General features: G+C 39.8%; 3 protein-coding genes across 8 annotated transcripts; 2 read left to right on the top strand and 1 right to left on the bottom strand.

Annotated features, from left to right (window-relative positions):
- Nucleotides 1–18,092: 18,092 nt before the first annotated feature.
- LOC308069785 (protein NDNF-like) lies at nt 18,093–40,663 on the bottom strand. The gene is made up of 4 exons (XM_080402706.1): nt 25,877–40,663; nt 23,466–23,661; nt 21,399–21,532; nt 18,093–20,402 (listed from the first exon to the last, which is right to left on the bottom strand). The coding sequence occupies exons 2-4, from the start codon at nt 23,651–23,653 to the stop codon at nt 19,051–19,053; spliced, it is 1,674 nt and encodes a 557-aa protein (XP_080258832.1). The 5' UTR covers nt 23,654–23,661; nt 25,877–40,663; the 3' UTR covers nt 18,093–19,050.
- Nucleotides 40,664–52,684: 12,021 nt separating this feature from the next.
- Nucleotides 52,685–168,247, top strand: CCSER2 (coiled-coil serine rich protein 2). 6 transcript variants are annotated; one of them, XM_080402700.1, is made up of 12 exons: nt 87,620–94,925; nt 109,279–110,755; nt 111,658–111,860; nt 128,890–128,980; nt 132,141–132,303; nt 132,954–133,149; nt 142,336–142,416; nt 144,245–144,331; nt 145,936–146,034; nt 154,433–154,517; nt 159,180–159,219; nt 163,022–163,232. In XM_080402700.1, the coding sequence occupies exons 2-12, from the start codon at nt 109,318–109,320 to the stop codon at nt 163,083–163,085; spliced, it is 2,547 nt and encodes an 848-aa protein (XP_080258826.1). In that variant the 5' UTR covers nt 87,620–94,925; nt 109,279–109,317; the 3' UTR covers nt 163,086–163,232. The 6 variants fall into 6 exon arrangements, with proteins under 6 accessions (XP_080258823.1, XP_080258826.1, XP_080258827.1 ...); XM_080402701.1 differs by lacking the exon at nt 159,180–159,219 and having other exon boundaries at nt 163,022–163,249; XM_080402697.1 differs by lacking the exons at nt 154,433–154,517; nt 159,180–159,219 and having other exon boundaries at nt 52,685–94,925; nt 163,022–168,247.
- Nucleotides 168,248–179,316: 11,069 nt separating this feature from the next.
- On the top strand, nt 179,317–252,298 carry LOC308069786 (uncharacterized protein). Its single transcript, XM_080402707.1, has 3 exons — nt 179,317–186,811; nt 217,551–217,654; nt 227,687–252,298. Exons 1-3 carry the CDS (start codon nt 186,755–186,757, stop codon nt 227,877–227,879), a joined length of 354 nt encoding a protein of 117 aa, XP_080258833.1. The 5' UTR covers nt 179,317–186,754; the 3' UTR covers nt 227,880–252,298.
- Nucleotides 252,299–253,142: the final 844 nt, after the last annotated feature.

Genomic DNA, 253,142 nt, shown 5'->3' with positions numbered 1-253,142 from the left:
TAGGGAAGTCTGTTCTTATTATCAGAATGCCCCTTATCAACTGGCTGTCCTTGATTTCTGAAAAGAAGCCCAAACCCTGAGCGTGTAAGTATCAATACTGCAAGCTTACATTGTTAAAGTGTGACTGAAATGTTAGATGTGATGCCAGTAGAATTAGACTGAGCGTTAGGTCAGGCTTTTAAGTAACACAAATTTCTATGGATGTGATATCAGGAAAAAGAAAGATACTCGTGTGTTGCAACCTGAACGTCAGGCAACTGTTTTTCCAGTACCCTTTGCTCTGTGTAGTCACTTATTCCTCCAGTGTCAAATGCTACTATTTCAGGATTTCTTATGAATTATTGTCAAAGTAACACTTATATCTACTTTATGCAGCATAAGTAGCTGAACAAAATAGAGGGAGCAAAAAGTTATATTAAAAAAAAAAAGTTTTTTCCTTTAGTTTCCTTTTGAAAATTAAAGAATTTGTTTTACCTAAAATAATTTGCGGACTTAGGTAGACCTGCTATTTCATGGATCATAGAACCATAGTGGGGGATCTCTACTCTTGAAAAGATCTTCTTTCAGTTTTTATTGAATTCTCTTTCCCTAATACCCTTAATCGCTTTGATGTCTTTGGTTTTGCATGATTCCTGAAGAACTTGTTCTGCTTTCAAAGACAAAATAAACATATGACCTCTGGTAAAGGAAGGGAGACAAAAAGGTCTATGAACTTTAACACAGAACTGACTGTGAGAGTAAAAAACTTCTTATGAGAAGACATGCAAGTACTCAGTAAGAGGCAGAGACTGCCTCATAAACACAAGGAAGATGATAGTTAAAATAATGTTTCTCTTGCATGATTTTTTTTTCTGTACTGGATAACAGAAACTTAGTTTTGCTTTAGTGGTTTAGAACAGGCAGAATGTTTAAGAGGCGATGTTCCTCTACTTTCTATTTCCAATTTGTATAGCTATTACCTTAAATTCAGCACAGTACTTCTCAATGTTAACTATATTTATGTGTAAAGCAGTAGTCAAGCTGTACAAATTGCATTGTAAGGATGTGTGAGAACAGTCCTGGTTTGTGTTCATTCAGATCTCACACTTTATTATATGCTGTGTAATTTGCATTGTAATATCTAATTTAGGAGGGGGGAAGATCTCTTCCCTTTTGGGGTGTTGGGGCAAGGGTAAGGAGGTACTTCAAGATTAATTTTTTTGCTAAAATGGTTTATTTTAATGCATATATTAAACCTGGACCGTGACTGGGAAAAGACTAGCCTTGTTTTTTCCAGTATGTTTCTGTCTGAGGCAAATGCAGCCATGATCTACATGAGGAGGGAAGGAGAGGAGAATTAGCAGCAGCAGCCTGGCTTTGCAACTACAGCTGGCTCCTGTGATATGGAAATGTGCACCATTCCTGTCGCTGCTAGCAGTAAGATTACTAGAGGCTGGAGTACCTTATTTGTCAGTATATTGGCCTTATACAGAGGTACTTTCAGCAGTCATCCTTTTTTCTCTTTCTTATCTGTGTAACACTTTGGTGAAGTAGACACGAACTGTGGAATGCCATTTGGTATGTAACTTTTATGGAGTCTTTTAAAGTCTGCTGTCTAGAAGAGCCATTTCAGTAGTGACAGCAGTCTTGAGCCCAAGTGCTTCAGAGATGATGCAAATTACCTTCACCTTGTCTCTTCTGGACCTATCATCTTGAGCTATAACTTCCAGGAAACTTGTATTGTCTATCTAGATGTACTTATTAAGAACTGGCTTGAGATCTGTGTGTGATCCAGTAGGGAAATAGATGAATTAAAAAACTGCTTACATTCAGGAGATCAAAGATTTCACATATTGCTATTCTTGTTCCTTTTTTTGTTTGTTTGTTTTCCTCTGCCCAAGACTTAGAAATACATAGAGGACTACCTGACCCATCAAAATGCAGCAGAAGACTTTGTGTAAAGACTTCTTTCAAGTTATTCCTTCAGTCTAAACTAAGCAATGAAAGAATAGAGTGGTACAGCCATGTTTCTAAACACATGGGAAAGAAGTATTCATCTGCAAGGGCTTTATCACAACGGTAATAGAACGTAGGGCTTGGACCCTCAAAAACTGTAACTTGCATGGCTTCAAAGAAACTATGCAGACAGCTGAGCTTGGATGATTTACATCAGATGAAAATCTAATTAGTTCAACAAAAATACCTTGGATAAAACAAACGTAATAGAGAAATGGTTCTAGCACACAGTGGAATTAAAACCAGAAGTAGAAGAAGAGCATTGGCAGTTCCTACTATCCTAAAGGCTGCAGCCAAACCAGCAAAGATTTAAGGAAATGACTCATAGTACTCAGAAGAAAGAAAAACATCATAGTAATGGCAAGAAAAGCTAGGTTAATGTAACCAAACTGTTGAAGTCAAGTTTACTAGCCCACAGAGGCAGAGACAGGAAGCAGTGAAATGACTGAATTACATTCCTAAAACAAGTCTGTAATAGTGTTTTATCAGGTTAGTGACTGTAAATGGCCAAGAACTTCAGTGGACATGAAGGAATACATTTTGCTCTTGGACATTTTTACACAGACATGTTAGAGTAAATGAATTTGCACATGTAACAGATAAAGATTTTCTCCAGAGATCCTGGCGTAACAGATACTCTTTTGCAATACCATGAAGCATGTTCTTTCGTTTGCCTAATAAATATCTGACTCTCACTTTGCTAATATGCTAATTTTTAAAATGTTGCTTTAAAAAAACAACCAAAACCCCAACCCCGTGTTTTATGATTTCTGGGCAAATTTTTATATTGCTCTTTAAAAAAAAAAAAAAAAAAAGAAGAAAAGATACCTCTAAACACAATTATTAGCAAGACTAATTATGTAGGAATGCTTGCTATCTTACTGCATGAATGGGCTACAAATAGTAAAGCCAAACCTGGGCTTCTGCTGTATTTACAAAGATTGTATGTTGACATAGAATTAATTTGAAAAATAGTTTTAAGCCTTAACTTAGTATTTATTTCTAAACTTAAACAATTAATTTGATAGCATTTCTTGGGAACAATTGGTGTTGCCTTCAGCATCACCTCCAGTGTTCCTGTGGCTGAGGATAGCAGGGTTGTCTGCTTGACAGTTGTTCTTTATATTTTTTCAAAAGAGCAGTCAGCTGATGACAGGATGGAGGTCGCGGAAACAGGTTAGCACATAATCCTGAACAGATTTTATTTACAAGATGATCACCCTAATGGTGGTCAGATACTGGAACAGGTTGCATAGGGGGTGTAGGATTTGCATTGCTGATGCCAGAACTTGACTGGGCAAGGCTGTAAGCAACCTGATCTAATTGGCCCTGCTTTGACCATGGACAGTGTTTGACAACTTTCCACCTTAATTCAGTCTATGATTCTGTTTTAGGATGTGAAATATACTGATGTGTTGTTGTTTTTTTTTTTAATTTACATTTCAAGGCATTGTATGTTCTTATTCCAGAAACTTAGTCCAGACCACAATTTTCTAGTTTATATATGTTTATAAAGATGTTATGTGGAATGTTATAGGCTTATCTTACTGTTATACACTACATCTACCAGTTGAAGCCATGACACATTCTTGGCAAATCTGGCCGTTCTTTGTCCCAATTGTTCAAAAATAACCTACTAGTAATTTGTTCTAGTATAGTCCTTGATTATCTTTCCAGTCTCCCACTTTTTCTGGTTTTGGATTTGGTGCTGCACTCCAGTATTTCTTTTGTATGTGTGTTTTTTTTTTTTTTTTTTTTTTCTCCTGAGGGCTAGTGTGCATGGATTTTCTCTTTTTTTTTTTTCCCAAAAGATGGTCCCTGATATATCACCTGCATGGAGTGATAGTGGGCTCTGGGAAATACAGCACCTCTGCTGTGATAACTGGAGCTTCTGCTTTTGTCTTGTTCTGCGTAATGCTTTGATACCTATAGATGAGGGGCACGGGGACAGAGTTAGGGTTGGCATGAAAGCACTGTTTATTGTCTAATGGAGACCGTGACTAGACTCTCCCCTGGAGCTACATGTTATAATCAGCTGATATCAAGTAAATAGTCATCTTTTGTAAGGTTGACCACACTACCATTGTTTTTCTGCTGAGCAATTTTCTGGCAGCAGAAGACAGATCTACTTTCCAAAATGCTGAAATGGAGGCTGCTGGGATTATTGTCTTTCTGGATTTAGTTGGTGTAGGTGAGAACATAATTAAAAAAAAGGTTTCTCAGAAAACCGGTGGAATTAGGCAATCAATTTACATTCATTTACAGTAGGAATCAAGCACGTAATTTATTTTTGTGCCCCAGAAAAGTTTTTTCTACTTGCTTTATCCTATGGTTCAGTGTTTCTGCAAAGCTGTGAACAATATTGGGATTAAAGCAAATTTGCTTTTCAGGTGTTGTTTGGAGTGGTGACTGTCTAGGACTACTAGTCACAAATCATCATGGACCATACAGGAGGTATAAAGTACAAGTAACTTTGCAAATGCATTTTTCTGTGTACAAGTCTGCCTGCGTTCTGAGTGAATGCCATAGTGTTTGAACTGGTGCAGTCACCAGAGTAATTTCAGATATGCAGGTATGTGTCTTCTATAGCAATCTGAGGCTTGGATGGCTTCAAGGTATGTGGCTTGCTGCACTCTGTCACAACTACCAAAGTATGTAGCAATATTTTACTTCTCTGTATGCATGTTGGACTTCTGTATGCAGTTATAATACAGAGCTATGCACGGGTGAAATGTGAAATAATTAAACAGTCTTCCATTCCTTTTTTGTCCTAGTATGTGCCCTTTTAAATAAGATGAATCACTAACTTGACTTAGTTAACCCTAGGGGAAGGCCTTTTAATTATTAACTTAAATAGTTGTGGGAGTTTTGCACGTTTTGCTCTAAGAATGTGTTGCATTTTATACTAAAATGGGCTGAGTGTGTCTTGTCTGACTTTGTTGAGATATTTAAAATAATCAAATATTTTAATATCCAGTACAAAACCACTGGCTGAGACCACTGAAGCAAGTCTCAAGAGGTGCAGGAATAGTTCCAATAAGAGCAGTGCCGTTCCCTACGGCCACCACATTCAAGAAAGAGCTCATGGAGTTAGTGTAGAGCAGTACAATTTCAGAGTTTGATGTAAGAAAGCAGGGAGATGGGGGGGCTCTCATTTATGACATGTAATATTGCAATACGTGGGCTTCTGCACAGATGCTGCGTGCTAAATGAAGCTCACTAAATTAATCTGTATCCTTCCTGAACTCATTTTGTGTAACAAACTGAATAGTTCTGGAGTGGCAAAGGGCATGTAGGTCTTGAGGCAAGAGCAGATGACAGATGCATAATCACATATAGAGAAACAGTCCAGAAATACCATACAACAACAAATCATCCACTGGTGGGTGTACAGTTACTGCAGTGACTCTGAACATTGATGTAGAGGAACAGACTTCTTGAATCCCGTTTGAGAGTATAGCACTCAGGAGACTTACCTGTAACAGTCTGTCCCTCAGGCGGGAGGGTGAGCAAGATTCAGATCCCTGGGGTAGGCGCTCTGTGGTACCACAATATCAATGTTTAGCTAATACCGTAAAAACCCCATGGACACAACTATTCTGAAATAGCTCAAGCTGATTGATTGCACATATCTTTCTTGATGTTGAGATAGCTAGATGATTCTACACAATATATAAGATTATAAAGAAAGGCCTTCATTCACTGTGGTGCTTAAGCATGGCTTCATGTGTACAAATAGGTTCACCAAAATCAATGGGGTTATGTGATTAAATTCGTATGTCTCCTTAAGTGCATTGCTGGAATGGAGTCACATACTTTAAGCTACGGCATGTGAAACAATGTGCTTCAGGGAGAAAGTACAATCCCCAGCAAAATTAATAGCGAGAAAAGGAGGAGATAAAAATATGTATCTGGCTGTTGCTATACGTGAGCCTGAGAGAGCCCAAGTTTGGCAAATGGAGCATATTGTGCAGTGGGGACTAGTGTTTTGGCAGGTGGATTATTGCTGACTTAGAAGGAGGTATTTTGATTCATGGCACAGTCTTCTGAATACTTTTTCTGCATTTTGGTAGGAGAAAAGGTGCAGAAGGGCACTTAAGAAAACCTGTTGACTTCTAATATTTATTCTGGTGGTGAGGAAGCATTGCCAGTTAGATACCATTAATATTCTGGTGAAACCTCATCTTTTTGCATCATGGAACTGATAAGACAATAGCTAATCATTGAAAAACCTCCATGTGTTCATACCAGATTAAGTTTCACAAGCAACATTCCTGTGTCTTACAAATGAGCTGCCACGGCACTGTGATTCCTGAACTATGAGAAAATGTTTTCTTTGGTTTACAGGTGGGTTAATATTGGAAATTCCTATGAACAGTGCCAGATATTATTTGCTCTGATAAGGAACAACTGTTTAGTTTTTATCTTGTGTTTGGGAGAAATACATCAGTCATCTACACTCAGATAGCACAGAGGCAGCAAATTTCAGAGTAATCTTTAGTTTTTTTAATCTTCCTACTATAGTTAAAGATAACTTTAGGCAAGTACAAAATGTGATTTTTCACCTCTATTTTTTTCCTTCCATGTGACACATTAATTGGACCAGTGTTGTGTATTAAAAATACGCCTTTTATTTTTTTAAACACTAATAACTTGGGTATTACTCTTAAAGTCAATACAATTAATGAGGGATTAGTTAAATTAGTGTTTTTCAGTTTCATAAAAGTGAAAACTGAGCCATTAGGAAAAATTACATTTCTAGATTCTTAAAAGCATCTTTTTTACATGCAGTATTCTAATGTTTAATCTGTTCTAAATATTTGGGGATTATTTTCCATTAATCTTGTTTACTTTGTTTGGAATGGACCTATTCCCCTAATGATCAACTTGTCTGGCTGGAAACCTTGAGGAAGACGATGGGGTTCTTGGACTTTGCGGGGCTTTTTCCTCTTGCTTCACCAGTGGCATGATTTCTTTCAGGCTTTTTCCTCCTCAGCAAGTGGCCCATTAGGGATGTTCCCACAGCATTTAGTCAGGCTGTGCTCCCACTAGAGCAAAGCTAGGGGTCTGTAGTGTAGTAAGTGAATTCTGCTCTGGTAGGGATTGCACAGCTCTACCCAAGGGGCCTACATCTGAGAAGTGACTGCTGGGCTGGATCTGATTAGAAGGAAAGAGTTTTGGTAATTGGCTTACCTGTGGATAATTGTCATTTAGTATGTTTTGCTACCACCCATGGCTTAAAACTTAAAACTGTTACAGTAGATGCAAGCTAAATATAAAGGATGTAAGCAATGGCTTTCGACATGCTGAATGCAAATATAAATGCAGCATGAAGTGACCTGTGGACTTTTATCTTCCTTGCAAAATGAACGTGTGATTAAAACAAAAATTAAGCCAGAGAAATACTTAGTGAAGAAGTGTCATTGACCTGGATTGACACACTGACATGGTACAGTGGGAATAATCTTAGACAGTTTATATAGCTCTTAAGATGCTGTAAACATTTTAGAGTATGAATAGGGAATATTGTTTGGTTTACAAACGTGGTTTTGTGTTTTCCTGAATTCTGGTTTATTGTTGTGACTATAGCATTATTTTTCCATCTTGCTGTCAAGTAAAATGCCTAGGGATTATTTGGTTATGGTACGAAAACACATTATGTCTGCAGAGTTTGGGTCTGAGTATTCCTGTGAGTAAGAACATGGGACTAGACTCAGTTGCTTACTCAGATGTATCAGTCATGTGCATAATGTACCAGTTTTCTGACTGTTAATTGTAGCCTCATGTTTTTCCAGCACTACAAGGATGTTGGCTTTAAAAGCAATCTGCAATTAGTAATTTAAAAAAAAATGGAAAGTATTTAGTACATTTTTGTTTTCTTCTGTAAGAAACGTGTATTTTTTTTCCTTTCTGACAAATGTAATAAGCTGTTGCAGGATTTTTCTGTAATTCTGGAAAGTAAATGTACCTCTAATAGTTTATGATGGCTTCAAATCAGCATTGGTAGAATGCCTAAAAATTCCTGCTTCCTGTTGAAAGCACAGTCAGCACACTGGGACACGTTTGTCTGGATGTGATATGTAGAAGGTCTGCTTCTTTTTTTATTTACACTAAGTTTTCAGTGATTCCTGTTATTTCAAACCACATACACCCACACAGCTATGGTTACTTGGAATCTCTCTTGACTGGAATATATCAGGAGTAATTGGGTTGGTATGCCATCTTTTGTTGATAATTGGGAACTCTTGGATCTGACACAAGAAGTTAACAAATTCCCTGTACTTAGCCATATGTTTTAGAAGTTCTTGCAACAGCAATTTTCAGGTCATTTGTCTGGCTAGAATTCGAGAAGAAACATATGGCTACTGCTTATGTCCTGCCTTACTATTCTTAAGACTATTATTTCATAAACAGAAAAGAGCTCATTAGCCGGTAAATTATTCATAGACCTAGCTGGAATTGTACCAGATACGCACAGGGACTCTTGAAAGGGTCTTTTTTGAATAGCTTGCATTTGGAATTGTCTGGGCAGAGATATATTTCCCTTTTCAGTAAGACAAATAAAACACTACAAAGCTGTTCATCTCAGTTAAATCGAACTGTATGGCAATTTCACTTTAAATACTTTTCACATGTGATTAAGAATTGGAAAAAACCCACAACCTTGCTAATAAAGACATCATGGGTTTAGCTGTAACTTGCATTCTCATGAGCTGTGTAAAGCTATCACTTATAGGCAAGTAATTAAAGTGCTCATATGCATAGCAAAGATGACTATGTCTTTTAATTTAGTGGCTACATCTGCTTTAGGAGTATTGCAGACTACAGTTCCAGGGGTCCTGCCTCTTAAAGTGAAAATGTTCTCTGGTGCCACCTGATGGTAAAATTGTTCAGTTACTTTAAAGTGAGAATAAACAATGTGTACCCACCACGTTTATTATTGTGCTTAGGTCCATCAGCATCACTGCTGTGGCTTGAATAGACACACAATAAAAAAAAAGGCTCCTGACCCAAATTGCTTCCAGTCAAAACATTTCACTGTTCAAGGAAAAACTACAGTAAACCTTGTGCTACTTCCTTTAACTGTTTTAACTGCACTGGTTTTTAAAAGGTTTGGATACAAGCCCGAACCAAACCAACTAGAACTTAAAGATGCATTTTCTGAAAATAACCTGTAATTTTGTAAAAGGTCAAATGAAAAACTTGGTATGTTTTTCACCCCGATTCTATTGGGAGCAGAAAATTCAGATGGGGAACCTAGGTTCGTGTCTAGCTGTTTTTTTCTGTATTCTTGTTGCAGTTTGGTCCTGCGTGATTTCTGGAAGACAGATGCCTCTGTGTGGGATGTACAGTATGGATGCATGGTGAAGATGCCACTCATTTTGCACGATCTTAATGGCCTCTGGGTGTTTCAGAGAAATTGTGCATCTGCTCAGCTGGTAGCTCTACAGTGAGCACGGTCCACGGGGCACGCAGTGTGCTGGAGGGTGTGTGAAGGGAGCCTCCTGTAGCAGGTGAGGGTTGTCACAAGGTGAAAGAGGCTGCAAGCCAAAACCGATCCAGAAATTCTGTGTCGTTTGAGACAGAGGAGCTCAGGTTCTTGTAGATGAATGACAGTGTGGAAGCCAGTCTCTTTACCTGCCCAAGGAAAACCTGCCTAAGAAACCCAGACCTGTTCCTTCCTGTGTGAAGGCTGTAGGTAATCCTTTCTAATTTCCTTCTCACACACTTAAGGTTTGGTCTTTCTGATTTTTTATTCCATTTGCTGACCTTTAAATACACTTTAGCAGTGGTATGCGAGCATGCTTACAGTTTTACCATTGGATGTCATTGTGCCTTGCTGTGACAATTTACATACTTTTCATGGGGAGTGGGTGGGGAACTGCCCTGTTATGGGGGAAAAAAGTAACTTCCTGCTCTAAATGAAGTAAATGACTATGTGAGTGTTTTGCTAAAGTCTGTAGAGAGACTGGTGAGACAATACTAGATGTAGTTCTTTATCCTTGTAAGAAGCTAGTGGGAAGGACAGTGTAGCCAAAGGATGTTGCAAAAGAAGGACTTAATTATTTCTCAATCCTTTGGAAAAGAATGTTCCGTATGTTTTGACTGATCAATTCTGCTATCACACATTTTCTAAATACCTGTTTAAAATGGAATTAATAGAGTTGAGGCAAATAAGCAACAATACCCTAGAGACAAGGAACAGTTTTATCCAAATAGCTGAAATACTAGGTTTGCTGCCAAGTTCTGAGACTCAAAAGGCTATTAAATAACGTAATTGTCAGTTACTGTAGTTAGAGCTGACTGTGCCCAACACAGTGTGAACTGCAGTTTTCCACTCTAATGTCCTGTTTTGAGCTATAGACTTCTGGGTTGGGTTTTTTTTTTTGCGTGTTCTGAATCACCTTGCAATTCCATCTTTGACTCCTTTCTTCAAGAAAAGCTACCTTTGCAAAAAAAAAAATATTTTCATGAACAGGAGTTCTGATATCACTTTTAGAGATGTTTCATTTCAAAGTGAAACTGCCATCTTTTTAGTTACGGAATAGTTCTATTTTTAGGTTAGAAGACATTTTTTTTGTGGCTAATTAAATTCTATTCTGGGACAAACCACCCTCCCACCCCCCATCTTGGTTCTTTCTGCCAGGTATTCTAGAAAATTTAGCCTCAGTACATGTGAATAACATGGATAAAATTGTTTCTGTAAAAGTAGCAATTTTTTTTGCTTTGCATAAGCATTACTAGGGAGGAAAATATTGTGGGGCCAAATTGTTTGCAGATGTAACTGTTCTGGTTTCATTGAGTTACGGGCAGATTTTAAAAGATTTTGTCCCAATAGGAGATAACATGTGCAAAGTACTTCTGATGGTCTAGCCAACTTGTGGGTTCTCAGTCTGAGCTGAGAAACTGGCACTATATGCTTTTGGAAATCTGGCTTTGGGGACTGTGCCACATTAAAAACCCAGAGGTTTTGGCCCACTTGTGAAACTAACTGTCTGAATAAAAATATTTGATATTTTTTTTAGGTCAACCCAATAATAAAATTGTATTTCCTTGAGTTGTAGATAAAGGAATCCTTCCCTGTGGGTAGATGGCTGTTCTCAAAGGCACTGGTCACTGGCAGTGGTTGGTTTTCTCTTTGGTTGGGATTCTTCCACATAAAAAAAAAAAAAAAAAAGCCAAAGAATCCTCAAAGTTAACTTTCCACCATATACTGTAAGCATCCCAAGGCCTCCTGATTGTTCTTTTAAGCAAATTGTACTTGCTTTCATGGTCCTTCATGAATCTGCAGCTGACCATCAATAGTCATGGGTACTGTCAACTCTAAATGCTTAAAAATCATGAAAGTGGCCCCAAGTCATGGCATTGAGGTTGTGTTAAGCCAAGTAGCTCGTGTGTACAACTGGTTTTTATGTATCGAGAATGGGAAAAGGTGAAGGAGGGAGCTAACTCCCTAATTATAGGTGTTCAGTGGGTGAAGCATTAGATGAACTGTTGGCACCCATGTAGTGAATAGCAAGAGTTCTGCTTGTCCTACACCACTAATCATATCACAATATTACAAGCATCCTGGGAGATGCAGCGAGATGTGCTGTGCATGTTTGTAGCTTTGTTAGTTACTGAAGTTGTGGGAAACTCAGCTCTGACCCATCCACTCTTTTCAGTCTCCTTTGTATTCATTTTCATTTCTGAAACATCTTTTGGGTTGTATTGGGACAAGTTTTCCAGTCCCTGCTCATGGTTAACTTATTACGAGACAAGTTCAGTGGGACTTGAAAGCATGGATTTCTTAAGGACCTCTCTCTACAGACTCACCTGGACATACAGGAGGCTGGCTCCCTCCCTTGGCAGTGCCTAGAGCACATGTTGTTCAGGGATGATTTGATATCTGTAGATATCACTGTGCATCTTCATATGAAGTTGTCTGGAGCATAGGTTTTATGAAGATAGGTTCAGGAGGCCTTACAGATCCCCACCTATATATCTTAGAAATGTACTTAGTATATCACGATGTTGCCAGTTATTTGCATGCAGAAGTGTTGACTTCAAATAATTTTCTAACCAGATGGCACTCATCCTCAACAGCCTTGAATCCTCCTTACCTCATTAGTGAGGCTTAGGAAACCAGTCAAGTTGCTAGCTATGCTTCTTGACCATTTCTCAGAGGTTTACCTGTGAAGCTCCACTGTGACACGGCAGGAAAGTTGCTGTTCCGCACTCCTGTAACTGAGAGATCCACTCAAATAGCTGACCTTAAACTTTCTAGTTATTACGTCTGTGGCTCTAGGAGAGACAGATCATGCCGTAAGCTCATAGTGGAGATGCATTTAACCTGTTTAAAGCTGTTGCCAGGCTTCTTATGCCTCCACAGAAAGTATGGGAGTCTGCACTCACGCTTTCTGTCTTTAAATTGGATATTTTTCCTCAACAGTGGTACCGACTCAGCTGCACTCTGAGTATTGCGGGGCTGGTTTTGACCTAGGCCTTCTAGAAGAAAGTGAAAAGCAGAAGACCTAGACTTTGACTTTTGTGGGGTTTTTCTTATATAGGTGATGTTAGAAGTGAAATCTGGGTCTTGGAGCACATTACCTTAAGCATTGTGCATGGCTATTTTCAGAAGCCTCTGAAGGAGGCTCGGAGGTTGAGTATTTGCTTAGAGCTGTGGTCTTGGTACAGACATCACGCTGCATGCTGAGTTCTCCTGTTTGCGTGAGTCGCAAGCTACAGGAATACCAGGGGCTTAGTGGGTTTATACGCTGGCACTGAATTTTGGAGGCAGAAATGAATCAGCTGTGAAGCTCAATCAAGCCCAGTCTTCCTTCTGCTGGAAAGATAATGAAAAAGTGATTGGGACCACTGTTACCACTGTAGCGCTGGTGCCTGGAAAATGCTGGAGGAAGGGCCAGGACTGATGTATCCCAGTGGCAGGCAGCCTTTATCAGGGCTCCTGCAGAGCCCTGCTAAAATGAATGTAGTTCTGGAGAAATTTCTGTCTAGGCAAACAGGCTTCCTGAGTAGTAGGCAACTTACAAAAATAGGAGCTGAATCCAAAATGTGAATCCAGGCTGGGCTCTTCCTTTCCTTAAAAGCTTCTAACAAACTCAAATTTTACCTCATTACCTTCAGATTCTTTGCCCTTTTCTTCTGCTCCTATCCTGGCCTCTGCAGGTCTCCTTTCCTACTGAGTTCTGCTTTCAGAGCAAATTATCGTAGGACTCTGAAACAGCCCTTCTCAAACTGAGTTCCCAGGTCACCCTCTCGGAGCCCCTCCAGTGTCACTGATACAAACTCTTACAAAAAGAAACAACGCTCTCTGGTGCTCACCTCCTCAGTCTACTCCGCTGTCAGCCAGGGGAACGCTGTCCTTGTTCAGATGCTTCACGTCTGAGGTAGAGGAGCAGCACTGTGGAGAACCTTCCTCAGAGCAAAAGCAATATGGGACAGGGTATACGGTTTTCTAGGGGTGGCTTTCAGTCCTGTAGGCAAATCCTCAGTCTCTTGTGGAGGCCACAAGATCAGTGAGCGCATTCCCCAAAGAACAAACCCTTGATAAACTGGGGTCTGTTCCCCATGTCCCAGAGTATTGGTGCACCATCCAGCTCTGGGAGGTGAAGTCGTTGCTAAGTGTCATTGGTGAGATGGAGAAGTAATGTTCCAGAGAACCTCCCTCAGGGCAAGGGTGCTACAGGAAAAGATAGACTTGTCAAGGGAGTGCATGGGATCACGACTTGCTGGGCAGACCATGTGTGAACGAACGCTCCCTACTTTAACCTCATGAAATCTGTGCCTGTTCTCAGCATCACTGTATTTATTTGGTTTATAGGAGCTTTGCCCCATCAGTGATGGCAGATTTGAACATCTCAGAGGCAGTGGGAACACTGGTATGACAGTCCTTTTGGCAAGTGTGTATCTTTTTTTGTTCCTTGGCTGTCACTTCTTACTTACTTTAATGTTAAACAACAACAACAAAAAAGCCCCAAACAACAAACAACCCAAACTTGGAACACTTGAAAGACTAAATGAAAAAAAAAAAGTAAGCTCTTCAGATTTTTCATCTATCTGTTCTGCCTTAATCTTATCAGCAAAATGCTTGGATTGTTAAATTTGCTGAAATATTTGCCTCTGATAAGGCTTATCAAGTAAACACTTTCTGCTTCTCGTACAGCCTGACACTGCCATCTCGTGCTCACAGACCTGGTGGCAGTGCAGCATTTTGTGTGCTGCCTGGGATGCTCAACCATCTCTTGGCAGCATTGGCTGCTGGGGTGACAGCAGCTCATGCTGGCAGCAGTTGTTAGCCCAGTGTCCTCTGGGCTCATCCTTGAGTTAGCGTGTTTCTTTGTAGAAGGATGCAATGCAGGACTGTGACACACTTACTGTTTGCCTCTTCTAGTAAATTTAGTGGGTTTTTACAATGCTATTAATATTTTTTGACAGACCTGCCAAGCAAATACCTGTTGTGTTGCAAGAGAAGCACGTTCACCTGCCTGCTTTGTTACACTGTGGCACTCTCAATCCAGCATGTGCAGGATAGGTAAGACTGATGAGCAGCCATGCATCTTTTGTTCACCTTCATCCCTAAAGATACAATAATCTACTCCGTTATGCCTAGGTTTGTTTTGCTAAATGAGTGTTCAGCTGCCAAGTCATCCATTTTTCTCTAAATGCTGGAGAGCTTCAGTTGCTTTAACAGCACCTGAAAGCCTTTGGCATTTTGGGGTCACTGGTTTGGACTTGCTGTCAACGCTAATATTATTTTACTTTCAAAATTAGATTTCAAGCCTTGTGCAAAGCTGCATGTGGCCAGGATGTTTAACTGCAGTGTCCACGGTTCATAAACTCCACCTACCAAAAAGCAACAGCTAAGAGTAATGAAGCCCAAAATGGGGGTGATGTGTATACGTGTAAACAAACACATCAGCTCTGTGTCTTGGAAAGCAACTAGTGAGCAGGATTTTGGTCTGGCACCTGGGGTCAAATAAACTAGAAGCAAGTCTTCTGAGGGGGAAGGCATTAGGCAGAAAACCATGCCAAGACAGAAAGATGAAATAAAAAAAAAAATTGCTCAAAGCTGTGAATGCATCCCTGAATGTATTTGTGGGCAGATAATGAACATTTCTAAAAGTCCACGGGATCCACTTGGAAGGGTATTTACATTTGGTAGGAAATTCAAACTAACAGTGAATGAATAAATGGGCTCTTAAATACAGGAGGAAAAAGGAATGGCAAAATAGAGGATTTTCAATGTCAGTTAATATTTAACTCATATATGTCATCAGTCCCTGAACCCAGTGTCAGAAATTTCTACACTGATTTTAGATAGCAATATCTTTCAAAGTGTATGACTTAAAAAAGCAATTATTACTGTCTTAAGTTTCAAAGTTTCCAGCAATAGCAGTTGTATGAAATACTGGGAAATGATGCTGCAGAGCCCCTTGCTGTACTGGTTTGCAGCTTATAGGCATACACAATGGCAAACTTAGGAGCCTGTGCTTAATTATTTCCCTGTTGCAGATACCTGCACCTCATTTCCAGAATGCAAGTGGTAGTTTGTGAGGCTGAGCCCACAGGGGAGGGAGGTGTGGGTATGAAACATGTTTTCTCTTATTACTTGCCCTCTCTGGTTTTGGTACCCCTGACCCCCACTTCCCATGTGAAAATGTGGCTTAGCAATGGGAGCAATTCTGTAAAAATGCTGGGAAGAGATGCATGGCCCCAGGCTTTGATCTCAGCTGTGACAGGACTTGAGATACCATAGCTGGAAGCACACAAAACCTGGGACCCACCACCGAGCACCAGGAAAAATTCTTTGGTCTGAAAATGATGTTGAAGACTTAACTCTAAATGATCCACAAAAGCAAAAACTGTTCTTGAAATGTTCTCCATGCAGATATCTGTCTGCACTTCCGATGTGACTCACATTCCACAGGGATGGGGAGCAGATGGGAAGAGCTGATGACAGCTTAGGACAGGCTGGACTGAAGGAACTGAGCTTCCCTAGAAATTCAGCAAGAAAGAATAAAGAAAGGAGGTAAATGTCGCTCTGGAAATGTTTATGGACAGGCTGCAACAGGCAAGCACCAGTCAAATGGGAGAGAGAGAAGATGGAAAGATGTCAAACAGCTTTGTAAGAAAAGGGCTTCTGAGTGCTGAAGACGGGGAGCTGCGCACAGGAGCGCTTGGTAGGGGGTAGGAGGAGCACTGATGGTGTAATGCAGCACCTTTTGGTGTTGTTGAGAATAAACCTCTGAAACATCACTCCCAGGACAGCAGTCAGCAGAGTGCTACTCAGGTTAAACAGCGTGCCCCAAGGCTACCTCGTAAGCAGGGTATGGACACGAGTGAATTGGAAACAGGTTTGCGCACACAGGCAGAATACAGGAAGACTCCCTGTTCTCCTGGGGTCTGTATTACAGACCGTGGCTGGCTGCACACATAAGCAAAGCAGACCTGCTGCCTGGAGGGCAGGTTGCCTGCCCTGCTTATGTTAGAGGCAATGGGTTTTGGCAGAACAGCATGTTGCTCTCTATAGCCAAGATCTCCCTGCTGTGTGTAAGGACTTTTGCTGATGGAGGGGCTGGGATGTGTGGCTGGCAGCTCCTCCTGTGAGTGAGGGGCTAGCATCAGCCCTCCCAGCAGCAGCTGTAGTCACTGCTCTGCTTGTGTCACAGCCTGGGCTGCAGGAGCAGTAAGTTGTGGTCTTCAGAGCTCCCCACTGGTCTCTGCCTCAGCTAGTCCACTGCATGTGGCAATGGCCAGGGAAAGGTGAAGAGGAGCTGGTGAAGCTGGGAGGAGGAGAAGCTCCTGGCTCTTCTCAAAGTCCCCGGAAGTATCTGCTGGCCTCCAGACCTGCACTTCCTTCCCTCCAGAGTGTGATCAGCTGTCAGTCAACTCGGTGCTACACCAAGCCTTTGCTTATGTATCACCTCTAACTGCTTAGGTCTCCTTCTGCTCCCTCCCAGCCTTTCCTTCTATCCCTTCCTCAGACCTCTTGGCTACAGCCCTAAACCAAGGTTTTGCTGAGAAGTCTAAAGCCAGTTCTGTTGTGAAAGATAGTCTTCAGTAGAGGCACTGGTATCAGGCAAGGTTCCGATGTATCCTCCTCTTCCAAGTGATGTTTTTGTGGGATTTGTGTGCAGAAGGCAAAAGCAAGGGTTAATGCTCTGACAGGCTGAGGGCAGTGGATTAAGAGTGTGTTGTATCTGCAGGTAAACAGATCTTCCTCTTCCTCCTTTTTATTATTATGGTTGTTACTATAGTCATCTGTAGGGTATCCAACTGAAGTTCATTCAGAATATCAATGCCTGAAATTGAAGAGGAAGGCAGAAGAAAACATGAAGATTTCAGAGTGGAGATGACCTCTGTTGCTCTTTAAGCTCAGACCGCTTTTGGCAGCAGCAGGATGAAGAGAAGCGGGCGTCGGGAGGAAGGCAGTGCAGCAGCCAGCCCCTGTGGTTAGCCGAGAGGGCTGCAGAACGTGGGGAGGAGGTCACAGCACGCAGCCGTGTCACTGCTCAGCCTAGAACAGCGCCTGCGGGAATGTGAAGCCTAGCCAAAGCTTAGCTGTTGCAGCTGATCCCTCACGAAGGCCAGAACCCTTCCGGGGCTAATGAGCCTGCTAATATATAGCGTGTACCGTGCAGGGCGCACAGCGCTGTAAAGTCTTTGGAGCTGGAAACGCGTAACCCTCTGCGTCTGCACAGAGGACTGGTTCAGTCCTTAGCAAATGCCTCCAAGCATGCTTGGAGGTAATAATTACTCAGAGTAAACTAGAACCTTGATGATCCTGAAGTGCAAGTGAATTTCTGAAATACACAATAATGGAATTAATCATTTATATCTTAGTGTATTTGTAGGGGAAAAAGTATTACAGCAGGTAAGATGTCTCTGGTAATCTCTGGGTCAGTTAATCTATCTATCTCTTTATATGTAAATTCCAGACCTGTTAAGAGGCTATGTGCAAAATATTTTCTGCTGATAATTGGAATTGAGCATAAAGGGGTTTTTTTATGAAGACTTTCTTTGCTTTCTTTTTTTTTTTTCTATATCTCTTCTCATCTAAGGAAAGTTATCAAAGAAATAAGACAACAAAAAAGTGTTTGTCAGAATTTTTACTACAAATATTTTCCTTCCGTGATATTTAATAGGAAAACCACATTTAATTTTTCCTAAAGCAATGCATTCATTAATATGGGCTGGGTTAAGGATGTAAAGAGTGAGTATGTTACACTCAGGAGTCACATGATGATAGTCATGGGCTTGATACCGGAGACTGTAGGCAAACCCCTCCTTTCCATGGCAAGATTTCTTACCTGCTGCTTCCCTCAGTGGGAGGCAGCGCAGCAGTGTATTTGTATAATCTCCAGAAGGGCTGGATCCAGAGCCAGTTCCTGGCCTGAATTCTGTCCATTTCTAACTAAGCACAGTTCATCTATAGACATGAAAGCCAAGCAAACATGCAGGTAATAGGGAAAGCTGTATTTCAGCCTGCTTTACTCAGGGTGTGGAGCTTTACACCAATTTCACTGCTTTCTTAATTTTTTTTTTTTTTTTTTTTTTTTGTCTCCATCCCTGTTCAGGCAGTGGGGAAGTTTATTTTCTCAAAAGCAGCTTGACTTGTGGGGTCTCTCAGTTCCTTGTTAGCTGATGGAATTACACAAAGTGGAAAACTCTCTGGGACTTTAAAATAATGGTGTGTGCTTCTTGAGAGGCATTTTCCATCACTTCTGTATTGGATTTCAGAAGCATTTTAGGTAACCGATCTGTTTCTCATGGGTGCTATTGTGGGTACTTTATTTCCATGTGCGTGGATTTGTTTCACAGGTCTGGTTTTGATGTCTGAATGAGACAGCTGAGGGGGCTGGGGGGAAACGTTTATATAGGAAAGAAAATGCAAAAGTAAGAGTATTGATGTAGACAACTAAGATGCTTCCTCCAGAGAATCTCGCAGCTTTAATTTTTTTTCGTGTCGGCATCCTTTAAACTGCATGGATTGGCATAGATTTTGAATAATATTCTTCATTCACTGACTTCAAAACACTTCTTTAAAAGCCTTCAGCATTTTTTTCGGGTCTTCACAACTTTGCTGTGATATCTGATGGGGATGCCAGATGGCCCAAAGAGATAAACATCAAACAAGTAAAGTGTCCCTGCATCCAGCCCTTTGATGGTCTCTGAGGTGACAGCTCGCTGGAGATTGACATCATAGAAATACTTGCACAGCACTTTCTCTGACTTGTGCCGAGATTCAGGTCCAGAGCACCTGTCCACACTCTGCAGTTCCATCCAGACCTGATCTTCTTCAATCCTTTTCTTGTACACACAGTACTTGCTCTCCTCTTGTGTTCCTAGCCAGGCAATGGTGACAGAGTTGCAGGTCCTCAGTTTACTGAAGGACTTGATTTTTAAGCTCTCTGGTAGAAGTGGGAATAAGGGCTTTTGGAAATGAGGGGACACCTGTACTTTCACAGAAGAGTTAGATTCCTCTGTGGACCTCAGCTGCACCAAATATGTGTCCAGCAGCTTCCCCTTCAGTGAGAAATACCTCAGACCTGAGATGTTTTCTGATGCCACTGTTTTACCGTTCTTTGTTATGTGAACCCGCACTTGGCCACGACACAACTGAAATGTGAATTGTATTCTCTTGTGCCTCGCCTGGTACTGCAGACTGTAGGATTTCTGGTTTTTCCCATCCAGGACAACCTGAATAATTTTCCCATCTTTCATCTCCATCACCTTAGGTTCAGGTTCTTCCAGGGTCCTTGCAAATGTCCCAGTATAAGCAGCGCTGGCATTTGTGAGGAGATTGACAACAAAAACGTCAAAGTAATACTGAGTGCTGGGACTGAGATTGGGCACCGTGTAAGTGTTCTTGGTACCCATGCATATCTGCCTGACTTCCCCACTACTCACTTTGTTGATGATGCTCAACTCACTGTTGGACAATATCATCACCTGCTGCGGTTCAAGAAGGTAAGGAGAGAGAGACAAAGCTAACGTAGATGGCAGTTTCATTCCAGAGGACCTGATTGCTGTCTCAGCAGCACATAAGCTCTTATAGTTGTGCTTTTCATTAACTAGAAGGCAGTACTGGATGTTTTCTTTATGTTGCAAGACAGAAGGGCTGTGTTTCCAGGTCAGAGTCACTGTTGTATGCCCGATGCCAATGACATCTATGCGTGGATCCATTGGAAGTTCTGGATAGAGGTGCCCAGATGTTGTGTCAGTTGTTAAGTACACGGTAATGTGTGTGTCTCGCTCAGTGGATAAGAACTCTAGCATGTAAAGGGCAGAATGAGAAGACATACCCATGTAAGTCTCTACAGAATTTCCCTTATAGTTAAAAATGGTGGACACCACGCTTGGAGCCTTCTGAGACTTTGAGATGTCTTGTGTGGCATGATCACCTGCAGGCAAAAAACAGACTTGTAACTTCAGTTTTAACAGATATGAAATAAAGCACATCGCATTGGTTTTGTTGTTCATATGTCAGGGAACTGCCTATTTTCTTCCTGAAAACAGTAACTATAACTAAAAATACTTTTTACTACTGGCAATTTATTAAAATCAATTTTAAGTAGCTTTTATTTTAGCAGTGAAATTTTAAAATTATGTTTTCAGAAAGGCTATAATTATAAAACCCCAACTGGCAAAAGCTTGAAGTGTATCGTGCTCAATGTCTGTGCAATGTTCTTCTTCCTGTGGCTGTCTCTTTGGGTGCTTTAACTTCAAGGACACTCATACTTTCTATGAAAGAAGTTTCCTTTGGCTTGGTTTTCTGCCATTGTCTGCTATGAAGAGGGAAAATTTATCACTTGAAAGGAACATCATTTGAACTCCTCGGTCAGGTGTACCTGCCTGACTTGTTAAAGGCTGCTTTCATATTTTAATTTGAAGAATTAATTCAAAAAATTATGAAAGAGAATGGAATTTCCTTTTAGGCTAAAGGTAGCATAATGTCCACTGCCATGGTAGATGGTATTCCTAGAAAAATAAATGGCTAAATCTTCTCTGCATCACTGTGGGGAGCAAAATGACCAGTTTAAGTGGCCTAAGCCACAGAAAAAGAGCTGAGGCAGCAGAGGGAGGTCTGGGCCAGTACAAACAGCTTATGAAGCTGATCTGCGTTTGTGGAGCCCTGAAGACCCAGCATTGTTCCCAAGCGTTAACCATAGGTTTAGACTACTTTTGCATGTAATCTTTAATTTACTTGAGTTGATGGCAAAATTGCTTGGGCTCCCTTGTTTCGCCCATGGCGACAGGGATGTCCTCTTCAGCCCATGGCAGTTTACAGGAGAGGGAAGCATGAGATGTTTAAGCTTGTGGGGAATTTCCTGTAACACAGCTCCTTATGAGTAACTTACGCTTCCTTTGTCTCTGCTTCGGGAGATTAAAGGTCTTACCTCGTGCTGCTTTTCCAAGGAAACTTGCTGAAGCCTTGTGCACAAGTATGCTCCATTCGATGGGAACATCACAAGGGGTCACTGTTATTGTGAAAGGTGCGAGGGCGTTGCCTTCCTCCAAAACAAAGTAATACCTGTAGATGTGGATGGAAAACAGAAGGAAAGTGTCAGGAAAGTCAAGTCTGCCTGAGACTCCTTGTAATCAGCCATTCCGATGGGGGCCACGCCACTGCGAGTAGGAATAACTGTTCCCTGTTGAGATGCATCAACACAAGGGGATGGTGAATGTCTGAAATCTTCAGCTGTGGGAAGAATACATGCTGTGTTTTTTTCTTTTCTAATCCACAAATATTTGCTGGAAGTTTTATCTGCTTACCACAGAGAATATTTGTCCCACTGATTTTTAACACACTTCAGGTGAGTTATCATATCTCAGTATGTATATCTCTGGTTATTTTGGATGATGGATATGATTAAACTGACTGCCTTCTAGATAACCATCCGTTGGCTAACTCTGGGGAATTTTGTTTGCTTTTTCCCAGGATTTCTTGACTGGAGTTCAGTGAAAGCTCTTAGAGCCTATCCTCCCTCAGATGTGCTTGCATACCTAGGCCTTCCTGGGAGTCAGATGAAGTGGATGCAACAGAATGTCTTTAGCCAGTCCTCAGCATTACCAGGTGTCAATGGCAGTTTCATCCAGGCCAGTTCTAAGCCTTTGCGACAGAGGCTCCTGTGCATGAGCAGTACAAAGTGACATCAGTCTGCTCCGTCAGGGCTCTCTTACTCCATTGGTCTTTGTTTGTCTGTTGTTTTGGTGTATACAGACTGTATACAGCCACAGAAATGTTTGCACCTGGGTCACTCACTCTGCAGTTACATGGAGGCAGTTCAAGGGGTTTTTTTAATTAGCGGGATGAGCATAGTCATTATAGATAGACCACGTCAGCCTAGAGGTCTGGCTTGCTTTCAGGATATAACTCCTGGGCCAGAGTCAAGCTTCGGTGGAAACGGTTCCACATTCTTGAGTCTTTTACTTTAAGCCAAAACTCATCACCTCTTGGTTTTCTGTTTGGATGACTCCAGGGTTCATAAGGTACTTACCTGATGCTAAACTAGAAGGGGTTTTGCTTCCTAATTGCAATCTTAGAGCATACAAAACCTGACTTTTCTCTGACATTTCCATACCCGTTTTCCTTTAGCAAGAAGAGCTCCTAGTTTTGCTCTTGTGAACATCGTCACATTATATAACATGTGCCACGTTCCAGTTTCTTTCTGTGCAATGCATATTGAGACTGAACCATCTGGCTCACCCTCTGCTCCATGAGCATTCGGCTTGGGTATATGTCAAAATCTGTACGTGTTGGTCACTGTCCAGAGTGGAGTCTGATTAAACTCTTGAAGCGCATCTCTTCCCAAACAAGCAGATCGGCCTTTGCTACCCATGATGCAGTGCTGGTTGTAATATCTAGATCACCTACATATCTAGATATGGTAGAAAACTTTGCAGATTTTGGGGGGAAGTCAAGGACCTGTGGAATTTCTGCATGCAAAGCACTTTCGATCTTAGCAAGCTTTAGTGCCGTTCGACAAAACCATTTCCAGCATGCAGGACACTGGCAGAAGTTTTTCTGATAAGAAGTCTGTGCAGATAGTCTATTGACTTTTGGGGCTAGTTCATTTGTTAGGTAACTTTTCCTGTATTTAACAGAGAATGTAGGGTGGCCGATGTGCCTCTGCAGTTTTGAAGCTGGGCTGTTTATGTGACACAACTTGTTTGCTGTTGGCGCCCGGCTGTTCTGTACCAGCTCTGCTGCTTTTCTGACAAACATCCCAGAAAGCTGCCTGAAACAAACACGTGCACCTACACCTCATCTCAGAGGCTCGTTCCAGATTCTGGGCAACGTAATGACACTTGAGCTTGACAGCAATGGGGCATTTTTCTGGAAATTCAGTGTACACTGATGAAGCTGTGCAGGTGCATGGCAATTCCTGGCTTGTCCTGGTAGCGTGTAGCTACCAGTGTCATAGGGAAGTACCTGAGAATAGGAGTGACTGATTTGCTCTTACCTTTTAGGTATATCTTTCAGCAGGTGAACTGTAGTTTCCTTGCCATCAGCAAGTATCAGGGAGTGGTAGAAATTGAAGAGATTGGTCTTGAAGCTCTGCTGGGAACTGGTGGTGGGTGCTTTTATGGAATGACACAAGCAAGCCACCGTGAGAAGATGGAGAGGCAGAGAAAACCAGAACCAGGACATCTTCAGTACTGCAAAGTGAGATGACAAAAGTGAATGGAAGCTGCTGCCTTGGGGGAGAAAATAATCAGTGACCCTCTCTGTGGCTTTCCTGATATTTATCATAATCACAGCAAGCCAGGCATCCAAACAGTGCCAGTCTCCATTTTGCTAAATTGCTTAAAGCCCACGAAAACAATATTTCTCAGAGGATCTATCTGCAAAGATTTAATGGCACAGGTTGCTATGAAGTCTTTTATAATAGAAAAATATAAATGTAGCACAAGTGCAATATCACAAGACAGTTATAAAAAACCCATACCCTTTTGGTGCTGACAAAATGAGTGCAGAATTACACTTTAAATAATGTTACATTTAAATATTTTCCTGGTTTATAGGGTTCATTTGCTAAATTTCAAGGCTGGGTTATTTGTAATGGAACTGTCACTTTCAAACTCACAGGAGGTCCCTATATCCCACACTGCTTCTGCTGTTCTGTCAGAGATCACTTCATTTTTATGTCACCCGTTGTGACTGTAGGTATGTGTAGAGAAGAGGGGCAGAATAACTTAGAGCAGTAGGATGCTTTTTGATGAAAAATGGAGGATCCTGGATAAGAACGCCTAAACTGATACCTAAGAGATATTAAGCTCTTTGTGTATCTCATTTGGAGAAAGGCTTTGTTACTGTAGGGCAGCTGGATAATAATTAAATATTTTTATTATTTAAATATTAAATATTTTTATTATTTATTTTTTATTATTTAAATATTAAATAAATAATTCTGATATTTTTTATTGCCCATCCCTTTCACACCTGCATTACTTCCAGCCCATCTCAGCATTTGCTGTTCATTGGAACCGTAACATCTCTATTGTACTGACTCTGAAAAGAGATTTTTTTTAAATATCACGTATGCCTCTTCCTTTTGTCAGGACGCTTTATTATCAGCTTTGAGTCTATAAAAGACATGTACACAAACAGTCCCAAAAATCATCTCTGCAAATGCTGACATTATTTAAATCGTGCTGTGTACTTTAGCATAGAGCTACACGGATAGGAGACTCCAGTTAGGACAAGAAATTTTGACAGTACGCTACTATGTGAGGTTATTGTTTATCCTTATAACTTCTTTTGTGTCTGCCACATCCAGTTTCAGAAAGAGAGGAAAGTACAAAGGTAGAAAGGGCATAAAAGGGAGAAGGAAAGGCATAGATCTTTAATACAGGTGCCAGCTGTAGCTCAGGGATTTGGAAAGCAGAGGGAGCTGTGTGAGCAAGATCCCTTTTTTGAGGCAAAAGTAGCTTATTGCATCTTTAAAGCAGCAAGGAGTAAAGATCCCAGTTAAATCTGATTATTGGCTGATGACAAAAGAGAACACAAAAGACAAAGGTTCAATCCTTTGTAATTTTCACCCATTTCTGAGATCAGCCCTTTTCTCATGGTGGCTGCAACTGTGCGGAAGATCTCAGGCAGTCAAAATATCTACATTTCAGTGGACCTGCTCTCCACTACAACTGAAATGACCTTATAAAAGGACCAGTTCCTATATAAATTCATTTCAAACATGCATATTTAAACATAGTGTTGAATACATCTGTAGATTTTTGTGTTCAAAATTTGCTTTAATCTGTGATTCCCAAAGTAAAACACATCTTCAGTATCAGTGAGATTATTATTGAAATTGTCACTACTGGGTCATCTGAATGTCCTACTTAACATCCTAATAAAGTTAGGATATTCTCTTTCTCTTTGTAATGTTTTTAGCACCTGGCTGAATGCAAGATTAAACAACCATCTGAAAAGTTGAAAGAATAGTTAAGATTACTATATCAATTCCGTTTTTAATGTTCTTATAACAGAGCTTTCCTTATGACTGAGTCACTTCTTTGCCACTTTGTTATTCTTCTAGTCTAATTATAGCTTACAGATTCAAAATATAACCCTAAATATTTTGTTTTACCTCTGACAGTGGGATCTGTGTTGCTCTGTGCTTCGTAGAGGATTATAAGCAAACAAACAAAAAAGTATTTCTGCCGCTTAAATGAGAGGATCTTGCAAACCGCATTGATACCATGGCAGCTCAGCTTCTCTTGTCCAGGAAAACAAACAAACCAAGCGACCAAACAGCCTATAATCAGCTTATCCCCAAAAGAACATCATTCTGAAGGCTGATTTCACTCCATTACACAAGCAGTATACTCCCAGAGTCTTGGAAATACGTTACACAAAAAATACTGTGCTTACCTATTGTGTTCCTGGCCAGATGATCCCCACACCACTTGCTTCCTTTGCCGAAAAAGCATAAAATAAAACAACACAGACTTTTCAGATCTCTGTAGACAGATGAAAACCAAAACTCTGCAACCAGTTTAACAGGATAGAACTGATTTTTCCATATGGCTCCTGAACAGACATAGTAACTTAAAATGCTTGCAGTCTTGCAAGAAAAGAAAAAAACAATTCAGAGAGTTTTGGTATTTTCTTAAGTTGGATGTTTTCAAAGGGTATTTTAAACTTGCGTTGTTTTGAAATCTTCAAAATCCTGACCGTTGCTCCTTCAGTTCTAGAGTCCCTTCTGGAGGGCTGCGAAGCCCGGTCGGGTGTGCTGCCTCCAGCCAGCAGGACTTTATTCCCGCACAGAGCGTCAGCCAGACTGTTGGAGCAGCCTAATCCCAGCGGTGGCTGGCCAGAGAGCAGGTCTTTGACAGAAATGCACAGTGAGGAGGAGGGGGTGAGACAGGGAGAGCAAACACTGTTAACCCTTGTTAGCCCTTAATACAAGCCAGCCAGGGGCACACCGGGCTCTTTCAGAAAACTAGTTTTGCATTAGCGGCTTGATGGCCCTTCCATGGAGCATCTGATCTCCTTGCCCACAGTACTGCGGAAGTTTCGGGTCGTTTCAGGTGTACCGTGGTTCTGGTGGGTTTTTTATAGCCCAACAGGTGCTGACTGGCCTACAGAAAGACGGGAAGGCAGGAAAGCTGCAAAGGAGGGAACACTGCATTTTTTTAAGCAGGCTGGAATTAGCAACCCTTTGAAGACGGTTAAGAATCTACTGAATAGAGCTCAGCAGATTTCTTGGCTTGCGGAGGCTGTGTAAGAAACTCCCGAAGCGTGTGGGCTGGGGGAATGTTTCTGGTGTGGAAGTGCCATGGCTGAGGGAGCGGGCGGGAAAGGGGCGCATGGGAAATGGCTCGCAGCGAGCGCAAGCAACCGCTGCCGCGGCTGGGGTGGCAAGGCAGCTGTAGCAAAGCCATGGTCCTGAAAGGCCTGCTCCTCTGAGTGGGAGCCGTGTGTGGCCGGCGTTCGTGCACTGCTTGTACTTCTCGGCCTCTTGGCCTAAGGCGCTGGGAAAGGAGCCCTAGGATCGTCCCGGCGGGGATGTCCGCGCGGCTTCTCCGAGCCTGCTCAGGCCGGCGAGCCCTGGAAAGCCGCCTAAGCTACTAGGAGGGCGCTTTGCAGGGGGCACAGACAGAGTGTAATAGGGAGGCCAGGCCCTTTATTTATTGTAAATAACGGCTCTTGCTCCGTTTTTGAAGAGAGCGACTTGCAGTAAGCCTTTACCACTGCCTCGCTGGATTTGAAGATGCATTATTTAAGCCTTCCAAAGACTAAAAGTTTGCTAAGAGGAGGGGCAGGTGAGGGAGCAGTGGAAAGAGGCTTCAACATTCTGCATGGCGTATCCTTATGAAAACATAAATTTGCTCATCAACTGATGTAACGGAGAGAAATATTTACAGTGTGTTTATTGTCACTGCGGAAGATAGTGGGAATAATTATGATGTTGTTTATCAAATGTTTGCTAGAAATTTATTTGCAGAAAAGTTTTGTTGAGCATCTGGCCTTTTAAAAAAGGGACAGCATGTGGGAATGGTGATATGATCATGGAATTGGCACTGGGGAGCTAGGAGGGGATGCTGCAAGGTGTTTGCTAGGCAATGTGAGTACCCAACAAAAGTAGGGTAAATAGCAAACAGGATCTTTCATACAAATTCTCACTCTGGTGTGAAATCAGAACCGGTAATGTCTAGGTAACAGACATGGGAAATAATGAAAATATAAGCACCTAGCTAGAAGCAAACCATTCCTGTAATGGAAGAGAAGCATAAGGAAAAGGCGCTGTGAAGCCCAGTAAGCTCCCAGAGCAGCCCCGAAAGAGGGAAATGTAGGTTAGGTGAGGTGCAGCAAAAAATGTGCACTGAAAACAGGCATGAGAAAGAAGATACTGGCCGTAATACAAGTGCAGGGACTGCAGTGTGGTTTTGCGGAGATTTGGAGGGACGCGTGTGGGTAGAAGTAGGGAGAATTGTGAGGAAGTAGCCAGTGTTGTCAAGTAGGAAGATCTTCAGGCAGGGCTCAGGAGCAGGTGTCACTCATGTCTGGTAAAATCCCTAGTTGATACAGTCATAGAGGACGTGTTTGTTACCGAAAGGATGGACTCACTGCCTCACCCTCCCCAAACCTCCCCACTGCCATCAAGACAAGCCATTACCCAGGGCAAAATTCAGCTTCCAGGGAAGGCAATGGGAATCTTTCCATTAGCCATCATTTCAGCTGTGTTAAGCCAAATGCCTGAAGGAGCACTCTGTCTCCCGCTGGATAAAATATGAGCAAGGATGTCAGGTGAAAGAGGCTGACAAGATGGTTGAAGTATGGAAGTAGTCCAGTTCCTCTCAAAACAATTTCTCGCATAGTTCCCACATGTGCGTGCTTACATGCTTTGCTGGAGCAGGAAGCGTGTGTGAAAATTTAGAGGTTCACTGAAGCAGTATCAAAGGAAAAAACAGTATTCTTTATGGACAAAGTTAAGAGCTAAATCCATGACTCGTACAGCTTGACTGAACTCAGTGGAGTTACAACAGGGATAAATCAAACCCTTGATTTGGCACAAAATTGATACAACAGAACTCTCACTAGAAAAATGTAGTCTGTAGCGAGCAGGCTCTGCTGCGCCTCAGAGCTGAGTCAGTGACATCAGGAGGGCTGCTCAGAGATCCTGCTTCTGTCCCAGCCCTGCTGGCCACCGACACCTGTCACAAGTGCGAGAGATGACCACCTTTGACACCAGAGACTTGATTTATACTCTGTTATGCAGTAGCTCTGCTAGAAGATCAGTAACGGTGAAAACAAAGGAACTTTGTTGAAATGGGAGCAAGAAGTCAGACCATCAGGGATTTAGCTTGAAGCTCTCAAAGGCACTTCAGATGTGTATTTTCTGGAACTGCAGTTTCCATATTCAGGTGAGGGATTCTGCAAGCCAGAGGAGTGTCCTGCAGTCCTGACGGCACTCCCTGCCCGTGGTAGTTGGTTGGTTTTTCATTGCGTGCTCTGCAGAAGGATGCTCTGAGCGCCTTGTGGAGCTGCACATCCCGGCTTGTCCCACACCGCACACCGCTGACAACTGTACCGCACTGCTTTGTACTTGGTGGGGGGATGCGAAAAATTGACCACTTATTTCTGATGAGGTGATTCCCTTGCCCTGGCAACCGACCTTTGAGATGCTCAGGTGACCTTCATCAGGAAGCCGCATCCATGTGAGGGGCCAAGAGGACTCTGGTGCCCCCCATTAGTGATGCACGGGAGAGTGGTAACAGGACTGCAGAGCCCGTCCGTCTGCTGCCCAGCTGGGTCAGGCCCTGGTTATAACTCCAGCAATTACCCAAACACAGACAACTTCCCCATGGCCCCAGCCCTGCCCAGGGAGTTCTGTTTCATGGAACTCTGTAAGTGCGTTGAAAATGCATGGGGAAATGGAAATTTAATCTTTCAGTTATGAGACAAGTAATAGTCTCCTTTTCTTTTACACACGCACACATATATCCTATGAACAATGGAATTGAAATTGCTAGTCTTTGGCTCCCAGCTACCTATCTGCCTGCAAAATACTTTCTTAACTAATTAGCATTTATGAACCATCTTCATAGCCCTGAGTGGAAGTAGCTATGGATGTCTGACATTTCCAAATGTGTTTCATATCAGCTTTGCAGGGGGAATTATAGCATCCAAATACATTTTGCATTTTCCGTGGCTGCAAGTTACAATCTATTCCTGTTGGCAAAGAATCTAACTTCTGACTTGTCCTTATGGCTATGGAAAGAGGGATGCAAATTTCTGTAAAAATCCCCTCCCAAGCGGGGATATTGTCTGAATCATTGCTCGACAGCTACCGGAGCTAGTATGTCCTTGAGAAGTTAACATACTTTTGGTTAGTATTATTGCTCATAAAATATCTTCTTAGAAACACAGCTGGGCTCCAGAAAGAATCACACTTTCCTTTGAAGCTGTGAAAGACGAGCCTAAGCAAAAGTCTGGCACTTAAAACCTGAGGATACTGTAGTGGGGCAGCTGCTTCTATTTCTTCAAGGTTTTGTCAAATCCTGGCAATGCACAAGCACTCAAAGAACTGGTAAGAAAAGCACTGGGCTGTTCCTATTGAGAGACATTAATAAGCAGGAGGGATGGGGAATTGCTTCTAAGTCAAAAACAGACTTGGAATTTTCCTGCAGCGTGTACCCAGGTGAGAGTATAGGAATGGGTTGGGTTGGAAGCCGGTGGGTTGGTTGTCCTGGCTGTACATATTGGTTTTGTAGGATAAAAGCCCAGTGGTCTTCTACAGTTTGGTTCCACAGCCCCCATTATGGCACGTCTATGTTGAGAAGTTCTCCAGGGAATTATATAGCGATAATTGCTGTATCTACTAAAATTAGACAGTTTTTGCTTAGCAGTCCCTCTCCAGGATAAGATGCTGGCACCTTTACACTTGAAAATGATTTTTTTTTTCCTGATGATGTTGAAACTAAAGATAGCCTTGAAGGGTCTTTCAGTAAGCAACAATCTGAAGATCATGGACACGTGGTTACCCCTCACTGTTTTTGTAGTTCATATTTTTAAGAGTGATGGTAATTAGAGGAGTCTGTTGAGAAATAATGATGTGATATAGGGGAGATTTCCTGTGCAAAGCTCTGATCTCATGAGAGATTGCTTCTGTGATTACTATGTCCAACTTAATGGGAAAATTCCTTATTTTTATGACAGAATTTGTTCCTCCACAAGTGTAAATTCGGTGCAACAGAAAAATCTTCAAGTCCCCAGCCAGCAGTCGGTATTACAATAACAGCTTCTTTATGAATTAAAGAGGAAAACATATTGAAGTTCCTGAGCTGCTATTTTAATTTCTTTTTCCTTTTACCATGCCCCTAGGCTTTCAGGATTTTAGGTTAAGTCATGTTAAATAATGCCTTAGAAAACACCTACAAAATTCCCTTCAAGCCATTACAGCAGCATAACAGTTTGGGCAGGTATGGAATAACAAGGTGAGGTTTTTCAACTTAGTTAAAAGCTGCTGGTTAGCTCGATTAAGAAAGTCACAGCTAGGAAAGAAGCGGCACTGTCCGTAATCAGTGCACCATTTTAATAGGGTAATCCTATATTTTGTTTTTAACTAGCGTTGTTTGTTTTATATGCCAAAGGATTAAACTCTTATAAATAGAACTAATCCACCCTCATGGGACAAGGAGCATCCAAGTCTTTCCTGTGGCAGAGGTTCTCAAGGGCCAGTTTAACTCCTCTCAGTGAGGAGTTAGGGAGGGGCAGGGAATGCTACGCAGCCAGACGCTTGCTTGTAAATCAAGCAGGGGCTTGCCCAACTTCATGCATCTGGAGGGAGGCGCTCTGATTCTGGGCTACTCCGTAAGCTCTTTAAAAACGCCTTCCATCTGACCAAGAAGCCTTTTTTCTTATAGGTGCTGGTTTCATTTACAGCATTTCACTTTCCTCTTGGGCTCCTGCGAGCCCTCCTTCCTTCACATACCATGGGGAATTTGCAAGCAACCATAATTTCCACCTACAGCAGTGTTTCAGAAGGATGTGATTATCGGTCCTTGCTTAGTCCCCACGGGCTGCAGCAGTTTGCTCCCAGGAGCTTTAAACTATAAAGTGCCTTTTACAGTATTGGGAAGCAGCCTGCATTAATTTTCCTGTCCGTACCTCCTCTGTGGTGGCTGGCAGAGAAGGAGTTAACCACTGTCCTCTTTTCTGCCTTTGCTGGCTGGAGTCACTGGCATCCCATCTGGTCCAGGCTGTCCGTAGCTCTTCCCAGTGTTCTCTGGGGAAGGCACTACAATATCCAGGAATTTTAACAATCCTAAACAGATTGGGGGGCACATATGGAGTAACCTGATTAGATTTTAAGAAATCCAATCACATTTGCTTCCCCGGCCTTATATTTTTAAACATTTGGGATCAGGCTCTCTGCTCAATGACAAATATTTTACGTGCAACAGGGATAAAGTTATTATGTTTGCCTCCCCATCTTTCCCCCAGAAGACTAGTATCCATTTTAATATTTGATCATAGGAATTTAATGAATAAGTTACCATTACATCTAATAAAATCTGCCACTTTAGTCATAAATCATCACAGCAACTTGCTGTTCATAATAGAGTTAGACTGTCAAGAAAAGGAATACAAAACACGTTCATACATATGTATACGGAAGGGGAAAAGTAATCTCTATGCATTGTTGATTTCACCTTTTTTAATGTGGAGGGTTTTAGTTCAATTAAAAAGAGCTGGATATTTCACAAGAGAGCTTAACAATAACAGTTTATTTCTCTGAAACAACTTTTTTAGCCAAAATTACTTATTGGCCAAATCCCTCCAAATGTTAAGTGTAAGTATAAAAAATAACAGAAATTCACAGAGCTCATCCTATAGCCATCTCACCCTGCGTCTCCTGAGATCACCCTCCCTTGTGATACAGAACATCCCCTGCTTGATGACCTAGCAGCCATGAAGTCCTGCCTGCTCTTCCAGCACGCCGGCCCAGCCCTGACCAGCGAGCAGCAATTCATTTGGACACAGTTCCTGTGTAGAATGTCTTTGGCTTTGAATAGGCTTCATGGGCATTTCTTTGGGTGTTGAGCAAAGTCCCCAAACATGGTAGAAGGGAATGGAGGTAGGCTGAGGCATGTCTTCAGCTGTGTGGAAAGCCACCTTCATACCCACGTGGCCACCTCTGGACCAGTCTGTTGCCTGTTCTCAGCCCTCTGCTGTTGTGGTCCTTCAGGACTCCAGCACCTGGCATGCTGTGCCTGCCCCCATCTGTTCCTCAAACCTACCTGTCCTAATCCCCTCCGGCTGTCTTCTGATCCTCTCTGATCTTTACGTGGGGTTGGTAAATGCACACACTAATGGACAGGAATACAGGTCCTTGCAAAGTTGCAGACAGCCTTGCAGAATGATCAACACGGCTTTTTGTCCAGAGGCAAGCCTAAAAGCTCACAAAATTCCCGTAGGGAATCCTTATAACGGAAATACAGAGCTAGCTGATCTGGTGCTGCTTGTTTTCCTTCCCACAGACCAAAACTTTTGCCTGGGGTGAATTTTCCATTTAGAAAATTTGATTATGAAAAATGTCTTTTTTTTTTTTTTTTTTTTTCCTTTGAATTGGTCTTGCTAATGCTTCTGATGTCTTGGATAAGATGTTAAGTCCTCAGGCACCCCGTGAAGGAAGCAGTCTGCCAGGCTGCTGAAAGCAGGGATGGCCGTACTAGGACAGGCTGATAACCAGAGTGCTTTATCTGGTCCCTGGCACTGCTCTGCAGCAGGCATCTTAGCAGGAGGTGCAAAACCTTTCCTGTGGCATTGTAGCACACCTAAGACCAGTGATTAACAGCAGTGGCTGGAGCCAGCTAATGCTTCAGTTTCCCTACGAAAATCACACTGTTGATTTTTAATTTTTTTTTTAAACATGACTGCTCTAAATTTACAAGCTATTTTATAGAGTCATTAATTTTTCACGGGGGAAGGATAAATGAGTGGCTGGAGAGGAGCTCAGAATATGGGCTATTTACACTTAATTTATAAATTATGAACTTGAAAGCTGACACTTTATGGTGCTTGTATCATTTCATAATGAAATGGAATGAATCTCTGCTTCTACACCAGATCTGGCGTGGCATTAACATCTACGCTTCCCGGCAGCTCCTACCAGCAGCGACGGAGCGCTGCTCAGCCGTGGTGGAACAAGGTTTCCTCCGCAACACTCTCAGCTCATTTTCTTTGTGCTCCCTCTTTCCTGTGGCAGATGTTTGGCCCTCACATTCTGCAGATTGCAGGTGATCCATTACAGTTCCAGCATGGTCTGGGTAGAAACTGTGTCTCTATCCAGAACCACATGGCTTCATCTCCTTCCCCAAGGAAAGGCTCCACCAAGTCACCCCACAAGGCTTCTGCAGCACAAGGGGGAACTAGGGAAACCTAAAGCAGCTCCAATGGCACATCCATTGTGGAGGACCACATGAGCTATGTGGGGCTAGGGCAAGAGATATTTCCCTTTTTGTGCCTCTGCTGTATTCAAATGACCCCTAGTCTCCATTGGCATGTTCCTGGACTCATGGATGGGCCTCTGGAGAGTCTTATGACAGAAGGAGAAGCAGTGGTGGCACTGCAAAGGCAGGATCACAGAGGATTCAGGGAAATTCCACCCTTTACATGATGCTTCCTGGGACTGGGCTTGCACCAAATCAGAGGCAAATGGATGCAAAGAAAGCAGAGCCACAAGCTCAGCAGGCACTAATTCGGTATTCTCCCTTGGCTGACACAGTACTTATGTGTCAGACTCGGTCTGTGCTAAAATACTGTTTCTGACATTAGATTAGCTCTGGTGGTGTCCAGCTTTTCAGATATATTCCTGACAGTGGCCTCATTTATTTTATCACTTGGCCGGTGGCCATTTCTTACTGAGTCTTGTCTGGAGGTTTCAGCATGAAATGGAATTCCGCCACCTCGTTAGCACTCCCTGCCAGAGCACAGCTCTCGGGGGAGCTGCTCGGGGTAGGACTGTGTCAGCACAGCGTACTCGGAGAAGCCTGGCCCATAGCGATGGCCCCCGCTGCCAGCCCCACTCACCGGCAGCCCCTCGGCTTCTTACTCCCAAGTACCATTTTTCGGGGCAGGGGGGGATCTGGTAATGTAATGCCAAACCATTGCAGGCTGGAGCTTTCTCAAAGGTTTGGGAACAGGTTGTCAAAGAGGAGAGATCGTCAGAAATCCTTGAGCTTTCCTTTTCTGTCTGTGAGCTTCTGTGAACTTAATTTAATGCCTCGTTGTTCTTTCCCTGTGTGGAATTGTTCTTGGCTTGGGCCAGACTTGATTCTAATGTGTGTCTGTCTAATATTAGGATGGGTACTAAGAAGAAATTACCTAACATTGTGATGTTGCCAGGGCATTGGCATCTGTAAGTTCATCAGAATTGCATGTAAATTTACATTTTTTCATACTTTCCTGGAGCAATAATTAGAAATTGTGTATTGCTGGATAGCACTCCCCATGAAACAGGTTATCCATCAGCACAGCCTGCCCTGTGCAATAGGAAGCAAAAGCATCATGCTTCGACATCCCCTGTCCTGAACCCTTCATGGGGAGGGCTGTTTGTGTTTGGGTGCTCTTGGCCCCCCAGGCTGTTGGGAACTCGTTTTTCTGGGTGTTGTGTTATACACAACTGGAAGAGTGAGAGGGGAGCTGGGGGCCGTGTCTGACCCTTCCACATAGGAAAAAAACAGATTTCTTTGCTCTGAAGACACAGGATTGGGACTGAGCCAAGGGGGTGATGTTCCCGTCAGGGAAGGGGCTGCCCCAGGAGTATGCTACAGTGCAAGTCAGCTGTAGGAGAGAGGCATCATTTGAAGATATGGTGGGCCACAGGGTAAACAGCAAGCAACTGTTAAACCTGTGGAGGCACAAAGGAGTGGAGCTTCAGGAGGTGTTTAATTCTCCCAGCAGATGCCCTGTTTGGAAGAGTCATAAGGCAGGGTCAGGAAACATCTCTTCCTGAGACCGACTCCCTGCTTCTCTTCAAATTCAATTAGGCACAAAGCAACAGGGATGCTGCTCCAGATGGCAGGGCCAGTGCGGGAGCACTATCTGCTCCCTGCGACCTAAAGAGGAGCAGCGGGAAAGAGAGAGGAGCTGCTGTCTGAGGAGCAGAGGGAATGAGTTGGTGAATAGAGAGCCGGGAGGTCAGGCAGAGAAAGGAGCAGGAACAGCCACACCATTTTAGCTCCGGGTCATTGCCTGTAAAAGCTGGGTGCTGGTGGGTGGGGGGAGTATTTTTACAATGCAGGTTTATCAGATTTTCTTGGCTGGAGCAACATGCGTGAATGTGTGATCTGTTTTATTAGTTTCCACAACCTGGCACTAGATAGGCCAAAGAATAAAAACATGTTCCCCCTCACCTGGCTCCTGGGGTGAGTTTGTCTGACATATGGTATCCCAGATTTATATTTCTGATTTATGCTAATAAATCCTCTTTTCACAGGGGAATAGGGGAAGAATCAAAGTGGAACTTCTAACAAAGAATAAGCAACTGCTAGGAAACCAAACGTCGATAGATGTCTGTGCTGGGACAGTACCTTTCTAAGCAAAACTGTTCCCAGTGCTATTGTCAGGGAAGCTACAGTCAATTCCTAAAGGAATTAATGTCTTCATAATCACTTCTGATGAGCATCTTTATCATACTAGCTGAGTGATTGCACTGCTGTCAGCAGTTAACTGATTAAAAATGTTTTTTCACTGCAGTATGTACCTGATTTATTTATCTGATGGAGGGGAAAAAAATATCTGATAAAGCATCTTGGCTCAGAGAAAGATGCTAAAAGAGAGTCAGGGGAGAAAGCTGGGGAAAGAAAGTATATTTTCCTCAAAGGATCTACTCAGAAATACAAAGCAGGTTGTCAGAGAAATTCATTCAAAGGAACAATGCCTCTCTGCCACCATATTTCAACTACAAGACCACAAGGAAATGAAACTCACCTTCACACTCCGGCATGCTGATCTGATCCAGCCATAGAGGGAAGCTGAGCTAGGGAAGGCACATTGCACTCATATGAGAATGTGAGATCTAAGAGGCAGCTAAGGAGAGTCAGCAGTCTCAATGGTCAAGACAAATGAGACATTGTTTGGGCCAAGTTGGCTCCATTCCTGGGTTTCAGAAGCCCACACATGAGCTCTCTGAACTTTAGAGCAGATGATCAAGTTAGCTCCATGGTGCTCTTATGAACAAGCCAACAAAATCTTTTCAAAGTTTTGGGTTTTGTTGTTTTTTGTGTTTTTTTTTTTTTTTAAATATAAATGTCACACCTTTACAGAGCAAACCCTTTTTCCCTTTCTTCACAACTACAGAAAAAGTGCTTGAGGGCCTCAGTCTGCAAGTGCTACTCATGATGATTAACAAGTCTTCTCCTGCCACGAGGTTGTGCACAGGGGTGAGCGGTTACGAAGCTGAGCTTTTGGCCCAGGGAACCCATTCTGGCTTAGAAAGGTGCTAAGAATGTGCTTGTAATTGCACAGTTTAAAAAGCCAATTAAAAAATGATTAATGCCACAAACAGCACAGCTTAACCAGAGGTGGGCCCCTCATCTTTGAGACAGAAACCCCCCACAATTTCGTCATCTCTATATAGCTGCTTATTGCACAAAAGGGGCTGACAAATTTGGCAGCCTGACCACATATTTTCCACTTATTAAAGTGAAATGTGTGTGACCGTTTCTCCAAGCTGCTTCCAGAGTATCTACCTATTAACTTTCCACATAAGAGATTTCCCTGAGATTTTCCACTTCTCAGAAAACCCTTTTCCATGTTGGCAGCTCCCGCAGGAGGATCAGAGCCTGCAGCAACCTTCATTATTTGGAAAGCCTGAGGGACACAGGTCCACACTGCATGCTGCAGTGCTGTGGAGAGGTGCCAGACCCATATGCTGGGTGATCACCAGCAGATCACTCACAGCATCACGGTGCTCTGGGTGGCTCCACATCAGAGAAGCAGGCTGAGTGTTTTCACAGAAGCTGAGCTTGACCCTGGGGAGCGGCTTTGTTCTTGGCCAGAGGTGCCGAAAAGCTACAAGGAAGAACACAGGTGCAGATTATATTAATGTTCAGCGAAAAAGATTGCTGTGATACCTTGGTGAAAAACCTGCTCCTTCTGAGCTCCCCCACCATAAACCATACCGCAAAGAGGTTTTTGGTGGCAAAGAGCCGCTCAAAAGTCTTAACTCGCCTCCCTGACTGCCCCTGCTAGCTAACGGCCCACGCTCTGCTGCCATGTCCACACTCCTTCCAGCCAATCAGGGAGGAAAAAGAGTGGAAGTTGGTAGGAAACCATGTCAGAAGCTGCTCTTTGTACGATAGGTTGAATGTCAAATGTGGCTCGCGAGGCATGCTAAGAGCCTTGTCTGAAAGTAGAGGATAAAAATCTTATTCCTCCTAGAGGTATTCTGCAAAGTCACCGGCTCCTGCCGAGCTGCTGCAGATCCAGAGCTCGGTTTCTGTTAGGGTGTTTTTGCTGATGTAGTCCAAGCGCCGGTAATGGACATGCCCTGATTTTATTACACAACCAACAATATATATCAGTGTTTAAATATGCAGATGCAAAGGCTTCAAGCTGTGCATGCTTTTAAGGCCCTCTTATAGAGGTCCTCTGTCTAATTAAAATCTGTTTTGGCATTTGTTCCTGATGGCGTTTTAGTTGGTAAAAAGAGAAAAAGCCCACTTTCTCCTAGGTGCCCTCCCCAAGCTTTTTTTTCCATGGACAACTGGGCATGAAAACTGGGCTTGTGTAATATTAATTGGTCAAATAGAGGAAGGCCAATCACATCTGGTACTTTGTGGATTACATTTCCTCTGAGCCTTGTCTCTTACTCCTCCACTTCCCGGTTTTCCCTACGTGTTCCTACCCCAGCTAATGTCATTTCATACCCATCACTGGGAGACTTTACACAGAGCAAAGACAGGCCCCTTGCCTGGCACATGGCCACACACAGCCTCGGTCAGTCCGGACTGTGACTCCCTGCGATGCCATCTGTGAGGATGACACTTCCTTGTGAAGAACATGTAGCACAGGACTGGGGTTCCCAGTTTTCTCCCTATTTCTGGTTTTGTCTCCGCTATGAACTCAGTCTACCATCCTGGGCAGGTGCGTGTCTTTGGTGTGCCCTTTCCGTTCAGTAGGAAATACAATACTTGTGCCTCCTTACTAAACCCAGCGCAAGGAAAATTAAAGAAAGTTTGAGAAATGTTTCCAAGCCCTGGCAAAAACACAAACTCTTCTAGGTGCCAGAACTGAAAACAACTAAATAACCATCTGGAAATAATAGCAATAGTTTCACAGCAACATAAAAGCATAACTTAAAGTAGTCATAGCATGGCTGAAGCTGCTTATAATTTTTCTATATTAAAATACCAATTTCTGAACCATATGTAGAGGAGTGTCATTGTTTAACCCTGGCTGGTGACTAAGCCACACGCAGCCACTTGCTCGCTCTCACTGTTGTGGTATGGGGCAAAAAATCAGAAGAGTAAAAGTGGGAAAACTCATGGGTTGAGATAAAGACAGTTAAATAGGTAAATTAAAAGCTGCGCACACAGGCAAAGCAAACCAAGGAATTCATTCAGCGCTTCCCACGGGCAGGCAGGTGCTCAGCCATCCCCAGGGAAGCCGGGCTCCATCACACGTAACGGTGCCTTGGGGAGACAAACGCCATCACTCTGAACGTCCTCCCCTTCTTCTTCTTCCCCAGCATGACATTCAGTGGCATGAAATATCCCTTTGGCCAGTTGGGGTCAGCTGCCCTGGCTGTGTCCCCTCCCAATTCCTTGTGCCCCTCCAGCCCTCTCGCTGGCAGGACCTGAGGGACTGAGAAGTCCTTGACTTAGTATAAACATTACCTACCAAAACCATCAGTGTGCTATCAACACTGTTCTCACACCAAATCGAAAACACAGCATGCACCAGCTACTAAAGGAGAAAATTAACCCTGTCCCAGCCAGAACAGGACAGAAGTGAGGCTGCAATTTGACAGGTCATGCTGTCCTTGAAAATCTTGCCAATTGACTCCTGTGCAGTGACATTACCTCTATTTCTGTCCATCGGTAATGGACAGCAGGCACCTGTGAGAGATGATATATCAACTTCTTAATTGCATTGTAATGTATATAGTTTCTCCAGCACAGATTAGGCCTCTGCTTTGACCTTGAGAGTCCTGAGGCAGTGTGTTTCCCTGCTGCTTTTGGCAGGAGGTGATACGATCATACTCAGCTTTAACACTTTACACCAGCCCCTGATGAGCCTTTTAAGACAGACAGGCAGTGACGGGGGCTTGGCTGACTGATGTACAAGCCTCTGGTGTAATGCTCTGGCCCGAAGCGAGGAGAATGTTTTGGGGGAAGAAAGCTCAAGCTCTGGTGGCTCTGGGCGTTCTAGGGTGCTCCATATTTTAATGAGACTGTATTTAACATGCACTTAAAGAACTGTACCAGCAAATGAAGACTATGATCAGATCCATTCGCTATGTCAGCTGGAATGACTTTTTTTGCTTTAGAAGCAAATCACTCTGTGACATGCATGTTTCTCCAGTGACAGCCCTTTCCCCTCTCCCATGCCAATGGACAGAGCCATTCCCGGCCCTGCCGTGTGAATCCTTCCAGTGGGATTATTTGCGGCCGGGCCCTTCTCTTAGCCCCCAGCGCAGCTCCACAAGCGTTTTCTGTGTGTAGGAGTGGGACATACAGTGCAGTGCAGTGGTGGGTCAGGGACAATGTCTGATGTGAGACTTATCTCAAGCCAGCGTTGCACCAGACATGGAGGCAGCTTCTCCTCCTGAGAAGTCCCTGTCAGACAGGGAGGGGTGGCCAGAGGGAAACTTTTTCTATGTGTGAAATCTCTTTAAACTCTTAAAACTAAAGCAGCTTTTTAAACTAGAATAGAAGAGCATGTAGGCTTTTTGGACACCGGCAGTACTAAGTCATGGCAAATTTGATACTTGGTCCTCTAGCCTGTCATTGAACAGATTTTAGCCTAGATTCTTGCCTTACCTGCTGTGTTTCTATTTTAGGAAGAAGAGATTCCCTCCTTGCAGAACTGCCACTAACCAAAGGACAAAATACCTGACAGCATGACTCTTGTGCCTCTCTGTCACAGGTATGAGGAAAGAGGGAACATTCATTAATGGAAATTTGATTTGTAATATGTGATCTACCCATCCAGCACTCTTGCAGATTGAAGAACAGGTGTATTTATAATGCTGGAAAGGAGCCATGCTAGGGATGATAGATACATTATCATAATTAGAAACAAGAATAAATGTAGTAGAATGAAATAATAATACTTCCAGTTTAAATGGTGATATCAGCCCCATCCAGGCATCCCTGAGAAAATACATAGTGTGCAACATATAATTCTGCATGAAGGAGTTCAGGGATGAATTCCTCATACTTGTGTCTCCAACCCTAGAGCCATTGGGAAGCACGTTTTTTTCTCCGTGGAGGGAAAAAAATTCCTCTCTTTAGACAGGAATGAGAACTTGCACACTTAGTGACGCCACTTGTTTGACAGAGTGGACATAAATGAGAGCACAGGTTACCTGTCTCCCTCGTGAATTAGTTTAGAGACTTCAAGTATGTGAGTATGCAGCTCCTCCAACATTTAACTCAACTGTTTTCTGTTTGCAGATCGTGACCCTCTTGTCCTTTCTGCATTGCTAAATGGAGCAGGGTGGGGTAAGGACAGAGCTGGGGCCCGGGGTACTGTGAACACTGCATTTTGTGGGGAGTCACAACTGGGAAAAGTTGAATCGCTGACCTGATTTTCAGAAGAGAGCAGATTAAGGAGGAGACAAGACTGTTTCCTTAAGACTGACATTGACAAGCAGATGGATGCATTCTAAAATGAATGATAATCAGTTAATCTGTTCCTACCTATGGTATGTCTTAGAGTGTTTATCAATGTTATCTGAGATGCAGTGTTATCTGAAATGGACTGGTGGACAGATTTGTATGGCACAGCTTGATGTTGAGAGTCCATTTAGGTTTTCATCATTTATTCTCTGTATTGATTCACTGTTACACCACACTGCTGCAGTCCAAAAGTCAGATGGTGCCAAAAAAATAAAATAAAAAAAAAATTGTTGACCTGAAGTCCTGACCACTGAAAGTCCTAAATTTCTTTGCTGTGTGTTTCCAAACAGGTCCTCAGCTCTTAGCTCTTTTTTTCTGGCCCCAGATAAGCAACCTGACCCTAAGTAAGATCCCTATTTTGGGCATGCCTGAGTACAGGTTGCACTGTAAGTCTTAAATTCAGGCCTTAATTAACTTAAATTAAATTAAAGCAATTAAAAAAAAAAAAAAACAAAAACAAAAACCACTTCATTTTTCCCTTTCATTCACTTCCCTCTCAGTGTGCAGGAAAGGAATGGCTGAGTGTTTCCTGGGGTTCATAGAGCTCCCAATGAGGAGCTGAAAGGCATTCATTTAGCTCAGGACAAGTTGATGGGCCTCTGGGCAGTTTTGGTAATAGATGGAGATGTAGACAGTCAGATGGGTACTTGTCCTCAGCAGTAATACCTGACAATAAATGACTGGGGTTTTGGGTTTTGTTTTTTTGTTTTTTTAACACCATTCCATTTATTTTTTATCCGTGCTGTGAAGAACTATGACAAAATAATATCTCTAAAAGAATTCAAGATGATAAAAGTATAAATCCCCAAGTTCAAGCATTGATTTGCAAGGTGAATTACAGTATCATTAAAAGATCAATATGCAGCAGAAACTGCAAGATGCCAGTAGATAACAGCATTTTTCAAGCATTCAAAATTATTCAAGCAGGAGACACAATGCCGCTGTGTGAGGGGTTGCATTACAGGGCATCTCACTTTCCTGATCTCTGGTAATGGAATATGGAGCTTTTCAACTCTCTGTAACTGGTATCTACTAATGCAATGGCGCGTTATGACTGCCCCCTGTGAAATGGTGCAAGTCCTATTCTCCAGGTGAAAGAGGTGTCTCTGTCTCTCCCTTCCTCCCCCAATATACCTCTCATTTTGATCAGTTTTTGGTGCTTTTGATGAGTATACAAATGCCTCACCAGCACAGTTAGAGGCTGTGCAGAACCTGCTGCCACATAAGAAACAACAAGGAGGTTATGCAAACTGGACAGAAATCTTTCTTACCTGGAGAGATCTGAAAGGATCACCTTATATAAACACTTCAAACACTTTTGAAGGTAATTTTTAAATAGTGAGGCTATGCAGTCTCATTGCATTGAGGGACTAAACCCTAAGCAAGCATGCTGCTTACACTCTGTGGGGAAACTACTTTACAGAACAGTTCCTTCCTGGCAGCATGGGAGAATTGTCACTACCTTGCTGTATCTACTGATATTATATTTGTCATGTCTTTATTTGCAGTGACTCTGTGGATGCACACAGGATATCTATCTGCAGAGCTGTCAATCAATAACTTCCATCAATATTCACTTAATTTTTAGAGTAGAGAACAATCACACTGCACCAGGAGACAAGGACAAGTCAATGTTAGACAGCTTGGTGTGTTTTGTCATTATCTCTCTATCAGCGCTGTTCTGCAGCGGGCACACATGATGTCTCTAGACAGCTCACTTGTCTTTCTAGGTAGATACCAAACTGCCACCTTATGTAGCGAAACTGGTCTTTACTAGTCCCACTAATAGACCTTAATGGCCCTGACCAGCCTCACCTGGACCCACAGCCCCTGCACTGGGAGCTCTGTTTAAGCTCAGCCCTTCAGCTCTGGTTGTGGTGATGCTGGTCTCCAGCTCAGTTGTGCTTGTGCCTGGCTGTGGACCCTGCTGCTGCAGATCTTTGGGCTGGCTTAATCAAGAACATTTCTTATCACCAGAGTTGTCTGATCTAGGCAGTTATCTCCAGCTTCCCTTGCTCAGGTGCTGTGGGATGGGGCCCTGGCTGGTTAGGCATCTGTCCTGCCAGCCCTGTTACTGTGTCTGCCTCCTTCCCTGTCCCTTAGGGAGCAACTGGCCTTTGCTCCTTCCTGATCATAGCTAAAGGGCTAGCTGGGGGCATCTTTAGAGCTGAGAGTTACATTTTTACAAATGAAACCTCTGGAAAGAAATTCCAGTGTATTAATAAAATATAAATGTGCAGATGGCATTAAATATTCAGGTAAATTTCCTATACTCCCAAAGCACTGTGAGCTGAGGATGTGTGTAGCTATTGAAGCAACATGGTTTTTGTCACTCGAGCATTAACTGCTCTGAGATCTATTAACTAGTGTGCCTCATGCATTGACAGAAGATGTGCTTGTTTATGAAGAGGTAGCTTACAGGTGCTCCTTCCCCCCGAAGGCTGCCTGGAGTTGCTATCCCCACGCCACACCTAGATGCTAAAGCTGGTAGATGCTGTTTGGATTTCTGCACTCCCCAGGGTGGATTTTTGCGCTAACTGCAGTGCTTCTAGGAAGAATTGTAGAGCAGACCCAAGTTCTCACCTGCAGCATCCTTTGTACTTGCAATCAACTAGGCACTGTCCAGGAGCACTGCACGTGGCTTTGGAGGGCTGCTGACGTGGAGCTGGGAAAGATAAGGCTCTGTCATGTACTCAGTGACTGAAAGCTGTGACTCCTGTGTCCCAGCAGTTGTGGTCAGCAATTCTTTAGGTAAAGCAAGAAAACAAAAATCAATTATTTAGTTCAACCATCGTGACTACAGCTGTGTGAGCTTTCTTCCAGCTCAGGCATGGAAGAGTGTGTGGAAGTAGCTGGAGGTACCCATTTTGAATCTGATTTTTCAGCTAATTCCTGGAAGTCTTTCTGTTCAGCAGCTTCCCTGTATGTGCTTCATGAGCCAGCCCATCAGGTGTGTGAATGCTGCTTGTTTCCTTTGTCACATAAAACTTGGCACACACACACAGTGAGCAGTGAGAACTAATCTGGAGCCTGCTGCTTTGCCTTTGTGTGTTAGCACTTCTTGTTGGGGTGGCAGGGGACATAAATAACAGGCTGAAGGGATGCAGACAGGGGCAGTGACCTTGGCAGGCTGTTTTCCCAAAAGGCCTGGAGCCAGCCTCTGCTCTCAGACGCTCACCGTTTCCAGTGGGATCAACAGTGAAAACTGTAGAAGGAAGAGTTCCACACAGCAGAGCCTTGGTCAGAGAAAAACAGCAGTTAAATTTGATATTCAGCTTGCCAAATTACCTCAGCTGAAAGTAATTTCAGCAACTGTGCACAAACTCAGCAAGCTGTGGTCCTGCAGGTGAATTTGAATTGTGTGAGAGCTGCTCAAGGAGTCTTTATCTGGTTTATGTGGGGTTTTTTGGGGGGAATCTTATTCCTGAATTGCCTATCTCTGTTGGTTGTATGTTCTTATTTTGGGTGTGTACTTTGTGATTGGGAGTGAAGGGGCAGAGTCCTGGCTTTTAACTGAAGGCAGATGCCCCTTTTGGTTGTTGCCTTGGAAATATTCTTGAATTCTGCGTGGAAGGGAGGAAAATGCTGCCACGTATCAGCTGTGAGCGTAATAACACCTCTGAATAGACTTTTAAGTTCTCCTCCCTTTTTCCTTTCTGGCTTGTTCAGACTGCTCCAGGATTTCTCCTACAAACTTATAGCTGTTCTTTCTAGAAAAGCCTTTTGAAAGCATGAATGTCATAGTTGCACATGAATATTTGCAGTTCAAATGTCCTGGGATAAACATTCATATCAAAAGGGTTTGTGCACTCATCCCTCATGAGAACTATCTTCTGAGTAATCCCAAACAATCGAATTGGCTTAATCTGTAAAAATTGTGTAATTATTCAGTGTGGTTTATAATTAAAGGATACATGTTTGAAAGAAGCTCCCACAAACCCTGTGGTGAGGAGCGTTGCAGAGGAAGGGCAATACAGGCTGGGTGGGCTGGGTCTCTCCTCCTGGGTCTCCACAGCCTCCCTGATGGAGGTGGGAGCATGCCCCCAAAATCAGAAGTGTTTTATTTACTGTGCCATGGTGTACAGTAGACTTGGAGTTCTGCTTCTTTTTAATTGCCTTATGCAGTAAGTCACACATGCAGTAAATGACTAACTAGCTTCCACTATTATCGCTTGGGCTGGGTTTGTCCCGGGTGGCCCAGGCAGGGTCCATACATACAGCTGTGCCATGGTGCTTCCTGAGGGAGCTTTCATTTCAAAACCAAGTACAGGCAGGACGCATAAAGGTGCCAAAGGGAGTATAACTCAGGACGGATTAAGAAAAATCATTGGGTGGTTGCTGTCATTATGCCACAAAGCAGCCATGCTGCAGCCTTCCCACCCAGAGGAGCTTGAAATGCGGACGTGGGGTCAGGCTGCCTTGCCTGGCCCTTCCCCTCCAGCCCTCCTGGCTGTGCAGAAGGGGAACGTGCTGGGGAAGCTTAGAAACCAAAGTTGAAATGCTGTCTCTACCTCTTTCCTTATTTTCATTTGTTTGGTTTTGTGTTCTGTTGTTTTTTTTTTAAAAGCAGTGACTCCTCGTCTCAGCTGAGGGTGAGCAGAGAGGCTGCCGGAGCAGGACAGCTGCATGCTCCTATCCACAACACTCGGTTCAGTCTGTTTTGGTGCTTCTGTGTTGCTTTTGGTACATCTTGTCCTTCTGACAGTCGTCTTTTCACTCAGTGTTTGACTGCACTGGCCACCAATTTTTCTCTAACCAGCCTTTTGAAAGGGTGAAGGGGATTAAAAAGAGACTTGTGGTTTTCTTCCTTCAGAGCCTGGCAGCCAGCTGGCTCACCGCTGCTGAAAGCAATGAAATTGTGCACTAAGTCTGTGCTTAGCTCTGAGCATTAATTCCCTTTCCCCACTGACATCATCATGCTCATTTGCTAAAATCTTCTTGGTACCAGAGTGCCCCGAAGGGTGCCTGCTCTCTGCCAGCCCTCCCAGGCCTGGGGCAGGCACCCAATGCCAGCTGGCTGACGGGCAGCAGGGTGCTGACACGGGGCACCAGGGTCTGCGCTTGCTATTCATGCTGAGGTTGAGGGCAGGGATTACTGGAGAGCACTTGGGAATGGACGGCTGCTCTCAGATGTGGAGAAGGGGGATTTGGGGAGGGGGTGGGGAGAGATCAGTTTTGTTGGGTCAGTCCTGTGTCACTCCTTTCTGCAGGACGGACAGCAAAGCATTTCAAAATGTCTCCCTCTGCGCCTTCCCGCTCCCTTGGGGGACGGGACGGCCAAAGAAGGCCCAGCAGTGCACAGAGATGAGTATTGGCATGTTCTGCTTCACCGGAGTCTCAAGTCTCGCTTCTGGGAAGCTCCTGCTTGGCTCTAGCTGGGTGATGACTGAGACATTGCAGGCACAGATAATGGGCAGAGGTTATGGTCAACAGCCATAGGAAAACAGCAACGAGCTTTCTTAGTTCTTCCACGGGTAATGTCCTTTTTCTCTGAAACACAAGGCTTTCCTAAGCCTCACTGTCCTGATTTTTTTCTTTCACTTTATCATCTTGGTTATAGACAGGGTAAAGAGGGAACAGTTTGGACTTTTTTTAATTCTTCAGGCTTTCTAGTCAGATTCATTGAAGAAATTCATACCCTGAGTCACTGGTATTGCCTTTTACCTGCTATTCCACCCTCCCCTCACTGGCAACTTACCCACACAGAGTGATTTCTGTGGGGGTCCCTTCCTCCCTGTTCGGGGTTCGTGGCAGCCCAAGGGTTGTTCCCATCTATCTGCTCTGAGCAGATCTCCAGGTTGTTTTCAGCTCCAGCAATACATTTATGAATAGAAAATCCAAAGTACAAGCGAGAGATGGGAGATGGTTTCATTCTCCACTGTACGCTGCAACCAATTTGCTGAACTTCTCTCTCATTTGGGCTCGGCAAGGATCCATGCCCTGCGTAATGCTGCGTCCCCGACTCCATGTGCTAACGGGCAATTGTGCTCCACCTGCCAGACCTGTGCTTCTTGACCCGTGTTCACAAATGAATTGGAGAAAAACAGTATGTTCGTGGCCAATCTGCGAGCTCAAAGGGATGTGTCGTGTCAGATGATCCCTTATGAATTATTTGCCTGGCACTAATGGGAACATAGCAGCTATGAGCGGATAAATATGCCCTCTCCAGGAAAAATTTGGTTCCTTAATGGAGATGCAAGGGAAGTCATCCATCCTTCTTAATGCTTAAAATAAAAAGTGCCTACTTGTTAGCTGTGATTTATTGTTTTTGCTTGGGTCCTACAAATGGAATGGATTCAGAAGGTTAAACCCAGATGAGCTCATGCTGTTCAGCTGGATGATATTAGGAGTTAATCCCTTTGCATGGTTCCATGTTCTGTAATACCTCTCAAGCCTGATGATTGCAGCTGTATTTTAAAAGCTTTTTTTTTAAAGATAATCTGTTGGAAATGGGAAGATGGTAGAAATAAAAAATATTCTCTTATTTCCATAGAAAAAGATACAGTGTTTGTTTCCCATATTAAAACTTTTCTTTGAACTGGCTTGCAAAACAAATTCAGGATTGATTACAGCCTTCCAGTGATGACTTGTAAATTCGAATGTATTATAGAGATGTAACTGGTAATGTTTCCCACAACTACTGCAAGTAATTAAAGGTCTCCTTCACAATTTCAATAACCTGCTTGTTTCCTGGCGACTAAATAACTCCTTTGTTCCATGTGGTTTTCCTTTGCTTTGTGTTGCTGGCACTTCACATGGCTGGTTTCTGGGAGCTTGTGAACTGCTATGTGCTTTAACTGTAGCTTGCTACACCAGGTAATTTTATAGCCTTCTGGCTATGATATAATTAAATATATGTATAACAAATCTACCCTGTAGACTGAAACTCCAAGTGTGTGCTTGGTTGACCTCGAGGTAACAGCAGGGGTCATTTATTTGATTCCCATGCTAACAGAATGCTTTAGGATTTGCTACTTAGGTGAAATCCTCGTACCAGGTTTCCCAGCCATCTACCAAACAGCTGATCTACTCATCCAGGTTAACCTTCTTGTTTCCATCTGTGTCACAGGACTCAGAGGATGGAAAGTGGGTTGCAAATAACAGACTCGCTCTCTTTGAAGGATTGTGGGAACGCTGCAATGCCCCAAGTGTTTGCAGCACACCTCTGAGCTAAATATCAATTAAAGTAAGCTCACTTTTGAAAGAAAGCCAGAGTATTGCTAACACTGGCTTTCTTTTTAATTCTCATGAGTTTTATTTACAGCTTCTGTGTAAAAGAAAAAAAAAAAAAAAAGCAAAAAGTCCATATGGTTGTGGAGAAACATGAGCTGAGCAAATCCTAACAATGTGAAAATTGGATAGCAGTGTAAAGGGTTTACTATAGGTAAGATGTCTGTCCTTTTAAGGTCTGAGTTTAAATGCAAAACTCTCTAGAACATTGTGTTTTAGATAACTGGCCTCGGTCTGGCCTGTCAGGGCCAAGAAGAGCTAGTAAGAAGCTCTTTCTTTTCTCTAATAGCATTTAGTGTATCAGCTATTACTCTAAGCTTCTTGAGGGCATATGCTCTGTTTGAAGAAATGAACTCTGCAGGCATACCACAGGGGGGCTGTTCTCAAGATCGGTGTGATCTGTAAGTCAATCAAGCAGTTCTGAGGGCCCGATTTTCAATTTAGGAATGCTTAGGCTTGCCAGTGCCAGGAAGGAAGCAGAGAGTAATAGAAATGGTGTTTGGAAGGGAACTAAATGATGGAGGAGAAATAGACGGGAGGAGGAAAAAGCAAAGTATTCTTATGCCATTCATATCATTCTTTTCAATTGGTATTTTTTTCATGTTTCTTCGATTCCTTTCCCACTCCTTCCTCTGCTTTCCTCTTCTACTTCTCATCTGTTAAAGTTCAAATACACAGTACTAGAAAACATTGGTCCTGCTTTTTATCTGCAGAAACATGTAGAAGAGATTAGATTTTAAGGGACCTCAGTTCTAGGCTGTAATTTGTGTGACTGAAGTAGATTAACAGTACAGAGATTTGGCCAAGGATATAACATTGGCTCTTCTACTGTTAGAAAAGAGCTGGTCTTAAAGTTCATAAACCTGGCTCAACAGGGCCAAAAGAGAGGTCACCTGTGCTAAGCATGAGACTTTGCCTTATTGTCTGATTGGAATAGTTCTCAAGGTTTAATCTTTCAGTTTGTCCTCTCGTGTTGGCTGAAAGGCTTCCTAGTTGAGGCTGAACTAAGACTTGGAAAATATTTTTAGTTCTCTGCTGTCCCTCTGAATGACCTTTGGCAAATCTGATCTCGGTGCATCTGTTCAAGAGAAACATTACGCCTCTCCCAGGGTGGGAGAGGTAAGTCGTTAATGTTTACAGCATCTGAGAGTTTCCAAGGAATGAGGAGTGTACAAATAGCTACCAGTGATTGGCAAACTTCTAGCACTGTAAATTAGAAAAAACATCCTTATTTAGCGTATCATAGCTAATAAATTCTGAATTGCCTCAAATAAGCGTGGTGCTGAAGGTCTGCTTAGTTTTCATAGGGAGTGATAGTAATATGAGCTGTGAGCTCATATCAGACTCTGTCAAATGTTTGTCAGTAATGTTATCCGTGCTAGTACTAGGCAGGCTTTTTCTTATTAGGTTCTTCTGTGGAGGGCCTGCATGTCACCACCCTAACGAGCAGCTCACCAGCTATTTTTTTTTTATTCATACCTCATACTATAGCTTGCGCTGCCCCAAAACTCCTGTAAAAATTGGCTCAGCGAGATAAGAATCCAATCTATAAACCTGAAGTTCCTATCCTGCGCTGACAGGATGGGTAACCAGAATCTAGTTCACTAGCACTGTACACCAAACTGGGTGGCTGTGTAAAAGCCTCTAGGAAGTATGAAACGCGTAGCTGTGGAAGGTCCCTGCTGTTGTACTTCTTGTTCAGCTTGCAGCTCCAGGCGGTACGGCTGCCGGCTGAGCACTCAGCACATCAGCTCTTTACTTCAGGCTTTGACCATGCTTCAAGGATGGGGGTGTTCTCCAGAGATACAACCTTCAGGAGATACCTTCCCATCCCCTGGGCCTCAGGTGATGCACCTGGAAGTGGAATGCATTGCATTTGAGAGGAGTGAAAACAGAGAAACATCTGGAAAAGGATGCAGAACTTTCTGCCTTACTAGTTTTTAGAAATAGTGTTTGTTATTTAACAGGAAGGGATTTTCACTTTGAGATTTAGTGGAAAAATGCTTCAGCACAGTATGCCAGGGGAAGGTGTAGATAATGAAGCTTTTTCAGTTCTTGCTGGCCACATCTGTGTTTTCTGTTATGTTCTAAGGTGTGGACTCTCCACTGCAATATTCCCAAGAAGGAAGGAATAAACTTGGACAATCAAAACACTTTTGTAATACTGGAAGTTTAGGTATACTCTCTGTATTTTTTAAAATGTGAGAAAACAAGAGTGATACAAAGGTTCAGAGCAGTAAGTGTTACTTCAACCATCATGCATTTTGGCTGTAGTAGTAGTTAATCAGTTTTTTTAAAAGTCCTTCTATAAACTTGGTTGGATAATGGCTTCTACAAAGGCAATAATGTTCCTCTAATTTGTTGAACTTCAAGTACATACACACAAAAATAACCTCAAACAGTGGACAAAGGCATGCCTTGCTTGTGATCTCAAAAAAAAAAAATCTGTTGCTAACACCCCACTTAAGAATTTACTGAAGTACTAAGCTATTATGGATTAAAGCAATGTCCTGGCTTACATGTTAAAATACAATGTTATGAAAAACTTTTTAGTTAAATTTCAGCACAAAGCTGTGTTAATTATGACGTACCTCAAAAATTTTTAAGACCCAGGTTAGGTTACACAGTATGCAAGGAATGGTGTTTTTTGAGGTTAAGTGGGATGGAGATGGTAGGAACTCCAAGGAACTTTCACATTTCAGTGCTTTCCAATGGCAAATTAAATACAAAATCAATAAATGCTATATAATGCCAACAGGAAGAATGAATTAAATTAAACCATGCAAGAACACTGAAGAGTTAACTGATTAATTAATGACTTGAGAAAAGGCTTAGATGTGCACTGCTCAGCCAACTTTGTGTGGCAGGTCAAAAAAAAAAAAAAAGACAAGCAACTAGCACATGTGGGGCAGAAGACAGGACTGAACGCATGCCAGAGCATGTGAGTGCTCTTACCTGATGCCACATTTGGTCCTCAACAACCTGGGAGGTGCATTAGAAACCAGGGCCTTACGCTGGAAAGGAACTCCAGAAGCTCTCACAATGAACCTGTTCTTGAAACAGTTTGTTTTTTTCCAAGAAAATGAACTATAGTTTGCAAGAATGTTTTTCTTCCCCTCTCCTGTTCTCACTTTATAGTCTGGTTTCTTGCCTGAATACCCTGGAGTACAGCATGGATGTGACTTGGGGCTGGTGATCGTCTTGAGAAGTTTAAGTGGCTGTCTTGGTGTTAGAGATCAGGTAGCCCAGAGAAGGATGAGCTTCCCTGTCTGAACCCTGGCCGTGTTTTGGCCAAGCTCATTTGTGCCTGGCCTGTAGTGCTTGCCTGTTCCTCAGGTCCCCACAACCTGCCTGGCATGGAGCCACCTCAGAAGACATGAGGAGAGCTGGTGCATTGCCCCTGGTGAGCCAGGCTTGGTCAGGAGGTTCTTACCTCCCTGAGTACACAGCAGGAGCAGAAAGACAGCGAACCACTTGTCTGGGATGATGCTTCCTGAGCTGCCTTAACTGTATTCCTGCTGGCAGTCTTTCTAGGCACTTCTAGGTAGGTGACACCCAGTACCTGCTTTCTGGTTTTCCTTCTTTCCCTGTCACCCTCAAAGATGAAACGGGAAAGATGAGACCATTTTACTTAGGGGCCTCATCCTTCCAAATTTGGGCATAGATGTACTGAGAGGGAAAACCAAAATCCTTCTGGAAGAGGATCATGTGAGATTTGGAAAGCTAAAGTTACCTGTGGTGGCCAGGAAGCTTTCCATCACCTGGGCATAAAAGGTTAAATATATATATCTGTAGCTGGAAAAGGCCTGTGACAAGACCTCACCTTGCTGCTTGCTGGAGCTCCTGCCCTGCTGATGGAGACTCATTTCAGGCATGTTGCTGACTCTGGTAGTGCAGCTTGGGGGTCTCTGGGGATCCTGGCCAAGGCAGCACCTTTCCAAGGAGCCACCTAAGAGCTCAGTTCAGCCAGTGGTTGCTTTGGACTTCAGCAATTGCTGAGGTCATGACTTAGTTACTGAATGCCAGTCCCATGACTGTTTGCAGCATGGTTCATAAGATCATATATGGAAACAGCCAGGATCATATATGGAAACAGCCAGATCATTGGGGTTTTATCCTGATCATGAGGACATAGTTAAAAACCACCATCTGACAGGGCTAGATCATGGTGTGACATACCGAGCGTAATGTGCTTCTCCGATGGTTATAAAGGAGCAGTAAGTAAGGCTGGTCACTTCACTTCTGTGTTAAATCTCCCTATGTGTCATGGCTTAACCTCAGCCAGAAACCAAGTTCCACACCGCTACTTGCTCACCACGGCCCCCCTTGACCTGTCCTGAGAGATGGGGAGGAGAATTGGAAAAGAATATAAAACTCAAGGGTTGAGATAAAAACAATTTAATAATTAAAATAAAATAGGATAACCACACCACCCCACCCCCCAAAAAAAATAATAGCAATAACAATTACAATGAAAAGGAAGGAGAAGGGCAGAGAAATAAAATCCAAAGGGAAGGGAGAGGAAACAAGTGATATACAATACAGTTGCTCACCCCTTGCTGACCAATGCCCAGCCAGTCCTCAAGCAGTGATTGCCCTGCCCCAGCTGGCTTCCCCCAGTTTATATACTGGGCATGATGTTTTATGGTATGGAATATCCCTTTGGCCAGTTGGGGTCAGCTGTCCTGGCTGTGTCCCCTCCTAATTTCTTGTGCCTCTCCAGTCTTCTTGCTGGCAGGGCCTGAGGAACTGAAAAGTCCTTGACTTAGTATAAACATTACTCGGCAACAACTAAAACCATCTGTTATCAGCATTGTTCTCACACCAAATCCAAACCACAGCACTGCACCGGGTACTGAGAAGAAAATTAACTCTGTCCCAGCTGAAATCAGGATGGTGTGACACTTTCCTTTATCGTTAACACTTGGTGAAGTGTTTCGGCTTTGCTTTCATAAGCTGTAGACAAAACCGAATTGCATGTCATATCACTCAGTAGGCAGAGCTTTTTGGTATCGTTGCACAGTGACAGGTTTCCCTGAGGTGTTTGGGTCACACACCACATCCCGACCTGGGGCAGGCCTGTGAATGCACACGGGCACTTCAAACTCCTGCTTGGCTTTCATTATTTGACAGGTGTCCAACAGCTTTGCTGCTTTTTGTGTGCCTGCAGACCTTTTTCCTGAAAGGAAAGAAAATGCAAGAGGAGAGCTCTGCTTTCACCTTTACCTGCTTGTGCCAGGGATGGTAATTTCAAGGGGGAAGCAGGCACTTCGGCAGCACGGGCTGCTAGGCCAGCATGAGGTTGCACTGGACTGCTGGATGAGGAGCTGAGCCTGATAAATGTGCTGCTCTGCTTGGTCAGCGACTCTCCTCTCAGTCAAGCCAGTCATCCTAGGAGTTTGTAGGGAGAGGTAAAGCCTAGGGTAGACAGATGAATACAAGCTGCTGGAAGGCTTCTTCCTCGGCTTGAAAAGCAGCGGTGCAACTTGAGCAGAGTGCAGGCTGAGAGCAATTGCTCACAGTTTACCTCGATCATATTTATGTGATACGTTAAAGCCTGCTGGATTAAGGACAACTACTCAGTCTGCTCACGGTCAGCTCTGCTCACAGTCAGCTATGCACGGAGGTGACTGCTCCTGTCATCTGATGGCAAAATCTGGAGCAGGCATACCCTCTTGAGTCACCTCCTGTGCCAGCCTGGTATGTCCTGAACCTGGGCAGAGCCAAGGTACAGCGCCCTGGCCAGGGAAGGCAAAGCAGTGTCCTCCAGGAGAGCAGCCTGGGCTGCACATCGCTGTGCAAAGCCAGGCGCTGCTCAAAGGTGGCCCATGCCGGAGAGCTTGTCCAAAGGAAAGTGCCTCGTGGGTTGCAAGGAGAGCCTGTGGCAGTGGTGAGGTGCCCCTGCCTGTCTGCCCAGTGATCACCTGTCTTCAGCTGCAGACAGTACAGTTCATGGCAGGAAATCTTCATACATAATAGCTACTGAAAAGTTTCTCACTTAAAGGTTTTAGCCATAGAAAGAGAGAAGAAGGGAAGATCAGGTTATGATGTGATGCACATACGTTCCCCCTTGAGTAGGAGTGAGCAGAAAAATACATAAGGCTTTCACCATTCCTTCCAGGTGACTAAGCAGCAATTTTATTTTTAACAAAAGCTAATGCTAGGGAAGTTGAATAGAGCTGGTGATACATCTGAGAATGTGTCACTTCCTGCATTGTGAAAATCTGCTTAGGCTTGGAGAGATGCATTGCATCGCGTTGTATTGATTTTGCTACTTCGGCTTGAGCGTGCTTGTTAGCTTTCTCCCCTGTGACAGATTAGGTCATCTCTGCTGAAGGTCACTGATGGTTTTTCAGCATCTTTTTCGTTACTGGAGGCTGGGGGTTTGGCTTCCCTGTCTGTGCTTGTTGCGGCCAGCAGAGGGTACTACATGAAAGGTTAATATTGAAAAAGTTTTCTTTTGCTGTCAGGCTGAGCTCGAAGTTGAGGATAAAAGCTGCACTTCTGATAATGGAGGCCTACACCAGAAAAAAAAAAAACAATCAGAGATGCTTATATTCTCAAATTGCCTTTCTATGCAAATTTGCTTTATTTTATAATTAAAACATTGGAATTTGAAATATGCCAGTCATATAAATGACTGCTGCTTTTATTCAGTATGCAGTTAGCAATGTATGTTGTTTCACATCCTTCATGGCATCTTTTGTAGAAATGAAGAAATGCTAATAATTAGGCTTTTAATAAGAACAACACCACGAAAAGCAGTCACACAGTGATTTCATTACTAAAAAAACCAAAACCAATTTACTTTAAAAATGTATCTCTAAAGCTAGTGCTTGAAAGCATCAATATAAAGTGTTGATCCTCTAAGATTAACGTGGAATTTTCACCCACTATTTTTATCCTCTTGCCACTTCACTCTGTTTTATGTCACAGCTACTGTAATCCATCTCCCACGGCCAGATGTCTGTCCTGCACCGGGAGGGGTGTCAGGCCCCCTTACTCCACCTCTTTTCAGACAGGCTTTTTGCACACGCTTGGTTAAAGATCATGCTCTGCATTTCCTGGCTTATGGCTGCTGGTTTCTGTAAGCCCTCGGCGTGGCCTCACTGTGTTAGTCACCGTTTCGATGTGGAGATGCTCCAGAGGTCTCTGGGAGGATATGCAGACTAATGTTGCTGAGCCCTTGGAGCTGCGGTGAGGCTCTCCCTGCTCGTGTCACATGGACCGTATCACACATGGGGGTCACTTGCTGGAGCAGGCTGCAGTCCTGGCCAGCTTCTTGTAGCAGGGAGATCTCCCCCTACCCTGCTGTCCCGGATCTGAGGATAGAAGCATTGGCCAGTTGATGTGATACTTACGAAGTTTAATACAGCGGTTATGCACAGTGTCACTACTGGTGAGCTTGTGTGGCTCCCGAGTGATCGGAGTCCGTGGGCTGCCCCTGAGACAGGCTGTTCTGTTCCTGTGCCACCCGTACTGCGTCCCCTCTGAGCGCCCTTGTGTACTCAGCATTGCAGCAAGCAGCTTGGACGGTGTCTGGCGTGTTGGGGCAGTGGGGGCTGAACGCAAGGCTGCAGGCAACAAATCTGCCCATTTTGGCTTATCCTGTGGCAACCCATGGATTTTAGTTTTTTCCCCTCTGCAAAACAAGTTTAATACTCAGTATTTTGCTGCAGTGTTGTGATTTGCATTCACATTTTCAAGAAAATGTTATCACTGTTTTGTTAGCTTCTGCAGTCCAAACTTGTGTTCCCATTTGGGAGCAGCTACATGTGGAAAAGTGAAATACAACTGTTAGCAGGAAAAAAATAGGACTTTCAGAACACATTGTACGAAAAAGCAGGTTAGGAAGAAGTAATTGTATTTTTCAGCTTGAATTCCAAAACAATTTTACATCTGGGAAATACTTTCTTCCATCTAGTGTTAGAATGATATTTTGTAGGTATATTTCATACATAAGTGCATTTATCCTTTTGTTTTCACGTTTTGTACATATAATGCTAATATAATAAAAATTATAAACAAGCATGTATCAGGAAATGCAATTTAAGATTGAAATCAAAGGTGGTTGAAATACATTTTAAAATTTGAAAATATGATTTTTTGATGATTCAAAAATGACAATTTGAAAATAAAATTGAAAACAATAAACCAGAAGTTCAAAGCCCAGATGAACCCGTCACTTCTCATATGACTTGTGATGCTACCTCTCTATTGCACGTTATTTGCCAAACAATGTGCTATTACTAGTGTATGGAGCAGGTTAAATTACGAATGTATATATGCATCTGCAGAAATGTAGTACGGGGTGGGGGGGAACCACAAGCTTGCATGCATTGGCTGAGCCTCAGTACGCTTCATCTTCTAATCTGCAACCAAATGTGGAAAATTACAATCCTTAAGGAATTTGTTTCAGAAAGTGATGAGGGAGTGAAAGAGATGTTATAAAGGAAGCTGGAACTCAACCTTGGCAATGTGAAATGTGTGTCTGCTAGCTGATAGCATGAAATGTAAAAGAATGTTCTTTAGAAACCCACCTGTGATCTCCACCTGCTTCTCCAATTTCTGCCTGCTTTTCCCCTTACTGCTGTGCTGTGACTGCTGACTGTCCTTGCTGTCTGGAGTCCCTTTCCTCCCAGCCTGACCCTGGGGCTTTGGTTGTTCTCTAGTAATTCTCCCCATGCTGCTAAAGCCTCTCAGACCCCACAGAGCTCCTATCAAACACACCTTCCTCATCCTTCTGGGCCAGTCTGCTTCCTTCCACGTCCCTCCCTCTGCTCTTCCTCCCAAAACCTGTCTTTTACTTTCTGTGACGCTGCCATTGTCTAGTCCTTTGTCTGCCCTTCAGAAACATCTGCTGGAAAACCCTTCTCTAATGGTCTGAGAGGCTGCTGGCAAGATCGCAGGAATTCTGAGGAGTTTCTTCCTCCTGTACAGCTTGGCTGCAGAAAATCTTGCCTGCAAAGCCCCAGGTAATCAATGCCTTTATGTGCACCCTTCAGCATCCTTCTCCTGTTATCCCCTCCCTCCAAACGAAAGCCTTTGTCAGTCTTGCTGGCACCATGTCAGTGTCCACCTTAGCACAGCTTTTGAGCTTTTTCCTTCTGACTACTGCAGGCATCATCGCTGCTGTGACTCAGGGTGATCCACTGTGTGGATATCATCTAAACCTCTGTAAATGTCCATATGTCCAAAAGGAGTCTATATTTCACAAGCTGACCTTGAATGAAAACTGTGAAGGATACGGTCCTGCCTTTCCATCCACACTAAATCTCCTGCCTACACTGTAACTGTTTCACATCTCTGTTACTGTAGTATGCTCCTTTCCAGCCCTAGGAAACCCTCCTGCATCTTCATGGCATGCTGAGGCAAGGACTTTGTCTTGTCTGGTTTGAGTTTTCCATCTCTCACCCCTGGCTATTCTAGCGCATGACATGTTACTGATCTCTCCTTCCACTGTTTTCACAGTCTAGTGCCTCTGACTCCTTTGCAGTCAGATGTCAAACTTCCCTTCTGACTCGCCCAAAACTTTCACCAACCCTTTGGCTGCAAAGGCGTCATTATGTTTTCTTTCAGTACAACAGATTTCTTCAATTCCTCTGGGCTTTCTGTAACAAATATTACTCGAAGTTCCACTAAAAATGTCCATGCGAATCTCTATCTGGATCTCTTCCAAACTGTCCTCTGTCTCACCAACTCATAATGAAGAGGTTTAAGAGTGAAGACAATGCTGCTGGTGTGCTGAGATCACTGCCTGTCACAATAAGCAATGCTGTTTTATTGGGTTTGTATTCCTATGCTTACTTCTGTCACTTGCATCTTGTTTTGTACGAGATTTAAGCCTCTGGCAGACAGAAAGACTTAATGGGTTTTGGCTGCATTATACCTCCTGCTGATAGCTAGAAAACACAAGAGTAATGGATAAAATGAACCTCACTGCCATTTATAAAATGAGCATCTAAACATGAATAGAGGAGTTTACCATAACCTCTATAGCCATAACTACCTTTGCTCGTTTGCTGCATGACCTCCCTGAAGATACTACATCACGGTCTGAACTGGGAAGATTATCCTTGTATCACTGCCTGGGATGGAACGGCTCTGTGCTTGAAAGGTGGGTTAACAAACAGGAAAGTAAAAACGGAGCGCTTGTTTTAGAAAACAGCACCATTACGCCATGTTCTGACTCTGAAGGCAGAAGTGCTTAGCCTGTGCAGGCACCCACTTGCAGAGTTGGGGCCTTGAGTCACTGAGTGACAATCAGCATTACTTAATAGTACTGCTGTATTATGGATTAACCTGTGACATTCTTCCTTAAGGACTTGTACTGTTTTCTAGAATAATTCTTGAATCTCCTAGTTTTATTTGCCTCTTTCAGCGGTTTCTCCAGAGATCGCTATACAACTCAAATCTTTAAGTGCATATTAGAAGCTTCAATAACTTTTAAACCTATTTTTAAACCTGTTTTCCCTCAGTTATTTGTGCTAAGTGTTCACTACTGCTTTTGAATGCTCAGCATGCTGAGCAGGTCAGATGGATTCTTCTAATTCCTAGGTTTTCCAAAGCCTTACGTAGCATTTAAGCTGCGCGATTCACACTAAAATAAGTAAGAGCTGTATGACTCCAATTCTGTGTAATGCCCTGAAAGTGTAACTGCAGCTACCATCTAATACTTCACCAATGTTTTTTCTGCCTTTGATTCTTGGGAGCAGATGCAGGTTAATTAAACTGTAAACTGAGCTTGCGGTAAGTGACTATCCTAATTACTTATTCAGGATTAATAAGGCTAGTGAAAATGACCCCTTTCTATACTGCGACAGAAATTGTGTCTGTATCTGTACCTTCAGGAAACAGCAACATAAAGCCACGCGTGCAGCCTGCCATAAATCTTAACAGCTGTGCCATTTATTCTCCCGTGCAGCGTGGTACAGCTACATACATAGCACAGACTCATTGTCAAGCCCTCCGAGGGCCGTGCTGTGCGCCTGGTATGTCAGCAAAGTTCAGCTCATGATGCCAGAAGCTTTCATGTGCCAGGAGTGCAGGACGAGGAGGGAGTAATGGTATCTCATCTAGCGGCACATAATCACAGCCAGCCCTGTAAGTGATAGTGCTACTCCAACCTCGTTGTTTCAGTTTGGGCTAGACTTCACAGAGCTAGCCTGCTGTCTGCCGAGGTGGGGCTGAAACGTGATGCAGTCCTGTCCCGCTCCCACCAGAATCAATCACAACGGTGGCAAAGACAGCGGTTAGTCGGTTTTGCCTCGGCTGTGATTTCAAATCCCGAGCTAAAGTGAAAAAAGCGAATGGAGCCGCTTAGTATGGCAGGGTCCATGGAGAATTCCCTGTAGTACAAAACACTTCTGAGTATCTTGAGGGGCTTTGCACTGGTAATTAGAGATCGTAGCTGCAGTGCCCAAGGAAGAATGCCTGCCCTAAGCAGGTGCTCGTGCCTGCAGTAACGCCTGGAGTCTTAAGAAGAGACTTCACTTGTTAAAACTGGTTTGAGAATACAAACCCATTTAGCCAGTTGCCAAGGCCTCTAGTTACTTTCATTTCCCATCTGGACAGGATTTGAACTGGTGACATATGGGTAAAAAGCTTGCTATCCTCTTACAAATCCTCTGAAACTTCTGTTTCAGCAGCTCTCCTTATTGGCAAAGCTTTCTTTTTAATAGCTACCTCCTGCATCCTAATCTGGATGAGGACATCTTGCAGCTCTGGCCTTAAAATTTGTGCAGTTTTATAAATAAGTTACATTTCCAGTCAATCAGTAACATTTCTAAAAATGCCTGGCTGTCTCGAATATCCAGGCTGGGATTAGCCTACGGGCATCTTTTAGTCTAATTGCCCAATACTGTAAAGGCAGCTAAGAATGCCTCCTGCCCCACCCCCACCCCCGTGATTTTTCATATTATTTGCATGTATTTGGGTAACATAATTAGCATGATGCACTAAGTAGCTGTTGATGGTAATTACAAGGCTGCATCTGGAAATACTTGTAACATGTATTTTTGCTATAATTTTTCAATTTGAAAAACACAAGGACTTTTTAGAGCAATAGATAAATCATCATTTTTCAGCTCTGAGAACAGAATGTATGAACAGCCCCTTGGGATTTTTCTGTTAAAAGAAGCTTTCATAGTTCATGCGTTAACTTTTGATGGTAAGGTGTTATTAAATACTCTGAAATATCATTAATTCACCAAATGCTGGAAAGAAAGGTGCCTTCCCACCCGCCCACCCCCCCATCCCCAACAATATTTTCATTTTTCTCATGTAAAATTCCTCATCTTGGAACGTATCTTTTGTATAATTAGGATAACTTATTCCTATATTGAAGATGTGGTGTCAGGTGCACTGCAGACTGTGTTCTTAAAGTACTAAACACCCCATTCATACAGGCAATAAAATTCTATTGCAGTGCATGCTGTTAAACAGCTCCCTTAATTAGGAAGAAATGGCAATTTCCTCCACAATAGTCACTTCTACATTTTACATCTTTTCTGAACGCCTCACAAGGAACCTCTTAAAAACAATTCATATGAATTTGGGTATCCAGTGAACTGTTTGAGTCTTATTTAACAAATCCTGAAAAACAATCTGAGAGACATAGGAGATGACAGTGTAAATTACATTGAGAATTTTTTTTTCTTATGTCTAAAAGATTTTATTTAACATGAATTAAAGGTAGGCAAAGAATTCTAGATGCTATTTGTTTTGCAGCTGGAATATTTTGCTTATTACTTTTAATAAGCAAGCGTTAGAAGCGATGTTTTGCTTTTTACTTTGTTAGTATAGTGCTAAAGACTGTGAAACAACTTATGCTGGTGTTTCAGTTGCTTCTGAAATGTTGAGTCAAGGTCGCTTTCCATCAAAGCCTACGTCTGGTACTAACTGTTTGTATGAGGCAGCAGTTGGCGGGGGTACTTGGCTTCTGTGCAGAAGGCACCTCTCGTGCGGTGATTCTTTAACCCGTGGTCCACCGTTCCCTGCCTAGGGATCACACACTGCTAACTGTGTACCAAGTACCGTGATTAGCAAGAGACAGACAGTGGGCTGCTGACCTGCGTTGTGATTTTTGTGACGTAGTTCTTTTGATGTACTGCCTTTGCTGATGGTGAGCAACATAAACTGGGTTTTGTTTGGTGCTCGGTATAACAGGTCTCTGGCTGTGCCCTCTGCACTGTTACAATACAAACCTGGGGGTGAGGGGGAGCTGGCGGTTCTTCCCTTACAGCCAGCCGCATTGTTGTGAGCCTGATATGTTGGCCTTGTTGCACTGAGGAACACTGGAACTACTTATTTCGTCCAAGTAGGAAGTTTCACAAACTGCAGAAAGCTGCCAGGCCGCTGTGGCATGCAGGTGGCCGATGGACCAGAAGTCTGCCTCTGCATGTGCGTGGGAGGTTGGGATGTGCTCTTAACGCAATGAGGAAGTGTAAATATGGGAAGGTCGTGACTGTAACAGTGTCTGCTTGAAATATTCTTGTGGATGCTTAGGTTATGTGCTAAGTGTTAATTTAAATAACTTTTAATAACTTTAACTTTTTAATATTCTGGACAATATCCGTACTGGGATAAGTATGCAGGTCAGATGTCCTTATTTCAGGCCCCAGCAGAGAGACCTCAGGGACTCTGTATATGTACACAAGAGGAAGCTATAGCAGGTCTCCTGCTGATTTAACTTGTTGTCTGTGTGGTTAGAGGCATTTCAATTAGGAAACAGTTGCTTTCCCCTGAAGGAAGAGTACAAGATTTTTACAGGGGTTAAAGCCCATAGGCCTGTATTTAGCTGAGAGATAAGAGTAAGCAGCTTCTATTTATGCCATGCAGCTGTTGAAATGAGCATATTGGTGGCTGGAGGCATCAGCACAGCTGCTTTAAGTAGCTTATTCAATCTGAAGCTTTGCTGTTTACTGCTGCCCTTTTATTCCTCCTCAAAACACAGACAGAAAAATCATGTTTGTTCTCACAGAATAAATACCTGCTCTACTGTTTCTCTAGGAAAAAAAAAAAAAAAAAAAAAAAAGGCTTGCTTCTGAAAAGCAGTGCAGGAAGTCGAAGAATAAGCATGTAGACTTATTCCAGTTTTCCGGAGCCTGGGACAAAGGAACCACCATGTTTGCAGGGCTCGTTCAAGCCCTATTCTCAGCTTTTAGGGTAGGGCTCAGGTAGTCAGTACTCAGACACCATATTATTTTATACAGCATCCCACACAACATTATATTTCTTCCCCAGCATCAGCCAGAAGCCCTCACAGAAGAGAGTTCTGGGCTCTGAGGGGCTCAGTAAGAGCCAGCACCAGGAGCAGACTGACAGTGCTGCAGCTGAGGTCAGCCTCCAAAGCACCCAGCAGCGCCCATTAGGGATGGGTCCCTTTTTTTTCCCCTCAGGGACGGTTAACTTCATTGCTGTCAACCACTCCACACATTAGCATAGTGTTGTTGCTTTTTTCTTTTGTGGCTCCCTCTTATTGATCTTCCAGTGGATAGAAGATTTGGAAATAGCACAGAAACCATCCTATGTGGGAGGCATCCTGGAGCTGCAACTAAGGCACTGGGTGTCTGTTAGCCCAGCCTCGGCCAGGCAGGGTGGAAGATCCAGGAGGGCGGGTGGAGGTCAGTACACTGGACAACTGCTGTTCTTTACCCCCTCAGTGGATATAAGGAGCACAGTAGATGCTGAGATGCCCCAAGCTCGTTCCAGTTTGTACTGGCTGTGCAGAATGTGGATTACAATCAGGTCTGCAAAAACAGTTTCGGAGCACAAAGGTTTTACATGGCAACCTATTTTCACTGCTCCTTTCCCCATGTGGAGCCTGGAGAACTGGGATCTTGCTTGCTGTTTTCCTACAGTCTTTGATACACGCACATAAAACGCTGTAGCACTGGTTAGTGCCTCGTAGGCATGTGAAAAAAAGGGAACAAAAGAGATTTTGATTCTGTATAAAACTCCATAGAATAATAAACTCTCATGCTGCTGAGGCAATGTATAAACAAAAAATGTAGGCTGTCACCTGTACATTACATTTATTTTAAAACGTGAAATTATTAAGTAGAGCGTATCAAATTGTTAAATTATTTTATTATAGATAACTATGTACAATGTGAATTCAAATCAAAACAGCTGGCTACTAAGGAGCCAGAAACAATGCAGTTCCTGTATGAGCTTGTGAAAAAAGCTGACCTTCATTTTAATTTTAGATATGGGCCTGGAAATGTCATAAAACTTAAACTGAATAGTATATAATGAGTAATTTCAATCGCACTGTAACTTTATCTAAAATTGAGGAACTGTTTTAATATCTTTCCAGAGAAGAATACCCCATTCTTTTGTGAAAATAGGGTTTCAACAATAGTAATACTTTAATGGAAGCCCTTATTGAGAATTGAAATTAATTACTCAGCTGCATAAAAGGACTTATGATGAAATTAATACAGTAGAAATTCTGTAGTGTTAATTCAAAACTAAATTGACTATGGAAAAAAAACTTCAAAGGAACTACTCCAATGGGAATCTTCTGCTGACTTAGGAGGCATCAGTAGGGCTTGTAATTATAGAAGAGCTGTTAAGAAGTGACGGAGAAAAGACAAGCAATAAAGGAGTACATCAGTGTGTACGTCTTAATGAGCAGGTTTCCTGAAAGTAATATGGACTCCAGACGTTGCTCTTATGTGGTGGCTGCACAGCCACCTCTACGAGTTTCCCAGCACAAGGGCTGCATGAGGCTGACGCGTGTGGCTCTCCGCTGGGCCCCCACAGCAGCTGGGGTAGCACAAGGAAGTGCTGTGGTCATCCAGGGTGGGAAGAAGATTGACTGAAAGTCTGTATACCAGCAGGTAGAGCTTCTATAAATTACAGGCCTCAATAATGTCAGCGTAGTGTCAGATTAACCAGGGACATGGCAAGCACTAAGCTGTTATCAGGCCACCTTGGCCTGACTTCAGGGCTTCCCCACCTCCTGGAGGGCAACACGGTCCACACACCAGCTGCCAGTCCCATGTGCCTATAGTGTAAAGTGTCTGAACTGCAGCCCAGGTTCTGCACCCACTGTTGCAGGTGCAGTCTCTGTCTCAGGATATGCAGATGATAAGACCGCTCTGGCACTCTAATGTCATCTGTGTGCCAAGGATTTATACGCCCTAGCATCCCTCTGCATGTAAAGTCCGTGACAGTGCCAGGTATGCAACTTATCTGTTACTTGAGGCAAAAATCACTGTTATTGAGGTGCTTGCAACTGGAATAGCAAGAAGTGACTCATCCAGAAATTGCCAAAACCTGTCATGCCATCAGTAGCCCATCAAATACACTAGAAAGCCAACAGGAGTAGAGCGTTTCTTCAACAGCTCTGCAGTATTCCCGTGTTTTTAAGGCAGACCATAAAAAAGCCCTACATCGACTCCTGCTGTTTGAGATCCAGATGGTCATTTAAGACTGCACTAAAGACAGCCTGGGCGCAAGGGGAAGGGGCTTGGATGCAATGGGAAGTGTTAATCTCGTGTCTCTAGGTACTGCCATGAATAGGCTTATGAGCTGGGAAGAATCAGAGCTGGGTTAGGTGGATGCACATACCAAGTAATCTGTGCCATGGGGTACTTCAAAATAAAACTTTCTTTACTCCCCTAATTAAAAACGGTTATGCTGTTCATTTAGTATTTCTGGGCTAGAACTTACATGATCTACTTCAGGCTATTATACAGCTTGAGGCTGTTATAAAAGGAAGAAAATGGCTATTCTGAATAGAAAATGCTCTTAAACTATAATTACCGTATCACCATTTATATATGGCAATTTAGCTACAAATGTCATTGCAGTAACTCAAGAGCAGATGCACAGCATACTCTGTTCTACGTGCTAACTGCTGAAACTTGTTTTTCCTTTTCTCATGGAATATTTTCTCCCCTTTGCTTTAGGCTGGATTTGGGTTTTCCGTATTTACAAGTAACTCCCATAAACTGTCATACACCTAAGCAGAATTAACCCCTAAATGTTTTCACCAGACTGCATGTAGCCAGGCTTAAACTAATAAATGGTGCTACGAAGAAATAGGTCAGCTGCAGCGTTAATCTGCTTTGTAGCCTAGGTTGAAGCAACACTGATGCTCTGTGCTCCTCCAGCCCTCTAGAGCTACACGGTGCCCTTGGGAAGCGGCTGAGTACCTTCACAGGGTAATAGTATATTCCACATACACCCGTCTCCTGGGGCTACTGGGCAGCAACTGCCTCCTTGCTCTTTCTTTAGGTGGCCAGGAGGAAACTTCAGCATCCACCCTGTGCCCTTCCTGAACATGGAACCTCAGAAAGCCCCCCCCCCCCCCCGCCCCCAGCAAAATTAAGAAAGTAATACATGTAATAACCTGAAGTGGCTAGCATTAGGCTCTAGCACAGGAAGCCTGTTTCTGTGCTGGCTTGGAAGCTGCCAGACTGATAACAAATTACTAAGGAAAAAAAAAAAAAAAAAAAGACTCTGGCTCTTTGGCTGTGACATGCACATTCAGCGCAGCTGGCCACGTCCCTGGAGGATGGCTGTGTCCTTGCCTTTCCGCAGCCTGCCTTGTGAGTACTCTCATTTGAGGCCAAGGAGATTTTTAGATGCCACAGGATAAAGGCTTTGAAGAAAATGACTGTTATTACTGCTCTGATTGTTCTTATTACTGTCATAATTAGGATGACAGTAAGAGCCAAAAGCTTGAGAGATTAACTCATTGATACAAGTTTAGGTAGCTTCTCGAATTTTCAAGCTATTTATATATAGCAGGCAAAAGTCAGAGTGAAAAACAGAAGTTGGTTTATGAATCTCATTGAGCAGGAGTTGAGCCTGCAGCCAGGAAAGCTGTCACAGACTAAGGGAGGTGGGGGGAAGAATAAAATAGATTTGATTAATCTTCCATCAAGGTTCTGTAACTGTTGCCCCTTGTATTAAACATAAGGAAAATTCTGTAGTGTCTGCAAGTTAAACTTGTATATCGCTTATGTGGTAAACATTTTGTGTATTGATGCAGAATTTACTGGATGCCCTTAGACAGGTCCATTTCAGCCTCATGAGCACATCAAAATGTATTTTAGATACCTATCTATGGTGCACAGATACCAGGAAAATTCCTCTTGGATCCCTTGGGGTATGACTCCCTCATTTTGCAGTGTCATCCTGCGTGCATCATTCTGTTATACCACTGCGGACAAATCAATTCCCAGGCCCGTCAGTTAACCCACGTGGCTCTGATACCTAGCTCTTCTTAGCACATGGAGATTTTTTTTCTCTCGTGACAGTAGAAGAGGAGCTTTCTGCTGAGGAAAGATGTGAGAATGATGAACAACGCACAGGCAGCACTGCGGACCTGGTCAGTGGGACACTGTGTGTGGGATCAATCTTTCCACGAGCACCAACGTAAAATGTTGTTGTCCCGTGAAAGTAAAATGTACATCACCCTGGAATGGGACCAGTGTGAGGCTGGCTGCTGCATCACCCATGCTGACACCACGTAACCCTGCTGGCAGTTGACTAACAAGTACTAGGAGTGCTCTAATAAGAGTGCTGCTTTTTTAAATGTTTTCAATACCACTGTGAGAGAGAGAAACCAGTCTTTACACCAGGGTACGAGAGATCGGGTTGTGGCCCAGTATCTCTTGGCGAACACAGTGTAAATCTTCCACTGCTTCTCATCTTTTCACCTAGACTTCCCTGCCTCTGAGGGTGGGAGAACACTTCTGAACTCAGGCTTTCTGCAAAGAAAGGGTCTGCTCCTCAGAGGTGTGTTTACATGGGAGAGAGCTAGGTTTCATACCAGCTGAAAATTCTGCCTTCTGTACTTAAACTGTTTTCACGTGCATAAGCAAATACTACTCTAAATAATAGTTTAGACCTTCAGTAAACATTCATTGCTGTGGCCTAGGAAGAGAAGTTTGTGCTCTGTTTGCACTTTAATATGCAGCTGTGTTAATTGAAAAGTGTGAAAAGAGAGTCTTGCTGGAATTGACATTGTGGGAAATGTCAGGAATATTCCTGAAGCCGGTGGGAGGGAAAAGCTTCCACAGTATAAGTGTGCTCCTGGGTTTGCTTGCAAAATGTTTGTCCATGCTTATGCTAGAAATAATTGCTAACACTTGCAGCTCCATAGTATGCAAACAGTGCTTCCTTTTCAAGGTTATATATCAAACTCTCTGGTAACTAGTGGGGGAGGAACTGGGATACGGTTTCTTACTTTCGCAGGAAGCGTTTCCTGATCTCGCTATTATTGAAAGCTTTGGTTTTGAAGGAATTTCAGCAAGTGTTCATAGGCCTTATTCTACTATGTTTTAGTTTCATAGGCTCCTTTGAACGTTGTAGCTCAGTGGCTAAGTTTTAGATAAAACCTTAGAGCAACTTCTGTTATTGCCGTTCAAACGTTATGAGGACATGCCCTGAAAGCTATTTCCGTTCCGCTTTGGCAGCTTGAAACAATCTATCATGCAAATCCCTACCTCAAGACTGAATTGTAATCAGCTTGTTCCATTACTGATGCCAGAGCATTTCTCAAAAGCAACCTGAAGCTTTTTCTCAAGAGTGACTAACGGAATTGGATTTACTCACGCTATATGGCATTGCTGTCAAGCATCCCATTGACTGAAAAGTGTTTAGTGATTATAAGCACAAAGTCGGTAAAGGAATGCAAAGGATATCATCAAATTAGTGTATCTACATGACTGTCAAGGTGAAGCAGAAATATAATGTAAGCATAGGTGTGTTACCATTGATAAACAAGGGTAAGTAATCTGTGTAATAATTACTATAACAATTAAGGTGAAATAACTCATTAATATTTTCCTAAACTAAAATCTAGAGGAGAAAATGCACATTGCTGCAAAGCATTTATTTTAATTCTTGTTAATTAAAAGTTATTCAAGAATTTATATATTTTGTTCAATCCTAGGGAAAAAGAAATAGAAGAATATCTAGACAGTCTAGAAAAATACTCTACTACCACCTTTTCTTTTCTCATTTTATTTCTGTTACTGCAGCTGTTGATATGAAGCTGTCTTGGGTTTGGTTTTGGTAGCAGGGGGGCTACAGGGGTGGCTTCTGTGAGAAGCTGCTAGAGGCTTCCCCTGTGTCTAATGGAGCCAGTGCCAGCTGGCTCCAAGATGGACCTGCAACTGGCTAAGGCCGAGCTCGTCAGTGACAGTGGCAGCACCTCTGGGGTAACATATTTAAGAAGGGGAAGAAGAAAACTGTGCAACTGCAGCCAGAAAGGGGAGTGAGACTGTGTGAGAGCAACAGTCCCGCAGCCCCCCTGCTGCACTGGCAGGAGGAGGCAGGAGGTGCTCCAGGATCCGGGGCAGAGATTCCCCTGCAGCAGAGACAGCGTATGATGCACTGACCCCAGCCCCATTCCCTGTCCCCCTGCGCCATTGGGCAGGAGGAGGGAGAGAAATCAGGAGTGAAGTTGAGCCCAAGAAGCAGGGAGGGGTGAGGGGGGAAGATGTTTTAAGATTTGGTTTTTATTCCTCATTCTACTTTGACTTGATTGGTAATAAATTGAACTAATTTCCCCAAATCAAGTCTGTTTTGCCTGTGATGGTAATTGGTGAGTGACCTCCCTGTCCTTATCTTGACCCACGAGCCTTTAATTATATTTTCTGTCCTCTGTCCAGCTGAGGAGGGGAGTGACAGAGCGGCTTTGGGCACCTGGCATCCAGCCTGGGTCAGCCCACCACAGAAGCTCAGATCTTCATTGATTTTGTTTGGTTTTTTTGTATTCTTTTGGATTTTTTTAGATGGTATTGGTACCATGTGGTAGTTCTCTGCTTGAGTTTGTCCTAATTATGGTATCAGACAGTCAATATGAAAAAGATTTTGGCCCTACACAAAGGGTCGGTTTTATGTAGAGGTATAAGAAGTCTAAATACATGAATGTACAAGTACAATAAAATCTCCATTATATGATTAACTGAGTATTGGGCAAATTTTATTTTAAATCATACGATAATTATTCTGTGAACATGATGTACTTCCTTAAGGCACACTTAATAGAATGGTTTTTAATGTAGTTAATAGTTAAGCAGAGATTGTCATTTTTAAAATCTCAGAGAAGCCAAGAAAAGGAAAAAAGTAACATCATATTCAAGTCCCAGGCTAAGCTTGCTTTTCAGTCATGTAAAAAGCAGACATCACAAAATCCTGGCCTGAAGTTGTATCATGGGATGTAATGTCATAATCAGATGTCACACACTCTTTTCCATTTATCAGGCTTATCCTGTAGATGAGCACTGGCTCCAGGGATCAGTCAGATCAGATGGAGTAAGGTTGTCCCAGATAACATGTTTTGTATCCTAACAGAGCTGCTGTGGGCCTGATCCAAATTCCACAGACCCACACATCATTTCAGGAGTACTTTAGATAGCCTTTCCCACTAACCCCCCAAAGACTGCTAAATGATGTTTGAAATCCTTTCTGGACCAGTTTTCAGTGAACCTGCAGATCTGTGCTCATGTTGCCTACTGACGACTGCTTGTGCCCTCTCATAAGGTCTCTACTCCTCTGCCTCCTACATGCAGAGGCAATAATGTAATACTTGCATTAATGGATTATTACACCCACTAAATCCATTCTTTGATCAATCTAAAACTTGCTAACAGAGCATGATATTTCAGGCCCAAAGCAGGCTAGCCTGTGACACGGGACCGTGAGGCTAGAACTGATCTTTTTGGCCGTTCTATTTCCCTGGTACTGCAAGCAGCCACGTCGTATAATCCTGCCGAACTCACGCAGCTCCGCAGGTACACAGCACGTAATCTTGCATTTCTGCCTAAGCTGGCAGTTGTTGTCTATTCTTTGTGCTGATTCCAGACTAGAAAGAAAATAGTATAGCAAGCTTTTAGAAAGCAACTCGTTATTTTGATAATTAATACCAATGGGACGCTGGTGTTCCTGGTGCCATTTGGCTTGGGGAACTCGGGAGACCCTCCAGACGAGCTGATAATGGGTAGCTGGACAACGCTGATCTAAAGTTCCTCCCTATAGCAATTCATCCCTGGTGCATCCCTTCTGTGACAACTTGGTACGGAATCTGTCATTACAGATTTCCAGTTGTTCTGTATCAGTTTTATGCTGACAAAATCTCTGGGGTTTGTTGCTGTGTCTGTGTTTGATTGGCAGATTTCTGACTGCCACTGGGAAAATCCAGAAAAAAATCCTTTTGTTCTTCCTGCTCCAGAAGCAAATGTCTGAATCTAGAATTTAAATTTGTGTTTCTTGACAAAATCTAGCAATACAAATTTGATTGGAAAAGTGTCTTGCATGTCAAGCCAATTTTTCCTAAGCTTTTCCTTTGGGAAACAATAGAGATATCTAGAGTGGATTATGCTGGACACGCAAAGGTAGAAGCTAGAAGCATCTCCTTTCACTTTTGAGCTGTGCGTAAAGTAAGCACAAATGTGTTTTAGCCAAAAGAATGTAACAGTTCAATCAATCCTCCCTCTCAGGCACTGGTATAACTGCAGGCCAACTCAGAGCGGCCAGTTTGAGAGATCAAATCTTTCTGCTATAGCATAACCAGGCTGTGTGTCAAGGAACATCCTTGTGAGGAAAGAATATTCCCACAAAGGTCTTGTGGGGCTGACCAAAGCAAATTTTTTCTGCCACTGTTGATATGTACAACTAAGCAACTTCTGTAGGGCTCTGCTGCTCTGTTGTAACTCATTCAGACACCTGAGATCTGTTGTGAGTTAATGCATAAAGATGAGTATTTGCCAGCCTAAATCTTGCCAGTCTTTGAATCCTTTCCCCAGTTCAGGTTGCTTCTCTGCTGAACTATGCTGCTGTACAGTTTAACAGTAAGTTACTACTTATGGGCAAAATTTTAAACTGAATTAATTAATCTGAAGGATGCGTATGTTTCCTTTGCCATCCTTTAGGCAGGCAAATGCAGGGCCAGTGGCTTGGGTTGAAAAAACATGGCCATGGTCTCCATACTCCCTAAAACTCTGTCATTGAAGACTGCTGATAATGTTCTAGCTCAAAACAATGGGGCCAAGCAGACCTCCTCTGCACACAGAGTCTGACCTCCCAGGTGAATTCAGCTTCTTGCATTGTTAGGTCATGTATCAAATACAATTGTTTCTAGCAATTTTGAATTAACTTTGTTAGTTCCTGAGTTTCTTCCCACATGTTGTCTTACAAGAGTAACAGTCAGGTGGACACAAAAGCAAGAAGAAAAGCACAAAGAGAAAAAAATGTAAGGCAATAAAGTATATTGAAGGTGCATGATTATGGGGGGAAAAAACAGCAAATCTATTCTCCCCCAGACTGTAGAACTGTGAAAACTGTCTTTAAACCTGACGGAATGTTAGTGATCTAATTGCTGTTGTCCTCTTTTTCCTGCAAAACATTCCTGTCTATGGCAGAATGAGCTCGAATCAGTAGTTAAATCCTCTTTAAATAAGCAGCAGTTTCTAAACTGTTTTTGAGCTAACACATGGCATGTGGGCCTTCCATGGCTCTCCTGCCTGGAAGGTATCTTTGGTAGGATAAAACAAACTATTGCACCAGCGTTCCAGGACATCAACAGATCTGCGAGGGGTCTGAATAGCACTTTGTAGTAGCTGCCAGGATCACATCTGTTACCTGTTGGGGTGATGCTCAAATGCCTCTGATCTAAACCAGGTGTCAAAGTCAGCAGAATTCAATCTATAATGTATGAACTCCTACCAGAGCTTAACATTTGGTGTTTAGATGGACTGCATCTGTTCGGTGCCCTTTATCTCTGTCCTTCACAAAAGACCATCAATTCTCAGCTGAAGAACACTGTCCGTGCTTTTGTATTTTGTGTTTAGCTCTACAGGCTGTCAAAAGTTCTCATGGGAATGACCTTACAAACTCTTCAGCAACACAATTCTGCATGAAATCACACTGCAACCCAGAATAACTGTTCAATTTACACTGTAATACTCAGAGCAGTTCTGATTCCTAGCTTGTGTGCCATGGTGAATTCTTTTGATTCTGAGTGGTGAAACGGCTGAGTATGTGCACAGCAAGGCAGATGGGATTGATTCATTAGAGTTCAGTAGGTTATCATTACTGTAGGAATAGGTAATGACATATATTCTAATTAGAAAAAAATACTCAGTGGTTAGTGTGAATTAGAAGGGTAGAGCTGATTTGACCCCAATCAGTACAAATGAGGATACAGTGCTTCATCATGCAGACAGCACCAATAGCATCAGGGTTCAAAAGCCATCTGTTCCTTCCAGCCTTTAAAAGAAATGCGCTCAAGGGTGTTTTGAGGGCTGCTGTGTTTCAAACTTTGGTGTCCTCATGTAAATGGAAGCGAACTGGGCTTCTTGAGGGCAATCATTTTAATTCTTAGTTAAGTCATTGCAATGTTTGGAAATGATGGCAGAATTGGTGCCAAGATGATGCCTACCTACTGCCCGTGTCTGGCCTGAGTTGTAGATTATACATTAAAATATGAACTCCATCTTCTGGGCAGCCTTACTTTAGGGACATCCACAGATTTGAAAATCATAGTACAAAGAGGTAACAAGCAATTGGATTGTTGGCTTTTGTTTTTAAAGTTTTTAAGATTCTTATGTAGCTCAAATGAAACTAAAATTTAATTCATCTAATTGAATGAAACATTAGAAGACATCCAAGCAGACTTCTTAGCACTATGATGGAATTCAGGTTGCTTTCTAGCAATGAATGCACCAGTTTTCATTTCCCAAACTAATGGAACATTTCGGGTGGCCCTGGACTTGAACAGTTTCCTTCAGATACAGATAGCTTCCCTTCTGATCTCCTGTTTCTGGTCATTTTTGCAAGTCAAAGGGCTAGAATAGTGCGTTTAAGCCATTTAAAAGGAGATGCTTAGGTGGAGCATAATTTCAAGGCAATGGAAAAGCAAATGGAGGCATTTCACTTCAACTATGGCAGATACAGAAAGGAGGAAGGCATGTCTAAAACAGCTGGATAAGTAAGAGAAAAGGTTCACAATAGACCTGAGCAAACAGGGTATTTAAAGTTTTATTCAGCTCTGTAATTAGCCCCTTCACAGCTTTTTGGGGATAGAATACTATTGGCATTCTGGTTCTACTAATCTTTTAGCAAAGAATAAAGCAGCCTGGGGATTTTTGTGCCTAGCAGTAAGAGGATGTAAAATCAGGTATGTGATGATGAATTGTCACTAGGTATTCACAGCTTGAGTCCCATAGGGTCCCAATAAAATGAAAGCAGGCATTACAGTGTAATACAGTCTTGCAGTAGCTTTTGCAAGTCAAACTCAGTGTTTAACTTCTATTACAACATGCACTTTGCAGTCAAGGTCTTAAGAGATAATCATAGCCTTTGTGTTTAAAATATTTCATAGGATCATAGAATTGTTTAGGTTAGAAAAGACCTTCAAGATCATGAAGTCTAACTGCTAACTTAACACTGCCAAGTCCACCACTAACCCATGTCCCTAAGCACCACGTCTACATGTCTTTTAAATACCTCCCACGGATGGTGACTCCACCACTTCCCCCTGGGCAGCCTGTTCCAGTGCTTGACCACCCTTTCAGTAAGGACATTTTTCCTAATATCCCATCTAAACCTTCCCTGGTGTAACTTAAGGCCATTTCCTCTTGTCCTGTCACTTGCTACTTGGGAGAACAGACCAACCCCCACCTGTCTACAACCTCCTTTCAGGCAGCTGTAGAGAGCAATAAGGTCCCCCTGAGCCTCCTTTTCTCCAGGAAAAACACCCCCGGTTTCCTCAGCCACTCTTCATCAGACTTGAGCCCCTGACTCTTCCCCAGCTTCGTTTCCCTTTGTTCACTGATGGACAAAGTCCTTAATTTCTAATTGAAGTTATTTCACGAAGAATATACAGAAGCCTGACTTAAACTTGCTGTAAATTATTTGATAAAGAAACCCTACTTTCATGGAAGCTGAAATGTTTTCTTAGGAATTTATATGCTAGTCTGGAGTATCAAGAAGTGCAAAAAAAAGATCAATCTTGCACCTACTTAGCTCAAAAAATGATGTTAATTCAGTTAGTAAAAACATAATTTTGCCTGAGTAAATATAGCAGCCTAATTACTATCTATCCTGAAAAAAAAGCCAACCCACTAATTATTTCAGTTCTTGTCATTCTTTCAGAGCTTTGGCATTCCAAGTACCAGAAAACAAAAATCCCTGCTGCAGACTGCAGGAGCTTTATTTACAGCAGGGATCCTTTTTGCATAAACATATCCTTCCCCACGTAAATTGACCCACAGAGGAAGCGAGACACACCTAAGGAAAGCTGCGTTGGTGCAGGAGGTTTGCCAGAACATGAGCGTCACATGGAAAAATGGCTCTAGCAGTGTGCAGTTCTGAGCTTCTTACAGGGGTAGAACTGTGTAACTTTTCATAAATATATGAATTTTATAAATTCAGATCACCTTGCTTTCATTATAACTTTGGATTTCTGGGTATCATGTTTGTATTGCAGTGCAGTGAGGGTTTATGGAAAATATAAGCAATGTATTCCAAATAAAATTAAAATGTCTAGTTATATCTCGCCTGAAAGCTAATTTAAAAAGAGGTTTATATTATTATCCATATTCCACTTGGTTTGGAATGGAAAACATAAATCAGATAAGGAAGACTTTGTCATAAATTCTAAAAGTGGAAGAGAATTTCTCAGGTAACAAATCATAGCACTTACCAAAATTTTAAATATTACTAATATACATTAACATTACTAATTAGTTATTAAAAGAATATAATATTTAATTTTTTAAAATATGGCAACATTGTAATTTTTGCACTTTTTTTCCTAGTTCAAGAAACCTAACAAAAATGCAAATGAGTAAAAATACAACCAATACTCCATTAAAGAAGTGACAAGGTCCAAAATGCAAACTGAACAATATTGCTTATTCTGTGCAAGAACAACCTCTCACTGGTACAACACTTGTGTGGCTTTGATTCCAAAAATAGGGAAATGACCTTGAAATAAGCTTTCCATATTAAACCAGCTTTATTTAGTTGATAAATATTGGCAAAAACTCTTATGACAACCACAGTTTTAAAATTTAATAGTATATAACAATGTATACTGTATCCAACTTTAAAGTATATTGTAAACACATTTTAGAAAGACAAGGAAATATTTTTTTTTTTTCTTTTTAATTTAATACTGTACTGCAAAAATTTACTCCTAAATGGATTAGCTAAAATGGAGTTTACATTCCTTACCACTCGGTTTAGTTCTTTTAAATTTATGGACTGCTGATGCTTACCTCTTTTTGATAGAGAGGTCTCTTCCTCAGCCCATCATTTTTCACACCCTTGGACCCTGCCCTGCCTAGGCAGCTGTACAGAAACTCTTAAGAATTTACAAACGATTGCTAAAGTTGGATCTGGATACCTTCCAGTGAGGAAAAAGCATTAAATTGAACTGGTTCTGTTTACTACAGCTGTACCCAAGGTCAAAATGCTCAAGAGAAGGGACATATCAGTCACAGCCACAGTTTATAGTAGATCAGAAATAAATAATACAATCATATATTTGGTAACTGGTTAAATTCCATTGGCTTACAATGATGTGGGGAACTGAAAGTTTGATGGGGCAGTAGCAGGTTTCCCCTTGGCTTCTTCACTTTAATCCTTCACCTCTGACTTTCTAACGTGTTGAATTTTTTAATGAAGTAAAATAAAAAGGGCACTGTCTGCTATGGGCTCCAAATGTTAAAATAAAAATGTCACAGTTCTGTATATTTTTGCCTTTTCTGCAAGCAACTCAGACAATGCACTATTAATATCTGGTAGCAAGAGAAGATAGGAGTCAGGATTTTGGTAGTTTAGGTTTTACATCACATTTTACTTCGACATTCATTGACACTTCAGTAATACTAATAAACAGGGCCTAAACACTGGGAATTAATATTTGAACCACAAAACCTCTGTGAAATGGGACGTGATATCTGTGTTCTCAAGAGACACTTAAATGCTAAACGCTTCTATATCCAGGTGAGCACCTTGGTAGGCTTCAGTCTAGGGCTTCTTCGGTGCAAAACACTCACCTGTTCCAGTCACTTTCATTTTGGTGTACTGGGCACTTTGACAAGAAAAATCTGGTGTCTAAAGTTGATCATCCAGAAATGTAGAAGGCTTTTGAAGATTTGACTTTGTGGCTTACTCAAGTTCATACAGCAATTTTCTAGCAGAACATGATGCAAAATTCTGGACCCCAACTCTGTGGCCTTCACTCCAATGCACCAGAGAAGCATGGGCCATTAATTTTAAGGTTAAAAGATCTTTTTTTTTTGCAATGAGAAGAAAGAAATGCAACTAAACAGCAGTATTCTGCATACTGCTTGACCATATCTTGTTAATGGAGTATTATGTCAACACACCACCTTTTAGCCAGGACAGTAACCACCATATCACACAGCTGGTGGTGTCCAGTGACCAGTGCAGCGAGTTTAATTCTGAATTCTTCTGTCTCTGCTCTGACCTGAAGAATCAGACATTTAGCCTTACTTTTAGCCTTTCTTGAACTGCTTGGATTAGGGGCTTGACAGGAGCCTGTTGGCCTTTCTGTTCTGCTCTTGGGAACATTGAAGTCACATATGAAAGGGAAGCACAGATTAATTAACAAGGGTAATCATTAGTGTATTCTTTTCTGCTAGTCCTCCTTACAGGCTACTCTGAGAGCACAGAAGCATTAATTTACAAAGTTACAGGATCATTTTACACAGAGCCTTTTGTCATGGTTGCTTTTTGATCATAAACTCCGTCCTGGTATTCCATCGATGGATGTGAATGCATCCAGAACAGCTTTAGTGGCAGTTATACATGTGATCATGCAATTTCCACGTATTAAAATTGGAAGGAAGGGCAGGATCAAAGCAGAGAAAATTTATGTTGCCTAACAAAACAAGAGCAATCTAACAGCTTGTTGGATGAACAGAACAACAAAAGAGCTCAGTCTCAGAGATTTTCTGATCAGATTAAGGGTTTCCATGGTGGTAGGGAACTTTACAAATAGAACTGAATAACAGAAACTCTGTGAAAGCAGAACTCACTTAGAGGGAATATCTGTTAAATTACAACTGATTAATTAAATAGGTCTTCAACAGCAGATGTCACTGAAGCCTTAAAATGTAAGAGAGGATTTCAGAAGGCAGAGGAACTGAAACAAGTGAGCCTTGGTGTTACTTTAACCTTGAACATACGTAATACGTGCATTATTTCTATTATTTTGAAAGTCTCATCTCTAGAAGATGCAACAAATTGATATTCTTTATTGCACTCATTATCATTGTTACTGTTGTATTTGACTCCAGCTTCAGTAATTTATGCCTGTATTTAATTTTTTTCCTTAAAATTGCCTTTCATATTTATAGCTCAACTTTATCAGCAAGAATATGTGTAGGAGGTATTAGGACAAAGATTATTCATATTAGCCTTCAATTTTCAGCCCCTGATTAGACTTGGCCTATTCTATTCAACCCTCAGAAAAGAATCTGGTTTTGTAGCCTTTTTAATATAGTCACTTAAATGCCATTTATGGTGGTGTTCTGTTCAGAGATCTTAGTGACAACCGATGCTTAAAATGCCTCCTGCTCTGAGAGAGACTGAAGATCAGTGAGAAATTATGTTTGTTTGCAGGCCTTGGGGCATCCGTATTGATGGCTGGCTCAGCTGTGAGCCTGTTTGGGTCTCCTCTCTCCCCCAGTGTGGGTCAGCCAGCGGCCGTGACTTTGTCAGCTATGGTAGGCTCAAATGCTGACGGTTTGCAGTCTTGTGATTATATCAGTGGGGCTGGCTGCCCCAGTGACCTCAATCGCTCCAGGACCTAGATCCTCCCCTGCTGAGACAGGGCTGAGGGAAAGGGTGTTGGCAGAGAACCCAGAGAAGGAGTGTCCTGAATAAAGGTATTAGAGATTAGTCTCCACATTGTGTTAGGCCGATATTAAGCTGCTAAGTTGTCCCACTTTTCAGGTCTTTTTAATAATGCTGCTTGAAATGGAAGGAAGCTTAATATCTGTATTTGTTTCAGCCCTGATTGGTACAGCCCAAGACAAGGCAGGCATGCATAAGTAGAGTCACATTGGTTTTCCTGTGCCAGATTTTAACCTTCCCTTATATCCAGCCTGTTTCTTCATCCTGTATTAACATTATGCAAATGCAATTCCATTTTCTAAGAAGAAATTGACCCAGGCTCTCTGACTGCTCTAAAATAAAGTGAGTGGACAGTCAATCAAAGAGGGCCAGTATGGATAAGCCCAAAAATCCATTTGGATGTAGTTAAAATAAAACATCTAAATCTGGTTATGTATTTTAAGAGGCTTGCATTTTCAAACAACTTTTGATTTGGGTGTCAGACACAGGGTTATCCAAGCTGAAACTTTCATGGAGGAAGTTTAGGGGAATGGACTTTTCATTTTATACCCTGTTGAGATGATCTGCATAAAAGAAATTAGATGATGGTACAAATGCCACAATTTCTTGTTAAAATATGTAATGTGAAATAGGCTCATTTTTTTCCACTGGTTTCATTTGCTTGTATTAAGCCACTGATATAAGTTAGTAATGTTTCCCAAGATCTTCTGTATAGTCTCCTAATTCAAAATGTCTGAAAGCACCATTATTCGCAACAGTAATTCATTCCTGATGTCTAAAAATAATCTGGAGCAAGGTGAGACAAATACCTTACATTAAATTCCTAACTTTAAAGTGTGAGAGTTGCAATCTGCCCAATGAGGCAGCATTTACAGTCTGAACCAACAGGTGAATATGCTGGATTTACATGGGATGAAGAGGAAAGAAAAAAAAAACCCAGGGGAGGTGCCCTTCTCCCATGTGAGCACAGTTGGATGTGGCACAAAAAATCCCATGTCCTGTGACGTGTTTGCCATCACATGGTTGAGTACATCTCTCCTACTCCCTCCCTCTTCCCACCACCTTGCATGGCAGGGTTGGCTCTGTCTTTGCCGATTATCAGACACGCTGCTTACTTGCCCAATGCAACTAGGGAAGGCTGAGCTATGCTCAGCTAATGTGGATGAATAATGAATACTGTGTTGAAGACGTTCAGGCTCAATCATACTATGTAAATTATTGAAAGAGTAATGTTCCTGCTTTACAATAAAAATACACAAAAGGACACTCTTCATGATTCACCTTAGAAATTTCAGAGCTTCTCTGCTTTGAGAGAGAAAATCTCACTGCATTGAGCTGACAAGATTTCCTGGCACACACAGACTGTATTTCATACCTTTGATTTTGGCTAAATGATTCCAAATAATGAAATCTGTAGCTATGATGGCCTGTTGCTTTTGAAGCTTGAGAATAGGTCTCCTAATTCTTAGCTGTGCCACTGGGAATACTACTAGACAGACTCCATATAAACAAACAAGTAAAAAAATGTTTAGGATTATACTACAATATTAAGTCACAGGTCCTATAAGACATTGTTAAAGAGTCTCGCCATCTCAATTTGTAGCTGTTTGCTTAATTGCTTCAGCTCGAAATTGCTCCAAAGGATGGAGCACTCTCAGGCACAGAAATAAATGAGATGGTATACAGATGCTGACAAACTACTTTAATGTATCTGTGGAGTAAAATATAACTTATGTAAAGAAGACAGAGTCAATAAAGAGGCAGTAGCTCACAGTGACAGTAGAATTACTGAGGGAAATAAAGACACATCACAGGCTACACTGTAGTCATTGTATAGGACAGCAATAAAACCCCCATGATACTATTTGAGTAACAGTACATGATGATGAGTAAAGACTGGGGCACAATGTCTGTACCCAGAGGAAGGGGTGTGCAATAGTATGTTTGGAGTTTCCTGAATAATGAATGCTCAGCCATTTAACTAGAAAATTTCTCAAAACCATTTTCATATGCAGGGTGTGTTAACGGTAATAATGGTGGCAGGTAGTGAGGAAGGACCATCTGAATATATTTTGCCTTGCTGCTGTTATTCTGCACCTGTTTCAGGCAACACATAATTTCAAGTAATTGCTGATGTTTTCTGAATAAACACAACAGAGCATCAAATAAAATGCATACATTAAAATATGTATTGTTTACTGACAAGGCACATTTCAGAAGTGAACTGAGTGGTGTTATGTCCAGCTGTGACTTTTGTGCTATAAAGACGGGTTGCACCAAATTGTAAATTGGCTAAGAAGAGAAGCTGCGCTGGCCGGGACAGCCAACAGGGTCTTTTATTTTTGTTTTGAGACTTGCCTCAGTTCCCAGCACCGCAGAACACTTCTCCAAAGCAAGGATGCTTTGCCTGTCCTAAATTTAATCTAGTGGAAAAAATCTTTTATATTATTGCTGTGTCCTTTACTGACCCTCAGCTCTTACCAGTAGGTCTTGGTGCCAATATCTTAATTTTTCATTTTATGCTGCTTGCTTTAACAATGTGTTCTTTGGCAGTCAGCCATATCTACAGCATTCTGCTATTTAAATGTCTGCTCTCTACTGCAGCTGTCCATTTACTTTATGAACTGATCAGCCGGCAGAATGTAATTTAAGAGAATAGGAATAAGTCATAGTTGAGGGCACAGTCTATCAGATGACTTGCTGTATGCAGGTCTGTCCTTCAGGGACTTTTGAATCTAACTTCTCATACTACATATTTATTTTTTAATTAGTGCATAATGTGAAAAGAATGACTTGACATGCTGCATACAGAGGGTGAATAAAACCAGTACTGCCCTTGTGGAAATGCTCTTGGTACCAGGAGCACCCAGGAGTGACACAGTTGTCAAAGTGAACACAAAGCACAATACTTTTCCTACTTAAATGTTATTACAGGTCTAGAGGGCAGGGTAATTTGAATTTGTAATGGCATTAGCTTTAACATTTAAATAGAGCAAAGATGATCAATTCTTAGGAGACACTCGTGTACTAGATTTTCCCTTGTAATCACTGAAGTCTTACAGGGCCGAACCAAACACTAAGCTGGATTTTTAAGTGAAAGACATTTCATAAAACGTCCCATTTGCCTATAACAATGGTTGTTGAGAGAGATGGTAGAGAGGGTGGCTTACTGAACTAATGAAAACAAAAACATCTACTGATACAACCCAAGGACTGCGTTGACATCATGTCTGGTAAACAAGGGAGGAATGGAACCAGAAATTAATGGATCATAATTGATGTGCTGGCAATTAGAACTAACTAGCAGGCAGGGTAATGGCTGCTCTTTATGTTTTTTGAAGTCATTAAAAAGTGTGGGAAGTAGCTGTGGAGAAAGGCTGGGAGAATGGAAGGAATTTTACTGTCATCTTTGCCATCTTTAGTATCCCTGGGATTTAGAGAAGCCCACCTGCTTCTCCCCACACCCGCCTCAAAACTTCATCATTACTGGGCCTGATCCAGGAATATACATGGATTAGATAAGCCAGAGATAAGGAATATTGAGATTGTGGTCTCATCTCCACCAGCAAACAAAACCTGGGAAGACTTCTCTGCCTTATTTTTCTTCTCTCATCTTTTACTTAAAAAAAAAAAAAAAAAATTGGCATTAGCAAGACATGAGTTACTGTCTCAATATTTCCATAAGCTGATGGCCTGTAAAGCAGTTAAAAGCAGCAACTGAAATGGCTTGGTGATGGTGAATATTTGCCAAGTCTCCAAGTAGCCAATGGAACTGAGTCTTTGAATTCATTCCTCTTAGAACAAGCTGTCAAGGTGTATATATATATGAAAATACCTATATATAGATGTAGCTGTATATAAATAAATATAAAAAATCAAGGCAGGAGAATGTCAAAAATTAGCATAAACCAAAAATATGGATCTAGTTTATATTCTTAAAGTTAAGTACAAAAAAAAAAGCACCTGTCATATTTTTTCCCCCTCAGTCGGAAAAGAAATATCTTTGTAGATAGCTCTCCAATATACTCCTTTCTTCTTATTCTCCACCCCCACCCCCCAGTTTATTTGTAAGATGACCAATACATAATTTACTATGCTAATCAAAATATAGTCTCCTGCTGTGGATTGCATTTGATATGGAAATGTATTTGGACTTGTATATATTATTTTATAGAACTCAGTGTTGCAAAGCAAATGCAAAAAACATTCTAACTAATCTGTTTCTATTTTTACTATACACGTGGACTAACTTCGACCGTTAGCTTCATTCCTTCTTGGCAGTGACAGAAGACCATCTAACAGAGAGCTTTAAACACATTATTAGCTTTTGAATGAGTAAATTTCATAAGAAATTACATGCCCTACAAAGAGAAAGTAATGGATAATAGGATCTTTATCTCAAAGGTAGTAAAGGGAATATAGTGAGATTCAATTCGCAGTCACCAACTGGGTCACATCTGAGTGAAGATGATGTATTATTTCTGACAGACAATATGGTATGAAGGCTATTAAAAGAGCAACAGAGTTTTAGCCCTAGTGTCCAGCCCTCAGTGATCAAACTTCCAGTGAAAATTGGTGTTCTCTGTGGTTATCAATATTTCTGTCTTGAGACCATACTTCTTATTCTATAAAATCAAAAGTTACGTTAGTAGTTTTGGCAAAAAAAGGCTATAGACTGTATTAGACATGGATCAAAAGTGTCTTTTCCTTTGAAGAGGATTTCTTGGCATAGAGGAGAGATATGTTGGAAGTGCAATATATTCCTTAAAGCTGTTTCTAAGTCGTGTATAAATACAGGATTTTGGTTTTCAGGTTTCTTCATCTGACACCTTTATTATCATAGCCTTCTAAATTTGTAAAAGGCCCAAGTCATCCTCTGCTGAATTATTAATCATGGGAAGAGCTGAAAAGATCCATCGATATATCTGTGGGTTGTTCTTCTTTCAAATTAACTTTTACTGTTAGTGTTGATATTTGCCATCGGCTGTGGACCCCTTTAGTAAGTCTTGGTGCATGTAAACTGGTATCAACATACTTCTGTGGAACAACTTGGTGAAGAAAGCAGGCAACTCAGTGATTTTATAATTTTTAACAGTAGTAAGAGATTAAGTACATTTTTAAAAAATATAAAGAGCCGTTGAGGACACAGGAAGATGATAATATCTTCCAATATGCCCTTAACCATAATCCTAATGTTAAATTTTATTTGTGAGACCACATTAAATCAAGTAATAAATCTGCTGGTTCATTGTGTTTAAACCAGAATCTTATGAGAATGGTAAACATTTGCATATCCATCGTGAACCTACAGAAAATATGTGAATGGAATGAATTAATTTAATTTATATTTGAAATAAAATATTACCCAAGCTGATACTGAATCTACAATTTGAACCTGGAGGAGCAGGATGGAACTAGAAGTGTCATGGGGCTGCAGATCCTTGCCTAAGCTTTTTAAAAAGCCAGCAACCTTGGGTACTAATGTACTAAAATTGCCAGGTAAGCATTTCTGCATTTAAAATTACAACAGACTTCCATGACTCATGAAATGGCACCTGTTCCTTCAGTGACAAACAATGAGAGATTCACATGTACTTATAAACGCTGATTTAAAAACAGAACTAAGGACCTCTCCTTTCGGACCTTATCAGACCTATTTTATCCAATACATATATCTTAATTCATTCACTGAATATACAAACTACATTTAGCTAAGTACTTAAATCTGGCCTCAGGTGTAAAATTTTACAGATCATAATTGTGTCTCCCCAGTGATACTCTTGTGTCTCTAGCTAGCCAGGGGATGCCCCTGTCTTAGCCTCAGGAATTAAATGCAGCATGAGGCAAGTGCAAAGTAGGAGCTTTCACCACTCCAGGGGAAAATGTCAGGCCTATTTTTTTTAGTTCTCCAATATTTTATGAGACCTGATCTTCTCTTACTAACAGGGTTGCCTTCTCCTGGTTAGGAAAACCTTTTTCTGTCTCATTTTGGGGTTTTTTTTGGTTTCTCTTTCTTTCCAATCTCTTATTGCCCTCTGTCTTCTCCCATCTTTGGTCCAATCTAGGTCATCTGCACCTAGAGAAATAATGCTTAATATTCTTATCTGCAGCTGCTTCTATATTTTCCACAAGTAAAAGACTTCCAGGACACTGGGACTATAAGAAAAGCACAACTCCAGGGAAGACTAAAGCTCATTTCTCTTAGCAAGAGTCTGCAATATTGCTCGTGACTTATCTGCATCAGCAGCACATGCTACTGCTTTCTTAGTATTCAAAAACACCATTTTAAATGCAGACTATCACATTACCTCTGCCAGGATGAAGGGTACAGTTACTTATTTAGGTTATTATACCTGTAAAGAATTTTGTCCTAAAGAAAATGAACATAATTTTTTTTTTCTGTCTAGTTTCTCTCCTGTAAAGTATTTTGGAAGCAGTAAGAGAATGTCAGTTCCTAAGTTTTCACATTAATGAGGGTTGTCATCTTTGAAGATTTTCACAGGACTAATAAGGTATCTCTTCTGTAAAAAAAAGGCCTCCAGACCTCTTTTTCCTCTGGACATCACAGTGTGTCTTGAGCTAACTATGATTAGAAATTCTAACTCCAAAAGGAGAACTTTTTTTCCCTTAAGTGCTTTCTGATGAACCTGAAGAAAATTACATTCCATGCAGAGGTGTGTAACATTGTATGTCACACGGCAGCAGAATCTGGATGTTATTAGGAATTGAATACTATAAATGTACAACAATGCATTACTGCATGCACTGGAATAGCCATAGTAGCATTCTCACTTTAGTAAGTGAATAATTCAGAAGAACATTCCCCTTTCACCAAGATCCTCCTTTAGCCATAGATATCATACTGAAACCCAGCAGCTGTCATTATAGTACTTACTGAATTCTATAAAATATTTGTCCTCACTTTTTCTTGCAACTTAGAGCTATGTTGCCAGACTATCATACTGTTCTTGAAAAACAATCACAATGGCTTATAAAAATGTAGCATAAAACCCCCAAACACACATCTAAAAAATGTTTGCAATCACACAGTTTAAAATTATATTTAAAGGATGGAAGAAAGCCAGACGTTCCCTAAAAGCTTATCCACCTATCTGTGCATTCTTTGTAGGTTTATAATTTTCTGAGTGCTTGTCTAATAATACTTCGAGTATGTCCATCATTGCAGTTTGAGTTTGTTCTGTACTGTAACTGCAATCTCAGTAAAGAGAGATCCTTCACTTTGTGTTATCCTCTTTTTCTGCACCTCTGAGACTCCCTGAGCTTCTGTTCAGAACCTCTGTTTTTAACCATCAACATTTAGGCGATTATCCACAAATATATCCTAATTTATTTGCAGTGTTACTGTTAGAGCTTTCTTACACTCAGTGTATTGGATTTTATGTTCTTTCTCTACACCGCTTTGGTATAGGAGAGTTTCACACAGCGTATTGCACGGTCCCATCCTAAACATACTGATCTGACACTGAGGAACGGTCGATTCCAGTTTTGCCTCTGCCACTAGCATGCCAGTTTGATCCTGGCACCTTTCTGTACATCAGTTTATTAAAAATTAATTAGAAGTAGCCTTAACTCTACGAAAACATATTCTGAGGATACATTCCTGTTTGCAGAGCACCAGGTGTTCATTGATTTCAGAGGATCCGGAGCACAAAATATTTTTTTGTATCTGTTTTTACAGTGGGACTGAAAGAGCAGCAGCAGTTGTACTCGTAATTTTGCATGTAACTTCTGCCAGCATTTTCTATTTCACAGTGTAGATTGAAGACATATTTTTAGCCATTAAAATGCCAGTCATGCTGTTTAGAATTTGTCCTTGAGCCTTGTGACAGCCATCTAAAGCATACCCATTATTATTTATTGCACGCATTTCAAAAATCCTTCAGTCTCTTTTAAACTTGCTGCTATCTACAGTTAGTAATTATTAAATCAGAGGAAAACACCTTCAACATCTCCTGTTTTAAAAGTATAGCAGAACCCTGCTAAGTGCCTCACTAGATAGAGCAGTGATTGAACCTCTGGTGCCAGTATTTCAGGGAACTGTCAGAGTCTCTTGGGATAATGTCTTCAGAAGTCCATGAATCAGAGGCAGGTGCCGCCTTTTAAGAATAAAATTTCTGTTTTGTCTTTGTGAGAATCCAGCTTTCTTAGTTGACAGGAAAGCAAGTACTTAGCACACACTGCAACTGAACTGTGTCTGACTTTGAAATCAGTTTCCGGAAGGATTCAGCGTTAAGGAAGGACCTTGGAGACAGACTGATAGCGTATCCTCCAGCCTGTGCTGAGATGGGCTAACCAGCCCCACCTGGAGAGGCAATGACTAGTGACCTGTATAAATTATATCTCCAGCATCCCAGGGTCGCTATTTAGTAATCATCTAATTAGCCACTTACAATCTCAAATGATTCCAAATTCATAGAATGACTTTTTTTATACATACACACACATATACATGTATATCAGGGTATATTTAAAAGTTACATTTGATATAAATATATTTTTATTTATACATACATGCATATATAAGCATTGCTTTCCTGAGTAACTAGACCTAATGAAAAAAGGAGGGAAGGACTAACTATAAAAAAGAAAAAAAAAAAACTTATAAAATTTTTTCTGAAGCAATATTTCATCATTTTTCCAAGCAACTGTGATTTTCAGCATATAGTGTTAAGTGTCTTTGACGTTCCTATGGAGCTCTGAAACATTTAATTAATTACTGATTGGTCACATAGATAATTTTGGATAAGGTCAACACTTTTCGCAATGCACAAGTTACTGCCATGTGCACAAGAGGCAAAGAATTGCATCCTTTAATCTGCATCTTTGAGCTTTGTTTTTCATTGGTATTTAATACTGAAAATGTAATTGAATCACTGAGAAATGGAATTTCAGCTTTCATTTTTTATCTTCTGATGTTTTTACATGTTCAGACAAGAAATATTAGGGTCAAATAGATATATGGAATAAAACTGTTTTTAAAGTCCTGAACCGTATTTTGAAAGTGCTGCTTGCTACTGGAGCAGTCTGCTTGTATTTTTCTTTAAGTCTCTAAGTCAATTGAAACTAATTATTTGCCTATTAAAAAAAAAAATCATTGAAGTAGTATTCATGGAAACAATATAATTTCATTTGAGCTAATTCCTTTCTGCAGTCTGCTTCAGCTATGACTCAAGACTCAGAAAATGTATGATTCCTCTTAAAAGGATTCTCTCTGGGTTGTGATAAAGAATGAATTAAAGTTTCATCTGAGCAAGTGGGAAGTATCCTCTGCGGTGGTTTCTGGTAAGTTGGAATCCTGCACAACATACAGCTGCTCCACAAACTAACTGCCTGCGGTGCACAGCCAGCACACAAGTTCAGGGAGGTGGAACATGGTCCGTAACTATCAGGCAAGAGTCTCAGCTGTTCTTTCACCTCTCCAGGAGCATTTGTAGCCACACCATTTCAGGCTGGTGTGGCCAAAATCTCTGTGAAGTACAGCTGAAGTGCAGGATCTCTTTGCTTTCTTTTCTGTGATCTCTGTTATCTATCTGCACTGCTAAGTAGATAATTAAGTTGATCAGAGGACAAGTTTTAATCATTAATGCCTCCTGATAGTATGCATAAGCATCTCATTTAATACTTTCAGTTACTATATACTTTTTCACATAATTCCCTAGTCAGTGGGAATTTTCCCTAAGAAAGGAAGGTGGGATTAATCTGTAATTCGGTCTGTCATTGGCTTCTTATATAGTCTCTCACCATATTACAGAATATCTGTCACTGGCAAAAAGAGTATTTAAAGAAACAAAATTATTAGCCCATACAGGTAATTTTACACACTCCCTAAACCTTCTAAAGCAAAATCAACAAGTGTTAGAATGAAACAGATGAGGATGAAATGCAGGAATTTTCTTACATGAGTTTTGATGGCACACCATATAATCTAACTGCCACTAGGGCTTGTAAAATTATTGGCAAACCTAGCAGAGAGGATAACATGGAGACTGCCCAGAATCAAACCTGTGTGTCTCAGCTGTCTTGTCAGTTCAAGGCACAGACTGATCAGTGGGGGTATAAATGAGCAACTGCACTCTGTATATTGCACTTATTTGTGTGCTAACAGTGTGTAGAAATCACTTTGGTCACCACACCATCCAGGTGCCTTGCATAATTTCTAAATACTTTCTGAACAAGGCTCAAAAGGATCATGTTTAGTTCTTCGTTTCCAGCTGCTGAGCGATGCTGACAGTCTTCCCTGTGGATGAATGTTAATATGAAAGCTGTACTTTGAGCAGTGAAATGAAAACAAACACATAAATACAATGCTCTTACTGTATGCATTCTTTTACTATATGCTTTCCTTCCTTTTACCTTTTGTTTAATATGTATAGCTTTATTGCTACCTTATCAACTGCTTTGCTGATTATAAGTAGATTACAAATCTCAATATTAAAAACTATAATGAGACTGTAAAATGGAGGACACCAGTTATACAAACAAAACAGGTTTCATTTCATTTTTGTTAAACAATTTAAGGATTGTAGTATTTGAAATGTTACTAAATTACAAAAATAACAAAAATACAAATTACCCACATCCATCATCTTAAGGTTAGCATTCATTTAAAAAAGGATCCTTTTTAACACTGTTTACATAAAAATAAGCCATATAAGGCCAAATACATTTTCATGGTTTTACTGAATTCTACTGAGATTTCATTGAAATCTAGTCAACTTTTCTCATTCTGTTACATTTGGACGCCATTATTAGAAACATAAATCTGTTGGTTTTTCTGTTGTGTAATGAATGAAGCCTTCACCAGTAAGATTAAAAAAATTAATCCTAATCATATTAGATACATTTCCACAACAGTGTCACTCGTAGAAGGTTAGGTTTTTTATTTCTGAGACGATCAATCAACCTTTCAGTTATAAAATGCAAAAAAACGTTTATCTGGTCTGATTTAGAATAATTTTTAATTATACAAAAGGCAATAATTTCCATATCTGTAAATCAAGCTGAAATAAGAGATTTATGTTTCGGAAACCTCAAAAATCCCACTGACTTAAAGGAAATATTAGGCATTTGCATTCCTTCGGGCATCCAGCCTATGCAAATACAAATTTAAGTTGCAATGAAAAATAAAGAAACTGCATTAGACTTAAATGAAATATACACTAATTTGTTTTATCATTTAGATACTAAGGAACACATATTTAAGAAGAAATGAAAACACATCTGGATTTTAGAAATAGGCAGTATGATTCTAATGACTGTCTAGAAATGCTTTTCTGTGTTTGTGGAGGTGGTGTGTATTGTAGGAATATGGATGGCCACTGAAGACATGCAGAAAAAAACCCTGGCAGTATTTTACGAAGTAGCTTTAACTAGGCTGCTTAAATAGTTTAACCAACAGTCTGTTTAAATAATTTAGACCTTAGCAGGTCTAAATTATTTAAACTAATGTAGTGTTTTGAACCACGACACGTGGTCAGCCCTTAGAAGAAAGGGCCACAACAGCAGCAAGGTGTAAAGATTGCCCGAGGCAGGTTTTAATGGAAGATTTTATTGAACAGATCCTGGCTACTTCTACTGCAGCACTGCCAGGGTACAGAAAAGGTAACATCAAGCACGTGATCTTCATCCACATGACTTTAACTTACAGTTGGTACACCTGCCTTGAGAGAGGGACAGAGAGGAAAGCTTTCTGCCCACTTGTTCATTTACATCAGAAATACTAAAATGTGTAACATCCCTGTTTTTCACAGCATGAATAGACAGTGTAATGCATTCTGAGCATCTCTGAATGTCAGCAGTGCTAGCCAGAGAGTAACACATTATGGAGTTTTAAAAACTAATGTCCTGGCCTAATAGTTAAGTACTCTTTAATTAATGTTCAGGAGAAAAGTTTGACTTAAAACAAGACCATCCCCCTCACCCCCCCCGCCCCACCCCCCAAAAAAACCCCCACCAAAACCAACCCCAACCAAAAACAACCCCCCAAAAAAGAAGAGAAAGAAAGAAGAAGGGTAGGAAGGGTCAGCTCATCATTCATCCACCAAAACCATGAATATAGCAACATTCTTTTCACATCCAATGAAGCAGCTGCCAACTGGTAATGAACAGTTCTTCATTTACACAGTATCCTCTTTAAATATTATCTAAATATTATTCAGAAATGGTAGATGTCACTAATGCCTGAAAAGATATCAAATGCTCAAGTACTTAATTTGGATTCTTTTTTAAGTGATTAAGAAAAATACAGGACTTAGTCTTATATGTGAGTAGGTTATAATGTATTTCAGCAGAATTGAGTTTGAGCTCATCTCTGTGTTGCCCCTCACATACACAAAAGAAGATGCAGTGATGGTGAACCATTGTAAAGACCTCAGCTTGCACCAAGCAGAATCTCCTACTAATTATTTACTTCTTATACAATTATTCATTTCAGAATGGTACAAATTTTAGTGACCTCTGGACACCATGCATGGAAATAATAAATATACACATGTATGAGCACAGTCATGTGAGTATTTTTGTATGTGACATTAGCCCATTTTTTTCCTTCTTTGTTACCTCAGCAAACAAGTTCATTAACTTGTAGTACTCATTTTAGTACATATTTTTAAGGTAGTACAAAAATGAAGTTACTCGTATAGTTTAGAAAGTACAAGAAGTTGAAAATAAAATCAGTTATTCTGGAGACAGTGACTCTCTAGTGTCAAATTAAAACTTGGAATATATAAAGGATGTATTCCTTAATGAAAGAAATTTTTGTAGAAACACAGATTAAGAAAACAGATGACAATTTATCTTTTGATACCTGTCAATGCATATATTTCACACAATGAGACATTTTGAAGTTAAGAATTTCAAGCCCTAACCATCCAACTATATGCACTGTCATAGATTTCACCAAAAGTCCAGCTATACCCCAAGAAGCATACACTCTCTAATTCTAACCTCTGTTTTCTCTTTTTTTGAATGCTTGTGAGAAAGTGGTAGTCCATGTTACAGTTTTTTTGTAAAAGTAAAATGCCTGCAATGAGTAAATTATTAATTATATGTGGGGGAGAATGATGGCATCTAGCTGCTTTGCCCTTCTGAAGCAGAAACAATGCAAACAGATAAAACATGGGTTGTGTATCAGATGATACAAAATCAGAGTGTAAGTAGAAAGTATTTGAATACAGCAACAGAAAGTGGATGCACAAAGTAAAACCAAATTTATTGTGAACAGATTAGTTAGCAGCAGTGACAGCATATGAGCTACCTAACAAGGATTTTTTGTGTGGACATCATGGCAAAGATGATTTTTATGAAGTGATGTGAGGAAGGAGTTTGACCTTGCTTTGAGGATGGCTTTAATGCAAGCAGACTAACTCAGTTTCATTGTAATGCAGGGGATGGGAAATATCAAGTTCAGATTTTGTAAAGAGTATGGACAAATTTGAATAATCCTTTCATTTTCCACTGGTTAGGGAAACACATGCACTTCCAGTTTGCAGAAATACATAAAACTGAAACCAATCCAAAGTCAAAAGAATGAACAGGGTTTCCCTTCAAACCAGCCTATAATACAGATACTGACTGGAAAATACTCTTACTTACAATAACGAACAAGGTTCATACTGTATGGCCAGCTGATTGCACCTTTCTCATTATCACTAGCTGTCTGCAAGTTCGTTGAAACTAAGGAAGCCAGCAAGGTTATGGCTGGATACTGTCAAAATACCTGTTCAACTACTACTAGGAGAACTAGGCCTCCCTAACACTCCCTGCACTGAAGCTGCTCACACTTCAGCAAATTTGTAGAAAGGGGTCCCTGGCCTGTAAACTGCTGGGGGCTGGGAGAATATTTGTGTGATTATCACTATCTTCTCATCCAGCTCTTATCTTAAACCCTTCTCTGGGTGGCTAGTGTTATCCATTGGCATGTCTCTGCCAATGCATTTTTGGAGGCAGCAAAATACTGGGTCAGTGAGTGAAGTGGGTAAAATAAGCTTCTAGTCCATTTCCCAGTGTAATATAAAGTCCATTTAAATCAATTTAGTATAAAATCAATGGAATGTGAAGTCCTCGAGCTGAAGGCATATCAACTATTAAACTAATAAAAGATACGGCACTTGATCGTAGCTAGATCTTAGTTTGTAGTCTGTCAGTACGATTGACAGGCTTTAAGTGGTTAGCAGCTGGAGTTGTGTATGTAATGCCTCCCTTTTTTGAAGTCATTTTTCAAAAAATAGTAATTCTGGTTAAAGACTAGATCTCAATCTTGAGGCTATATAAGCATTGTGGAAATCTGTTAAATGTCTAAACAGATATCGGAGGCTCTCAAACCTGTCCTAAAATATCTCTGGGTTGTTTTCTTCTTTTATATATGTAGTTTTCTTTTAGACTTTTGTTTTATAATCATTTTCAGATAATAAAAGCATGAGCTGGAGTTAAAAAGGGTGGTTGTATCACCACTTCCATTTTATGTACCTCCTGTGTGTTGGTTACAAGTGTTCTGATCTAGCTGAGAAGTACGATGACAGGGAACAATTTGTTCCTTGATCTCGTTCACTGTGCATTTGGGTATCTGCCTAAGAGATGCACCATGGAAGCTCCACCGCTGCTTTGTGAGCTGATACTTGAAGTATTGGGGTTGAAGAAACACCTGCCAGGGCCTGCAGAAAGGCACTGGGAAATGTAAAACTCTCCTAGGGAGTCTGTGATAGCATTTCACCCTCCCAGTGAGTCTGTAATATAATTTCTTTCACTTTTGGGAAAGAAATGGAAAAGAAAGTTAAATTGGAGGAAATTTCCAAGTTTGGAATTTCCAAGTTTCATAACATAGTGAAGTCATCCTGATGAACAAAGTAGGGAAAAATCAAATCTATGCTAATGCAGTTGATGTTTACATAAATGCTCAGAAGCTGAGAACGACTAAAAAAGCATGACTGTGTGGTTAAAGCAATGACGCCTGACTCAGGAAATCTGAGTTCATTTCCTGGCTTTGCTATCTCTTTAGCTTTGCGTAAGAGATGTAATCTCTCTCCTTGCCTTTCCCCCCCCCCCTCCCTCTACCACAGGGGAGTAATTATGCTTCAGATTGTTCTAAGAATAAACGCATTAATGCCGCTGGTACATTTAGGTTCAGGCAAAAAGATATACACAAGCTTCACTTTTTGTTCATTATTTTTTAGAAAAGGCCTTTCTGCTATCTGTGAGGCAAACATATTGGAGTCATCACACCCGTTGTCTAGAAAGTTGAGGAAGCACCTTCAGTGCCTGGGCCCACATCTGTAAGCAGGTCTCACACCCTGGCAGTGCGCCCAAATTCTAGTCAGGAGGCTGCGCTGCGACAAGTTATGCTTACCAATTACAGAGTGGGTTTTGGCTTTGTTTTTCCCCTACAAGAACACAGCTTGAAGCTACTGAGCAGCTTTCTTCCTCTGGGAGACCTGGTGAAACAGGCAGGCAAAAATTTAGAAGTGCTGGCAGTCAAAACTTTTTGAGAAAAAGTGGAATTTTGAAAATCTGAAGTTGAAGCACAGCAATGCAGGTGCTGAAATGCTGCCACACATACAAGGAGGCCCCAAACCATGGGAGATGCGGAAACACACGCACCAAACACAGCGGCTAGGAAAAGCGTGGGGGTGGAAATGCCGAGTCACTGAAACGATCCTGAACCATCTCACCATCTCACATAATAACCCCAGGCAAATAATTCTCGACCCTTGCAGAAGTTTCTGATGTTCTGTCAGTGTCTTTTTCCTGGCAGACAGGAAATTTGAGGAAATTAAACTCTCCAGTCCTTCTGCGAGCACCAGGACAGAGAAAGGCTGGGTCTCCTCTGGCTCTGCACCTCGCTGCTGGCTGCTGGGGTCCTCCCAGGCTTTTCAGGCTGGGCCTCCTTCCCCTAACAGCACTCTCCCTGTCCCAGAGCCAGGTCACTCGTAGCCCCGTTTCCCTAACGCCTTCAACAACTTCCATTCAATTTTTATGTGATTCAGTCAACGCGTCCCCGAATTGTCCGGGCAGGCCGCAAGACGTTCCAGCGGCCCCGCAGGCCTCACGGCCTTGCGAGCCCGGCGTGCGGCCGCGCCACGACAGCCCGCCAGCCCGGCAGCCAGCCAGCCAGCCAGCCAGCCCGGCGGGCACGGCGCGGCGCCTGCCGCCTCAGGCGGGCCGCGGGGAGGGGGGCGGCGTGGGCCGGGCGCTACGCGGGAACGGCGTGGCGGGAACTGCAGCGGGCGCCGGCCGGGGCGGGCGGGCGCGCTGACGTCAGAGTGAGGCGAGGGGCGCGGAGGGGCGTGGGGCGGGCGGGCGGTGGCGGCGGCCGGGGCATGCGCGGTGGCTGCTGCGCGCCGGCCCTCCCACCGCGGGCCGGGCGGGGCGGGGCGGGGCGCCCGGCGGCCGGTACCTGAGGGCGCAGAGCGCCACGGCCCTGCCCGAGAAGGGGACAGCGCCGGCCTGCGCCCGTCCCGACGGTGAGTGCGGCGGCGGGCGCGCCCCGCCATCCCCTCGCTCTTCCCCCGTCCCCTCAGGGCGGGCCGCGCCGCGCCCCTCGCTGGGGGTCTCCTTGCTGCTCGTCCTCCTCCCTACGCCGCCTTCCCGCCGGGGCTAGGGTCGGTGTCTCGGCCGGGGGGATGCTGCGGCACGGCAGGCCGCGGGGGGCTGGGGCAGGGCGGCGGGGCGGCTGGGGCGGCCGGGCTCGTGCGTGTCCCCGCCGGGCGCAGCCTTCACCTTTGGGGCGGCCTGAATGTCAGCGGCGGCTCCCGCAGTGCCGCGGGCGGGCGGCCGTGCCACAGGTGTGCCCCCCGGCCGGCAGGGCGCTGCGGCGGTGCCAGCGCGGCCGGGGCTGGCGCTCGGCTCCGACAGCTGCGCCGCTGCCGCGGGTGGAGGGCAGCCTGGCACGGCAGGCCTGCCCGCTGCTCCTCCGGCGGCGCCTGTTTTGCAGTGCTTTATGCGTCTTTTAATTCTCCGTTTTGTTGAGACGTACCTGCAGGGGTATTCGGAAACAGCTGCTGAAGGGGACCGGGTCGCAGAGATTTACTTGTAGCTCCAAAAAGAGGAAGAAGCAAAAATACCCAGTATGTGGCTGTGCGAAGACAACAGTTTTTTAAAAAATACGTATATAATGGTGCAATATCTACTTCAGCTATAATCTGTTTGGATTTTGCTTATAGCAGCTTGGGAACATTATTGTATGTTATGATGATTTTGCTTTAATGACACTGGGACTTTGCTTTCATCATCCGGAGCCTGCTGTTATGTTTTGTCAAATGTACTTTGACACACAATGAAATATAGGCAACTCCAGCCTTTAACTTGGAGTTGGAGGAAATTGAGCTGTTTATCTTGAGAAAGCAAAGCTGAAAGGGATCTGTGTGGTAGCACAACAGTAGTGTCCAGGCCAGACAACAAATTAAGGATTGTAGATTTAATACCCAATCAGGTCTGCCATATAAAGATGTTTACCACTTCTCAGGGGACTTGGTTCTACTTATGGGGTTGGTGTTTCATATTCATAGCAGGCTTGTTCTTAGTGTTTATGGGCTTTGAGCCTCAATTTGATGCAAAATAGAACTTTTTGTTACAAAGGTATTGAAAGCGAAACATCTCATTTGGTCAAGTATACTCTGAAACTTTAAAAATATCTCTTGTAGAGTAGTCGAAAATACAAAGCTTCATCATATTAGCATGAGGCAGCAAATATTTGTGTTTGTTGGTGGTACTGAGTGAAATTTGGCAGATGTTTTATCGTGTATGTAATGATCACGTAACTATATTCTGTGGGCCCATTTTGAACTTAGTGCATCTAAGCTGAAGAGGTAAATGCATAACAAATGAACATTAGTAATAACCGGCTACCTAAATGTTAACGAAGGATCTACGTGAATGTACAACTTGCAGTGGAAATTATTTTTTTAAAATTGAAGTTCAGTCTTTACTCGCAGTTAGTGCTTTTTATTATAGAAATCTCAATGTCTGGTCTCTGAAAGCTGCTCATTACTGTCTTCTAACTGTAAAGCTGTTTAAATGGTAGAATTGTTTCAGGTTTAGGAGATTACTGTATTTGATGTTTTTGACCACTATGGTGTTTTTGAACTGAAATAATAATATATATGAATATAGGAAAAATTAATAGTAATGATATCAATCAACATAATGACCTAATCTAATGTATTGTTATACTAATAACTAATCCTGTTTAATGGAACTGTTCATGTGAAAGCTCACTGAGTAAAACGTATTGCTTTTGGACCCAATCATCCATTAAGAGGTGTTGGTTATTTGGAATAAACCGGTGACAAAGAAGTGTTGGCACTGGCTGTCTAGACCAGGGGTCTTCAAACTTTTTAACCAGGGGGCCGGCGCGCGGATGAAGTGGCAGGCAGTCATCTGCGGCTGCTTGGTTCCCCCCCCCCTCCCCCCAATCCCGTGTGTGTGTGTTCTGTAAATACCGGGGGCCAGATTGAGGACCCTGGGGGGCCGTATCTGGCCTGCAGGCCGTAGTTTGAGGACCCCTGGTCTAGATTAAAAACCATCATGCCATTAGTCTTCAGATGAACGTTGCTTGCCTAAAATTGTTAGAAAGCGCAGATCTCTGGAAATGGAATAAAAGGTAGCCAGTTGCAGCAGTGGTTGTGGTGTTGTCTTTTAGCCACTATTTGGAAGTGTGAACAGCGGCACCATCATTTTAATTGGAAGTTTTCAGGCAGGATTAAATTCCATGCCAAGAAGTTCAAAATACTAATGGTGCTTTTGATAATTAGGTTTAAAATCGTGTATTGTATTTCAATTGGAGTAATAAAAAAAGCTTATGTAAATCTCTGGATACCTGAACACATGTATACTACAATAAAATCCCAACAGCATTAAAATAATTATTCCAAAGTTTAAGTTTAGCTAGTCAGTGTAGGTCTTTGCATTTCTTTGTACCTTTGGAACACATATTCTAGCTCACTCTTAAACTTCTGTCAGATAGGTGCATTTTGGAAGACATTCTGAGAATATTGTTTCCTCCTTAATCAAAAGTAGCTTGATTTGCAGAGATCTGGACTTTGCTCACTAGCAGTTTTCTATTCTAACGGGAGGATTCAACTAGAGCAGTTCAGCTGATAGTATTGTATAATAAGTGAAGCGAGAAAGTCTTCTCGGGGTGGGGGATGCTTATCCCTGGTCACATGGGGAACTGGTGTCACAAGTTCTTAGTAAAATGCCTTTTTCACTACAGATTGTTGGGATTTTCATGAGCACTTAGTCCATGATGAGTTGAGGCAGCCTTCTGCAGAGTGCATTTTAATGGCTTTGATGGAAGGAGAAGGAAGGTTAATGTTGGCAAGGTTCTTGCTGCAAGGAGACTTGGTTTCTTAGCCAAAGGGAAATGGCTGATGGTAAGATTATACTTTTATGTGGTGGTTGAACAAGTTATAGATCTGGAATAACCCTTAAATTGCAAACAATTCCTGAATTTATTCCCTGAAGCGAAAGAACTCCTATGCTTTTAGCTTAATTAGCCCAGATGGGTTGTGACACACAAGAGCACAAATGAAGCATCAAGGGAGAACTGAATATCCTGTGTTCTCTTGTCTCAGTAATATCATGTGTACTTTGAGCTGGAGATTGAAGAATCTCCTCTAGATACAGAGATTCTCACTACAGTGTGAATGTGTATGATACTTCGACCCATGTTCTTTTTTGAATCATATTAAAGATAGGTTTTAGGTAAATGTTTGGGTTTTTTTTCCTGATCTCACATGATGAAATTATTCCATACATGTGTTTTTGATGATTTGGAAGAAGCTATGGCTTTTAACTAACCTTCATTGCAGTAGGGTAAACTTGCATAGGTGGAAACTTGGCAAAGCCAAAGCTACTGCTGTTAGTTGCAGGAGACTTGGGGAAAGGAGCAGAATCTTTCATCCTGTGCAGCCTTGTACATCACTAAACAGAGTTAAAAAATAAATAAATCCTAATCCCTTTCTATGTAAATCTTTCAGTTATGAAAGCTCTCTGGAATGGTGGCTCATAAAAAAACCCAACAAACCAAACACAAAAAAACCCCAAACAAACAAAAAATCCCAACCAACAGGAAAAAACCCCCACATTTTACCATGGCTAAATTTGAGATCTTGATTAAACAAAACAAATTGTATGTATCAACTTCCTTTACATTCAAGTTAAATGCAAGCATAGATCACTGTGTCTGTGTAACTCTTTAAGCTCATGTGGGAGAAACTGATCCTGTGGACAAACTGTCACTAGTAACTGAAGTTACACATGTCAGTTTCTTGAGAAAGTTTTTTTTTCAATTGCAAATAATACAAGTATCTGTGCCTTCTCATTGCAGAAAATGGACCTTGATAGGTACATTCAGATATAGCTGTCAGCAAATAAAGCATGCTTTGTGTTTTCTTATTTAAAATACTTACAAAAGGCTGCCAGTGGTTAAAAACATATTGATATTTGTTATGCTGTGGAAAACTAGTGAGGTTGTTTGGTACTGAAATATTTTTAGAGAGTTTGATTTTGAGATAGATAAGTGATTTATATTGATTGAATTGTAGACAGAAGCTGTAGTGTCCAGAACTAATGAAATGAAATTTAATAGCAAGAAAATGATAATTTGAAGATGTGGTTCAAAAATAAGAAAGTTTCAGCTGAAAGCTATGGTATGGCAGTGTATGGTTGCAGTATTTTTGTTTAAGGGTGGATGTTGAAGAGAAGTGAAACTTCACTTCAAAGAATACAAGTAATCCAGTAGCTTCTTGAAAGCACATAGGTATGAAACAAACTGATCGATATAACTGGTATGTTGGGTAGCAAGGAGAGCAGACATCAGTGGCCGGTTCTTGCTGTGTAAGGAGTTTACAAATAGTTTTCCTCAGGATCCTGTGCAAGGCAATGAAATAACCTTTAAAAGAATTATTAGTAGAGCTCTGGAACTCCTTGCTTAAGGCAGTCATGGATGGAAAAAGTTTTTGGGGGCTCAGGGACGGGTTGGACAAGATAGTGGAGGAGAGATCTGGGGAGGGTTCCTAAACAAACTGCCAAATTCAAGAAATACTATGAATTGAAGTTAGTTGAAGATTGAGGAGGTAGCATTCTATGCTTGCCCTGTTCATCCTCTTTGTTGTGCATTTTTTTAAAGCTACTGCAGAAGACAATGTGACTTTTTTTTCATTGCCTTTAAAATAAGACTGATTGCTGGAACTGTATGGCTGAGCTGGAAAATTGAACCTGGACACTGAATTACCATGATCCAGACCCAGAGAAACATTATGATTTATATAATATTTCAAGCTTATCTGGGGTTTACTTACTGTCTTTCTAAGTCTTAAAAGTTTTCTTTGTCAGTCCTTTTTCTAGCCTTCTTTTAATCCAGCAGTGGCTGTCTTAGTGATATGTTGTTTTTTTTAAAATCTGTAGCAATGGTTTCACGTGTTTTTGTCTCAAGGTCATGATCTTCTGAAAAAACCCTAAACTATGTTGAAATAGCATTGATAATATGTAGAAAAGGCATTCCCAGAACTGTTCAGTCTTCCTTCTGCTTTATCTTGTCTAATCTTGCTCAGTTATCACCTGTGAACCTCTTCAGACTTACTCTCAGTACCAGTGAGCCTATGAATTACATGCAGTCTCCTTCAGTTATCTCTGCTTGTCATTCAGCTTAGCCTGTAACTGGAATCCTTACTCAGGCAGCAGTAGAAAGAATAAGCACGTGTGGCTGGAGCCGGGCGGCGGGGGAAGTATCTTAGGTACTGGTGGTAAGGGCAGTCTTGTTGCAGATTTAAACTAATGGGAATTCAATCTTAAGATACCTACATAAATAAGCTGTTTAGCAGTGGTTCAGATGGGTAGTATTGTTACTGTAATATCTGTTTCTGTACAATCAATACAAAAACATATTGAACTCTGTGCCACCATAACAAGGTATTAGCTCAAGATAGCTTTATGTCCTTAATAAGGAGAAGATGAATCAGTTGAATAAATAAACTAGATGAGTAGGATGGACAAGTGGCAGTCTAAAAAGGGATATTTCCATTTATAATCAGTTGTATTCAAAGTTTCACTTGGCTTCCAGCCTGCCTATTCTTATCAGCAAGAAAATCCTGCTCCAGGTAGCGTGTGTTACTAAATAAGTAACAGAAAACGATAACTGGAAGCTGACTGTTAAGTTTGTTAGTGAATCAATGGTGAGGTAAATATTTCCTAGTAGAGTTAGAGATGGGAGTGGTGTATTTGAATCATTTGGTGATGGTGGATAGTTCTGAGGGAAAAGGGTGGCTCCTCTGTTAAACGAAGTATTTGACTGACAACAGCAGGTAATTCCTACCTGTTTGCAGAATGACGTTGCTTGTATGTCTGAACTCGAATTGTATGTCTGTTTTGTAAGAATAAAATCAGAAAGATTGAAATTGCTAGCATGAAATGCTGTTGCTGAAGGAATAATGCCATGAGCAAAAGCAGTGGCCTGTTTTTGCTGTCAGTTGCTTTGCAGACATAATCACAAAATTTTTGAAAGGAGAGATTGAGATCCATCATTCCACTTTTAGAAAACTAGGATTCTAGCCTGCGATTGATGTTTAGGATTATTTAGTCAATCTTAACTATGGCATAAAACGTAATTTGCCTTTATGATATAAATAGTGATGTCAGTTTAAAAACTTTTCTGAAAGGCAGCTATTATGTCAAGTGGGAAAGATCAGAGTTTTTCAAATATATATGTACACACATATACATAATTATGGGTTATCTTCCAGGACAGAAATCTTGCCAAATACAAGCAAGCTTTAAGACAGCATAGGAGAATAATCTAGATAGAGATGTGCTTTATAGTTGCAGTACATTTGTACGCGTGTGTGAATAATGATTGAGTAATATGATAATTTAGGTTTTTTCTTCTTTGTAGCTGCATGACTTTGTCTTTAGGTTGCAGAGCATTAGATCTGTAAGGCAGACAGGCAGTGTATGGCTCTTCTTAGTTTGTTTTTCCCCTTTGTTATCCTCACAGATTCAGTAACAATTAAAACTAAATAATGTCATTAAAGAATTGAAGAAAATAAAGGCTTTTTGTATCTCTTCAACAAAAATTTCGAGAACAATACATATTTTGCAGTTTAGGAAATGTTAAGCTACCTTATTGAAGAAGCTTGGTCTGCATGACTTGCTTGCTAAGGTTGAATCTGCTGAATTGGTTCTGTTTGCAGAAGGCTGTTCCTTGTATAGCATAACAAATTAAGTAACTCAATAATTTAATTCTTTCTAACAGGAGGGTTTCTGCATTGGAGCTAGGTATATTAGTCCTGATTATGTCAATTGTTTCTGCTTCTGATTTATTACAATGTATCTCATCTGCCTGTTACAATGCTTTGAAAGCTGTCCTTGGGATCAGGACACCTAATGGAGTGTTTTTCATCAGCTGCACCCAGCGTTCTCTAGACTTCCAGTGAAAGCCTTACTATGTTCTCAATCTTGTGGTTTGAAGAGTTGGTTATGCAGGAAGTGCGTGGTGTTCATATCTGCAGATAGTTAACCTTGCTAGTTCAAATTTAACAGGATATATCTCTGCTGCATTTGGATGAGTGAGTGGATGAGTGCGCAAAAGCAAACCGAAAGAGAAGACATTGGCCACCGGTTTCTGAGCCCCCATCAGTTCTAAATTAAAGGCATTTTCCAGAATTTTGACAAAGTCAGAGTAGACCTATGTTTTGTCTCTGCTGCGGCAAGAAGAGTAGATCTTTTGAAGAAGCGAATTGATGAATTCCTTCGTGAGGATGCATCAGATCTTTGGCAGCTGCAGAGGGGTTGTGTGCTTCTGCAATGCTTTATTCTGATTGCTAGGTGACCTCTGTCCCCAAGAACAGTTAGGCTGTCAGCACTGATACAGAAAAGTGTCGTTGCATTTCATATCTCATTTATGAATGAACTATAATAACATGTATTAACATTTAAGAGGAATGTGAAAGGGCACTGTTTAAAGTCTATTTCTTCCTTTTTGGCAGGCCTGATACTCTCTTTTATTGGGAGTAATATATCCCTACCCCCAAGTATCTCTTCTTCCATCTTCTTTTCTTTGTCCTGAAGCTGTTCCCTTGCTGCAGCTGGCTAAGCATCTGGACCTTGACTGCCTTCTGACTTACTAGTTTTGTAAGAATGTGAAAAATCAGGACAGATTTGCCTACTTGAGAAACCTTAGCGGAGGTCTTACTTGTAGTTAAAATTTGCATGACTTCCCCCCCCCCCCCCCCCCCAGCTCCTAGCCCAATAAAATCTTCAGGGTTTTATCATAACTCAATTCCTGTCTTATTTCAACCTTTTAGTAAGGTTTGTTGTAAAAATTTGGGGCTTAAAATGTGTAGTCTCTATGGGCAAACTACTACAAAACATACATTTCTGGGCAGATAGCACTTAGCCCTTTTCTTCTTCCTTGAGGTGCCTGATACTCAGTGTAAATGGCATTAATGGCAGAGTGAACTGAGAGCGTGGCCCTAAGGAATGTGAGTGGAATTTTTGATTCTGGAAGTATTCTGGTAGCTTTCTTCTACGAAGTAGAGCTGAATTTCCTTATTTCTTTTTCTCCAGTAAGTGCTTGTGTCCTCTAGCCTTACAAAGCATTAAGGAACCGTATTCTGATGAATATCAACAATGCTTTTAAAGACTGCATGGAATGTCACATCAATTTACTGTATCGACAAAAGATACTGTTCAATGTTAGAAATACAGAAGCCCCGATATCTTCATCGTTTCTTTCTTGTTCTCTGCTCCCTTTAACTCCATTTGCTATCATGCTGTGCTTATCTTCCTTGATCTAGTGCATTCTGACCAACACTAACTGAAATTCAGCACATCAGCTTGGCTAACTGCTTTGGTTGGTATTTGATAGATCAAACTTCACAAGTGGGTAGAACATCAACGTGCCTGAGTGTGAGGGAGGAGGAAGAGGAAAAGACTTACCTCTAAGATCTCTGAGATCGGGGAACAGAATCTGACAGCTTTGAATGCAGAAGGCCAAAGTGATTTCAGAAAAACAGAAGAATACGCATTCAGTGTCTTGGAGTTTCTTACCATAATTTATACCTATGGTACCTTCAAAAGGCAGACTGTCAAGGATGCTAGTATTAATCACTGTGCAGTTGGGACGTAGGAAAGGGAGAGATGCTAAAATTCATGGATGCCTTCATAAAGCACTGGGAATTGACTCGAGAACAGAGGCATTTCTGAGGCACTGAAGACAAGAAGGCAGGCAGGCTTGGAAGATTATGCTGCAGAGCTGATAAATTGTGCTGGATCTTGGAGTTGAGAGGTCGCTTTTTTTTTTCTGGCTGAACTGGAGCCAGTCTGTGCAGGGTAAATAGCACAAACGAATATGACAGTTGTAAATACCAGAAGTTCAGTCTTGGAGCATCAGAATTTCTAGTTGTATTCTGATTCAGTTTAATTCATTAAACACGCACAATTTCCTTGGGATTCATCATCTTTAATTCCTCAGGGCTTGTCCTGCTCAGAGCAGGTGTTTTCTAGCTAGATCTCCTGCCAGTTTCTTTCATTTTGTTAAGCTCCTATGGTCCTTTTAAAGCTGAAAATTGACTTGCAGCCATGTTGCCCATCTTGCAGTGTTCTTAAGTATTTGCTAAAGAAGCCTTTTGCTGCATCTGTTACAGGGGCCTTCCTGATTTTTCCATTATGTCATTCAATGCCTCCCTACACTGGAAGAAAGAAGATATTTTCATGTAACTCCCCTAATGTATTTTTAAATTACATTTTTAAGAAAAATAGTTCTTTAGTTATTGTTGTTTCACCATGAATCAGTAGTGAAGAGATCTGCATTCTATGTGACATGAACAGAAAAATAAATAAAAGTTGTGATGCTAAAATCCAGAGGTGCACAGAGGTTGCTTTTATAAGTCATGTACAGTGGACAGAAGTGAAATAGGCAAGTGCTTAAATTCACAAAAGTCATGTGGTATATCTAGATTCAGCAGATGATAACTAGAAGTAAACTGCAGTTATTCAACAAATTGGCAAGCGTGTATCTTATTTACCATGAAAACCAGTGGGAAGTTAGGAGTAGCTGCCTTGAAGCATGTCCGTAGCACCTTGAAGAGCTGGTCTCGTGTCTCCAGTTTCAGCAGGGCTCTCCTGTTACAAGTGTGGTGCAGAAAACAGGATGTAATTGTTGCTTGAGGTAGTAAGTAGATTGTGCCTGCCTGAAGCCATCTGCTCATTGCCTGCCGTTTGCTCTTCAGTTCCCAAGGGTGGGCTTCACTCATTTTTCTGCGTTGCTTGGGCAGTAGTTAACAGTTCTTTTTTTCCGCTCTAATGTAGTGCTGTGGCCAAGTAAGCTTTTCATTAAAGGAGATAACGCAGGCTGCCATTGGAGGAGTGTTCTCACCCTCCTGTCCGTGCTGTTTGTATACTAGAAATGTACTTCTGCTTTTAGGAAAAAGCATGAAGGTTCCTGGAAATTGTAGCACTATAGAGTTGGCAAGATAATATGCATGCATATGGGTGAACTTCTGCTTCAGCTCACCTGTCACTGAGCCAAACAAGTAAATTGGATAGTATCTTAATTCTTAGGTCTTTTGCAGAAGGCAAGTGATAGGAGTATATGGTCTGGCTTGGCAAATGTGGTTGTTAAACTTAATTGGCTTCAGTAACATCCAGCACGTGATGGCAGATAGAAATAATCCATTTATGCATAGCTTCATAGTAGTTATTCTGACAGTCTGCCCACACCAAATAAAAAAAAATAACAGAATTGACTGATTAATGTTTGATGTTTGGTGTTTGGTGATATATGGACACTGACGGATGTAATGTTTCTGGGTAGGGAAGGAAGCTTGTGTACTGCTATAGTTGCCACCTTACAGACCTACAGGAAAGTACCATTTTTGTTACCCAGAAGCAGCAAGGAGGTGGTGACTATCTTGCTTTTCCAACACAATCTTGTTATACAAACTTATGTTTGTCTCTGCTTCAAGAAAAAAATTCTTCACTCTGGGAAGGAAGTTGCTTTAAGAAAAGTAGCTTAAGTTAGCTACTCAGCATTTCTATTTAGGTGGTCTTGAAATTGAGAAGAAGTATGAAACATACAACTGAAACTGTTGGCATAGCAATAGTTCTGCAGAATTGCCCTAGTCTGTCAGATTAAATTTATCTGGCAGCTGCTTATTCCATACTGCTATGACAATAGGAGGGGAATTTGGTCCCACTCATTGTAATCTGTTTGGAACCTGAAAATGCTTTTAGCCCTCTGATGGCATGGATCGTAGGGATCACAATACTTTAAGATTCCCAAACATTAAATATATGAGCCTTAAGCTGTCTTCTGCTTTAATAATCATTCCTCTAAGGTGGAGTCTCAGGTGTAAAATTAAACTTTGTTGAGAAGCTAATATATAGGAAACTGCCTTTCTGGTGTTAAAACAGACTGTAAATAAAGTAAAGGTGAATGTTGTGTTTGCTAATGGAAACGAACATTGGAGTATCCCGAGGTGTAAATAATCTTATACAGATAGCACAAAGGAGAGTGAGAATGAATATAGTTTTACTTATCACCAGGATCTTGAATATCCTTGAAGGTAAGGATGTAGCAGCTTTTCAGTTGATTCAGATTATACTTCAGAGAGGGTCTGTGAGTTTTAATTCCTTTTCCCTGGATCATTATGTAAGACGAGGCTCTTTATAATTAGCTTAATTCCTGATTAGTCTTGTGTGCACTAGATAATGTATTTCCCAAGGCAAAGCATGTAAGACTTGTTTGCCCAGATGTCTGTTTTAAAAATTCTATAGATTGCTGAGGTATAAAGCTACTTTGAATTTCTTCATAATACAGCTGAATGTCACAGAAATTGAATTCAACCTGAGTTTTGTGGAATGCAGAAATATTTTAACTTGCAGGTGCTGTGCTTCTTGATAAGGAAATTCCATTGTTAGGGTAGTGTAATTTCTAGTGGTAACTAGATGTCAAGATTCAGGATATTTAAGAGAACTCGGTGAGAAAATTTCCCATTTTCTGGGAAAAGTAACACCGGCCAGACAGAATACTGATAAATTTTGGGGGTGTTTTGTATTTCAAAGAAACAAATACAACCTAGAATAGGAAAGGTGATGCAGTAGTTAGTGATGTAGCTAACAAAACACAAACAAGTATTGCATGTTGTTTAATTATCTGAAATGTTTTAAGTAATCAGTTTTCTTGACAGATAATATTCTGTCTTTCCCTAGTTAAGAATAAATGAGCAGGCACCCTTCCTAAAGAACTGAAAGCTCTTCTTTTTAAGTTTAATTTGCAGCACTTGGTAGAGGATTAGAAGTAATCTAATTAAATGGCCTCATTTAAATTTTGCTGTCACCTAAGAGATGTTAGACAGATGTGAAAAGGGAATTATCTATAAAGCATGGAAGTTACATTAGCAGCTTTCTAATTTAACTTCTTTAATTTGGAAGATTTCTTTGCGACTTGAGCCTTTTTGTTAGTCGGGGTATCTTTTGATGGATCTACAGTATGATGCTTGCTGTGAATGAATTCATTGTGAGGCTAAAGGCCATTTTTTAATCATGGAGATATTTTTTAAAAGTGTACTTCATTGGCTTTACTTATATATATTTGACATAAAGCCAACATCAAAGATAGATACATTTGGTATTAAAGTATAATGTTTTTTTTTTTCATTTGCAAGGTATACATGTGTATACTGTAGGCGTGGGGGTTTCTTGGGTTTTTTTATGAGTACAGATAGTGAATGAGGTGCTGTGAATGCTTTTTTTAGTAATTATGTTGGTCATAGTGGTTTTGAGATACATCTGACATGAGACACTTAAATTCACATACAGGCACATGCCTATACAAAATGAGTTAAATTTGCCAGGGGGAAATACTTGTGTTCTTATTTGTATGCCTAGGTGAGGGTCATGTCTCTGGTGTTCTAGAGCTCCCTTAGTATTTGAAAACTCTGGATTTGTGTGTTCCTAATGGAAATGCACTCTGCCAGCTGTAGGGTGTGTATTCTGATATTTTTGCTAGGTTAGGAGCCCCTAAAAAGCCATGTCTCTGAGGATGTTTCTCTTCGTATCTTAATATAGATCTACTTCCAGAAGTACAGCTCTGGGGCATCTTAGTAATTTACAAAATCCTAAGGGTACTTCATTTTGCATGAATTTAATGCCACCTTGATTTTATCTTAAGTATTACTTAGTGAGGTCTTGGAGCTTGGGGAGTGACTCACCTTAAGGTAGTGCTTGCTGTGGTTACACAGGTGTTTTCTGTAACCTGAGCAAATAACACTTGGTGTATGTTGATTCTTATCATGATTTCTGTGGTTAAAGAATTTTCCTATCTTTTCAGTTCTGTGTAGATCTGTGAAAAGAGAAACACAGATAATAATTTCAGGGAATAACATATGAATGACTGAAATTCTGTGTCTTTACACCATTGTGAGACTTGGAGGTGGAACTGATGAAAATGTAAAATCCAGGCTAGCATAAGCAAGATATACTTTTAAAGCTGTCTTGAAAGAAACAGAAACCTGGTCTTTTGAATACGCAAATTAACACAAGAATAAAACTTTTCCTAAGAAGTTGCAACGTTGAAACTTGGAGACTTTTCGAGGCCTTATTGTCTAAATTGCAAGTCTTCAATAATAACATTTAGATAAGTTATTTGTATTGTATAGCCAGGGAAAACAACAGACTTAAGGTGCTCTACAGAAGGGTGATACAGACACAGTTGTCCAAATAGTAGGATGGATACGTAGATAAGTGTGGAAGAAACAAAAAGCAGTGTGTTAAGGCAAGGAGATCAGAATACTTAAGGCAAAAATTCTCAAGGCAAAGTTATGTCTGTAAAGCCGTCATGGCTTTGTAAAATAAATGTGATAGAAAATAGACCAAAATGACACAACTGTAAGTTGAGATACAACTTCAATGATCTTCATTGAAGACTGTAGTGGAGTCCCTGTATTCCAAATCAGGTGGACAGGAGCAAAACTCAAGATACAAAGTAATGTGTGAATCCTGTAATTATTTTTTTATGTCATACTTTTGTTGCTAAGGTTATGTGCTCATGTATAACGGCACAGAAGTAAAATTTTCACTTACTAACACTGACCTTATGCAACTCTTGCCTTGTAACTTAATTCTTGTACATGAATAAGATGACCAAAATAGACGACAGTTCCCATACAGAAGGAAAAATGGCTAGGAATGTTCATCTTGAACTGGGGATATCAGTGAGATCTGGGAAAAAGTGCTATGGAGAAGCTGGATGACGAGTGATTATTTTGTATCTTGTAACATAGGCGTTGGGGAAACTGGAAGAAAAAATATTTCAAAACTTTAGCTTGTAATCAGATTTTACATTATAGTTTTTGCAGTTTTACATTACTGACCACAGGTTTGTACTATGTTCTATTTGTGGAATTTTTTTAAGTGTGAAGTTTTAGGTATTTAATTTAATAATTGTAATGCAGTTGAAAAATTTGGTTTGCTGCTTAAAATAAGTAAATGAAAAAAAAACCCCTCCAACCTCTTTTTAAGCTTGCTTACTTCATAGATTTCAAAAGTAGGAGGAGAAGGAAAAAAAAAAGCAGTTTATCTAGAGAATGGAAGTTGGGGGAGGGAGGTGCGATGTGAATAACATTACTGCCAAATAACTGCTGGTGACAGGTATTTCTCTGGAGTTCACAAAATGTGTATGGGTTACTTGGTATCACTATGGTATATTTGGCACAGGAATGTAGTAAACATACAGATGCAAAGGTATAGAAAATTGTTTAATGCGTGGTTGTTTCAGATCTAATATATATATATATATATATTTTTTTTTCTCTTTAGATTCAAGCACCCTTTGAGGACCAATGTACCCAATAGCTCATGGAAGAAAAAAATCAAAGCAGGACATCCTTGGTTTCCAGGCTACCGAAATATGGAACGAAAACTTTAGGAAGTGTTTTGCAACCTATGCCAAATGGGACGGCTGTTAGTTTAGCAGGGAACAATGGTGGCAAAAATTTCAGCAAGCACAGTGGCACTGTTCGCATGTCTTCCTTTTCTTTCAACTGGAAAAAATCAAATAAATATCAACTTAATGATCAAAATGGGAGAGAGACCAACTCTAAACATAACTGTAATGAAAAATTAATTGATTCTGAGAAATATTCTCAATCCCAAAGAGCATTGGGTAATGATGTGCTCAGGGTGGGTTTGAACAGTACTGCTTCAGTTACATCAAAAGCAGCAAAGCAAACCAGTATGTTTGTGTCTTCTACTGAGGAATTAAATCCAAAGTCTTTGCCTGGACTCTCTAGTTCAGCAAAATTCGCCAAAGGTACCCTGTCAGGAAGGACCTCATATTCTGGACTCAATGCTTCAAAATCACATTTAAATGGATTTTATGGAAATAGGCCAGTGGTAGGTTTGCAGAGACCTCGAGCTAATTCCAGTGCCACAAGGACAAGTTCGGGAGAAAGCCTGGCGCAATCTACAGACAACAGTAAGGCTTTCTCCTGTGAAAAAATGGTAAGATCACAAAGTTTTTCACATTCCATTCAGAATTCTTTGCTTCCCACTGCATCTTTAACCAGGTCGCATTCCTTTAATAAAGCTGTGGATCTTACAAGGCCTTATCATAGTCAAAATCTAGCTGCCAGGACATCTCAAAGGTCGACTTTGTTGTCAAGAAATACATGTCAGTTGGATGTACCCAATGGAAACGAACCTGTGAAGTATGGATTTACCAGGCCCTACTCGAGCATGTCAACTCCTTGTTCAAAGAAGCCCCCGCTATCAAATGGATCTGGGTCAGCACCTTCATTTGGATACAGATTAAGTCGACCTTCTCTGTTGAAGCCTACCAGGCAGCGATTTGCTGGAAATATCATTGTGGATGGCAGCAAAAGTACAACTCCTGACACATACATTGGGCGGAATTCTGAAATTTCAACAAATATTAATAGAGCAATTGAGAAAAACAGTATTATAGAGAGCAATTCTCAAAGAACAGAATCTGATGAGGGTCTGCATGAAAGTGTGGGAAAACATGGGTCAAAAGTCATGTGTATGAGTGATGATGGAGATGAAATATCTATATCTTCATTGTCATCCTCAGAAAAAAATGATTTGAGTGAAGACTTCAGTGATGATTTCATAGATATAGAAGACCCAAACAGAACTATACAAATACAGCAAAAGGAGAGCTGCCTTCAAGATTTAGAGCACGGGAGTGTAATGTCGATCGAGCCATTCGCCTCTCTCAAGGAAAGTGGAGGATCTTGCTGTAATGCTGATGAATGGCTTGATATAAACATGTCTGGTAAATACTTCGTTATGTTCTGTTTGAAATTTTAAGTACTAAATAAAGATTTTGTAACTGTAAGCTGGTTTATGTAATTGACAATTGTTTATGAATTGTTTCAGAATGGAACTTGGCTCTATACTGGCCCACTTATTTTCTTACAGTGCAAGATAGTTATCTTTCCCAAGCATGATTCTGAAGACCTCTTTTTCTTTGGGGTGAGAATGAATGATACCTCCTTCAACCATGCTTGTGAATTGGTTGTGGGATTCGTCATATCCTTGCTTTGCCATTCATTTCTCTGGACTGATGAACTGCTAGGAAAATTTCTCTTCCCCTCCTGCCCCCTACACCTCTGTAGGCAGAGAACAGCTTTAACTGCTTCTAAGTACTGTGAATAAGTGTAAGGTGTCTAATTAAAATCAGTTAAATTATAAATAGGAATGTCATTGGTTTTTTGTTTTTCCTGACACATGCTATATTAATTCCATAAAAATTATTGGAGACAGAAGGTGCTTTTAAAAGCCACATTTTCAAGTCTCTGATGGGCTTCTCATAGTACATGTTTGTTTTGAGAGAAGCTACAGCTGAAAGATTGGATCCAAAGGATATACTTTTGGACGCACTTTCTAATATTTTTTAAAGATACATAATTTTAGAAAGTAGCTTTCATGATGGGTGCATTACTGCTGTGTAAAAGGCTAGCAAAGGTGTAGGCTGGAAGGATACTTAGTTGTAGCTACCAAAGCAGCCTGAACTTTTTTCCTTCTAGGATGAGTGAACAATACTGTAGAATGCTTTAAGATACTTCTCTTACAGTATGGTTTCAGAAGAGTTAACACTGCAATAATACACATCTTAATGTTTATTTTTGAAATATTGGATTATTTTTGGTCTCAACTACTCCCGTTTTCTTTAAGCAGTGGATGACAACAGTGAAAGCACAAAGCATACTGCTGAGAATGTGATTTCTTCAGAGATGAATTACAGAGCTGGGTCGTCTTTTGAGCTTTCTCCATCTGACAGCTCTGATGGCACGTATATGTGGGATGAAGAAGGGTTGGAACCTATTGGAAGTGTCCATCCATGTGGAAGTTACGACTCTTCAGAAATGAACAGCATAGTATGTATTTATACGCATAATTTGCGGAATTAGTGTTTTGTGTTTATTGCTTACTAAGTATATTTTTAAAACAATGATTTTTTTCTTGATAATTGTTTCTTCTATCCTTTATAGTTGGTAGATTTTTTGAAACTTTACCCCCTTAGTTTCAAGTTAGAACAGAACAGGCCTGCTCTTCCACAGTTTTGTGGTAGTGATCACAGAGAATGAAGGAACTTTTGCAAATGATCGGGTAAATATCTCCCAGCCATCTCTAAACCTAGGAGTGAAAAAGCAAGAAAATAGCTGTTGCCTATCTGACTTCGTCCATCATCTTGTTTCTATACTGTATACACACAGGACCCTTTCAAACTGAAGTTTGTTTTGGTATTTCAGCTTGTTCAAGCATAGAATCTTTAAAGTCTGTACTTGACTGTAGCTTACTGTAGCAGGACTCTTTGTATGTCTCAAGTGCAATACACAAGATGTATAATAACTTTTTCCTTATTGCTAAACTTATAACTCATCTGCAAGAAACATCCAGTCTGAAGAATGGATGAAGAGTGGTTGCGGTGCTGTGACCCTCCAGCTGAGGTCAGGGAGCCAACCTGGAGATTTCAGTGGGTGTAAGGAAAATGCTGTCTGCCCTTAATCACTTTTCACTGATGATATTCCTTTATCCAAACAGACTTTTCAATTAAGCAACTTAGATTTTTGTTAACATGACACTAACAATCAAAACTTCTAACAAAAATAATGTAGTATAATTAATGTGTCTTGCTTCATTTGTTTCAGGTGTGTTATGTGCTGTGCCACCACCACCAATTTAGTAATGTAGACACCAGTTTTGAACTTTGACAGGGTTTGTGGCACCTACTTGGACTTTGTATTTTCAGTAGGGTTGTATGCTGTAGCCCAAGAGCAGAACAGCAGGGATTTCCCCTGAAAATTGGGCATAGCTACGTAACTATTTTTATGTGTAACTACATACAAATTTCTGATGTGTTTTCAGCTGCTTGTGATGGTGTTTGTTTTCTGTCTTGAATTATGATGTTGGGATGTACTGCTTTAAAAGAGTTTAGAAATGATTATTAACTTCTTGTGGTAATTGTGGCCAGCTTGGAAAAGTGGTTTGAGACTTTGCCAGTGTGAGCTTTGTAGCTGTATTGATGTTTACAGGGGACAAAACAAGCTTAGTGTAGGCCACTGCAAAAATGAACACCCTTTTTGCTGGCATGTGTGTTCATGTATCTGGGGAAGAATGGCAGTTTTTTAAACTGTGTCCTGGATATAAATTTTAAATATAAATATGTCTTATACATACAATGTAATTTATCAAACAAATCAAAGACACTGCTTTCCCATGCTTTTGGACCATGTATCTAGTTTTTTAATACATGCAACCTCCATGCATTGATTTATGCATGTGTATGAATTGATAGTCGAGCAGCGTTCTGACTGAGAGAAGCTCTTGTAAGCCTTGTGGAGCAGACATACGTTAGAAGCTTTTCGTGTTTTTCTTTACTGTTTTGGTTTATTTATTCCTTTATTAAAAGTAAGTAGCTTTTAGAGAGGGCTTAAAAACCTTACTAGGTTTTGAAGTGGAGAAAGGAGGAGGTATAAGTAAGACTTAGTGTTGAATCTATGAAGTTGTATTTTTTTTCCACCCATTTTGATTTTTATCCTGTTAGTGCTGTTCCAGAATTACAGTGCTTACTGTACTGTGAATTTTTATATTAAATGAGAGAAACATCAATAATAAATCATCTATTTTTTACAAGGCATAAATGTATTTTCACTCAGCTTGGGTTTTGAGGGGAAATTGTAGGTCTGAGATGTTTGTTGAATTGCCTTTTAGTGGTGTCTTCCCCACCCCACCCCCACCCCCGTGCTTGTTGGTTTTAGCAGAAAGCATGATGTATTTGATTTCTTTAGCCTAAAGATTAAACACTGATCATTTTTAATCTGAAGATGTGGAAGAATTTCTGATACAGTTTTTATTATTTCTGAAGAATTACATTCTTGGGTAGGTTAATGTAAGCTTTTGTTCCGTGTTTTTCTTTTTCTTTTCAGGCTGTGAGTATAAAGACAGGTTAAAAAAATAGAGAACTGAAGGCGTTGAGAATAATTGTTGTGATTAGTCAACACATCACATGTTTTGATTGCTGGGAGATACGTGATCAAATGATGCGGCTTCTATCCTCTAGTGCGGTGAGGGTAAAAGTTAATATCTGTGTGTAAAAATTGAGTTGATAAGAATCAGATGTAAGAATTTTGAGTGCTTGAGATAATGCTAGCCTGACTGCCCCTTGGAATATATTTTTCCAGGGAAATCTTCAGAGCAGATAGTTGATTCTGGAGTTTCCGTGGCATCAGGCTGGGGTGAGTGGAAGTAATGTAGCTGAATAACAGTTCAGGTAGTTAGATGGCGAGTAACTGAGTAATTGGTAGTGTTTAGTGCAAAATTAATCTTTTTTTGTTTTACTTCTATCCTGTATCATTAGTCTTTTAAGCTGTATCATCATTAGTATCAAGAAATATTAAATACTTTTCCTAAACTTTTCTATAGATGGCAGTGCAGCTCTTACTGGGTAATCCTAGTGAAAAGCAATTTCAGCAGAGAGGATTTTAACTAGGCTTCTGGAATGGCAATCAGAATACAAAGACAATGGAAGCAGCTTGCTGGTTACTCAATTTCTTTCTTCCTTTTTTTGGGAGAAGAAAAGCAGGTAGCTTTGCTGTGCTCAGTAGAGCTCTGTTTTAAGGACGTGGCAGGGGAATAAAGTAAATTTGGCCTCTTTTAGGATAATCTTTATTCTTCACTAACAGCCAAGAATTACAGAGAAAATATGCAGTCCTGTGCAGGAAGTTTAAAAGCTATAGACATCTAAATACCCTCTCATAAGATGGTGCCACGGGAACTTACAACTAAGTAGGACATGGATTTTTTTTGAGACCTTGTCAGGGTGAAAGTGATTTTATTTTCTGATTGTGTAGCAAAGTAACTTATTCCACTATTTCTACTTTTGAAGGCAACAAATAGATTGGTTGAACACTTAGAAATTGAAAGGACTTAAATTCCTAGAGTGTCATTTCACTGTTATTTCTTATATTCCTTTCAACAGCTGGTCTGTGCTGCTGACCACCAAATCACTGATGCTATTTCTGCTCAGTTCTGTAGAGAAGACTGATGCTTAGCGGAGCAGTTGTGATGGCTCTGTAAATTAGCAGCAGAGACTAAATTTGTCTATTTGTATTCTCTCTTAACATTTAGCTGTACTGTTTGCTCAGGTCCTGTTTCAGCTACCTACTGTAATACCTAGCAGTTTTACTGTTTTGTGGCAGAAAGCTGCTCGACAGTGTGAGGTACAATTTCTGCTGTGTCACCTGTTTTGCATTTAGTCTCCATTATGAACAGATAATACTTGTGGACATCTCAAATTCATCTGAGAGAATCCTTCATTAACATGGCCACAGTTATGCTTTTAATAGAAAATTGTGCAACTGCTATGTAAAACTCAGTCTGTATTATTACTTGTCAATACAGAGCTAAGAGTACGAACTTGTTTCTCAGTATGTTTTGTTAGCAGGGTTCCTCAGCCATTCTTTTGACAGAGTTTGCTGGCAGATGGTTTTCTGCTCATGTCAGAAAGGAAATCTCTAATTAAAGCAGCGACTGATTTCAGAGGTACTGCCTTCAGAGTGAAAATAGCCACTGTCTATCCTCCCACTATTGCTCTAGTCTTCAACTTTAGAGCTTAACTATTACAGCAATGGGAGGCAGTGAGAAACTGAATTACTTAATGAGATGGCATTTCTATGTCTTGTGTGATGTAAGCGTCCCTGCTGTCAAATATTATTGAGGTTATATGACTATATGCAGTGCACAAACGTCTTGTGATGTTGGTTTGAGAGGCATGACATTTTGAACAAGCTTTTATGGCAAATTACCTTTTTTCCTTTGGGATAGGAAAGCATATATGCCTTTTGAGAGCTGCTTGATTCAGAGCTGACACAGTGAGTCTTACACAGTTTTGGCTGGTAAAATCAAGGTAACTTCACTTGTACTCCTGGATTTCAGTTGTGGTAGGTAGCTGTTAATGACAGCTTGGAATTTCTGTGGTGGAGAGAGGGAGAGAGAGCAACAGTTCGTAGTGTTGTATGAAATATGAGAATAAATATTGGTAGAAATTAGAACTACTTTTATTTCATAAGCTTGTAAGTGATGTTTCCTGTATGAGTTGGCAACTGCATAACCAATGTTAAATTTTAATGTGAGTTTATAGCTATTCCTTTTTGATTTATTTTTTTTTATTCTACCAAGTTGCATCACTTCTCAGTAACAGTAGCACTTCAGAATTACTCTAGTGTACTTCATCTAACTACTGCTGAATTTTTAAGTCTCCCATGTTGTTTTCCATACTCGTAGGAAATCTTCAAATCATAGTGAGCAGGTAAACATGTGCCCAGAGAGAACAGTAGTCTTGAAGTATTTTTTTTAAAGTTGTAAGTATAAACAAGAAAAGCGTTTTTAAAACTGATGTAAAACAAATTGAGACATATATCTAACCCATCTAACTGGGTTTCTGAACGTTTTATGTATAACATGATTAAAACTACCTAGATTGGCACACAGTTTCCTTTTACTTTTTACCTAAAATACTGTCCTAGTATGTTATAGAAATGGTAATGTTGAATCTTTTCTCTGAATTATTTTGTGGCGAAGCATCAGAATTTTAGGGGAGGGGCAGTGTCTTATACATGTTGAGGTCAATTTTTTTTTATAGTACTCACAGCTTTGGTCCCTCTGGATAAAATGTGTACACTCAAACTTCAATCTTACTGTCCCCACAGTTCTAAATTTGAGATGCACTTTAACTTCTCTTTTCAAGAATGCCTAACTTTGTATTCAGGCTATATTGATACCAATTGTGATCTGTTATCACCTTATAACTATAATTGTCATCCTCTTTGAGACTGGAAATTTATCAGAGTGCTGTTTTTCCACATGTGAGGTGATTCTGAGGAAAGAGCATTTTGGTGTTTTTATGTTCTTGGTTCAGGCTGTTGAAATGTATCAATATAATGTAGTGAGAATATACTTTTGCAACAATGTGTGCAAGTAAGTGACAAGATGCTTCCTGTGTTGTTGGCAGTTAATTAAGAGATTGGTCAAAATAGCCTTACTTGAAAATAATTGGGAGGTCTTTGAGGCTTGTTTTGTTATTAATTAGAAACAAGTATATTAAGATGACTGTATAAGAGTAGGACATATTAACGATGTGTAACAAGTCATATTTGGGTTACCCCAAAAATCTAGCTAGGGTATGATTAAAATTTACCTCACAGAAGAAACTTAATTGATGTCCTGGTAGCAGTCCTGCCCATGGTGTTCCTCTGAATTTTGAGGCTATGGTTTGGTTCCTTTCTCAGCTAGGAGTTATTTGAAGCCTCCTCATTTTCCTTTAAACTGAACCTCAGACTAATAATACAAGTGCAAGTCAGTGAAATGAGAATTATTCACAATTATTTTTGATAGTTGAGAGTATCTGTAGCAATTACATATGGCTTTATAGTGCAAAATGTTCCAGTATTTGTAGGTAGACTGTAAAAGTTTTTTAAGGACATGTGGAGACTGGGGGCTAGTCACAGTGGGGTGCTTGTACTGGATATTCCCTGTTAGGCTTATTTCAGCTTTCAATACAGTTAGCTGTTGAGTTCCTCCTGTCACTCCAGAAATACAGATGAGTTCTACCTCTCTATAGCTTGATGACATTATGGTACACTGTACCAGTATCTGCTAGAGACTTGTATTTCTATGGGTCTGATGTGCCAGACCATCATATCGAGACAGTCCAGTAAACCTGGTTGTCCCTCTCTTCTACCTGGCTGGATGCAGGGGCCCTCCAGTCCTGATCATAGGATTCTCCACGTCTCATAACAGATTAGAATTCCTTGCCATAGGATCAGGTGTAAGATCAGCCCTTGCCCTCTGGGCAGCTGCCCATGGGAAACTGGAGCAGCCACTTTCCTGGAAGAACCCCCATCTGTGATTGTTTTTCCTTGCAATTCACATACCCTCACCTCTAGGGTCGAGGTAGATTTTTCCATCCCACTTCCTCATGTCCTGTCCATGGGTCCTGCAGTTAAAACTATAGGGTACCCAATGGTGTGCACCCTCTAGATACTCTCTCTTGAGCAAAAGAGCATTTACTGTTAATAGCAGAGATACTGGTCCACACAGGTGGTGAGTAGGACCTGTTTTCTTTTTGTTGCTGAAACTCCTGGAACAGTTTCCCACTTCCTGGACAGTTTTTTCACAGCTGAGATACAAGTCTGTAGGGAGGGAGAGAGATTTTTGTCATACTGCCTGAGTCAGCAAGCTACTTGATCCACCACCGGTGCCTCTTCGTCTCTCCAGGTCATTGCTGCCGATGAGTTGGTATATAATGATGGTGCACTCTGCAGAAATTGCCACCCTGTGGGTTGTGTGCATTGGACTTGTCTGGATCTGTGGGTGACTGCGTGTTTTTTTGGTCATAAGTTATCTCTAGCACAGCTAATTCCCTTAAGTACTGGATACCTCTCTATTGCTGTCCACTTGCCTGAGTGACATACATCATCTTCCTTGAAGGGATACCTTTCCTTCACACTTGAGTTGCCTCTAGAGGCTTAGGACTTGTGTCCCTTTTCCAATGACCTTGTCAATGCCACCTTCCCTAGAAAGTGATCCCAGCTGTTTGGCTTCCCCACAGTCTAAGTCCAGGTTACTAGCCCTCTTGTCCCAGCATTGGAGCATCCAAGTGATACTGTGGTCACCTGGACAACAGCTGAAATCTTTTTGCATATCCCTCAGCTCACTCGGGGGTAGGGATTGAGTGGTTACCACTTGTTGTGCTTCTTCGTCCTGTTCTTGTGATGTCCCTACTTCGTCCTCTTTTACTAAATGAGTTGGGTTTTGTGTTTATTTCTTTTTGTGTATGGGGCAAATGATACTGGCATGGGTTGGTTCTCTGGTTCAGCTGCATCACCCAGCAGCTGAATCTCCAATCCAAGGGGTTGGAGAAGCTGCAGTGCCTGTGACCAGGGTTGGAATAGAGGCAAATAGTTGCTTAACACTATAAACAAGACCTGAACCACTTTCATGGTTCCTAGTAGTGGGACCGTGCTGGTTTCAACATTCCAAGGATATTAAAAATTTTCAGAGTTCTTAAACAGTTCTGTAATTACCCTGGAGGGGAAGAGGAAGATGTAGGAAGATGTCTCCTCCACGGGTTGTCTGTCCGAGGAATAAAGTTAAAAGGTGTAGTTAGTAGTAGTTTCCAATAGATGGCTCCCAAAGTACACGGGTGACAGCAGTGGTGACTACAAATACCAGATTAGTTTAACAATTCTATTGTATCATAAACCAGTGTTACAAAGTACAACAAAATGATAACCTTAGCCCAGGTCCCAGAGATGACAAACAGCACAACGGGACACGTACTACAAGTAAGATGTTAGGTAATGCAACTCTGAGAGCAAATCAAGTTTGTAATTGGTGACTATTAAACTAATACAATGAATGCTTATAACAGATTTCTTTTAATATGTTTGGGTCAGTTCTGTCGTTATCTCAACCCTTCAAGCCCCGTGTTGGGCACCAGAAAGGACTGTCTTGGTTTAACCATAGCCAGCAGCTGAGTACCACGCAGCCGCTTGCTCCCCCCTTCTCCTGGCTCTGTGGGATGGGGAGAATTGGGGGAGAAAAAGATAAACTTGTGGGTTGAGATAAAAGCAGTTTAATAATTAAAATAATATGTAATAATATAACTGTTATAATAACTGTCTTGAAAACAGAAAGATAAACCCCAAGATAGACATGTGATCGCTGACCAATGCGCAGCCAGTCCCCTAAACAGCGATCAGTGGCTCCTGGCCAGCTGTCCCCTGATACCATATGGCGTGGAATACTGTTTTGGCCAGTTAGGGTCAGCGGTCCTGGCTGGGTCCCCTCCCACTTTCTTGTGCACCTCCTCACTGGCAGAGCATGGGAAACTGAAAGGTCCTTGACTTAAAAGTAAGCACTACTTAGCAACAATTAAAGCATCAGTGTGTTAGCAGCATTATTCTCACACTGAAGATGAAAGACATCACTGCAGCAGCTTAAGAAGAAAATTAACTCTATACCAGCTGAAACCAGGACAAAAAGCAATGCTGAACTTCTGGTATCAGTAGACTTTTTTTCTGAAAACGGACTGGAAGCAATGAGTAGAAAGGACAGCTTTTCTTCAGCTTGTGTTACTTCTGTGTTACTAGTCATACATACTGCTGATGGCTTTCTGTTACTGTGCTTGGCAGTGCAGTGGAAATTCTGCTTAAAAGCATCTGCCTATTTAGAAAAAAATAATTAGAAAATGTTCTTAAATTTTGCTGGAATTCTGCAGGAAGATGGTCAAAATGCGCCCCCCCCCCCGCCTCCTTGTTCAGTTGCTTTTTTTGTAGGCTCATTAATGGAGGCTAGATGGCAGCCAAGGAATTTTCTTTGTGGCTGTGGGATTTGCACTACATGTTTGGAAAGTACTGTTGCTTCTGAATTGGTGAAGTCTCAACAGAACAGTTAATATTTCTGTTTTTCTTCTTTTTCTCGATGTTATTGAACTTCAGATTTCATACACAAGTCTGACATCTGATTTTGTAATAAAATAAAAAAAAGCAGCAAGCATAGCTACTTCTTGAGATACAGTAGGTAATAACCTAATAATTATTTCTTGTCTACTTCCTGTAAACCTACATAGAACATAAATGTTTTCAAGAATAGTAAATCTTGAGATCATTATGTCTAATAGTTAAACGTAGAATGTCTTGGATTTTCAGAACAAAGTTCTTGTTGCATTTGTTGTCATGGCAACCTTCTGTTACAGAGCATGATGAAATACTTGTTCGGCTGTTGGGCTTAATTGTCTTTAATGTGACTTTCAATGTACAGCATTTAAGATAACTCCCTTTTATCCTGTTTTTGGTATCCTGCAGAATTCTATCCTTTTTATGACTTTATTTTCAGTGGGTTTTACTTCTCAGCCCTGTAGTAGGGTATGTGCCTTTGTGTGTCTTTTTCTTCTGTCAGTTTTCTGCCTTCACTTAAGAGTTCTCTTCAGTTCTTACTTGATGTTGCTATTTCAGAGACTTGTATGGAATTCCTGTTTCTTTATTTATCTCTTCTCTGTCTATCTGGGATGTTGTCAAAAGCTGACAATAGCATTGGAAAAGACCCTGGAAGTGTCCCTCTTCTCTACTGACATCCTTGAATCTTATTTGACTCACAGTTATCCTTTTAACTGCCCTCCAGATAACTGATTTACCCAGTGTGTTTAGTGTTTGTTTTAAAAGCAACTTCCTTTTTTCAGTCTTGAAGTACCTGAAATGATACTTTGTTATTTCTGTACTATTCTCAAACTCTTCACTTCCCTTGAGTTTTTTGGACACATTGTTCTGTAGTTCTCTCCCTTTACTTATGCTTGTTGAACTTTCTTCTGTGGTGTTTTTTTAGACTTTTTTCCTCTTCAATATATTTTTTTACTGGATAATCCAAATTTTTTAATTTTCAGCATCTTGCCAGAAGAGATGCAGCATATGCAACTGCATAGAAAACAGGTGTAAAAATACCTGTAGAATTTCATGCATCTGAAGCTGCTAGTTTTTCTGAGCATAAAGCACATCTAAGTTTTAGTTGCAAAAGAATGAAATAACAGTAACCTCTTTAGCATAGCGTAAGACTTGTAATACACTTTGACACTACAGGCATTATGAATCACTTTCAGGTGCAAAGTAGTACAATTTGAAATTGTTCTCCTTTCAAATATTAAATTACAGAGTCATACAGGCAAGTATATATTTTTATTGTTCTTCCAAAATTATGACAGCTCGCTGCAATGGTCCCTACTTTCAGTCAGGTGAATGAACTCTTGTAGACAGTAAAAGGCATTCTGTTCTGGAAGGAGAACTATATGTTGATTGTAGTATTCAAATGTCACACCAGAAGTATCCAGCTGGGAGTTCTTAACAACTACAGAGGCACAACTACTAATGAAATAGTAGGAGTACGTTTCATCTGGGATACTGTGATGTCTTAATACTCCTCTCATGTTAGCTGCAGATGATACAAAGAAAGTCAATATGAATAACTAATAGAAAGGTTTAAAGTAGTGTTCTTTTATGTAGCATGTCTTTGTGGGTATTTCTACCATGCTGGCAGGGTTATTGATGGTGTGCATTTTTTAAATAAAAATATTCAGATACTGTGGTATGTAATGAAAAATGTAATCTATGAAAAGATGTTGTAGTATAACTAAAAGAAGTCTAGTATATATTTTTACGTATGAGGAAAAGAGAACTTTTCATGTTTTCCAGTGATGCTTTTTGTCAACAAGAATTCAAATTGTGGAGCAATGGTTGCCAAGGCTTTAGTTCTCTTTCTCAATTAGATTTTTGGAGTGCTTGCCCTTCTGGTGTATCACATTTAAACCCTCCAGTTTAAACAAAACAAAACCATATAAGGCAGGTTTGATTTGAGAGTAGGTATTTTTTGATGTTCTAAGAAGACATACAGAGGTTTCCCTTTACAAAACTAGTCTGAAAGCTGTCTGTTGTCTTGTGATGTTTTTTGTTGTCCAGGACTAGCGTCCTATGAATCAATTCCTGCTTGATGCTTTTGGTAATCTTCATGCTTTAATACGTTTTCCCAATAAATCCTGGAAGCTAGGTATCTTGTACCTGGCCTCCTATTCAGCTCCATCTTGGCTGCTTCGTATAGTGATAGGACTTTACTATTGAGATGTGTATTAAGGCTGTATTGTGATGTTTTACTTAATTTCAGAAGTCATAAGGCAGAAAAAGCTTTGCTTACTCTAGTTCTTAAGACTGTTGGACTTGAAATTTTTGACGAAAGATACAATGTCTGTTCAGCAGTCTTATCAACATTTTTATGAAAAACATGCTCTCAAAAAGAGCTTGGCCTTTTTGTTGCTAAGTGATAGGATGGGGAATTTCTGAAACAGAGTTTGCAATAAAAAACACAACTAGTGATACAGTGCACTACCATAGTCCTTTCCTAAAGGATGCTCTTGTGCATTAGAAGGGTGTGTTGAATCATCCCTATGTACAGGCACTGTTCTGTCCTTTTGATGCTGCAAGCTTGAAGACTCCTGCCGCTGGGTGAATCAACTGCATAACTGGCTCGAAACTATCAGATACGTCTTAGATCCTTAACCATTGTACTAGAAATTGAGCTTTCTACCCCAGTGTCGGCCCCCTACATCCTTTTATGTTTCAGGAGGGTTTTTTGTTTGGTGGTTATTTAATTTGTTCCCCCCCTGCCCCAGAGGATTTACCACACAGGAGAAAAGAGTAATTAGAGTATTAGGAGAAAATATATTCATTGCCATAGTATCAGACTTAGGTTAAACGCGGTATTGTGGCTTCATTGTTATGTGAACATAGGCAGCAAATGTTTTATTTAAATAGTCTCTTCAGTAGTGTGAAAAGAATGAAGGATGGCATATGACCAGGATTTTTAACTTTTTTTTTATGGAATGTCACAAGGAAATGCCTGCTTTAAATAATTTGACTTTGACAACTGCTTTTCTAAGTTTGCAGGGAAGTACGTTGTAGTACAGAGATGCTAGTTTTTCTAAGACTTGGGGTTCTTTTTATGTAAAATTGTATTTTTAAAATGTTTTTTTCATGCTAGTTACCTAAAAGAATTATAAAAGTAATGCTGTTATTTTGGAGATGCTGATAGAATTCTACTCAGATGGCATTTTATTTTTTTATTATTGTTATTTTTAGGATGACTTAAATGTCATTCTTTAAGCCGTTGCTTAAATTGCTCTGATATGTTTTAGTTATTCATTATCTTCCAAGTCTGTTAATCGTACTTAAATTTGGCCCAAACTGAGATCTCAAAAACCTGTCAGAAATTCAAATGTCAAGCTTTCTTCCGGTATGTGTCTGAGGTCTTTTTAACATAAAAATAGAAGGAAATGTTTTACGTGGGCAAATGACATAAAAACTGCTGAAAGATGAAGCCAAGAAAACCAGAGATCAGCTTGAGGTAAATATAGAAAAACTGAGCCTAAAAATTGACTGTAAAGAGTAACAACGTTCAAAATAAGTAATGCACCTTTAACTAATGGAATTTATAAAATAACCTTAATTTCATAATGGAAATTACTGATACTTGCTAGAATGCATTTTTATCAAAAGGGATGCAGCATGGTACTGTAAGAATAACTAAGTACAAGTCTGAAGTCTGATTCTAACCTAGTGATCATTTGTTTTTACAAAGAGATTAAAATACACCTAAGTAGATGGAATGTGCTCTAGTGTGCTGTCATTCAACAACGTGACCTGTAATTACTGATGTGTTCTCTAAGTAAACAACTGTGAAAACATATACTGGAAATAGCCCAGCATGTTTACCGTTCGTAATATCCAACCAGATTTAACAGTAGAGTTTTTACTAAATAAAGCTTCTAAAAACGCAATGTCAGTAATCTGGGAAAATATGTGAATACTAACATCAAAACTAGGCATGCCAGAAAGGTATTTATATACTGGTGCTCTAAATAATACGTGATCTTTTACTTCCAAATTTTGAGCTTGTAGACGTGCTTTTTCTATAGGTTCATTTTTTTTTCCAATGTGGTGATACCTATCCTTCAATATTTTTGTTGTTCGAAGTTTTTTAAGGAGTTGTAATCTTTTTGTATTAAATTATCCATATGCATTGCTCATGGTCTTTTTTGAACAAAAAGTAAAAAATGAAATAAAATGTGCAGAAAGGCTTAAATTAGGATGTAGAGCAAGCAAAATTAAAGAAATTTGTGTATTGAATTTAATCACTATAGAACGTTTAAATTTTATGTGAGCTTTTTCTTCTATTTTTCACTGACTTCAGAAGTGCATGATTATTATGGAAAGCAAGACCTAACTCCCTAAATCAGTAACAAAAATAGTAAGTTTATTTTCCTTTAACAGCCTGCTTTATAAAGGGAGAACAAATGAATGAGGTCTGAGATCTTGAATTGTGGAAAAAGATGAAACACCGTTCCTAATATTCACCAACAGTTCGTTACTACCCCAATGCAGTTGCTTTTCAGCAAGACAGCATACATTGACAGGAAAAGCAGGGTACCGAACTGGGGTTTTGAGCTCAGACTTCTCTCAGCTCTGTAAACACTCAGAAATTATTTGTTTAACGGTTGCTTATCTGGTGTTGCTTTGTATTTCTGCGCTAACCTGGGTGCCTGACTTCTTCCTTTTTTTCTTTAATTCCAGTGTAATATACATTGTTTCAAACTTTCATTGGTCCACGTCTTGCATGTTCAATAGGGAGAAAATGTAGACATCTATCCTTCAAATTCTGGCACGTTGTAATTTAATTTTAGTTGCATTATATACTTAGTTCAAGAAATGGGAAAGCTGAGAATCAGGCCTCTTGCCTAGTTCTAACACTTAAGCTAAAATGAACTTAAGTTGGTGGACTGAAAAATACTGTGTTCAGTGAAACAGAGAACTTACGATGTGTGTAGCATGAGGAATTACTGGAAACAACTCTTTAAAAAATTATTTTGTTTCCCCAGTTCATTATGATGGTCATGAGTTTATACTGAACTTGAAACTTGTTCAGCTTTAGCAAAAGTAGCTGCTCTATAGTACCACAATGTTCAAAGCATTAGTCTTCAGAATTTAATATTATTATGCCTCTTGAGTAGAGTTCAGAATCTCTTTCATTCAAAAAATTAGGCAAAACCCCCAAGCTGTTGTATGTGAGCTGTTGGTATGTGCTTGTTTAACCTTTGGTAAGCCATAACGCATGAGGGCAATCACTACAGAAAGAATTTGCAGAACACTGAAGTAAACTTGCAGAATGCGGTGTAATTGTTTGCCAGCCTTACCTGTACCTCTCTATTTAGTCTTTTCCCATCTCCTTAGGCAATATGGGTATTCCCTGCTGCTGGGGTTAATTTACTCAGTTCTTACACGAATAGTCATAGATCATCAGTTTCTTTCCTAATGCTTTTCCAGTTCTATTGCAGTAAGATAATAAGGCACTACTGCTGTGTTTAGTTGAAAACCTTTCTGGAGGGAGAGCTCGGGGACAGCATTGTAGTTTGACTTGGAATTTTGCAGTCCCAAACTTTAATCTTTTTCCAGGTTGTACTGTCTTGAAAATCTAGTGCTAAGTCAGCCTTGTGAAGTTACATACCCCTTTTAATATCCATTCTTCTTTTCAACTGTACAAATGAAAAAGGATTCTTCTCTTACTGGAACTTCTAATAATTGCTGAAACACGTAATAGTCTGTGGAGTTGGAGTGATGCGCTTCTGAAGAATTTATTTCCTGTTCTGTTTGAGCTTGTTGCCCGGCATTACTTCACGATGATAATTGCTATTAAGCACACGTTATTAACAATGTTACTGCCATGTAGTTAAGTTCAGTTCATTATACAGTAGTAAGAAGGACAATGGAAATCTGTAAATACAGGCTTTGTATGTACAAATTTATGATTTGATGAAACCTGAACTTTATCTTATAGCTACTTCAAGGCAACGTTGCTGACATCTACTTGTGTATTAAGTTTCCCAAGTAGATAGCTTTGGGAAGTACTCAAAGTGAATTCACATATGGCTCAGCTATTACAAAGACTTCATATTCACAGTTGTGTTTTCTATCACAGAGTTGCCTCGGTGTGGTGCAGGAATGTATAATTAGGGAAGCATAACGAAATGTGGTGTTGACAGAAAAGTATGTTTGGCATCTCAAATGCTCACCTTCTTTGACATCATTACTATCTTCATATCAGAACTTCAGAAGTCTAAAGTGGCTTATCTAGGTTCATAGTTAACACTCTGACATACTAGTTTTTATATCATGCTTTTTTTTAATGCTTTCGCAAAGCAATGGGAAACATTTTCAACTTCCTTACGTGTTTGTGACCACTGTAATTTGTTATGCTCATTAAGGTTCCTACAGTAGAAGAAAATAATGCTTGTTCATACTAATTTGGAAGATCAAAGCATGGCATAGAAACAATTTATCAATTAACCAACCAAAGCTGCCTCTCAAATGCACCTACATTTTACAAAATGTTTAAAAATGCATGTTAATTAAAAGTCTTCCAGTTCCTAGGAATATGTAAATTAGTGGAAACAAGAAGTAGTAAAAATGTACAGACAACTTGTTCTCCCAAATGTTAAATCCTCATGTGCTTTACATGGTTTTCATTTCTCTGTGAAGTTTTCCATAGTTGGTTTTATTATTATTATTCACGGTGCCCTGATATGTAGTTTTTTCTGTTTTTTTCCTGTAAATACTTAGAATATGTAAACAAAATAATTCAGGTAGGACTTTGAAATATAACCAAAACAGGTGGTTCTGTCTCAAGTGTTCCATCTTTCCTTTATATTGCTCATGTTTTACAAAGTGCATGTGAACTATTTTCATTTCATACTCTCATCCTAAGCCAATAAATTACTTCCCTTGCAGAAATGTAGAATCTTTAATGTTTTGTGTCACAAACAAACAAAAACACCTTAAAATATACTTAGCTCTTGGCACCATTTGTAACAATACAGTAGTCTTTTGGGAACACTATAGGAAGACCGCTGAAGAACAGTTGGAGTAACAGTTTAGACAAATGCCTGTTTATGTTCTTCCTTTTCAACTATACATCTCTGACAAAGCAAACCTAAAAAACAGTAGCCAGCAAAAGGATAGCTTTCCAAGTGAATGTTGTTTTGCAGTGCACGCATAGTCTATATGCAACTATTCAGTTAAATATTTAATGAACACTATTATCCAGTGAGAAATAGAGACAGTTATTTTATTTGGATTTGGTAGCTTTTTTCAGTATTGGTCCCATGAATCATCTTTGGGTGTGGCTGTTAGATACAGAAAAATCTGTATCTCTGCTCTTAGAAAAGAGGCAGATGTGAAGTGCCAGAGTCTGATCTTGGGCCTTAAAGCTATGGCTTTTATCTGTGGGGTATGGGAAAACAGAGCTCAAGACTTAAAACTGCATAACTAGTAACAGTTTCCTTAGACCTACTTTGTGTTACAATCACTTGGTATTAATACGTTTAGCTTTCTTTGAATGATGAGGTAAAGCAGCGTCTGCATTTCTGATGAAGTACTGCAATTCATTGCCTGATGTGCCTTCTCAGTAGCGTGATACTAGCAGCATCTGTCCGCTCAATAAGCTTGAATATTTTGCAGCCTTGACCTCTGGAGTTTTCCCTAATGTTTGTGAACTTAAGGGAAGATGGGTTGGATTTTGTCTTCCTAACACTGTCTTGATTTGCTGACATTATGGTCCTTTTTCTTTAACATACATTGCTATCTACAATATGTATAATTCCATTTAGTACTAACATTTGACTGAATTTTTCTTGTACTACTAGTACACCTATGCAACATGAGTTTGTTAGTCCCTTTAGAAACTGCTTTGTATGAACCATAAACTTAAAGTCAAAAGCAGCAGAGTTTAGTGGTGACGGCAGCATATTTTAAGTTTCGTTGGCCTAAAAAAATCAAGATAATACAGGTTCCCCTCTTCCTTTCCATTAGGTTACGATAGTATGATATGAGAGCTAAAATAAGGTGATTCAACATCTTCTCTTCATATAGCTGTTTTTGAACTCTAAGTGAGCAAAGTAATTTAGCTTTAAAATGTTTCTGATTGGGGAAGAGGCAGTATATTAATGGATTAATGAATTAATGAAGAAAAATCTTTGGAGTATTCCTTAGGTATCAGGCAGAAAAATGTTTTTATCCATAGTTATTTCATCTAGGACTGTTATTATATGCTATTACTAGAGTTATTATGATTGTTGTTTGTATAGACTGTCTCAAGTAAGATTGATCTTGGCTCCTAAAGGGAGTAGGCTGCTGATAACATTGGGAATGTGAACAATACAAATGTAGCAAAGGTTTGAAATAAAAATGTTATGATAGTAGGGTAAATGAAGTATCATTAAAGCAGCTATATCTCACGCTTTCTTACTTGCAGGATATTTTGAATAATCTTGATTCATGTGATCTTGAAGATGATGATCTCATGCTTGATGTGGACCTGCCTGAGGACCCACCTCATGACAAAGGTTAGTAAAGTAGCCAAGCAATCTTATTGCGAAGATGCATTATGGACTTAAGAGTTTTTTGAGTTATGTTCTGACATCTCTTTTAATAAGCCAATGCACTCCTCAAATTGTTTTTTCTTTAAGTAACAGCTCTTTCTTATCTGAAATGTTGAAAGTGTGTTATTTGTTTCCCCAAATACAATCCTTGCATTTAGATAATTGTAAAATTAGAAATGTACTACCTTTTATAAAAATGCAACCTTATTGCACACTGTTTGTTCTGTTTAAATTATTTTAATAGGATAAATTTCAATCTTTTATGTTGATCATTCAGTCTTAGGCTTCAGCTATATTTGAAAATGTTGGAACGGCATCTTTTCAGCTTTGGTGAATGACAGTGTAATCTTTTTGAAATAATTATTTATTTTTTTTCTACAAAATTACAGTATCTCCTAATATATTTTTATACAATTCAGGGTAACAGGAACCTTAAGATTTAGGATGTGTGTTTTCAAGGTGTCTTCTATGCGCTGTTGTTATCAGCAAGGAAGCTGGCAAACTTTCACAGGAAGGATATTGGCACCTGCATGCCACTAAAATAATACAAATTCAAACTAGAATGAACTAGGTAAGGCAAATTATTGACATACTTCCTCAAATCCTGGCCTGGAAAAGTTGGAAGCATTTGCTTTTGGTCATTTGTGGCCTACTTGTAAGAATTGTCACTGTCATGTGATTATAGGTATTAGTTCTTCTTAAAGTTCAGTGGAGGCTAATGTATCTTCAAATGAATAGAAACATTGAATACGGAGCACTGCAGTCCCCTAGGCTGTACAAACAGGCAGTGAAAGAAAAAAGGCTTTCATTATTTTGTGTACCGTTCAGCTGCCTGCTGAAGTTTGGGCAAATGCAGGTTTTTTTGAGTAGCTTTTTGAGTTCCTTGGGTGAAGACTCCTGTGTGTATGTTAGATTCGAAGCTAAATTAACAGTAAATAAATACCTAGTCTTCCATTACCACAACGATGGCACATCATGTTTTAAGAGTGTGCGCGTATGAAGTGCAGTACTTAATATTTTCAGTCTTAGAAGAAGTTTTACAAAATACTTGTGTGAAAGGTGCTTATTGACAATAATGCTAGTATTCAACTTTACAGCCCAGATAGGTGTTAAATTTTTATTTTTTTACTTTTTAATTTTTCCGGAATGGGTAACAATCCAAGCCTAGGGGATATTCTTTCAATAAGGTTAACTTTAATTCTGTTGAGAAAAACTAAGAAATGATTTTGAAGGGTAGATTAATTTCTCTTAATTTTCCTAGTTTATAAAACATGCATTACATCTGCATCAGTAATTTCAAGTTACTAATTAAAAAACTGTTAATACATGCATTTTAAGGTGAATGTTTGCCACAAAACCATAAAAAAAATTAATTTAATCTAGACATGATTGATGAAATGCAATCATTAATTCACTTCTTTCTTATTTGCATCAATATAATAAACAGAAACCTACTCTCACTTCTACAGCTAAGTATCAAGAATATTTGTATAGCTGGAATATGTTTTGTGATTATGATGATCTTATGTGTAAGCTGCTGATTCAGGAGAAGTTTATTGTTTGAGATTAGCTAATTACTCCTATTTTTGGCATTTTGTAGAAGTTGAGTTTCCTTACAAAATTAACGTGGCATAAACTGGGGATCTGCTATAATCACTTCTTATGTTGAAATCTCTGAATTTTTAGCAAAGAAGATCTGAAAAAAAGAATCCAGAAGCCACCTCCAGGTTTCCCCTTAAGTGAATGTGACCACCGGAAAAAGTGAAACTTGTTTGTTGTTAATATAATGTGTTTTTACTCGGTATCTCAATTTAATTTTCCAAAGCTGAAAATCATCATAATATAGTCATTTAAGCTTATTGTAGGCTTATTTTGAATAGACCCACTTGAATTTCCATGTTATGAACCGTACAAGGATGTTTCTAAAGGAAAGTAAGCCTTTTGTTACTTTAGATGAACAAGTTTTTCTCACCTGGTTTTTGGTTATTGAACTTGGTGATAAAAACTGAATTGTAGATATGAGTATTAATTATAATCATATTTAACAGCACTTCTTACCAACATTTTTTTTTGTAATGATGTGTGACTTCGGTGATGTCAGACTCTTAAGGCTTTCCAGGTCCTTAGAAACTCTCCTTGTTTCACTTTGGAGTCTGGGATGCTGCTTGGACACTATTTATAGAAACAGTTCTAGCTCAACAAGTATGCAGTGAGTGAGGATAGCAGTTTTAAATCACAGGGTAAAACTGGGCTCACTTCCCAACAACACGCAGGCTGGGAACTAAGCAGGAAGAAAGGCCTGTTTATGAGCGTCTTATGTGCAACTGAGTAGGCAGACGAATAAAACAATGTGCTCTTGTATAGTTACTTTTCTAGCAGAAGACTGACAGTGTGAGGAAAAACCCCTTGGGTAAGTGAAGGAGAAAGTCTGCTTTTTTTTTTTTTTTTTTTTTTCCAGTGTCTGACTGCACGGATAGCAGTTGTTTTGGATTTGTTTCTAGTGGTTTACTAGCTGTTGCCAAATAGTTTTTGTTCTCTTAAGAAGTTTTTGGAATATGCTTTGCAAAATTTAGTGTTTTAAAGATTTTGTTTGCTTGTTCGAAGTCATGCTTGTTGTCCAGGTAAATCAAGATTAAATGTGTCTCAAGTTGAAAAACAAACATGTTGAACAGGAGGAGATATATATATATATGTATTTTAAGTACTGAAACTGTTCTGTTTTGGAACAAAGTACTGGCCTTTTTCTAAAACGACTTTGTGTGATGTGTTTGAACTTTTAAAGATCTGAAGATACTGTCAGACCAAAAAATGGTACTTTTGGATTACTTTTTCTTCCCCATAGCTCTTCAAATGATTTTTCTTCTTAAAGTGGAAATACTGTTAAGGCTTAATTCTGTAGTTTCTGCTACAGATTAATCTTGTAACAAGTTTATATGCTGTTAAAAATGTGACACCATTACAGAAGTCTGTTTGACAGTTCTAAAATGCTTTTTTTTTTTTTTTTTTTTGGATCAGTTTAAAAAAACTAAACCCCCAAAACTTTACAGTACAAGTTACCAGCACATAGTCAATATTTTGTTTACAAGGTCTTAGAAACATTTTTTTTTTTTTATGCTTTCTGTAGAGGAATGTGAAAATATGAGCCGTTTTGATAGACAAGACAGAAATGCTAGACAACATCAGGAAGGATTTTGGAAAAGAACACCACAGCAGCGATGGAATACACAGGATCACTATCACCTTGGCCATACTGATCACTATATCCATAGTAAAAATGATTTAAACAGGTAAAGGATTTGCCTCTTTTTCTCCCAAGCCATTAAAATACTCTAATGAGAAATCTTTGTCATTAAAGGGTCTGTCTTGTACTGAGTACAAGGCGTTGTATATACATCTATAAATTGCATGGGAGCATCACTGAGATTTATAACCATTTCTTTTCAAAACTTTTGTTTCTGTCGTGTTTTTTAATCTAAATATTTATTACTTGTTTTTGTAAGATAATATAAATGCTTGACTAAATTACTGTATGTGTCCCTGTTTGTTTACTGTATGGAAAGACATTACACTGTCTTATTACTTGCATTGTGTATGTTTGGACAGTTTTTACTTATATTTCATTTAAAAACTAATTAGTAATCCTACAGTTCTTATAGGCTAGCTTGCATGACTGAGTTTAAAGAAATCCTGATGGGCAGGCTGGTTTTAGGGTACTGTAGCTGTTGGTCTGCAAGATATTTGTACAAGTGGGAAGTAAAGTCCAGCACTTAAGTGAAATAGCATTGACATTTTCTGATTTATTTATTTTCTGCTCTATGCCACAGTATGTGAATATAGCTCAGGTTACATAACACTTTCTTTTTACTAAATGCTCTCTAGCTCTACTTTTTCATCACTGTTTGGATTTTTTTAGTCTTAATTTTATTATTTTTTTTAGGGGCTCAAACTACCTAGAATCTCCTGTTGGTCACTATGAAAGCTATGGAACACCGAATTTTTACCAGGCTCCTAGACAGCTGGTGGGCTTACCGGAGAATACTGTGATGCTTGATGAAATGACCCTTCGGCACATGGTCCAAGACTGCACAGCTGTAACAACTCAGTTATTGAAACTGAAGAGATTACTGCATCAGGTGAGCTGTTTAAATGGAACAAAAGCAGTAAAGTATATTGTAGGGGGAGCTTAGGTGGGCTCATGTTCTGTTTGGCGTAATTAAGCTACTGTCATTTCTTTTATGCGTTGAATTAATGTGTCCAAGAAAGTGTGCGCTTTATATTGCCATTTAAAATAGTACTACTTCTGCTTTTTCAGCACTTTACTGTCTGCAAAAAATACTAAATAATGTTTTCCTGCATCTCTGAGGAAATAACGCTAAAGAAATTTTAAAAAATCAGTGCATTTGAAGACAAGCTTTTATTTAATAAGATCCTAAAAAGCTGAGAGAAAAGAAAAATTGATCCCACTGATCAAACTTGCATTTGGCAAGTCAATGCTAACAGCTTTTTCTTAAGGTTTTGTTTTCTTTGTTCTTTTGATCTTTTCTCTGTGTTTTGACAAAAATCTTAGCAAATCCTACTGGGTCATCTCGATTGGAAGTGCTCAAATTTAACCTTTCTAGTGTATAAAATCACTGAATTGTCATAAGCTTTTAAGAAGCTTTTTCATTTCACCTCAAAAACTGGCAGATTCCAGGACTTGGTAAAACGCTGGATGATTCAGCAGAAGTATGGTGTTTTGGCTGCAAAAATTCCTTTGTTACCTTAGGGAAAAAAAAAGTCCATGAGACTTTCTGTGGTGGTATATACAGATTAGCACTGAAAAGTATCTGTGTGATGTTGTCTTTAATACTAGATTTACTGCTGTTCTTTTCTAACAGGATAATGTAATGGGAATAAGTTTGTGCCCTAAAAGTAAGACACTGAAATGAAACACAGCAAAACAAAAAGCAAATAAACCCTGAGGCTAATTCAAGGGAATGACCCTGCCTTTTAGAAATGTGAGCATTTGCTTCCTGTGGTAACTGAGAAGACTGGAGATGTTTTTCCACTGACAAAATCAGAAATGCTATTGTAACAAAAATAATGTAGTGTCAGAGAGGATGGAAGGTGTGTTCTTAGGTCCAAATAACTGCATAGTGGACTGCATGAACTGTGCCTCCCAACAGCCTCAAGCTTGCAATTAGGACATGAAACAGATACCGGGGAACTTGTTATCTGGAGCTTTTAGTGCCCTTAACACAAGGACAATTAAACAATTAGATAGATGATCTGTGTATGTGTAATTCACTGTAATTGTAAAGGTGTGCACTTTATAGCCAAATTACTGTGTGGCCCTGCAGAATACTGTATTTTAAATGTTGATCTAGTTTATAACAGCCAGACTTTTCTAAAAAATTACAGAACACAAACCTTGCCTCAAGTAGCTCAGTGTAAGTTTTTTAAAAAACCTAAATTCATGGGAGAAAGTTACTTCTAATACATATGTTCTTCAAAATCTGTTGCTTCTTTTGTCAAAAGCTTGATCTTCTCCCCCTCCCTTCCTGTAATAGCTAGTTTTGTAATAACAAGTATTATTCATTCCTTCAAACTTTGTCAAGCATATTTCTCTATATTTTCTGACCTAGCCCCCCCCTGCTTTGACTCACTGCTTCCAAAACTCGTCGCTGGACTTATTGTTTGATTAAAAGGCTGGATAAACATATGAATAGTAATGTAAAAGTAAAGTAACCTGCTACAGAGGGGAAGACTTCAGACAATTACTACCTTTATTTACTAAACAATGAGTAAATTTTGTATGAAATAGTTTTTCGTTATTTGTAAGTGTTAAGCCTTAACTGAAAATATCGAGCTTTATACTAACAGAAATGAGTTAAAATATTGAAATTCTTTTTTTGCTTACCATGAGGAGCAGAAGTCTAGTTTTGAAAACAGTGACATGAACTTTAGCAGTCTGAATACTGGACTAGGGCTTGATCTCAATCCGCTTAAAAAAACCCAAAACCCACCAAGTAAAAAAAGCGAGATACTAAGTCAGCTCCTTTCAAACATCAGCTGTAGTAGAGGAAGCAGAAGTTGTTACAATACAGATGAAGCAAATGTAAGCTTAAATGTATAGGTGTTACCTTATCCAGTTATGACTTTTAGTGTTATTATTTAATTTGGATAGGTAGAGATAGAGCTGTAGTCAGGTCTTGGACGAGAGGTCTCACAGAAACAGTTATAGTAAGATATAATATCTATATTCACTTGTATAAAATGGATCTAATTAACTGTAGTGTGGCTTACTGTAGAGCATAGCATGTAATGAATGTATACCTAACAGATTCCTAGGGAGACGTCATGTGCTATATGGGATTCATTGCTGTGACTGTAGCTCACATAACCATATATAAATTATCTTGAATATTACTAGCAATAGGGCTGCAACAGCATGGTTTTGGTGTTGTGTTCCCAGTTCTTCTTGGAAAAATAAATAGTTATTTGAGCAGTCTAGCTCAAATAGTTTCTGAACTCCGTGTGACCAGGATAACAATGCCAGCAGTACACATGCTGCCTGTTTACTCCTCACATGCTGCCATCTCTCTGTACCTTCAAACAGTGAAACCAGGAGTAGGAGTCTCTCCTGCAGGGTTTTTTAAAGATTTTTACTGTATTAAGTATAAAATTCTCTGATTTTGCAGTACTGTTATACTAGCTTACATGGAATAAAAAAAAGTACATTCTTCATGCACTAAATGCAGCTGTCAATATTTACAGGGAGATGTTGAACTACTGGTGAACGTTCTCAATGCTTAACTGGAGCACTAACTTTGTATTGTAAGAAGAAAATGCTTTGGAAGTCGTAACTCTAGTAATAATTGACATCTAAATGTTAATACCTCTTAAACATTGACTAAGGTACTTCATTTGCATGCTTAATAGTTAGTAAGTTTTCTTCTGATCAAACTTCTGTCTTTCTCCTCCTCAATTAACTTCTTACACTTGCTGCTCTAGATAAGGGTAACTAGAGCTAATGTGTTAGTACAATTCTTACTTAAATCAAAATGTTCTTTCCTGATGCCCTGGAGCCTTTGATCTAGGCAAGGATTGACCATCCTCCCTAGTAACTTTCTCTCAAGACTGGCCACATTGATTCCCAACCGCTGTGTCTTATCTCAGATAAGCACTTGCTGATATCCTAAGGAGTACTGAAGCATGAAGGGGTTCACTGAGCTGTGAGATTTGTGAGGCCCTTTTCTTCTGGGGAGGCAGGTTTCATAAAAAAATGTTTCTTTTCAACTTATCTTTCATGAATGGGAAATAAGTTACAATGAAGATTTGTGCTTGAAAATACAGAATTTATTAGAAATGACTAGCCCGTTTGTATGAAGAGGTATGAATGAAGAAATGAAGTCTGTAGTGCAAAACTGTAAAATGCACGATGTTTCTGCTGAGGCTTTAGATGAGTATGTCACTTGTATATCTTTCAAGTATTTATTGTGTTCTTTTTACATCTGGTGCGATCTGTAACAGATATTTACCTTTAAGAAGCCTGCAGACAAGGAAGAAATATATTTACTTAATGAAATAGAAAGATTTTTTTCATGTATTAAGTTGTAGAAAATAAACCTACAATTGTGAATTTTTTTCTTAGCTACAAAATAGTTCACCTCAGTGACTTAACTGTGCTTGAAAGAAACAGAACCACAGAAATGAACAAAAAGTAGCAAATAGACAAATTTTAAGTTTAAGCAGTTGGTTAGCTGTTCAGACTATCACTGTAACAGTGGTTGACAGTGGCCAATGGAAACTGTACGATGCTCATGCATAGTGATATCTGAATGAACCTACGTGCAAAATGCCCAGTAGTCAGCAGGTAAGTATCACCATCCACTTTATGGATGCTTAATGAATCATCTGTTTGCATCTTTGTAAAAATGCTGTTAGCAAAGGAGACTGTTCAAATAAATGAGTAAGTTTTACAAAAAAACTTTGAGTTTGGAATCAAAGGCTAGATCTTGATATATCTTTAATAAACCTTGATGAACTTGAGAGAGTTGTTTAGCATTTTTCAACTTTGTGAGCTGTAGATGCTGGAATGTTGAAAGAATTCTCAAGATTAAATTATTGGTATACTATTAGTAGTTTATTCTTTTAAAATCCTGTGTGTTAAAAGGCAGCTTATGCTGTTTGGGAACCACAAGATAGCTGTGGAAAATGCATTTGCTTCTAATGGGTTGATTTTTGTAATAGGAGAATTTAAATTATGTTAGTATAATGAAAACAATTATCTTAAAGCTTTGAGCTTTGTATCTTCCTCTGAGGCAATATGGGAGATTTCTTCTGAAGAGAGAATACCCTTTATCTCTCCTTTTCTTCTATTCTTCTAGAAGTTCTACAATTTTCCTTTATTTTACTTGTGCTTTTAATTAAAGCCTGCAAGTAATAGCACCCAAAGGAAGCAAGGGGGAAAGGGAAGATGCAAAGCATAGGCAGTGAGAACAGCTGTCTCTATGCTGTATAGGAGGTGCATGTTTATAATACTGAAATATGTTCTGGGGACTATTATGATGTATTATGTCATGGAGCTTGACTGTTCTTTTTGGTTGTGTTTTTGTCTTTTTAAAATAGAGGTGTGTAAAATGAGAACACGTAACTGCTGAGAGGATAGGAGAGAATACAAGCAAATGTAGCATTTTTGAGTTGCTGAACTGTTTATCAGCAGAAATATTGCAGTGCTCAAAACCCAACAATCTATCTATACATAGAAGCAGTTTATCTAATATTCAGGTTTGAAAGGTAGTGAGATTTTTTTTTTTTATTAAGCTGTTCTTGACGAAATACTTGTATGTGATCATAATTAGTAATCTGGGACTAAATGAAAATTTATGTTTGGCATTCTGTTTACCAAAAGCAGTAAGTCAGTTCTTGGGGATTTGTAAAGTGAAAAAAGCAGACGGATTTGTGTGTCATTTGTGCTTAAGATTTCACACTTGTTAACATGCTCTCATGCCAACATTTAAGTACAGCCACTCAAAAATACAGGTTTCAGTTTGTGGCTCTCTTTGTATTTGGGTGAGTTGTGATGTACCTGTGACAGCCATGATGGAAATTATTCCCATAACTTTAGCTCATGATCTTGAGATGGATTAAAAATGACAGATGCAGAGTAGAGAACATAATAAAATGCTTCAGTTACTGTAACATGTAAGAAACATGTAAAAACATTGGACATGTAGAAAAAACCCAGAGAAATAAGGTGCATGACAATGTTATACTTGGGGAAGAAAGTATTGTTACATATTTTGCCTCCGTGTACACTTAAAAGTGGTATCTGTAACTCTCACTGAATTTGTCCTGAAACAATAAAATCGATGGGTTTATAGAAAACTAAGGTGGTATTAATTTTATCAACAGATACTGTTTGCAAAGGAATATGAAGCTAAAATAATATTCAGCTTGAAATCGGGCTACTTTGATAGTCATGATTGTAAAGCTTGAGACATTCCTCTCTATTTGTTGTATAGGCACTGTGCTCATAAATACAAACACATTATTAGAGAGATGGTGAATTACATCTCTTTACACTACCTTTTTGAAGACAAGTGTGAAGTTGGGGTTTTTTTTCAGAGCAACCTGCTAGTCTTTGAGTATTCTAAAAATGTTTGAGGGGAATTTACGTGTGGATTTTTTTTTTTTCCCTGACCATAACCACCTGTTCCCTTTATGTACCTATAGTGAATTTGGGATGATTTTCTGTCTGGGGTATTTTGTAATGGTTTCTGATTCCAGGTTTGCTGTAATTTTATAAGCCACTTTAAAACTTATCTTGAGTTATTGATTACTTCAGTTTATTACATAGGGACCACACCACCCATGACTGGCCAAAAGTGTATGCTGCGGACTTAAGTCCAGCAAAAACTTTCCAGGAAATGTAATTGAGTTGAAAATGACTGTAGTTGGGTAGCAATTCAAATTGGTTGCTGATTTTCATAGCAACAAGAAAAGGACTGTTAAATGCTTGCTCACTGCCATATTACCTGACTGCTTTTCATGTTTAAATATTGCATGCAAATAGATATATATGGATTTACATTGGGTTAAAATAATCAATCTATAACTGAAGACTGTCCCTACCTAATTAAATGTGAATGTCTGCAATGTTAGTCATCTGTCAGTTTACATATTGCAAGTTATCTTCCTGCCTAATCTGCCAGTGATGTATAAAAATAACTGTACCAGGATTGCCAGAATGTATGAGGTTTGAGTTGTTTGTTGCAGTGTTTTAAGTTTAGAAAGTAATTGCAAATATTAACTTGGTTTTTTTCCTTCTTATGCTGCTATTTTTTCAAAAGGAATCTTCTGCTAAGGAAATTCAATTAAAATGTATTGTTTCTGCCTATGTTTATAAGTAGAATTTAGTTTTCTGTGCATTTGATAAGCATTTGGTTTTGATATGGCTAACAAACTATCCTGAGTTCTTATTTTTGCCAGCGTCTTTTATGTTTGCACAAATGAGGCTAGTACAACTGCTTTTAAGATGTTGTTATACTGTAGTGAATAATGTATTCTACTACTGTAAGAACATTAGGTAAAAACAGAAAGGTAGCAGCTTTTTATATTGCTTATTGCAATGCGATGATACCTTTGTAAAGTTTGTTGTAGTTTTACCTAAAGGTTAAAAGTGTATGTTCTTCCCAATTTCCTGAAGTCTGGTGATATCATAGCATATAATTCCTATGCTACCAAAAATAACGTGCATATAACCAGTTACATTTGTTTTGCTAATTGTAATCTTTTTTTGTCTATAAGTAGCCTTTTTCTGTTTGTTTCCCTTTCCTCAATCTCATTTTAGCAATATGATGAGCAAGAAAGAAGCAAAACAAGAAAAGTTTGATTCATCCAAGCATATATTCACAATGGGATGCTTAAATTCCCAGTGATAGTATTAGAACTGATTATTATTTTTTTTTCGGTTGCCCTGTGTTCGTTATGTATATTAAGATGACAAAGGCGGTGGTAAGGGAATTGATGCAGATGAACTCGATTCTTGTTTTGCTAATGAGCATTAGCTAGATATAGCATAGGGCTGGAGTAGTTGATTTAAATCGCCAGAGAATGTGTGACATACTGACTTCGTTCGCAATTAGGTCTTAATCTGCTGTTGTACAATGTTTTATTGCTCCACTTATATGCATTTTAATGGGAATAAAAAGTATAGCATAGGTATCAGTGATAGAGCTTGTAGAAGCCTTGCAAGATACTTTTGTCTCAAATCGTTTGTCTTGTTTTGTGGTGTTTCTGTTCCCATGATTACTCCTTCTCAATTATAACTCACTTTCTGATGTATCTTCTCTTCTGAGTGTGTGTATTTTATTAGTTGTTTAAAATGATAAATGCTGAGGAAATCTGTTAGCTGTAGAATATAAAAGAAACACACAAAATATATAATTTGTAAATTTTTCTATGATTCTAATTGCTCACTTCTAGCGTTTTAGAAATGTTTTTGAATAATGTTTTTTCTTCATGCTATTATTGTGCAAGCTATTTCAGAACACTCTGTTAGAATTTGTTCATAACAGACTGTAAACTGCTGCTTCATCAGCCTGTCACTTGCTGGCGATCTGCCCAGAAGGGGCAAGTGGCTATTTGTGAATTGAACAAACTGTGTGTCGGACAGTGTAAGGTGAAGTATTTGCTATGTTAAGGAGTTTGCAGCCTTGAAATTTGACTGCTCTCATAATCAATAGGTTTCAAAAAAAAAAAAAAGCCAAGTTTTGAAAAAACCTACAAACCAACAAAACACCAAAAAAATGCAAGATATAAAATTACATCTAAGTGATGGAAATTAAATTTAACTGTCTACAGTATGTTAACAGTGATTTGAAATTGTATGGTAGTTATTTGTGTTTTTCTCCTTTAAGTTTGATGATGGTTGTACATACTTGCAAGTAAGCATTGACCGTAGGAAAGAGTAAAAATGTAATAATTAAAAGTTCATCACGTAATCTGTGCTTTTTTTGCATCTGGACAATCTCACTGTTTTGTGGTTTTTTTGCAGTTTAGTTAAAAATGTATTAGAAAAATTTCTGATGGATTAAAAATCAAAAAAGATACCTCGTGAACATGAATAGGTCTATTGTGGGGTTTTTCCCTTAACTGATCTTTAGCATTTGGGCTGCAGTGTTACTCTTCTGGTTTTGGGGAGTTGCTGATTTGGCTTCAGACTGGTTTTAGACAGGTTATGAGACATGCTGCCCTTGTGTTCTACAAATGCAATCCTAGGCAGTGGAGTCATTGGGTAAAGAAACTCCCCTCTAAGAACCCTAAAAATAAAGGAGAATACTGTAAGGTAGAGAATTTATTTATTTTATCTTTAAGAAGGTAGCAGATGGAGGAGATGGACAGAGAGGGGGCAGAGGGCAGAGAATAAATCTTTTTACACCAAGGAAGTGAAGGGTTACGGTCTTCCATGACCATAAAATAACTGCTGTAATTACGTTGTAGTTTTGTGTTGCACTAAGATTGGACACAACATCACGATACAAACCTGAGAACATACCATGAGAATACACTGTCAGTTGTTCAGTCTGACCTGACTCTAATGTAACTGAAACGTTTCAGGGTCGAGCACCACAGGTTTAGAGGACTGCACATAGTGGCTGCATATGTTTTTGTCCTGAGAGTGGAAGTGCTTCAGGACGTACCTGGGCAAACACATTTTGACGTCCTTGATAGGTATTTCTGTTTCTACTTGCTGTGCTTAATTTCACGGCTGTCATGGAGGGGGGAAAGGGTGCTTTTCTGAGGTACCAGTTTTTGTAATTGCTGTTTAGGTCCAGTGGCTGTGAATTTGTGTTGTGTTGGTCTGCCCAGTAGCAATTTTTGCTGCTTTTAGTTAAGAATTCCTAGCTGAACTGTTTTGGCTGTTTATTTTGATATTGTTTAGACATATTATTTGAACGGATGCTAAAGGAAATGAAGCTTTTAAAATCACATAGCATCATTCTTTCCTGATGTAACACATTTGAACACAATGGCCAGTTTTTTAGTGGATTTTTGTGCAAAATCAACACACCTTGACATAGCTGCAGCTGTTTCTACAGCTTGGTGAGGAGAGGGAGGCTGTTGATGGCCCTTATTTGGGCACTGTACATATATGTTGCAGCAAGGGAAGCTTTCCTATTAGGGGACCGAAAGGAAAATTCATGGTGAGAGAGTTTAGACTCCGTAACAGGTTCTGCAGAGAGATTGTGTCTCCATCTTTGAAAGCAGGTTTGCAAGGGAGGAGTTTCAGCCAGTAATTCAAGCCTTTTGTTCTTGTTTTTGTTACCTGATAGAATGATGAAAATGTGTCACTCCAGGACATCCCACTCTCAGTTCCAAGTCCAGAACCACAAGAACCTGAGTCAACTTTTAAGGTAAATGACACTGACTTACTCTACAGAATAAAAGACACAAACCTGTTTGTGTTTAACAACAACAAACCAAAAACTTTTGTGTCACTACAAAGTGCTTCTTGTTTCTTTCTTATATTTAAATGCAAACCTAGCAAATTTTTATGTACTTAATCTTCACAGTTTTGTTAAAATAGCAGGGTTTATTTGACCTTTTAAAATATGTACTTGCTAGCACAGTTAATTAAGTAGAATAATTTTGCCTTTTGGTATTTGTAGCAGTCATGCAAATTAACAGCTGAAGAGTAACATCTTTCAAAAATTTTCTGCTTGCTTGATAAGTGTTTGATTTTGAAAAGACAATTTTTGCTTTGAAGTCTAATCATACCATACTTATTCAATTACTTGGTCTGTTTCATTACATCTATTGTTGACTTCAGTTCAAAATATTTTTCATCTAAAGTAATTTTTCCCTGAGATAATGGAGGTATTGCAGATATAATTTAAAAACAATTTGAACCCCACAAAATCAAAGATTAATGGCCATTCTAAAACAATAAACTGAAGGAAAAAGCAATCACAATGGGTATTCCAAAAAGGATTATCTCCTGTGGTCACAGATTTGTAATGTTGTGCTTTCTACAGCGTTAAGGTTTTATAGCATTGCTTGGCTGTTACTGTAAAATCGGTACGGAAGGATCACTAGTTCTGCACATCTGGGAGGGGAGCAATACTTGCTGAAGATACAATGAAATTGGAAATGCTTCTCAAAAGGGAAGAACACTTACAATCTTAGTCCTATTTGGAAGCTGTCTGTCCAAATCCTGTTTTCCAGGTTTAAGAGGTTTGCCAAAGCTGTATATCCATATACATCACCCTTTAGCAACCCTGATTTCTAAGTGGTTAACATTTAGGCCGCCTTTTCTCTTTAATTGTTGTCTGATGTATTTGTTGTGCGTGTCTTCCTACAGTCACATCTCTCGAAATCTTAGTCTTAATTCCCAGAGGATAAAGTATTGCTTTTTATCTTCTTAACAAAAAAAACAACAACAAAAAAAAGCTAGGTTTAACTGACACTTTGAATTGTCACTTCTTGAACTGGTGATGGCATATGGTTTGAAAAATTGCACAACCAATCAGGTGTGGTCCCAAAGCAGTAATTAGTAACATCTTCAGTGAAACTGAAATAGTAGATGTATGTTACTAAATGGAAGTATGCCCCTTAATTTATGGCCTAGCTATAGTGGCACAGTTATGAAATACATTAAAAATATGTTATGATGAGAAATTATTTTTAAAAAAATCACTCTTGAATACTTACCAATTTTTTAGTCTCTGAACTTTGCATAATTTTGTCTTCAGTAGGACGTATTTGAATTGGTTGTGCTGTTTGCATTCAATAAATGTCCTTATGCTTACATTTCTAAATTATTTGTTTCTTGTTTAATGATTTCTAAATAGCAGCTCACTTAACCTTTAAGCTTCAGTATTTTTTGCAGTTGGATAAAGAGGATTATGGGTAGTGTTTGATTGCTAGGGATGTTCATCTACATTACGTTAGTTGCTTGTGTGACAAATGAACTACCACGTGAGAAGTGCAGCTGACTGACTTAGCCTGAAAATTTAGTGGGTCCGCTCAACTGGGCCTCTTAAAGAGATTTCTAGTCAAGTTTCTTCACTCTTTAAGTTGTATGTCTACAGCCCATCTCACCATGTGAATAAGAGGAAAACATCTGCTAATGTTACTGCCAGTCCTCCATGAACATCTCATGTGATATTTTCTGTATAGGCATTGATTTAGATTGTGTAGTCCTTTATAGAAAACCTTGTATTGCCCATTTTTCTGTTGCAGATGGATGATCTGCTGAATGAGATCAGGCAGCTTAAAGATGAACTGAAGAAAAAGGACGAAACAATCAACCAATTAGAGCACCAACTTGTAAGTATGCTACTAAATCTTTAACAAAATCCCAAGTGTGCACTGCAGAGCGTAACTTCAATAGGTAATTCTTAGGAAAGCTCTAAGAGGGCTAGGCATCTGATTTTTTTTCGTACACTTTCATTATAACTAAGGTAAGTTTGGATTCTGTTTAGACCCACCTGTCTCATGGGTCTGTGAAGGTTCAGTTAGCAGACCTATTTTACATGTTCCAGTGCGTTTGCAGCTGTACACCTGGGATCTTTAATTCTGTAGGCCAGTTATGATTTGTATGTGTGGCACTAAGCAAGGGCATTTATACAATTGTTAAATGTATTTAATTTCTGAAAGAAACACTTTGAACATAAACTTCTAGAAGCTGTTCAGAAATAACAGTGAGCAAAGGTAAGGCACTTTGTGCTTAAAGTATTTTAAAAATTAACAAGTATAGGGCCTATCATTCTACTTGGTTTGTTGTTTTATTTTCTCCTCCTTTCCCCGAGTGTCCATTAGTTCACTAAAGAATTCTACCATAGAATTTAAAGCTGAGCAAGGTAGTATTCAAAGTTGATTCTCTTTCAAAAACAAACAAACAAAACCTAAAAAACCCCAATAAAATAAAGTATGTTGAATAGTAAGATCAAATTGGTGAAATAAAAATTATGGGCACGTTTTCATCGTATATCAGGTTCAGGCAAACATGTAAGTCCTCGACTAAAAGTAACGTATGCCTTTCTGCTTTATACTGTTGTGCTAAGTTAACTTTGGATTTTGCCATGCGTATGTCTGCATTTGGTTTTGGTAAATGCACCTCTATGACAATTCTTGTAAAATAACCCCATGTTTTCAAGCCACAGCAAGATCTGAAAGGTAGGGTAGATGAAATGCCGGAAGGTGCACGCCATATTTATTTATCATAGCTGGAGTCAGTCTTATGTGACTATAATCTCTAATAAAATGTTTGTAATGTGCTTTTGTACATACATGCACTGAAAGTCACCTGTGATCTTCATAGTGTCCCTGTCATTCCTTCTAAAACGTAAGGTTAAGATTTGGCTTTCTGCTCTGCTGCTTAAACATCATAATTCCAGATCACAGCATACCAAAAGAAATTGTCTGCTACGCTAATAAAGTCTAATAAAGTCTATTAGTATTTTGCAGTAAGTGTAGGTTATTTTTTTTGTATGCTTAGTCTCATTCTTACTGTCAGCCTTTAAAGATTTCTTCAAGGAAATCTCTCCTTTCCTGCTAGGTCATATACCTAATAACTGTAGTAACTGAAAACCTTTCTGCAGCTAAGGAACTCCACCGTGAAGATGGGTAAAACTTATTTGTCATTATTAAAAGGTGACTTTTTAGAGAGTGTAGTGTTTCAGAAATTCGAGTGAATCAAAAACACTTTCCAAAAGTCACGTTTTATTCTAGATTATTTCTGAATATACTTTGGGAAAAGAAGCTGTTGTGCAGTACTGTAAATACTAGTTTCTACAGTTTAATTGTATTGTGCTGTACTGTCAAGTAATGCATGGTATTTGAACACTGGGCCTTGACTGTGTTTTTCAAGAGCCTTGGTTAGTTGTTTTCTTACAAGTTTGTTCTTTTTTCTCTTTTTGGGGGTGATTAAGGCCACTAGGTGTAACTGCCAGAAAGACAGTCAAAAACCTGCAGGGGCACCATGCATGTATGCTGATAAATTTACACAAACCTCCTGGAGGCGAAGTTCTGTGAGTAATATGTGCCATTCATTCTGTTATCACTTTGTGTTTGATTCCCCAGTTCTATTACTTCTGCTGTCACACAAGTTGGCCGTATTTAAGAGATTGTGCTGTATGTGAGAGTGGTATCCTTCCTGCTGTGCATCCCTTGCATTCTTTCGCCACCTTTTTATTTAAACTTTTATTACAAACATTTATTTTACAATAAGTAATTAAACTTTAGAAGTCTTCTCTTGAAATAATCATCCTTTACACTGTTAAAATTACAGTCGGAACAAGGTGTATATCTAATCCTATATATTTTCCTGTATCATGACTTTTAAGACATAGGTAACTGTATTTGGTTTTGGGCTTTTTTCCTGGTTAAAGTTTCATTGTTGATGTTCCCACATTTGTTGATGAAAAGCAATGTGTTGCCAGTTTCAGTCCCTAAGAATAAAAAAAAAAGTTAATATTTTTATAATTATAATTTATTTTTTATTTTTATCATTTATTTAAATAATTTGACTCATTCAAAAAATTAGTGGGTGAAAATCACTTTGACAAAAGACATCTTCATTCCCATATGTTGTTGCATGGATCACATTCGCTTCCATTATATAAAACGTACGTTCTTCCTGGAACACGAACTCAATACTGCAGATGGGGGAGGTGTAACACATGTGATATTATATAATAATAAGGAATTGTTTTTGAATTCTGAGCAAAGCTTTTGTCAGTCCCTAGCAAATAGTATTTTCTAACTAGAGACATAGTTTGAAGATCCAAAGAGATGTCTTTAAAAGGTTAAAAATGGGTTAGATTTTTGTTTCTTTGTTTTTACCCTGAGTTACTTGATGTGAGATTGCAGTAAAGATAAATCAAACTTGCTATCCTTCTATAATTAATCTTAAATATATAGTGCTAGGATAGAAATACCATCACATTGTATGTTCACCAGTTACTAGCAAACAGCTTTATTCTGTTGAGACCATGCTTTTGAACAATTTTCTCTCTGATAAGAACCCAAAGTAAAAAGATCATATCCATGAGTAGGTTTGAGTTTGTTCCAACACCCCTGTTCCGGAATGTGTGTGTAGTGTCTTTATCCCATTTGTCTCTTTTCCTGTTCCTTTAGAGCTTTTGAGCACTTCTGTTGTGTCTTTTTCCCAAGGTTTAATTTCATATGTGTGGTGTTCATTTGATGTTTTTCTGCATTAATACTATTACTAGGTTAGTGGCTATTGTTGTTTTCATGTTCTTTTTTTTTCCTCTCTCATTTTCCAATTAAATTCAGAAACAGATTAGTAACCATTGAAATTTAGTTGCTAACTACAGAACCATTAGTTTGTCTGATGAATTAATACTGCAGGTTGTTTGAAGATATTGGAGAAAATGAGGAATGTGAGTTTGTATCTTGGGGGAAAGGAGTCATTTAGCCAAATTGACTGTTTTGGCCAGGTTGGTTGGTCAGTATATTTCTTTTACAACATTCAGTAGTTTTGTTGAAATAGACGCTCTTTTGTCGTGAGCAAGTACAGGTTAAGGGAGGCAATCTTTAAAAAAAAAGTCACAAAAAACCACGAACAAACCCCACCACCACCAAAACTAAACCAAAAAACTCCCCCCAAAAACCCTCTGCTGTTTTTCATGGTTAGGGGTGTGTGTGTGTGTGGTTATAGATATGCGTATGTATATGATACACTTAACTAATGGTCATCTGTCTACAGACATATGTTGTGCATTGTAACCATCTCAGTATTTTTGTCTAAATGTAAAGTTTCTCTTGAAAATTTATAAAGCAATTAGGAAAATTCATGAAGTATTGACAAATTTTCAAAATACACTGAAGGAGCTTTTATTTGTAAATGATAGTGGAAAAATTTTTAGCTGGATGTGTGGGTTTGGTTTTTTAAATGTCTTCTCATTTGCATAACTGTAAGTTACAGCTTTTCTGTAAGCAAACAGAAATTGATAGGAAATCCCACATAAAAGAGCTCCTAAAGGAGGACAATAGTCTTGGTGCTGTAGCCAAGTTTTGGTTCTAATAATCAGACCTCCACTTTCTGGTTTAATAGTTCCTCTGCTAACATGCATTTGTATGCTTCCTTTCATGACTTAACAGAAGTAAAAAGTAGAAAAAACCTTGGTGTGAAATAATTTTTGATCTGGAACCCTATGACATAGTGTTGCTTTCAATAGAAAGGAGAGACAATTGGTTCTGTTTTTCTTGTGGCAGGATAAATGGAAACAGCAGGAGATACCAGAGTAAAATGTATTCTCACTGAAAAAAAAGGCTTAAAATAATTGTTCCTCTTTGTTAACATTCCTGTGAAGTATAATAGAATAGTCTTGAACTGAGAGTACAGGCTTGGAGAAATCAGGTTTATTGGTCCTAAATGTGGTGTGAATCATGAAGTGTAGTTAACGTTTATGAAATTAGGAAATTTTTATATGGACTACATATTTTAAAAATTTAAATTACAAATGACGTCTTGGCAATGAGAGAATAGCTCCTTTGAGGTGTATAAGCTTTTTGCTTCTTTAAGTTTGGTAATAGTTATCAAACTTGATGAATATTTAATTTTTCATTTTTTCCTGTGTTGACCTGCTAGTCACTTTAAGTGATGATGAATATCAGGAAGCTACTTCAGTTTGGTTATCATAACTTTCAAGATTATTCTGGCAGTTTATAAATTCTAGCAGCAATGATATGATGTGTTGATTCCTGAAGTATAAAAAACAGTCTAGGAACACACAGTAATTTACTGTTTCAAGAAATGCTTTAAATGCTTCCAGAAATGTGCTTAATGAACACTGTTAATGTAGTGTTTCATAAAGAATAGATGCTAGAATGAACTAGGAAACAGTGAGAGTGGAAATCGGCTATTGAAAGATTTCAGTCAAGAATTTAAGACTATGTGAATTGCGAGAATTTATTGTGGTTCTGCTGTCCATTTGAAATACCCAGTATTTCTCATCACTTCATTGTTCTCCCAGTAAATAGACAAGTGAATGTCATATTCTTTTTAAGAAGTTATGTTCTTAACTGTTTCTTTCTTTCTTACCAGATATTTCTAGAAAGTGTCCCATCCCGATGTGATTATAAACTTGTCTGGGGTTACTGTCTTTAGGGGCTACAGTTTTTGAAAGTACTTTTTTTTTTTTTTTTTTTTTTTTTTTTTCCCATTCCTATTTAAAGGTAAATATGTACAGAAACAGAAGCTCTGTAACTGGAAACGTGGCATTTGTGTAATAAAACCTAGTGGCTGAAAATGTTTAGAAAATTGGGCATATTAAAAGTTAATAGGTAGCTACCTGTTATCTAGCTATTGTGTATATCGCATGGTATTTCTTGTTAGTAGTTCCCTGACAGTATGCTCAAAACTTAAGTGACTGATTCTATAGACAGTAATTTAGAAGGAAACTTTTTTGTTTGCCACCCTTAAGATAAAGGCTTGTACACATATTCGCTGACAAGATAGACCATGATTTTTCTAGAAGGATTTCTTATAGATCTTTCATATGGCGTTCGCTTCCTGTTAATTTGTCTATTGTTTAACTATCATGGAAGAAAAAAACCCAAACCTGGAAGAAGGTATTGAAGATGAAATTACCTGAAGAAATAAATGTCGATGGACAAAGCTTAGAGGGAAGAAACATGAGCAGCCATTGCTCCATTTGTCCTGCAGCCTTTGCAGTATTGTTTCTGTAATGCTAATTATTGATAATATTTGTTAAGATTTTGAGGCTAGAGGGGTTAAATGTCAAGTTTATGTTGACAAATCATTTCATTTCTCAGGCTGAAAGGTTGTTTGCATATGGCGAGAACTAAAAGACACATAAGCAAACTACTAAGTCCTGAATTTGATTGAAGGTGTCTGTAAAAGATTCTGACCCTTGTGGTCCAGTTGCTTAGCATAACACAACTCCTCCTAGTTCATGGGTGCTCTCCCATGTCCTGCAATAGCAGAAAGCATACAGTAAAAGCTGATATTTCTCCTTGGTATCAGAGCAGTACACAGCGAGAATAAGCTTTGCTTCCTAAACGTGTATAGGTTCATTCTTGTCTCTGATAAAATGACAACAAAACCTTTCAGTTTGCATGGGAGCATGCATGTTTTTGTTCTTTGCTGTATCTCTTTTGTACTTGTGCACTGAGATATTCTTTGCCTTCTGTTTCATTATCGTTCCAGTTTGTTGTTCCAAAGCCTTCCACATTAATTGTTTTGATGAACCTTTGTAATATTTGAGCTGTCTTTGTGTACTGTTGTCTTTTTGGTTTTGGTATCTCCTACCACCTTAGCCTTAAACGTCCTATATGCTTTAACTCTGCAACTATGAATTTAAGCTTCCACATTTGGAGCCTAGTCACTACATGAGTGTTTATCTTCCCGTTGTGCCTACGTTTCTGTCATTGTCCAGTGCTCTGCCGTTTGCTTGCTGATCTATTAAAACGTATGTTCATGGTGAGACAGAACCATAGGTGGACCTAGACAGTAATGTTCTGCGCCTGTTTCTTACTGTTACAGTGACAGTGCATAACATGTAGGCATATAAACGGAAAAGAGGTCCTTTAAACCTTTCACTGGCAATTCTTTTTGGTTTATTATAAACCAGCACATGACTGGGGTATCTTCTTTTTCTTTAGACTTGAATACTTTCGAAGAGAAACTTTTTCTTTGTGTTGATACTTGGAACTCTTGTTCTAGGTTTGGTCATGATGTGTAGCTCTGAGTTTAAGAACTGGCAGTGCTGGGTGAGATGCAGCAAAAATAGTCTTTTCATGGAAGTGCTCGAGGGCTCTAGCTTTACAGATGAAAATGGGTCTTTCCTGTATTTGCGTTTCTGCAGGAGAAAAGACTTTTTTAAAAGCAGTATCATTTTGGGGTATTGGTGTATCCTTGGGAAAAGAGCTGAAATATTTGGCTGTTGGCTAAAATTACTGTGCAGCAATAACTTAGAAATATTTCTCCTGTCCTTTTCTGACAGAAGCAATTGATTATGTTCATGTGATTGCTTATTCTAAGGTTGAGGTCTCTCAATTCCTTTGCATTCCATTGCAATGGAAAACTTTGGCCTTAATATCTTCATAGTAGCCTTAAAAAAACCAAACAAACAAACAAAAAAAAACCAAACAAAAAAACCCCACAACCAAACTAACAAAATAAACCCACCACAATAACCCAAACAAAATCCACCAGCTTTTCCAGTGCAGTTAGGGTCAGAACCATAAAGTGTTTAGCAGCAATTATACAATTCATCAGCATCTCTGAAGAACATTCATCATTTTGTTCTGGTTTGTAGGCTGCTTGCTTTCAGCTGCTCCCACTTCAGCTTTTCCACTCCCGAGTCTCCTGTTTTGCCTGGTGTTTAAAATTCTGAATAGCTTCTCTTTTGGGATTCTTTTGCTATTTCACAATTCGGTATCTGGGAAAGGAGAGGAATGGGATTTAAGTTTAGTGGCTGGATGCACATAACAGCTTGGGGAGGAACTGTTCCGAGTGCTGTTTAACTTTACAGTGCAAGTGGAAAGACTTGCACCAGACTAGGCTTCAGAATCCCATTGAATATTTTAGGTTTTTTTTTCATAAAAGCTGAGGTAAGTAATGTTGTCATCTTTCAATTCTAATATTGCTTGCTTATGAGTTTTACAGGCTTTTTAATAAACATAAATTGTGATTCAGGTTTTTCTTTCCTATGTTTAGTAGGAAACATTTTCTGTGCATTTTTAATATGTACTACAGTCAGAGATGTGCTCACTAGTGTGTATTTCTTCCCCCCCCTTCTCCCTCTTTATTGCATTTCTTGGGAACCTCAGCACACATTTAACTAATAGAAGGGGATGGATGTGAGTTGTTTAGAGGAGAAAGCACTAAATTTGCTGGAGTTTTGTAAAAAAACTGTTAAAAGTCATCTTTTCATGAAACAGGTTTATCTGCAGACACTTCTCTTAACATGCTGTATTTATGGGACTGATACAACCTTTATAATTTGTAAAATCAGTGTAAGTCATAACACCCATTTTAATAAATGCCCAGTGCTGTATTTCTTGTCCTTGGTTCAATTGATGTTGATCTTAATTACCTTATTTGATGTACATAACGATACCTGTTACGATTTTTTTTACAAATAAGAAATATGCCATTTATTTGATGTACACCTCTATGGAGCAGTGTAAACTCAAGATTGCTGTCAAAGGAAGATTTAGTTCTTCTGCTTCTCAGATTATAGACCGTTCTCCAGCATTCAGGAGAAGGGAATTGAACAGCGTCTGGAGAGGAGTTCTGTTTAGCAGGCAAAACACTGAAGCAAGTTACTTGCACTTTCATTTTCTTCTCCAGTCAGAGTAATGATTAAATACCATGAAGAATTATTGAGAAGACTGTACTGTAGTGCTGTGCTTTGAAGTGCTAATAAGGATGCTTAAACATACTGGAATGCATCAAGACATCTAAATATTTCTCTGCTTTTACAACACAACAGTAACTTAACTGTTATGTAGCTCAGCTGGCTTGTACTCGTCCTAATATCTCTTTTTAGAGAGAGAAAGGGAAAGTATCTAAAACTTCACCTCCCTTCTTAATTTAATGTGTTAAAAATTTCAAAGTAGTCTGGAAAAAGCCTATTGGCAACTCAAACAAGTCTCTACAAGATGAGACCTATAATCAATGATACTGTGCTTTTTACTATCTAGATATTCAGTTACGTTGAAAGAATGGAAAGTATTTTTGTTGTTCCACTACCCTGACACAATTACGGATGAAATGTGAACAAGCCTGAAAAATTAAGTGTTCTTTTGTACAGCACTGTGAAAATCCAAACCTTTTATCATTGATTGATTAATCTTGTTCCAAGGCATATTTCCGTATTTAATACCTACTTGGCTGATGCAACATGACTAAAGCTAGTACTGTTGGCCTTTAATGCAGCTGTCTAAAAATTGTGTTGACCTTAATGGCTACTGATGGAGGACTGTAAGAACAATTTAGGTAATCAATATCTCCTCTATCTAGAGATAATCAGATTAAAGAACTTGGTTTTTTTTTTCCTTGGATTTTGCTCCAATAATTGTTTTATCTCAACTTCTGAAAAAGAATAAAGAAGTTTTGTCTAATTTTTTTCCTGTTCTAGTTTAAAAGTGTTCTGGCTAGCAAATTCTAAGAATTTATTAAATGCATGTCTTAAGTTACATCTTGGCAGTACTGAAACTTGAAATAGCAGTGGATAAAATCTAATTAGATTAATATAACTGAAAGGTCAGGGAAGTTTTAAAAATTATTCTAGGATAAATAAAAGCAGAACAGTTCTTTATAGGAAAAAATGTGACGCTTAATATTCTTTCAAATAAGCATGGAAATAAAATACTTTGTCCAGCACTGGCAGCATGATCTACAGCAGATATGCCAGCAGAGAAACTAGGGAGAAGGGGTGAACTGTGTTCCTGTTTTCTTTGATACAGATGTTCATTCAGATCTTTTAAGCCTGCTGTCTGAAAGAGTAGCTACAACTGGTTGCTGGTTACTGGTAGCCAGGAGGTGATGGCAGTTGTTAGCACCAATGTTCTTGAACTCATGGAAAAGGAAGTTTTCAGCTGCTAAATGGTGAAGGGATGGTAAAGGATGGTAAACCTATCTTGCTGAAATAGGAAATCAACACTTACGTGATTTAAGAGGGCAGTTCCAGCTTGGATAGATTTCTTTTAAATGTAAGGGTATGGAGAAAAATTATAGACTGCATAAAGCTAGTTCTTCTGGTTTTGAGACTGCAGCAACCACAATGTGTCACTTTTGTGGTGATCTGAAATACCTGACAGGCAAACCCAGCATGGTGTTGATGTACACAGTTCTCTGATCCTGTAATAGAAGACTCAAAGTGCAAGGAAAACAGTTATGCCACCTCTTTTATTTCACATTCAATAAAATTATGAGTGAAGTGGACTCTAAAGCACCAGGATTTGCTAGAAAATCTGTTTTGATGCGTTAAAATTTTTTTTGTTGTAAACTAAAGCTGACTGGTTTTCCAGTAGATTAGTATTAAGCAACTTACTGCTTGGTGAGGCATCTTTGAAATGTTTTTGAAATCTCTAAAAATACAAATTTTGGTATGTATTTTTAACATGAAAAGCTCAGGTCCTGTACTTTTCCCTTAAAAACATCTTTAACAGAAATGTGTGCATATATATTGAACAAACATGGAGGTATTTTGTAAGATTTCTGACTAGTATAGGGCATCACAATGACTTTTTTCCGCTGGGCTTTAGGCTGTAGCATTTACTTTTACAAAGTGGAACAACTGGGATATATAATAATACATTTCTGGGAGAAAAAAAAAAAAAAAAAAAAAAGAATGGTGTGGCTTTTTGGTGTCTTGTTTTTCCCTGTTCTCTTTTTTTATTATACTTCTCCCCCTCTCTCTTTCTGCACAGGGTGGGTATTCTGCTCCCTCCTTCTCTCCCTGGCAGGGCTCATTCCAGGGCATCCCTCGGACTGTTCCACCGCACCGCAGACAGAGTGAGTCTGTACCTCTCACTCATCTCCCTCACCGTGTTCCAGTAGAAGCTTCCCCTTTGCACGCACTGTTCATCTCGTAGTATCCTCCTTTCTCAGGCAGATTTACAGGCATACACAATAGTCTGTGGCTAACCAAAACACTTCCTTCAGCCAGCGTATAAGCAGCTACAACTTAAAGCTTCATAACCGTTATTAAATGCTGATTTACTTCAGCAGTTCTTCAGGCAACCCTGAGTAGGCCCTTGTTTCCAGTCTTGTCTTAACATAAATCTTGCTTGCTGCATTTCCCCTTTCTTTTTCATGGCTGTAATATACTATCCTGTTTGTGTATGTGTCCCGTTTGCTCATAAGTCTGCACGCGTGCATATGTGGATGTATTTACATATGTTGTGGAAGTACATAAAAATGTTGGTATAAACGAAAGTATCATTTTCATTGCCTCTTAGAAGAAGTTTCCTTAACTTTTCAGAATGGCTTTCCTGAAACTAATTTCCTCCCCACCCCCCCTTGGTATTTGTTGTAAAAAAGGCTTCTAATACATTGAAGTGGCTGTTGCAGAAATTGCATGATTTCTTAACATTCCTTATGTGCTAGCTACAATGTGGGCTGATATAAGATGCATTTGTTCTCTTGGCTTGGATCTGCAAAACAAAAGACAATTGCTGATTTTAAAACTGTATGCTTACGTAGACATAGAGAAATGGTAAGTCTTATTTTGTGCTTTGGTATTGCATTATAAACAGATAATTGTTTGAAGAAATATAACTAGTTCATAAAGCTAAAGTTATATTTTAAAAATGTACTGTAATTTGAGAATTACAGTGTGTTTGACTGCCTAGCAAAGCCCAAGAGTGTATTTGGACAAGAAATAAAGGGGAAAAGTAAAATTATGGAAATAAAGTTAAGATTTCCAGGGCCAATGGAGATTGGAAGAGTAACCTGAATCTTGAGAAACTAAGCTTACATTGCAATAATCCTAATTTATTTCAATTACAAGAAAAAAATACCTTGTGAAGTAATCTGTAAATTGTGTTTCAAATACTCTCTTGATGTTTCTGTGACAATGTTCATTTAAGCAACCCATCAGGAATGCACAGCCTGTTTCATAGGCTTTTCTCTATGCAATCGAGGTATGTGCTTCATTCTCCTGTGGTGTTTGATGTGGAACTTTGTGTGTGTGTGTAAGGAATGTAGAACCCCCAAAGCCAATCATTACATCTTCTCTATCTGGGTAGAGGCCCAGCAGTAGCACAGCCTGGCTGCTTTGCTGTCCTGTCAGCAGGGAGTCTGAGTTTAAGACCAGTTTTAGACCTGAGTAGCATATAAATGTCACGGGTTTGGGGCTTACTGATCGGAGAGTTGGAATAGGAGGATGGTGTCTGAACTGCCAGATGGGTGCCTCTGGTGTCACATCATTCATGTTGACTGCTTAACTGAAGAAAACTTGGCTAATCTCTTAGCAGTTCTGTAAGCCGCCATCTCATTCCTCTGCTAATGGCAGTAGCTTCTTATTCAGGGATTCTGTAGCATGCTTTTATTGTTAAAGCAGGTTGGATTTTTTTTTTTTAGCATAAATCTTACATGTTAAATTCCACGAATTGCTAGTAAAGGAAATAAAGCAGATGAAAACTGGCCTTTGACTAATTAACCTAAATTACAATTAACCTATTGCTTAGGAAAAGAAATGTTTCCTGTAACTGAGTGATCCTACCCTTTTTCTGTAAATTTTACGTTTGATCAAATAGTAAATACTGAGAATAAGAAATACGGTATAAAATAGGAGGTTTCTTGGATGTTTCTACTGACACTCTTGCAAAATCAGCCGCTGCATGAGGAGTCTCATAAAGAACGTTACTAGGTGGTCTTTCTCCTTATTACTACTTCCCTTGGTTCAGTGGTTTTAGGTCTGCTGGTTTTTGAGCTAGTATAGAATGCCCAATATGGGATTTTGAGGCAAGTGGGGAGCTGGGTATCATCACCGAGAATAGGAATAATAATAATAAAGACAGCCTTAAAGTCAGTGTTAGTTTTCTTTTGCAATATTATAGAGAAGGTGATGGGAATGTGAAGTATTCTCAGTTCTTGTTTGGCTGTGGTTTGTGTCTGGAGATCTTGGAATTCAAGCATTTCTTCTCAAACTTCTGGATCCTGAACCTAAAATATCATCTGCGCTTGGGAATACTGCAGGTTTCTTCACTATGCTGTTAGTAGCTGATGGATACGTAGATCACTTACGAGCACTGTAGGTTATGAGGGTATAAATCTGTAAACAATATTACATCTTCTAAATATATTACAGTATATAAACAACTAAAAATAATTTTACTGTTGCTGTACAGGACAGGTAATATATCCCTGCTACATAATATTACAATACTGTAATATGCTTACAGTTCTTCTCTATTAGCACCAGCTGAATTGTTGGCATGCCTACTGCTTAAATTCCCTGTGAACTTACCATATTGTTGCACTTCGTTAACACACTTTAGAATTGGATGTTTTGCACTTTCAATGAAAATTAATTTTTAATACTTTCACATTTATTAACTTCATGTTGTTTCAACAGCCTTGGAAACAACTCAGCGTTTTGTATTTCATAAACATTTTAATAATGGTACATTGATTTTTGTTATTTTTATTAACAAAATGATATGGTGTTTGTGCTGATGATTCCCATATGTGTCTTGAACACAACTCTTATGTAACGGTCCTTTATTTTTCTCTTGGTTATGAGATCTAATTTGATGACAAAGCAAGCTTTCTTCAATACAGTTTAGAACTTCAGCATTTGTATTCTGGAGCTTTAATGATGCAGCTCTAGAAACACAGCATTTAGAATACATATTGTCAATGAACCAATTAAAAACTCTTGTTGTAATAAAAGAATATTATACCACTATGCCTAGGCCCCTAGCCCCAAGTGCTTCTCCAAACGGAAACACTGATGAAAACTGTTTTGTTACTCAAGCGTTGCAGTTGTTCACATCTCCACATGCTTTTCCCATGAAGTGCACAGTACTTAGACTTTTTTTATCTAAGTATTAGAAGTGAAGATAACATAAGAATTCTAGCAGGTGACACATAGTTTTTTATCATGAACAGGAAAGCTGCTGTATGCACATCGACTAGAACAGGTCCAGGCTTTGATTTTTCATGTTTTTGGTTTTGTGGGTTGGTTTTTTTTCTTAACAAAGGTATGTTGCTTCACAGTATGAAATGTTTCCAAAACCTTTATGACTGATTCAGGTTCATTGTAGGGTGTACAGTGTTGGTGTTAGCAGAATGAAGTTGCTTCAGGTATTCTTTTGGCAGTTCTACAATTCATGTTGAATCTCCATCAAATTATTAAAAATGTCCTGGAAGCATTACATTACTGTCCTTTATACGTAATTATTTTTCCTCTGAGAAACAAGTCTACATCTGTGTGAAGAAGTGTCTTAAGAAAAACTCTCTTCTCCAAAGTTGGGTAGTTGCAGGTTGGACTACAAAAGAAGTATCTCTTGTACCGAACTAAGTATTATTTGCCAACAAAATTTTACATATGGTCATATTTTTCTGTTTGCACGTATTTCTGTACTTATGGATGAAATGCCTGCCTTGATGTAATTATATATTAATTTCAGTATTTTTTCTTTGAGAAAGATGGTATTTTTATTTAAGTTGGGGATTTTATACAGACTATGCAGAAAAAAACCAACAATACGCTGTATTAGCAATTATTTTACACCCTCATGCTGTGGTGAATGGTGGTTTTAAAAAGGGGGGGGGGCTGAATTATTTGAAGTCATATTACATACTGTGGAATCCTATTTTACAGTGTTGAAATACGGGGATAGTATAGCTAGCCAAAAGGGAGAAGGGGGAAAAAAAAAAGTTCCAAAATGAAGGTATTGGCAGATAGTACAGATTGATGGTGTGAAATATTGATTATTTTTTCTTTTCCAGAGACAGAAAATGAGAGCTTTCCCATTTAGCCTTTCAGCAAGGCTGTGTCTTCATTTGAAGGCCTGTGAAATGATAGCTTATCCTGTGCCAAGGCAGTGAGATAAGGGGTGTCAGGAATGATCAGAAAATGAAAAAGTTCCGTGGCAGGACTTCCTTTGCCCTGTCCCCCCATCCAAAAAAAAAAAAAAAAAAAAAAAAAAAAAAAAAAAAAAAAAAAAAATAGTGATAGTTTGGAGTCTCTTCAAGCTCATGAGTTGCTAGGAAGATGGGTTATTAAACAGTATGGGCAACACAATCAGAACATGTAACACAGTGTGTCTTATGACATTGGTGTTCATTCTCAGGTATCTAACATGTATGTGCGTGGATGCAAATATTATGTGTACAGTTGTAATCATACACACAAATTCTAGTTACAGCTCTAAGCAGTATTTTAAGTGTAAGATACTAACTGTGTTAAAAGACTTCAAGTTATAAGAGCACAGGTATTCTGTGCAGGTCTTGCTATAAATATTTGTTCTGCATTACTTCAACACAATTGCTACCTTTGTTTCTGGAAGGTGGATAAAAAACCAATGGGGGACATGGTAATCGTGAATGAAATGGTTATAAGTTGCAGTTCTGTCATGGCAATTGCTCATTGTTTTGTCTTGGTCCTCTGACATCATTGTCCTTGTCTTTTTCTTGTCTCTGCTTTCCCATTATGCCATTGGCAAGGAGTTGAGAAGTTAGTCCATTACTTCTGTGATAAAGCGTGGTACAGTACAACTTCAGATTTCTTCCCATCTCCTCCTCACACATTTTTGCTTTTTTTTTTTCCTATGCATGATGCATGTCTACTGGAGATGTGCATGCAATTCTCAAGTTTCTCATTGCTTCACTTCCCTCATTCCTCAAAATACTGCAGGGAGAAAACGCCTTTATTTAATTCTATAGAGGTATTATATAGGGAATTGAGATGGGGATCGAAGTTAGAGATACAGAATAACCAAAGCAAAAGTGGTGATATTGTGATAAATATCACTGTCATGACCACATCGATTTCACTTCTTTATCACTTCCTTATCAGTATAACATACTTGAATCAGTTTTCCAACACAAAGCTAATATGATTTCAGTGGTTTAGTAACAGCATAGTAATGGTAATCCTCTCTGTGGATATGTTGTCATTTTTCTCTGGATGATGCAACAGCCAGTTTTACTTGAGAGAAATAAGAGAAAAGTGTCTTAAGCTAATGTGGTGGGGACTGTAATTTAGTAATTTTGATTGGTGCATCAATACATGCAAGTCTCTGAAGCTCTTGCCAGTGCAGAAGAGTCTGTTTCTTGTGCAAAAAGGAGCATGTGCAGAAAGCATTTTGTCTAATGTACTCTCGGTTTGAGGAGAACTAGTTTTCTGCAGTTACATTGTAGTCAAAATGTTTTAGAGTCCAACTTCACATTTTAGGAGCATCCCAAAGGAATGTGGATGCTTGCTCCCATGGATATTTTTCTTTATGGAAGAAAAATAGAACTGTGGTTAGCATGACAGTCTACACCAAGTCATGGTTTGACCCACCCTGAAGTATTAGCAGAAGTATACTCAAAACAATGCAGGTGTCAAGACTTCCATGAAATGTATTACTATGTCTAGAAGGTGGAATGCTTCTTTATCTTTCTATTCCCCTTCCTTCTTGTGATGGAATTTACCAAATACTAGTTCTTCTCCCGACTGGTGATTTTGACTAATAACAGGGTCATAATGTATTAGGACTTCCCTAGTAAAAGGAAAACTTGTGTATGAGCAAAGATGTAAGCTATGGATGAAGATAACGCAGTTTCCAGTGTTAGATGCCTTGTGAACTGTTGCTTGCGTTTTTCTGCTTGTAGTGTCATCTGACTGTTAATGCATATAGCAAATGGAAGAGATTAAAATCTGGAATTGTGATGATTGGACAGACTTTGACTAAGTAGAAATACAAAATTAGAAAACAGTACAGTACTTAAAACAGCTTGGCAAAAGTGATACCATAGCTGTAGTGTCCTCATAATTCTGAGCATGTAGCTGTTTTCTACCTCTGAATTTCTAACTTTCTGGACGTTAAGCTGCTTAGACCTTTTTAGGGTATGAAGGATAATGAGGAAAATGTATATTTGGCTATTTTGGTATGTAAAAATGCAAAATTGTCTGAGTGGAAAAGCTCAAATATTACCTAGTTTTTGTTAAAAACCCTCAAAATAGGTTATTGGAAGCTTGCTGTTTTGCTCGTTTCAGATGTTTTTGTGTTTAACTCAAATTTCCATACAAATCTAGTTTCTTCTCTAACTTGACAAGTTTTTCATTTTACTGATTAGTATAACTAGGATTATTTGGTATAAAGTTAGGATTTCTAACGCTCAGATGAGATACTTATCTGTGTTTTTGAAGACTGGCATGTAGAGACCCTTTCTAGGTGAGGAGGGAAGTTCCCTGACAGTTATTTTTATGTATTAGAATTTGACATAATATTTTCTGCTATAAATGTACTAATTTTGTGCTTCAGGTAGGATTAGGAAATTTGATTTATTTGTCAAAATATTTGTATGGGAATCAGGTATGCTTTGGTTTCTGAATTCATTTTTAGCAGTTTTGTTTTGCAGGTGAGGTCTCAAGTTAATAAATCATTTTGGCTAACATCTGTCTGTCAGCTTCTAAGCTCAAAGGATAATGTCTTCTGTAACTCATTACATAAACACTGAAAAATGACAAAAATATCTGGAGGATTCATTTCTTTTTAAGCTGTAACTCTCTTAATATATTGAATTATTGTATTTAGTACTTCCTTATTGTAGGATTGCTTGGTTAAGAAGTCTTCACAAAGTTAAACTACTTTCGGTCACATAAGAAATAATGTTTTGATATTCATTTGACACCATTTTAAATTATTTTTTCTTTTGTCTTTTCCTCCTTTCTTTTTCCAAAACAATCGTATTCAGACTACTCAACATATTTGCACTTACCTGTCTATGACTTGCTGATGTCACTGGTCCAGTGTAGATGTTGCCTTTGCTTACAGGTAGAACTCTGGTATATTCTAAAGGGAGAAACTGCTAATAAGTTAAAATTAGACAGAAATACCTAGGTTTCTCAATCTCTCTTTTTTTTTTTTTTTTTTTTTTTTTTTTTTTTAGGAATTTTGAGGATTCCATGTTCAATAGTAATTCTGCTAGGGAAAAATAGAAGGGGAAAAAAAAAAAAAAAGAATCCTGAGACATGCTATTGTCCTGAAAATGTAGCAGGACTTGGGCATGCACAGTTATCATTGCGTTCTTCCTGTTAATTCCAAGAAGAACTAAAAAGACCAGACAAATGAGAAAGCCAATTATTTAGAAATTGTGAATAATTCAAGAGAGCAACTGAAGTAACATTTTTAGTCAAATCTCTTAAAGACAAACATTGGTTATTTTTTTCTGACTGTATTTCACTAGTAAACAAATGTTATATATGCCTGTTTACTATGTACATGCAATCTGTCAATTGGTAAGAATTCAAGTAGTTTAGGGATAAGACTAGCTTGTAATAGTTTGGTTCCTCTCCTTTACGAAGAAAATGAGAAAATCATCCAAACCTGAAACTTGCTAAAACTACGGCTTATTTTAGTAGGTTTGGGGTTTTGCCATGAATTGCACAATCATTAATAATTCTTCTAAAGTCTTCTAAGAATACAAGTTGGAGGTCTAAGATATGTTTGTGGAGCTAGTACACACAATAATCTTCAAAGTCTTTTTGCAGGGAAGAGCAAAGAAAATAGAAGTGACCCAGAAGAGGTACTGGCAGTTCTTTTGTCTGATCCATGCCTGATTAGATTGTACCTTCTGATAAAATGTCAATTCTTCATTAAGTTATCTTTATCCCTCGGTTATCAGTGCAGTAGTATATGAACTTTAGCTTCACGTGTACTCTGTTGTACTCTCTTGCTGGAGATGGCTTCTTTATGAGCCACTTTGAAATCCATTCAAGATAAAAGTTACGTAGGTCTCATCGGTAGCCTATTTACAACACACCTGTATCAAAGTTTCTGACCTCAGTAAGGCAAGGAAAATGCACTGTAAGTTCATGTGGTCCATTAAACTCTCTTCCTACTGTACAGTATGGAACACTGACAAAAATTTGGGATAGCTAACTTGAATATGTGGCAAACAGAAATTCAAAGATGGATACAGCCTGATAGCCATTGCATTTGTTTATTAAGCACTTCAATCAGAATTGATGAGTACTCACATGCCGTTCTTACTGCAGATTTAGGTGAAACCATCAACCATGCCTTTTTCATGTTTCTTTTAAACTAATTATTTTCTTTTTTGTCTTTATGTTGTTGTGTATTTCAGTGCTGGTATACTTTTTTCCATTTGAGTTACAAGTTACATTTGTACGCGTCCCATGAATCATCCTGTTTTGCCAAAGTCAAAGTTTTTATTTAAAAAAAAAAAAACAAACAGATATACAGCCCTTATCAAGCATCCAGTCAGCACACGTTGGATTCAGAACGTTTTCTGGTGTTTTCTTTGCCTAATATATTATTATATTTTCTCTTTAACAGCCTCAAGTACTACAGCCTTCCAGCAGCCTTCCCAGTTCCACAGACCTCGCCCAGGGAAAACTAATAAAAATGCCACATATCGAGGCCCACAGTGAATATCCTAAACATCGTCTGCATGAAAATAGCAATCATCAGAATCAAAATGCTGCAAATGTCTCCCTCACAAATAGCCTGAATGATGTAAACTCTTTAATGAGCATACAGTTAAATGTAAAAGAAGAGAATGCATCATATTTGGAAAATTTGAAAAATAAAAATACTGAAGACCCTGGAGAGGTGGCTAGTAATAAAGAAGGTATATTACCATCTCGTTCCTGTTCTCAGACCTCTACACGAGCTGATGCTAGAGAGGTGCAGACTGAATTAGCTGTGAAAAGTCAACTCTTGTTCACAAACCAGGCTTCTCGGCCAAAGACTTTAAGAATCGCAAAGCCCCCAAATGCTTTAGTGCCTCTTACGATGGCCGTTCTCACACGATCTGCAAATCATTCCACTGCTTCCAAGGAGCGTGAGCTTCTACCATTAAGTAGTTCAACTCTGCTACAGCCAACGTCTGGTCAGGATAACCTAAAGGGTAAACAGAGTCAGAAAGTGTCTAAACTTCGCCCACCGACTATGTCCTTTGTTAAATCTAAGCAAATGAGCAGTCAGAAATCCACACCGATATCTCCAGAGCCCCAGAACACCTCTTTGAAGACTAACATCCCAAAGCCACTGGTACAGAGAAAAGAAAATGTGCAGACACAGAATACCAGTTTGCATTCTGGGGATAGCTTACCCTCTAATCGGCATTCCCGCCTCCCTAAACCAAAGACACATTGAGAACGTACCCACATATCCTTGAATGATGCCATAAATTAAACTACTTCCTGTGTTTTGACTGCCTTTGAGGCTGCTTTATCTGCAGCTTGCAAATCCTGAGTGAATATTAAAAATAGCATTTATCTTCAGTGTTTGCATACTCCATCCTGTTATGTTCTGAGGCTCATGTTACGAGTTGTGCAGTTTTTCTTGAGAGTATTTTATTATAATGTAGGTCTGTCTTAAAGATTGTATTGCCCAGTGATTTTAGTAATCAAGCAAACACTGAAGTCTGTGGTGACCACGAATACCAGAATGCTGCACTGTGTATTTCAGGACAGCAGAAATTATTTCTTACCTCTGTTTGAGTTATTAGACAATGAAATTACTATTTGGTTTAATTTCTTGATTCTGAGTACTCGTTAGGTTAGAGTGGTGGAAAATTAGACTTACTAGCAGATGTTTTATTGGCCATAATTCCTACTCTGTATTCCAGAGGCCTATGCAAAAATCCTTGTATTTATCATTCTCTCAAGACTGACATATTTAATGTTATTTAATCTATTGGGTTGGGTGGGTTGTGTTGTTTTGTTTTGCTGTAGTCTGAAGTTGCTCTATTTTTTGTTTATCCCATTTTCACTGTTCACAGACAATAAGCAGATTTCACAGGGTGAAATGGATCTTCTCTTTTAAACATCATCATTTGCTGAAAGAATGTGGTATGTTTTTATTGTGTTGAATAGACACATTACCGGGTAGATTCTTGAAACGCAGTGCTAGGGATACTTGTGCAAAATTTTCCAATATAGGCTCTTATAAATTGGTAAGTAGGGAGCCTCTGGGAATAAGGGGTCCATGACACCTACGTCAAGGTTGCACAACATGCATTTTAATTAGAATTTTAACTTTTATTGTACTGCTTGTATTTATTGATTTCTGTTTAATATTGAAAGACTCTGAAGTACCTGACGACGTTTTGCACAAAATTTGCCGTGTGTGTAAGGATTTGAAACTATTTTACAGAATAAAACTTGTATCAAAATAGCGACTATTTTTTAAAAACAAGAAAGAATGAATTAGCCCCACTTATTTGCTTTGAGCAATCCTATTATGTCCTAATCCAGAGCTGGTACTCTTAAGAGTTTTTCAGAGATGTGTATTTTGGGTTTGAGTTTTTTGTATTTTTTTTTTTTCAATTTCTAAAGAAGTGCATGATAACTGGGAAGGAGCTTTTTGGGGAAATAAAGCAAAAAAACATTTTTCTGCTTTCTAGGAGAAGTATTTTTTCTGAAAGTGGTCTGGAAATATATGCCCATCGTGGTGCAGCTATATGGGACCATGAGACATGTCCTGTGAGCGAAATATATGCCTATCCAGTGAGGCTTTCCAGAAACTTAATGTTATGTCCCATTTCCTTTTTTTTCCTCTTCTTTCCCATCACTGTCTCTTGGATGTTACAGATTGGGCTGGGTTTTTTTTCTGGATTTGGTTTAGAATCAGCCGCAGAAGGTTGTTACAGTAACTTCACTCAAGATTTGGTCCTGAACAGCATATAATGTCAGTAAAACAAAACATAGTCATAGTTTCTTCTAGGCTTTGGCTATAGGACTTTGGCATATGACAGTATTTTCTTTGAAAGGATTAAAGTGAATAGGTATAGACATTTCATAATTAATTTCAATTTCTGTAATATAAGCCCTTTGACTAGGGCTGTTCTGATGGATACCTTAGTTGGATGGGAGAAGGAAAAAATACAATTCTCTCACCTAAGTTTCTCAGTCCGTAACTAATATCCAATAAAGTTTTTGGATTTGTCACACTGTAAATTTTTTTAACTGACAATGAAATGGAAAAATGAAAAGCTTGGGGGGAAAGTTGGGGGGAGAGGTTCTGTTTCAGAACTGCTTCTGTCAATCTGTAATAAGAGACCTGCAGGACTTCCTGTTAACGGGGGCAAAGACAATGTAAGCAAGAAGTAACAAGAGTGACATTAATTGTTACAGTTGATAAAGGATCAAATAACTGCAATTCAAGATTGCTGTAACAATTATTCTCCAGGAAAAATTCTTTCCTTGAAAAGCATTGAATTAGATGGCCTTCAGTGTAAGCATTTACCTTCCATAAGAAAATAAAACTGACTTTTTGTGTTCCCCAAAACTGGCTCCTGGCAGCTAACTGTGTTTCTCAGGAGTTTAAAAACTGCTAAGGGAATGATCAGATTCCTGTTTTGTGTTCTGGTCCATACAGATTTCTATGTAAGGTGGGGTTTTTAAAGTTTACTTTCCTTGAATAGAAGCTGATTTTATTTCTAGCTGTATATGATTTTGCATTAAAAGGTGACTTTCACTTGATGCTATTTCAACAAGATTTCACTATGAATTCTTTGCTTCTTATTCTGGAGGTATCACCAACCTGATTTAGTAATGTTAAAATTTTTATGTTTACATGTAAAAGTATAGATATCTATCTATCTGCACCCTTACTGAAAATTAAGGAACGAAGCAAGGAGATCATCAGGATTTCATAAAAAAGATAGCTCTTAATGTTGGGTTTTTTTCCGGAAGAACAAAAATTTACTTATTCTGTGGGTGGGGTTTTTTGGTTGGTTTTTTTTTTTTTTTTTTTTTTTCTGTATCAGTGGAGCATGAGTAGATTCTGTTCCTTGTTAGGGCATTTCCCCATTTTATTCTGACAGATTAGTGAGACATTGAACTGTAGACAGCAGGATTTGATGACAGATTCTAGCCTGAATTGTATTTGTATTCAACTATTAACCTTGCATCCCTCTTAAGACAACTACATATTTTGGCTCTTCAGTCTTTACCAGGGAAGGCTCTGTTGCATGTACAGTAAGTCCAGAGTATGAGCAAAGCCTGTCAGTAGATGGGTAACTGGAAGAGAAGTAATGAAGTTTGAAGCTTCACTTCAGTGAGGACGGGCGTTAGAGGGAGATGGATAAGAGGGCGCTGTGTAGAACTTATCGAATGGGATTAAGTAAGTATTTTCAGGTAATTTATCTACCTTACGGAAGGTGCAGATATATCATCAGTACTGGTGCAGATTATTGGCAATTAAAGGATATGATATCTTCAGGGTTTTTTTTTTTAGGTTTCTAAAACTTCTTTTGCCATTTTTTTGTTTTTGATTTTTCATTCTTTTGTGCAATATTCACAAAAGTATTAAACTACTGTTCCGTATGTGTGTACAGAAAAAATTATGCATTTTAACAAGTGAATAAACACAAAAGAAAAAAATGGAATTGCACTTTAAATGAGCGTTATTGCTTGGAGTTGTGCCTAAAATAATCTAGATGCCTCCTGCTGTGTGTGGCTTTTGTTTGAAACTAATTTCCCTGCTAGTGTTGCTGTTTCCAAGGTATCATCACATCACTTTCACAGAATTGATATGCACTCTAGCATGTTTAAAAATATTCATATGATGTACTGAGTTTTTGTTGTGCAATGACTTTAATTTAACTGTGGAATTTTAATACTGATGATGCAGCCAGATTATTACCTTCCCTTTCCCTGAAGCTAGCACTTCCTACTGCCAATCAAGGCCGATGGCAAAACTTCCCTAGGACTAGCATAGCCCTTAATGATGTTCCCAGCATATGTTTTTGTTTAAGAAGTGCAATATTATCTCTTAGACTTTCTTGAAATAATCACAAAGGCCCTGAAATTCCAAACAGGTGCTGAATCTTTTCATAACTTCCAAAAAATGTGGGTTCCTCAACTTAACGTCTCATAGCACTGACACTAGACATAGCAACTAGATTGCATCATACGTCAGTAAAATTCATTTCATCCTCGATCTGAATGCTGATTTATTGTAATGATGCTAGAAAACTGAATACCAGTTGCGTGATTTCCTTTGTTTGCATGTCACAGCCATATGCACATTATAAAGTGTCATACTTGGGTAGGTTGCATGTTTGGGGGGAAATATTTCTGGTTTTGCACAGCACATAATCTTCTTAATATGGACATTTTCTTGCCATACAAATGGAAATTGGTTCTTGAATTGGGCTTCTGTAGCTATTCTCATTATAGTGGCTTCTTCTGAGCAGAGTGGATTTAATAGATGATCCTGGTGGTAGGTCTCAGTATAGTAATCTTACAACTATGCTATCAAGGAAATTCAGTCACTGTTGTGGTAAAGCTGCTCACTGCCTACTTAATTGTAAAAGCACCACAATAAAAACAATATAATTCCAGTGTCAGTGAAATCTTAAAATACAATACTAGCTAAAACAAGAGGTACCTTTACTCTCTGCTTTGCTGTTTTTGTTTTTTTAACCCAGGCCAGAGTAAATACTGTATATTGGAATTTGCTTGTAAATTTGATTAAAAAACTTGTATGTAAAAATTCTTTCCTCAATGTTGCTCTAGTGAATAAAAATAAAAGTCATAATTCTAATAAGTATCCATTTCTCCTGACTGTTCACTTGTATGGTTTTTTTTAATTGTGCAGAATTATAGGACTGTAGACAGGAAATTTTGGGGGAGGGGGAGATTATGCTTATACTTGGAGTGTTTTCTCATGGAATTGTCTTTCTCCACCAGACTTGCAGGCTTTTAGCGTCAGACTTTTTTTTAATAAAAGAAAAAAAGACATAGAGAAGCTAAACATTCTAATGTATTGTTTCCGGAGGAACAAGGACTTATGTGGCTAGTTTTAAAAGGTATGTTATTTCACCTGTAGTGCTCAGCTGAGAAAAGTATTTATAGTTTTCTTATGCAATTAACTAGTTAAAGCTATCACCATAAGAGATTACTTTGAGAAAGTTATTTCCCCACAGGAGTCTAAATCAATAGAACGTATGCATGCATGTAAACGTTCATAAAAACCTCCAGACTGTGTATCAGTATTTTGCTGATGATTTGAATAGTTCCTTATTCTTGAGAGGAAAGGAAATCAGCTCACTAATTCAATCCGGCCTGTTTCGGTAGGTGGAAGTTCAAGTTTGAAATCTCAGTCAAAATTTGGGGACTGGTAAAAGGACAATCCTGGAGTTTGAATTAAGAACATTTAAGAAGTGCTGCAGATGGGTACTTAGAAACGTTAAGGTTTTGTTTTGAGCTTCAAGATAATCTCTGTAGACTTTCACAGGTGTTTGGTTTGTTTTTTTTTTTTTGGGGGGGGGGACTCCTGTGTAGGGTTTCCAAGTTCAAAAGTGTGTTAGGTGCCTTCTTCAACTGAGGCCTCAAAAGGCAGCTACGTATTGTGGATCCTCCTGCCTTGCGGTTTTGCTGGGTGGGTGTGCTCCTTGTTACTTGGTGGACAAGACTGTGTTACAGTCCTACCGTTGTGATCATCAGATGTTAAACAGCTCATGCAATGACCGTGTAGATAGTGTTCCTAAAAGCTGTAATTCACAGCTTCCCTCTCTTCCCTGCCTCCTCCCATCCAGAAGCAAAAGGCCTTGTGGTAGTGATGAGCAATGTTCTGCTTACGGGACTAAGAGCAACAGTCTCCTGATGCTGGAGCAGTTCTGCTGGGAGTGGCATCGGGCAGAACGCTACGTGTGAGGAGAAAGTGTTAGATGTAAGTTTCTGACATTTCCCTCCTTTTGCAATCCAGAATCAATACCCTTGGCATCTTTCCTCGTATACCAATGGTTTATTTTTATGAGCATGGTTGAATGTGGCTGAACCACGAGACTAGTTAATATCAAAGCATATGTAACATCAACGAGATTTATGTGTTGCTGCTTTCCCTATTTATGAATGTTAGTTGCTGTTGTGAATATTAGCTGCTCTTTCAAATAATTGACTTTTAACAGAGAACATAAATTCCAGAGGTCTAAAAATGAGTTACTCAAGTATTTAGTGCTAATCGGTCAATCTGAAAAGTAAGAGGGGGATTTTCTGTTAGGAGTTACAGTTGTTTTCTCTGAAACCACGGGCAGCAAGGGTCCTCAGCTCTAGTACAACACGTGGATAGTTCTGCGTGCTTGCTTGAAGTCCTCACTGAATATAGTGGGAGTTCTTAATATGATGCTTAAGGCAGAAGTAATTGCCTTACATAACAGACCAGAAACTCCGTTTTAAAAATAATTTTAAATTTGGTTATTCCAAAGCAGAGGAAAATCTGAAAACTTCAAAGCTGTTCAAAATGCTCCCTTAAATCACAGGCTCTGAAAATCACTTGAGCTATTGGAAACATTATGTGACAGAGGCTAACTTTTAAAGCCTGTTACAATGCAAGCCTCTGAAATAACCTGAACTAACAGGCATTTAAAAACATTGTAGAGATGGGACACTCCAACAGTTACTTAGGAATTTTTTTTGTGGTGGGTTTTTTTTTTCTTCTCCTAAAATTCCATTAAAAAGCTGCAATTTGGGAGAAACACTTAGATTTCAATGAAGCTTCCCGTTCTGACAGAATATGGTTCTCTTAATACCTCTCCAATGAAAAGAATTGTTTAATTTTATTTTGAAGAGATACATCATTATCTTGCGTGTTACAGTTAAAAAGAGAGGCACCCTTCAAAATCAGCCTGTCTAGATTTCCCTAATTTCTTAATCATCAGCATAGAATAGCTTTTGTGCGCACACAGTGGTAAGTTTAGAGATGGTAAATAACACTAATTTAGCTATATTTGAAGTGTACGCATAGAAAACCTGGGAGCCTTTAAAGACTGGGATCACTTAGTCTGATAGATTTCAGTGCTTGGTTAATATAAAAGTCCAGTGACTACTACAGTTCTTTATCCCATTTTAATTGCTACTCCATTTGACAAACTCTGCTAATTATCCCATGCTGCCTTTAACTTCTGTGCCTAGGTTTCTTCATGTATAAAATGAGAATAATACCAGTGTTTGCAAAGTCAAGACTTGCAAGGATTCTAAGCTGACAGCATGATAAAAATTCCCTGAGGAGATGAATCTTCCCTTTTTTTCTTGGACATAGTATTAATCTGCTTGCATTTGCCTGCTTAGGAGACTTCAAAAGCTTGAGCTATGTACAAAGATCAGTTTTTAAAATAAGATAAAGTTCTTAAAGCAATTTCTTGCAAGGCAAATCTTGTGGACCTTATTGGAACTACATTATTGTTACCAGATCCAGTGAATTGCCATCTTGCTAGAGTTCCACAGCAGTTATTTGCAGGAATTCATTAAGTGTAAATGAGAGGGAACAGTTTCTCTTGTGAGTTACATTGCAGTACAGTGGACAAATTCTCTGAAGACGTGTAAGGAATTTCTCCTGGCAATATGTATCCCAAACAGTACACTGACAGAGTCATGGGGTAGTAGGAACCCATGTCCCCATCGTCCTGGAGGATCCCAAAAGTGTATGTCATGTTTATGCAAAAAGTTGTGAGTTTGTGGGAGGGTGTTTTTTGTTGTGGTGGTGATTGTGTGTTTTTTTGTTGTTGTTGCTTGTTTGTTTTTTTTTTTTAATTCCACTCACCTTTGGCAAAGTGAATTAAGCAAGTAACTTTTGTGTTATTCAGACTACTACAGGCAGCTCTGGTTTCAGTCCTGGTTTATAAACCCCTCTCAAGTTCTGTTCTGTAAAGTGGGTTGGTGCTTTGGGTTTGTTTGTTTGCTTGCTTTTTCTTTTGTACTACAGTGGCAACCTTAGAAGCCCCTAATCACAGGTGAGAGCCTCTTGTGTGAGATGTACCAAACAGTAGTAGCAAAGTAGTTACTGCTGCAAGATGCATAACAGAAGGCTGTCAAGCTGAGTTGATCCTGTCAGGATCTGAACTTATGTTTCTAGAAAGTCTGTGATGTTCAAACCATATGCTTATAAACTGTTGCAGATCTGGTGTTACTGTGCAGGAAAGCTTAATGATGCACAAGCTCTCTGCTAATAATACTCCTGTACATCTTATGCTGGCATTCAATTTCTTAATTCAGAAGAGTTAGTTAAGGTCTATGTGTGTGCATTATATTAACGGCTATTGAAAGCTCTGTGTGTTGTGTAGCATTTCAGGGACATGCAGGGTACTGAAAAAATACTGTGTATTTAGTAGTTTGTATTTATACGTGCAAAATACCTATTTCCTTTAAAATATGCTTCTAATGATGCTTTTTTTTACCTGCTTTGAGGGTGTTGTTTTTCTCAACCAGTTATCTTTGACAGTCATTCTGTTGTGTAATACTGATTTCATACAAACGTATTTCTTTTAAAGTAGAAAAAGGGTCATGGGGGTTATTTTCATGCTGCAGTATTCTGTGTCTTACAGCGATGACACAGAACACTGCATCGCCTCTGTTCTGTATGTTTCCTAGAGTCTTATCCTGCAACGTGATTAGTGTAGGTACAAACTAAAAAATTTGAGGGGGCATGTTAGAAATATACTAATGATCACAGGATAAGTGTTATAGAGGGGCTTTTCAGCTGTTGCTGTAAGAGCATGTGTCTCCATGTTGTGCTAACTGCTCTAAACCGAGTAGCAGTTGCACAGACCTTAGCAAACGTTTTAGTGTCTGCAGGGTAAATATCAAGGTCTAGTAATATGCGCTTTCTTGGTAAAGTACTTGGAGCTTTACTGGCAGAAAAGGACAGGAATTCAGTGTTATTATTTGTTGTAAATGCATAGAAAGCAGGTGGGTAAGAGCAAGCGAGATGACATGCTTATTTTGGGAAAAAAATCCCATGGAAAAATACTTCCATCTACTCCCTTTCCCTCTTCAGATCAGCTTAAAAGAGAATTCATTTTTTTTTCGTCTGTTTCGACAGCGAAAACTGCCGTTCTTGCCCTTCCTGCACCCCGTTACAACGCAGGCAGAGGGCTGGCCTCTCGCTGCTGTGGACGGGAGAGGGCAGTGCAATGCAAGCGGCGGGCAGACGGCGCCCGTGTCACGGGAACTCCCCTCGCCGTTAAAGCTCCTTCCCAGGCATAGGCGGGGCCGTGTCTTTTTGGCTAGCACGGACCGTTTATCTCCACCCGGTCCCGTTTGCTTTGATGGGCCAGCCCCAAACTAAGCAATATTCTTTTCGGAGAGCAGAAGCAACGTTGCTCAGTAGGAAGAAGCAATATCTGTTTGGAGGCGGAGGGGGTAAAACTGATATCGATAACCTTAGCAAAAGAAGCTGTATAACCTGAACCGGAATCACTTCGTTGTTTTTACCTGCTTGGTCTCTGTGACAGGTTTGTCTTGTTTCAGTCGGCTGTATTTATCATTCAGCTCACTGATTGCTCAGGTTGGAAATCTATAAGGGATATGGGAGATAAAGACTAAATGCACAAATGTGTTTGCAACCCCAAGCCCTAGTAGAAATCTTTAACTGCACTTTCAGTGCCTAAACGTGCCCTGAAAAGAAAATCCTTTTTGCCTAGGAAGAGGTGTTTCCCTTCACTATATTGCAACACTTTTTTGTGCTGGTGGTCACTGTTGGAAAATTACTTGAGGAGAATATATGTGTTTTCTTTCCTGTCTCATTGTACATGACATTTACTGTATATAGCACAGATCAAAGAATCAGAAATCACTATCGCTGTTAGGTCCTCAGTTTTCAGTGTGCTTTAAATGAGCCTGATATCTTGAGCATCCTTTCATTACAACTTTTAAAAAAATTACTCACTCCTAAGGTTCCTTGATTTGAGTATGCAGTAGGTAACAGTTCCTCCTCAGACCTTCAGCAATGGAAGCTATCCCTTGTGTTGCCTGCTTATACTACCGTGTTTCATTTCCCAGCACTCTTGGTTGTCTGTTGATTTGTTCAGATTTGCACCTTGATGTGCAGAGGCTATAGCAGTGAGCAGCCCCGCTGCAGTAAGCCTTCCATTCTGCACAGGAGGAGGTTTTTACGTACAAACATGTTTAAGAACTTGGTTTGGTTTGCTTACCATTGAGAATGCACTGGAATCCTATAAGAATATTTAATGTGGAATAAACCCAGGGATAAAAATTAATTGCATTTTATTTTTGTGAAACATGAGGCCTGTTGTGCTCGTGTTAATTTAAAGATAACATTTCTACAAGTAGAGTGAGTATGAATTAAGATTGGAAGAATTGAAGAATTACATGTTACTGCCCTTAATTAAGATAGATACAAGCGAGCATTTTTTCAGGGAATTAAATTAGTGATGTATTAGACCTGGGGCTTTACATTGTGACTTGTTTGTTTGATTTGTAGCTCAGGGAAACCTTGGACTCAACTGTTTTCACTACCAGTTCTGCTCCAGTACACCATGAATGGATTCTTAATGACCCCTTAAATGGAACTGTTTGAAAATTTCCCTTTGAAGTAGCTTGAATCTGTGTTAGCCTGTCTCTGCATTCTCATACAACTTTTGCTTTTTAGTGCTTATTCAGATTTTTTTTTCTTGATCTCTTTTCTGTGAAAAAACAGTATTCTTATTTTGACTGATAGCAAACGAATCACTCATAAATGACAATTTATGTTAATTTTAACAATACACAATCAGGGCTTTATACCTTGGGTGTAAGCTTTATAGAAATGCAACATGGTACGCAGCAAACGGGGTTTCTATTGCTAAATCTGTGTGATCTTCTCAGTGTTTTGCACCATTCCTGAAGAATAATGCATTTTTGCAGACTGAATCCAGCAGAGGGAGTTTTTTGGTCTTTTTTAAAAAAGTAACAATGGCTTCTTCTCCTATGTTCGGCAGATGGTACGATATGAGTTATTGTTGGTACATACCAGAAGCATGAAGAACAGGTGGGCAGTGCTGACTTAACACCATTATAAACGGTTTGACAGTAGCTGTTGCAGGCCTGAAGGAAACTGCATTACTGAAGCTGCGTGAAAAGGCTGTAACATCACATCTTGTAAAATCTCTTGAAGGACTGGCCATGCAATTGCCATGTTTGCTGTGCAGCTGAAGACGGTGCAGACTCACCTGAGATTGCACTAACTTCAAGACCACAAGCAGGACAACTGTGTTGCGAACTATGCCTGTCCCACTCAAATCACAATGTGTGGAAGCTGAAAAAATAAATTGGCTCAGGCCGGTGCTAATTTAGACACCTGTTAACCACATCGTATTCTGGCATATATGTGCCTCATTTCTATTTCCCCTTTCTGCCCTTGCAAAACAGACCATGGACAGCAGGGCAGAGCTCGCAAAAGCAATTCTTCTTTAAAATCTAAAGGAAACACACAGATGTGGAATGTACCTAGCCAAGCTGGAAGATCACTATGTGTATGTATTTTTCTAACAAAAAGGAAAATGAGGCAGTGGAAGAATCATTTTAATATTTTTTTTTCCTCTTGCCTGCTGTATCAGTGATACAGCTCAAAGTGGTACTGGTGCAGGGTCTAGAAGAAATGATTCAGTTCTGTTTGCTGAAGTATTTTGACTCCATTTCCAGAAGACTGTTGCTTCTCTTTTGACATGTCCAGTTCCACTATGGATCTGATCAGTCTTGTCCGAGTTGGGAGAAGAGTGAAACAGCTGGGATTCTGCAGCTCTGCAGACATGACCATACCAGTTTAATCCTTTTCCTGTTTTCCCCCTAGGGTGTTTTTGTACATGTACATAGGCTGTTGCCTGCTTTGGATCTCCACGGTACACCTAGCTGCTTACATATGTGGATTCCTTTTATTTGTAATTTTATATATATATATATATAAAATATATATATGTATATCAGCCTTATAACTTTGAGCATTATGCATCTTTTCCCTTCCTTTTTTTTTTTTTCTTAAGCTATCTGCAGACCATTTGCTTGCCCCAACTTTTCAACTCTGCATCATTTTACCTGCTTTTCCTGTCAGTCTAGATTACATTTGGTCTTGGCGCTTATTCGATTATTGGTAGCTACTTCCTTGTTCCTCCCTTCAATAGTGACCCATGGGCATTACTGAGTTCATCTTTTCCCCAGTTAACTACAGAGGACACAAGCCCTTCAACAGCAGAGTGCAGGCTGATAATGAATTAACCTCTTACTAGTGGAACCAAGGAAATCTCTTTTTGGTCCTGAGACCGCTTCTCAGAGATGTTTGCTTGCTGTCTGAAGCCATATTGTCAGCCACTGCGCTATCAAAGGTATGGGAATAATTCTTCTCAGCTTTGGGGTTTGGGTTGTTTTGTGGAGAAACAAAACACATGCTGTTTGAATTCATTTTAAGTCAGCTATTTGTAAGTCTCTTTAAAGCTGCAGCTTTGATAAGGATTCCACCTCTGTTTTCTTCCTTTAACTTGCCCCATGAAAACATGCATGAGTGCTCGTCACACCTTTAGCACTTGCCTGTGTTGTGACTAAGTGCAGCTGAGCCTGCTGCTGTGGCAGGGAACCTGAGGGAGCTCCGCTGGAAGGGCACAGCCGTGAATCCCATAGCAGCTGGCCCAGCTGCCGATAGCTTTGTGCAGAGCTGTGGCCTTTCTTTTTTCTTTTCTCTTTTTTTGGAAGGTAATGGCCATGGGTCAAACAGGCCATTTCCCAGGATGGTCCATTTATTCAGAAGTGTTTTGGTTGCTTGGTATGTTGGGTACCTTGCGTTCCTCTCGTTTTGGAAGTATGTTTATTCTACCCAAAGGTAATGTGCCTTCCCTACTATGATGGAAGATACATGGATATCTCTGGCCGTTTGCCCGAGTGTTGAATGTCCTGCAGACTTTATTTGCCTGTTCAGCAGTTACTAAGTTGGGTGCAGGGTAGTACTTTGGCTTTCTGTTGGTTCCAATGACCACCCGTCACGACTGACCTGGTGAGTCTCGTGATGCTGACCGTGACCAGCAGCACCAGTGCCAGGGATTACAGGAAACTCCTTCCCACAGCCCGGGGCTGTCTCTTCATTTTATACTTCTGTGACATTTTTGCGATCTGTGGGCTCATCCTTTGCAGAGCTTGTGGCTTTGCCTAAGGCGATCCTGAGACTTCTGTGATCCCTAGGAGCACGTTAGGCCTTGTTAGACTAGAAGGGAACTGCGCATCAAAATGAGGTTGAAACATGCACCAGCACGGCGCTGCCTTCACATCTCTGGAGATTTCTGGAAGGGGAATTGTCACTGCTAAGCATTGGTGGGTGATGGGCCCCAACCACAGTCCTCGTTGGCCTGAGGCCAGCCACCCTGCAGGGAGCCAGGCCGGGCCTGGGGGAGGCAGCCAAGTCTCTCCTGTGCTCTTGCTGCACAGCCTTGGCGGCCATTTTGTGTGTGCGCTGCCGGCCATTTTGTGTGTGCGCCGCCGGCCATTAGAGACACTGCTGTGGGGCAGCCAGGCGGGCCAGGCACTTTGAGGGAGGGACGCAAGATTCTTGGGGCTCTCAAGAGGAGACTTGGGGAAATCCCACCTGTGCTGGAATTCCCACCTGGAAATAAATGGCTGGTGGTGGTCCTGGGGATGCCTGGAAGAGCTGCTTGCAGGTCTGTGGTCTTGAGGTGCACGGTGCTTTTGTGCAGCGTTTTTTTAAGTGAAAATGTACAGTGGAAGCACCTGGTATTGAACCAGGCTAGGACAAACAGATTATTGGAAAGGATTACTGTGTGTGGGCATGATTCATGTAGGGTTTGAAAGGTATGAAAGGTTTCTTGGCTCTTTTAAATGGCTGTTAGTTTCCCCCTCTAAATAATGGGAATGAAAAAAAGAAGTTGCTCAGTTCTGAAAAAGAAAATTCTTTTCTTTTTCTTGTCCTCGTGCCCCAGATGCTCCATGGAAGCCAGTTCAGTTTCCTTTCACTTTCAACAGCATCGATCTTTCTGGTGACACTTGTATTTATTTCACCACCAGCTAAATGGGACCTCATGGACCCTTGAAAAGCTTACCAACATGAGTGCCTTGATCAAAAGATGCTAGTTTTCCCTGTTTGTGTGCCAGCGCTTTGTTTGAGCTAAACAAACTACTGAATGTCAGAGTTACTGGCAGACTTGGAGTTTTTGCTGGCTTATCTCTGGGGATGGAGCTGGAGACAAAACTCTGACCCAGCATCAGTCGCCTGTGCTTTAGTGGTTTTAATTCTGCAAACAAGTGATCTGGTGTATGCAATATAGCTGTTGTTGGGTGTCCTAAACCAGAAGGTGGAACGATTCCTGCCTAATGTGAACATTCAATGGACTTTCACACTGTATTTGTGTAAATGTTTTTGTGTCATGTTATTTGCTCATGCAACGGCCTCATTCTTCCTTCCTTTCCACAAGATTCTGCCACAGAAAATCAAATGCATTTGGTTTCTTGGATACAGTGAACTTGCTCACTACTCTCTGATAGGTTATTACCAAGTTGCGGCTGTTAAAAGTGGTTGCATCCATAAGTTTAGGTAGTTACATGGGCTTTGGTACTAAATGCTTTGCTAAAACCTAAAAAGGTGTTACTTTTGACAATGCTGGTGATACTATAGATGAACAACAAAGATGATTAATGCATCTTTTGTAAACACTATCTGTTACTAATCTCTTCATGCTTCTGCTTCTGGCTGAATATAAAAATTGCCCGCTGAGGTCCGTGCTTCAGTTGGTGCTCCTTTGGGGTCTGATAAGTGTGAGGCTCCTGAGCTAGTGCTCATTATTATTAATTAATGAGCAGCTCTGTTCTTGGCAACCTGAGGCATAGCTTCATGAATCAAATGCTAACTGTGCTGAGATGATCAATGAGGAGAGGGGTCTGCTGCTTTGTAAAACCAGAACCAAAGTTTTATAATAGACCGAATTTTGGGGTTATTTTATTTGTAACTTAATAGCTATATGACCAGCCATAAAAGGTGTCCCAGTAAGATCCATTTTCTCTTGACAACTTTTGCCCTATGATTGTCCTTCACTTCCCATTTGAATGATTGGGAGACAGATGCATGGTTTTTAATTGGTTTTTAATTCTCCTCAGCTCTGGGAGGTGGTGGCTGAACAGGTCTCTAATTTATTTATTGACCTCTGTTCACAGCTCTGAATTATTCTTTTAGCAGCCTTTATTGCTTCTGTCTTTCTTATTGCTTCTGTTCTTCTGTCTTATGCAGGAAGTTGACATGATTTGTTTTTTTGAAAGAATTAATAGAAAACAGCAAGTAAAACACCAACAGAGAGTTTTGAGCTGGTACTCAGCTCAGTTCCCTTCTGCCTTTTTCCAAAAGCCGTACTTCGGAATGAGCATATATTGTGTGAAGAAGCCAAGGTCTAGTCACTTCTGGAGCAGAGAACTGAAGGATCAGATTGTAAATTCAGGCTTACTAAGTGTTTGCTGAAGTTCTTCTACCAGGTATTAATATCCTTCTGATAGACTATAGTGGCTTCTGTACCTGCTGTTTATCATGTTGCAATTCGAGACCCATAAAGCTGCTACCTGAAGCTTGTTTTGAAGGTTTGCAGAACAGTATTTTCTCAACAGAACTGCAGTTGGATTTAAATGGACTGTTCAAAGGGGCTGAGCAGTGCTGGCTTGCTTTTTCAGTCCATATTCTTCCCTGCCTTTTGTTTGGGTGTTGTTATTGCTGGCTGGTCTGGCAGAGTGGAAGGTGTGCAAGAACATGCTGTAAAGACAAAAATGAAATACATTATTTGCAGTGTTTCTGGATGCATTGCTATGTTTGATGTGGACTAAGCTGGTCTCCCTCCTCCACTATTTAGCAGTTTTATAGGCTGTGTGTTGAGTCAGGGCTACGGTTCCTACTTTAGGGCTCTGGGCCAGCTCACCTACAGCAAAACAGCTGCTGGCCTGGAGATGGCATGGGTTCCTGTGTGCCACTCTCCCAAGTACAGCCGGTTTCAGGGTGCTGAGCTGCCATCAGGATCTCTGCTCTTCCCCAAGTCCACTTCAGTCACCAGCCATCAGTGTATTTCAGGAGGGGAAAAAAGCATGCTGTTGGAAGCCAGGCTTGTACGTGAGTGACTTGAGAGCGTTTTGATCATTGTGCCCTATCTTTTGGGGGAGTTATAAGGAGAGAATCTGACAAGTGGGGAAGGGATAATCAATATGGACATTGCCCATCCAGAAGGTTACAAAGATTTTCCTTGCCATAACAGCGCTCTAGTTGTGTGGGTGACTAGCTGTGCCTACCTCTTGCTTGAATGGGAAGAGGAAAAGGCAGATAGGAGATCTTCTCCCCACTACCACCAGTACTTGCTTTCCTGGGTTGAGTGCAGCAGGAAGGTGCTGCTGTGTTGGAGACTGGCTGTGTTAGTGAACGGGATTTTGTGAGAGTAAGCAGCTCCTGCTGCACTGGGCCGTGCTAGGTCACTGTTGGCATGAGCTTGGTAATTAAATCTTGGAGAAGCAGCTAAGTTGTTTCCACCCCTCATGTCCCTGTAATAATTAAAAGACCTTGTAATTAACGGAGACTGAGGAAGGAAATCAACTGGAACCTGTCAGTTTGAGCTCTGTTTTGATGGCAAAGATTTACACTGCAAAGCAGCTAGTTTCCTCTTACAGCTTCTGTAGGTCAGAGCTTTACATGACCCTGTGAACAGCCAGTGAGGCTTCGCAGCAGTGTTAGACATACTCTCCCTCTCTCCCTGTCAAACCGGGGCAGGGGGTGGGTTGGTGGGAGGGGAGATGATGACAACTGAATCCATTAAGTATGTAGATCTTTCACTTTACCTCTTAAGTATCTGAGATTGCCACCCTAGTGATACAGGAACCAATGTGTTTGTGGAGGGCAGGGAATCCTTGATTTAAATACATGTACATATTTCCTTGGTGATGAGAGAAGCCTATTAAAATAATAATTAAAATAAACCCAGTAACATCCTCCCCTCATTCTTGAGACTGCAATGCAGAGCACTCGGAATTAGGAAGATGCTGCAGCTAGTTGCCTGTGTAGTCTGTTAAGTGATCTCACACATATTTTTTTTTAATTTTTTTTTTTCTTCCTCTGGTGTGGAGATACTGCAAGGATAGTCTCACTGAACAGAATTAATCTGTTCCTTAATACTGAAATTTCAGATCTTGCTTACCTCACGCGTCTCAAGCCCTGTGCAGAATATGAAATTACTGGCTGCCTCCTGGGCTTTATATGGAGCTTGTTGCTGGGGTCTCAATTTGGAACATATTTGGGGAGCTTCAGAATCAGGTATAAGGAGGGTTGCCAAATCCGCTACAGTTGTTTTTTTTTTTTTTTTTTGTACAGTCTGGCCAATGCCAATAGCAGTATGTTGTCCTTCCTCTTCTACCCATTGTGTTCATGCAAAATTTTTAAGTTTGTTCCCAGCATCCAGAAGTCTACATCAATCAGGAAAACTGATGTAGACTACAGACAGTTAAGAAAATAATTGAGCTGTACTGACCAGAGACAAATGAGGCTCCAAGGCAGTGAAAGGAAAAATGTAGGCATTGCCCAGGAGTGTATACACATGTCAATATCTGAGATAATGACCTTGTTAAAATGGCATGTCACCCTTCTGGGATTTAAGGTGTTGTTTTGGAAGATATTCCTCCTTGCTCTTAACTGACCGTGTGAAGCAAGATCCCAGAACAGCCTTAGTCAAGACATGCGTTGCAGGATTTCCAGCTGCTGATTTGCTGCCAGAGATGTTTGGAGGATCCACCCTGCTTTGGCTGCAGTTTCGCAGGCCAAGTGTAAAAATGCATGATGCAGTGGGCAAAAAGCTGGCAAAAACCCCCTAAATCTGTCTTTGAAGAACAGAATAAATTTCTGCTTTGGAAATTGGAGTACCTTTTCCCACATCTGGGAACCTTAGCAGAAGAATAGAGCCCTGTGTAATGAAGCACGATGGGGAGCTACTAGACTCTTCCCCGAGGTCTTTTTTGAGCTGCTGGTTTTGTAATAGCCAAACTTTGCTCTTGCAAGTAGCTTTCAGAGCCTTTTTAGGGATTTAAACTGCTCACTTCCTGCTGTTCCTGTTTGAGCCAAGCAGCTAAAACCTGAGAAGGTCAAGGGAAGTTAAATTCCAGCTGTGTGGTGTTCCAGGATTGTCCCTGTGCACAGTAGGAGCAACTGTGACGATGTGTTTAGTGCAAACTGCCTGTCTACTGAGCCTTTCCTTAGGCGCCTCTGTGGTACTAACGTATTAGCATGGCCATCATTCCTGGTGCTACTGAATATAGCACATTCTCAGGGCCAGTATTGGTGCAGTCGCTGTGGGAAGAGATTGCACGACACAAGGTTATCCAGATAGATGTAGTCCTAGAAGCTACTTGTTGGGCAATCTTTGATCTCTGCTTCTGAAAACAACTGAATATGGATTCACTTGCAGCTTGGTTTTCTACCTGAAAAGTGTCTTAGCCAAATACAAAATGAACCCGAGAGACTTCAGCTGCTTGGATGAATGGCAGAGAGATTGTTTCTTAGTATAAGGTGGAAGAGAAGTTTTCTAGGGGAAGAATGTTTACAGGCTAGATCTGTACCTTGTTAGAATGGAGTGACTTGATTGCAGCAGAACTCTTAATAGATACACTAGGATTTTATCTGAAAAGGTCAAGACAGATGACTTCAATGAAAAATTTTTATCTCTAAATATTTTAATTCACCAAGTGTTTTGAAAAGTACCACCTTAAGATTCCAGGTTGAAATGCTTCCTATAGGATTTCTCTGCAAGTTTTTAAAAAAAGAAAAAGTTATGTCATCTCTATTTCAGCCAGCTACTGCTTTTAGCTGACTGAGACTTACATTACGTTATTGATGTATGCCTTATTTTGCAGTCCCCATTAGACTGTTGGAAGAGTTAATAGACGTCCATGCTGCTTTTGAAATCTTAATTGCAACATAAGTAAGTTAAACCTGTGTGAGGTGTACTTATCAACATAAGGTAACCAAAGCAGCCTGCAAAGTGCTAGTAAATGTTTATAGGATTTTCCCTGTGCTTGATATTATGGATCTTTTCATGTTTGTGTGTGATTCATCAGTGGTCAGTTCCATTTTGTCAGTTCAAATCTTGCAGTTGTCACTGTATGACTGCAATTGACACTGAATGACCTCATCTCTGAAAGCTACTTAATGATTTCCTTTTGCAGTTTGAATACTAGGGCACTTCTAGTCATGTCTGTATTTAATTACATTATTGTTCTCAGTTCTGGAGTAAAAACAGGTACTAGAAGCTTATTCAATCTTCCTTGATGGGTGTAATATGCCTGAATGAGGTTTAAGTGTCAAAACAAGAAATGTTTATTTTTAGTATTCAACCCCTTAGCAGCAAACTACTGATGATATGCTCTTCCATTCACAAGAAGAAATTTATTCAGTCTCCATGGGAGGGAGTTCAGGGACTTAGAGCTGAGCATCCAACTGAACACGAGGGCAGGGCTTTACAACTTGGCCATTATCGCTGCATCACCCTGTGGATCAACTAGGTATAACTCACTTTCCGTGTGAGCTGCATACATATGTTCCTCACGTGCCTCGCTGTTTAGTACTGATGTGGTGCAAGATGCCAGCTATGGCATAAATCATCTGCTCTCCAGTTCAGGAAGTACCTGTTGCCATGTTTTCAGCTGCTGCCACCATTGCATGGCTGAACTGTGTGTCAGGACAGACAGCATACACAGGCTTTGTCAGACACGCCTATGGCCTGTGACAGTCCTTTCATGGACAGTTGTTTGCAGCTTAAACTTGTCTTTGTGATCAATGCAAATGCTGCCTAATGCTTGATTTCTCTTTAGCCTTTATGCTGCTGTGATGAGCAATGTCCTTAATTGCAAGCTAATGAATTGATGTTAGTGAGTAGTCATTGTCCACAGATGCCCACACTCCTACAGCAGGTGGAGAGAACAGTCACTTAACAAACCAGTGGCCACAGGAGGCACAAGGGAATTTTGCTTGTCTACAGCTTTTTGTTGCAAGCTTCCCAAAAATATTCTTTCCTTACCCCGAGTTGTCTCTTTGGCATTTCTTTGTTGTGTTTTTCTCAAAACAGCTTTCAGCTCGCATGTGTTATTAAAGCATGTGGGCATCTAACACACATTCAGCAATGGCCCCTATTTGCTCTGTGAGTTTCTTTTGGATGTGAAACTCCTCTGTGCTTGAGGATGGCTTTCTGACTCTCACTGTAGTCTGATGATCGTGGTAGGGAACTGCTACAAGGGAATTCTGGATTTGCTGGAGTGTGTGTGAGCTTAATGCTACTTTCATAGCTTTGGAAATGGTACTATGTGGGAGATACTGCCAAGAAATATGAGAAATCTGCACCTAGAGCAGAGTCTGAAGGATTGGAGGGAGTTCCCCAGTAAGATATGGGCTTGTGGGACTGAGGGTTTAAGTGCAATATGAGATATTGTGGCAGGGAACAATCCTTAGCATCTCTGAAACAACTTTTACAGACTCATAGGTCATATAGGAAGGCACTTTGGAAGAAGTACAGCATATATAAGCAGAAAACACTCTATTTCTGGGTAGTATGAAACATCATTCACAATTCTTCTCTCATGCGTCACATGTCTTAGACCAGGGGTCCTCAAACTACGGCCCATGGGCTGGATACGGCCCCCCAGGGTCCTCAATCCCGTCCCTGGTATTTACAGAACCCCCCGCCGGGGGTTGGGGGGGGAACCAAGCAGCCACAGATGGCTGCCTGCCACTGCATCCGCGCGCCGGCCCCCTGGTTAAAAAGTTTGAGGACCCCTGTTTAGACTGTGGTGTTAGGACAAATAGTGCTCATAGTATTTCAAACACTTGCCCTCCTTGTTTTAGCAATGACCACTTCCTGGAGTAAGGGGTCATTTCCCTCTACAGAAATAGCATTTTTTTCCAACAACACTAAACAACAGAGTTCTAGATGCCTGTTTAGAAAAGTTAAATCCCTCTCTGTTTTATTTTGAGATATTTCAGTTTGTGTGCTTTTCTGTCCTAACATCCTGGGCTGGACTGGAAGAATGAATGTGCATAATCCAGTCCCACTGACTTGCAAGGAAAGAACTCTTCCCTGGACCAATTTATCAGGTTTAAAGAAAGAAAAAAAAAAAAAAAAAAAAAGCTGTGAAGCTTTTGCACTCCTTAGTGAGCTCTATCAGCAATTATCTGAGTAATTCTGTAGCTTTTGCTGCATCTTCTGTGCCCCTGGATGTTCTCAAATCAGCTTAGAGGAGACTTCAGAGAGGCAGTGTTAAGAGCTGCCTTGTAAGTGAAAGCGTGTAGTCAAAGGCTGTCTCAGTCTGTTCACTCTTGCCTTTTGGGGAAAGAGAACAGAGCTAAGCAGCAGCAGTGATGGAAGTGAACATTTCTAAATGAAGAGCTGTTAGGAAGATCAGTGTTTAAAGGAGGATGGGCAGTGGGACTTGACTGACGAACTCATATACCACAGCTTTGTAGGTCATTCAGAGTATATTGATTGCCAAGAAGTAGTCTCTGAGCTGAGTGGATTTTTTTCCTTTCTCATTTTCAGGTTTGTGTTTATTATTGCAGTAACAAACATTGTGAGAACAGCTTATACACATCTCACTCAGAGTGAAGCCAGAAGGAGTCTTGTTTTTCTACGTGTTAAATGTAGCAGGGAGACTGTTTCAAAGAGAATGTATCCATTTCTGTATGTTTTCTCACTTAATGTTTAGTGCAGTTATTAATTGTGAAGTTGCAATGGTTCTCTATTGTAAGGTAGATAATGTATTATTGTAGCTCTTTAGTGATTAGAGCTGAGGTTGTCTCTTGAGCTGTCACGAGGACAGCACACTCAAAGGGCTTGCCTACGTGTGCAATGGCAAAGACATACATTAGAGGCAAGACTGTGGTAGCATGGCAGTTACACCCTAAAGATGGAAGTGGCAATAGAGGTTGTTTCACCTACAGTCTGTCTTGCTGTGAACTCAACCCAGAAGCACAGTGTTTTCCCACAAGAAGCTAAAGCTCTGTTATCTGAAAGCTTGAGAGTCTTAAGAAAAGTTATCAGATGAAAAGGCTATTGGTGATACACAAAGAGGGAGCAAAGCCTCACAGAAATCCTGTTCTGTTCATAGATTCAGTATTCTTCAGAGGTAAACTGTAGCATCTGCCCACAGTTTCCATCAAGCTGGCAGGTGGCTGGAGCAGGAGAGGCTGAGAGGTGTTTTTTCCAGTTTGGAGAAGAGAAGGTGATGAGAAGAATGTATTGCAATCTAATGGCAGGGAGGGCATACAAAGAACAGAGTCAACATCTTCCTGCAGGCATTTAATGATAGGATGGAAGGCGTTAGGGACAAATTGCAACATGGGAAAATCTCATTAGATATTAGGACAGAAAAATTGATCATAAGGTGAAATATCAGAATAGGTTACCCTGAAAGTGAGCTCAGCTAACTAGCCTGACCTTAGAGGACCTTGCATTGAGTAGGAGGTGGTACTAGAAGAGCTCTAGATTCTTCCCAAACTAACCTTCTCTATGTTTTTTTGCTTCTAGCTTTCCCACGATGGTGCTATACAACCTAACCACACATTGATAGTTCCTGTGCATTTTGGAGAATCAGTATGAAAAGCTCAGCTGATGATAAACACTGATATCTGTAACGCAGCGTGCTTATACCTTCTGAGCAATCCTGAGGAAACAGCTACTGCAGAGACGGAGGCATGCTGCTGAGTCTAGTGCAAGCAGGCTCCAGCTGTTTTTTGTGTAAGTATTTTAGCAGCAGTGCAAAGTTTACTGATGTATATAAACCAAAGTGCTCCTTGAAACCCAGTCAATAACAAGTCCCACCATACTTTTAGCCCCAGCCAGCAAGAGACAACCACCCCCAACAGGGTTAAGCACATCCCTGTGACAGCCCCCACAGCATTAAACACAATGCTGTGCTGCCTGTGCCTCAGTCTCATTTCACATTGTAAGTCCAGAGGGAGGGTGGGTTTTCTGATATTTGCAGATATGAAGTTAAAATATGTCAGTACCGTCATGGGAACCGTGCAAAAAGGAAATTGTGGCATGGAAACTTTCTTTCTCACATCCTTTCTGGATATACTAAAACTAACTTAAATGAGTTGGGCTGGGTACAACAAGCATTGCAGAATGGTGTGGGTTAGTTCACCATGCTTTTTGGTAGCACTGCCTTGAGGGCTCCTATTTGCAAGTTAGTTTCATGTGACTATTTCCTTTGCTTCTGCAGATGAGGTAACATGGAAGCTGTTCACCTCAACAAAGTTCCTCAGTAGCAGGTGATAATTACACTCATGGAGCTGGAAGGAGCTGTGCTGGATCTGTGTCAGAAAGCAGTAGGAGGAGTTAAGGTAATACTACCAAATCTGGCAGAAAAATGTGCAAACGAAACAAGCAGGGCAAAACCCCTGAAAGCCAGTAACTCCAAACCAGAGCCTAAATCACAGAAAACAAAGGGCTTATTAGTTGTGGATGAATTCTGGTCTGCTGGAATGTCTTTTTGGACATGCTGGTATGGGTGGGGCAATGGATCATAAGGCAGAAACAATAACTTGGATATGCTTTCCGTGTTGCTGATTCTGAATTTCAATAACACAGTTGTCACTAGCACTTAACTGTTGTTAGCTATAGAGGACTGTTGACTTCCACTCCATTAACAAAATGATACAATGACCCAGACAAGAAATAAAATATCCTTTGGAACTTGTCAGATTGGGTTAAGCAGCTGAGGCTGGAGGCTCCTGAAGGCTCCCTGCAGTTGTGCAGTCACTGGGACTGGACCCAGTGTGTCCTCAGCTTCTAGATGGGCCACACAGCAAGGGAGCTGGGAGAATGGCTCTGTCAGCTGTATGCCTGGCAGCGTCTACATGGCACTGCCTACCTCTGCACAGAGGACTGACAGACAGCAGGGTCACAGCAGCCAAAGCCATGTTCCCTGGGCTGCCATTCTTCTTTGCAAGCCAACGTGGACTAGCCATAGCAGTCTTTTACTAAGTGCTGCTCCTCCAATGTTTTTCAGGATGTTTATTTACTTATTTTGGCCTACAGTGCATAAGAAACAGTATTGTGTTTCAGAGAGAAATACATGACAGAAGGCTCTTTTGGTTGGTAGATGAGAGACCTTTCTCTACCCGTTGCCTTATATTTGTGATTTTTTTTATTCTTTTTACTGGCAATGTTAGGAAGTGTCATTTGGAAATAATTTGGTGCTTTGAAAATGGGATGAGAAGTCCTGAGTGGTTAGGAGTTGTTTAAAAGTCTTTCTGGGTTCTGCTACTCTAATGTAACTTTCCTTGTGTAGTAGTGGGGTTTTTTTTCTGTGTGACATCTTTGAAATGCATAGCCAATATTGGTGGCGTTGCATGTTGCTGTTATGCTGGGATGCTGTGAACAGACTCTGGCTGTTAGAGATCCTGAAAGTACCCTTACTTGTGATTTGAACTAGAGTTAATACTAAGAGGAATGGATGAAAGTCTTTCACTTTTTTATATTTATTTAGATCTTCATGCTGGGTGAACACACTTGTATTAGAATTTGCTTCGTGTTCTCCCCAAGCTTTTCTGGTCCAAATACGTGGATGACAATTTGTGTATTAGGCTTCATCAAACTACAATTTTTCATTTTTTTCTGGAAGATGGCATGAAAACCAAACATAACTTTAAATTTTACTTGATACATTTTAACCACACTTGTGGTTTATCATCAGGCGATGGCAAATAAATGAAAAATTATCTTTGTATGGGGCAGAAGGGCCGGGTGTGTGGCACAATATTTTTCACCTGTTTTTCAGGCGTCTCAGCACTCAGTCATGCTCAGTGTTTTGGAATGCTGCTTAGTATAGGGTGGTTCTGCACCACACACACCCCTGCCCCGTGTCCATAATGACACCTAATAGTGTTTGACAGCAGCATTCATCTTCAAGCATCCTGGTTTTGTCCCATCATTGTGCTGATAGGCTCAAGCCATGTTTAAATCCCCTCTGCTAATGTCAGTGACAGGTTTCATTTTTGTGGAACTGCTCTCAGTGCTGGAAGAAATTAGGGTGGAAAATGGCAAAATTGCTCTTCCTAGATATGTTTTGCTGAGATGTGCTGAAATTGTTTCTGTAGCACTCAGAACCAGGACTCGGTGAAAGGGGAGGAGAAAGGCATGTGCACACATGTAGGTATGAGGGTGCCAGAATCTGAGGACACCTGGAGTTAACGTGATTTTGCAAGTGTGGTCAGGCTTTACTTCTGTATCTTCTTGTTTTGGTACCTTTGTCTCGGGAAGTGATGGAAGGCAGAATTCTTGTAACTTGAAGGATTTTTTTTTTTTTGGTCTTAATTCTATCAACATAAGAATAACATGCAGCTAGTGATGGTATATGTGATATAGCTTATCTGTGAATGAATAAATAATTAACAGAAGTATGGGTGCTGTGCCCTTACAAAGCTCATTTGAAGTTCAGACCAGGATAGGAGCAAGTTTACAACTGTTCTTGCACCATAGCAGTCTTGTCTCTGTGTCAACAAAATTCTGGTGTCTTACTTTGGACCTACCTCTGTCATTTCTTTCCTGGGGAAAAATGGAACCTTGGACTTGGGCTTACATTAAAGGTTTTGTTTAACATTTACACTGGCCTTTCTGTATGGAATTCTTTGCTCTCTCTGCTCTAAAATGCCAACATTTTTCTTCCCTTGAAACTGTCACTTCTGAAGAGCGTTTTGCAATGTTACATACAAGAATGTTACATAAAATTAAATGGTAATGTATTGTTTCAGCCTGTCTTTTTTGTCTTGCAGCTCAGGCCAGGCTATATTCTCACTAGAAACAAGGCAATTACGTGAGAATCTAGTGCTGACTGTACAGTGGTTTGTTTTTTTTTTTGTTATAGGCAGAATAATAGGCTCAACCTTCTGCCAAATGCCCTTTCTTTACCACACCCTTCTTACCTTCTTCTGTTTGTATAAGATTAGTGAAGTATAGAGAATGTTTAATTAAGTTTAATTGCATGACAGCTTAAAAGTGGGAAGGTAATTACTCATTTAATTATTGTGCTGCTCCGTGCTTAAAGTGTGTGTATAATTACTCTCTTTATAAGGACACAGCTTTGCAAGCTTGCATGAAATTATAACAGCCTCATACCTTTTGCTCCTGTTTAAAGTGAAACTAAGCAAGTAACGTCTGTAAAACAAGTGCATTCTGTTACCCCAGGCGTTCTCCTTTCTCTGTTCAGTTTTGATGGTGTCATCCTCCCTCCATGACATTTCTGTACTGGGAAAGACTGTAACATTAATCATATCTAAACACATAACCCATTGTCTTTTGAATATTTTTCATTAACAGTTGTAGAACACATTGAGAACTTGGGATTGCAGACATACCAGTGTAAATTATTTCCTACATTGTGTTCCTTAATTATTACTACAGTGGCAACCCAATAAATCATGGAATTTTTTTGCATGAAACAGTCAAGGGTTAAGTGACTCCTAGTTATGAGTGCTGATAGAAGGAGACTTCTCCGGTGTGCATAAGGGCTCTCAAAAGTATCTAAACAACTACTCTTCTTTTCAACAGTCCATTTCTCTTCTTCCATTCCTAGTACTAGCAGTAATGCTGAGATACTGAGTTTTTGACAATCCACTAACTCCTGGAGCAGCTAACCATGATGTCCGAAAGATGATTTCCCTGTAGAAGTCACCAGAGTGGAGACAAGCAGAGCAGTGAAGGAGAAAGCCAGCTATTCAAACACAATCACTTTTGTAATTGAAAGGGGACTCAGTCTCAGGTAGTTGCAGGCTCTATAAGATTATTTTTTTTTTAAATAGCAAACAGTTAGATTATGTGAAATCCCAATGAAAAAAGTCCCTCTGTAGTCATTAGGCAAGCGAAAGAGTTTCCCTAACTCTCTCAAGGTTACTGTCAAATTAATTTCTGTATTGATGAGTTTTCTTTACCTTTCCCAAGTTGAGAGGGAATAGGTGTGCGTGCATGGCATGGAGTCATTATGGTAAGCTGGTGCTCTTCTTTGGTAACCCTGACGTGACACATCTGAATTAAGCCGATCCCCGTACTGTGATACCTCCCTGCCAGAGACCTAAAGGACTCAGGCTGCACAGGCCAGGGGACTGTGTATGTCCGGACTGGGCCCCCTCTCCAGTCCGCAGCTGTCCTGGTAACTACTTACATGCATCCAGATACTTTTTCCCCTGTTGAGAGTAAGGAGGTCTAGAGAAATTCAGGCCTGTTTCTCTCAGGTTAGACAACAGCCCGCGTAGGAACTCTCTCCTGTGCAAGGGAGACCATTCCTTGTCACTGTGAGCAGCTTCCAGCCTTCCCTTCTGTATACCTGTTACCTTTCCTTGTGTCCTCCCAGCCTTGAATACTCCCAGAGCTTCTCCACCTTTTCAGCATTCCTCCTGCAGGTCCGGCTTTTATTTCCAAGTCAGTACTTGAAAGAGGTGATTTGGCCTTTCAGTAACACTTCAGGGACTGCTGTCCTTCAGACCATATACTTCGCATTGTGTGTCCTATGGCTGCTATGGGAACTTTTGTTGGCAAAATAAGCTTTAGCAATAAGGCAGTAAGCACATTTGTGCCTGGAGTACTTGAGTAAGACTATTTTAGTTAAAATATGTTACTGCTGTTAATGCGGGGAAATGCATTCTGTTTCCACACTGGAAAACAAAAGAACCAAACTCCATGTTTGGATATTTCAGCTTTTGTCAGATACTTGAAAAACTCCAGTGGTTACATATTGCCCAGCGATAAGTAATTCTTGCCAGTGGGTCTGCTGGGGGAGGTGGGGGAGCAGGTGGAGAGGTAGGACTTTAAAGAATGTTGACCCAAGAAAACAAGTTTCTTTGCATGGTCTGAAAAAGAGAGTGGGAAGTTGGTGTTAAAAATGGAATAGGGGAACAGGAGGGTTCCAAACTCCTGATGCTTTTGTTCAGACAAGGAAACTCTTCCTCTGCACGGGGCCATGCCAGCCTCTGATGAGCTCCACAGCTCGTGGGAGAAGCATTCTTGAAAAGACAGCTCCATTTCAACGCTGTCTCATGGTGCCACGTGATACAGACAGTTCTTTGCTTCCTGCAAGTCCTCATCTCCCAGTTCATGATGGGGTTCCAGAGAGCTTTGTGGAGAGAGCTGCTTTGTGCAATGAAGTATAATACCCTGCCTCCTATAAGGCAGTAAGCTTCTGAGCCAGCAGGGCCTGAACATAAATGTAGGACCTAGCAGACTGTAGTGTTTACAGCCCAGTACTGCTTTTTAATCCATGTTAAACTTGTACTAAGAGAAATTGCAAGGAAGAATGGACTGGAGCAGGACAGAAAGACTTGACTGTGGCAAAATAAATTTTTTACTTGATTTTTAATCACCTGGAAAAAAGCATAGCCACAGGGTGTGCAGATGTGTGGGAGCAAGAGAAGTTGTGCTTAGCTGATGTTGACGTAATGATATGCATCAGGCAGAATTGACTGAAACAATTGAAATATGAATGTGTTGAAATTGATGCCAAATTAACCTTATATGAAGACTGTTTTGGGAACAATAGTCTTCATTTGATGAATGTCAGATGAGCTTGATTTTCTTCTACTAGCTGCCACCTGAACTTCCTCTGCTGATTTGATTGTTGACTTGGAAAAGCAGATAATGAAGTGTGATTTCACTAGCTGTGTTATCTGGGGATTTGTAGTCTCTGGAAACTTCTGTTGACCATCTAGAGGCTGTAGTTCTCTGAATGTGGATTATTTATTTTTTTTTTGGTACTTAAGTGCTCTCTGCTGTATATAAAGGGAGCTTCTATCTCAGGGTACAGCTATTTATCTAAAAAGTGGGTATAGGAAATAGGCATTGCCCAATATGTGTTGATGCAGCATTACTGCAAAAACAATTATAGGTAAAGAGCAGTAGCTGGAAATGTGCTTGAATGCTTTGCTGAATAAAGACCTGAATCCTCAATTTCACTTGTTTGAACAAATGGCTTTAATTTTTTTTGTAGAGGAAATATAATTAAAATCTTTCTTAATTGGTGCTTTGCAGATAATAATGTCACAATGTCAATAAAGCTAATAAGGGTGTTATACTCCTGAGATGCTTTTTGATCAGAAGTTCTGTTGAGTTGTGGGTTTTTTGATGAAATGTATTAATCTTATGGGCTTTTTCTCCCCATTCTGTGTTTTTGTGTTTAGTGTGAAGAACAAATGCTCACCTCAGCCTAAGTAGCAACAGGGCAGCAGTGATTTTTATTTCTTTTTCCCAGGAAATTAAATCTCTTATGCTTTATGTTGAAAGTATAAAAAGTTGATAAATGCCAGTAATTTCCTTCCTTGCAAACATCACATAACCTTACTAAAAATCTCCAGTTGAAATACCTGTAGAAATAGGCATTAATAGATGGGTTTTTTCATGATTATATGTGGTTTCTTAAAAAAAGTAGAAATAGTATACTTGAAAAGAAGAGGTCAGGGGAAAATGGTTCCATGTAATTTATTCTTGGAAAGTATGAGGCATAACTGAAACTTCTAGCACTCTTGTGGAGGTAGGTCCAGCTACCTATGGGTCTGAAAGAGCATAAGAGAGAGGATGCATGTGATGACAGGCTTACTTTCCTGGAGGAGAATGTAAGGGGATTAATCTTGCACAATTGACCCTTATAAAGACTGTTATTTCTGAGAAGTGAATTAGCTTTATCATTTCTGTTCTTATTTTACTCTGAAAGATTTTTGGGGGCACCTGAAGGTCTGAAATTTTCTGTTGAACATTTCTCATTTGTGTGATTCTCCCATACGTAAGAAGCAGAAAACAAATCAGTTTATCCTAAACCTTATTGGATACAGTAGCTCGGCAAAGATGAATGCAAAGAGGTATTAGCCTTCTCAGATGTTGCTAGCCTAAAGGATAAACATTGCTCCAGTGTGGTCACTGGTACCTGCAATCTGATTAAGTGTAGGTCTGTTAAAGTGAAGTGGTGTTAACTTTGTCTTTATCTAGGAACTAAATAGCTCTAGATCTCCTGAAGTTGCTTGTGTGCTTCTAGGCTGGTCTATGCCTTGTTTTGATCTCAACAGCTCTTTGGGCACTTTATTTGTCTTTAATGACAGTTATACAGTTCTACTGGGCAAATTCTCCTTGTTTTTCCAGATATGGTTCCCACCACCGGGAATGTGTCCTTGACTGTCCTGGCCTCCCAGGCTTCTCGGTTGTCAGGGTAAAGCTGGTATCCCCAATGCTGGTGTGGGATCCCAGGAAGGAAAAACCGCAAAGGGGAGAGAGGAGTTAGGAAGGAGGGCTCCCCAACTCTCTTTGTGGGGGGATGAGTCAAAGAGTGGCTGGAGGAAACTGCTGTGAAGTATGAGCAGGGTGGGTGATTTGTTGAGAGAAAGATGAGGGAAAGCAAAGTTTTCAAAGGGCAAGTACTTACAAAGATTAAATGTTACAGAGCTTGATCTGCAGCTGGTAAACAGGAAAATGCCAGGGTGATATTTCTGATGTGGAACTCTCTGAAGATTAACAGTAATTAAAGCTGAGTTTAGTCTGCTTGGGGCTTTTTATTCCCCTCAGGGTCCACATGCTTAGCCATTAGTGTTAAGAATAAAGTATATTATACCATTTTTAAATACTTTTTTTTCATACAAAAGCTCTGGTAGATTACAGATAGATTATGATGGATTATGTACTGTGTAATCATAGTTGCTCCAGAGTTACTCTGTTCCTCTGAATGTTATGGTACTTCTTTTTAACTGCATCTCTCACTTACAATCACATGTATTTATGATATATCATGTTTAAACTTCTCCACACGAACTACTGCAAAGTCACTAACATCAGTTAGAGTGGTAACGTGAGTGAGTCACAGACCAGTTGGGTATCTGTTGACAAAACTCTTTTGCTGTAGACCTGCTTTGGAGCAGGTTTTTTCCTGTTTTGTTTTGTTGTTAGGGTTTTTTCCCTTTTCCTGCTTCCTACTCTTTCTTCTTACAAGAATATTTACATTAAGAAAGAACAAAACAGTGTCTGGAAGATGCTTTTCTATGCATGGTGGCTTGTACTTGCGATATAGAATTCATACAGTTGCATACTTGCTTTATGTATGTGTAAAATTGTGACCTTCATGCTCTCAATGAGCAGCGATTGGGTCAGTTCATCTCCTTCACCTGGGCCCTGATGAGATTACAGCTGAGTCTGTGTGCACTTCCCACCCCCCACCCCCCCCCACCCCCCTCCAGAGTATGAGGAAATAAAACTGCTATCCTGGGCACAGCTTTGTGGCTTATACACAACAAGCAATCACGAGGCGTATTGGAAGACTAAATCAAGGGAAGAGGATTGTAGACTAAATCACTGTATTAGCATAGTATTGCATATGTATATATGCTAGCACCATCTAGCAGTTTTCTAAGGTAATGTCTGTAATAACAAAACATAAAATGTGATTTTCATTTAACAAGAAGTAAAGCGATGAGTGAGAAGGAAAGAGAAAAGAGAAATACAGAAGGAAGAAAATTGTCCTGGTGGTAGACTTACTTTACTTGGGAAAGTAAGCCATTTTGGAATGGTTTCCTGAAGTGGCAGCTATTCAGTGATTCTTGAGAGCACAGAGAAATGCAGATTCTGTAAAACACTATTGTGGTGGGTTGACCCTGGCTGGATACTAGGTGCCCACTAAAGCTGCTGTGTCGCTTTCTTCCTCAGCTGAACAGGGGAAGGAAAATACAATGAAAAGCTTGTAGGTAGAGAAGGATGGGGAGAGATCATTCACCAATTACTATCAATTAAGTTTTGCTGATAAGCAAGGTCATACCACTGAAGTATTTATAGTTCTCAGTGTCTCTTTGTCCATTTTGCTGTCTTCCATGTGATGACTGTGACAATTCAAGTAGAAGGAAGGTGGCATTCTGAGCTGCAAACAGTGTAAAGCTGAAGTTTCAGTGACCAGGTCCCTTCTGGAAGTGCAGTGGAGTCTTCCTGAAACCCTGTGTCTCTAGTAAAACTGTTGAGAGATGCAGATTGATGACACACCTCATCTAATGAATGGCTATCTGCTTCTTCCCAGCCTTCCCCCGGGTGATATCCTGTCCTACATGTGCAATGGTGCTTGGTTCCAAGAGCTTAACTGGCAGAAAATTAACCTCATAGGAACCATTTTCCCCTGTGAAGAACATCAGTGTGCCCAGCAGATATGCTCTGTGTATCGGACCCATTAGCCTACAATTATCTGATGGTGGGGAGGGACATCAGTGGATGGGCTTTAGGCAGTTTTGAATCAAAAAAGAAATGCACAAATCATTGCATGCGACATGAAATGTGAGATGAGACCTATGAGAAATAAAAAGGCTGTGATTTTTTTTTTTTTTCTAAACCTGTAATACCCCTGGGATTCACCCTGTTCTCACTGCATAATACAGTCAAGTAAAGGGTAGAGAAATAGCTCAATAGCTGCTGGTATCTAAAGTTAAGGATGCAAATGCTATAAGTATTAGGTTGCAAGACAAGGCTGTGTAAAGTATAAGGTATGGCTGTCATTGTTTTGGAAGCAGAAGGTAAACACAATTAAAGAAATAAACAAACCTGCCTACATAGTATCAGATTAAAAAATCCCACAACACCAAAACATTATTTCATCATAACAAACAAAACCCATTATTTTATCATAACAAAACTAAATTGCCACTAGCTTTAAAAAAAAACCAACAAACCAACCAAAAATTAACAACCCCAAAAAAAACCCAAATGAAAAAACCCAAGCCAAAATAGCACACCACCCAAATGAAAAAAAACCAAACAAACCCCAAACAGGCAGTTTTTAAGATCTCTGTAAGTCAGTTTCCTCAACTTATTTCCAAACAGGCAATTCAGGACCTCAGTGGCTGTCGCTTTGAACATTTAAATCACTAAGCCCTTATCAGTGTGGAGTAAAGTAACTTTTATTCTAGCAGATTTATTTGAATTCAGCAAAACCCATTAGCACAGTGTCACTTTCCCCAAAGTTAGTGTACCTGTTGCGTACTCCTAGTCTTTCTTTTTGGGGTGGGAGAGGCTTTGCTTTTGGGCCATCCTCCCTAAAACTTAACCTAATTGTTTTGCAACAGACTGTAGCCTATCACTTAGTTGCACTGCTGGCCAGGGGCCAGAGCTCCTAGCACTGTGCTTTTAATGATCTTGTCTGTGATGTTGCCTTCATTCTTATGGGTTTATCCAAGAAAGCACGGTATAGCTACTGTGCTCTGATTTTGGTTGTCCGTTGGCCATTTCACTTGAGTGTTAATAGAATTTTTGGTTTTGAAGGAAACTATGAGTTTAGGTGTCTTTCTGTATTCTTCCAGTCAGTGTCTTGGGTGGGGTTGTAAGCTGAGAAAAACAAACAGCAATGGGTGTTTTTACAAAGGGTGGGTGTTAGGCAGGGGGCATTAGGTTTTACTTAGCTGTGTAGCTATGTCCCTTGGTAGTTTGGGGCATCTTGTCATTGTCATCTGTACTGATGTCTTTTGTTTCTGTAAGCGGGCACAGATAAAACATGTTCTTCCCTTGCAAAGTGCTAGAAAGGGTAGCAGCAAACAAAGGAACTGCATTGGTGTGCTTTGTCTTTTGGGCCAGGGTAGGAGCACGAGTGATGTCTCTACGTTGTTTTTTTGTTTTTTTTTTTCTCAGGCTGAATTGTGGTAACTTTTGGGACATGGATGTTAGAACCTTGAGTCTATCCCAAAACAAGGGCTGTGATCCCATTCATTACTCTCAAAAGGAAGAGAACTTCTCACACTCAACCTGATTATTCTGCTCTGTGTTCCTGTGGTCCCTACAGGTAACTGTTGCCTTTTCTAACACGTTGTCATAAAGCAGTATCTTGTCAACAGTGAAGAATGAAAGTCAAAGCCTGCAGCTTCAAAAACGTGATCATTGTTTATATTTCCAGATTCTCATGTCTGACCTCTGCATCTTCCAAGATTGCTCAAACATACTAGATGATATATTGCTATTACTTCGCTTAGTGCAAATGAAAATGGGGCAAGCTTCCAATTCCTGAATTGAAATAGGCTGTGAGGGAGACTTCTTTTTTCTTTTTTTTTTTTTCTTGTGGCATCTTAGTCCGTGTGGGAAAATGAAAAATTACATATGTCAAATCTGAATAGGAATTGGAAACAGATTGTCATCCTAAGGTGTTCTTGCTTTTGAGACCACCTGGTTTTGTCATACCTGCGGTTAAATTCTGACATCAGGTATAATTCATTGTTTAGACCTTATAAGATTATAAGAGGCGGAAAAAAACATTTCTTTCTCTGAGTTGTGAAATGACATCATGATGCCTTTCTAGATATTCTTGACTGGAAAGGGAATAGACTCAAAGATCTTCTGGTATCCAGGAGAACCAAAGTGGCTTAGCCAATAAACTTACACCCAGGTATCAGATTAACCCAGGGTCTACAATCAGCTCTAAATATTCCTCTGCTATCTTAGTCTGAGGAAAACAAATGCAATTTACTTGGCACGTTCTGATTCACTGTACACACTTGTGCTCTCTCTTGTGGAAAAGATTTATTAGGTTAAGGGAAATTATCTGAGTTTGCATTGCTTATATAGTCTTGAGTTCTGTTCCAAGTAACTTCCAAAAACCTAATGAATTTTCCTGATATATCAGTTGCACATACTCTGCCTCTTGTGTGGAATTGCAGTGACTTGCTGTTAATTCACAGGCCAAAGCTTGTTGTGAGAGAAAAGGGGTCCTATACTGTGGAGCACAAGATTGGGGCCCCTGGAAATCTGGAATCAGTTTCCACATCTCTGTGTGATGTGATGCTGATATATTACATTACTTTGCCTGGACCTCATTGCTGTAGTGAGGATAAGATTATTTTTTTTTTGGTCTTGACTGCTTAATTTATCAAAAAGTTTGGACCGTGAAAGAAGCATTGGAGTAAGCTGCCCCAGCATTAAGCAATTTCATGCCTGTGAACAGTCACTATTTATAGAGTGACAATGTGCACTTGCAGCCCAGAAAGCTGTCTCCTGGCCTGAACCAAAGGAAGCTTGGCCAGCAGGTTGAGGGAGGTGATTCTCTTCCTCCACTCTGCTCTAGCGAGACACCCGCCACCCCACCCCCCGCGGTACTGCACCCAGCTGTGGAGTCCTCAGCAGTACTAGGTTGTAGCTGGAGTTCTTCAGAGCTGCCAGTGCTCAGTCCGAGTTCTTACCTTGGGTATCTTAACTGTCAGTCTGTGCACTGGTGGTTCCTCTCTGAACTGAAAATTACCTCTGTTATTGGAGCAATGATACTGGCTCTTTCTAAGCTCCATGAGGTGATGGTAAACACGTAGGAAAACATGAGGTAAAAACTTCCTGGCGGTTTTCCACATGCCACTGAACTTTTCAAACTTGCTATTCCTCATGCCCTGTAGCCCCATTTTCATGGTTTTACTTCCCGGCTCCTGCAAAACAGTCCTCTGGAGCCTCTACTGCCTTTCTAGATAAAGAAGGAAATCTGAAACCAGACACAGTGTCCTTTTGCTGGTGCTAAACTACAAATTTCTAGCGTCTAGGCAGATAACCCATTTATCTCTAGTTGCACAACATACTACTTTCTCACCTTCTACTCCACAATTAGAAGGAAAACCAAAGAAGCAAAGCAAACTCTAAGTAGGAACAGTAAATGGAGTTAAAATGTATCAATAAAATATTTCATAAAATGGAGTCTCGCTGTGCAATGAGTCACTTGCTTGTGATGATGTGAACTGCTTTGCCAGCCTTCCCAGCTCTTTTTGCTCTCCATAACCTCCAGTTTAGTTGCTGCCTGGTTTACCTTTGCTCTCCTCCAGCTGCCTGGTTTACCTTTGCTCTCCTCCAACTTGACAGTCTCTAGGGTGAGTTTATAACAATCAGCTGAGTGAAGAGGAGGAATAGGAGAGCCACTGGCCTGTATCACTGGAATAATTTTGACATGCTGGAAATTGGCATCGTTACACTTGCATTAACTACTTAGATAGACGCACAATTACATGCAATAGGAAGATAAGTATGTACATGAGAATAAAATTGTTCAGGCAATGTCAGAGGAGAACAGAGATGTCACTTGGTGAAAGAATGACTTCCTGTAAAAGCTTTCTTTTTTTCCAGATAGCCCATTAACAAGGTCAACTTTGGAAACTGGGAGGGACAGAGTAAAGAGGGAAGGGGAGGTGGCAGGGAACAGTACAGACATTTTTCCAATGCAGACAGGAAATTCAGTCTTAAAATAATCAGTGTGACCTGTGGCCTGAAGATTCCTTGGAGGTTTATGAATGACCCTGCAGTAGCTTAGTGTCAGGGAGTGACTAGAAGGACCCACATGGCAAATGCCATGATAGCTAACAGATGAGTGAGCTAATCCTTTGCATAGGGTAGTTTTTATTAATACTCACTGTAAAATGAAAAAAAAAGTAATGCATTTAGTGTTCAATACATCTGGGCCACAGCTTGGGGTGAAATGCTCTCTTATTACCTACTGAGCAGAAGTGAAAAGACTCATCAGTGTTGCATTTTGAAGACATTTAGATGAACAGTTGCTGTGAGACTGCACAGATGGTTTCACAGTATACTAGTGTTACAGCTGCAACTTCAGCCTGTGCCTTCAGACACTCAGGCTCCAGGGGAGTCTGAGGGCTGTCAGTGTAGGATGAGCACCAATCCACTCAGAGGGGACCGATGGTTAAAAGCTTAGGAAGCTGGGATAATGGGACACATGGGCAACTGGAAGATCCATTAGAGGACGACTGTATGCCACAGGACCGTTAAAAACATTGTCTTCCAGTAGGCTTTGCATCTTTGGCATTTAAAATTTTTTCTGGGTTCATGCTCTTCATTGAGTAGATACATTATAATGGTATGAATATTTGACAAACTTTGCTTTCTGGCTTTGCAAAAGCAAAACGGAGCTGAGACAATTGGTACTTACAATGTAATATTTCACAAAATGCACATGGTTGCTTTCCCTGTTTTTTAATGATTTATTAATGGAAGAGTTTAAAGCTATATCCTTACTGGACAGCTGCTGCCGTAAGTTCGACTGGTTATTTACATTGAATTTTGTGATTAAAGCAATAACTGCTTTCCAGCAGTTTCCTAGAGACGTGTTGCTGGAAGGGAAGGCCATAAGGGTCTGATCAGACTGTCTCACAACACAGACCAAAGGGTATCTCCTGGTAATCTCTGCATGAAACCATAATTCCTGCTTTGACTAGAGTACTTATCTTAAAAGAACAGTTTTTTTAGTATGCTGGTAAATAATAAAAGATGTGAATAGTGTTCCCTAGAGTGGAACACTTACATGCACAGCTATCTTACTCTAGTTTCCCTGAATACTAATGCAGACGTTCCTGTTGCTGAGGGGAGGAGAAAGACATGCAAAATAAGCATGAGGTTTAGAGGTGCATACCTTTAAGCACATGAGCGGGGGTTATCAGAGTTGATGGAATTATTTGTGGTTTTAAACCACATATTCTTAAAATTCCAGCTGAATGGGGGATAGGGTGGTTGGTGTATAAAAAGCTTCATAATGTTGGGAGGACACAAGCAAAAAGGAATAATCTGAATTACCTTCTAGAGTAGAAAGGTTCTCTTTGGTGGAGGCTCTCACACCATCTATTTTACAAATACTTTTCTGCAAAAGTTTATATGACTCTTTCAGCTGGTGCTATTAAGCAGATAGGTGATGCATTTTAAACATTGAGGAAACTATTCAGAAATGGAGAAAAAAGTGAGAGAGACAACGTTTAAAAGAAACCAGAAAACTTTACTGGGACTTCAGATATCGCTGGTTAGAGGAAAAGAAGAATAGTCAATTTTCCAGTGTCCTTTGTCTGGCTGCTATTGTGCCCCAGAAAACTCCAAAAAAACATATATCTTGTCTGGGACTGTGTAATTCTCTGAGGTTTTCACATGGAGGCATGAATATTTTGAGATATGCATTGAATTAAAAATCTAAACATTAATTAAATGGAAACAGTCTGTTCTGTGCATTCTCTGTTGTATCTTGAAGTAGATACTTCCCCTTTTATGTAATCTTTAACTGAGTTTGTATTGCTTGAGGGTGGTCATAAGGTGCATCATCCTTAACCAGTTAAATATTTTAAAACTAATGGCAAAATAAATAAAATTAACTAAGTTCCACTTCCATGCTCCTGCAATAGTTAAGGGAAGAATAACCTCTCCAAACATGCTTTGAACAGCTGTTCATCAGACTTGTGAGCAACTACAAGCAAACTGAGACTATTGAAGCATGCTGTAAAAGTATAGAGATAATTTCTAGGCATGTTTGAGATATGCATTTTCAGTTAAATACATAATTTTGACTGCTTTCATTGAAGTATCAATCTTGAAAGAGTAAATTTCTCCAATCTCCTGTTTTTGTGAAATTGTCCAGCATGATGGTCGTTGTCAAATATTTTGCAAATATTGATTGTTGATAGCATACAGTATATTTGGGTGAGATATTATTTGCAAATACTATTATTGTTAACTCAGTTTCTATGGTAATAGGAGGGACAAATGTCATCACCACTACTACTTGGAAATGAACTGCATCCTTTAAATACTCTGCTATTCTATGCCTTTGTCTATAAGTTAAGATCCAGGACTTGTCATGACTAATGAATGTATAGTGCACAAAAGTGGAGCTGGGTTTAAGCTGTAGTAGAAAGGGAAAACATTTTTAATTTACCGCACCCCCCACTCCCCCCCACCCCTTCCTTGTATCTCATTTGGAAGATTCTGTAACTGCTGTTTGTTTCTTTGCCTCTCAATGCTTGCAGTGTTTTCTTTTTACTAGTTTTGTGGCACTTTAGTTGGGGTCTCATGAGCAAGCTGGGCCTGCCTCAGTGTACACCAACCATTGACCCTGTGACCAGGAGAAGCACTGACAAGACTCTAAAGGCAATCAGTCTGCAGAAATGGGTTCAGAAGGAAGAAGAATTAGCATAATTTTTGTGATGGGAAATTATGCCTCACAAATTCATCTTTTTTTGTTGTTGTTGTTTGAGTAGCCAAAAAGCAAGTCAATCAGGGCAATCCCAGTGATGCAGATTACCTTAACATTGAAAAGAATGCCTGGCAGTTAATTTTCACTAAAGGAGCTTCAAGGAATGAAGCTGCCCGCTGAATTGCCATAAGCTGCATGTCCTTGACCTTGAATGGAAAAATAATTGGTTAAAAAGTGGAAAGGACATAGAAATGGATGGTCAGTTTTCAAAGTGGAGAAGCATTGGTGTCATTAGGGACGCTTTTATTTGAGTTAGTGTTAACCACCATATAATCTTGAAAACGATGGTGGCCAAAATAATCTTGAAAATTGAATGAATAGACAGGTGACAGTTTATTGACGGTCTTAAGAATGTCAAGACGATAACTACAAAGGCCAGCTTCAAAGAGTTGCAGAGAGATCTTATGAGCTGAAGTAATTGAGTGAAAGAAATGACAGGTGAAACTCTTGTGTAGATAAATGTAAAGTGAAGCACATAAAAGAAGAATAATCCTATCAGAACATATGAAATGATGTCTTCTGAGATGTCTGTTTCCAGTTAGGAATCAGATTTTAGCATCCTGCTATGTGGTGTGGTGAAAATATTAGTTTAATTTTCAGTACTATCCTAAAAAGCAAATAATATGCTATGTATATTATGGAAGAAATGGAGCATATCAAAATCACCCATAATACTGTACGTATTCCTGGTGTTCTCTCATCAACATTGCAATAGACTTCTGGCTATAACTTGAAAAGATACGTAAGAGGGCATTGAGGAGGTCCTGAAACTTCTGCACAATCAATGATGCAGAGAAAGATTCTTTGGGTTAGAGGTGGCTGAGCAAGAATGTAATGAAGAGGTATAAATGGGGTAGGGTTTTTCACTTTTTTTTTTTCCTCCTCAATACGAGAATTTAAGTTATGTCAAGTAAAATCAGAAGTTGGTCAGTCCTGCACTGATAAAAAGCAGTACATCGCACAACATGCAGAATGTTCTGAGTGCTGAAAGCTTATGTGAATTCAGGAAAGCAATGGAACAAATTCACTGAGGATTTGTAAATATCAAGACAATGCTTCTGGCTCCAGAAATCTCTGAACTGCAATTTGCTGGAGACTGAAAGAGTATTTTGGGGTAATAACACCACATTTGTCCTGCCTATGTAGTTGTTATTCTGTGATGTACTCTACTACCAGACAGGCTGGGTTGGGCTACCAGACATGGTAGGTCTTTGGACTGATCTATGTTATATCTGGATGTATATTAAAAAAAAGCAAAGTGCTCTGACTTTTACTTTGTCCCTTCCCCTTGTAAAAAGTCCCTATGTACCAAAGAATAAGAAAAAAGCAAAATCTCTGGCTGATTTAAGGAGAACATATTGTTCCGTTTGTTATGCCCGTTCTTTTGGAGCGTTGCCAAATGAAGAACAATGTGAACAATGGAAAAGGCTGACTCCGATGATTTTTCTCCTTTAAAAAAAATACACTTCTGAAAGCTCGTAAGCATTCCTGCTTTGCTGGCTATACTGGCAAATGCTATCTTTAATGGAGCATGGATTAGTGTTTCACAGATTTGAATTTAAAATTAAAACCTGAAAAGGTAATTTCTTCGGTCTAACCCACAAGGAAATGGTGTTTTGTTCAGTATGCTGGAGCAGTCTTTTTGTGAAAGCATAGCTAATCTGAAATACAATATGTCTTTTATTTCCCATTCCCTCTGCTAACCATTCTGTTAGGTTGTCCATCCTTTTACATTATTAGCGTGCTGAGAAAAAAAAAACACCTCACATTTAATTGTACAAGGGAGATGATGTGCACACAGTCACTTCCTCCAAGAAATTAAATTATTCCTATTCCTACTTTTGTTTGCTTCTTCAAGACCGTTTCTCCTTTGTATAAAAAGCCTTGTGTATGTGTTTGATTGGAACTTACCAGTGACTTCAGAGGTTCACAGTCCACCTGACCATTGACCTTGTATATGAGCAAAGCATATTTGATCCTCACTGTGCTCTGAGCCTGCTGGGACCAAGGAGCAATTTCTTATTGTATATTATTATTAAGCAGGGCACTTTTTGCTAACATGGCAGAATGGTTGCCCTTCATCCTCAGCAAAAAAGGTCATCTGAGATAAAACGGGGGAAAATACTCGTTAGAGGCAGGCATTGGCTGAACAGAAGTTTTGCAGTGGTAGAAGCTTGGCTTTTCATTAAATTTCAGTAGTACGTATCCAGTTCTTTCTGCTGAGCTCATACCTCTATGCTGTTGTTGGCACAGCTGGGAGACAACAATATTCTCGGTCTCCTCAGTTTATATTTTGTGATTTGGCTGGAGGAATCACTACAAATGAATTAATGAAGATCTGAACATTTCTTTTCTCCGATATTTCTAAGTTTGCAGAGCAAGGGAAAAAAAACAAGAAAACCTGGGAATTATTATTATTTATTACTATTATTATTAACATTGCTTTCCAGACAGCAAACATTTGTCCTATTGGAGGGACAGCCTGTCCTTGTCTTCTCTGAATCCTTAGTGGGATTTGTGAATTTCCTTGGAATTAATTCCATGTTTAAGAGGGTTTTTTGTTTCTGTGAACAAGCAGGAGTGCTTTCCAAGCTACCCAGCAATGAACAGTTGTATAGTAAGTGCTGTGGAGAAGCTTATTTCAGAGAATTTCACTTCTTATAATTTTTCCTCTGTTTTTCTGTCTTCCTTTTATGCTTTCCTTTACCTGTTTATGATTCAGAATATATAGGCAGGTAGCTTTTAAACCTGTATGTACTGTAAGTAAGTATGTACTTATAAGGTCTTGTTTTTTCACAAAAATGTTAGCTATGTTTTACCAAAGAATTAATAAAATGAAAGAAAGAGAGGGAGCGAGAGAAAGGATTATCAAGTTTTATGCTAAAGTTGACTACACCTTAAGTTTGGGGAATGTGTGGCAGTCGAGGTAAGCTGAAATGGATACTTCCCTTGCTAGATGTTTTTTCATTGTGTGCATATCATTGATTCCAATGACTGCAAGAGTAATTATTTCTTTGTTTGCCAGGAACATTAAAATTGCTATGGTTTCTAAAGAAAATGTGCTCAGACTTCTTGCAAGTGAGTATACAAGAGGCTATTACAGTTATCTTTTTAACTGGAATTATTTTAAGAAACAGTGGTACACAGTAATTAACCCTTTGTGCTTGAGGATGCACATCATAGTCTCAATCAATGGGCACTTAAAGAACAAAGGAGCAAGGGATGAGCCGTTTCAGGATTCATTTCTGAAAAGCATCTAGTTAAGCTGCTGGCATCGTCAATAATAGTCATCTTTCAATAGTGTATTGGATTTCTCAGACCATCATCTTATGTGTTACGTCAATAAAATACTTGGGTTTACTCACTTTGTAAAATATGTGGGTGAAGTTATAAATTGGAAGAGAGGGGCGCCATATCTGCCACTGGAGACAACTCTGTTCTAAGTGGCAGGTGCTTTGCGGACTTTCCTGATTTACAGCCTTGCCTGAAACCCGGCCTCCACAGGCTTCCACGTAACTGCTAATGTCACCCCCTCTTAATTTGCTGCACAGGTAACTTCCCGTTTCTGTTCCCCTGAGCAAAGTAGTGACTTGTGCAAATACCTTTCAATTATTATTTTTAAGCTGAAAAAAATGAGACCGAGACATTTCAATTCAAAGCTGAAAACGGTTTTGAAAATTTCCAAGTGAGTGTATTAGCTTGCTTCAGCAGTCCTGAATTGGAAAGCATGCAAAACTGATGCTGAAATGCTCTCAGGACTTCAAAACAGGCAGGCTGTGCTCTACACAGAAATACACCCAACGTTGTTTAAGTCCAAGTTAACTGAAGTCAATGAAGAGACTTCCATGACTGGTTTCATGGAGATGTATGCAATAATTTCTCTGCTTCTGGTACTGGTAAATAAACAATTATCTAAAAAGCAACACAGACTTCTGGAAAATTCACCCAGCTTTAGTGCAGAAGTATGAGATCCTAATTTAAAAATAAAAAGATATTTAAAAGATATTTTCCGTTACATTTTAATCAAACTCCCAAACCCAGGTACTTTTCTGTGGGGTTTAAAAATATTTTTTTATAATATAAGTATCTGTAAGCAGACTTCCCTGTTGATTGCATGTGGTCTGTTAGGAGCACAATGGATTTCTTATGTGGTTAAGTCTGCTGGATGCAAATGTGGAGAGAACCTTAATTTTTACTGTTTCTTCTAAATCACTACTGGTGTTGGTAGTTGCACATCCTTATTTACAATTCTCTAGAGCTCAGTTTTTCCAGAGAAAGAATGAGTAAAGAAATAAAAAGCCTCATGGCTTGGCTGAAGTTTCTTAATGCATTGTGTACACACGTGTTTGATATATCGACAAGACACATTTTCATGTCTGGCAACAGTACACTTTAGGACCATGTTTGCAGTGACAAAATTTCTAGTTTGATAAAATGAGAACAATGAGCTTAAATAAGAGGAAAGAATGGGCAGGAAATGCAGGTTTTGAAGAGCATGTATCTTTTTAAGCTGAGTAGATTTTTCTCTGTGCATCTCAGTGCTTCATAAAGCTCTCCAGCGAAACCTGGTGCTGCTTTGAATGGCAAAGGATAGAATGGAAGCTGTACATTCATGAGGCCACTCAATATTGGACTATTAAATTACTTGATTTAATTTAGGGCAATGAAAAAAATCATTGACAAGTTTTCTCTGCTATTAAGAGGTAAAGAAATGGTTAGAGTTCTAATGCCTCTTGAAATTTAACTAATTGTTGGCAAAATGTTTACTTGGGATCTGAGATTTTTCTGCATTGGGATTTAAATTGTGAGACTTTACCTGCTGATGCTGTTGTCTTAGACCTGAAATCCTGCTGGATAAACAAATTCCTTTTACAGATCAGATGCATCTTGCACTTGACTGCACCAGTGGTTCAGATAATGACTTTGATAGGGGATTTAATTGTGTCTTAATGTAAATTGCAACTGGGGATTCTTTTCTCTTCATTGGGTCATTTATACTGCGTAGTTAAGCTAAATAATAAAATGTTGATTATCTATCAGACAGGAACTCAGGTGATGCTGACTGGAGTGGGTTAGGAGAGCTTCCATAAGAGTATGTTGGGTTTAGGGGACATTTGCGTGGGTTTCTTTTGTTTGGTGTAGTTTGTGAGAAAGCCTGTGCTTGTCTCAGGGGAAACGATTAGGTAGAACAATCAGGGCTCCTCTGGTCAGGGCCTTCACTTGGACAGTGAGAAATCCAAAATGTCTGTGGTAAGAACTAGAGAGACTTGAACCTGGATCCTAAATAATACTGTCTATTCTGATTAACTCCTCTAGAGTGCATATGCTTCCGTAATTATGAAACTCTACTAAAGGTCTTGGTCTTAACACGGAAAATTCAGTTTGCACAGAAAAGCTTCAAAAATATTAAACCTTTCCTGTCAGATTTACTCAGCACTCTGAAAACTGACTTGAATTTTAAATGATACTAATAATCTCCAGACAAATCCTGAGAAGTGTTATTTTCAGTTTCAGTATATGCTGGGGGCTGAGCAGCTGGAAAGCAGCTTGGCAGAGAAGACCCTGGGGGTTCTGGTCAAGCAAGCTTGAACATGAACCAGGAATGTGGCCGGATGGCAAAGAAGACTAATGGTAGCCTGGGCTGCATTAGGAGGGTTGTCAGCAGGTAGAGGGAGGTGATCCTTCCCTTCTGCTCAGCACTGGTGAGGCCACACCTGGAGTAATGTGTCCAGTTCTGGGCTCCCTAGTGGAAGAGAGACATGGAGCTACTGAAGAGAGTGCCAACAAAGAGCAATATGAAGATGGTGAAGGGACTGGAGCACTTCTTCTGTGAGGAAAGGCTGAGAGGGCTGGGACTGCTCAGCCTGGAGAACAGAAGGCTTGGGAAATCTTTTCAATATGTGCAAATACTTGAAGGCAGGCAGTAAGGAAGATGGAGTCAGGCTATTTGTGCCTGGAAAGATGAAGACCAGAAACACGTGAAGGAGAAAAGTCCCCAAGAAGCTCCAGGTCCTCCTTATCACTGTAACTGTTCCTGCACTGGAGATCAGTACTTGGCAATCACTGTGAGGATCATCAGTGTCCTCAGCAGTACAAGCACATGCATCATGGAGACAGAAAGAAAGCAGGCAAATGCTGAAGTACATATGCAAGTCCTGTAGCTGTGTACCACATATATCTCTGCAAAGGAGAAATAAACCCCCAGGATCTCACTGAGATAATTTATTACAGGAAGAATTTTGAGAAAGGAGATCAGAAGAAATGTTCCTGATAAAGGCCTTATAATCCTCTGCTTTACCCTTTTTCACTTGAACACAAAGAAGTGTGAGAGGGGGTTGCGGGGACACTGTGGCATATTATGTTATTCTTCCCCCACCCCTGCAATATTTCGGTAGGTAGAAGCCTTATTGTTGCTAACGTGTGATAGTTTTGCGAGTGCTCTGGTACTGCATTTGAATCAAAGCCAGAATAAATTTGAATTCATGTGCTTGACGAGCAAAGGCTACATCACTCAGCTTTTGCTATGTAACATAGTACGTGTTTTACCACAGTCAGTAATTTGCATATGTGTTTACCCGTATTTCTACATTTTGGATCATTTGCATTTTCTCATAATTTACTGATGATAAAAATGAACCCTTTCTTAATATTTTACTAACACTAAATTGCCCATCTCTTTGCTTACTTTCTTGTGCTACATTCGTCTTTTCCTACTTCTTTATAGTCTTCTCTAGTTTAGCTATTAGATTTCTAATTTATCTTCTAATTTGTAATTCTAGTTCCTCTATTAGATTATTTCAAGTTTTCTCTGCTAGGATTTTTACTCTTCTCATTACCTTTTCACTTTAGATCCCTTCCTTTCTTTTGAAAGCAGCCTTAAAAGCATTCTATGTAATAGGGAGCGTCTCAAAACAGAGCACTATTCACTAAGGGCTCTCAAAAACATGGCTGCTCTTCTCAAAGGCAAGAAGCTACTTTAAGCAGCACTTATGTTGGTGGGTATTCCCCTTTCCACCCCCTCCCACCACCCCCACCCCCCTTCCTTGCAACTCTTACCAGATGTTTGGACCTTACCGGCCACGCATGTTAGAGAAAGACAACTACAGAAGTGCAGCTGAATATTGTAATTTCCAAAAAAGTTATTAACCTGAGAATTACTGTCATACAGCAGTAGCGTAACAACTAAGACAAGCTCATGAGACCTGAATATTCTGAACTGGCTCTGCAAGTGCTATGTTGTGGGTCATATATGTTGTAAAGCCCTAGGACAAGGTAAAGGGTTAAGCTACTACTGATTCATTCTGTCTGGGACTGATACTTACCAGTGTGAGAATCTGAATAATCTCTGTCATTAGGCTTCGAAGAATCGAGTTGTTGGTGGTTGTAGCCTTGATAATCTAAAGATATAAAGGAGAAGCAGCATAGAGTGAGTGTCCTTTATTAACCAACTTGGCAGAATGGGTAGTGATAGTTAGCTGTGTCTAAGGCTGCTGTTTGATTATTTCAGTAGGAATTTAGAGTAGTTGTGTAGTGTTTGGGTATGGTTTTAGCCTTGTGATGCTATTTTACTTGAGTTCTGTAAGTAGACTAAGGACAGGGATTCTCATATTTTCTGAAATTCTCCTGCCACGCTGTAGTCTTTGGAGTTTTGTGATAGTCAAAAGGTTATAGATGCTAAGTATCCTGGGGACTATGGTGTTTCATGCATATGGAATAATGTTGCTTTTCAGTTTCTTTTTTTTTATTATTTTCATGTTATACAATCTCTAACCAAAAAATTTGATATTTTCCGTAAAACTAGCTATGGTGGGCAAAGGATAAAATGATAGCAAATTTCTAGGGAATGTGTACCTGTATCTGTCTATGTGTATACATGTATGTATTTTAACTCTGTCTGGCAATGGGTATATATATCTTTCCTGGAATGTGTTCTGATATTTGGAAAAATTAGGGGACTTACAGAAATGTTGAAAAAGTAGTTGTCTGAAATCTGTAGCTCTCTCCATGATAGCTTTTCGAGACTGTATACCACTGTTATGTTTTTATCTCTCCTTATTCATAATCTTTGCATCTGTCAGCAAAGTCTATCGCTCATTGCACTGTAGAGACAAGGGAGGTAGAGTGAGTTGTCTTTTAACCCCTGCAAGGCATTTGAGTATATGAAACCCATCTATCCAGATAGCCTGACAAGTACAGTTTATTTCCATAGCATGAAGAGAGGTGCTAGGTCTTACTCTTACGGAGTATGGTGGATACTGATGATACAGAGCTTTTATGCAAGTGAAGGTCTGTTGGGAAGCCTGTGGGAGGACAGTAAACAAGCTGGAGACTACTTTGGTTGCTACAAAACTAAAGCATCTGAAACTACCTGAGTTTGGATTTTAATGGTAGCAGATTACTGCAGAGTTCAGAAGAAATGATGACTTCCCAGGCCTTCTGCTTATAATAAAAAAAGTTGTGTTTTCATAGCAACATTGTGGCCATGGAGTAGTGCTTTTAATACTCTGTGACTCTATGATTTGAAGTGAGGTAACTGTACAAATGGTATTTGTACATGATCAAAAGCATAACCATGGAGCAAACCACCCCACCCCCCGCCCCCCCCCACCCCCCCAAAGAAAAAAAAGTGGTTAGCTTAGCTTTGGATAGTTTTTCTTGCCAGTTTGAAAGAGAGAAAAAACAGAACACTGTGGAAAAAGTGATAATAAAAGACATGCAGCCAAGCTGCTCTCTCTGTAGTTGACAGCAGCACTCTTCTAAGGAGCTACCTCAAATACATAGCCCTGTGGTAGAAGCAAGTCTTCCGGATCATGAGGGTTTTCCCTGTACATGGTTCTGACAGCTTGGTGGTAGTTTATCCTTACTGTGCTACAATTTTGCCCTCTTTACTGCTGTAATGTTTGATTCAGCATGAGGCACTTTTGATTACTTCTGATGTGTTTATTTTTGTACTAAATAATCTCTCCCCAATTTTGCTGATTAATGAAGAAAAGGCACCAAACTTCACTTTGGTTATACAGGAACAATTGTATGCAGCCCTGTAAAACTTCTTAATGGTTGTGTCTGTCTTGCAGGTATACATTGTGGGATAAAAAGTTGTGGAGAGCAATACCACTAGACAAGCTTTGAATTAAAAAAAAAAAAAAAAAGCAATGCTTTGATCCCCTGTATCAGCGCTGTCATGCAAGAGCAGCCTTGCAGACAATCAACAGTGAATAAACATAACCCACAAGACCAGACAAGCCACTAATGGCTGCGTTTCGTCTTTGGTTCTGCCAAATATGGCTCCAGTTAATGTCAATGGAAACTGTTTCCATAGATTGAGTGCCTAATTAGAGACTGAAGGCTGCAGCAAGTTAGCCAAAAAAGAGAGCACATTCACTAGAAAGACACTCAGAAAAGACAGACCAAGCTGTGCGATTTGTTTAGGGCTGGATAAACAAACTGAAACAATATTTTAAAACCAACATACAAAAGCCCTGATGATCACCCAAACAAAACAGCAACAAAAAATACCCCAAACTCCAAACAAAAGCCCAACAACAAACACCACATAAAACCCTCCTACAAAACAAGGAAAGGACCAACACTCCCTATGTCTAAAATTGATGCTGAATTACTTCTGAACTTTGCAAAAGTTCAGTTTCTCATTCATGATTTATTTAGCTGTCTGCCCAGAATGGAATGAAAATGATGAAACAGACTAACCCACTTGAGAGAAGGAAATAGTCGTACTTGTGTGTTTGAGATCTGTGGAGCAAAGGACTTTTCTGACAAATGAAATTCAGTAAAGTATCTGAAGGTATTGAAAGATAGATACCCCAATAATGTCATCTTAATGCTGCTGCTCATCAGAGACCTATTTTGTTACCGTGATTGACATCTTTTGCTAGGCGGGTCATTGCATTTAGATATCTTTCTTTCTATACATGGCTTTTTACTCTACAAAGCAGCCATTTAACTATCTTAGGGAGAAAGGACAGGTAGCTAGAAATAAGTCTATTTAAATGACATGCTCTGTGCCTGAGATATGCAAGTAAACACTTGTATATTACAAAAAAAGCAGCAGAAGTAGATGCATTCAGTTGGTATATAGTATGAACCTACTTATGGGCTAGCAAGAAAGCTAACTTTCATTTTCTCTCTCCATGAATTAATCTCTGTGTCAAGATTCACCAGCTTCTACACATTTTTTTAGGGATCTGGAACTTCCTATGCAAAACTCTCTAACTGTATTTTATTAAATAATAAGTCTCCATCTTGAAACCAACAAATGTGGAAAAAATCAGCCCAAATTTACATTTTGAGTTGACAAGGTAGATGATTGTTTAATCTCGCACAAGTCCATGTGCTATTACAGAACTTGTGTTTTGCTGTTCTTTCAATTACAGAAATAATTCTCTCTCAGGCACTGAGTTTGAACGTTTTCCAAAGGTTTTAAATGACTTTTGAACACTGACAGAAATTATTGAATATTTTAAAGGCTCTTTCCAAAGCCAAGTGGATCTTTTAGGAGCCTGTGATAATTTTTATGGTCATGCTATATTGCCTCTTAATTGAAAAAAGGCTCTGGAAATGAAGCATGCAGCAAAGGAGACATAATTTTTCCTATTTCCCTTGCTTCTAGAAAGGTTTTTGTACTTTGGTACTTGGCTATTTGGAAAACGGTGGAGCTGTGGGCAAGACGAGTATTAAGACAAAACCTACTGCAGCAGCCTGGCTGTCAGTGAATATAATACTGTTCTCTCCTTACTTTCCAGTGTTCTTGTTTTCTGTATTTATATTGACATGTAAGCTGGAACTTTGCACTTACAAAATATATTTTGATACATGTAGTGTCCTATTCCCTTTGCAGACACTTGGGGGCTTTTTTGGCACCATCTCTGAGCAGAGATTTTGCAACAGGAAACAGTCTATGCATTTAAACCCTGATCATTACGAAACAACAAGGAAACATGACAAAAATTACTAATATAAGGTGGAGTCTGTGTCCTGCTCCAGAGGAAATCAGGATTGTATCAAGCAAAGTAGGCCTTTTCTCTTGAGATTTAATGGCATGTGCTTTCTTTGGTATCTCAAACTAATGGGCTTGCTGGCACTCAGCTTCAGTCTTGGCTAATGATCTATCTTTATGTCACCAAACAACAGTGAAGGTTTCATACGTCACCACACTCATGTGACTTTGCTCATGCTTTTCTTGCAGAGGTCCCAGTTCCTATAGCCAGGTTGGCTAGGATGGGACTTGCACTTGTGACTTTTCCAGTCCACTTTGCAGTCTGGATGCTGAAAGGAAAGCTGCCCTTCTTGGTGATTTCAGGTAACAGTTCAGATTTCAAGCCGAGCAGCCGAGGCCAGTGCTGATGCTTTCTACACAGGAGCATCTCTGGGAGTCACACTACAGTCTCAGCACAGGGTGTGAGGACAGGTACAGTTAGCAAGAAGAGGGACTGGCTTAAACTACTGCAACAACATTTGCCAGAGCTCATCTTCCACAGAATTTAACACAGTAGATGAACAATTACTGGAAAAAAAGTTTCTTTTAAGTAATGGAGAGATCTAACTCTTTCTAAGAGTTGTGCTACCAAGCAGCTCTCAATCTCTCTGTGACTACAGGCCCTTCAGCCTGATGTGACTGATGTTTAGAAAGCGTCATTACTACTAGCCTAGGTGGCATTTTTGTACCTCCAGAACTATCTGCAGAAGGCAACAGAATATTTTTTTTTCTCTTGAGCATTTCTGTGCGTTGTAAAATTTTAAAATCTTACTGAAATGTGGGGAGAAGTAACTTTGGGTGGCAATCTCTGCTGAATGATATTTAAATACATACTCTTTATTGGTATGGAAATGTCTTCCATAAAACATTGTTCTGTGTGGATTTTTTGTTGATGGTATGAGTGGCAGGATACTGAGTTCCTAGTTTGCTTTTGTTCCCAGAATTTAAGTTTTATTCACAGGTACCAAGGAATTTTACTTCTAAATTGTAAAATTCTGGATATGGTGTTTGCAATATGGAGATATTTTTCGTGACTGATACTTTGTGTGCTCAAGAAAATACTGGCAACAAAAAAATCTTGCTGTGAGACAAAAGTATCAGTGGCTGTTTGTATGCCTACAACTTTTTCTCTTTTTCTGTTTATTTCGCCTGTTTAACTTTAAGGGATGAAGTATTTTTTGTTTGTTTTTATATCAGGAAATTATACCAGCACTTTAGATAGCTATTTAAAGGGCCGGGGGGGGGGGGGGAGGCAGCGAGTCTGAACTGTAGCAGTTAAAAAGTGTTTCAAGAAGAATGAATATCATAGTTAGTGTTTTGATTTTCCTTTATCATCTCTGTGACGCTTAATAAATAATAATGACACTTTGGTCTTACATATTGCTTTTTGTCCATAGATCTCAGAGGGCTATAAGAAAGAGGTTAGTATTATTATCCTGCTTCAAGATGGAGAAAAAGAAAAGTTGTTGAGTTGTTGAAGGTTATTCAATGTGAGAGCTGGCAGAGAAATTTCTGTCAGTGTCATTTTTCACTAGAAAAAGCTGATTCACTGAAACTGAAACCTTTCATGGCAATTCATTAGTGTCCAGGAAATTACACAGATCCAGAAGTAAATGTGAATGACAGATGCTGTATCTAGAAACCTGGTGGCAAGGGTACCCGGTGTGGACAGAGGAAGACCTAAGTTTCATTTTTAGGACTGAAGTGGAAAGGTATTTAACACTGTCTCTCTAAGGGGAATATATCCTTGTCTGTAAATGTAGTAGGCTGCTAGACATACCCACCTGTCAAACAGAATCTGCCTTTCTCAGACAGATAGGTCAATGAACACTGGGTCTAGTGAAGTGTTTTAGTCTTCTAAAACTGGGTTTCATGGTCAATTCATGTGGATTGGATTTTCTCTGTGTTGAGTGAGTGGATTGTATAGCTTGCATATCTTTAGTATGTAGGGAAGAAAAAAAATCTTTGGGGTTCTTTGGAGTCTAATGCTCTTCTGTGTGGTTGCCTTTTTCATATAACTTTTTGAAACTGCTTGTATTTCAAAGTTGGTAATGGATTAAAAATACACTTCATGGAAAAGAAGGAATGAAAGCAGGATAGATGGACACAAGTATACCGTAAGGTCATGTATGGTGTACTTCCTCAAGAACCCCAAGCAGAGTCATCAGAGGGTTTTGGTTTTACTTTGACACATATAGGAAACTTTGGAAACAACAACCAGCCAAGTGTTCCACTTTTAAGTCCAACATCTCCAGGTGATGGTTGTGGACAAGGGGTCATGTTTACCTGGAGAAAGGGTGCTATTCTTTAGGCCGAAGAAAAGCTGGAAATAAAAATGCAGATCAAAGCCCTTTTGTTGAGTATTTAATACGGCAAATTCATTCAGAGTTGAAAATACAAGGTTCAGAATAATTATGAAGCCTCTGTTACATTTCATGTGTGTAAGCATGAAGACAAGAAAATCTGATTTGCTCAAAGGAAGCAGGAGCATATGCTGAGTTTTGGGATAGACAGCTGGAGGCAGCTTGACTCAGCAGAGAACAAGATAAATAAAAAATAGCAACTTATTCTCAATAATTCAGATTGAAACTCTGAAGAAGGGCTTTGGTTTTGTGCAAGTCCTTTGAAGAAGTGTTGGCAGTCTCACATAAGACAGAGCCTGAGAGATTGTTTAAGGGATCAGTCAAGGAGGCCGCCTTCATACACTTTTTTTATGCTGAGCCCAAGTCAGACAGGCAAAAGAAAAAAAGAGAGAAAAAAACTTTGGCAGGGAGGAAAAGGAAGCAGAATTCTGATCACTTTGTGCGTTGTGTGACTGCAGTGGGCAGGGCAGTTGTTTTCCTTCCACTTTGCTATTGGAAGGGCAGCAGTAGAACAAATAAGGATGTCAATATATGGTTCATATAGACATAGTTTGTATGGCAGCATCCAAAGTGTTGATGTGATGTTTGGTTTAGAGAGAGCAGTAGTTATTTTTGAAGATCTGGTTTAACTATCAGAAAAAGAGGGACCCCTCGTCTTACAGGACTGTAGCATTTGGTAGGGGTGGGAGAGGAGAAGGTGGGAGGAAGGAAACATAGCAGTATATAGCAGGGGGGAGAGGGAGTAAGGATGCCTTAGGTGAATATCGGGTTGTGAGCCTGAGGCATTTTGTGCAGCACTGCCTGCTGCTCTCTGTCTTAGTTTTCACAAGGAACCTGCCATACCAGTTACCGTTTTCTCATAGTCCAGTTGATAAGAATTGCTGCGTGTGGTCTGCCACAAGTGAAATGCTTCTCCTGTCCTCTTGAGCATTTTTAACAATAGGCCTCCACCACAGCAAAGTGCTGCTGACCCCTCTCTGCCTTTTAAGAGATCCTTGCTATTACCTTAGTCAGTAATAAACTGCCCAAGATTCACAGCTGGTGTAAAAGCCTCCCTAACTGTAACTGTGAATGTCCATTGTAGCTTTTTCCTGTATTGAAAGTCCACCTCTTCTTAATCTTTGTCTTATATTTATAAATCAAATCCTGTCATGGGAAAATACAAAAATTTTGAAAAAAATAATTGTGCAGCTGCATTAATCAAAGAACTACTTTGCTGAAGGAAATGTCAGGTCTAATAGCTTGTCAGTGATCAGTGGCAAAAAAGCTGCTTTCAGCTAGTTTGCATGGCTTCTTCAACACTAATTAACAGACTCAATACCTTTCAAAATATGCTAACAGGGGGAGAGGGGGAAAGCCCCAAGATGTGTGTTGGTATAACAGGAGTGGAACAGGTCTGGCACAAGTGAGGAGCTTTAACTCTAAGCACCCTTGTCTGTAAGGTGGTTGCCCTGTGTCTTATTTGTTAGCAGTATGTGTGATTTCTAGAACTCAAAATCCTAAGCTGGTTATCAGGCAATTGTCACTTTTCAAAGAGGAGTTTTCAGTTGCCTGGACAGAGAGAGGTCAGCAAGGGTTGTGAACTTGCTATGCCCACCTGCAAGATCAAGCCACCACAGCAGCATCTGACTGTGACACTCTGGGCCTGATTTTTGACTCGCTAGAATCTACACAAGTCTGATTTTCAGTTTGCTATTTTAAATATAATTTCTGAATAATGACAAAGTTGTCTTTTGTTTCAGACTGCTGGTGGTGCTGATCCTGTTCGCTACTGTCACTGGGTTACAGACAGCAATGTTGGCTGCCTAGGTGCACCAGTCAGGAGTCCTGTGGTACAGGGTAGAAGGTATGTGTTTTGCAAGGACATAGATGTTATTACTATGCCATTAAAGCAGACATTGTGCTTTAGGTCTTACCTTGGCTGTGTCCAAGCAGCAGCCAAAAGAATGATCTTTGGTTCTCAGTTGTCACCAACCCTCATTGCCTGGGTAAGTGATCTGTTTAGTGCATAAAAAAATGCTGACTGTAATCACCTCATATAGCCCAGACTAGAAACCTCTGTAATCCTGGGTATTCTCTGCACTTGCTATTATCAGAAAGCTTTGAGAGAAATGTCAACTTACTACCTTGTATCAACCCCCCAGTAGTTTGTTCTCAAAGGAAATGAAAGATGGAATTATGCATGGTTTTCTAAGCTCTGCGAGGGAAAAAAATCATGAGCTGTTTAGGTTCAGTGAGTTATTAGGGAAGCTAGTCCACTGAGCACCTCATCCATCATGGGGATCTTCCCTCATCCATTATTTAAATAAGATGTCCACACACTGTGTCCCCAGTTCTTCATCCAGCAATTCTATCACAGAAAAGCAAGAGAGATGCTTGCTGTTTATCTTAGCTGTGCTACGAGAAAAATCATTGCTTGTACTAAACCACAGCTGAACAGGATAATGTGCAAAAACCACTTTCTCAGACAAGCTGATATATGACGAAAAAGTGAAGGATGCCAGTGTGTGGACTTTAAGATGATCGATCTAGAATCAGAATTAGGAATGTGCTTGAAAAAGATAATTACAAAATAGTTTGCAATTTTAGTTATTTGCAATAACCACTAATTTTGTTGTCATTCAGAGGTCTCTTGTAATCCACGCTTCACTTTGCAGAAACTCTGGATCTTCAACATGTAAGCAGGTGGTTTCCAGAATGAAAGCAAGGCATGCTTTGTCATTTTTCACATAGATATATACACATACATTTAAACTAATAGTTCCAAGATTAGGCAAATAATTTCAACAGTGAGAAATTCACAATGAACTTATTCCTTTGCCTCATTTAGGACATTCAGTTACAGAAATATTCTGTCAGAATAAGGACTAACATTTTGCTTCATGATTACTGTTTACTTTTTAGATTAAGTAATCCCACTGGATCCTACTACAAGTGAAGTGTGTATTTAATTGCTTTTGCTGGATGAGGATATTCTCAAGTCTGAAACTGTACATGAGTTATTGTTAAATTCATAATTGCTGTTATATTTTCCCACTAAGTTACTGCATTCATTCTTCACTCTGACAATCCAGAAACCAACCAGAGTTACAAAATGTTTCTACCATAAGTTCCCTGTTTTTCTGAAACATTGCAGGGTGGTAGTAGTCAGAAGTTACAATACATACCTTGTGGTTTCTGTGAAGCTAATTACCAGTTAAAATTCTATGAGAAATGAGTCAAGATATTGGTGGGTTTTTTCTTGTTCCTAGTGATGGACAGTGATACATATTTCCACCTATCTTTCCATTTTTAGCAAAGATGGTACAGTTTCAAAGAGTGTTGAAATGAATCCTTCCCTCCCATCAGTTTTGGTGGCCTTTACCTGCCAGGCATGTATGAAGTGCGACTATGCTAACAGTTTTCCATTGCCTCTGCTCACGAGAACTCCATACTGCTTATAAAAAATGCTTCACCTCCAGGGCTGATAATTTGGCACTTCTAGCTAGTTATTTTCAAATGGGCTTTTTATGCAAATAAATTGGTTTTGATTGAATTTGAGGATAAAAATGAAGAAAAGCTTCAAAATCCAAAATCTTCTATTTCAGCCATAAGAAGATACTGAAACTGCCTAATTTAAGGGACATAATTTAAGAAGTTAGCCTTTCTACTCTCCCTGATTACTCAGTGGGGGGAAAGAGTTTTACCAGAAGCGATACTCTGAGGGCCTAGTTACAGGTCCTGCTTTCAAGTGCCCTTCAGGAAAACTTTTTTCTTTCCTTTATCTGCATTAAAATTAATCTCTTCGCAGACACTACCTTTTGGCATCCTAAAACTGAGGCAGCAGAAATACCTCCCAAGGGTGGTGAATAAAATTAGGCAGATAGGCCTGCTTGCCTGAAAATAAAGAGAAAATGTATGTCAAGGTCTGCTTCTGGTTTACACCTGGTTTTAAGAAGATGCCATTTGAAAGTAATCAATGCTGTTATAGTTAGTTCATTTTGGCAGCCATCTCTAAAATTGAGCAGATTGTTAGTTAAATTAAAAAAAAAAACAAACTCAACAAAACCAACCAAACAACTCTCTGTGTGTGTGAATTCTGTTCTAGTTACCAAAATAAAAAAATAAAGCTGACATATCTCATTTTGCTCCATATGGTATATTCCATGTGACCTTTCATTTCAAACATAGGCAACAAAAGCAAAATAATAGATTTATTTTGTTGGAAATGCTTTTTTTTCTACCTATGCAGCACATGGAAATGTAAAGTGTGTTCCTTCTCAACAAGGCTGTGTTAAAGACCACCAGTCTCAAAATACACCACAGCCCACTGACAAGCACTAGTTTGGGATCAGACTGGGGATGTACTTGAATGTGGAAGAATATGTGTGTGACCAAGAAACATGCATCTTGTTAAAAGTACTTAAACAAGTGTTGTGTAGAAAAAGGTGAAATATGCATTGTCATATTTATCTCTTAAAATTAATGAATTTTTCCCAGCTTAGTGGCTGCTACAGTTTTAATTTCCACTCAGCAGCACACTTTTCCAGTGGCTATCTCTAAACGGTGAAGGGAAACTTGCTTCCTGCTGCTCAGAGCAGCATAGGACAAAGGGAGTTAAGTGATGTCACAGAAAAGATACTGCTGAGACTTTTGATTCTGTAGCTAGGAAATGGCTGTAATTTAGAGACGTTTTATTCTGGACAATGGCAGGTGCGATGGTCCAGTGAGTGCTGAGTCCCCAGGGATTGCTAGCAGCATTTGGGAGTGCAATCCAATCAGTGCTGCACTTTCAACTTCGCAGTTTCACCCAAGTTCTCTTAAAGCCAGTTCTGTGATGGCCAAAGTGTTGAGCTTCAATGGTAGAAAAGCAGGTTTCACTACAAGTACTGCTCCTGTCTCAGTAGGAGATTAACTAGTGACTCAGTGCCATGTTCCTCTAGCTCTATTTTCTCCAGTGGAAGAATGCTGATTCTTGGTAATCTTCTGTGAGCCTGCCGGGAATGCAGATCAGACTTTTGCTCTGGAGGGGAACTGAAGATTTTCTCAAGTCTAGGGAGCCAATTGCATTGGCTATGACTGAAGCCAGCTGTTAGGGGTCATGCTGAACTCCATTAAAATAAAACCAGTCAGCCTCACATCCCAGGGAGGATTTCTTGAGTTGCTGCCCATGCTAACATATATCTCCTCTAATGGGTGCTGTTTGAGGAAAAAGGCAGAGAAAACCTTTGGTTTGTTGCTGTATGAAATTAAGGTGCAGATAAGTCACTTTCTTGCAGAGCAGCTTTGAAGTATCTGTGTATTGTGACTTATGCCTGACTGGTGACAAAAATAAGCTTTTACTGCTTTTTACTTGCTGGCCTTGCAGATTCAGCACAGCTGTGGACGAGTGAGCTGGAGTCTATTCTGCTTGCAGGTAGCTCCCAGAATCATTAATTATTTGCTATCTTCATTGAGAATCATTAACTATTTCCCTATCTTTATTGTTGTTACTGATGAACAAGCTTGAAAGACTCAATTGGAGTCTCAGAAAAATGTTTTGAGTTTTCAGGGCTGGCAATTAAGAAAAGATGTTTTTCCTTACTTCTAAATTGAGCAAGGTTGATTTGGAAGACAGAGAAAGTAAACATATTGCAGCTATTTCACAAGGTCACCTTAGAGAGTCTAATCATCTTTTAATTTGGAGTAGTGCCTTTGGAGGGTGGTAGGCAGCACTTTATGGTACGGTAAAGGGTGATACTCTTGCATCAGTGGTTTTGACTTGAAAAATTCAATGAATTAATGCTTTTGTGAAGTCAAGAAATGAAATAAAAGTAAGCAGTAAAAATTCTCCATACCAATAATCTGTACCCCTCTCCCTTTTAGGGTAAGAAAGAATGCCTGTAACAGTAACATTTACTTTCACCCACAGGTGGTGTGTTGCTGAATGGAATGATAGTAGCTTTTTGAAAATCCGTGTTTTGTTCCAGAGGGCTTAACTGGTTGGCAAAGGATAAATCAATGACAAGACGCTCTTGTGTATAGCTTGCATAAATGTACCCAGCACTTAAGCAGTTTATCTGCAATTCTAATGGGTTGCATTACTGATGAATTACTCCACCTTAAAGTTTGGCCTCTGCCAGCGTTTCAGTGGTGACTTTGGCTCTCTGAGTACCAAGGAGACCAGTGGAAGTGGGAAATCAAATTCAGATACAGGCTGTTATTGAAAACACTGCAAAGCAGAAGAGGAACAAGGAACAGATGCATGCTAGCATTCTTAACCATTCATTACAAACAGTATTTTCTAGAGATCTCCTGCTATTTAGACACATGTACGAATATGCACAGGTCTCATGAAATGGCATGCCTCCTTCAGACAAAGCATGGGATAAGCAGTTATTTTTTAAAAGCTTAAAATGCTTAAGAAGTGTAAAGAAGGTTAAATATTTGCTGATATGCTTCAGCTTTGTCCTGCAGACTGTGTGGTATTTTATTTTTTTAGGCTAAAGTGCATCAGTTTTAGATATCAGAGCAGACTAATAATTTGAGTTTCATTTAGCTCAGGGTGCCAATTTTGAGTGTGTTTATGGCACCTGTACTCCAGGCATTCTAAACATGGTTCCCTTTTAAGGCATATAGCTTTTCCAACTTGTTTTCAGTTTCTGCTAATAAGGAAAATAAACTCTGTTTGCTTATCAGACCTCATCCTCAAGTTCTCAGTGGATCTGTAAGGCAGGTAGTGATTTGGTATCATCTATTTACTTACACTGAAAAACTGTTTCCATGATGTTTTCTTTAAGTCTTAATCCAAGAGAAGCAGCAGCAGTTCAGTTGCTTTAGTTCTTTTCAGTGAGAGTAGACATATTACTTGGGATAGTGGTTTACATGATTTCCAGGTAGGGTTTGCCACCCGGTGGTCTTATCATAGTGAGCCTGAACCATCCATCATAACAAGCAACCCACAATTCACAGCAAGCACTGGCTGACATATTAGGAAAGGCTCTTCTCAACTACCATGTGTGTACAAATACTGGAGCACTTTCTGTTCTCAGCTGCATGGCAATAAATATTTACGTTGCCACTAATAAAATCTGTTGGATTGCTGCCACACATGCACGTGATTCTCTGCATCCTCAGACAGGGCTTTTCTCCTCTGGGATGGCACCAAGCTCATGCTCTCATCGGTCAGTATCTTCTGTCAGTGAAAAGATTTCAAAAGGCTTCTCATCTCTACTTTTTTACAAAATAAGGAAATATAAATCGGAGTACTCTGTGTGTGAAAATCCATATGAACAACTGAGGACGGTAGAGGAAACTAGTGGTTGTGAAATTAGGAGTCCTTGGGAAAGATAACAATTGGCTTACATTGTACTATTGCAAAGAGTTGTGGTTTTCAATGAATTCAAGAATATTACTGTTTGCAGAGTATTTCAGTCTGTTCAGAATTGTACTGACAGTGCCTTATTCACCTGTGCTTGTCATTTGGGCATACCACTGAACCTGTTCTGACATTTTGCTTATTGTGGAATGCTGGGAATCAAAAGCGGATGGGAGTTGTAGTTTTCACCGCAAAGCATTTTGACTCGGGGAGTAAAAGTAATACCTCTCTACTGGAGAGATAAGATTTCCTTTTTTGTTGTTTTCAATGGTGATTTCTTGGGTTTGTCTCAATGTTATTACCGTAGAACTTCATTTTGGTAAGTAGATACGGTTAGCAAATAACATTAAAAACTGTTAAAATATTGAGTTTTAATATATTTGCCTTCCTTACCAAGTTGGTTTCACAGTTGAACAGAAGGGCCATCTGTGTAAAGAAAAGAAATGGCTAGAGGTAAACCTTGGGATCACAATTCTGAACAAGTTTTGACTGACTTTGAAAATCCATCAAGTTCTTTTTATATTTTCACACACATTTACTACGTGGACATCTTCAGTGAGCATATTCTTTCTTAAGTTATCAAGCATCCTAGTTATCAGATGTCTGTCTTGAAACACCTAGTATTTCTGAAAATCCATGGGATATTTAAAAGTGTTCTAGACCTTGAATAACTCTCTTTACGTAAAGTAACCTGAAGCACTGATCCTGAAGGACCAATCTGTTATAGATTCATGGATTTCCTGAGTACCTACATAATGTTCAATTATAGATCAGCATTAGCTGATGGACACGTTGAAGTGTTACATTGTGATTTTGGCAGTTTTGCATTGTTCTGTATTTTTCCCTGTCAGTAGAAATGTCAATAACAGTAATTTAAAAAAAGAAAGTGCATTTTTTTGAAAGAGACCACATAAACCATTCTGTAGGTAATGAGGTCTCCCAAAATAAAACAAGTATTAATTTAGCAGCCTGTTACCTATATGAGTTCAGTCTTTGATGTTATAATTCATTAATTTCTTGGCTCAGAGTTTGAGTCACTTGAAGTATCATTAATGGACTTTCTGCTAGAATGTCTCGCTCTTCATCCTGCTTGCTCTGGGCTCCTGTCTGGTTGCTTTTGCACAGGTACAAAGTTTTTTCAACAATGTTGTCAATCTCCAAGTTTTATCTTGTTCCTTTACATCACAGTAATTTTATTTTTGCTATAGGATCATAGTATAATTTTCCAAGTACACTGGTAGGTGCAGCTAGTATTCCGTGATCCTTTGTTTAACCCACTATCAGAATATATCCCTGGTCCTGCTAAATAGTACAAAGTGTTCTGGTCCATTAGACATACTGGAAAATCTCAGTGACGTAAGTCTTTTTCCTCTGATGTCTAATTTGAGAAATACCTGGAAGCCTTTGAATTTTGTTTAATTGATCTTTTCATTAGCCCTAATTTTCTTTCCACTACAGTGGTCAAGAGAATTGATCTTCTTTCAAGAAATGTTTCCATAATTTTGTTGCTTTGTATGAATATGTCATAGTACCTGTTTATGGAGTGCTATACAATTTCTACATTCTATATATGGATTATAAATAATTGTGCTATTGTCGTTCTGTGCACTCATACAGGTTTGAGTGGCTAAATTGAATTGCATAGTTTTAAAATATATATTTTAAGCAAATAGCGAAGGAAACTTTCATGTGTAGCTGTAGGAAAATCTACCTTTTGTCCATTATTTTTTGAAGGACAGTAGGGAGCATATTATAAAACACATGTAACACCCAATGACTTCATCTGGAACTGCAGATGCTGAACACTTCGTAGTAATCAGCGCTGTGTCTCCTGATAATTATGCCCTTGAGGCTTTCTCATCCCAATTTTTCCATAACTAACATAATCCAAACTGTGTTATCCTATTAGGAGACTCATGTTTTCCTCCAACAAGCAGCATGCACTTGTCTCCTTACCATGAATAAAGCAGTGACAGTATTCTTCCTTTATTGTTTCAGTGTTAAAGGAGGTAATTCAGGCTGTAAATAGGGAAGATCGAGCTTGTTGAGTTAAAATGAGCACATCAATTCTTGAATGGAGCCCTGCTTTATGCTTTTGTTCCTTCATTATTCATTTTAGGTATCTTGGCTATCTCTGTAGTGGATGGGGAGAGAGGCTGCTTCAGACTACAATTCAGAACATCTATCTCAGGTCCCTATTTGGAATAAATGCACTGTTTCTTATCACGAGGTAGGGGACACTGTCCTGGAGCTCAGCAGTGTGCACATGCCAACGTAGGCATGTAAGCTAGTTGGCATGTTCAGGGCAGGGGGGAAAAGATAACATAAAAAAGGAACTGCTATAATTTTAAAAGTGCTTCTACCTTATAATGAGTTGCCAGTCTGGCATAATAGATTTGAGCTGATGGGAACTCTCATCACAAGTAGATATAAATGCAGCTGTGTTGTCAAAACTTCAGCTGTCCTGTCACACAGTGTTTTGAACAAGGAGGAGTGTGTTGCAACAAGGTGTTTCCTTTTTCCTCCTTTCCCACCTCCAAGATGACGTTGGTTTTGTTCCTTCAAAACCAGGCAGCTTGAAACATTCTACACTATTTCCGTCTATGTTATACCAAGTTAAAGTTGCAAAGAGAAGTGATGCTTGGGAAGTCAGAATTCAGCCAATTGAAAAATTTGAAAGGTAAAAGTGCTAATTTTAGCTGTTGAAGCTCTGTAACATGATGTGCAGCACAGAGCAAATGATGATCAGGATTTCACAGGACTGTGAAAACAGGTCTTTTGCAGGTTTGAGAAGCCATTGGAAGTACTTTTATTCTCATTCATACTGAGGAAGTACTCCTCAGATGAACCTTCTTCTTGCCCCCCTCCCCCCCCCCCCCCCTTAAATGTCAGTCTCTGTTTATGGGTTTATGGAGCTGAAGATTTTGGCATGATTTTGTGTGCTACCCACAAAATGGGATGTACATTCTGCTTGTGTGTTGTGTTCAGAGAGATGTTCAATATTCTGAACGGAGACTGTCATTTGGGGGGAAAATGATTCAGCCTTCAAGTTCAAAATTCCCCCTTCCTTTCTTTTATTATCCCGTGTCCCCTTTCCTTACTGTTTAAGCTTAATAGAAATGCAGGTTGATGGACGGGAAGAAAAGGCAAGTATAACAATCATGAATGTCTTTGAAAAACATTATTGCTAAGAACCCATGGTAGATGGCAGATATCCCTGAGCAGAGGACAGTTCATACTTATTTGCTCTGCCTGGCATGCTTCAGTGCAAGGGAAAACAGATTACAGCTGAGGTCTCCTGTGTTCCTGTCTGTCAGTGTGACAGTGATGGCAGCCAACCCATGATAAACTGCCTCTTGGGTAATGAAACATCTGTGATGAGAGTCCCTTCGTTATAGCCTTGCCTAGGCCAGCAGCTTTCTGAAATTATTCCCCAGTTCAACCACCCGTGGTGCAATAGCACAGGTGTGAATGCTGAAAGTTACTATGAAAGTGCTTCCATTTCATCTCTTACTCTCACCGTCTGTACTAATGCCGGCTTAGCTAGAGCAACTGCCTAACTCTAGATGAAGAGGGAAATCAATGTGCTAGTTTAAAGGGGGAGACCCCTTGATGATAGTAGTGTTTTGGCGATGAAACACCACAAACTACATGAACGCTGCCACACAGTCTCCACTGTGAGGCACAGGGACCAGTGAGCAGTTTGAAAATACATGCTGAAGGTTTAAATACGTTGGGTTTATTCCATGGAGAACTAACTCCAAGCCTCCTCCAGCTGTCATTTAGATCCAGCAGCTGATGTGTTTTTCTGTTACTCTTCAGCAGGCATCCCAGTGGCAGGTCGGCAGATGACTCTTGGCAGTAATAGCATCATTCAATGAACTACTATATTGTCTGTGTTTCTTCCTCATCTTTTATGTGAAATAGTTAAGCAATCCTGATCTTTGGGCTTAGGATGTTTCTGTAAAATGGGGAATGACACATGCTGCTCAGATAAATCTATGAAAAACTGAGGCACCCCTACTGAAAACTGCCTGTCTGCACTGGCCATTTTCTCTCTATCTCTGTGCATGGAGGCATGAAAACTTAATGTAGGGAGAGAGCTGGTGCCTGAGTCAAAGAACTTCTGAAACAGGTTTGGATTTTTTTTTTACCTTGCAAATTGTTCACAGAAATCTTTAAATACCTTCTTGAAAACCCTTTGAGGCATGGATGGCATTTGAGTTTGTTCTGTGTGTAATTTAAACACACATTTCAACTCCAGATTATAGCCAACATTACACAGTTCGTTTAGTTAACAGGGAGCATGTTTTTTAAAGATTTCAGCCCTCACAAGAAGGGACAAGACTTAAAAGAACACAAATACTGTTTTGCTTGTTTACTGAGGTGCTAAAGTCACAACCAAGCCATTACCTTGTGAATGGTGTTGAGGATTAACACCTGAACATGTTTCTCTGCACACTCTTAAGAAGTGGTTTTACATTCTCCTTTGTTTCTTTCTTTTTTTTTCTGTCTGTCTGTCTTTCTGTCTTTTTCTCACAGATCAGTGTCCCAACACTATAGGAAGCTATCCTGGATTTTGCCTGTTAGCGAAGTCTGTTGCCTAGACGTGATTTTAGAGTTATGTATGTCTGAACATACTTCATGTGACTTTCCAGGTGAGTGTTCCTTTGGGTTTGAGATGAGTTGTGAGCTACCAAATGAAAGTTCAGATAAAAAAATCCTGATTGGATGAGTTGGTTTTGTAGCTTGTCATTTTTTAATAAACTGCCTTGTAGTTACCTCTTCATAGTGTCTAGCAAAAAAAGTATTTGCACCACCTAAAGTTTCAAGCTAAGGCTAATGAGAACCTCATAAAAACTTATGCATTGTTTCCTGAACAGAAAGTTTCACCTTCAGAGTCCAGGATCAAAAGTGCCATAGAAATCATTGCTGTGATGTCTCTATTGAAAAGACAGTATCATTAGTAAATTTTTCTAAGTGGTATTTCTCTCTAGTGTGCATTACCATTAAAACTTCTAGTACTAAAATCTATATTACTTTCCTTTTGAAGTGAGGTTTCATTTAGTGCCTTCCCTGGTTGCTTGAACTATGAATGATTGGCTCTGCATGAAGCACTTTGTAACCCTCCTCATGGAGGAAGCCATATAAAAATAAATGTTACCATCAAGTATATTTTGCATACTGTAGCTGTGTGTAATTACCGAGCCTGAGGTTTGCTATTCTGCTGACCCTGACTTCCCCAATGTGCTTTGGGCAGGTTTTGTGACAGGTTAAACAAATGTAGTTTCAAAGGATTACAGACATTGGAGTTGTTATTTCTGTTATGCAAGACAGAAGAATAGGCAACTAGTGTATAATATATCCAATGTTATTAAAGTATGTCCTTCTTTGAAGGGCAATCACTTAAGGATCTGTCCTTACAAGGTTATTAACTCATCATTTTCAGATTATACTCTATGGATCCCTGGAGGTCTATTAGCAGCTTCTAAGAGATCTGAGAAAGGTAATTAAGAAAGGCAAGGATATTACTAGTATGCTGACATTGGGGGATCCAAAGGGAAATGCTTAAGGGTCTGCAAATCAACAGAGAGGGGAAAAAACCAATGCTGAAACTAACTGAATGAGAATTTCTAGGGAATGTATGGGCATACATTGTATTTTTCAGGCTATTCTAACAAGAAATCTGCCTCAACAGATTTCAGATTTTGTAATCCCATTGTATTTGGAGGCATCATTTTAAAGGTTAGATGCTGTAAAAGGTCATATTAACTTGTGTATTTCTTGCAGAAGATAACACTGGATAACTGAAAGACTAGCCTAGTAATGTATATAGGCTTATGTGAATAATGAAGATGCTTTCTTATTAATGTCCTTTATAAGTTATGCAAAACATTAATTTCTCTATAAGGTGCTTGGTATATCTCTAGTAAGGATGCATAAGGGGAAGAAACAGTGTCATATGCTCATCTGACATTAATCTAATTAGCTGTAATGGAGCATTTTAGTGAAGTATGCAGATAAATGTTAGCAGGATTTGACCTCGAGGACTTAAACAGCAACAGGATTTTTTTTATTATTTCTGGTTGTCTTGAGAATGTCTGGAAAGGACAGCTCTTATAGAAACTTTGGTTGATTCTATGTACTGGAGTAGGAAACAAGAAAGTATCATAACATTGCTGACCTTGGTTGTGATCCATGGTGTTACCTGATCCCAAAGCAGTTTTCACTGTGAAGGTGTGTGACACTGGCAGTGCAATTCCTAGTGATTCCTGAGAATGACCTAGTTATTTCTATAGATGACGTATAAGCATCTGCATTCAATGTGTTATTTGTGTATTCCCTGCGTTTAGGGGTGAAAACAGCATGGTTGTAGTTGCTACCCTGTTCAGTGCTGTTCATTTTAATGAATGACAGAAATGGTCTGGACTTCTCCAAATTGGCGTCTGTCTGGGCTCCTCTGAGGTCTTGGGAAAATCTTAGGTGGAATTATAGTACACACAGGAAATGTCTGTTCCCAGATTTAGAAAAGACCCCCTCCCCACCTACTAATTTTAAACTCTTTTTGTTCAAGTGAGGCCGAGGAGTTTGTGTAGCCCCAGAGTATGCTTTACTGTTGCGGCTGAACACTTCTTAGCTTTGTCCTCTTTGTATTTGCTGTTCTGCATAGGGCAAATTTACCAAGAAGCTCAGCTGAGGCTGAGAGTAGTTCCTCTGACTTGGAAAATACTTCTGAATAAATTATCTATTGTGAAAGAATGATACATATTCTACCTAAGAGCCAGCAAAGTGAAACAATAAAGGATGTTCTTAGAATAGTTCCTAAGAACCTGGGCTCCCTAGAGGAAAATGAGGCTTCTGGAGGGTGAAACAGAGAATCCATTTTAAGAACCTGCCTCTCTCTTTAGGAGCTGTATATGGAGTTGAGGTATCAAACTGGGAATGTCTGGAGTCAAATGTGTGAATGCCCATCAGTCAGCAGTTATCAGGGTATTGAGCAGTGCAGGTACAGCATGGTAGCAGTGGCTGAGCAAGGTGTCTGCAGCTCTGGTGTTGCACTGGGACAGAGAGGAGTTGCACACAGAGATGCTGCTGCATGCAAATCAGGACAGGAGCTAGTGTTTCTCACTGTAGGCTTTCTAGCCAGCAATTAAAAGGATAGTTATTTAGATTTTTAAATTGTTAATAATTTTTGGATTGTTATTGTTTCTTCTTGTTCTTAGAACAAAAGCACTGCCATAAACTCAACACTTTCTCCACTGCATGAGCCTTGGAAAGGGCTATAACATCTTGTAACAACAACAGAGGGGAACGAGAAACATATAAGTAGCTGGAGTCAAACTTTTTTCCATGCTGAATATGTGTTTGTATTTGGGGACATTTGGTGAAATTCCTAACATTTTAATGCAGGAAATAAGATTAGATGTTCACAGAAGCATCTTTAGGCTCTGCAGCCCCCAGATTCATAGGATTCTTAGCGTGTTCCTGCAATGAACAGTTAATTTTTTCAGACAAAGCACAACCCATTGATACTGAAAACTGTAAATTAAGATGCTGAGAACAAGGTCTTTATTTTGGGCTGGTTAGAAGCCTGCCTTACAGAAAGCTGGCTATTGCCGAATGTCATGGGAATGAGGGACTTAAACATGTCACTAAAATATGTACTGCAAGTTCCTTTGTGATGAAGTCTCAGATAAACTGGAAACACTTCAAACTTAGATCTTGGGAAAGCCAAACAAATTTCAGATGGAAATGAATGGAAATTAATTCAGGGCGTAGACTTAAACCCAGCCTCTAGGGACACAGTAATTGTGCCTTTTAGAAAACGGTCTCCCTGCCCTTTGCATTTTAACTGTCTGTAATTACTTTTGTGGTTTGTTGGTTGTTGAGGAGCTTGACAAGCTGGGAATTGGCAGATTCAGTGTTGCCTTTATTTACGGTGCTTTTGCCAAGTCATTAAGTCAGCGATAAGAGGCTTTGTCCTAACAAAACTAATCCCTTGGTGTGGCCAAACACCACATTTTCCTTTTAGCTTTGTGCTACCATTTAAAAATATTTTGGCCAAGATTTAGGTTGGCAGGAATTGTCAGAACACCACCAAAATCAGTATAGATAAGCCAAGCTTTCTTTCCTCCATCCCTGCCATGTTTTGTTTTTTTCTTACAATGAGCTGTGCAAAGCTGATTATGGCTAGGCCATTCTGTAGACCTAGCTGACTTCTCTGGTTCCAGTGAGGATGTTCTTGTACTGCCGAAGGGACAGGGGATAGGAAGTCACTCTTGCAGGAGGTATGGGGAGTGCCAGATAGTCCCAGGAACTTTCAGAGGCTCTTGGACTTGCTTTTTCATAAAAGCCACAATGCTGCTTGTTGATCACTTAGTCTGATTCACATGACTCTGCCAGTGCTGTCTGGCTCTGTCAGCAGCTGCCTTTGAATGAGGACGAAGGGCAGGTGCATAATGCACTTGTGCTGCTAACCTCAAGGACTGTTGAATAATCACCATGGGGCAGAGTCCCGACACGTGTTTTGTAAAGTGCTCTGGGATACTTTGACACTAAGTGTGATACAAATGCTAATCGTTATTGTTATTTTTTCTTAAGAAATCAGGGCATTTTATCATTATTCTGCAGGTCTCAATGTCCTTGTACAGTTGGGGCCTGACCTCATCAGAATTGCATTTGAATTGGAAATGAGCAGATATCTAAATCTTTACAGTTAAATCTCCTTGTTTCTATTAACCCTGGATTTATTAAAAACTGATGTTAATGGTGACTCTCTGGCAACAGCAGTCTTAAAGTGCTTTATACTTTCTGCAAAATGACTTGTAAACTGTGGGATAAAACCTGCACTGGCTGCTGCAACTCTGCCTCTTGTCCTTCCTGCTATAGATCATAGAATCATTTAGGCTGGAAAAGTCCCTTAAGATCATCCAAGATGAGTCAGGGAGAGGAAGAATTTGCTGAAGAACTTTCCTGTCTTCAGCAGGAAATCCTCTCTGGTACTTACTTCAGGGCCCCTGAAAATAAGCTCAAAACCTGTACTCAGCAACACTGGCTGAGGTCTTTTGAGTATATAGCACTGCTAGCTCCATCTGATCATGCTCACCATTAACAGGAAAACTGTGTTTTGTGGTTGCTGCAGTGGTGGGGAGGTGGAGATGCTTACTCTGCACTAACAAAACACTTGTCAGTGTTTTAGTATTCATCTGAAACTAAAGGGGTTTATTGTAGACAGTCAAAGGAAGATGTTCAAAAAGCTGCAAGAACATCAGAGGATGCAAATTGCTAAGACCTGGGCACATCCTGTGATTTGAAAGTAAATGTCCCCAACACTCTGTAGTAGCCGAAGGGAGGAGACTTGTATCCCCAGATACATCTTAGTTATTTCCCTTAATGCTGGATTTCCTCTTGGATTCTTTTTTGGACATATAGTTCTAAGGCATCAGCAGCCTTTTCTTTCTCTGGTTTCCTTTTTTGGCCTAGGAGAACCCTCTCAGAGATTTAAATGTCTTTACTTTGGACATGTCAGATGGTTCTGTTCAGTAGGAAACTTCTGCCTGAATGATGTTTGGAGTATCACTTAAAATCTCTGACATTTGCTAGTATTGCTGAAAGAGGAAGATTCTTGTTGAAGGAAGCAGAACACAAATACATAGCAAAAGGCACAATTTTAGTAGAAAACATGTAGCAAAAAAGTTGCTTTGTTAAACGGAATGCTGTAAAATTTGTAAGTTACCACAGAGTACAAATGCTTTAGACTTTATTGTTTCACAGAGAAAATTAACGATTGATAAATGTAATTTCAGTCTTAAGTCTTACAAAGTGAATTGAATTGTGTGGAATATGTTTGACTTAGATTGTCATGACTGTTGCTGATCTACAGTCATTTGTTCACTCCAGAAATAAAAGCCAGGTTTAATCTAGAGGTGGCACACAGGGAAAGCTAAATGCTGTGGTGGAAAGTGTGGAAGGGAAGCTGATTTCCTTTTAAAGAAATAACAAAGGTAAATGATCAGGTCCTTAAACAGAGCATTAGCTGAACTGCAAGCTGCTTTTTAACAAAGAAAATTTGCTTTGTTATCTAAGATGCAATTTCAAATCTGTCATCTTCTCCAATCTTACTGTTGCTTGTACTCCCTGAGATTTTTCTTTATCAATTTTGACAGGGACCAGCCTACAAAGCGCTGGAGATAGAGGAGATCTCTGATGGAAAATGCTCAGTGAATCTGATGATTTCTAGGGTTAGTTAATGCCTTCAAGACACTACAGATCTGAAAGAAACTCTAAAGTCCAAAAAATGACTTTGTAAAGCAAGAGGAGAAGGTAAAAATGTATTAATTTTTTTGGATCATGTGAAGCAGGATGCTAGTCACTGTATTATGCTATGAAGGAAAATAACAGTGATTAGAAAATTAGAAGTTTAATGGTGGCATTCATAAAGGTGTTTTATCATTTTTAAAAAAACTGCTCCAATTTCTTTCTCACCTTCAAGATTTGCTGATTTTATTTTATGAATTATTTCACTGAATAGGATAAAATTACATTTGTTTGAAATGAAAATAAACAATCTTAATTTTAGGCAACACCCCCTGCCCCCCCTTATTTGTAATTTGTCTTTTGCACATGTGGCATTGCTTCTGCAAGATTCTTGTCAATTAATCCTTTTAATTGCAAAATTATGTTGTTGTTATTTTCAGGGCTGAATTTCCTGACATTGAATTTTTCTGTTGAAAAATAGGATCTGTTATAAATGGTAAATGGACAGGTTTTTTTCTTCTCCCTATTAGGTATAGTGCAAAAGAGTAACTAAGGTGGCAGAGCTACCTGCAATACTAGTGGAAAAAAAGAAAAGGTTAGACTTGCCTGAGGTATTAAATGGGAATAAATGGATAGGATAAACTGCCAGTTTGCAAGGGATCCAGGCCAGAATGGTTCAGATTAGTGGACAGGACTGGGATGGAAACAAGATACGGTCTCAAAATCAGTATGTGAGAAGAAAAACCAGGGTAAAAACCACAGGCCTGGTGCTGGCCACAGAGCAGAATTCAACCATTAGTCTGCTGTAAAGTAACTGCAGAAACCACTATCGTACAGTGCAGTCATACTGAGTGTCACCAGAGCCCAGCTGAAGGGACTGTTTGTCCAGCACATTGCTAGCGGGACTCAGCTGGACAAAACTTGGAGCCAAACTGATCATTGCTGATGTACTGAATTTTGAGTGGAGACAATTGGTGGTATGTGAATGAGGAGGCGTACTAAATCTGATAAGATCTAGAAATTTCTGAAAAGTGTATGGTGTGTTTAATAGTGTGGTGCTAGAAAACAACCAACTTAAAACTGATGACTTTACTGTAGCTGGTTTTCACCTGTTCCAGGGGCAGAATGAGAGCAGCTGATGCAGACTAGAAAGCAATTAGAGACATGGTTTCCAAGGAACCCTCAAATGTTGGCTGTCACTAATCACCTCCTTATTTTCCATGTGCCTTAGCATAGTTTCCAGGAGGATCTGCTCCATGATCTTGCCAGGCACAGAGGTGAGACTGACTTGCCTTGTAGTTCACTGGGTCTTCCTTTTTTCCTTTTTGAAAAATGGGGGTTATGTTTGCCCTTTTCTAGGCAGTGGGAACTTCACTGGACTCTGCCACAACTTCTCAGATACGATGGATAGTGGCTTAGCCGCTTCATCTGCCAGTTCCCTCAGGACCTGCAGAGGCGTCTCATCAGGTCCCAGAAAAATATCGATGTTGTATCTACCATTAGCCTGGCTTAAATTTCTGTGGAAAACAAGTGTTTAAGAACAGATTTAATTTGACTGGTATTTAAATAACCCAGAATTTTATTTGTGACTCAGGGATCTTACACTGTAGGGTAGATTAATTCTGTGAATATTTGATCTACATTTTCTCAGTGAAATAAAGCTTTTTTCATGCAGCTATGAAGCATTATTTTGTTGTAATCACACAGAGTGGTCTTCATTATAGAGCACTGTTAATTACAAATGCTGTGCAATTTGCAGGCTATCTATTCTGACTCTAATTATGATGTCACTTGCACACCTGTGTCTGAGAGTATTTTCCTCTCTAACTAGGGCTCATTCTTTTGACTCAGCAAGGATCTTCTCTTGATGGTGGAAATAGCTCGTTTGTTGTCTCCATGGGTGTAGAACAAGACAGAAGGGAGTGAAAACCTGGGAAACAGCCAGCAATTGAAGCAGGCAGCAAGCCCTAAGTGACTGTGTGGGCCTACACAGCAGAGGGAGCATGTATTGAATATAGTATGATTTAAAAATGGGCTTAAAATAAGCCTGGTTGCTGGTGAGCTTTTTGCTTAGTGCAATATGTATTAATTGGAGCTCTAGCACAGCTTCTAGGCAATCACCATTTTCCCACAAAGAGAGAGAAACAAGGAGAGGGAGAAATCTGGTGCTGGGAATAAGGTACCATGAATAAGAATCAGCAACAATGGACATAGTTTAAGCTGGACTGGAAGTTGTTGCAGCTTTATGTTTTTATAAAGTAAAACTGTGTGTTGGCTTCTAGTAGTGACAGAGATGCTGAGAACTGGCATGTGAGGATAATGTGATAATATAGAGACACCAGGGAGCACAAATACACAAAAATGCATCTCAGTCAGCCAGAAGGCCATGCTGTGATTTCAGTAAAACGCTACGACAGAAAATCAATAGCTTTGAGAAGGGCCCACAGTAAGGCAACAACATTATTTACACTTTCTTCATTCTGCTTCTCCCTTCCCCCTCTTCCCTCCCTTCATAAAGAGACAGAGCTGCATGATCTCATATTTGAGTTTTGTTAACTCTGTGCCTCTGAGTAGCTCAAGCAGTGAGGCAATTCAGGGAATACAAAGTATCTCCAGGCCAGACTTTATAGATGGAGACTAGGGATGAGTCACGCAGGATACTGGGTTTATTGACAGGCTCAGATTGCCTTGCAGGCAGTCTGTATAGATTGCGGTCTCCTCCACAGTGCTTCCATCATAGCTGTGTTCTGATCTTCAGGAAAACTTCTCATTGTATCTTAGCGCAGCCCTCACTCGGCTGTGTATTTTCTGATGTGTGGATCAACAGTAAGTCCCTCTCCCAGACTTCCACATAGGGCAGGACGTTCTGTAAGGATGATCTAGCCATGTAGCCCCAGATTATAGGGTTTACATTAGGCAATGATTTTTCAGATTTTCAAAGACTAAAGTAGTTTTCAAGAACATCTTTTTTTCTTCTCCAATTCCTTTTTGTCCAAAAAGGTAGAATAGGAATTGTTAATGAAAATTAAAGCAAAGAGTGCACTGCTTAGTGTTAGATGACATGTAGTTTGTAATCACAGAATCATAGAATGGTTTGGGTTGGAAAGGACCTTAAAGATAATCTAGTCCAACCGCCCCTGTCACGGGTAGAGACACCTTCCACTAGATCAGCTTGCTCAAAGCCTCATCCGACCTGGCTTTGACCTTTGTATTTTATATATAGACATACAGTAGATTTAGAGCTGATGTTGCATATGCATGGTTATACATTTTGCTATTTCCTGACATTTGAATGATAAAAATCATTCTGTGCTAATATGCGTGTCAGTTTACAGACCCGGGAACGTGGTGGGGGGGAAGAATGTCAGACTATTCCTTGAATGCCCTGCCCTGTTAAGCAGGAGTTGGAGTCAATGAGGACCCTGTGAAGCTGCATAACATTGCACAAACCACTTTCACTGCAGAGTGGACAATGAGATGGGGAAAAGAGAGTACTGCAGACAGGTAAAACTCCTGCTTCCCCAGCAATGCATACTTTGTGTCCATATGCAGGTTTGGGTATGTGGCTTTAGTTCTATGAAAAAAAGTTAGATACGCTGGAAAATAATACAATTTTAGGTCAGACTAGGCAAAAGAATCCACCAATAATGTTCAAATGGAGGAGACTTTTATTTAAATATGTAGAATATGATAAAAGGCAACTGTCCAGGAGAGGAGAGGATAAGTGAAAGGGGCGAGTTTATTATCTGATGTGGCAAACAGGGTATTATTTGGATTATTTCTTCTTTTTGTTGAAGATTATGTGATATCTTACTTGCAGATGTTATAAATCCAGGAACTCTCTAGGGCTTCACTGTTCTTAAATATACGCATGTGCTTGGGTGTATTAGGTGTTTTAGAACTGGGAGACCTTTTCCATGTTGGCATAGAGACATAATGTCAATAATCCAATGAATTAAATAATAATCCACTTGGTTTCTTTTGCGAACTAGCACTGAGAAATGTATGATTTTCTAGCACAGAATTAGACTGACACAGCAGCTAGGAGAAAGTGTGATTTTATTTTTTTTTTTTTTCTGATGCTTCTGGTTGCTTCTCTTTTTATCTGAGAACTTGGTTCTATCTCTATGGAAAACTACAAGAAACAATCATAGACTTGGCTCATTAAAGAGAGATGATTTTCTACGAAGCCATCTTTTTGTCAGAGCTCAATATTTCAATACGCCACTGCATAAAAGACTATTCAAATGTTATTCAGTGAAAAACCCAGAGGAAGGAAAGGGCATTCTCTAGCATCTAGGAAAATCTTACGTAAACAAATACAATTTAAAGACTGCTTTTTTGAGGCTGCAAACATTTAAATTCAGGCAAGCACTGGTTAGTTGAAAAACACGCTTTCAAGGGAAAGTCTGTTAGGGTTTTATCCTTAGAGGCAGCTGAGCTACATAAAATACATCAAGTACATAAAAGTGAGAACATACTATCTATCTTATCATTAAACTTTCAGGGGTGCTGGGGCTAGCTAGTATCTTAATTGCCCTCTAGTCATAGATACACCGTACTGTGAGTCACAAATAATTGGAGAATTGTTTGAAATACAAAAGTTGATCATCTTTACAATACCTATAGGGTAGAGCTGTGCCTGGGTGACTATAAATTAATAATCAACACCACATTCAGGTTTGCTTGTGACCTATCTGAACAAGTATTTCAGTCTTTCAAATGCACTGAAGTGCCACTGCATCCTAGGTGGAAGGCTAGAGCCTGCTAGATCAGCCCTCTTGAGCTCTAGTGCTTGGAGGAAAATTAAAACTTGGGATTTATTGTAGTGGGGAGAAGCACTGTGTGAAAAGTTTTCCTCAGAGATCCCATCACCACAGGGTGAATCACAGCTCAGGTCAGTTCTAGCTGTAGCAGCCATGAGACCTTCCTTTGGGAAATGTGGAGCTGAGGATTAAATGTGTGGAGAAGCAGTGCACAAATCATTGGCTTAACTGGCATGAGAGCTTGAGGGCATTGTACCATGGTGTGCCAGGCAGGATTCTGAGGTCAGGAGGTACTGTGATGGGATGTTGCTCCCTGAGGATGTCCAGAGTCCCCATGAAGATCTCTTGGGTTTGTTTCCCTTGTACATACAGTTAAAAATATTTGAAAGTGTTTCTTCATCTTAGAGAAACACTTACCGTATTTGAAAATGGGAACATGTTGTCCTTTTCTCTAAGTATCTGTAATCTGGTCTGTGCTTGTTTATTCACGTTAATGGCCCAAAGCAGGGACTATTTATACTGCTTGCAAGCAATCACATCTTCCGTAAACTGTTCTAACACTTAATCTTTTAGTTCTTATTTCTGCTTTTTCTGGATTCCTAACATTCCTGCAATTCTTATTCTGCTGTTGATGTATGAAGTATGTGTAACACAACTTGGGTTGTGTTACACTGTTGTTCACTTGAAATGTACAAGAACTTATGAAGGCAAATAATTTCCAAACAAGGAATCTCAAGCTGAAATTGGAGACTGATGCTTTAAAAAACCCCAACAGAACATTAGGAGTCAGTGGGTTCTGAAACACTTGTTATGTTTTTCAAAATAGAAGATATATCTAAGTGGATTATGCCCTTGGGGGAAAATTATTTTTGGCAATTTGGTGTTTGCTAGCTCACCAGAAAGCTCTCAAACAAGTATAATCTATTTTAAAAGAAGAAAGCTTGAGAGACAAAAATTGGGGGCATCAATGAACGCTTCCAAGAACAGTGCTCAATGGTATTGGTAGGAGTTGCAAAACCTTGGCTTGCCAAGGCCCCAGCTAACTCCGCACAGAAAAATTGCTTTCATTAGGTGGGCATAGCACTTCATTAATACTTGAAAGGAAAGTGAGTCTGCACATAAACTGTAGATTGGAGCAGAAAGGCTGTCATTTCTGTAGCTGCAGAAATCATGAACCCATCTGTGTGTTACAATATAGTGTACACAGTGGCCGAATACCAATATTGTCTAAGCTGCCAATGTCCTTAATCTGTTAATGGTTACATTGACAGAAGGAGCCATTGAAATTCACCATTGTCTGTAATGTTTTTCAAACTGTGTTATAAACGTGGAGGCAGAACTACAGCACTGCTATCCTTCCAGATTGCTAACATTTAAAAATAGAAGTCAAGAGGCACGTGGGCATTTCTAGAACCTTTTCTTGAAATGCTGCCCCATTTGACTTGACATCAAAAGCAGGACAAACACAGCTAGATGGATCTGCCCCATTATTATACCACATCAGTTATGTAGTGGTCAGAAAGTGTCGTGCACGTTAATAATTCTTGTTTTACTACAGATATGGAGTTTTCTTAGGAAGTGAAATCTTGAAACCATTTATGAGAAGTTCATCACTTGCTTAAGTTAACTGCTGAGCTGCAGTCTTCTGGAACTGTACTGCCTTTGCTAATTTGATACTCTGCCTCATAAAGGAGACACAGATTTCCTGTCAAACTTGGTATTATGTATTCAGCAGAACTCACTGTTCTTCTTTATGATTCACAAATTATTCTGGGCAAAACAATCTCTTAAAGGATGTCATAATTTATGCTACGACTGGCATGTTTTGGATGAAATGTGCTTTTGGAAAAAAGAAAAAAAAACCTTAAAGTTTGTCCCATGTTTTATCAGCTCGAGGAATCGGAAGGTTCTAAACCAGAAATATACAGCCAACAGAAAATGGGTGTATGTTGTCTGCTAGTTTGCTTGCAAATTTTTGATGTATGTACAATTGTTATCTGATCTCAGATCTTCAGATGTGTGCTGTTCAACTGGAAGACATTTAGCCATACCAAAATGTTTGAATAAAAGTCCTATAACTGAACACATCCTGAATGCATTTGCATTATGACACTGAAAACCATTGCTTAAAAATCTACAATGCAAAGGCAAATATTTTAAATGTATGCAATTTACCAAAGGTCATTTCAGTGTCTGACTGCAGCAAATATCAGCCACTTCCTCATAAACAAGAGTAGACTTAGTAAACCATATAAATCCAGTGGTCTAAGGCAAATCTCACTCCCTCAGAGTTCAGTGATACATGTTTTAATCCATGCTTTGCAAAAGTTGTTAGTTTTAATTGCAACATAATCTCCTTGTAATGAGCTTTAAGTCAAGGAGTCAAAAAATGAACAGTGTAGTTCATATAAGAAAAATCCTGCTGAGTTAAAAAGACCTGTCAGGAGCTGGCTGCTTTCAAAGAAATTGAATTTTTCAAACAAATTATTTGGAATACTAACTGGACTAATGATGGTTTTCTCATTTCTGTGATTTCTTCTTTATTGTTCTGAAATAGTTCATTTTGATTCATTATATTGCACCATAAAATGAGAACTGGGATAGTAGATTTTTGTACACAGGGTGTTTTAAATTATGAAGAGCAGGAATAAGCAGAATTAAGTACTTCAATAAGTTTATGCTGATATTTCTGACTCATAAGATTTTTATTCTCAGGCATTTTTGAGACCTGGAGGTTGAATGTAGAATTTGAAATCCTAGACTTTCTCCCAAATAAAACTTCTCTTTTCCACACTGGTTTAATAAAAAGCTTCTGCTACCGCATGGAAATGCTGGAAAGACTTCCTGCTTTAGTAATGTAAAAAGTATCTGCTTTAGTCAAACCTTTTCCTGTTTATATTGCTTTCAGCTCTGCATGTAGTAACTGAGGGCAGATTTACCAGCATCAGCCAGGACCACTGAGGGTTGTAGTCCCATCTGTATTTTCTAGCAGGCTACATGGAATGTAATAGAGGAAATTATACCAAACCACAGCCCATCTTCCCCGACCTCATCATTACTGCAGCCTCCTTCAGTCTGAATATAATAATCCCACCTGGATGAAGCACCTGCTTTTTTACAGTGGTTGATACTTTTGTCTAGGACTTTAAGATCCCCTGAATCAATATAAAGAAAAGCTGCAATATGAATGGCAAATCCAGTCATGATTGAATGAAGCAAAAATTCCAAACATTTCTTTTCTGTTTTAGTGGACTTTTTAGAACTGTCATGGGGCTTATAAGTGTATGTTTTTTAATTAAAGTTACTTTTTACTGTAGTATATTCTTACCCTAATCAAGAATAAGGGCTGTACACATGAGATCCTTTGCACGCACAGTGAAGTTTTGTCTGTATCCTTCATGGTCCTGTCAGATGTGTATGCTCATATGTTACATTTTTGTATCATGATTTCAGTCAGTCTGTTTTTAGTTGTGTTGTTACCTATGTGTTCTGGTCCCTTCTTCCTTCCATTTCTCCCTAAATAGCAAAGATCATCTTATTTGTTTATATATTTAAAAATGCAGAACTTAGCCTGAGGCTTTTAGGTAGAAGTACTGTGTTTCTAATAGGAGCTTCCTAAATAATTTTTAATTCCTGTCCATGCTGCCATAAACCAATGCACAAATATCTACAACTGCTCACTGATAATATTAAGAACTTTGTAGTTTGCGTTGCTTGTATGTAATGGATGGTGACTTTTTGACTTGTTTGCTTTGTAATTGCACTATGAGTTACGTCCCCTTGAAAAGGAGGTGACCAGGCAGCACAGAAAATATCTGCCTCTTTTGCTTGTTTGGCTGCTGCACTTTCAGCTCACTGGAGCCTCTGAAAGGAGGAGATTGGTCTTCCCTCAAGAACAGCTTTTGGTGGCTGGTGGGAGAAGCTTGTGGAGTACAGGGTAGGTCAGGGACGCTCAGCCAGCAGCCTGCCAGAGACTGAGATGATGTGAAAAGCAAAGAGCAAATCTAGTCTTGGAAGAAATGGAAAAAGGGCGACTTCTCCTTGGGAGGTCCTGACAAACTGTTAATCATCACCCAGCTAAAGGTTGGGCTGGATCAAGCCTGACTGTAATGGACATAATGGACAGGGAAAAGATTTGTTTCTATGCCCCTTTTATTTCTTACCATGACTCATTCTGGGTTCTGCCTCTTAAAATGTCTTTAGCTATTCTCAAGTCCTCTGGAGTTTTGTAAGCTTTCTTTGTTTTGTTGTTAAGGAGAGATGTGTGGGTAGATCCACTTAAGAGCACTTACCTACCTCTGTCATTATGCTGTGGTTTGGTGGCTGGATTGCAGCAGTGGCTGATGTGAAAGAAGGGTCCAAGCACTGCTAAAAACATCCCCCTGCTAGTGTGTGCTGAGGGGCTTGTGTGCTATGAGACCCAGTCAGCTGGGAAGAAGGTTGTTGCTAGAAAGCCTAATGTACCATAAAGCATATACATCTGGGAGGAAACTACCTAAGTATTTACAAAACATCTGCAAATAAAATGGGGGATGGGGGGGAGTATGTCTGGATCAGAGTTGTCACGTATTTTGACTGTTCCTGTGTAGATGACCAGGACTAGTGGGAATGTGAACCAGTTGTAGGTGAAACAGGTTCAGAAAAAGAGACAGTCTTTTTCTGAAAAGAAAAGGCCATGATTTTGAAAATTTGGTTTGAAGAAAAACGCTGTGCTTTTGCGCTATTGACTCCTATGTTTGCCAGGCCCTGTGCTCCCATGCACCATCAACCCGCTAAAATTTAAATAAAAAATTAAAATGAGCGGTTAATAAGTCATTCAAGTGTTGACTTAGCAGAATCTTCTAACTTGCCTACTTTAACAAACTGTCACAGTGATGTACCTGGGTTTGACACCTTGATGACAAGTAATTCTGGAAGATAGATGTATGAGTCCAGGGACCTTGGAGCACTTAAGTTTCTGCTGGTGTGTTATAAATATAGAAATTCCCAGCACTAAATAGCTCTAATGTGAAATACTGCAGCAGTGAATTCACTCCAACACACACAACTCTAGTTCATTGACGTCAAGGGATCTGCATGAGTGTAATTGCAAGGCAAGCTTTAGGTCCAGGAGAAGCAGAGCTGTCCAGGGCTGTGGACTGCCTTCCCTGGATAGCGGGGCACGGAGGGGAGCTGGGGGCATGCACGGCCTTGGGCATGCCTGCAGTGCCAATTCCCCCTCTCCTTGCACACCACTGGCAATGGCAGAGTCAACTTCTCTCAAGCAGTGGGAGAGGGTGTCTATGTGAACTTGGAGATGGGGGGAGGATTCAATATTTGGAAGGGCCAGGGGAAGAAAAAGGGGTCTGTAGGAGAAGCTGGGCTGTGGGAAACCAAAAAGATTCTTTTGTCCTGCTTGCACCCACAGATCTTTTGAAATCTTTACCCTTCTGTGAGAGTTTTTAGAGTTCGGTCTCTTCAGAGTATCAAACAGACAATAACAAGACCTCTTTTGTCACATATGTATGCAGCGTGGAGGGAAAACTGCTGAAAATTAAAAAGCCTTTACATTTATTAGACAAAGATCTTTCTGCACTACAGAATGAAGGTATGATGGCAGCATGTGTTGGGACTCCTGGACTAGAGTTAGCCTAGCTAGGGCAGGTAGGTAACAGTCATATGATTAAAGATGCACTGGCATGAGTTGTGACACATGCTAGTAACTACAACACAAAGCTTCCACGTACTAGCCGCTAGCGTAGATTGCAGTACAAGTAATGTTTGTTGCCTTCTTTTTTATGGCATAGATGTATCAGGCAGTGTACCAGAAAGGTTGCCTCCAGTTTCTACCAATTTGTGTAGAAAATAAATTACTGCCAGACCTTACAAACTTTGCCTGAATATATTGTAAGATAAAACAATACCTGTTATCTAGTTGGATGCCAAAGAAAACTGAACATAAGGGACACATTTTAATTAACTGCTACAGTAATTTATTGAGGAAAGTGATTTGTTGATCGCTACTTTCAGTCTTTAAATAAGAATTTATTTTCTAAGACGGCGCTTTTAATTCAGCTGCATTTTATTGCTCTTGCTATAGGAATTTCTGGGGACCATTATGTGTACTCTCACACAGATCTGATTAGATGATTGCCGGAGTTCTTCCTGCCCTTAAAAACCTTTGGGTGTCCCTGTGTGTCCTGTATGCTTTTGAATTCCCTGCTGTTGCTTGGGTAAAGAATTGTTAACATCTCCTGCTCATGTATTTCTGGCTAAAATGGAAAGGTAAAGGATGGCATGTATAATGAGGTTTTGTATTTAATTTTTAGTCTTTTTGTTCACATTCTGTTGGACGGGCAGGTAAGGCATCTCTTAGTTTAAATAATGAGTTCAGCTTCTCAGCTAAAACCAGAACTTTTTGATCTTTCTACATCAGTAATAAAACCTGGTAGGACCAGTTTTTACATCTCTGACCTCTCTGGTTCCCCAATACCAAACTTGTATTTCCAAAATCTCTTTGTAATGCAACTAGGATGGTGGAAATGGATGTGGATGTCTAGAAAAACCCCGCTATTTACTGGTTGATGATGTCATCTAGACTTATCCAGAGCAATCTCTGGTGTTCATGTCATTAAAACAATTGAGGTGATTTTGCTAGTATTTTTTTTCTTGTTCTGTCTCCTGCAGAATGATGCTAGTTGTAGGATAAGTGGCTAGCATAGATGATGTATTAATAGGTTGTTGAAGAGAGGTTGCGCTTGCTAAGACCGTTTTTCATATGCACTGCTTCAATTATGTTATCACTCTAAGCTTTCTTATTGATTAGCTTAGAAGTAGTAATTTCCCAACAGATTATAGGAGCCAGTATGTAATGAACGTTTCTGACATAAAAAATTATTCATGGAAATTATCTGCATTAGATATTATCTAGAATGAAAATATAGATATTATGTATTACATATATATTTGGTGGCCAGCTTATAATAAATAGTAAAAAATATATATTTATCACATCCTGTCACTTGTATCTGCACAAGTTTGATTAAAATCATAAGTTTGATTAAAAGTTCGTCTCCATATGCTTGTGGTGGGTTGACCTTGGCTATATGTCAGGTGTCCACCAAGCCACTCTATCACTCCCAACTACCAATTCCAAATTCCAGTACTTTCCAGCTACCAATACAAAGCACAGCACTATGAGGGCTGCTATGAGGCTCAGCCAGACCCAATACAATGCTCTAAACAAGCTTGACTTGATGTGAACTATTTTTTGCTGAGCCGAGACCAGAGGAAAAAAAAAAAAGCAGAAAGTTTCTCAATTTATTCTTATGAGAAATGGGTATTCAAATTATTTTTATATTATTCTGTGAAAAAGATCTGGATTTGGATGGATTTGAGAAAAGAGAAGCCTGCTGTATATTAGCTACTCTATGCAAGCTGGTGGTGCTGTTGCATGTGGATTTTGCTAATAGGTAGTTTTGATTTTTTTGGGTCACATGGATTGCCTTTTCATGAATTCTGTTTTGAATTTTTGGGTTGAGTGAGCCTGCAGAGGTTTTCAAATCAGTGACTGAAAGCTTTTCCAAACAGTTTTCTTCTCAGCTGGAGAAAATTGTGCAACATTATTACAAAGTCTTACTGGCAAGGCATTTTGGTCAGTACTGAATGATTTTCTTCTACTTTTAAAGAACATTTCTCACCAGATGGGAGTATACTTATCATTTGAATTTTCTAGCTCTTTTTGAATTCCAAGGCAGCTAATATACAAACTCAGGGACACACAGCTCACATGCATTTGGTTAGCTATTGGAGACTTCCATTTTTAGCCTTCTCCCACCTGTCTCTATCGGTATCTCCAGGTCATCTCTGTACATGATTATGGGGCAAGTTCAAGCTGTTTGGCTGCCTGTGTGCCTGGCACAAGCAGGTGGCCTGGGAAGCAGTTTGGCTGCCCAGACACATACAGTAGGTGAAGACAAATGTGCAGTGGACCATGACCTGAAGTACTGATGCATATAACTAAGTGAAAAGAGATGATAATGGAAATGCAATTTAGTAGCTGTTGCCTTGTATGACCAATGGATGCTGCTACATCTCCATTGCATGACTAGAGCCCAAAATATTGGGAAGTGTCATGTCCATTGCAGTTTTGCACTGCTGAAGTTCTGAATCGTGCATGTATTTGGCATAAGGAAGTAGAACAGAGCCGCTATGTGCACCACATGCACCTGTATGATGGAGTAATTACACATTGCCTTGGGGGGTTGCACTGGTATCAGCAGCGGCTGTGGTTTAGCAGCTATGTATCCACTGTTGCCATCCCTGTTCATTTTACTTCCTGTCCCCATGCAACTCCCTAGATAGGCACTGTAGCACGTCCTCTGGATCCCTTCTGTGTGGTCATTTGTGCAGTTGCTTGAAGCAGAGGTTTGAAGGAAATTCTGGAGAGGGTTTATGAGACAGGATAGAAAGTGTCGAGCAGGGGTCCTCAAACTACGGCCCGTGGGCCGAATACAGCCCCCCAGGGTCCTCAATCCGGTCCCTGGTATTTACAGAACCCCTCGCCGGGGGTTGGGGGGGGAACCAAGCAGCCGCAGATGGCTGTCTGCCACTGCATCCGCGTGCCGGCCCCCTGGTTAAAAAGTTTGAGGACCCCTGGTACAGAGCTTTTAATTTACCTGTGAAGCACAACTGTTTTGCTCTGCATTTTTATAATGAGGGTGGGGCTGAATGGGTTGACATTATACTTAACAAATTGACAGCTTTCACCTGAAAGTTGAAAATTCACTCTGCCACACATCTCATCATATTGCTCAGCCTCTCTCATCTCCCTTACTACCTATTAACTGTTTTGCTAGTGCATTACCAGACAAATAGGGTTCAAGGTACAGTGATCTTAACCATGTGAGGAACTTTTTAGGGTAATTATGTATCAAAAATACCTCAATGGATTTTCTTATAATTTAGAAGAGACTAGGATTAGAAGTTGTCATCTAAAAAGAAATCTGCCTTCTCAGTGAAGCTTTTGGAATAATTCGGCATAGTAGAAACCACTCTGTAGTTATACTTTCACAAAGATGACTATATTTATAATCTAATAGTTCCTGGTGTAGGCTTTCATTTACTTTCATAAAAACAAGGGTTGACAACTGAGCAGGAAGTCCTGTGCTGAAAATGTGGATGGGTGTTTATAGTTAACCATCTAGATCTGACTTCGCCAATTGGATTGTGTATGTACCTACTTTACAAATCTGTTACTGAGCCAAGGTTCATATACAGCAACATATGTTTTATTCATATTTTCAATACTATATATATTTTTATAGCTATAGCTGTGACTGTTTATTTAGCTGATGCTTGTTTATATAATAAATGCTAACCGTGCTCTCAGGTCATTGTTACAGGTTGTGCGTGTGTCAAATATTGCATGAGTTTGTAGTCAACTAGCGGATGTGTAGTGTAGTCTGTTAGTATGCTTTGGACTCTACAGGAGAGAGAGCGTGTGTAATTTATTGTTTGGTCACTGAAATGTCAGTGTTGTAGTGCTCTGCTGCTGACCTGTTCTGGTATTTGTTACAGTGATCTAGAGAGGTCACCGGCTTGGGAGAGGCAGGGGCTGGAGGAAATGCCAGCACTTACAAAGTAGCTGGTACTCTTAGGGAGAAATTAATAGGGTAAAAATGTGAAGTAAAAAAGCGTGTATTGATTCCATGAAGTAGCAGTGCTGCTTCTTGCCAGAATACTCTTTCTGGCATCTGTCCTGAAATAGATGGGCTGCTTTCTGTGTTACGTCATCCCAGTGTTGTTACCAGAGGCCATTGCAAGGTGAAGGTCTATATTTACGGCTTATGCTTCCTAAAATGGGTATGTTAAAATACACTTTGCTTGAGTTTGCACTGTCTGTGTAAAAGACTAGCTTGTGCAAAAGTAAACGTGAACTCCAAGAAAATGTATTTTTATATCTTGGTATGCTACTGACTTGCATATTAATTGCAAGCAACTCATAAATGCAATGATGATCTTCCTATCTGTTGACTTGTAAATGTACAATATCTGAGAAGCAAGCTGTGTTAATTTGGACCTGTAAAGAGTTGTATAGGCTGTGCAGGCAAATTCATCTATTTGTGAGAAAGATGCTTTCAGAAAATGCATTTGCTAAAATCATAGCTGAGATCAGAGTTTGGCCCTGCAGCAAGAGCTGCTTAAGGCTGCTGCTAACTCTTACAGCAGGACACAACTCTTTTCATTGCTGTGTTGGCTCTGCAAGCAAATAGAAGTATTCTTAGTGCTGTTTCTAAAGGTACATAAGAATTAATTTTGTCACCACAATGAAAGGTTGGAGAAGTTTCTACTGAAAAAGGAAGAATCATTTCAATATATGTATTTCTTGTGTATAAGCTAGACATTAAGCAGGTGAAATGTTTCCCATGTTTATTACGGCAGAGTATTGTTATCTCTTTGAACTTTAGCACTGTAAATGTGTACTGGCTGGCTAGTTGAAAACATGATGTGGAAGAGACAGAATCAGTGTTCTTGGCCACCCTAGAGGGTATTTCTGCATCTGTGGCACACTGAGACTTACGTGTTTATAAATAGGCAACATCTGGAATGGAAGAGGGAGGAACCAGAATAGTGGAATATGATGCTTTTGCATCCTAAAAGTCAGTGAGTCTGGATCTTTCCCTTCATTCCCCCCTTATGTGAAGAAGAGTGTCTGCAGTCCCACTGCCTTTATCCTGAGGCTGCCTTTCCCTGAGGTGGCCTGGGTACCTGAAACTTCAGATATTCACATAGCTGATCTTTCAGTAAACCCAAACTATTGAAATGCAGAGGGAAAGGTGTAAAACTGAACCATATATCTGCAGGAACCCATCCAGACTGATCCTACGTGAGAGCTGAGCTGTTTGCACTCTGAGATTCTATAACCCCCTGTTATAAATCTCTCAGTTGCATAGAAGTCCACCTATATTGAAAAAGCAGACCCAACTACATTCCTGACACTCACCTGTTTACAGGTCACTGTCCTTGTCTTTTTAGCAAGTTTTTTGAGCTTTTGCCTTGGTCTGTTTGTTTGTTTGTTTTGTTGTGTTTGGTTTTTTTTTTTTAAATTTAGATCTGGAGAAATAGTTCTCCCCCATGATATGCAAGCCATTTCACTTAAGTCTGGAGCATGGTGGTTTAGGTGAGGACAGCACTATTCTGTGTTAATGGAAACTGGGGTAGGTGCTCTTTTTTCTTAATTTCATCTGCATGGTGTATGTGTGCAGACACATCTCTGACTCCTTCTAGCATTGGCAAATGATGTATACAATAGCAAGTGGATATACTGTCCTTTTACAAAAGTATAGGTACTAGTAAAGATCACATTTTGCCAGGCATGTGATGAGGAGTGGACTTGTTGCTGTGCTTTGTGAACACTGGCTGTCATTACATCATAACCTTCACACCCAGTTCTGGGGGTCTGTATTCTCCCTGCATTAGAACGATGGATTAGTTTTCAGTTGTTGTGGGTTAATTACCAAACAACCCTTAAAACAGAAAATCTAACAATAAGCCAAGAAATAAATAATCTCTTTGGGCTGCTTGCTCAAGGATTGTGTGCTACTTCAGGCATACTTGTAGCTGTTATTAATAATAATGATTATACCACAGCTGTCAGTAGTTACAGCGGTATTCACAACCTGGAACTTTTCACCCTTGTGACAAGATGTTGAAACTAATTAGAGGAGCTTTTGTTTGGTTTATATATATCTCTGTTGTGAAAGGAGGTAGAGGAATGAAAAGCAGTGTGAATCCATGTGATCCCGAAATGACAAACAGGAACTCTTCTCTGGACATTTCAGTGGCTTTATCTTGACCTTGGGAGAGCAGCTTTATGAAACAGGGACTGGCAAGGCGGCCTCCTGTGTTAGCCAAAGTTTGGGTTTGGCTTCAAGCTGGTTGTTACAAGCACCTGCAATACAAAGTTCTCCCAAATTGCCTTTCAGCGGTTTCAGACTTTGTATTTAGTGTAAAACCGGAGGAGGAGGAGGGTTTTTATTCATACAGAGGTTTTTGCTGGTTTTACACCACTGAGCATACTTGAGGCTAAACTGAGCAAATCTGTATGCAGTCCCACACTATAACACCGACAAAATTCTTTAGGCCAGTGTGCTAATACAGTTCTCATCAACCATCACCACTTCTCTTGATGATGTTCAAACAGCCTATTCACATGTGGGTCCTTCAGCTGGGAGAACAACAACAATAAAGTAGGTTAAAAACTGTGTGTTCATTTTTAGTTAGGAAAAAGGTGGAAAGGATGAGAGAGGTTGAAGTATTATGGGTTGGCAGAAACTCAGCAGGAACCTCTGGAAGGAAGAGAGGAAGATGTGGATTGAAGAAAGTGGAGCCCTGAGGGCAATCCTCTAAAAATATATTAGAACAGCACTGTCAGTAAAGTTATTCTCAAAACATGCAAGTCCTGCACTCTTAATTGAAAAGTGCCAGGGGTAAGGTGCTCACCTTGAAACTCATTATCTACTTAAAATAATTTCTTTCATTTGCTACTGCTAAGGACTTGTTTTAAACTGAAGCAGGAGTTAGAGCCTGAAATACCATTTTCTTATTGTTCTGAAAGTTCTCTCAAAGGGAATAGTAGAGTCTGGCTAATAAGACCTGGTTTATTTGGGATATGTATTTCTGATTTACCAATTATTTTGTGCCTCTGAGTTTGACAGTATTCATCTTCTTACCCCAAAATATTGCAATATGGCAAGTTAATCATAAGTCTAGTTGATGTGTTATATGATATACATGTATGTATGTATTTGTCATTCCATGTATCTTTGGGTACTATTGTGGTCCAGGGGGATGCTTTCAAGATCTTGTCCTGAAGTCATTGTGGTCTAACTAGAGAAAAGAAGCAGAAGAAGCAAGAACTATCATTTCCCAGAACAGACTGGGAACAGAAGCACAAAAAAAAAATCAGTGACTTATGTAAAGTCACGTGCAGAATCTTATACATACACAAGGTTTATTGAAAATGATTATTGATTAGTACTTTTTTGCCTGATTATTATAAAATGAGAGAAGAATTTGTGCTATGATTAGGTATCTGATACCCTGTCCTTAATTTTCAGTGCAAATAGCTGAAAAAATAGGAAAAAAAAAAGACAATTTACTAACAGGACAGAAATAAGCTCTTACCTGTCACTTGAAAGCTGAACCCTAGAGGAGGTAGTGATTACTCTTGAGTAATTTATATCAATCTGTTGGAGAGGAAGAGAGAAAGAGAAATTGAAGACTGGGAGGGGCAATCGGGTGTTACAGCTACAAGGGCTACTTCACTTATCTCCAGGGCTCACATTTAATCCAGAGTTCAGTTCAGCAGGTTGCAAAATCGATGCCCCTGTTCCCAATTTACCTTCAGACTCTTAGGCATATCTTCATTAATCCTGTGATTCAAGAAAAAGGCAGCCACATGTGTCTGGTGACAACCACCCATAGTACAAATGGAGTATTGCTCTAATTCCTCCTGGGATCTATTTGCATAGTTAGTCACACAAAACCGGAGCTGAGTGAGCAGTGAGCTAAGTGACCCTTCTCCAGCTCTGCAGCTTCCTTGCGCTAAGAGTAGCAGCACTCATCTAACAGGTTGCCATTGAGAGTGGCAAAGTAATTGGCTCACTCAGGCTGATAAATACTTCATGCTTCCTGAGCTGTGGTGCAGTAGCAACAGGAATTAGTCTTGCCTTTTCTTGCCTTCCCTTCAGACTGCCCAGAATGCAGAAAGATAACTGGCCCAGCAAAAGCCGTAGATGGTGAGGCAGGCTGCTCTGTGCTTGGCAGGGGCCCAAACCCTGACAGCATCCAGCCATGAGCTCAGTAAGGATGAGGGCTGTGGGAAACCAGTGAACTGAACATCTTTAATGGTTCTTTTACACCCCTATGGCTTATGCAGGGAGACAGATTAACAGTAATATGCAAAACTTGAATCAAATGGAGTGACTTGCTGTTCCCTGCAGCTTTTCCTGTGTTTCATTTCAGTATTTAAGTTGCAAATCCAAAGTCTGATTTGTTGGTGGGTGGTTTTTTATTTCTTACTCTTCTTTTTCTTGGTGGTGTTGGGTGGTGTGACAGCATCTGACTTTGTGAAACAAACAAAAAATCATTCTGGGAGGAAGGAACACTGGCAGCTGCTTGATTTCACCAGTGGTTGCTGTGCTCCAGACTTCATCAGTCCTTAGTCCTGTCAGCCTGACACAGAAGAGACCACACAGCTCAGCTCTTTTAGGAACACAAAAGTCATGTAATCCATCATCTGAATACCAGGCATTGGGCTGCTGAAAAGGGTTGATTATTGGTCCAGAACTTAGTAAATTCGATGGCAGCACTGTTTCTTTCACCTAAGCAATCCCTGGGTCATGATCCTCACTGTATCAGCACTTTTAGGACCAAAGCCTGTCCCCGACACTGAACTACAGGTCTCAGTCCAATAGATTTCTGGAATTCTAAGGTTCGTTTCTCCTAAACTCACTACACTTCTTCATTTTCCTGGTGACTTGTTTATGGCAGGATGAAGCTAGTCTTTTAAGGCCGCTTTCATAAGCAACCTCAAGCTATACTCACTGGAAGTTACCATTCAAGTCCATGTTCTGTGACTGCTTTATACTTCAAAATCAGTCCTCAGTGTGCAGAAATTTCTAATATCCTTGAAAGCTGGCAGGCAGCCTTGGAAAGACCTGATTTTGTGTCATGTAGAGATGCATCAGGAAAGTGCTGAAGAAAGTTTCAGGCACTTTCTGTATTCCTTCTTGCAACAAGTGCTCCTTGTAGTTTTACTCTACTACATTCAGGTTACATGTTTCTTCAGCTTATATTCTGTGTAGTTTATGTAGTTTTTCTGAAAAACAAACTGATCTCATTTACTTGAAATATTTAAGTAGGCTTCTACATGCTTGCTTCCAAGGGCTTGAAGGTAAATAACTTTTGGCAGCACTTTCTAGACCATTGCC

Source organism: Falco punctatus, assembly GCF_963210335.1.
Source record: "Falco punctatus genome assembly, chromosome: 9".
NCBI lineage: Eukaryota > Metazoa > Chordata > Aves > Falconiformes > Falconidae > Falco > Falco punctatus.
The sequence above is the reverse complement of the archived record's forward strand: the minus strand, read 5'-3'. Positions and strand labels throughout refer to the sequence as shown.

Excerpts from the sequence above, each read along its gene's own strand:
- LOC308069786 (XM_080402707.1), top strand. The coding sequence starts at position 186,755 with ATGGAGCTGGAAGGAGCTGTGCTGGATCTGTGTCAGAAAGCAGTAGGA. Across the intron at positions 186,812-217,550 it reads AAGCAGTAGGAGGAGTTAAG|ACTGCTGGTGGTGCTGATCC; the intron begins GTAATACTACCA and ends CTTTTGTTTCAG. Across the intron at positions 217,655-227,686 it reads CCTGTGGTACAGGGTAGAAG|ATCAGTGTCCCAACACTATA; the intron begins GTATGTGTTTTG and ends TTTTTCTCACAG.
- CCSER2 (XM_080402697.1), top strand. The coding sequence starts at position 109,318 with ATGGAAGAAAAAAATCAAAGCAGGACATCCTTGGTTTCCAGGCTACCG. Across the intron at positions 144,332-145,935 it reads ACCAATTAGAGCACCAACTT|GCCACTAGGTGTAACTGCCA; the intron begins GTAAGTATGCTA and ends GGGGTGATTAAG. Across the intron at positions 146,035-163,021 it reads CCTCCTGGAGGCGAAGTTCT|CCTCAAGTACTACAGCCTTC; the intron begins GTGAGTAATATG and ends TCTCTTTAACAG.
- LOC308069785 (XM_080402706.1), bottom strand. The coding sequence starts at position 23,653 with ATGTCCTGGTTCTGGTTTTCTCTGCCTCTCCATCTTCTCACGGTGGCT. Across the intron at positions 21,533-23,465 it reads CTGAAAGATATACCTAAAAG|GTATTACTTTGTTTTGGAGG; the intron begins GTAAGAGCAAAT and ends CCACATCTACAG. Across the intron at positions 20,403-21,398 it reads CCTTGGAAAAGCAGCACGAG|GTGATCATGCCACACAAGAC; the intron begins GTAAGACCTTTA and ends TTTTGCCTGCAG.